Genomic DNA, 285,489 nt, shown 5'->3' with positions numbered 1-285,489 from the left:
AAACATAGACGCCTGCCAACATACATACCCACCAACACACATCCCCAACAACATACACACCAACCCAAATACACACTAACCAAAATACATACCCACCAACATACACACCAACCAACACACACACCAACCAACATACACACCAACCAACATACACACCCACCAAAATACATACACACCAACATACACACCAACCAACATACACACCAACAATCATAGACGCCTGTCAACACACACACACCCACCATCATACACACCCACAAACATACACACCAACCAACATACACACCCACAAACATAGACGCCTGCCAACATACACACCCACCAACATACACACCCATAATCATAGACGCCTGCCAACACACACACCCACCATCATACACACCAACCAACATACACACCCACAATCATAGACGCCTGCCAACACACACACCCACCATTATACACACCAACCAACATACACACCCACAATCATAGACGCCTGCCAACACACACACCCACCATCATACACACCAACCATCATACACACCCACAAACATAGACGCCTGCCAACATACACACCAACCAACATACGCACCCACAAACATACACAACAACCAACATACACATCCACATGCATAGACGCCTGCCAACATACACACCCACAAACATACACACCAACCATCATACACACCCACAAACATAGACGCCTGCCAACATACACACCTACCAACATACGCCCACCAACATACATACCCACCAACATACATACCAACCAACATACACACCCACCAACATACACACCCACCATCATACACACCAACCATCATACACACCCACAAACATAGACGCCTGCCAACAAACACACCTACCAACATACGCCCACCAACATACATACCCACCAATATATATACCCGCCAGTATACCACCCACCAACATACACACCCATACACGAACATACATGCACAAACATACCCTCCCATCAACATACACATACCAACATACACAAACACCAACATACATACACATCAACATACACACCCAACAACATACACACCCACCAACGTACCCCCCCCCCCCCCCCCCCCCCCACACACACACACACCATATCTCTCACACACACACACACACACACACACACACACACACACACACACACACACACACACACACACACACACACACACATCAACTTATCCACATACATTCGACGACACCTTCTTCCCTTCTCCAGTGTGCATCATCTTTCTTCCTTTATGACAATTATAAAACAAGATATTAAGTATTGTTTTCCAGGATTTGACGTGAGTTCAAACAACGACAGAGAAATTACAGATGTGGTTACAGAATGACCGGTAATCCCATTTATATGCAGGGTGGCCTCAATGAGAATGTAAGCAATATGCTTATCAACCTCGTATATCAAGATGAAGATAATTTTGCAGACGACAAAAGTAACATGTATACTCTGCAAAAACAAAAACGCAAAAGTGATTTCAGATGTATTTTTTATGTATCATATTAATTCTCAACAAAAGGTAATTGATTGTTCAAAAGTGGCACACATCATAGTCACTGACCAAGGTTCCATATTGCACACGTGAAACAGTATATTTTCAAGGTGAAGGTAACCTGTTCTCAGTATCTTATATAGCATCGTCGTCCCATGGAAGCAATCAGATCCCGAGTTGTGGCCTGGGGAATGTTCACCCACTCTGCCCACAGTTTTCAACAAATGTTTGATTGGTTTTAAATCTGGAGACTTGGAGGGCCAGGCAAGACCTGGATGTTGTGATAAAGGCTAAAGGCTGTTGTCAGATTTGCCGTTGAAGGTCGAATGTTGTCTTTTGTTCCATAATGGGAAGGACGTGTGGCCGAAGACGAAGAATCTCGTCTGTGTAACGTTGTGCCGTTAAGTTCCCCATAACTTGCACTAAGTCTGTTCTACCCGTGTACTAGATGGCTACCCACATAATCACACTACCACCACCAAATCTGCCCACTTCCTGTTTGCAATTTTGTGCATAACGTTCCGTCTGTCGTGGCATGTTGCTGTAAGATTGTGATGGCATACAAATGACAAACCAACATTTTCAAATCCCAACAAGTGATGTTGCATGTCATGTTTGTGTGTTTCGGCGCCAGGTTCTCACGTGGTCGTGATTTTGCAATATTCGGCAATACCTCATTCCTTCTACACAGATCAATCCCAGTCCATGCAGAAATATCTTATTCTTTTGTGGTATCAATTTAGTATGGATGTCGGCAACAGTTTGTCGGATATTTACGATTTTACTACTTTTGCGTTTCTTGTTTTGCAGAGTATCTGTGAAAATAATAGGGAGCTTAAGATTGTATGCCCCTTATAACGGCAGGGGACATAAGAGACATGTTTCTTTGTTGTTTAACGCCGCACTCCGCAAATACTCAAGCTACATGATGACGGCTGAAATTAAACGAATCTGGACCTGACAATCCAGTGATGGATATTGCTACGATCTATGTCATCATGACACGAAGACACGCTATTAACTTACTCATCGAGTCTGACCAACCGATCCATCGGGTCGCCTCTTCTAACCCGGAACCCCCACGGGAGGACATAACAAATGGGTTTCAACCATTGTTCGTACGTGAGGAATCAAAACGGATCTTCTCTGTGACAAGAGAACACATTTATGACTAGTCCACCATATAACGGTGCATTTATTGAACTGTTTTATAAACTATGGTAAACTTACCGCCTCTTCTAACACACAACAACATATTGTAAAATAAACCCCGGAAATGTAACCTATATTTGAAATGTATTTTATGTGTTTAACTATTACATGCAGTATGTTTGGAATAAATAATTCAATCTGTAACTTGAGTTCTGTCAAATCACGGAATTCCTTTTTACATTGTGTTATTCACGTGCCACAGCTGATTTTTATCAATTATACAAATTATATTTGGTTGGTTGGTTGATTGATTGATCGAAAGCTTGATTGTTGAATGTTATACATTATTTAATTGATGGTTTAAGGACATAAACTGCTAACCATTAGCGTCAATATTTTATCAAGGTTACCAATCCGTGAAAGTAGATCTAGTGTAACATATGAATTTGGTAGCCCAGTCACCAGGAGGCATTTTCGCCGATGTTTTGTGCACCACAGCGTCTCTAGTATGTATTCGTTGTCGCAGCATTGGCGTTGTATTTGTACGTTGACGTACAGTTTCACTTTAGGCACCCATGACGTCTTTAGGAGGCTTCGCCAAACATGAAATGGTTTACGTAGCACGTGTTACGTCTCAAAAGAATTTGTAAACATTATTTGTGCTTTGTAAGAAAATAGCCTATATGGAATAAATATCCCGACTGGGGCTTTCCACCCATGAACTATATGTTCACTTTGCTACAGACTGATCCAACGAGATGCCTCTGATATATTCACATCATATCCTATTGAACGGAAAACGTTGCTCAACTATTCGACGTGGAAACAGCCAGGGCGTGTTTGACACTAAACGTAGATACCAAAGATATAGTTACATCACCATCTTCAAAGAATCAGGACGGAAATATCATCTGAATTTTAGTGAGACAACAATAAGTAAAATATTGAACTTCCTGATAGAACACATCAAAATGTATGTAAAATATTGAACATCCTCACAGAACACATCAACATGTATGTAAAATATTCGACTTCCTCAAAGAACTCATCGTCATATATATTTGAAATATTGAACTTCCTCAAAGAACACATCGTCATGTATGTAAAATATTGGAATTCCTCAAAGAACACGTCGTCATGTATGTAAAATATTGGACTTCCTCAAGGAACACATCAAAATGTATGTAAAATATTGGAATTCCTCAAAAAACACATTGTCATATGTATGTGAAATATTGAACTTCCTCAAAGAACACATCAACATGTATGTAAAATATTGGAATTCCTCAAAGAACATACCAACATGTATGAAAAATATTGAACATCCTCAAAGAATACATCGTCATGTATGTAAAATATTGGAATTCCTCAAAGAACACATCGTCATGAATGTAAAATATTGGAATTCCTCAAAGAACACATCGTCATGAATGTAAAATATTGGAATTCCTCAAAGAACACATCAACATGTATGTAAAATATTGGAATTCCTCAAAAAACACATCGTCATGTATGTAAAATATTGGAATTCCTCAAAGAACACGTCGTCATGTATGTAAAATATTGGACTTCCTCAAGGAACACATCAAAATGTATGTAAAATATTGGAATTCCTCAAAGAACACGTCGTCATGTATGTAATATATTGGAATTCCTCAAAGAACACATCAACATGTATGTAAAATATTGGAATTCCTCAAAGAACACATCGTCATGTATGTAAAATATTGGAATTCCTCAAAGAACACGTCGTCATGTATGTAAAATATTGGACTTCCTCAAGGAACACATCAAAATGTATGTAAAATATTGGAATTCCTCAAAAAACATACCAACATGTATGAAAAATATTGAACATCCTCAAAGAACACATCGTAATGTATGTAAAATATTGGAATTCCTCAAAGAACACATCGTCATGAATGTAAAATATTGGAATTCCTCAAAGAACACATCAACATGTATGTAAAATATTGGAATTCCTCAAAGAACACATCGTCATGTATGTAAAATATTGGAATTCCTCAAAGAACACGTCGTCATGTATGTAAAATATTGGACTTCCTCAAGGAACACATCAAAATGTATGAAAAATATTGGACTTCCTCAAAGAACACATCAACATGTATATAAAATATTGGAATTCCTCAAAGAACAAATCGTCATGTATGATATATATTGGAATTCCTCAAAGAACACATCAACATGTATGTAAAATATTGGACTTCCTCAAAGAACACATCGTCACGTATGTAAAATATTGGAATTCCTCAAAGAACACATCGTCATGTATGTAAAATATTGGCCTTCCTCAAGGAACACATCAAAATGTATGTAAAATATTGGACTTCCTCAAAGAACACATCAACATGTATGTAAAATATTGGAATTCCTCAAAGAACACATCGTCATGTATGTAATATATTGGAATTCCTCAAAGAACACATCAACATGTATGTAAAATATTGGACTTCCTCAAAGAACACATCGTCATGTATGTAAAATATTGGAATTCCTCAAAGAACACGTCGTCATGTATGTAAAATATTGGACTTTCTCAAGGAACACATCAAAATGTATGTAAAATATTGGACTTCCTCAAAGAACACATCGTCATATATATATGTGAAATATTGAACTTCCTCACAAGAACACAATAACATGTATGTAAAATATTGGAATTCCTCAAAGAACACATTGTCATATATATGTAAAATATTGGAATTCCTCAAAGAACACATCGTCATGTAAGTAACATATTGGACTTCCTCAAAGAACACATCAACATGTATGTAAAATATTGGTCTTCCTCAAAGAACACATCGTCATATATATGTGAAATATTGAACTTCCTCACAAGAACACATCAACATGTATGTAAAATATTGGAATTCCTCAAAGAACACATCGTCATATATATGTAAAATATTGGAATTCCTCAAAGAACACATCGTCATGTATGTAACATATTGGACTTCCTCAAAGAACACATCGTCATGTATGTAACATATTGAACTTCCTCACAAGAACACATCAACATGTATGTAAAATATTGGACTTCCTCATAGAACACATCGTCATGCATGTGAATTCTGGGTGGACATTCCAGGTATGCCCATTGCCCCAAGTGCGCTCGTCTCCTTGATGGCATGTTTCTTTATGCATATGAATCGGAATTTCAGCTAGGTTTTGCAAAACAATGGACGGGAAGCTCTGATGTGATACCGTTCAATGATGGTCAAATAGTCAATGCCCTTACACCTGAACTAGAAATAAAAGAGACCAGTTAAACAGTCTCGTCTATTTTATATGTAGAAATATGCACAAACATTCACAGTGACAATATACCATCAATAAAACAGTATGACAAAAAGGATGAGTTACTTTCCAAAAGTCAACTTTCTCCCTATGTTAAGTAATCTCCCAGAAGCCCTAACCTTTGGTGTCTAGATTTCACAACTTATGAGCTACATGCCAGCATGCACATTCTACAATTATTTCAAAGAACGTCTTGTTCCAAAGCTTTTGTATGTATGTACACTTGAATTTAGCATCATTGATAATAAGATATGACGATCAAATAATCACCCCAAAATCAGAAAATGAAAACTGGTGTTGGTAAGATATTGGGTCATTAATGTGTCTGCATGTGTCTTTTCTTAGAAAACTTTTCAATAAGGTGTACCACCATGCAACCATCCCAGAAGCTTGGAAAAAGGCAGTTATGGTTCTTACTCACGAAAGAGGAATAAATACAGGGATGTAACGTCACGTTGCAGCAATAATAATGTTGCACCTACCGTAACAGACTTCTTGCGGCAGCATAATAATGCTGTACTGCCATAGCTGGCTGTTTCTCCAGATCTCTCACCCACAGAACATGTCTTGAATGTGAAAAAAGACACCTACTACAGGACCAGAACAAGCCGGCAACTTTAGCTCAGTCGGGCCGAACTTTGGTTTTAATCATCTGGTGTAATTTTTTCGCCGCCGCTGCTTCGTCTGTACGCAAATTGTGTTCAGACACGATATTGACATTGTTTATTAAGATGTTACACCACCTCCCTATTAGGGCGTGTAGCTCTGTCTCCTGTTACCAGGTATGGGTTTTGTCAATGAATTTGATGTGATAAGACATTGATCAGACGAATCAATAACATGACATTTACATGGGAAGCACAGATACTGTTTTTCCTTAGTATTCCAAGTGAAGGTCCTGAACTCACACGTCCCGTAATCGGATTCCAACAGAAATCAAGTTAGGGGTGTGGCCCAAAGCTACCGGCGCAACGGTGCTGACAGATGTTTTCTTGTGATGTTTTGGAACCATACGGCTATGCCAGGAAGCGAGCAGAAAGTGTTTCTGTTTCTATTATCTCTGCAAAAGTAACAGTGCAATCTCACTAAAATCAGATCTAAGTTCTCGCTGCCGCTAAACAAAGATCTGAGGACATCCCATAACGGGTCAAGTCAGAACGACCTTTCGCGAACTTTGACCGACCACTGAAACGACTTACAAGAAGTCGACATCAGCCAATTAGAAAGCAGCTTCCTCGAGCTATATGACACTCGTTTCAACCTGGCGACTTCCATTTCAGACTACACTTGAAACATATGGTGACACAATTCTCGATTAAAATTATGAAAAACTGAACAAACGAACATTCCGGAATGTCTAATATATGGTTGAGATTGTATGGCAGTGCTTCCAAAGAACTGTGCCTCCTGCGTTCAAATGTTTATCCCACGGAAACGAGAGATAATTTTGACGGAATCAGTAGTACGGGCCGTAACTGTCATTCGGAATACCCCGTGTTAACGTTTTCGAGGTTGCATGATTAGAAAACACATTCCGACTGTCACTTACATGATCTGGTAAGCGACGCTTTGATTGGTCAGATGAAAGGTCGTTCTGACGTGACCTGTAATGGGATGTCCTCAGATATTTGTTCAGCGATACCTGGTGCATATACCTGGTGCATTGTTGACCTTTGGTCTGGACATTGTGAATAATTAATATAACAATTGATGTCTGGAACCAGCTATACGACTAACATCTTTTCGGGGTACCATAAACACCTCCTGTCCCCGGTCCTATTCCACACAATAAATCCCCTGAGTAGACACGTGAATGCATGTTCAATGTTAAGCCCCCTTTACACAGGGCTGCGACCTTTGTGCCACCTTTGAGCGATCAAAAACCTCCCAGGACGCTCAATGGTCGCCTGAACCCAGAAAATCATGTATCTATGTAACTGCTCCAGCAGTTCTTCAGCAGTAACTGCTCGAGTTGTTCAGCGTCTGCAACCACAGTGAAACACTGCAGGTACAAACCCTCTATTTTTAGGCAGGCTGAGGAGGTACTACAGGTAGCTCAAAGGAGACAGAAAAGAGGCAGAAGCATTGCCATGGTGTATCAAGGTTTGCCGTGGTCGCCGAAAGGAGGCACAGCGGTCGCAACAGTCATCGTTCAATGCACGCTGTTGGTCGCCCAGAAGAGGCACAAGGGAGGCAGAAGCATCGCACAGATTGACGGGAAAAATTTGCAACAGCATGAATCTTTAACCTGGCGACTATTCGACGACCACTGTGCCTTCATTCTGCAACAACGGCAATGCTTGTGCTTCCCTTCTGCCTCCTTTGAGCCACCTTTGACCAACCAACCTCCTCGGCGACCTTTGTGCGACTGTTTTGAACATGTTAAAAAATTCACGGCGTCCATGGCGATGTCTGAACCTCCTGTGTACCACCTTGGAACGACCTAGGCAACCGTTCTGCCTCCTTTGAGGATCCAACGACGTCCTGGCAAATTTTATGGTCGCACGCGGGAGGTACAAAGGTCGCCATCCTGTGTTAAGGCCCAATTGCTAAAAGTACTGTCGGAAATGCTAGAAAATGCTTTTCTGGCTTCATTTAATACATACGAGTCATAGGGCTATGAAAATAGCATATATCAAAGTAACGCAAATTGACCTAATCTAGTCTATCCTAGCTGACACTGTGATTGTCCTTAACATATACTTTTACAGGTAAAATAATGATAAACTTAGAAAATATCCGTGTATTGTCATGCATGAATAAAACGGTCTATAACCTGAGGTAATTACCTGACACCTGTCCCGAGGAGATGACCGTGCATTCGCAAAGGTGCAATTGCCAATTGTACTTAATTGACATGTGCGTTGATGGGGGTAGCTATTTGGGATATGTACTGCATTATATTTGCTTGGAAACATGATGAAATAGTTAAAAGCTATAAAACGTGATGAGTATCGGAAGGTTGCGGTTTGGGAATCAAGATGTATTTGTTGTTCTACAGATGAGGTAGCATCCGTCTCCGCTGATGACGTATATGATTCTGTACTATCACCCAAAGGTATGATAACTGGTCCAACAAGGCTGATAACTAGCACAGACTGCGCTGATCCTCCCTTTGACATGTGTGTTTGAATGTTGTGTTATGTCTTGCCATGTACCCTTTACAGTTAGCCAAGATAGACAAAATGTCTGACCGGCGTACCTAAGACAACGTAACTGCCAGCACATACGAGGGGCGTTCAATAAGTTTTGTAACTTGGGCATTTGTGTTAACACAAACAATGTCAACGCGCTGTGATGTTAACTCGTGGTTTGTATCCTACTGTTGCATGACAACGCTCCGGTAGACAAATCGAGAATTGCACAGGCCGCCATATGTGAATTCGAAGAGTTAAATCACCCACCCTACAGCCCAGTGACTATTTTCTGTTCCGGCAAATGAAATCTGCCCTATGTGGAAGACGCTTCCAGGATGACAAGGACATAAATGCTGCCACAGAGTCGTGGTTAGAGGGCCATTCTGCGGAGTTCTATGAAAGTGGTATTAAAAGCTTGAAGGACAAATGGAAGAAGTGTATTGTGCAAAAGATATTCTGCGACTTGTTCTTTAATGAAGTTGCAAAACTTATTGAACGCCCCTCGTGTGACTTGTATTTTACTTGTTACTTATTCAGCCGAATTTTACACATGAGTTGACAATGTCATATATTCCTTCCTCTATAGTCGCCTTCAGGCTACTCATGGTTGGCGCGACAGTATCTGATTTCCGGACGTTATATTAACTGGTGTTATTCATGACAATAACTGGGGCGGTCGGGTAGCCTAGTGGTTAAAGCGTTCGCTCGTCACGCCGAAGAGCCGGGTTCGATTCCCGACATGGATACAATGTGTGTAGCCCATTTCTGGTGACCCTGGCGTGATATTGCTGGAATATTGCTAAAAGCGGCGTAAAACCATACTCACTCACTCATGACAATAACACTGAGGTTGTTTAAAATGGACATTAGCTGATGTTCCAACACCTCCTATAATATTTCCTTATATGAAAATTACAAGTTTTCTTTTTCACCTCGAAAACTAGCTCTCATTCACTAATAAGCCCCAGATCACGGGTTTGCGGCGTGCAAAACAACGGCACGATTATCTTTACCCCATAGTACCATGGGTGTTTTTTGTTCATCTGCCACAAGTAGTAGAGATAAATGATCTGGAAGCCCTGACTGTGATAGTTATGAATGGTGCGGAGATAATGTGACCTCATAGACGGGATGTAATATTTCCCCCTGAAAACTGCTCTGTCATCGTCACGCGCAGTGTGTCGATATTCCATCTCATGGAGACCAATAGTTAGTGCAGTCCAGGAATCATTCATTGTATGTTTGTCATTTTATCATTTTAGAAGCTGCACATCTAGAATTTTCTCCATATGATTTTAGTGTGTGGGTTAGATGTTTTATGAAGACTACATTAATATCATTATAACAGAGTCACGTGCGCATATTTCTAAAGTCCGTTTTAGACTGACATCGTTGGCGTTAGAAAAAAATAATTCCTGTCGAAAGGACTCTTTGTGACTGAAAAACCACAGGGAGGTCGATCGGTATTTACTCGATATTTCAATAACAACAGTCTATCCTTTTGTTATGGACTAAACGCATTTTCTAGCATTTCCGACAGTATTTTTTAATGAGTCGTTAGTTGACATGAGTAATCACATGGATGAACATGAGCGTCCAGCCACGTACCACGGCCAGGTAACACGGCCCTTTATTTTGTTATCTATTTTTGTACCTGTCACGAGATCAAATGATTAAAAACAATATTTTTCGATATATATTGGCTTAGGCACTGATGAGATAGTCAAATCAACTGTTTCACACAAAGGTGATTATTGTTATTTGAAACCCTTCAAAAATTCATGGTGGAATGTAGATGAACATAATTCACTTGTATGTTAATAATACCAATAAATTACATTTCCCATTCCGCGGAGCAGCATCCAATTACAGATAATACTAATAGTAAATATTTTTTTGTAACTAACCACCAACTATATTATTGACCTGCATGTACAGCACTTGAGGTCGTCTTGTTCTTTGAGCTACTGCGTCTGACACAAGCGAAGCTGAAATTTGACATGTTCTGTCCCACTGATAACGACAACTAGGTACGTTCAAATCCGATTTTCACGGCAGCTATATTAAAGTCGTTACAAGGCCATAAACGCCGACTTTCGTTTGTGAAAATGGTATTTGGGTATTTTGAATATAAGAACAACAAACTCTTAAATATAAGACTTTTTCGTTGAAGGAAATACATAAATATGTTATAAAATACTATACCTCAAACATAATTTCAACCTGCTGATGAAATATCCAAATGCACTTCAGTGCCATTTGAAATTTTTTTCATATTCGTTCAACGTACTCTGGAACTCTGCTGTTTGTCATAATGGAAGCGTCTTTTAATAACCTAAAAAATAGTTAACAAGTTTATAAAGCAGGCACTGACAATGTCAGAGGGGTTCTGTGTCCTATTTATTTTCTAAATGTGTATACATAGACATAACCTTGAGTATATGCAGGCACAAATACCTCCCCATAGCCATCTCCATCAACATCCTTGATGGCTATTTCTCCAACAGTTCCCTGGCCAACGTCCAGGAATGTTTCCTTGTCATATGTCCAGTCACCATGCGACGTTGATGATGGTTTCAGGACATATGCTCTTCCGTCATCATCCCCCGATAACACAATCACCGGCTTTCTAAAGAAAAACAAAACCCGATACATCAAATACATATTCAGCCATGGCTATTGAAAATCGCATTCAACAAGTTTAAAGTCCGTATGTTAATTTAGCATCATGTTCGTATTAGCCTCAGCAAAATTCCAGGATTACATATTAGTTTACTTTTACTTGTTATCTTTAAAGGGCAAGTAACCTGATATTATTTTCCTAGATTTGTTTAGTCAATTTCCGAGGGAGAGAAAAATTCATAATGTTGGTAGAAAGTATTTAAGTGTTCAAATGAAAGTGTTGAAATCAACGCTTCGTAATCAGTTTCCAAAACAAATATACTGGGGTGTGTGGCCTGTGGTACCGACGCAGCGGTCCAGCGGTCCAGCGGTGCTTGACACAGGTTTTTTTTTTTTTTTTTTTTTTTTTATTGGCTGATATGTGATACTTAGCAGCTATACATACACTGTTTATGCCGTTTCTGTTTATCCTACAAAAATAACAACATTGCATACAATGTTGAATGTGGGGAACGTCATCTTTGATTTTGATATTATGAAAAATTAAATAATCTGTAACAAGCATTTTATTACTAAGATCCGGTTTGGGTGTAACAAACAGGGACTTCTTCCTTGTCCAGCAGCTGCCCAAGGGATACTACCCATCGTTTGTTTGTTTAAGCTAGAGGGTCATATCAAACAATGTAACACGATTGTAACACATAGGGAACGAATTGCGACACAAACTCACACAATATATACTTTTTCCTTCACACCTCAAATTTACATAACTCACAGTGCAACTTAAAGTGAAAAAGCATTGTGATAATCGTATGCTGCTTTCTCGTTGGAAAGAAGTTGTCTCCCTCTCAAGGACATGGGCTAGGTTTCGAATACCTCGTCTTCTTGGATGACATCTCACAATGAATTTGTACAGATTTGGATGCCACCTCTCGAGATGACTTCGCTAACGTTTCAACAATTGTTCGACAACGTTTACAAACTAAATAACTACATTTTCATCAATAATAATTTCAAAATGTGCACGTTCGCCACAGATATACGTAATCCACGGGTGGTGTAAATGTTATAAGTAGTTTGTAATAAACACCGCGTAATTTTAGTCTGAATGCGACATTTTCTGTGTTCAGTTAACATTAAGCTACATGAGCAACTGAACAATACAATTGAGAAGCATTTAGAAGTTGGAGAACTAAGTAAGGATAAGTGATCACTTGCTTGAATACGGTGTTAGAAACTACACCGAAACGTCGCTCCTAATAAAGAAGTTGTTCATCCATGTATCTTATCCTTACTTAATACAATAAATGCATAAACAGGACCTACCGGTTTTGTAAATACATAAGGATCAAACGGGTTATCTCAATTGAATGTCGTTCTAAGTGAAGCGGCTATTGAACAGAACATCGTGGGCATTTTTGTTGTGCTCCAAGCCACCATATTTAGGACTCCATGACCATGTTTGCTGAATAACCTCATGTTCACTATATGATTTAAAACATAATATTGATATTCTACCGTTGGCAATGGCGTCCGAGGGCCTTCTTACAAGAGTCTCGATATTACTGGCGGATTAATGAATGACTGAGCTGACTTAGGTGCCACCACGCAGGTCAGTCAGGTCACGGGGGTAAAGTGAGTGATTGAGTATGGTTGTACGCCGCCTTTAGCAATATTCCAGCAATATCACGGCGGGGGACACCATGTCGGGAATCGAACCCGGGTCTTCGGTGTGACGAACGAACGCTTTGACCACAAGGCTACCCGACCGACTCAGGGGGTAAAAAGGCAAGAGGCGAGATTTACAAAAAAACCCAAAAAAAACAATAGATATTTCAGATTGAAATTACTTTGATAATAATAAAGATCTCATTCTGATTTAGATATGATATTTTTCATTTTTCTACCGCTGTTACGTATCGGCCATGCACAAAAATGCTTAGGTTCGCAGACTTTGGTGCCGTTGTAACATATAATTTGGTACCCCGTAGAATTGTACCTTGGGCCAAAATATTACGTAGAAAAGTGTACCCAAACTCCGTTGTATTATGTCTCCTGTTGGTACCGTTTTCCTCGATGGTAACGTTGAAAGACGTACCCGTAGAAAATGTACCATCTAAATAGACAGCTAAATCAAATACTTTCGACTGTTCCTCTGAACTACTGATTGACTAAAAAATTTAAAAAAACGTACGAACATATACTTCATACAGTGAGACAACTACTACTACTACTACTACTACTACTACTACTACTACTACTGGTCCTCTAGTAGAGCAAAAATATCCATGAATTTTGCATGCTCAAGGCGCATGACATATTTATTTAATATATTGTCAGTTAGGGTTGATTACTGAATCTTTATTCTATTAAATGATTTTTAAAGACTCCCCTTTCAAATCAAAAAGGGAAATCATTCCGTATGTTCAAGTACTGCCACTCCCCTAACCCAACCCATTTTGCGTTTTTGAAACAAGAAAAATCTCCATAGCCCTATCCTACCACCCCCAGCACACAAACCCAACTAAGCGTCCTTGTTGCGAATGTTCGGCCCCAGTTCCTCGGGCCATGTATTTGCATGTTGGAATTAACCTTTTTGCCAGGTGATGAAATAGTAACCAACGAGGAAATATGTTCCCAGTGATATAAATGTTTAGGTTTAGTTGGAAACTTTCAATATTTATTTCATGAGGGACATATTTTCAATAACCACAAGGATCTAGTGCGTTGTTCCATTAACAATACTCATTAGTAGGATGAAATACGAAAATTCGTCAGCGTTACACTTCTCATATAGACACTGACATAGTGACATCACTGAATCATGGCCATTGTTATATGACGTAAAACATAATTGTAAATGTTTATTTGTAAATTCAAATTAAAAAAAAACAGTTTCCAGAATACGAATATATTTTGACGATTGTCCAAGAAAGGTGTCATCAGTAAATAGTCATTAATCACCAACAATGCCATTTTTATGGACAATTAATCAGAAGGTATGAACAACAGGGCACCGCAGAGCGCCTTATCAAAAATAGTGTGCATTTATCTTAAAGTCGCTCAGGGTGTGAGGTGAAGGTCGTTGATGAGTGAACACGATAATTTTCGCTCTGTAAAGATTTTGATTTTTAATGAAATTTTTTGTGTAAGCGAAACAAAAAGCACTTGAAAGAAAGGTGAGAGATACTGGGGACAGCGGGCAATCTCGATTTAAACTCGATTGTGTGTTTAAAGACTTGGATTTTGTCATGAATGTTGAATCATCCCAAGACTACGTGTCAACAGTAATGGCGACCCCCATGGTCACAAATGTGATTCACCCACCAGAGGAAAGAAAACGTCACTTAACAGACGGTGATGCATCGCTATCACACAACAAGAAGCTTCGAGGTGAGACAATCTCCGATAATATAAACACTATGAACAGAAATTCTACATCGACCCTGACCTGCAGTGAACAGTGCGCGAAAACTGTAGCCGATGTGCTAGCAGCCATTAACAAACAGACTGAATACTTTGACAAAAGACTTGATTCCATGGAAAGCAGATTGCTTGGAAAGATGAAGAGTATGTTAGACATAGAGGTAAACAGTCAGTTGGAAGACATGAGAGAAGAACACAAACATTTTCAAGATAAAATGAACAGTGATATCTCAGATGTGAAAAGTGCACAAACTGATCTTCAGCAGCAACAGGTTGACGATAGACATTTAAATTTCATCATAAAGAATTTAGAGGAATCAAGAAATGAAAATGTGATGAACAAAGTGAATGGTTTGATCAAAGATGGATTGAAAATAAAGGACATTAAAATCAACAAAGCTGAACGGAAAGGCAATAGGGGTGGGAGGAACCCTGGTGTTATTGTGGCAAGCTGTAGATCGGTGGAGGACAAGCGGAAAATCATGTCTGAAAAGAAAATATTGAGAGACAGTTCGAACTCTTCAAGAGTTTACATCCAAAGTGATAAACCCCTGCAACAGCGTATTATGGAATCAAATATGCGCTTGTTAGCGGAGACGGTTGGCGATGGACAGCTTCGTGTGACGGGAACAAGACTACGCCGAACAGAAGACAACAACCGCCACCCGCAGCAGGATAGACAGAGAGAACAACACTACAACGTGCAGACGAGGAAACACGTGGCCGTGTTTACCAACAAGAATCGCGTGACGAGTGGAGGTCCAATCAGCGACGTACACCTCTGAGATCAGGTCGGAGGTCACCAGGTGACAGAGTTGGAAGTTCATCAGCATCCAATGAGAGACAACAACGTCACCAATAGGTCAAGTGCGGGTGCTGGAACGCCAAAGGGTGGGGCACAGACTCTGAATCTCAAAACGCTTCTCTCAGACAGATGTGTGTAAGATTTGCAGGCTGTGACATTATAGGGATAACGGAAACACACTTGCGAGGATCGGACACTATTAAAGTTGATGGTTATGTTTGGTTTGGTCACAACCGTACTAACTTACATGTGAATACACCGAGAGGGTCTGGAGGAGTGGGGTTTCTTATAAAGACAGAACTTTTGACATTTTATGATTTTGATATTGCTGAAAATTCCATTGAGGGAATACTATGGCTCGCTATGAAAAATAAATGCGATGATTGTGTCAAGTATATTTCAGTATGCTACTTGCCCCCTGATCACTCTTCTCGGAATGTGTGTGCTGAACATTTTTATGATAGTTTACTATCACATATTTATGAATTCAGAAATATTTCATTTATATGTGGAGATTTTAACAGTCGATGTGGAGAGGAAACGGACTTTATTGAAGGCGTGGACGCTATCCCAGAGAGACATGTGCTGGACTATACAGTTAATAACAACGGAAAATTATGTATTGACTTTTTGATAAGAGCTAATATGTGTATGTTGAATGGACGTAATGTTTGTAAAAATGATTTTACTTTTGTTTCACAGCAGGGTACATCTGTTGTTGACTATTGTTTCATACCATATGAAAGTTTAGAAAGTTTCAATGATTTTAATGTTGTACGACCGTCTACTCTTATGGAACGATCTGGGTGTGTGGGGGTCATTGATGGAAGTGCTCTACTGAAAGTTGATCATTCAATGCTGGAGTGGACAATGAAGGTAGATTATATACACAGACCAGAAAAGGAGAGTGAAGAATTGGAGGACTGTGACAAAACACGTAGCTATATTATGAATAACCCGCCTTCGGATTTTCTGACGTCAGAATCTATACAGAGGTCACTGAATGATATCATTGGGAGACTGGAATCTTCAGTTAAGGATCAGACGTCCATTGATAAGTGCTATGGTGATTTTGTGGAAGTAGTGCACGGGGAAATGGAGAAAAAACTGCCAATGAAGAAAGGAAGATATACTAAAGAAGGAATAAGGAATAAACGTCGACGAATAAAACAACCCTGGTGGAATGATGATCTCAACAGAAAATGGAACGAAATGTGCAAGGCAGAAAGATTATGGTCACGAACTAAAGATCAGAGAAAGAAAGAGAAAAAGGAAAGGTACATAGCTTTGAGGAAGTACTTTGATAGGAGTGTACAGAGGTGTAAACGCACCTACAGGTGTCAGATGCACCGTGAACTGGAGGAGATGTGCGAGGAGAACAATGCGCAGCTGTGGAAGAAGATCGGGAAGATTGGAGTGGGTAGTGAGAGACAGAAGGGGATCCCAGTGGAGGTTGTGAAGGAGGATGGATCGGTTAGTACAGATAAACAGGTGGTGCTAGATACATGGAAGTCAGCGTTTGAGTCTCTTTTAAACACATCCGATAGTGGTATAGGTGATACTGACTTTGACATACCAATGCTAGATGATGAACCCTTTAATGCAAACATATCCCTATATGAGGTGAGGCGGGCAGTAGTGAAAGCAAAGAGTGGAAAGGCACCCGGTGTTGATGGAATCCCAGTACAACTACTGAAGGGAGAGGGTATCATCGACACTTTGCATAGGCTCTTCTCGGTGTGTTTTGAGACGTCTACGATTCCGATCCAATGGTGTCAGGGAATTATACGTCCTATTCCGAAGTCATCATCCTCAGATCCCAGAGATCCACTTAATTATAGAGGGATAACCCTGGCTCCAGCCATTTACAAGCTCTACTGCAGTGTGCTAAATGAACGACTGACCACATGGGCCGAAAGGAATGACGTCATCTGTGATGAGCAAAATGGTTTTCGTCGAGGCCGATCTACAACTGACCATATAGGGACGATAACATCCATTATTGAAACAAGAAAATTGAAGAAAAAGTCCACATTTGTAGCTTTTGTAGATTTTAGGAAAGCGTATGACGGCATTAGAAGGGAACGACTGTGGCTTAAGCTGACCCAAGCTGGAATCGGTGGTAAAATGTTTAGTGCTATGAAATCTCTCTATCACAACGTACAATGTGTTGTTCGTGTCAACCACTCTAACACCGAATGGTTCAATGTGAGACAAGGGCTTCAACAGGGATGTATTTTATCGCCAATGTTATTTAACATATACATTAATGACTTGATATTAACCTTGAAGGGACTGGGGATCGGAGTACAATGTGGTGAAGATGTTGTTAGCGTCCTGGCATACGCCGATGACGTAGCTCTCCTTGCAGAGACAGAGGAGGATCTCAACACACTCCTGTCAGTGCTGGACACCAGGGCCCACTTGCACAAAACGATCTTAGCGCTAAGACTATTGTAAGCCTATGTTAAAGTATGGGAGTTACGATCATCTTAGCGCTAAGATCGCTTTGTGCAAGTGGGCCCTGGTGTGGCAACAACAAGATGGTCGTTAATAAGGACAAGTCAAATGTAATTCATTTCAGAGGATCATCGGTGACCCAGACAGCGGCAACATTCAGATGTGGAGATAATGTACTGAAGATTGTGGATAATTATCAATACTTGGGAGTGCTCCTCACAGAACATTTAGATTATAACCTGATGGCAAAGGCGGCGACTAAATCTGCAAGCAGGGCCCTTGGACTTCTTATTGCAAAAGCGAAATCGTTTGGAGATCTGCCTTTTAACGTGTATTCAAAGCTTTATGACTCTCCAGTGTGGCCAATAATGTCCTATGGAGCAGGAATATGGGGTACCAAGGTCCATTCGCCAGTCAATGCGCTACACCACAGAGCGATTCGGTTTTACCTTGGTTAGGGAAAAAAACGCCCCTAACTTGGCCGTGAATGGAGATTCTGGATGGGTGCCACCGGAGGTCCTACAATGGACATGTGTTGCTAGACATTGGGCGAGAATGACCAACACAAGTACAAGAAGAATCAACAAGAGAATATTCCGATGGGCAAATGGGACATCAGTGAAAAACTGGAATCATCGTGTGAGGAACTTTTTACAGAACTTCAACTTGGGTCATTTCATTCCATACGACGGCAATCTAGAAAAGGGTCTCTTTATTAAAACTGTACATGATACAGTCTTTAACAGATACAAACGGTCATGGGAGGAAACAATCCGAAGTGAAGCAGCACATAGTGGAAGCAGCAAGTTTCGGTTGTACAAACAATTTAAGAGTGAATATGGACAAGAAAGCTTTGTCAGTCGACCAATCCCATGCAAACACAGAAGTGCACTAGCAAAGTTTAGACTGGGCGTGGCCCCTCTGCGGATCGAAACGGGCAGATACGAGAACATACCCAGAGAGATGCGGCTGTGTCTTAACTGCAAAAATGTCATAGAAGATGAGAAGCATGTCCTTTTATTCTGTCCCCTTTACGACGAAATACGTTTTAGCCTCATCAACAAGTGCAATAGTTTATGGATAGATTTTACTTCCTTGACAGAGCAAGATAAATATATTAGGATTCTATCAACTGATGACCTCACCTTTTACTGTGCCAGAACCTGCCATGACATTTTATTTACCCGGAGGAATATTTTATATCATTGAGTCTTAAACATTGTATTGTATATTAATGTATGTATATTTTAATATTTAGCTTTTGCTAACAAAAAATTATTATGTGCCTGTTTACAATGTACCGTCTCTCATAAATCGCTGTGCGATTGGTTGTTTACAACTTTAATGTAACCATATTTTTAATTTGTTTTAACAAAAATGTGGTATACAAGTGAGACGTTAATAAAATCTTCTTCTTCTTCTTCTTCTTCTCATTTATACTGGTATCGATAAGTTTAAAAGCCAATCTACTGTGTATAGTGTTTTCTTCTTCTGACAACATAAGCTTACCGATCGCAGCCTCTTAACCAAGCTGTATAGGCGATATGTTTTTATAGCAATTTCACTTAGTCGAGCAATATACTATCTGCTAAGGTGTCTACATTTCTCAATTCCGAAATGTGTTCACAATGTATTACTGTGTCACGTCACTCGTCTAGTATTGTAGTAACTAAGACTAATTGATTGGAGATAATATTGATTTCATGATCGTCTGATTGGACGCTTTGTTTAGGTTTGTTTTAAGAGCAGCATTTGACAGGGAAGAATTTTTGTTTTATACAAGCGGCAATGTAAAGATTATATGAGTTCGGAGATTTGTAATGAAATAATAACATTTCCTGTAGACAATGCACAAAAAGTATATAATAAATAGGATATTCCATATGTCTCGTGAAATATCATGTTTCTCCTACTTTCTTGCTACGCCCTTCGTGAAAATATCTCCTTTGCCCCCGTCCCCCGATGAGAGAAACATGATATTTCACTCGACACATGAAATATCTTCTGCAATATAACCCCTGTAAATTGAGTTTCAAATGCGCATATGATATTTATTGAGAGTGTGTAACATAGACTCATCATTAACCCACATGAAGTGGTCACCCCTGGAGAAAAGATTTGCACATATATGACGTCACAGTGGGAGAAATTTCTCTATTGTCCCAAAAATGTTTTCTGCCCCAAATATTTTGTCACACATCGTTTGGAAATTGCAGGTACTGCATTTTTAACCTTAAAGTGAACAGTTATTTCAAATGCCTACCTACATTGATTGAGAAAGGAGTACTCTCCATAAATATTAGCTTCCGCGTTGATCCCGTCAAATTAGCTTTTGCAATCAGAGGAGTTTATTGTGATCTGAAACCTCTATTGTGTGGTAGAATGTAACATAACACATAGCATCTGTGAATAAATCCATTGCTGATAACTAGCCATTGAACACTTTATTTTAGGGTTGTTTTAATAGCAGCAGTTGACAGTGAAAAGATAATATATATAAGAAGATTAACATATTGGGTTTTCAATGTACAGCTCGATTATCTGTAGACTTCAGGTATTTACAATTTAGTTGCGATTAAGTTAGTGATTTTTGTTTTGTGCTGCTTTTAGCACTCTCCCAGAATTATACCATGGCGGAAGACACCCAAAACGTGCTTCACACATTGTACTCATGTGTACCACTATATCTAAATAGCTTAAATTGTGACGAATGCATATTTCATTTTCTTACCACTGAAAATCATTTAGTTAATATGACGCTCGGGGTTTGTGTAATGATGATAACGCTTACCCGTTGGTGTCACTTGTGGGAAAGACTGTTTGTGCTGATCCTGGGGCCCCGTGACCTATTCCTTTAAGTCTCGGGCTGAAGCCTCCGGCCAAAGTATGACGTTGAAATTTCCCAGTCCTTTCAAAGAAATAATTTCATAAAGACATTAATTCATAATTCAATTCTGCATGAGCTGTTATAGTGAATCTTACAAAACTCAATAATCCACCCCAACTTAAAAAACATAATGCACATTCTCCAGAGTCTCATTGTAGTGCGACATATCATCATTAAGAATTTCGTGTTTCAAGGTATTAGCATCATGGTTGAATTGTAGCATTAATTACATGAACTACAGTGAGTACTGTATGACTTCACAAAGAAGAGTCCAGTTATATTACCTTCCAGTGCTGTGAGAACAAAACTCCAAGGAGATTTAAAACTGGAATGATGTCACCAATGATCTAGCTGGTACTTTCATGCAGCATGACCCTGTACTCTCGTGAAAACAGCTGGTGTCTTCGCAGGGTGATGAACCTGACATACAAGTACTCGCTAGACAAGCACCTTCTTCCGATGTGGCTGCCAAGGTACCAATTTTGTTTCTACTACCAAGATGACGGTGTTTTAATAATTTTTCCTTATAAACACACCGTCATCTTGGTAGTAGAAACACAAATGAGCTCCAGAAGTTTCAGCTGTTTCAGCTGCTTTTTTCAACCGATTGTCATTCCACAAAGTTATCATAAACAGGTGATATATTTGACCCATGATACTCCCCTAGCTGCTAATGTGGGTTTTAACATTAACATGTGATAAACAATTAGCTCGTGTCTTCTGGCATAGTTTGCTTCAGGATTTGTCACAGTTTTGTCAACTTGTCATGCATGTCAGGTGGTAGGGACACCTAATCAGGAAATGCCCCCTGCCCCTTTGAGGCCCATACCAGCGTTGTTATTTGTGTAGTCCCTTGTCTGAAAGTCTGGTAATCAGTATTTGATGACAATCATGTACTGTTCAACTGTTCCACTGAGGAAAACAGATATTGTCATGGTTTTGGTGAAGTGTTTCACGATTGTTGACTTACGCAAAGTAGCGCAATCTGAACAAGGGTCGAATTTCATGTCACGGTTGTTTCAGCAGGTCACGCATGAGTTGGGAATAAGACAGGCCAAATCAAGGGCTCATCACCCGGAGTATCAAGGTGTATTGGAGAGATTTCATCAGTGTCCCGAAAAACTTGATCAAGATTAAATACTTTGATGGCGTGGGGTGAAGGCTTTCTTTTGTTGTTTGCAGTTTACTAAACCATGTGTCTACCCTCCGAACTAGTCTTCTGAGGGCTACTGAAATTGCCAGGAAAAAGAGAAAGATAACGTAGGACAAACTGAAAGCCATGGCAAAAATTTAAGATTAAAACACCAGTCCTGGTATTAAGGGTATAAGAGTTGTTACCTATCAATAGTCAGCCTTCGAGGGCCATTTAAATACGTTAAAGGAATATCACAACAGGTCAGAAAATGGACTAACAAAATTTTGTGCTGCTGTCTCTCTTCATGAATCTCCATCAGATAAGTTTCGTTCTAAATTTCCCTTTTAGCATTAGAAGTTTGATGACAGCATCGAGTTTATGTGCGGTGTTGAGCAACCCAGCAGAGTCCTTCGCTGGGATGAAGTCATAAGGCCTGAAAAGTGTAACAGAAGGCTTTCTGTTCACTGCTCAGGTTCATTCACTTCCCAGTCGACACCAACAATGTGTGATTTTGCATCCAAATGTAAATATGAAATGTAGATTATTCAATGCCTCTAATCAGACTGTCCAACCCATTGTCAGTGGATGCCCAGCTTTGGCTCAAACACAGTATCTTTAGCAATATGATGGCATGGCTCAATCCTTTTACTGCCATCTTCGCCATGCTTGTGGTTTTGACTCAGAGGTCTATCCCACATACGAACCTGAATATGTGGAGGGCGCGATGGAAAATGATAATTACAAAATTCAGCCTCAAACCTATCCAAGCCAACAAACCTGACCGTGTCCTGTTTAATAAATCCAATCCAATCATTTATGTCATTGGATTTCTTTGTCCCTTTTGACACTAATGTGATTGACAAGATTCAGGAAAAACATGGCGCACCTCGCTTATGAAATGTCCATGCTGGATAGGATGCTCAAAGCGAACTTTTACCCCAGTTATCAATACATGAGTGTTCCAGTTTTATGAGGGAGTATGCAACCCAAGCTGCGCGTGAGGCGCTAGAAGGTTAACATCCACACTGCCATGAAGAGTTCGAGTCTACCCCCAACGAGGAGAACAAACGTCATGATATTGCGTTCAAAATATCGAACCGTTTAGAGGTGGTGGCATTATGGTTTGGTGCGACATGTGATCAAGTCAAGACAGATCTCGTGATGTTGAAGGATGTATGACTGGAAAGCGTCACATTGACCAACTTCTCCTTCCCTTTGTACTACCGTTCTTGCAAAAAACCTGGACCCTGTTTCAGCAACATATTGCAAGGTCCAATACAAGCATGTTATGTAAGAGATTTACCGCAAGCCAATAACATGAGTGTCGTGTCTTGCATTGGTCAGCACGATCACCAGGCTTATCACTTGTAGGTCATTTGTGGGATCACATTGACCATCACATAAAAGCACGACCAGTAAGCCATCCTATTTGTCACAAGCCATCCTATTTGTTTTATTTGTTTGTTTGTTGTTTAACGCCGCACTCGGCGCTATATGATGGCTGTCTGCAAATAATCGAGACTGGACCAGACAATCCAGTGATTGATATCATAAGCATCGATCTAGACAAATGGGATACCCGATCTCGTTAGTTGCCTCTCATGAGAAGCAAAGTCAACTCTTGCGTCAAGCTTGGGTTGCTGCAGATCTGTTCTAACCCGGAGCTTTATGGTTCCCATTTGTATGAGTGAGTAAATGAGTTTGGTTTGACGCCGCTTTTAACAATCCATTTGTATGATGTTCACTGCACAATAAAGGGCAGTAATCAATGTAAGTTGCAAAATATTTGTATAGTACTTTTAATGTCATACTTGTTTTCGTAATTTCGTTTTTCGTGTTTATGTCAGTCCGATTTTTCACTTTACGTAACAAAAAAAAACAATGCAAAAAGTAAGAAAAGAAAATGAAGCCACATACATCATTGACATAGTTTTGTGTGTGACCATTTCCATAGAATTCTGTCTTTTCCTCTGAATATTCCCCCACTGAACATTTTGATTACTTTGCAACACTTTAAGCACGAAATTGTCACGAAAATCTATGCTGAGGTTCAGAACATTAGGTGCATATAAGTCCGAGAAATTGGAGCAAAAAGCAAGTTTGTGCAACGTCGGTTTTGGCACTTATGATTGTGATGCCTTTAAAGTTTTCTATTTATCTTTTCATCACATATTCAGACAGAGTTTCATATTTTGTGAGAATTTAAGAGCATGTGTGCATATTGTTGAGTGATGACCTTGAAAGAGTATTTTCCCAATATGGATTAGAGTAAATGCAAACAATATACAGGTCTCTTAAATTGGGTTTTGTGTTTTGTGTTATTTCAATACGTAGTTTAGTCAATGAAGAAAGTGAAAAAGTGTCAAATTATAACCTGCCAGTTTGTATATCCGAAGATTCATTGGAGTAACGCTTCTCGGGTTTTTTCAGGCTACGATTTTGCGGATGAACTTGAACATTGGCATAACTGATCAAAGTGTTATTAACATTCCCATACGGGAAAATGTGCACTATTTGGTGTTAACAATTACGCATTGTGCACAGTTAAAATGTATTGTTAGAATAATAGGAGCGCTTGCGCAAACACAGCAATGGTAGTCTTTTAACAAGATCACGTGTGTGCATATTAACACACAGTGTTCGCGAAGGACACCACAATGGCGTGAGGACATACGTAAATTGGTTAGATTCTCGATACAGTGATAGTTAGCTCAATATATGGATGCAGTACCTGAAATCTGCTGGGATCTCATAGCTGTATACATAGGCGGTGTGCGCATCATTTCCAGTGACAAGAAGGTCTAGGCCACCATCGCCGTTTAGGTCCACAGCTTGAACATCAAACACAGCCCCGAAAGAGTGGTCTATTACTCGTGACTTGATCTGAAACACGGATCATAGTCGATTGACTTGCTTAAAAGTATGAAGCAAGTCGAATAGTTTGTAAATGTTTCTTATTCATATTAGAGTTCCGTGGTTTAGGGAAAACATAACTCTTAGGGAAGAACGCGGTCAGACCCTAAACATAACTTAAACACATTCCAACAATAAATTAACATGAACGTTAATATTTCTATTTCTTCAGTTATTTTCGCAACTTTGGGATTACATAGTGAATGGGACTCTGGCAGCAACAGTCACCTTGGACGTATCATCCCATTTCCCACTTTGATCTGTTGTCCAATAGATATTGAGACTCTTGGAGAAGAAGCCGGCAGTCACAATGCAATCAAACGTTCCTTGTGGTGTATGGAGAGTGAGAAAATCAAAATATACATCGGGGCCGTGGTCTATGAGATGCATGGTCCAGGGGTGCTGCAGTGCACCACTTGCTGGATGCTCGAACCACACCAATTCTCCCTGCGCCCCACCTACAATTGTAATCGTATCAGACATGCAGCAACTCAATCAAATCTCCTCGTTCCATAGTAAAATACATCACGCTTGGAATGCCATTTCATAGATTTGTGACGTCATGGCTTCCTGGTCAAGTGCATTTATAATGCGCCAGGTTCCATTCACCAAGTGGATGCTCATAGCGATGCAGTATTATTACCCCGGTAGGTTAACATCCACATCACAGTCTCATCCTATCGGGTACCCACTCACTGCTGGGTGAACAGAAGCACATTTCGAACAAAGTCATTTGCCTAAGGAGACACCACATGTGGTGCATGTGCTTCAGATGGTACGTGGCTATAGATGACTTCATTTCTTTCAACAATGCCAAGATAAATCAGTATCTTCATCTGACTGTCCACCAGAGTTGGAAGTCAAACAACTGAGAAAGCGTACACAAAAGGTAAAGTTTCATTTTCAGAACCCGTTGATATAGCCATATAAAGTGTCGACGTATTACAGTCCGATGTATCTTAGATGCATTAAATTCAAAACTGACAGCAACTTCCGCGTGACCATGAGCAATGACTAATCTTAACCAGAATCTATTCCAGTTAGGTAAACAACATGTTTTGAAAAAATGAACAAATTTTAGTGAGCATCTTGTATTTCGTGATCTTTGATCATAATGTGTGACACGAAACAACAACGAATTGTCTTTCTAATTCGCAAACTGTTCTCTCTTTTGTTTGCATTTTACTGACAATTTGAAAACACGTTCTGATATCTTATTTTCTTTATGTAAAAAAGATAAATCATTAATTTGAAAGATAAATACCTATAATTCTTCAAGCAAACTAAGTCCGATATATTACAAATATTCTGAAGGAGGTGAATGCCGATCATAACTACTTGAACAAACTTATCTTAGAAAAGAAAAACTTGCTGGTATCAAAGAAACAACAACGACCTATATATTGACTAGAACCTTTTTATTGAACACAGGCGTAAAGCAATAAAGAGTGATTGAGTATGTATGATTTTAGGGTACGTTTAGCCACATTCCACAAATATCAAGGCAGATACACCACAAGTTGGCGTCACACATTATACCCATGTGGGGACCCGAACCCGGGTCTTCAGCAAACAATTAAACACCCTGCTGTCCCGTAAGGCAATACTAATACGTTTTGGTGGTTTATGGTGGTATATGCATACATGACCATTTCCTTTGGATCGATATTTCCAAACACATTTTCAATATTTTTCATAATGTATAACTTACCGTTGTTTATATTCCAGGATCTAGATGCTCTACTGATGGGTTTGTAAGGTTTGTAACTGTATTGGTATTTACATGTATTGTCACACACTCACAATCTTATTTTGTTCAGAGAGTGGGGCGAGTTAAAATTTAACCTCGCATCAGGCATTATTTCAGCCATATAGCGACGAGACCAAGTTGAGTCATGAGTGTGTGAGTTATATTTAAAAACAAATTTTATCAAACATAACATTCACATAACAATATCAATGATACAGTTAAAAACACGGGCAATAGGCCCCGCGTAACCAAAGCTAGGCCACCACGCTTGGGATGATGGGGACATACGGTACCTCAGCTTCCTGCACGAGACCCCCATGATTCAGTTCATCACTTTAGCTAGCTACTAATGGTTGTGCACAATACTAGCTAATATTAAAAATACTCAGCAATGAGTTGGCTTAAAACACTGGTTGGTGATAGTTACATCGATTATGACAGGAATTACAGGAATCATTTTACGGTACTTTAACCTCTCGGACAGAGCCTTTAATAATGTCAGTTGGCAAAGCTGTTAGGAATGCTTTGGCCTCAGCAGTGAAGATTTAACTATTGTCTGGGATTCTTACGCAGACAGTTCTGTATCCAATGATGGTGGCACTTGCAATTTTGCCACCATCACTGGACCCGTCTGTAAAAATGGAGAATTGTATTTTGTTCGTAAATGGTTATATGATGTTGATAGTGAGTGAGTGAGTTAATATTTAACGTAAATATCGGCAACATTTCAACCATATCGTTTTACATAAGTTTTACATTTTAATGCATATATTTAGACGAAATAAAAACCTGTCATCGATGGACAGTAAAATAACTAGAATATCACAGAGTAATATTTTAAATTGGTATACAACCAAAAAAAAAAGGTTGTCCCCTTACACAGCGGAAAACCAATAACAAGACATCCAGGTTGCAATAAAGTAAGGTCGAATTCATTCGCTCGGTATGCTCACCTCGTCTCCTAGTTCACAGTGTAATTGTGTAATAATTATGGTCTCGCTGCTACAGCTTCTCTAGCCATTCACACATATTGGTCACTATTACGCAAGAGTATATCTCCTTTCACTATTGTCATAGTGTGAGTCCAGCAATAATCAACAGTATGTCACCAAGGTGCCGTGCATCCACCGATCTACATGGTGGACACATCAGATATTGACCAACATGCCCACCCAGAATTAATTTTACAAACACTTATTGTCATTACACTTTCACGATCATTTCATGAGTTCACTTATCTTTTGTTGGTAGTATCGAATGCACAGTATGGCAGAAGTTCCTCTTCTTATCGTGTGTCTAAAATTACTGTTAATTTTATTTTGCTATTGTGCTTGTTTGTGTGCGTGTCATTACTCACCAATTAGAGGCTTCTTGGCTCTGCATGACACAGCATCAATTCGCCCGTCCCCGTTCATGTCTTTCCAGTCTACTCTGTGGTAGAACCAGGCGCTGTCAGCATTGTTAGTGATGGTGTAAGGACCACGAGGAGGAGACACAGACAGATCAAACAATCCAATAGTTCCATGAGCCTTGAGGGGTACCAGGAAACCTCCTGCTGCGGCTACAAGCTCCTTGTGGAACACTGCATCTGAACGGACATGTTCATGATATGACATTCAGATCACCGTAATTTTCAGGGAACTAAAAATAATATTGAATTCCATATGTCACTCGTCAGCCGTACTGCTGCAACCATGTGTTTGACGGTAAGGATTAGTCGCGAACACAACGGACAGTTTAAAATGTAAGCAAATACAACCATAAGTATCATAACTTGAATTGTAGCATTTACCCTTTACTAATCTTGACCTTTTCCTTTTCATAACAACACTCTATAATGAGTATTTATGGTTATGTATATGCTGGTAATAACATTGTCATTGCAAGGACAATGTCAATGAGATAACGTGTAAAAATACATGCCATAAGAGTCAACAACCTTTAAACACATCATTAGCGGTCTACGCAACCGGTACGATGACACACAATCGACCCTGTCACAGTACCTGACCACACGAATTTAGTTGGCTCTTACAAATGTCATGATGCACTGATGGTCTTTTCTGTGTCAAATTTCCGAGTTTCAAAACAATGATTACTATGAAACCAGTTAGAGTATACCTTCAAAGCCACTATGTGTTCCCTGACTCAAGCATATGAGGTCAGTACATGTAATCATAGCAGACCACTCCCTACCGCTCATGAATACCAAGGACGTACACATTCGACCATAAGTGTCTTATATAGGCTTCTGTATGTTCTGTCACCGCTGTTGCAATGCCTACCTGGAACCTGACTGATTTCGTTTGGCCAGGTGATTCTGTGTGAAACATCAAGAATTTGCGTGCGATTGATGTTTGCTAACTTGCGTCCAATTGCAGCTACCTCGTACACGTGGTCTGTTGTGAAAGGAAATGGGTTAAAGGCTGCTATGAACAAGTTGTAGCGGTCAAGAACATTGACAGCATGCGAATCCTCTTCTACTTGTATAAAGCCTGCATGAGCTGCATGGAAACGCCCCAAATTTGTCAGTAACGCACATCGCACCGACAACACGAGCAACGGCAACACAGCCAGGCAAGGATACAACATACTATCTAACGCTGCTTGGACAGTGTTCCAAATGTAGAAGTACTTATATCCAGACCTTTATCTTTATGGGCTTGTCGTACACCTGTGCAATCTGTCAACTTGAGAAAAAGAGTTGTCACGATCACTCGCAAAACAATAATAAGTGTAGTTGTAATATACACGGGAGGTCTTATATTTTATCAATTATAAACAACAACAATCTCAATTGATGTATGATGTTCGATTGCCATGTGACCTGGGCCAGGCTGAACTCAACAGATGGCAGTTTATGTCTATGATAGGTCTTGTTTAAATAGGTTATGGTGGCTGGGCACAATGCCAATGAACGTCATGACTAAAATACTTTCTACTAGGATTCTCAATACTTTTGACATATCCTTGGTTAGTCACATACTTATGATCAGACTTGTTCAGCAATACGACTATGTGTCATCTATTTTTTCATCTATACTGAACAAAAAAAAATCCTGTGACATTGAATAAGATTTAATGCAAAGTTATGTTTTTTTACCAAATCTGAAACAATTTCGGTTTGCAACAGATAAAAGACTCCTTGTAAGTGTAACAATGGTTTAATTTGCCATACTGACATCAGAAAATGAGTGATTTCATAAAAAAACCATGAACATGCCAAAATGTCAATTTACAAATCAATATCGTGTGTCCACCTCTGGTTGCGATACAAGCAACACATCTTCGTTTCATGGAATGGACCAGGCGTCGCACAAAGTCCTGTGGGATATCTGTCCATATCTGCTGGAGCATGTTTCGTAGTTCCTGGAGTGTCTGTGGAACACGGGGTTGACGTCGAAGGCGCCGATCCATCTCATCCCTCATGTGCTCGATTGGTGAGAGATCAGGGGAGCGAGCCGGCAAGGGGATGACATTCACATTGTTTTGTTGAAGAGAATCCTGAACAAGTCAAGCAATATGAGGCCGGGCGTTGTCATGTTGAAAGGTAATGCCAGGGCCATGACGACGCAAAAACGGTAGAACAACAGGGCCGACGATCTCGTCGCGGTAACACTGTCTATTGAGATTTCCCTCTACCACTATCAAACGTGTCCTCTGTCTTGCCGTAATCCCACTCCATACCATAACGCTGCCGCCCCCGAAACGATCTTCTTCCGTGACACAATGATTGACGTAACGTTCACCTCGACGTCGGTAGACTCGAATCCGTCCATCGCTGTGGCTGAGGTGAAAACGAGGCTCGTCAGTGAATAGAACTTGTCCCCACTGCTTGGCCGTCCAGCGTAGACGCTGTCTGCACCACTGTAGACGTGCTTGACGGTGGTTTCCTGTCAAAATGAGACGTCTGGCTGGTCTTCTGGCGACAATCCCTGCACATCTGAGGCGACGACGTACGGTTTGTGAAGATATTCGTCGAAGGCCAGGGATGCTTCTTGCAGTCACTGTTGCTGGCTGGAAAATCGAATTCGTAGGTGTGTTGTTCGAATCCAGTTGTTTTGTCGATTATTGGTTACGCGTGGCCTGCCACTCCGAGGATGGTCTCAGACTGCATTAGTCTATTGCCAACGTTGCCATAAACACCAAATGGTGTTTCTGTGGATGTTGAATTGTCTTGCAACATCACATTGACTCGATCCTTCGTCAAGCATACCAATGGCTCGCAGACGCTTATTTTCGGACAGGCGTGGCATTTCTGAATGTTGAATAATTGCGTAATTTTGTTGTTTTTCTGAGTGGTTCTTGTCAGCACGATGCTTAACAATGCATATGGAATCCCGTTACCGCACATGTTGTTATACCCGTTCTTGGGTAGTGAAATGCATGGGGCTTTTTAAAGTCAACTTTTGCATGGAATGCATGCTTTTCTGTAGCAGTTGCGTTTTTGTGACTTGATTCCATACATGTACTACAATATTGAAAACCAAACTTTACTTGTTTGAAAAATAAACGAAAATATTGGTGTCACAATATTTGTTGTTGAGTATAAATTTTGATACATGTGTTTTGTTTTTAATAAGTTTTCTTTCAATATTGGTAGAATATATTGGATAACTAAGGTTGTTAGTAGCTCACCCTCGAAAGGGGTTGAAGTAGTGTAAATTGTCCCCCGGAGATGGTTCGTAAGACCACGTATAAGACCACAGTATATTTATTACTGCCACGGTTTTAATCGTAGAATAGGTGTTCCCCATGGTGCTTAGTTTGGTGATCTACCTTCAGTTGCTGGCGATCTATAGCCCGTTTTTATATTATATTGTTCCATATAGTGGAACCTTTTTTATGGTTGTTTACCAGTTTAAAATATTAATCTGTGATATTCTAGTTATTTTACTGTCCATCGATGACAGGTTTTCATTTCGTCTAAATATATGCATTAAAATGTAAAACTTATGTAAAACGATATGGTTGAAATGTTGCCGATATTTACGTTAAATATTAACTCACTCACTCACTATCAACATCATATAACCATTTACGAACAAAATACAATTCTCCATTTTTACAGACGGGTCCAGTGATGGTGGCAAAATTGCAAGTGCCACCATCATTGGATCCAGATCTGTCTGCGTAAGAATCCCAGACAATAGTTAAATCTTCACTGCTGAGGCCAAAGCATTCCTAACAGCATTGCCAACTGACATTATTAAAGGCTCTGTCCGAGAGGTTAAAGTACCGTAAAATGATTCCTGTAATTCCTGTTATAATCGATGTAACTATCACCAACCAGTGTTTTATTGGTGTCACAGGAACTTTTGTTGTTGAGTATATTAGCTCACGAATATGTTCATATTTACGATAAGTGATAAGGCACACTCCCTTTTGAAAGTCTCTCTATTTCGTTTCTTGGAAACTGTTTCCAAGCGACTTTAGCATTTTGATTTAGGTTTAGGTTTGAGTTGGCTTGATCATATACCATAATAATTCTGAACACACAGTGCCATTTAGAGATTGGTCAAATGTAACAAATGTTATATTTGGAATAACACTTTCTTAGTAAAGTACAGATTCTAGTACTTTCTTAGGGTTGAGTGCTGTCCGGGATTCCAACCAACACTGCCAGAGTAAGGCACCCAATCGCCAGCATACAAAGTCAACGATCGAGCCCACTCAGGCAATGAGGTTTCAACAAAATGAATGTCCGACAACTGTTAGTCTAGATCAGATACTTTGTGTACCCCTCTGACAAGTGTGAATAGGCACGGCTCCCATTGCCGAAAGCTATGAACACACAATGCCATTTAGAAAGTGGTCAAATGTAACAAATGTTATGTTTGGGATAACTATTCTCAGTAAAGTACACATTCTCGTACCTTTTTGGGTTGAGTCATGTCCAGTATTCGAACCCACACTGTCAGAGTGAGGCACCTAAACGCCAGCACACAAAGTCAAGAAGCAAGCCATTTGGAAACAATATATATTTACATGCTATCTAATGCAGATTGGACAGTGTTCTAAATGAACAAGTATGTCCTAATCTGAAAATTATGTGCTTGTTCATTGATCGTTCTCTCTGCTCGAGATAAGTTGATTAGTGTTGCAGGACGCTCAGAAAATCATTTACTGTTCCTGATAATGTCATTTTAATGTGCCCTCTGCTGCGGGTTTAAAACCAATTACCATGTCAATTAATATGCGATATTTAAAGACATACATGTATTCCAGAAGAGATTTTAGAATACTGCTATATACAGGCATGCTACAATCTGTATCGACAACATGTCCATTTATTGTATCGTTTTCCCCCATGTTGCCAGCTGAAACAATATGTTCATAGGTGCCTTTGTTCCCCGAGAACGTAACTGAAACTCCAATCACGTGACGGCTTACGATAATCTGTCTCCTAGTGTGGTAAAGCTGTATATAGAAGTATATATTATTGCACTGAAAACTTGCATTGAGCAATATTGTTTCGTTGGGGGATCTTATTTGCATCTAGGATAAACTCATTTAACATAGCAGAGTTCCGTCCCTTGGGCACGCCAGAAACCTATGATTGTGGGTTCGAATCCCGGTTCGCCCCGATTATGTTTCTAGGTTTGTCAGCATCATACACGTGTACGTGGGTTTCATCGAAGTGGTAAACGTCGGAGACCTGGATCACTTTTTTCGGCTTTCCTCACACATTAAGCTGACACGCCGTGATATGACTGGAATACTGTTAAGAAGATGACTGTGAGTTCACAGCTTCTCTCGGTAATTTGAAGGGGTGTACCTGGTCATCTAGAATTCTTTTGCTTTCAAACCGTCATTATATCTAGAATTAGCCTTTCCACCAAGGGTACAATGTGTGGAGCCCATTTTTCGGTGTCACCCGCCGTCATATTGATGGAATTTTGCTGAAAGCGGCGTAAAACCATACTTACTCATTATTTGGGGATATCTCGACAGTCATCAATTAACATTTAAAAATAAGAAATCTCACTTATGTTTAACTTTCATATATAAAGTACAAAGTCATACAGAATATTTACAGTTTCCATAAAAGAAGCAGTTATCACAATAGTGTGTGGTATTAAACAATAATTATGTATACTGAGTGTTATACAGATGTCTCATGAGTTGAGAGATAAAACAAACAATTACAAAAAACAATATTGAAATCAGTCTGAAGATACCTATGAACAAAGCTTACATAATCTAAAGTGACATTTATCTTCAGTTACTACTAATTATTAACATGCGTCATTAAACTGCCCTGTCGTAACATATATCTTAATGACGTATAAACCTCGTTAAACCCACTGTCTGTGTCAAACAAACGCAGTTAACTTTTGACACTTGGACTTTGAGAGTTTTGGACCAGAAGGCCAACTAAATTGTATCTAAACTATCGTCGCAGATAAACTTTATCTGATAGCATCCATGAATAGTGAGTCAACAGGCCTATTAACAATATGTCCATTCACATTACTAAATGGTATATAGAGGATTCATCGCAAGTGGGTTTTTTTAATATTGGACATAATATTAAAAAAAATACGAATGATGAATTCTATTTATCATTTTCACATTTTTGTTTCCCTTTTAAGGAATAAATGCATTAATATTAACATCAGCAACTTGTAGAAATCTAACGTATGGATTGTGCGTAGTGATACATGTTTTACATAGCCGCGTGAAGATAATGTGAACTAAAATAAACAACCTCTTAGCTCCTTTAGGGCATATTTCTTCACTGAGAAAAAAGTCCCTCGGATTATTCCTCAAAATATTTGAACAGACTTTTGCAGAATATTAGAAATTTTGATAACGGTAACAATATCTCTGGTGTAACTTAACTTATATATATAGTTTCGAATCAAACCCTTTCACACTTAAAGAATGTCTCGCGGAGGAGAGGTCAGAGTAGATGCATTAGTCGGTATCACTATAATTTTCAATGACAATCCGGCGTCTTTTGACTGGGACCGGGCTTGGAGGTTTAACAAGATTAATCGTTATGTTTCCACCAGTAATGTTGCCAGCAAACATAGTGTTGACACACCAGAAACATTTGCTATTTGAGACTGCTGACGGTGTTGTCCACAGTCGATTTGGACATTACACGCTCTGCATGACGGGAGTTTCATCAAGCTTGGATGTCACAGTGTGGGATGGAGTGTTTCATGAAATGATGTAGGATATTTGCTTGTGTTTGTCAGGATTAATATGGCAGTAATTGTTCACAGAATCGATGTTTTTGTGGCCGGTTATCTGCATTATACGATTTGGCGGAACATTATTGTCATTCAACTTTTGCACAAGGCGCGCAGAGTGATTTGTGAGTCGTTTCGATGTTTGGAGACTGGCGGCATCGCACATGTTTTTCACGAGAGATGAAAGTTTGTTTGTCCAATACCATAGTGGAAAAAACATTGATCGCCAGGTTTAGTCATGCCTAAAGTGTGTGTGCCGATATAAAAGGGATCGTCATCTCGACAGAAGTCGAGTGCAAGCATGGAGGCATGCAAAGGGCACCGAGAAGGATCAGCAACATTAGACATTTTGGCCCTTACGTCGCGACTGTCAAGAGGATTCTCACCGGATCTATTCTTTTCTTGTCTCATGGACAGTTCCAGTTCGTGATCGTCTCCATCAACATACAAAGTGATGTCCTCCCAACACATGTTGTAGTGATCATTGACACCTCTTAACCCGAACCGGATTGTGTTGTAGACCTATAGACAGTTTATTATGCTCATTGGATTACTGATTCCATTGGATCCGGACTGCCACAGGGACTCGATCTCTTCATCACCAATCGGGTCGGCTCTCGCCCTTCTTTCTTTAGTTAAATTTTTCTCCCCTTTAATACTTTCTGTGATCGTGAAAATTCTAAAGATGACGTGAGTGAATGGCCATACCCCCATCGTTTTAGTGATCTCTCGATGCTGCTTTGAAAACCCCGTGAGATTGTTTCGTTCATAATGTTCCCCATTTGTTTTTCGATGATGAAACGTTGGCCATAGGGAAGTGCTTCAGAGTCAAATTCAAATTCCGCACCATCGACCTGTAATATCCATTTGTCAACACGGATATCACTGTAGCACTCCCCTTTGATCTATTAAAAGATTGTCTCCTACATCAAATGTATCCATTTCGTTTGTAAACAACTACGCATACTCACGTCCACCGGCAAAAAAAGTCCAACTTCCGGTTATCTAATTTGCATATCTAATTGGCATACTTATGTCATTGGGATATGACATACATGTTTTAATGTCATATGCTGATGTCATGTATAAATGCTTTAGTTAAATGATAAAATATATGGATATATGTACAATTTAGGAATTGTTCGTAACTTAATTATATTTGCTGAAGCTGTTTTACAAATGCATCGTGCTCAGACCTATGTGCGTACGAGGGAGTTACCTATGTTTTATGTACATCACTAAATGGTTACAGGATTATGATCATTGCCTTTAGCTCTGGCCTAGTTGTGCTATCAGCATAAGTAAGTAATTAACGTTTTCTGCTATTTTAGCCCCATCAAATGATTCAAAGAAAGAATTATTTAAAGCAGTCTGCGTTTTGTTAATGAACAAGTTATACATGCAATGTATGATTCGTCATAGAATCCTTACATTAAAAGATCATGTACATACCTCGTGTGACATAAAAAGTCTGAGTCACACTCAAATATCAATATGCAGATAAATACACAGCTTGCTAGCAGTAACTACGACACCCGACTGTTCACAACGATTATTTCCGACTTCACAGATGTTATTGATCTCGGAACATGTTTGATTTTCAATATATGCTATACCGTGGAGTTAATACTTAACTTATGATTTTGTTTAAACCTAACGAACATACGTTTGACAGAAAAGTCCGTTAAATAAATACAACCCACTCAATATTTGCCCTAATACATGGTCAATCACATATAATTAAATACATTTAAAGCTGATATTATTGCTCCAAATAGGATACAAACAGTAAAACAATTTCAATTATAATTTTAGACATATGACTAACATTCAAAGAAACCAAACTAAGTGTCTATGGCCAGCTCCTTTATTTGGGGATTTCTCGACAATGAGGTACCCCCGGGGCTAGCCAGTATATATACTCTAGACACCTGGAATGGTTGCAAGTTTACTGCATGTTCAATTATCTGCTTGATAAGATAATTTGCCTTCGTGCGCCGACATGACCAAACAGCTTTCCAAGTGATGTCCACATAAGTTTAATAATAATTGATGAGGAGTCCGAAAACATTATAAGTTAGGCGTATCAGCAAACGGTCAAGCGGTCATTGTGATAGGGGCTGAGACACCTACAGATAGATATCACTGGCCGTGGCCCAAGGATGCTTTGTGCTGTGTTATACAATGTTTTAGATAGCTGCGGACTTCACACGTGAGATGGACTAAATACAGCAATTTACATTTACCTACATTTAACACAATAAAGACTATTACCACACTTAACTTTCATAAAAATATCGTAATGAGCAACAATCCAAACGTCGCTGAGTCTGACACCCCTCACCCAAATCAACAACACCAAAATAACACGAAAGGACGGGTACAGGACAAGTATTCATGAACTTTATTCCGATCGTTCATGTCTGAACTCAAGATGTTCGTAAGTCCACATTTTAACTCTGCCCGAAGGTTTTCCTTGATACGGGCAATCTGGAGTGTGCCCCTAACCTGCATGCTAAGTTCGTATAGGCCACGAGATGGTCCATAACACCACCACCCCCCCCACCCACCCACCCCCAACACACACACACACACACACACACACACACACACACACACACACAGAGTAAACGGACTGATCCTCCGTCTTCTACCGTGCCACGTCCCAGATGAAGAATGTAGCATTTGTCGAGTCCAAGGACATGCCCACGTCATAATCAGAATCTGTTTTTTGGTGCGGATCAAGGGTGATAATCTTCCTCTTTGCTAAGCAAAATGCTTAAAGGATTCCGTGAAGAACACAAAAGCAAATATTGTTCGACCTTTGCACAACCAAGGCGGAACACCCCTTTCACCCACAAGAGAATTTAAACTTTGAAGAAAGCGTGTTTGAACACATAGGAATAGTTACCAAAACCGGTTTCGAATACCATCAGGCCCTGGCGCCGTATTATATTTGGACTTTTTAATTACCTTTTCCAGGCAATCGGATGTAATGAAACGCAACTAAGGTGACTTTATTTTGTCATGTACATTATTATTGTCATCCTCTACCCATGGTTTCTCGATATTTCAGGGGAGGGCACGGGTGGCCCAGTCGTCTAAAGTGCCACAATTCGCTGTGCAGAGTTGCGTCCCTTCGACACGCCAGAAACCTGTGATAGTGGGTTCGAATCCCGGTTCGCCCCAATTGTGGTTCAGCACAATACCCATGTACGTGGGTTTCACCGAAAACGTCTAAGACCTGCATCACTTCGGGCTTTCCTCTCACATTCAGCTGACGCACCGTGATATAACTTGAATACTGTTAAAAGCGGAGTTAAACCCAACTCACTCACTCGAGGTTTCAGTTGCTGGATATAGACCACAACTGTTTCCAAAATCTGGACTGGAATCCATGGTGGTTCTTTTGTCATCACTTGGTTGCATTTAATTGCCAGTAAAACTGTTTTTTCATTAGATTTGAACAGTTTATTTTGTTTTATGAACTTATTTTTCTTGTCAAACTTGTTATCCTTTCTATCCAAACCTTTAACTTTGGTTTCAGAGAATCCGGAATCTGATTTAGTATTTTCTCTTTTTATTTGAATTGATTTTTTGGCGTTTTAACATTGATTGACCTGAGGAACGCAATTTCAAAGTTCTATCCAGGATATATATTTCCTTGTTTCATTCAGCTTTATTTGCAACCGTTTTTCCTTTCGGTGACATTGTTTATTAACCTTTTGTGGTTCATTGTCTTTGGAAACTTTCCTCCAGTGTTCCGAGCTGTATGTAATTTAATTTATCAAGTTGATTCTGTGAAAATGATTGATTAAATTGTTTAATTGGCCTCCGTTTCTTAATCGGTAAATCACAGATTTGATTATAGAATGACATTAACAATACATACATGGGGTCATCAGAAAGATCAATGACAAAGAGGGGTTGGAATCAGGAGAAAGTAAAAATCCTCGAGGCCACCATCAGGAATGGTGGTAGATCCAATGTGTGGGTCATCAGTGACAACTGCAGCAGGTAATTTAGGGAGAACTTATGCTGATAGAAACGCATTGATGTTATTCCAGGACAACTGTAAGGAAACTTACAGTTAATAAGTGCCACGCTTTGAATCTCGGACCAATGGTTCGGTTTCCTTGATCTATCAGCTGAGTTTATATCCTGTCTGTATCATTTTGGAAGAGGGAGATCAGACTGCTTGCTGCTCGCCAGCGAAGTTCACGTTATCTGTACGACCACAAAATCAGAAGTCAGGCACACTTCCATGAAGTTTTCGAATGATTTGTATCGGATGTGTTCACTGTAAGTGATTTGGTTGTTCAGTCGTGTACGTTCATTCATGGAAAAAACACCTCCCGAAACAGTGCCACAAAATAACTTTCGAAGGGGACACTGATGGCACAACCGGATCACCCAACGTAAGTCTAGATATCTGTTCAGATAGTTTAAGTTTAAACTGATTTCATTTCACCACGCTTAACCTTTTCCGTGAAAACAAATTGAAAATCGCGAAAGTGGTCGGATGCGTCAAGCTCATTGGGACCCTCGATCTATCGGTAGTCGTATATTGAAAATAGATATAACTGGATAATATAATTTCTTGGGTAACTCTGTGCATAACTAATAGAGAAAGCAAAGCGAATTTGATGCGTCTGACAATCTTGTTTAGTTGAATAATGTGTTTTCATAAGATTCCTTCAGTTTTGCTTCGTAGTTGCATGGTATCTCTGGCACTATAAATCGGCTAAAGCGCATCTCTCCTCATCTCAACTGGTTGGTCTATCCATGTTTTGTATTCCAAAGGGACATTGGGGCCGCCTAGTGGTTGAAGTGTTCGCTTGTCACGCCGAAGAGCTGGGCTCGAGTCCCCACATGGGTGCAATGTGTGAAACCCATTTTTGGTGAACCAGCCGTCGATATTGCTGGAATATTGCTCAAAGCGACGTAAAGCCCAACTCACTCACTATAATTACGTCACATTGTTGGTAATGGATCAGACATGACAATGAACATTTTTCAATGCTTTTGTACAACAACATGTGACTATCGAATTCCAAAAGTTCATATTTGTATCTATGATATTAAATTTAATTTATCGATTTTATACAATACAATACAGTACAATAAAAGTACTAAAAATCTACCTGTGTATGTCTTTTTTGGAGAGTGTATATGCTTTAATATTTTAATTTTTAATTTTTGTGCACACGTTGACTGATGGGTAAACTAATGACCTGAAAAAAATTAATCATACCATTGCATTGCATCATGTACAATTGCGAAGTACAACCAATAATAAAATGTACTCGTTTTTGTTTTCTCTGTGCACAGTATTCTTCCGAATACCTGACTGTTTTAATTTCAGTTAAGAGTGTAGTCTATATACTATTCAGGGTTTATGAAACAATATATTTCAACGTATGCTTTGTTTATCTCTAGTGTGGCATCCTTCAAGGCAAACAGTGATTGATTCCATATGACCTGGTATCCACAAAGCTATCTTTCCCGGTTTTATGAAACGTTTGGTATCCACAAGCAGACCACCGATGGATACCACAGACGGGGTAGTAAGAAATGTATCCTTAGTCGCTTATTGTTGAGGGTGAGCAGTTCTGTGACACTGTCGTAAGCTGCATGAAGCATACCCCCCCCCCCCCCCCCCCCTCCCCCCTACACACACACACACACACACACACACTCCCATCCCCCTTCTCGACAAAGACAAACTGTAAACACAAAGTATAAAGAACAATACAGTTTCAGTTGCGTGTATGTATACAGCTGGAATACTGTTTAATGACAAAATCAAGGCTGGTAATGAAAAACATGTACTTGGCCCTGTGTATACGCTGGTACAAAAATGTACAAACTGCCGTCTTTGTTTATGTCTTCAACTGTGATCTGTCCAACTGTTCCCATGCCTACGTCAAGGAATGGCTGTAATGTGTATGTCCAGTCACGGATGTCATCTTTTGCAGCACTCAGCAGATATGCGCGACCGTCATCATCACCGGATAAAAGAACAGGAGCCTTTTTTTGACTGTTGGCAAATAATAACTTTCAAAACATAATAAAATTTTGTTCATTTTAAACTCGGCATCTTAAAATATTTCAAATATTGATTTTGACATCATAGATATTACCTAGTTAGTTTCCTTGATAAACATATATAAATATATGCCACAAGACTATGAATATATCTGGATTAATAAATTTGGTGAGAGGGAGGGAGTTTGATGCAACGCAACCTTAAACTGTGTTTCAGTTATTTAGCTTGATGTGGGGAGGAAGTGCTGGAAGTCGCAGGCTTTGATTATGTTTGATGATCAGATGAGCACGGATTTGACAAACCGAGAGACATAATCAGGGCGAATCTGAGATTGGAAACCACGTTCAATGGTTTCTGGCATACCAAAAGGAGGCAACGCTGAATCCAGAAAGATCAGAATGGTCATACAAAAGAGATAACAAGAATTTCTACACAACCGACATCCTCATATCGTGTTCACTAATCTTGTGTTTATACACGCTACAACTGGCTATGTATGGTGCCAAACTTACATGTTCATTACAATTGCTTGAGTACGCTGAGATCAAGGTTGAAGTTGTGTCAAATATCACATTAATACAGCACATACACCGCCATAAGCCATAGGAGAAGATCTTTTTAATTACCTTGTTTCAAGGTAGTTTCCTGTTTTTTTTCGCAAAAGATGGGTAATGCAATCATTTTGATTTCATTTTTATCAAATAATTTATCCAAATGGAGAAACGCACGATGGTTTTGCAACCTCAGCTTGTCAATGAAACAAACTGACAATTTGGAGTATGAGCGTGATCCGGTCCAGGTTAAGATAAAGGGAAAACAACCTCATTATGCCACAAAGAAGGACATGTTCCAGGTTCAACTTTTATCAACTGTAATAATAGGTTTTCCAAACAAGAATTTAATAAATCTTCCCAAAGAAAGCAATACATGGAATCAATCCCAATAGCAGCAACGTGATCATGCTCAATGGATCTACGAATGGACCATATTGAAGTATCTGAAACATAATCAAAGTTTTCTTTTTCTGCTGTTTATGGTACATATTGTATTAATAAGGAACACGGCAGAATTAGGGAGGTTGTCTTAGTCTAGGTTTCACCAAGTCTATTTGGTATTGACCTGTTTGTATCTCGTCCACACTTTTTTTTATTTAAATGTTAGATCCAGAATTTATCTTTGCTGTTTCGGATAATATTCTTTCCTGGGAAACAGGCGTGAGGGAAAATGGTTTTGAAACATATCTGAAACATCTGGCGTTTATATCATTCATATAAATTCATTTTTAATTTGTCTTCATTATATATCAAAGATTGATCTATTCGTAGCCTCTTTATCTTGTTTGTACACGAATACCTCATGGATGCCTGAACTTGTCTGTGTAGTTCCATAATCACGATAAAGGTTATATAATGTTCCCCTTCCCTGTTCACTTTTACAAACACTAAGGCTTTAAGTAGTGAACAGTTCCCGGCTATCATGCCCTCTTCAACCGATACTGGGGCACAATGCTCGGGCAAAAGGTTGTCCATTGCCACGATAAATACACCACTAGTCACAAACACAGCGCAAACAATTAATTTGACATCCCGATTCACCAATGAATATACGTTTACCATCTACCAAACACATCTTTATACTTCAGTCTGGTATTCAAGAATAGTTTTATTTCTTTTCATACAAATGCGGCGCATAATATCAAACATTTTACATCTGCAATATTTCTTCATGGATTATACTGGTACACGTGTACGAGACCCTCGTTGTATGCAGGAACGAATACATCCAACTTGTAATCTTCATTTACATCTTCAACTGCTATTTGTCCCACTGTCCCTTGACCCACATCGAGAAAAGGAGTCAGATTATAACTCCAGTCATATGAGGTACACAAGAGGACATAGGCACGCCCGTCGTCATCGCCAGACACTATGAATGGTCGCTTGTAAGGGCTAAGTAGACACAGGAAAACGTAGTTGTTATGGCGTGTAAAATAGGCTAAGAAGAAAACTATTTTTTAGCGAACAAAAACAAAACAGGATTCATGCTTACTGAAATACCCCTCTCTCTCACAAAAAACGCTACATTCCAATGATGAATAATAACAATTTAAGTGCAATATCAGAATAGGAATTTTGCTTTATTTTTTACCTGATTTCTATTTCATTTGACTCGATCCTCGAAGATATGCGTAACATGACACGATCCAAGCTATTATTTTTAAGCGTGCGAGTCCATTTAAATGTTTGAGAGATCCAATTTGTGTTTGTGTTGTTTGTTTTTTTTAAATCAAGGGGATACAGTGGCAACAAATACATTATATACTTCAGCGCCGAACGAATATTTATAACTGTGATCATTTCTCAAAGCAAAAATAAGTATAAACAAAAGTCTATACCAAAAAGCATGTCCTGAACTGTGTATTATCTACTTGCTGACCTAAGTGTGGATTGGAAACCTATCTGAAAACACCGAATTCCTCCCAGCTTCTAGCACTATTCCTGATTCAAGAACAGAGACAGGCCTGTTTCAAGACTTTCCACAGTGACAATGTGGTTGCACTGACACATGTACATCTTGTAGGGCCTGTTGCGGACTAGTTACTTATGTGTCAATTTACCTTTTGTGATTGTAAACCCCAAAATGTGTGTATCAATATAATTTATTAATTACTAATTAATCTTATCTGGTCATTTATTGATTTCACAATTTAGTTCTGTAGGAACGATTTCTGGGTTACGTTTCAATTTGGAAATCACCTCGTAACAACTGTTATTACTTTAATAATTAAAACTTTAAAAACACAAGTTCAAACTAAATCAACAAAAAACGCATCGTCCTACGCTCTATGCAGAATGTGATACATTTTTGTAGAACATGGGAGAAAGAGAACAACACGTGCCGCTTGGGCAGCCGAAACTACAAGTTCAATGAGGGTATATACATGATACCGACGGCATGTCAGACTCTCACACTGATAAAAACAAGAGTCATCCAAAGATGACATTTCCCCCCGACGTGGCATGTCGGTAAACTGTGTGTACCTTCAAATGTATTTAGATTGGAAAGGAAATCATTTTCCTTGATGCCAAAACCAAAACTATAATGAAGATTATGAAATATTGGTTCATGTTGCTCACTGTCTGTTGATCTCATGAAATTGTAATAACAATAACGCAGATTCGCATATGAATAGCTCTGTAGTAGCCTCATGACACAAAGGCATAAAGAGAATGTACTAGGGATTGACAAAAAAACAAACCTAAACATCTTGTTTTATTATATGTCAGGGGCTACAAATTAAAAAAAGATTAAAATATATAAATAACAAACTGCACTACTGGTGAACATGATTGATATTTGCATAAAGTTTGGTGAATCTCTGTCGCATGGTTTAGAAGATATGCTCCAGACGAGGACATTACCCTAAGTTCATCAATTTTTTATTTAAATTGAAATTAGATAAAAAGAAAAAATCTGTTAACAGCAAAGGCACCACTACATAACCTGTTTGATAGGTGTAAAAACTTTTGAGAATCTAAGTTGTATGGTTCGGGAGATATGGTCCGGACAAGAGCACTACCCTCAAATTTCCTAAGTTCATCATATTTCCATGGAAACGACAAAAATATAAAATTCTAAAAATCTCTAAATAGCAAAAGGCACTTCTACTGAGCCTGATTGTTAAGTGTACCAAATTTTGCGAAGCTAGGTTGTACGGTTTAGAAAATATGCTCTGGACAAGAGCAGTACCCTCAAATTTCCTAAGTTCATCATATTTCCATGGAAACGTCGAAAATCTAAACATCTACAAATCTCTAAATAGCAAAAGGCACTACAACTGAGCCTGATTGGTAAGTGTACCAAGTTAGGTGAAGCTAGGTTGTACGGTTTAGGACATATGGTCCGGACAAACAATGATAACAGACGGACGGACAGACAGACAGACGGACGGACAGACGGACATACTGATGGCTATATCCCCCCGTCATTATATGTCGGGGGGATAAAAATAATATCAGAGAAATGCCACGACTGACACCCGAACACCGTGAGCGGGCCCTGGGTATGATGCAGATGTGCCACCCATGTCCACATTGTTAGAACTTTTGGTTGCTACCGTGTTGCTATAACTAAACTATTGGTACGTTACGGACAGATCGGACAGACAACAGACAGGTCAAGAACAGGCAGAGAAGCTACGCCAAATGAAGACCGGTACTTGCGTACTTTGCACCTCCGGAATCGATTCTTGACAGTGACGTCATCAGCGACCCATGCATAGTCGACAGACAATTGCAAGGCGACTCAGGACTCAATGAACTAGGGCTTACAGACCTTACAGAGGACAGTTATTGACACCGGACGCTGGTCGGATATCCCAAGAGTGGAACGTTTTTTTATTAAAATATGATGTACCGACAAAAGAGTTTTTATGCCATTCCATTCAGTTAAAATTTACCATGTATACCACTATGATTGTGTCGACATAATACTGCTTAATTGATTTATTGAAAACAATAACAAATGTAACAATTCCTGATTACAATTTGGTTTACTTTCTAGGTTACATATGATTGTATACCTACTTGTATCAATTGGTAGGTATGTCTTCGCGCTGTGTTGATCCAAGTTGGATCTGGATCAAAGTTATTTTGTAACAGTTTTGCAGGAATTAATGCGCCTTTCTTTGAAAGTCAGATATGTTCAGGCACTTACTGAGCGATAATCCAACTTTGTTCAATCTAATGTACTAAAAAAGGAACATAAATGTAACTATATACACTAATTTACTTACGGAACAATGTATTTGATAGGAAACGCCGATCCAGGTGCTCCTTTTCCCACTCCCTGATTTCTCGGTTTAAAGCCTGACGCCAACATATGTCGAGCAAATTTACCTGTCCTGAACATAAAAGCATGCAAATATGATGTTTGTTTGTTTTTTGTCTGTTTTTTCTCGCCGCTTCAGCAAATATAACGGTGGTCTGTAAATAATCGAGTCTCGGGACAATCCTGTTATTTACACCGATCTACTCAATTGGGATTCGATAACATGTATCAAGAAAGTCGCCGTTCATGAAATCGGGTCCCGTTGGTCGCCTCTTATGACAAGCATGGGTTTTTGAAAACCAATTCTACCCTGGATCTTCACAGGACGCATACAGGCAACAGAAAGAATTTTGACAAATAATATTTCATTTTCACAATTGGATATATGTCTTGTGTAAAGCAAAGGGAGAAAGAAAGCCGATCCTGAACATCAACTTGAGCTGATATGTTACCTGAAATCCGGGGGTATTTCATACGCCCACACTGTGCCATTCGTCACGTCGTTAGTGGTAACCAAAAGGTCCAAGTTGCCATCATTGCCAATGTCATTTACTATAACATCAAACACTGCTCCTATAGTATTGTCGATTATCCTGGATTTCACCTGAAGTGGAGATAAAAAACACATATTTTCGTTGTTGTGTTCTTAGTTTTATCGGCAGGGTTGGATCAAACAAACCTTCTTCATTACACTTCTACATTCAAGTTATCATTTTCCGACCATTGATCGCATGCCAGTTGTTGTTACCCGCTCTCGCGATCGGCATTAAGGTTATAAAACAAGGCCTAGCCGGGTCACACGATTCAGTATAATGTCCCTGTTAATGGTATCTATATTACTGCGGCATGGTTTCGAGGTGGGCTAGCACTATGTATCCGGCATTTGTACGCGTGCATGCTCGTCGCTTTATAAGTGAAACAATCTTGAAAGCTACGTTAAACACCATTTAATTTCACTTCAACTCACCTCCAACATTGCAGGTGTCGAAACCGGAAGTCGCTTACTTAATCAATCAAACATCCATGGATTTGCTACAAGGAACTTAACCAATGACGAAATATGCCATGACCTGTGACCTGGATGATTGCGCCGAATGCAGGGATCATAGTTCATACTTTCAGTGATTCCCGTTTCACTTAAAAAAAGGTTGCATCGATATAACTGCTAATTCACTGACTATGATGAGACTGTGTAAACATAAGTGTAAATAGAGAGTTTAAAGTAGCTAAATCGTGTAGGGATTTTGGCCACAAATTAATAACATTGAGTGGTAGTCACATTCAAAGTCTTGCTCGCAATTCCGCGAGGAGTATTGCACAAACTGACAGAATTCAGAATGTTCATCTCGTACCCAAACATTAGAAGGCAGAATAGGCGAAGATAAATTGGTTCATTTCACATTAATATTCACAATAGCTACAGTGTTCCTCATCTCCATACATTACAAATGTAGAAGTTGGTACACGAGAAACTCATGTCACGTGTTCTGCACATTAAGCATTCCCACTGAGACAATACAAATACTGTCTCCAAAAGACAACACAATTCACTCTCAAACATACTTCCAGAAAATAAACATTACCACTCTAAACATTATTGTGTATTGACAGTAAAGGTATGGACCAAGAACATTTGTGTATTCAGCTGTGTGGAAAGATGAGCTTTCTCTTTAAAGAGATACTTTATCATATTTTATAGTTATTCAATAACACAGCTCCTGGGTCAGTTGGAATTCCTTCTTCAAAACCACTTCGTTGTGCCCATTCGCACTGTATTCTACAAGAACATTATGAAACTGGCCATGTACCCGCTATCTGGGGTAAAATACTATTTATCCAATATTTATGTCTGCCAAAAAGGATGCAAAACATATAATCACTCTGCATTTGGAATGAGGGATTGCAAACCTGGTGTGAAGATAAAAATATCATTAGTGAGTCTCAGGCAGGTTTTAGGGCAAACAACTGTACGGTAGATCATATATTTATATTGCACGTCATTGTTAAAAGTTGTTTTTGCGAAAAAGAGAGAGATTATATTGCCTCTTGATTGTTTTTCTACAGCTTTGGACACTCTAAGACATGCTTTCCTCATAAAGTCTTTGCAAAAAGCTGGAATCTTTGTAAAATTCCTTTGTCCAAAGAATGTTCATGTAATGTTGGTATCCACCACGGTTGCATTTTAAGTCCCATTGTATCTGATAGGCATTGTTTGAAGTACCCAAATGTTTGTCACTTTTATCAATCACTGATTTGAGGGTGAGGGTGGTTAGTTAATACTTACTGGTATCTCGCCTGCCTTTAATAAACTGTTTAAAAATATTTTTGCTGCTGCTGATTATGCTCTCTTAGACAGTTGTATTTAACTGTTCAAAAAGATAAATACACTTGACATATTGTCTAATGAGACAGGTTTGAAACTACATCTGAAAAATACAATCTTTTGTCCTTGTAACAGAAGTGCGAATTAAGAATGAAACTATATATTGGGCTGTACATGCCAACATGTCGAGTATTTTTTTACTCTCAAATGTGCATATGCATTGGCGTTCACAATGTTCATCATTGACAATTCTAAAGAATATCACATAGCAGTTTGCTCTATTTGTGCTGTAATTGGATTTTGTCTAAGCACAGAATAAACGCGTTTTGGTGTTCACATAATACGTACAGTCTTCCATTTTTAACGAAATATGACTTTGTATGACAGACAGACAGACGGACAGACAGACAGACATGTTTATTCAGTAAAAGGCCAATGGCCCAAAATACAGACATGTGAGCATGACATTTACAGGGCACAGAATTTATCATTAATTATTTTGTGAGCATAATATCACAATTTACAAACTAGAAATAATGTTTGCTCATTATAATTACTAAGAATATTTATTACATGAGAATTACTGTAATGAGTAGGCATAGGAAGATTAACAAGGTATTTTTGTCTTAGGGCAGAATATAAATTACAATTAAAGAGTACATGGAATTCATCCTCAATGACATTAACTCCCTTACTACTACAATAGTTACACAATCTGAGTGAACGGTCTGTTTTACTATTTCTGCCAGTTTCTAAAGCTATTTTAAAATTTGAACATCTGCATTTAGTAAAAACAATTCTTAAATTGGTAGGGAGTGGACATGACAAGTACCTTTCAACATTTAACATGGATTTAAAATGCTTATAAAGATCACATTTTGGAGAAGAGTTAACAGAAGCAAACCCAAATTGGAATAAAATATTTCTAACTTTAGTCGCCCAAGTTACCCGCCCAACATCATCTAAAGATTTAAGCATTAAATAGCATTGAGAAGGTAATCTCTGGGGTTGAAGATGTAAGAGCCTGCACCAATATTTAATTACTTTAGTCATGTAAGTGAGTTGTAAAGGAAACCTCCCACATTCCCCTAAAACCATATTTGAGCAGGTTGATTTGTTTACTTTTAAATAATGCTTACAAGAGGCGATTTGGACAGATTCGATTTTTTTACAATAGCAAGTACCCCAAATTTCAGAGCCATAGGTTAAGATTGGGGTGACCATAGAGTCAAAAACCTTAAACAGATCTGTACCAATTTTCTTTTGAAAAGAGTTAATTGCTAAAATTGCTTTGGTGGCTTGGGATGCTAGAGTAGTTTGTGCCTTACTCCATACAAGCTTAGGTGTAAACATTAAGCCAAGATATCTATAGCTTGAAACAGTTTCAATAGGTTCACCATGATAAAACCACTTTTCATAACTGCGAAGATGTCCACCTTGCCTAAATACAATTACTTTTGTTTTTTTTAAGTTAATTTGCATGCCTGTTTTATTACAAAATATTTCCAAAGTATTAATTTTCTTTTGAAGCTGGGCACAACTATCTGAGAGAGCAGAAACATCATCAGCAAAAAGAAGAGCACATTTATTTTATCTATATCAGGAGAAAATGAATACCTTTATCACCTAATTCCTCAAATACTGTGGACAAATTATTAATAAAAATTAGGAACATTTATGGGCTTAAGACACAACCTTGGCGAGTACCTACATTACATGGAAACACTTGAGATAAACCTTTGGCTGATCTTACACAGGCTGATAAACCACTGTACATGGAAACTAGGATATTATAAATGGGACCCGATATACCTACTTTCTTTATTGAATCTAACAGATCATCATGTTTTACAGTGTCGAAAGCTTTCGAAAAATCAATAAAGAGGCAGTAAAATCTTCCCTTCTCTTTGCCAGACTATTTTGTTGTAATAGTTTGTAATGTAAACATATGGTCAATAGTAGAATAGTCAGTTCTAAAACCAGCCTGAGCTTCACTGAGGATGTTATTGGTGTCACACCATAGCTGTAATCTGCTGTTTAGGATAGATGTAAAAACCTTGCATAAAGTATCTATAAGGGATATTCCTCTGTAGTTGTCTGTATTTTATTTATCACCAGACTTATGTAATGGACAGATTATACTCTTACCCCATGAAGATGGGAAGGAACCAGTAGAGAATATTTGATTAAAAATCTTGGTGAGAATAGGTGCATGAAGGTTACTGCAGGATTTAATAAATTCATTTGGTATGCCATCTGGACCTGGAGATTTGTTGTTAGGTAGATTTTTGATGTGGGATAATACTTCTTGTTCAGAGATGGGCTGGTTTAAACTATCGGAGGCAGAGGGGCAGAATCATCACAGAGTGGATACTGGGTGCTATTGTCAGTGGATATTGTTTGGAATTGAAACTTTTCTTAAACAAGCGTCTAAAATATCTAAAGCGGTCTAGATCAGCATTGTGGTCTCTATGGGCTCTGAGAGCAGCATACTTATCATGTTTCAAGTTTTCAAGATCTTGGTCCCACCATGGTGGCTGACATAATTTTAATGGTTTGCGGAATTGTGTATAAAGCTTTTTGGTATGGTCAGCAGCACATTGAATAATATTAACTATATGAACTAGGGCACTCTCTACATTTGTATCAATCATATCACATAGTGCAGATTTAATATCATAAAAGCCAGCTTTAAAATTATCAAAGAAAGTGTTACCAGAGTCTCTACTCCAGACATACTTATTCCATTTACATGGCTCAGTACTGACATCTTGCGGAAGATCATTTTGTGGCAATTTACAATCAGGTTCATATAAACAGTTAAAATCTAGATTAAGACTGCAGTATAATGGAAAGTGGCATGAATTATCTCTTGTACCAATACCAAAGTCGGTTACATGGGCAAACAGGGATGATGAAGCTAACATATAATCAACAACACTTGCTCCATTGTGTGTTACACACGTGAACTCTCCTCTCTGATCATTAAAGAGCCTGCCATTAAAGACGTGAAGATTAGTGAGTAGTGTTGTACGCCATAAATGGACTTTATAAAACTGAGGCATTCTAAGTTTAGGTTGTTCGATCTACGACGCTCATAAATCTAACACTCTCAATTTCAAAGATTGTGTTATCTATTCCTTGCAGTGCTTTGAGATTTGTATTACTTCACCGATACTTCAATATACCCGTCATTAGCGGTGGGCGTGTCCTCAAGATCTCAAGCATTGTGCCCTGGCCCAGTTATTCTTATGTTGCCTGGCATTTACATTCTGGTGATGTGTTACTGCTGGAGGGAGTCAGTTACAGTGGGCATGAGCGTTATCGTCTTATAATACAAAACATGCGCGCAAACGTCACCACTATTGGCGCAATTATTTTGGCTAGCTAGTACTACCCTTCCATTAACAATATGCACTGGCTTTCTGGCAATCATATTGATTTCGCCCCATCTTATTACAGACCCACCCCTAAATCTGCCATGTCGCCTTATGTTGACGTTCGCATGACGTTCGTCTAGACACGCCTAGACAGTCCAGCGTAAAACATCACAAGAGACCATTGGCGATTCCCCAGTTTCTACGCTTTAAAATACAACCATTAGCGTCTGGGTAGAATGTGTCTAATGGTACAATAGATTGTCGCCGAGCATGCAGATTAGCTGCATACAGACGATTTCCAACCGTCTTGTCAGTATTTTGAACTCTGGCGACCAGTGAACAGCGATTTGATTTGTTGGTTGGGCTCGATTTCTTACTGCCTGGCTTCTGATTAATCGATCCTGTTCTTGACCTAGGTCGCCGTTTTGGACATTTGGTGTCTACAGAAACCTTTTTCTAAAGTCTGCAAATCACAGATTGAGACATGTTGAACATATTGGCTACCTCTCGCCGAGTTCCAGCTGTATGACTTCTGATAATAGCATTCAGGCTCCTTCACTGTACAAGTGAGAATAATTTCCTGGTTTAATGACATTAGTTTCGCATTTAGCAAAACACATGTCCAATTCAGTACACATTGGACACGTCTAATACCTCTGGTTACTCTAATAGTAAGTTAAGTTACATCTTCTCCGGTTTGGAAAACGCACACACACATAATGCAGTACACCTCTAAAACAGATATCCATTTGCCTTAATGAGACATGTATAAGTACTTCAGGTCTAATTACGTTAGCGTCTGGTCACCTTGACCTTCGGATATCACTGAGGTTCTTAAAAATGTGTTCAAATTTTGAAAACAATGTTCATAAAGTGTTGTCAAATTGCTGAGTGTTTTTCAGGATATTGTAAGCACAAGCTTGTCGGGACGTCATCCAATTAGTGAGTTACAAACTAAACCGTTTTAAATATATACGTTTGGTGAACATCGAAACATTTGGTGAGCAATGTCATATTGCAAACACAACAAGAGTGGTCAAGTGAATAAGTGAAAGTGCGAAGGTCAAGGGCATGATAATTCAATAGCCCCTGTGCCTGTCATTGTCTGGCACCCCGTCCATGAACGAAAAGGGAACACGGTAGTCCATGGGAAAACGGTTGTGTATGAAGTTCAGGATGACACAATCGTACGATCCAATTCAAATAGGTGTTCAATCGGGTTTAAATCTGGCAATTTACATAAAGGCCATGGTCGAATATTTACCAGTGCTATGAACAGCCTATCATTTTCGTCTTGGAAGACGATGTTATCATTGGTAATAATTGGAACAACGTGCGACGATAGGCTGTATTACAATACCGTTAAGCCTTTGAGTCTTGAACATGTGTCGGGTTTGTTCTGTGGTGTGAGAGTTCCACCCATACTCTCCCACCACAACATCTGTCGACCTCCCATGTGCATTTAGCGGCAAAGCCTTCATGGCGGCGTTTTTACGTTTAAGGCAGCATTGCCTTGTCAGATTGAAAATGCGAACTGAAGCCATTCTAGATGTTGGTGTTGTTCCCCTTTGCCGCAAATGGCGTAGCAGTATGAATCTGACCTAAGCAGCCACTTTCCCATGGGGTTAGCCAGACCTTGGTCGGTCAGTAGGCGAAGCTTGATGCAATCATCCTAGCTGCGATACTCTTGTGGTGTTACGTTTTTGTTGTTTTGTTGGGGTTATGCATGTCGTAAGTGCTGCCTTATAAGAATAATATGTTTATTTTCATACCAAATGTCATAACTGGCGGAAAAATGTTTTGAGTTTCCTGAATAAATGCGAAATTTCATCACATATGAGGCGTGTTTCGTGACAAAACGTTGTGACCATAGATATAGTTACATATAACATATAGTTACATATGGTTCAGGTCAATTTGTCAAATTTGAAAGCAAAAGCCATCTGAAATCTACTGAGAAAATGATATGCAAAATGTTGGACTTCCCATGGGCACCAATTGTGATCCCCGTTGCGGATCTGTGTCTTTAAGCAAATGAATCCGAATTTCTCCCCGGATTGGTAAAGTCAAAACAAGGTAATTTGGATATGTTCATTAACAATCAATTAGCCAATTCCCTTCCACTGATTTACCCACCTGAGCCAGAAAGAAAGGAGACCAGTGAGACCGCCTCATCTGTTTCATATTTAGATCTATGAATAAAGAGTGACAAAACACTCTCCAAAATACTGGATGACGAGAGGAAGTATCTAATTAGGATTTACCTTTATGTCGAACAATATTCCTGCAGCTCCAGCCCTGTCTGCATTTCACAACTTTTTAGGAACAACCGAACATGCTCTTTCTACCGAGACTCCAACTTTAGAGCGTCATACAACTCTTTCTCATAAGCTGTTCGATCAAGGTTACGACCTTCAAAGACTCAAAAGTTTTATGGTAGACATGTGGATGATATTTCCAAATTTGACACATCAGTGACAAAAATTATATCAGATGCAATTCCCTATTTAGACTTATGTTTTGATGTCTGTTTTTCGGTGAACATCTGACTTACCTGTGCATGTGTTTGTGATAGGTGCCACCGCCGGGGCAGAATATATTCACCTTTTTGCGAACACCTGGTATCGACATTGATAAAGCCAACGGATAAAAACAATATCCGTGGGGGTCATATGCGGATAGAGATGCAAATGTCAAAGGTCAAGTACGGACTACTTTCAGTGTTTAGAAACAAACGTGGCGTCGGCAATCGAGTTAGAATTAACCATCGGGAATCCGGATAAACTACAGGAATAATTGCTACCATTATCAAAAGAACATACTGAAAATCAGTGACTAACTGTGACCTAGCTAAGGCATTTTATAAGTTTTGGCAACTTTGGAGACATACATTTCGAAACAATTTTGCGAGGGCACTAGGCCTATCTAAGCGGGATCAGTAGCCATATCTGTGCTTGTAGACCTCTGCGGCTTGAAACCTTTTCCACAAATTAAAATAGTTTGATTTGGCCGAAATATGTTTGAATTGTTACCTTGTTTCGTTTTGGCGCTGTGTGTACATCTGACTGCACTTTTTAACGTTATGACAGGACAGGCCAATTGTCAACAACGACTGAACGTGGCTGTGACGTCTCATAGACTAGGGCTAGAGTAGCTTCCCTTTGACAAAGGGCAGTTACTCAGTGGACTGATGGATTTCTGCGAAAGGCAAGTAAAAACAATAGTTGTTTTGCGTATATGTTCCCTCGCCACTGTATAAGAAACAGATTTCAGTTGGAACTATATTGGTTACTGTCACTGTCAGCCTGACACATCACTTACCCTGTGACGTAATAAATATTAATGCGCGCATTCCAGGAAAACTCGCAATGTTTCGGTAATGTTTGTGAGAAAGAGGAAGCGATTTTCAAGCACAGAATTAAAGAATGACATTATATGATAAAGACGCTTGTGTGTTTGGGGATGGTAAATATCCTGTATTAGGAGCAACCTGTATCTATCAGTCAAAGATCATGAGCAAAGATAAAACAAAATAGTATAACGAAGGGTCTCTTAACGCACTTAACCCACACGCCTCCCAACAGATGGTTCGCCAATGATGATACATGGTTTTAGGGAGATGGTCGTAATATGTTTCAGTGAATATGTGAATGTTGTTTTATGCAGCAGTCAGCAGTACTCCCTCTCTATCATGGCGGCATGTATCTAAGCTGGACATGGCAAGCTAGTCTCTGACAGCAGGGGCAATGATCCAACCAATCACGTTACACATATGAACAATATATGCGACAAGATAGGATACTGCGGACCAGTTGTACACACAGAATGCCAAGTGAGAGTATATCAGAGTATCCGACTGTTGAAGAGAATTTTTTTTATCAGAAACAACCCGTGATCGGAATGGGCCTAACATTAGTAGTATCTAGACTGTTTATAAGTTAACTCTCATAAACCAAATGACTATGGACATATGATTACAGATGTGTTCATTATGAAAACCATGGTTTGTTCCATTGATCAGCAACGATTGTTCAATATGTTTCCTTCCTTGTTTTGCCTTTGCTTGCAACTTTGAGTTTCAAGATTTTTAGTGTGCGTTTTACATCATTTAGGCTACATGTCTTGAAAAATCGTTTCCTCTGAAGGCAACTATTTCGTATTCTGCTTCTGGTCTATTTAATCTCATACAATTTCCATTAAAATTCGTAACGAAAAATTTTCTGACCAGAAAACTTTGAATGTGTGCATGGTTCATCAACCTTGTTAGTGCATGTCACTCGCATGTCAAACTGCACGTGGTTTGGTGACCATATTGCAATTAATTAACTATTGTAAAAGATCGGGTGTTCAGGAGTTGAAAAATAGAAAACATAAAAAATTGGCATGTTTCATAAACATTGCATGTTTAGTCGTTTTCAGATCTTTATGAAGAGACATAATATCAGAGTAAAATATCTGATTTTAAACGGAATATATCTGTCTTGTGAACTCGTGCACTGAATAAGTGCACTGACGCCATGAAGAGTTACCTTACAGTTTTACCAAACGTGAATCCATAAGAAAGGACTGCTGATCATTTGTGTGGATAATATAAAAATTGATATAATATAATACTTACATTTCCAAGATGCAACCAGTCACTGCCTTCGGTCCAATACACTGATAAACTCTTTGTGAAAAACTGAGCAGTTAAGATGCAGCTCTTGGGGCCATTGGGAGTGTTGAGCCTGACGAGATGAAATATATATATACATTTGGGTTGGTGGTGGTGGTAAGGTGGCTGGATTTTAATATTTTTAAGAGCATCTTGCAATAGTATACTTTCTACAGGTACAGGTTCTTTGTTTTTTTTGTCCATTTCGCGGATTGTGTGCAGGGGCAGAGTCTCTTGTTATATGTTCCAAGCCTCACATAGAAAGCCTTGACCTAAAGACTTTAAAAACTTTATCTTGCCAGTCGAAATGTTCTCCACAGCTACCCTGACGTCATCGTTCGAGTCAAAATGGGTCTGGTAAGAGATTTCTTCATGTCGTGAACAGATGGAAGTCTGACGGAACCAGATCAGGAAAATCTGGTAGGTGCTGTAGTACTTCAAGTCACTCCAGTCGATTGTAGCCATGGCAAAGATTGATATGTGCATTGGCGAATTGTCCTGATAGAAGAACACGCCCTTCCTCGGCTTCACACGTCTCTTAGTCTTAATGTCATTTTGTAATTGTCCTCAAACGTGCAGCATTGTTTGTTTCGGTATTGTCTGGCCTTTTGGACTCTAGGTCCACCTTGATGACACTCTCAGCACCCCAGAACCCGGAAACCATAACCTTTACAACTGATGGAACAGCCTTTGCCTTCTTTGGTCGTGGTGTGATGACAAATGCTTTCACTGTTTTGATTGTAGTTTGGACGTGGTGAACCGAGGTTTCATCGTAGTCAAAAATCTTTGCAAGAACCTCTTTGGGACAGCTTTTAGCAGAGCTTGTGCACGGCATAGGAAGCGGCATCGTTCTCCAGTGATGTACTTATATCTTCATGGAAGGTTTTTGGTCTTTGATCCCTTTTTCTGCAAGAACCTGATCAGAGCACATTCCTAAAGTTTGTCAATTTTCCAAGACCACAGACACCTGCTTATTTACTGACTTGTGACGGCCAAACAAAGTGCAACTCTGACTAAGTGGCTTTATCACATTATATAATGTCCATAGAAAAATATTTCACTATTATGCTATTAATTCTATGTGAGGCTATCAACAAGATACCAGTTTCTTTGAGAGGCATTCAGTAGTTGGAGTACAAAGTAAAGATAAGATTTATGGATGAACAACTTCTTTATTACTATTAGGAGCGACGTTGTTTCGGTGTTGGTTCTAACACCGTTATCAAGCAAGTGATGTACAGGGTATGGTTGACAAGTATAACGCTACCGTTTCCGCTAGTGGTGTTCTCACCTGCCCACAAATTCACACCCGATAACATCCTCTCCACCATGCAGAACGACCCCCTGAACGCAACGTGCCACCGTTCGTTCTAACCATGGCGGTAAACGCACTTTCTTCAATCAACTCTGAACAGACAGAACCGTCTTTCATCAGTGCGGACCACCCTCGTCGCCCACGACGATGCTAACGACGTGTGTCCATCTCGATCTCTGATGACAATGTTGCACTGTCAATAACTCTCCTTTTTAAGGTCTGCAAGGCCTAATTCCTTGAGCCCTGAGTCACCTGGCCACACTCTGTTGACTAACCATATGCCCTAAGGCATTCGTCACTAATGACGTCACTGTTAGTAAACGATTCCGGTGATGCAAGGTACACAAGTACCGGTATTCATTGGGCGTAGTTACCCTGGGTCTGCTTGTTCTTGGCCTGTCTGATGTTTGGCCGGTCTGTCTGTAACGTTGCATCAGGTCAGTAACAGCAACAAGGGAGCAGGCAAAACTTTTTAGCAGAGTGGGAATCGGCGGCTTTCATCTGTATTATAGCCAGGGCCCGCACGCATTGTTCGGGTTTCAGTCGTGGCATTTCTGTGGTGGTTTGTTATCAGTGTGAGTGTCTGACATGCCGTCCGTATTATGTTATACCCTTTTTGCACGCCTTATTTCGGCTATCCAAACGGTACATTAATAATTTGTTTTCGTATTTTCAGAAGAAAAAAAAATGTGGCGTGGACGTGAATCACTTCCTGCATGGAGCATTGTTGTGTTTGGACGATGTGTTTTGAATGGTTTAGTTTTAATATGTGTTTTTATTGTTTTGCAAATTCATTCTAAGGTGGTAAAGTTTCTTTTGGCCGACAGTTAACAAAAAGACTCACAAGCTGGGTAATATTTGTTTCCGAAGTTTACACATATTTCAAAAAATCGTTCCTAAGTCTTTCAATGTGACGTGTTTGTCCTCTCAAGGATTCTGAAGCGACACTACAGTGTTTATTTCGTCTTGAATAGTCTTACTTTTGAGCTTTTTTGGAAGTCCATGAAAGAACGCAGTTTTTGCCTTAAAACTGCACAATGTCACGTTCACTGTCATACAGTTCTTTGCTATATTTGTCCAGTAATAGTTTTCTTCAGATTCACTTGACGTATCGTAAGATTCTTTATTTTCTGAGATGTCAAGCATCATGTTCTTGTAGAATGCGTTGTTCAGTAGCCCCCACCTTTGTCGGCTTCCTCAGTAATATTGCCATGATTATTCATCAAATCAGTTAAAATATGATTGTCTACCTTGGGCGTATGAAGCCGAACTTTCTTTCACTAAATAGGTGTCGATTATACGGCTTCGGAAAAGTCATCTTGATATTTGTTTTTAACAGGTTTGGTGTAATTTGGATTGTGTGTCTAAATGATTAAACTGGACACTGTTAAATTGTCGTCACATCACTTTTAAAGTCATTCTCCCTAAATTATCAATTGGTCCGCAAGACGGATTTTGCTCGTATTTTTTTTTACGACCACGTTTGAGTCATATGACCAGTTACACATGGATTCCATGTACTCATGAACCACAAATATTAATCACAAAAGGACTTTACATAAATGAACAAATAATCCTATACTGGACGTTTGTTTGGATTCAATACAATGTAGATATATTGTACCTATAATGTTGAAAGTACACATCAGGACCTTTGGCGATTACATGGGGTGTCCATCCAGGGCGCACAGAAGGGGTGGATGGATTTTCGTACCACAGAAGCTCCCCCTCCTCAGATCCTAAGAAAAACAGAAAAAAACATGGACATCACATAAACAATAATTATAATGAGACATTTCATTACCCAAAGTATGATATATACTACTCGATTTTTTCTTAAAATCTTATTACCAATTCATACATATTTGAACATTTCTTTTCATCATATGAAAACAATGTACCAAACAAAGGTTTCCTAGCTCGGCATGTGAGAGCATCGTAGTCGCCATCATTATCCATGTCCACCCACTGTACTCGGTGATAGAACCAGTCCTCTCCCGACTCCTCGGTGATCCTCACCGGGATACTCGCCCCACTTCCAGTGATATTCACTAGCTTTATTCCACCTTTTGTCTTGAATGGAACAAGGAATCCGTCTGGGATTGCAACCATGCTCGTGTTGAAAACGTACTCTGTAAAATGAAACAGGAGTGCTCGTTATTATTTAGGTATCCCAACAGGTTTCACATCATAACTTTAGCTCCTGGTGGGTGTGGATAGTGCTTGGCAATATTAAAGGGCATGCATACTGCAACCACGAAATCGTCTGTATTTTCCAAATATGGTCAATGGATGGAAAATTGAGCGACAATTCATTAAAAAAGCGTAATAAATTCGTCGGTAATTTCGAGCATAAAATTACCTTTATTTGATGCTCCTACTTCGCTCAAGCATAACGGAACGTCCAAACAAATGGAGAATTGTGTCAGACGCACGTGATATGCTCAGACTGGTCGGTGAAGGTATAGGTCTCAGTATCAGATTTCTGACAGTTGCATACGCTGCTTGTTTCACTAGGAATGAAGCCACATCGACTGGTACACCCAACTAAATAATTCTGAATTGACAGTTTAAGGAAACAATTGTTCACCTGAAAAACAAACACGGGAACAAACGGTACAAGTCAAAATAGGGAATTGCATCGGACATCATTTTTGTGACTGATGCGTCGTATCAAGGGTCGTATGACGCTCTTTGATACCTTGGTAGAAAGAGCATGCTCCATTGTATCTAAAGGATGGAGCTGCTGGTATATTGCTCGACGTGAAGGGAAAGTTGAAGTGATCCCTCTTGTCATACAGTCTTGTGGGGAGTGTTTAGCATGCTGAATCTTTATGCATGGATCTGAATAAGAAACAGATGAGGCGGTCTCACCGGTCTCCTTTCATTCTAGCCCAGGTGGGTAAATCAGTGGAAAGGAATTGGCTATTTGATTGTTATTGAACGATATCAGATCATCGATCTGTAAAGCTAAACTGTTAAGTTAAACTTCTTCTCCAAATTACCTTGATTTGACTTTCATATGCATAAAATACAGATCCGCAAAGGGGAGCGCAGTTGGTGCGCAATGGGATGTCTTCTTCTTGTCTAAATGTCTTACCCCCAAACCATACGTAGATGTTATCAACGAGGAAGTCCAGCATTTCATATATTGTTTTCTCAGTAAACATTTAACAAATTGTCCTAAACCTCTGAATATGGATACGTAACTGTATCTTTCACCACGTTTTGTAACAAAAGTCCACTGGATCAAGTTATGAAGTTTTCCCTTAAGTTTGTCATATGGGATAGTGGTGTACAAAGTTGAAAAGTCAAATGGTTTGACAGAATTCGGAGATTGCAAAAATCAAACAAATCTTTTGAGGTTTTGCGAATCTATATGGTATTAATTCCACTTGTCTCAAATACTTTCTGTAATATAAAGAAAGTCCTTCCTTGATTGTATTAAGGATTATTGTAAGTCTTTGAGACAGGGATTTGGTGGTACATTTGCTGGACCCAGCAATATATCCCTCTTTGTACAGATTTTTAAGGAGCTTTGGAATCCAGTACAAAAGAGGAATGGACATGTTTTCAGGTTTTAGAGTCAAGTCAGAAGTTGACAGCACTAATTTATGGTACATTGAAACGCGACAAAAAAGCTCTACTCAAAGACTTACAGACTTTTCCTATCAATCTACAAATGAGTTTCATTTAGTCACAGTAACAAAGAAACGATCATATTGCTTGTGTGAAAGACCGAGGTACACAAAGGTCACTACATGTTATTATGGCACATACACATATGACACTAATAATTTTGTGTGTTTGATATAGGCATGAGAAAGCTACTGAAATAGTAATTTTCATGATAAAAAATATTATTAAAGGAAATTGGTTACATTAATACATGAACAACTTGAAACGTCGATAGAGTTCTTATGTTCCGGTTAATATCTCTGTCATATCTCACCTTCCTCAACTGATTTTTAAAAATCATTTTAAATTATTTCAGAATCTGTTATCCCGTGTACATATAATATATCCTGGGATGTGTGATTTGCATATTAAAACAGAGTATAGGACACAGATGATGGATTACAGTTGATGAGATGAAATCCTCCTTAAACACAGAGAAAATGTTTTTACTCAGCCTGATCATGTTTAATTAGTTGTGCTTTAATAATTTTATGTTTCTAACTCCATTCGTTGGTTATGATTTTCAGTGTATCCATCTTTATGGTCATTGAATACATGTACAGTTAAGAATGTTTTCCAGATAGTCAAACACGGTTTGTCACTAAAGTTGTTAATAAACTTATCACTGGTTTGTCATTTTGAGGATAGTATTGAATAGCAATAAATAGACTGGGCACCTGTAAGCCATAGAGAGGATCATTTTGCAAAGCAGTGAATAGACTATTGGCACCGGCGTGTCAATTAGAGGATAATCGCATGTAGCAGTTAATAGACAAAGCACCCACATGTCATTTTGAGGATAATCTTATGTGGCAGTGAATAGACCAGGTGCTTGTATCGTCTGGCCTATATTGGATTACAGTGCAGCCATCTTGGGAACAGGGGACATATCATCTGTCTATACAGTACACAAGAGCAATGCGTTTCTTCCTGGGTGTCGGAAAGTACACACCAAATGCAGCTGTAGATTACATTAAAACGTGAACAACTTGAAAAGTCGATAGAGTTCTAATGTTCCGGGTAATACCGATCAACAAATGGGTTTTAGTCTAGGCCGATAAGTACGCCGGAATAGGAAGGTACCAAAAAGATCGTGGACTGACCCACTTTTCTAACACTATTACAACAAGAAGGAGATCTCCGTCCAAATAGAAATCAAAGAAATAGAAAGTTTAAATCGGAATGGAAGGCCAAGTTGAAGACGGAAAGTGCAAAAGGTGGACAGGGTAGAAACAAATCATGCATACACCAAACATTCAAAACCTACTACGCATGTGAATCGTTAGTCATTGAAAAGACTATGGGAATCTTCCCACGGAAAACAGACAATGTTTCTGTGGTCACGACGGTGTCGAAGATGAAATATATAACCTTGATGCCAGAGAATAATCAGTCTTTGTTATCTGCTGTAACAGATTGCTTTGGGCGGAAAAGGCAAAATAGTGGTGAAAAATATATGAATTGATCAGTGATAATCAGTGATAATCAGTGATGACACCACGTGTCTGATCTGCTCTACCGGAAGCACCCGCCACTCTCACCATCACTCGAGAACGATTATTCGGTTGACGTTTTAAATTGTGTTTATTCAACGCTGAACTATGCTGTTATATCTGCATATACGAAGTGTGAATTAAATAAAACATACTGGGTATGTGTGTGTCTGCGTGTGTGTGCCTGTCTGTATGCATGTCAGATGGACTATCTCGTGTAGCGGTGAATAAACTAGGCCTCGGTGTGTCATTTACGAGGATGAACTTATGTAGATGTAGAAGTGAATAGACTAGACACTGATGTGTCACATACGAAGACAACCTAATTGAGCAGTGAAATGTCTAGGTACCAGTATGGCATATTTGAGGACGTGTGTTCGGCTGCTTTTACGAGTCCGGACTATAGAGCTAGCCCACTGAGATACCATGCCGCAGTTTAACATGATCCGACCAGTCCTTGTTTTGGTCCCTTGAGCGCCAAGCAGGGTAAAAAGTACAATCTTTTAATGTCTTTTGGGTATGACACGGCCGAGAATTGAACCCCGGACCTTCCGTTCATCGGGTGGACTCTTTGACCCTAGACAACGGAGGCGGTCCTCGTGGAACAGGGAATTATCTCGGCACCGTATGACCTATACGAGGAAGACCTCGTGGAACAGGGAATTATCTCGGCACCGGTATGTCCTATACGAGAACGACCTTGTGGAACAGGGAATAATCGCGGCATCGGTATGGCCTATACAAGAAGGACCTCGTGGAACAGGGAATGATGAAGTACCGGTATGTCCTATATGAGGAAGACCTCGTCGAACAGGGAATAATCTCGGCACCGGTATGACATATACGAGGACGACCTCGTGGAACAGGGAATGATGAAGTACCGGTATGTCCTATACGAGGAAGACCTCGTCGCACAGGGAATAATCTCGGCACCGGTTTGACCTATACGAGGACGACCTCGTGGAACAGGGAATTATCTCGGTACCGGTATGTCTTATACGAGGACGACCTCGTCGAACAGGGAATTATCTCGGAACAGGGAATGATGAAGTACCGGTTTGTCATTTTCGAGGACAACCACATGGAGCGGTGAACAGACGAGGAACTGGTATGGCATATACGAGGACAACCTCGTGTAGCAATATCCCAGCCATGATATTTTTTGTGTGGAAGCTATCAATGTAAATAACTTTGATTTCATGGCAATCATATGAATTTGCTTTGTATGTAGATATATATTTGCAAATCTTTGAATAAAGTATATGCTGACTTATTCACGTTTTTCGTGTTTTATTAAACCCATCTTTTATTTTGGACATTTTAATGAAAATATGCCTTTCAATCACGTTTTAAGCTCATATTACACCCAGGAATTGTACCATGTTTATGGTTCAGGATTATACATTTTCGGTGGAAACCTCAACATGGCCGCCAATGGACAGCATGGGACAATATTTCGCTTAACAGGTGCCAAGTCTATTCACTGATATACAATATTATCCTCTAAATGACATACCAGAGATAAGGTTTTTTACTGTTACAACGACGACTTTTGTGACGACCGTGTTTGACTATCGGGAAAAGATTTATTAACAGTACATGTACAATTGCTATTTCAAATTACACACAAAAATAAGACTCATATGTGTTTGTTCCCTGATTAGATGTTGTGATGCAAGCAAACCCTACCCAACCGCTTGTGTACCTCGTCCTTTCACACATGCAGTATAATCGTTTCTTTGTTACTGTGACCTTATGAAACTAATAGTATGTTATATTTGCAAATAGGTATCAAATTAAGTTAATTCAATACTGTCCCTTCCAGATTTCATGGAAATCATATGAATTCGCCTTGTATGTAGATAGATATTTGCATGTCTTTGAGTGAAATATCCTGACTTTTTCCATTTTTTGTCGTGTTTAATGGACCCAAATTGTTAAGAATGATATTCTCATAATGAAAATAACGCCCACTTCAATCGTTTTCTTGTGCTCCAATTACCAAATGGTCTCATACGTTTATGTGCCGTGTCTAGTTCAATAGACTGATCATGATACAAATAAGTACCGTAAGTACAGTCAATTGCGGCGCCCTAGCTTTTCAAATTTCAGGAATGTTTAGAGTGAGCAGACCCAATATTAAACCAGTCGCCCTTAAACACCGGAAAACACACTTAAACAATCGGTAAGTTACGAATACATGCATGCTGGAAGGTCTGCATTGCGATATTTGGTCCCTACCAAGAGATAAAGCTATAGCCTGCAGGACACACAAATAGCATTCTGTGCTGTTTTAAAACAGAGAAATAATACTTAACCACGCTAGTGGGATAATGAACAAGATCACCTAACACAACAAAAATACAGGGTTCTAAGCTCACACAGACACAATAACAGATAATTCACTATTTAGGAAATGAGGACCACTTTTCAGAAGAACCTTCGACCCGTGAAGATCCGGAGTAGAACAGATCTTCAGCAACCCATGCTTGCCGTAAAAGGCGACTATGCTTGTCGTAAAAGGCGACTAACGGGATTGGGTGGTCAGGCTCGCTGACTTGGTTGAAGCATGTCATCGATCCCAAATGCGTGGATCGATGCTCATGACATCAGTCACTGGATTGTCTGGTCCAGACTCGATTATTTACAGACCGCCGTCATATAGCTGGAATATTGTTGAATGTTGCGTAAAACAAAAACAAATAAACAGAAGAACCTTCGTTCAAAAGAAACAGATAAATTTGAGTAAACAGAAAGACAAAATAATAGAAGTAAGAAATGATCCCAAGGTGTTCTGGAAAGTTTCCCAGCGTATTTCTGACACTATCTTCTCTGCACAGATACCCTTACAGACTACTGGAAGGTGCATTGTATTGCTGTTGAAGCTGATGGTCCGTGCATACTTACCTGTCCAATTACAGAACAAGCAATGTTATCAAGCATCCCAAACTTACCAATAAATCAAACTCCAGGACCTGATGGAGTGGCTGCACAATGATTCAAAACTGCACAGCATATAACTACCCAGCCACTTAAACTTATGTTTAATAACATTCTCAACACTTCCAAAAACAGCTGGGGTAAAGGTATCCTTTACAGAAACGTAACAAATCAACTGGTACTGATTTGATAGAAAATTATTATCAAATTGATTCCGTTGAAATCTTCGCACCGCTTTACGTTTCATATTTTAATCTTGTTTTTTTGTCCTCGGGAATAATCCCCGAATCATGGTTCACCGGAATGATACACCCGTTTATAAGAAAAGGGTGATACTACCAATTCATATAGGTCAATTACTATATTAATGGCAAATTATTCACCAGCATCCCGAACACCAGATTTAATTTATTCCTTGAAACTAATGCGATATTGACATCAGCACAAGATGGTTTTTCGGGAAAGGTTTTCAACTATAGATAATATTTATGTATAATTATATATGCCGTTGCAAATACTAAAATGTTCTAATAGTAAACATTATTGTAGCTTTATTTCATTTCTAAGAAAACTTTTGATAATGCCTGGAGGGAAGGCGTTTGGCAAACATTACTAAAGGATGGTATTAAAAGTACATTCTTTAATTTAGTTACTTATATGTATGATCATATTAAATCATGTGTTATACATATAAGAAAATTGTATCTTAATTCTTCTTTAGTTTCTCTGGTGTCAGACAGAGTGAAAATCGATCTCCTCTTCTATTTTCAATATTTCTTTCTCGGCACAAATATAATCCTGGATATTAAGGGATGTTTACAATTCGCAAACATTCGCATACACATAGTTACTTTGAACTGAGTATATTATGATAAATCAGAACAGGATGTTCACATAATCCTCCAATACCGGGGTTAAAATAACATCTAAATTGTGTGGCCACCCTTAAGAAACACTCATATGTCGTTCACTCAACTCCTCGGCATCAAGGTCTCAGAGACGTTGAAACGTGGTGACTGTTCAGCGCTGATTGATAGTTTGCACCTTTGCCATTGTCATTGCATATGGACTAATGGCTAAATCACCCCAGTATGTTATTACTGATACATGGAGGAAAATAACAATTTTTTTAACATGGCTTGCAAAGGTGTTTACAGCAAAACGTTGATATAACGATCTACAGGGGACAGGAGAAATTAGTTCGTTATATATACGTTGTTCGTTATATACGTTTTCCTTCGGCTTTCACTATATATATTTAATATTACAATGCATAAGAACCATAAGCGTAGCACTTTGATTCAGGTGATTGCTATGATATTTGCCAGAATTTTTTTCGTATGGAACAATTTGCCAGGTCACCGTAGGGACTTCCCGCGCTACATGTATTTCGATTGCGAAAACGTTATGTTGACATTTAATAGTCAAACAGCCTCAAATGTGACTTTTAAGGAGTCAAATAATGGCATTTAATGTATATGTATCCATTCTCTTGCAACTAATGTTCGCTTCAAGGCGTCAATAGCGGTAAACTGACCGTGGTTGCTGTAAATAACGGTGAGCTGAGCGATCTCCCGATCACTTCACACACGGTTGAATCATCACCAGTGATTGTGTTGATTCGCCGCTGATTGCGTACAGCCAATTGTTAGTGACACTTGACACCGAGTGAGATATCTCAGTTGGCTATTCACGTCAGTAATTAGCGGTATTTGGGCTTGTCGGGATCATATATCAGTTCTCTATATACGTTAGTTCGCAGTAGCGAGTTCGTTATGTACATAAATTTTATATGATAATATATAGGAGATAAATCGGGGATTTTTTAACAGTTCGTTGTACCCGTTTGTTCGCTCTATCCGTGTTCGTTATATCCGTGTTCTACTGTAATTATAGGACGTTTTTTCTGCAAGTGTGATGAAAACGTTATTGCTGATGAAGTAAATGAAAATAACTGAGAAGCGCATGGTGACACGACGAAAATATATGTAGTATATATACATGGACACATTGTAAAATGTAAATGTAAATGCTGTCCCTTTGGTGAAGTAATTTGTTTCGGGGCCCCACCATCCACTGATAAACACAACATGCTATTGCTGTGCACTATCTCTCTCTAACTAGTTGCTTCCAACAAGAAACCAAACGTGACAACGCAACAGTGCTTAACACTGACACCGTGGCAAACAGTTCCTTAGCACCAAGTAAAACATTGCCGTGATGTTGCAAGTGTACTTACTACCCACACAATGTTTGCTCCATTCGTTTGTTAGGCAACAGACTACAGAAATAGATTTAAATTTGGACTATATGTACGGATCTAGAACCAGAAAACCAATTGGGGGGCTGACAGAAAGCATCTCAAGCAAGGATAACAGGTCATCTGACTTCCGTGAGTTACAGCGGCAGTTCCTCGGCTGACTCAACACACAACTAAATGGCAAGCTGTCGCATTCCTACGGGTGATGAAGGAACACAGTGGTTTCACAGTCTGTGGATGACAGACTCTCCCTTATAGTATCAATCGTTCTGGGGAAGCAAGTTTTACCACGATCCAGCGGGTTGTTATGTTCCAGTGTTCACACATACTGCTTGTCAGAATCTAGTCAAACCGATAATCATATGAACCAAAAGTCATAAGATTGACTTTCACTTTGTTAAGGTTAAATTGAGTCTATGCCACATGACAGATGAAGTTCGACCATCACTCTATGATTATATTATTCAAAGACACAAATACACAAGCTTTAATACATATTAGGCCATCTCCCAAAGTATTTACAACAAATAAGTACGTAAAAGGGAAAGGAAAGAGTTGCAAAAATAGAGAAAAGTGATGTTATGTACGATTGCACTGCTTTAATTATGCAATCACTGCATCTAAAACAAAATCTGCATTGGACTAGTTTATAGTTTATTTCATGGTTAATATTGTTTGTATTTCCTATAGGGTACAAGTAATTAAATAAACCACTTCTAAATTTATTACTTTATCCTATAAAGTTCACTGACTGAAGAAATGAAAAGCATTCCCTCGAGGGTTCCTACATTTGCAACTGGAATAATTATTTAAATTGACACGGAACTAAGACTGTATCTAAGTTTAGTATGTAAAATATTTATCTTGATTACGACGGTTCATACTCAGACAAAGTGAAACGTCAATCCTTCAATACATCAACTATCTATCGCAATGTGTCACTTTATCACTGTACTTTCAAAACAAGATAGAAAATAGACATACGTGGCACGCCTGATATCTCATTAGGCCAGGTGACTTTGTCCGTGAGTTTTTGTGGAGTGATACTTTCTACGCTGTGCATGTAGCGTCCCACATCTCTTACTATATATGCATAGTCCGTGCTGAAGGGAACACCGTTGAAAGCAGTTATCAGCAAATCATAAGACGTCCTGTTGCTCTGTTTATCAAATGTCCGATATATGCTTGTAAAAGCAGCATGTTTGACGGGAAAAGACCCAACTCTTTCCGGATTTTTTGCGATGGCAAGTGTCGTCGCCACACAAAGCAGGACGACAATCGCAGTTGAAGTCATGGTGGATTTTCAAAAACAAAAAACGATAAGACTTAGGGAGTGTTTATATAGCAGCCAGTGGGTCGCTTATGTTCCTTCTCACTGGTAGCGTCACCTGATAATACATCTGCCCTTCGTGAACCAGTTACCATGTATTATCTTAGTACCTAGTTCAGCAAGTGTATATTTATATAGATACGAACTGTTATATAACTGTTGATCTTTCTAAGCTATCCCATCAAAATGTAGTGTGTATTGATGTATTGTAAAGAAACGTACAGGTCTACATGATGTAAAGTAAGTGCTATTTTTTTAACGAAAGTGATATCTCTATTTTAGAGTAACTTTAACAGATTGTATATATCTATTAGATGCTATGTTATATTTGCTTATGTTGTATTTTCATTGTTTCAGGCTGAAGTAAGTTCGTACGTACATGCGTACCTACCATATTTAAATAAACGTCATCAGCCTCACCCCCCACAGCTGTTTGTGATTATTTGGACCAGTATATCGCCATCTCTGCTACGGCCAACACAAGCACAATCCCTAACTGTGAGAACAATGCGCGTGACGAACGTGAAATGTGTTTCCCGTCTTTCGAACGTGCACTTTGTGCTTTGGCGACTTGGGTAAAGTGCATGCTCCTGGTCAACCTCCCAATTCAAATAGGACCAGTTTGAGCATATTTGACAATCCCCTAAATATTATATTATTTGCCAATGTTGATTGACCTGTCATAAGCAAACATAACCTTGATCAGCAAAAGAGTAAACCTATTTTAATTGAAAACAACATAACATAGTGAATGAATCACAAATACCACTTTTCATGAAAGGATCCTGTGCGATCTTGATGCTAGTAAATATATCATTGTTAATTCCACAGACTTCCTATGATATCGCCGTAGCAGAATACAACATCCGTTAGCCTTCGGTGTGGACATCGCGTGTTTCCCAACTAACGACAAACCTTCCGTGGGAAGATGTACTTCATGCGGAGCTGTAGTGCTGATGTGGGACACTTCCAGAACACCTGATACAAATGAGTGTGACAGGGTAGGTACACATGAGTGTGACAGGGTAGGTACACATGGTTGTGACAGGGTAGGTACACAAGGGTGTGACACGGTAGGTACACACGAGTGTGACAGGGTGGGTACACATGAGTGTGTAAGGGTAGGTACACACGAGTGTGACAGGGTAGGTTACACATGGGTGTGACACGGTAGGTACACAATGACACAATATAAGTGACTGAAATTAAATAATACAACTTTCAACACATTGTCATGAAGACATATTCTCGACTTTAAGGATGTGTGACGTCAAGTCAATAAGACATATTTAGTTGGTGCATCTACAGAATCGATACGTAACTGTCACATTGACAGCTCGGACAATTCCTGGGACCAGTTTGTTGCTAAGCCGTATGCAACAGGTTGAGGGAGCAGGGCCTTCAACAACGACAAGCCTAATTATGCTTCCCAATTATGCATCTTAGTTCAGAAGATGAGTCCATATTTCATCTGGATAGCCCTGGTGGTCGGGCAAACGGTTTTAGGCGTCAAGGAGAACGTTTCAGCTACGCTTGCGCTTCTCAGCGTTGTCGGGGGGGGGGGGCTGTCGGTTAGCCTAGTAAAAAAAACCTCACTCACTCATGGGAGAAAACCAACTCATCATTGTGACGACATAGTTAGATATCATGTTCTACTCTTTGTGCAAAATAAGGAAGTAACGTCACATGCAGCAGGGTAATGCCCACCAAAGGGCTGCAAGTATTGGAACAGACATTTTAAGACAGCATGATGTTGCTGTACTACTATGGATGGCTGTTTCTCCAGACCCTCTCCCCTATAGAACATGTCTGGGATGAGATAGACGGAAGCCTACGACAGGACCAGAAGCAACCGGTAGCGCTAGCTCAGTTAGATCAATCCTTGGTTGACATTAGTAACAATTTCCCTCTGGCTGTTTTCAATCATCTGGTGTCTTCAATGCGCCACTGTTGCCTCGCCTGTATCAATACAAATGGTGATCACATCCGATGTTGATAATGTTGATGCACCACCCATCTTTTAGGGCGTGTCGATCCGTCATCTGTTACCAGGTATGGGTTTTGTCAATGAAAGTTGACATGATAGATCAGACGAATGACCAAATGAGCTGATGCACACTCTACTTAAATGCTTCGGAGCGTGTGAAATTGGCTGATATGGGGCAAGGCACTGTACATATGGATGTGTGGGGGCGCAACTCTGCACCGCAGCGCCTTTGAAGACTTGTCCGTCCGTGTGTTGATTAACTGGAAATTACGTATTTATTGAAAACACATAAAAAACAGGCTTACTGCACAGAATCAATAATTTGAAACTTTTTTTGACATACGTCCATGACAGTGATGTTGCTATGAGAGAAAATGTGACAGATGTAAATCATAAATCAAAATAATATTTATAATATACACATGCACAGGAGTTAAGCGCCACCATATTCATAGTCTCTTGATTTCACGTTTGGGAAGTAGAAATACGAAATATGATAATGTATGACTGAATTAGGTTTCCATAGTTTCATGAACCCAAATGTGTCCATATACCACAAGGAAAGCGTGATTTACGTGTTGCTGCAGTTCCCCTACCCTATAAATAGTGAAATTCAAGTTTCCGACACGTGGTTGCATTTTGCTCCTGTGTGAGATTCCCCTTCCAATAGAGGTTGAAAATCAGCCATTGTGAGGAGAAAGTTAACAAACGCTGAAAGTTGGCAAGTGATAGGCATGAAAAATGCTGGCATATCATGCAGGGCCATTGCAAGACAAATGGGTCGACATCACAGTGTTATCACTCGTTTGATTGTCAAACATGGTCAAACCAATGATGTCAATGACAGGCATAGGTCTGGTAGGCCAAGAAAGATCTCTAACGGAGAGGATAGACGTCTTTTCAGGATAGTCAGACGAAATCCATTTGCCACTTCAACAGATTTAGGACTGAAGTGGATTACCCATCAGAGACTCTCGACGATGACCGTCAGGCGTCACCTCAGAGCGGCTGGTTATAACGCCAGAAGACCAGTAAAACGTCTTCAACTGACTGAGAGGCACATGCGGATTCGTCTGATATGGTGTCGTGCCCGTAGTCGATGGAACTTGGCCAACTGGAGAAGGATCCATTGGTCTGACGAGTGTCGAATGCTGCTACGAACTGTTGATGGTCGAATACGTGTTTGGAGGCAACGTAACACACGTTTTGCACCAAGGAACACCCAGAAGACCTTAGCATGTGGCGGGGGGTCTGTCATGATATGGGGTTGTGTTTCCTTCGGCTGCAAACTTCCGCTGGTGAAAATTCGTGGAAACCTGAATGGCCAACAATACGAAGATGCCGTTCTTCGTCCAGTGGTAGTCCCTCATTTTGACAACCATCCTTTTCAGACAAGACCTGTTTACATGGACGACAATGCTAGACCACACAGATCTCGGGCAGTTTTGGCTTATTTGCGCCAAGAAGCTATTGCCACTCTTCCTTGGCCGGCCTGTAGTCGGTTTACATATACGGCTTATAACAATCGTACATCTCGTTATAATAGTCATCATTAAGTGCAAAAAGTAACAGCTCACAAATATGGTGGGTGGCGCTTAACCTTTGTGCATGTGTATACATAAATATCATATCTTCGTGAACCAAACGACGGACTTTCTTTAAAGCGATATCATTCACGACTACAAGGCTGTCTACCATTTGTGCATATATATAAGTATTATATCTTCGTGAACCAAACAACAGGAGTTTCTTTAAAGCGACATCACACAGCACTACAATGCTGTCTACCATTTCTGCGCCTCAAACTTTCCATCGAAATCGGCAAGTTTCTCAAGTATGAACTTGTTTACCCTGATTTAAGTTTCCAGTGTCATCCATTAGGAATATGGATTCCGCAGCATCTACCGAGTAACATCAATTTACAGTAGTCCCAAACAGTCTGTAAAAATAGTCCCAAAGCGTACTCAGTGACATTCCTTAATATGGGTCAAACCACTTCAAACCACTTCAAATTGTTTCTTTAAAACCTCATGTATGCAAAACCTTCAATTTGTTTTCAAAGTGCACCGAAACATCAATGTATACATCAAACATTCGGCGTATCCCCTTTAATTACTGGACCCTTAATCCCACGCACTATCTATACATGACACATCTTACGTATGCATTTACGTGGGTCACTGACCGTGCACAACATGGTGTTATTCCTCTACCAACAAAACATGACTGACATGGTCAGTCAGGGAGACGGCCCAAATCATCAACAGAAGCAGACGGTTTGTACGGCTTGTCGTGACGTCGGCCAAGAACACCGCCTCACCACCTACGTCGACGAAGAAGAATCGCCGTCCGGCTTTCTGTCAATGTGTTAGTGACAGAGCGAGTCTCCGCCCATGGAATATTGGCCACTCTTTCCCGATGTGCGTTCTGTCACGTGATTTATATCATCGTGTACCTTTTCGACCTGTTTCAACCTGCAGCAGCAAACATAGTTGCTGTCTTCTTAAACTTCATCCCTGAGTTTTGAGACCTGTGAAGATCCGGGTTAGAATAGGTCTTCAGCAACCCATGCTTGCCGTTAAAGGCGACTATGCTTGTCGTAAGAGGCGACTAACGGGATCGGGTGGTCAGGCTCGCTGACTCGGTTGAAGCATGCCATCGATCCCAATTGCGTGGATCGATGCTCATGATGTGAATCACTTGATTGTCTGGACCAGACTCGTTTATTTTCAGACCGCCGTCATATAGATGGAATATTGCTGAGTGCAGCGTAAAACAACAAACCAACCCTGAGTTTTGTCTTCGTCCCCACGAGCTACCATCAGAGAGCAAACAAGTGCTCTTTGATATGGGAAATAAACCATTTCATGTAACCATAACTCACGACCATCGAAAGTCGTCTTGGTATAGATCACTTGTATGGCATGTAGATATACTGATGTGTATTTCACAACCATGTATCAACACTCATATGAGTATCATGACATCAACACAGTTCTTCTGTCATCAAATAATATGCAATCATTTATTATAAAGTGAAAACATTACAAATACAAAACAAATACTAAACACTGGAGTGAAAATATGTTATTATTATATGGCAATGAGGAGACTAACGTCTAAGTGGCCTAAATAGTTCATACAATGGACATTCAGATTCACAATCAAAATAATGTATATTCGGAAACATTACTTTCACATCATGAACAAACATGGGGAACTGCCTGATCTCCAACATGCCTGGGCAAATGCTTGCGACTGCACATACTATTCCATTAATATCGGAAGTCAGATATTCATTGTGTGAAAGCAAAATTCCACTGGCAAGGATATATATATATATATACACATATATACAGTCATGGTATCCGGAACTAGTATGGCTCAGAATGGAAGTAATTCAGTATACCCTGGCCGGCAAGCCTCAATAGAGGACAACACTGGCAGTCACAGTGGATTCGCTAGGTGTGAAATATTGTTGATGTTGAGTTTCTCTGGCAAACATGTATCAACACTGCGATTGGGTTGCCACTGGTAATGTGACTAAATATATAATTTGGACAGATTCTTTTAGCCTCTGTTCGTGTCAAATGTTCTCCAAACCGTGGCAGTGAATCATAATAATGTCATATGTTATGTCAAGAGGAGATCACAACAAAGCTGTTATTGCTTAAATCAATACAACACTGCATCAATATATGGACAGTCGGTGAATGCATCATTGCAACACTGCATCAATACATGGACAGCCACTGTAAACATCATTGCAACACTGCATCAATATATGGACAGTCGGTGTATGAATCAATACAACACTGCATAATACATGGACAGCCAGTGTATACATCAATACAACACCGCGTCAATACATGGACAGCCAGTGTATACATCAATACAACACCGCGTCAATACATGGACAGCCAGTGTATACATCAATACAACACAGCTGTTTTCTTGTCCTGGTCATACATGAACAGTGGTGCCTGAGTTTCATCCCCGCTGTCTGTGAACAGGTCTGAAGAGTGTATACTCGCCCCATCAGACTCCGGATCAGGAGCATTCTCAATAAACTCATCAATGTCTGTGTCTGCATTTCTCTGTGGCATGCTATCAGTTGGACCACCCACATGGAGCTGTAAACGGGCCGAGCTCACATAGGTCGGCACATCACATGAGGCGGCATTATCTTCTACCACATTGCTTTGTGACAGTAAACGATCGGTTGCTAATGGTGTCATATTGGTTACATTAAGTGGCTGTGGTACCAATACGCCATCTTCGATAGGTCCTTCCTTCACAGCAAGTGCCACATGTTCAATAAGCTCCGGAGTTGTGTTTATTGCATCTTCTGCATTGGATTCTCCTTCCATAGCAGTTGTAATTAAGGTGTCCTTTCTCCTATGTTCTCCCGAGGATTCTAGTGAGTCATACTCTTTAAGTGTTGTTTCCTCCACGCCCTGGTGTGCAAGGTCGCCGTGTCTATAACCATATGCTGGTTCCCCCACCAACAAAGGATCATTGGAATCTCGTACAAGAGGACTCTGAGAGGATTCTATGATAACATCAGTAGTCTCAGTTGCCTCGGATGGAAGGACCGAAAGGTCCCACTGTGAATTGGGAACATTCTCATCTCCTGATATAATGTACTGTTGACAAGGATTGGCAAGGGTTGGATTAGTACACAACTGCTGATGGCCAGATGGGGAGGTATCTGAGCGCGATGATGGTTGGACTAACTCCTGAAAATGCTGTACATCCAGAGTCACACTGTTTGCAGAATATGTGTCCCTGTGAATAGACAATATTTTAATTCAGACGCGGCATCAATTAAATCTATTCGATTCGTATGATCTCGTGACCCACTGGCATTTTAACCACTCACCAATTCCGGTCACGATTTGTATCACCAGACGTTCCCTCAAACTGTAAAACTGCATGCGTTGGTTGGAGGATGAAATTATCCAGAACATCCGAATTTTCGGTACTGCTAGACATGTCATAGGCTATACCAGAGTCTGAAAAAATGGCAATAGATATGTTTAAGCGAAGCTAATCTTCGGGTGAAACCCAAAATATAAAGAATGTGTGAATATGAATATCATCTATCATATTTGCCTTAACTCATATTCTTTGAAAACTTCCCGTTTATGGGCATATTGTATATACAGAAACCATCGTCCATACTTTGTTCTCTATAAAGGAAGGTAATAAAACCGATGCGATCAGTGAGCGTTATCAGTAGTCTTTTCCTGTGTATACGGCATTGGCGTCAGGAGAATGTACATGTATTTGTGACGGGTGCCACCGGTGGGGAAGGATACGCTCACCTGGTATCCTCACTATTTCATAGCGATTCATAAACACATGCTCATGATATAGTCGGACTTGAACAATCGACTATGCTTATAATAGAGAATTCTATTTAATATGGAAACGGTTATGTCGCTTTAATTTATCAAAGCAGAAGCAGCATGCATGTATGAATTCTAGGTTCCTTCTCCAAGTAAACATATAATCTGTAGCAGTACCTCCCCATTAAGTGTACATTCGTCTTATTCCTGTTTCTAGTGTGTAAATGGCAGATGTGATTTAGTAGTGAGAAAAAAGAAGGCGAGACAATAAATTTGATTTGGAGCCGACTACTGATGTAATGTGCATCCCACGCAGAACGTTAAAGTCTAACCTGCATTGGCAGCCGAAGTATAGACGTCAGCGTTGTCATAGATTCTAATGTCCGGGAGAATCTCGATCTGCCAAAATATTGGACGCAAACAGTATATATATATATATATGTATATATATGAATACAAGAAAACCATGATGCAGTAAACCAAATTGTCGGAACTGTCCCATAGGAAATGCTTGAAAAAGCTTAAGGCTGTTGAAAATGGAACTTGTCTGCCACAAAACATCGTTTGTTGCAAGATGTCATGTTGGCTCATAGTTCTAATTAAAAATGTATCTGGTTTTCTATTCCAGTCAATCCCCTCCTCCCCCTTCCCTCACCGAATGTCAAATGGCCGGTCCCTAATCTAGAGCAATTTCCTCGGCTCGAAACTCGAAACGTTAGAACTTACACATGGGCTAAACATAATAGCTGATCTCGTGTAAGTTTTCGTAACTACTAATTTACCCGATAGTTACACATTACTACCAATCTGAACATAATGAACATAATACCTCTCCTAGTGGTGGGGGTTTCACACGACTGATGCCACGTTCATCGCCACGATGTGCCTCGACAAGTCTGGGAAAATGATACATTATGAATATATGATAGAAAGATAGAAATGCCGTGTCTTCCCTTCGCTAGAATAAATCATATCACTTGATGCTAATATCATATCTTCCCTTCGCTTTAATGCATCATATCACTTGATGCTAATGTCATACATTCCCTTCGCTATAATACATTCTATCACTTGATGCTAATGTCATATATTCCCTTCGCTATAATACATTCTATCACTTGATGCTAATGCCAGGTCTTCCCTTCGCTATAATACATTATATCACTTGATGCTAATGTCATATCTTCCCTTCGCTATAATACATCATATCACTTGATGCTAATGTCATATATTCCCTTCGCTATAATACATTCTATCACGTGATGCTAATGTCATATATTCCCTTCGCTATAATACATTCTATCACTTGATGCTAATGTCATATCTTCCCTTCGCTATAATACATTCTATCACTTGATGCTAATGCCATGTCTTCTCTTCGCTATAATACATTCTATCACTTGATGCTAATGTCATATCTTCCCTTCGCTATAATACATCATATCACTTGATGCTGATGTCATATATTCCCTTCGCTATAATACATTCTATCACTTGATGCTAATGTCATATATTCCCTTCGCTATAATACATTCTATCACTTGATGCTAATGCCATGTCTTCCCTTCGCTATGATACAATATATCACTTGATGCTAATGTCATATCTTCCCTTCGCTATAAAACATCGCACCACTTGGTGGCAGCAGAGGCTCTCACGCCCTCGTCCTAACAAACGGTGGTATCAGTGATAATAATAGGGGATAGTTGGGAAAATGTATCTTTGCCAGAGAGCAAATTGTCTGGAGATAAATATGTTCATCTATTCTTGCGCACATTACACATCTACGAAGTTTCTTACGTTGTATTATATCTGCCAGCCTCCGGAAGCCACGTTGTTTTAACTAATTCTACATCGCTGTCTGTTGATATCCCGTCACCATAGCCCCACAAATAGCCAGTGTTTGTAAAAGTGTATAATCCCCTGCCCGCTGTGCTGGCTCCCCGACGTCTGGGTTTGTCTCTGTACAGACCCCTGAAACAGACCATTTCCCAGTCATCAACGTGGGTAAGTAACATTTATACAAAACCAAATCAACATTGGTCAATATATAGTATACGTTATTACTGAAGTGTTGAAGATGGCACTGTTTCATAAAGATACAATAGAATTGCACATTATGTATAACTTTACATGCATAGGGACTTTCCGTGGTCATCAGCTAGTCATTCGCAATGTTGCGTCGTTAACGCTGTGCAACTGTATACACTACACTATGTCTATTGAGTGCCCAGATGAGTACACCCTTCTTACTGTGGCGAAGCATCTAAAATGCATCCAAACACATTGCACACTGACATAATTTATGATTGATATATTTTCCGCATCAAGTCCGTGATGTTTGGCACTACTTAGCCTTTGATCTCGCGTAGATCTAGAGAATATTGCGGCATATTAAACGTTCAGTACATCAATTATAACGGAAATCTGATCAGGACAACCGTCCTCGCCGCAGTAACCTGAACTCCTGTATTGGAGCAAGTAATTCCCTGGACTGACAGAGAGTCGTTCGAACCGTCTCCTTCCCTAACAACACTAATGCAAGAGTTAACATACCTCAACTCCAATAGCCCGCATGACATGTCTCAGCCGCCTGTCGGGCTACTCATAGTATAAAGATAGTTCTTGAATACAGATGCTTATAACTTGATTATATTTGTGTTTTTGATGTATTGAACATCTTATCTATTCTTACTCATCTCAGAGAAAGCTGCGCACATTGACAGAAGACATGCGCATGGTCGAATCAACAAATACAAATGTCTTCATGGGGCCATACGTTTAATGCACGCTTTTTTTCAAAGCTGAATAAAATCATATTCAGGTGCGAATTAATTTCTTGAGAAATAACTAACTAACTAACTGTATTTGAGACTTGAGAAAGTTGTTTTGTTTTCCTAGTCGTAATACACATTCCATATTATATAACCAAATAGACACGGGTAAATATACCAAACATGCAAGAAATCAAATACTACAGGTCATGTGATATATGTATATGATTATAAAAAGCTTCAGCAAATACTGGCTCTTACATATACATATTGGAATTATACATACATACATCCCCTACATGTATGTTTATACATATTATCTTTCTGGGTTTTATAACCGGGGCGAACCGGCATTTGAACCAACAATCGTAGGTTTCTGGTGTGCCCAAGGGGCGCAACTCTACATAGCGAACTGTAGAGCCTGTGACGATTCAGCCGACCTTCAGAGACCAACTTCACAGACTAACTTTACAGGCTTTTGATGCAATGATCGGAAGATATTGTATCTGAAACTTTTATAAGGCATAATGCATTCCAGTACCGTGCTATGATAACTTCAGCTGTTACTATATATATAATTAACATATTTAACCACGTGTCTGTTTATATGTTTAAGTATATATCATTGCAGCATCACGTGTCTGTTTATGTTCATACGTGTATATCATTGCAGCACTACGTGGCTGTTTACATGTGTACGTGTCTATCAAATTACACACAGTAACCACCGAATCACTAAAGCAAACTACAGTTCGAGATCAACAGAAGCTATATACAGAAGTAACATACATGTGTTTCATCAAATCACCAACCTCATTATCCCTCTGTAGTCCACTGTCATGCTTTCGAAACCACCAGATACAATACAGATAGATAGACAGATGTGTAGGCAGATAGATAAATAGACAGATAGACAGATAGACAGATAGATAGATAGATGGCCTCTGCACCGCCACCAAGACATGTCGTCACAGTATATTGTTACAGGAGACATCGCACCAGTCTACGCTATCTCAAGTTGTTATTCATAGTTCATTTCAAATGCGAATCGTGCGGGACGAACAGGAGCACTGACTGATTACTTTCCAGACGTTTCGTAACACTTAAGTAGATGTGTATTAATAGAGGTGATATGTTTTTGAATAAATAGTAAAACAAATCGAATGTTACCAAGAAGAATCAAACGCTGAATTACAAAACTGACTATCGAATACGATATGCTTTCACTATGTTTTTAACAAGTAAAGCCTCTACTAACAATCACTACTTCGTACATGTAGTTTACGCATGTGATATAATTTCAGTGTTGCGATTTTCGTCCTTGCTCCAAACGTTGCCACATTATGAATCCACTGACTCATATTTTGCGTCAAAAACTTGATGCTTGTCACAAATATTGTCCTATATCATATGTGCCTTCACCATCCCAGGCCATTAGCTGTGTAGGGTCATGTTCACATAAGAAGCAAGGTCACAATGACAGCAAGCACAAACAACTAGGATGGAACACGGAGCGTGAAGACTATACACATTGAGCCATGGCCAAGCTAAGAATATGCATGTTTCGCTAAAAGACATAAGTGCATGTCGCCGTGCAGACACTTCAATGTGTGTAAGTGCACATCGCCATGTAGTCACTTCAGTGTCAGTAAGTGCACATCGCCATGTAGACACTTCAGTGTCAGTAAGTGCACATCGCCATGTAGTCACTTCAGTGTCAGTAAGTGCACATCGCCATGTAGACACTTCAGTGTCAGTAAGTGCACATCGCCATGTAGTCACTTCAGTGTCAGTAAGTGCACATCGCCATGTAGTCACTTCAGTGTCAGTAAGTGCACATCGCCATGTAGTCACTTCAGTGTCAGTAAGTGCACATCGCCATGTAGTCACTTCAGTGTCAGTAAGTGCACATCGCCATGTAGTCACTTCAGTGTCAGTAAGTGCACATCGCCATGTAGACACTTCAGTGAGTGTAAGTATACATCGCCATGTAGACACTTCAGTGTCAGTAAGTGCACATCGCCATGTAGTCACTTCAGTGTCAGTAAGTGCACATCGCCATGTAGACACTTCAGTGAGTGTAAGTATACATCGCCATGTAGACACTTCAGTGTCAGTAAGTGCACATCGCCATGTAGTCACTTCAGTGTCAGTAAGTGCACATCGCCATGTAGACACTTCAGTGAGTGTAAGTATACATCGCCATGTAGACACTTCAGTGAGAGTAAGTATACATCGCCATGTAGACACTTCAGTGAGTGTAAGTACACATCGCCATGTAGACACTTCAGTGAGTGTAAGTACACATCGCCATGTAGACACTTCAGTGAGTGTAAGTATACATCGCCATGTAGACACTTCAGTGAACGTAAGTATACATCGCCATGTAGACACTTCAGTGAACGTAAGTATACATCGCCATGTAGACACTTCAGTGAACGTAAGTATACATCGCCATGTAGACACTTCAGTGAGTGTAAGTATACATCGCCATGTAGACACTTCAGTGAGTGTAAGTACACATCGCCATGTAGACACTTCAGTGAACGTAAGTATACATCGCCATGTAGACACTTCAGTGAACGTAAGTATACATCGCCATGTAGGCACTTCAGTGAGTGTAAGTATACATCGCCATGTAGACACTTCAGTGAACGTAAGTATACATCGCCATGTAGACACTTCAGTGAACGTAAGTATACATTGCCATGTAGAAACTTCAGTGAACGTAAGTACACATCGCCATGTAGACACTTCAGTGAGTGTAAGTACACATCGCCATGTAGACACTTCAGTGAGAGTAAGTATACATCGCCATGTAGACACTTCAGTGAACGTAAGTATACATCGCCATGTAGACACTTCAGTGAGTGTAAGTATACATCGCCATGTAGACACTTCAGTGAACGTAAGTATACATCGCCATGTAGACACTTCAGTGAGTGTAAGTATACATCCCCATGTAGACACTTCAGTGAGTGTAAGTATACATCGCCATGTAGACACTTCAGTGAGTGTAAGTATACATCGCCATGTAGACACTTCAGTGAACGTAAGTATATATCGCCATGTAGAAACTTCAGTGAGTGTAAGTATACATCGCCATGTAGACACTTCAGTGAGTGTAAGTATACATCGCCATGTAGACACTTCAGTGAACGTAAGTATACATCGCCATGTAGAAACTTCAGTGAGTGTAAGTATACATCGCCATGTAGACACTTCAGTGAGTGTAAGTATACATCGCAATGTAGACACTTCAGTGAGAGTAAGTATACATCGCCATGTAGACACTTCAGTGAACGTAAGTATACATCGCCATGTAGACACTTCAGTGAACGTAAGTATACATCGCCATGTAGAAACTTCAGTGAGTGTAAGTATACATCCCCATGTAGACACTTCAGTGAGTGTAAGTATACATCGCCATGTAGACACTTCAGTGAGTGTAAGTATACATCGCCATGTAGACACTTCAGTGAACGTAAGTATATATCGCCATGTAGAAACTTCAGTGAGTGTAAGTATACATCGCCATGTAGACACTTCAGTGAGTGTAAGTATACATCGCCATGTAGACACTTCAGTGAACGTAAGTATACATCGCCATGTAGAAACTTCAGTGAGTGTAAGTATACATCGCCATGTAGACACTTCAGTGAGTGTAAGTATACATCGCCATGTAGAAACTTCAGTGAACGTAAGTATACATCGCCATGTAGACACTTCAGTGAGTGTAAGTACACATCGCCATGTAGAAACTTCAGTGAGTGTAAGTACACATCGCCATGTAGACACTTCAGTGAGTGTAAGTATAAATCGCCATGTAGGCACTTCAATGAGTGTAAGTATACATCGCCATGTAGACACTTCAATGAGTGTAAGTATACATCGCCATGTAGACACTTCAGTGAGTGTAAGTACACATCGCCATGTAGACACTTCAATGAGTGTAAGTATACATCGCCATGTAGGCACTTCAATGAGTGTAAGTATACATCGCCATGTAGACACTTCAGTGAGTGTAAGTATACATCGCCATGTAGACACTTCAGTGAGTGTAAGTATAAATCGCCATGTAGGCACTTCAATGAGTGTAAGTATACATCGCCATGTAGACACTTCAGTGAGTGTTAGTACACATCGCCTTGTAGACACTTCAATGAGTGTAAGTATACATCGCCATGTAGACACTTCAGTGAGTGTAAGTACACATCGCCATGTAGACACTTCAGTGAGTGTAAGTATAAATCGCCATGTAGACACTTCAGTGAGTGTAAGTATAAATCGCCATGTAGACACTTCAGTGAGTGTAAGTACACATCGCCATGTAGACACTTCAGTGAGTGTAAGTACACATCGCCATGTACACACTTCAGTGAGTGTAAGTATAAATCGCCATGTAGACACTTCAGTAAATGTAGGTACACATCGCAATGTAGACACTTCATTGAGTGTAAGTGCACATCGCCATGTAGACACTTTAGTAAACGGGGCGGTCGGGTATCCTGGTGGTTAAAGCGTTCGCTCGTCACGCTGAAGACCCGGGTTCGATTCCCGACATGGGCACAATGTGTGAAACCCATTTCTGGTGTCCCCCGTCGTGATATTGCTGGAATATTGCTAAAAGGGGCGTAAAACCATACTCACTCACTCACTCACTCACTTCAGTAAACGTAAGTATACATCGCCATGTAGACACTTCAGTGAACGTAAGTATACATCGCCATGGAGATACTTCAATGAGTGTTAGTGCACATCGCCATGTAGACATTTCAGTGAGTGTAAGTGCACATCGTCATGTAGACACTTCAGTGAGTGTAAGTATACATCGCCATGTAGACACTTCAGTGAGTGAAAGTATACATCGCCATAAAGACACTTTAGTGAACGTAAGTATATATCGCCATGTAGACACTTCAGTGAACGTAAGTATACATCGCCATGTAGACACTTCAGTGGACGTGAGTATACATCGCCATGTAGACACTTCAGTGAGTGTAAGTACACATCGCCATGTAGAAACTTCAGTGAGTGTAAGTACACATCGCCATGTAGACACTTCAGTGAGTGTAAGTATAAATCGCCATGTAGGCACTTCAATGAGTGTAAGTATACATCGCCATGTAGACACTTCAATGAGTGTAAGTATACATCGCCATGTAGACACTTCAGTGAGTGTAAGTACACATCGCCATGTAGACACTTCAATGAGTGTAAGTATACATCGCCATGTAGACACTTCAGTGAGTGTAAGTATACATCGCCATGTAGACACTTCAGTGAGTGTAAGTATAAATCGCCATGTAGGCACTTCAATGAGTGTAAGTATAAATCGCCATGTAGACACTTCAGTGAGTGTAAGTATAAATCGCCATGTAGACACTTCAGTGAGTGTAAGTACACATCGCCATGTAGACACTTCAGTGAGTGTAAGTACACATCGCCATGTACACACTTCAGTGAGTGTAAGTATAAATCGCCATGTAGACACTTCAGTAAATGTAGGTACACATCGCAATGTAGACACTTCATTGAGTGTAAGTGCACATCGCCATGTAGACACTTTAGTAAACGGGGCGGTCGGGTATCCTGGTGGTTAAAGCGTTCGCTCGTCACGCAGAAGACCCGGGTTCGATTCCCGACATGGGCACAATGTGTGAAACCCATTTCTGGTGTCCCCCGTCGTGATATTGCTGGAATATTGCTAAAAGGGGCGTAAAACCATACTCACTCACTCACTCACTCACTTCAGTAAACGTAAGTATACATCGCCATGTAGACACTTCAGTGAACGTAAGTATACATCGCCATGGAGATACTTCAATGAGTGTTAGTGCACATCGCCATGTAGACATTTCAGTGAGTGTAAGTGCACATCGTCATGTAGACACTTCAGTGAGTGTAAGTATACATCGCCATGTAGACACTTCAGTGGACGTGAGTATACATCGCCATGTAGACACTTCAGTGAACGTAAGTATACATCGCCATGTAGACACTTCAGTGGACGTGAGTATACATCGCCATGTAGACACTTCAGTGAGTGTAAGTACACATCGCCATGTAGAAACTTCAGTGAGTGTAAGTACACATCGCCATGTAGACACTTCAGTGAGTGTAAGTATACATCGCCATAAAGACACTTTAGTGAACGTAAGTATACATCGCCATGTAGACACTTCAGTGAACGTAAGTATACATCGCCATGTAGACACTTCAGTGGACGTGAGTATACATCGCCATGTAGAAACTTCAGTGAGTGTAAGTACACATCGCCATGTAGACACTTCAATGAGTGTAAGTATAAATCGCCATGTAGGCACTTCAATGAGTGTAAGTATACATCGCCATGTAGACACTTCAATGAGTGTAAGTATACATCGCCATGTAGACACTTCAGTGAGTGTAAGTACACATCGCCATGTAGACACTTCAATGAGTGTAAGTATACATCGCCATGTAGACACTTCAGTGAGTGTAAGTATACATCGCCATGTAGACACTTCAGTGAGTGTAAGTATAAATCGCCATGTAGGCACTTCAATGAGTGTAAGTATACATCGCCATGTAGACACTTCAGTGAGTGAAAGTACACATCACCTTGTAGACACTTCAATGAGTGTAAGTATACATCGCCATGTAGACACTTCAGTGAGTGTAAGTACACATCGCCATGTAGACACTTCAGTGAGTGTAAGTATAAATCGCCATGTAGACACTTCAGTGAGTGTAAGTATAAATCGCCATGTAGACACTTCAGTGAGTGTAAGTACACATCGCCATGTAGACACTTCAGTGAGTGTAAGTACACATCGCCATGTACACACTTCAGTGAGTGTAAATATAAATCGCCATGTAGACACTTCAGTAAATGTAGGTACACATCGCAATGTAGACACTTCATTGAGTGTAAGTGCACATCGCCATGTAGACACTTTAGTGAGTGTAAGTACACATCGCCATGTAGACACTTCAGTAAATGGGGCGGTCGGGTATCCTGGTGGTTAAAGCGTTCGCTCGTCACGCTGAAGACCCGGGTTCGATTCCCGACATGCGCACAATGTGTGAAACCCATTTCTGGTGTCCCCCGTCGTGATATTGCTGGAATATTGCTAAAAGCGGCGTAAAACCATACTCACTCACTCACTCACTCACTTCAGTAAACGTAAGTATACATCGCCATGTAGACACTTCAGTGAAAGTAAGTATACATCGCCATGGAGATACTTCAATGAGTGTTAGTGCACATCGCCATGTAGACATTTCAGTGAGTGTAAGTGCACATCGTCATGTAGACACTTCAGTGAGTGTAAGTATACATCGCCATGTAGACACTTCAGTGAGTGAAAGTATACATCGCCATGTAGACACTTCAGTGGACGTGAGTATACATCGCCATGTAGACACTTCAGTGAACGTAAGTATACATTGCCATGTAGACACTTCAGTGAGTGTAAGTATACATCGCCATGTAGACACTTCAGTGAGTGTAAGTGCACATCGCCATGTAGACACTTCAATGAGTGTTAGTGCACATCGTCATGTAGACACTTCAGTGAGTGAAAGGGAACATCGCCATGTAGACACTTCAATCAGTGTAAGCGGACATCACCATGTAGACACTTCAATGAGTGTAAGTACACATCACCATGTAGACACTTCAATCAGTGTAAGTGGACATCACCATATAGACACTTCAATGAGTGTAAGTGGACATCACTATGTAGACACTTCAATGAGTGTAAGTGCACATCACCATGTAGACACTTCAATGAGTGTAAGTTCACATCGCCATGTAGACACTTCAATCACCGTAAGTGGACATCGCGATATAGACACTTCAATCAGTGTAAATGCACATCGCCATGTAGACACTTCAGTGAACGTAAGTATACATCGCCATGGAGACACCTCAATGAGTGTTAGTGCACATCGCCATGTAGACACTTCAGTGAGTGTAAGTGCACATCGCCATGTAGTGACTTCAATCAGTGTAAGTTCACATCGCCATGTAGACACTTCAATCAGGGTGTAAGTGCACGTCGCAATGTAGACACTTAAATGAGTGTAAGTATACATCGCCATGTAGACACTTCAGTGAGTGAAAGTGCACATCGCCATGTAGACACTTCAGAGAGTGAAGGTGCACATCGCCATGTAGACACTTCATTGAGTGTAAGTGCACATCGCCATGCAGACACTTCAATGAGTGTAAGTGCACATCGTCATGTAGACACTTCAATCAGTGTAAGTGCACATCGCCATGTAGACACTTCAATCAGTGTAATTGGACATCACCATGTAGACACTTCAACGAGTGTAAGTGCACATCACCATGTAGACACTTCAGTGAGTGTAATTGGACATCACCATGTAGACACTTCAACGAGTGTAAGTGGACATCACTATGTAGACACGTCAATGAGTGTAAGTGCACATCACCATGTAGACACTTCAGTGAGTGTAAGTACACATCGCTATGTAGACACTTCAATGACTGTAAGTGCATATCGCCATGTAGACACTTCAATCAGTGTAAATGCACATCGTCATGTAGACACTTAAGTGAATGTAAGTATACCTCGCCGTGGAGACACTTCAATGAGTGTTAGTGCACATCGCCATGTAGACACTTCAGTGAGTGTAAGTGAACATCGCAATGTAGTCACTTCAATCAGTGTAAGTGCACATCGCCATGTAGACACTTCAGTGAGTGTAAGTGAACATCGCAATGTAGTCACTTCAATCAGTGTAAGTGCACATCGCCATGTAGACACTTCAGTGAGTGTAAGTGCATATCGCCATGTAGACACTTCAGTGAGTGAAAGTGCACATCGCCATGTAGACACTTCAATCAGGGTGTAAGTGTACATCGCTATGTAGACACCTCAATCAGTGTAAGTGCACATCGCCATGTAGACACTTCAATCAGGGTGTAAGTGTACATCGCCATGTAGACACCTCAATCAGTGTAAGTGCACATCGCCATGTAGACACTTCAGTGAGTGTAAGTGAACATCGCAATGTAGTCACTTCAATCAGTGTAAGTGCACATCGCCATGTAGACACTTCAGTGAGTGTAAGTGAACATCGCAATGTAGTCACTTCAATCAGTGTAAGTGCACATCGCCATGTAGACACTTCAATCAGGGTGTAAGTGTACATCGCCATGTAGACACCTCAATCAGTGTAAGTGCACATCGCCATGTAGACACTTCAGTGAGTGAAAGTGCACATCGCCATGTAGACACTTCAGTGAGTGAAAGTGTACATCGCCATGTAGACACTTCAGTGAGTGAAAGTGCACATCGCCATGTAGACACTTCAGTGAGTGAAAGTGCACATCGCCATGTAGACACTTCAGTGAGTGAAAGTGTACATCGCCATGTAGACACTTCAGTGAGTGAAAGTGCACATCGCTATGTAGACACTTCAGTGAGTGAAAGTGTACATCGCCATGTAGACACTTCAGTGAGTGAAAGTGCACATCGCCATGTAGACACTTCAGAGAGTGAAGGTGCACATCGCCATGTAGACACTTCATTGAGTGTAAGTGCACATCGCCATGCAGACACTTCAATCAGTGTAAGTGCACATCGTCATGTAGACACTTCAATCAGTGTAAGTGCACATCGCCATGTAGACACTTCAATCAGTGTAAGTGCACATCACCATGTAGACACTTCAATGAGTGTAATTGGACATCACCATGTAGACACTTCATTGAGTGTAAGTGCACATCGCAATGCAGACACTTCAATCAGTGTAAGTGCACATCGTCATGTAGACACTTCAATCAGTGTAAGTTCACATCGCCATGTAGACACTTCAACGAGTGTAAGTACACATCACCATGTAGACACTTCAATGAGTGTAAGTGGACATTACCATATAGACACTTCAATGAGTGTAAGTGGACATCACTATGTAGACGCGTCAATGAGTGTAAGTGCACATCACCATGTAGACACTTCAGTGAGTGTAAGTACACATCGCTATGTAGACACTTCAATGACTGTAAGTGCATATCGCCATGTAGACACTTCAATCAGTGTAAATGCACATCGTCATGTAGACACTTAATTGAATGTAAGTATACCTCGCCGTGGAGACACTTCAATGAGTGTTAGTGCACATCGCCATGTAGACACTTGAGTGAGTGTAAGTGCACATCGCAATGTAGTCACTTCAATCAGTGTAAGTGCACATCGCCATGTAGACACTTCAGTGAGTGTAAGTGCATATCGCCATGTAGACACTTCAGTGAGTGAAAGTGCACATCGCCATGTAGACACTTCAATCAGGGTGTAAGTGTACATCGCTATGTAGACACCTCAATCAGTGTAAGTGCACATCGCCATGTAGACACTTCAGTGAGTGAAAGTGCACATCGCCATGTAGACACTTCAGTGAGTGAAAGTGTACATCGCCATGTAGACACTTCAGTGAGTGAAAGTGCACATCGCCATGTAGACACTTCAGTGAGTGAAAGTGCACATCGCCATGTAGACACTTCAGTGAGTGAAAGTGTACATCGCCATGTAGACACTTCAGTGAGTGAAAGTGCACATCGCTATGTAGACACTTCAGTGAGTGAAAGTGTACATCGCCATGTAGACACTTCAGTGAGTGAAAGTGCACATCGCCATGTAGACACTTCAGAGAGTGAAGGTGCACATCGCCATGTAGACACTTCATTGAGTGTAAGTGCACATCGCCATGCAGACACTTCAATGAGTGTAAGTGCACATCGTCATGTAGACACTTCAATCAGTGTAAGTGCACATCGCCATGTAGACACTTCAATCAGTGTAAGTGCACATCACCATGTAGACACTTCAATGAGTGTAATTGGACATCACCATGTAGACACCTCAATCAGTGTAAGTGGACATCACTATGTAGACACGTCAATGAGTGTAAGTGGACATCACTATCTAGACACGTCAATGAGTGTAAGTGCACATCACCATGTAGACACTTCAGTGAGTGTAAGTACACATCGCTATGTAGACACTTCAATGACTGTAAGTGCATATCGCCATGTAGACACTTCAATCAGTGTAAATGCACATCGTCATGTAGACACTTAATTGAATGTAAGTATACCTCGCCGTGGAGACACTTCAATGAGTGTTAGTGCACATCGCCATGTAGACACTTCAGTGAGTGTAAGTACACATCGCCATGTAGACACTTCAGTGAGTGTAAGTGCACATCGCAATGTAGTCACTTCAATCAGTGTAAGTGCACATCGCCATGTAGACACTTCAGTGAGTGTAAGTGCATATCGCCATGTAGACACTTCAGTGAGTGTAAGTGCACATCGCCATGTAGACACTTCAATCAGGGTGTAAGTGTACATCGCCATGTAGACACCTCAATCAGTGTAAGTGCACATCGCCATGTAGACACTTCAGTGAGTGAAAGTATACATCGCCATGTAGACACTTCAGTGATTGAAAGTGTACATCGCCATGTAGACACTTCAGTGAGTGAAAGTGCACATCGCCATGTAGACACTTCAGTGAGTGAAAGTGTACATCGCCATGTAGACACTTCAGTGAGTGAAAGTGCACATAGCTATGTAGACACTTCAGTGAGTGAAAGTGTACATCGCCATGTAGACACTTCAGTGAGTGAAAGTGCACATCGCCATGTAGACACCTCAATCAGTGTAAGTGTACATCGCCATGTAGACACTTCAGTGAGTGAAAGTGCACATCGCCATGTAGACACTTCAATCAGTGTGAGTGCACATCGCCATGTAGACACTTCAATCAGTGTAAGTGCACATCGCCATGTAGACACTTCAGTGTGTGAAAGTGTACATCGCCATGTAGACACTTCAATCAGTGTAAGTGCACATCGCCATGTAGACACTTCAGTGTGTGAAAGTGTACATCGCCATGTAGACACTTCAATCAGTGTAAGTGCACATCGCCATGTAGACACTTCAGTGTGTGAAAGTGTATATCGCCATGTAGACACTTCAATCAGTGTAAGTGCACATCGCCATGTAGACACTTCAGTGTGTGAAAGTGCACATCGCCATGTAGACACTTCAATCAGTGTAAGTGCACATCGCCATGTAGACACTTCAGTGTGTGAAAGTGTACATCGCCATGTAGACACTTCAATCAGTGTAAGTGCACATCGCCATGTAGACACTTCAGTGTGTGAAAGTGCACATCGCCATGTAGACACTTCAATCAGTGTAAGTGCACATCGCCATGTAGACACTTCAGTGAGTGTAAGTGCACATCGCCATGTAGACACTTCAGTGAGTGTAAGTATACATCGCCATGTAGACACTTCAGTGAGTGTAAGTATACATCGCCATGTAGACACTTCAGTGAGTGTAAGTGCACATCGCCATGTAGACACTTCAGTGAGTGTAAGTGCATATCGCCATGTAGACACTTCAGTGAGTGTAAGTGCACATCGCCATGTAGACACTTCAGTGAGTGTAAGTGCACATCGCCATGTAGACACTTCAATGAGTGTAAGTATGCATCACCATGTAGACACTTCAGTGAGTGTAAGTATACATCGCCATGTAGACACTTCAGTGAGTGTAAGTATACATCGCCATGTAGACACTTCAGTGAGTGTAAGTGCACATCGCCATGTAGACACTTCAATGAGTGTAAGTGTACATCGCCATGTAGACACTTCAGTGTGTGAAAGTGCACATCGCCATGTAGACACTTCAATCAGTGTAAGTGCACATCGCCATGTAGACACTTCAGTGAGTGCAAGTGCATATCGCCATGTAGACACTTCAGTGAGTGTAAGTACACATCGCCATGTAGACACTTCAGTGAGTGTAAGTACACATCGCCATGTAGACACTTCAGTGAGTGTAAGTACACATCGCCATGTAGACACTTCAGTGAACGTAAGTATACATCGCCATGTAGACACTTCAGTGAGTGTAAGTGCACATCGCCATGTAGACACTTCAGTGAGTGAAAGTGCACATCGCCATGTAGACACTTCAGTGAGTGTAAGTATACATCGCCATGTAGACACTTCAGTGAGTGTAAGTGCATATCGCCATGTAGACACTTCAGTGAGTGTAAGTACACATCGCCATGTAGACACTTCAGTGAGTGTAAGTATACATCGCCATGTAGACACTTCAGTGAGTGTAAGTGCACATCGCCATGTAGACACTTCAGTGAGTGTAAGTACACATCGCCATGTAGACACTTCAGTGAGTGTAAGTGCACATCGCCATGTAGACACTTCAGTGAGTGTAAGTACACATCGCCTTGTAGACACTTCAATGACTGTAAGTGCATATCGCCATGTAGACACTTCAGTGAGTGTAAGTGCACATCGCCATGTAGACACTTCAGTGAGTGTAAGTACACATCGCCTTGTAGACACTTCAATGACTGTAAGTGCACATCGCCATGTAGACACTTCAGTGAGTGTAAGTACACATCGCCATGTAGACACTTCAGTGAGTGTAAGTGCACATCGCCATGTAGACACTTCAGTGAGTGTAAGTACACATCGCCTTGTAGACACTTCAATGACTGTAAGTGCATATCGCCATGTAGACACTTCAGTGAGTGTAAGTACACATCACCATGTAGACACTTCAGTGAGTGTAAGTATACATCGCCATGTAGACACTTCAATGACTGTAAGTGCATATCGCCATGTAGACACTTCAGTGAGTGGCAGTACACATCGCTATGTAGACACTTCAATCAGTGTAAGTGCACATCGCCATGTAGACAATTTAGTGAGTGTAAGTGCACATCTCCATGAAGACAATTCATTGAGTGTAAGTGCACATCGCCATGCAGATACTTCAATGACTGTAAGTGCACATCGCCATGTAGACACTTCAGTGAGTGAAAGTGCACATCGCCATGTAGACACTTCAATCAGTGTAAGTGAACATCGCTATGTAGACAATTTAGTGAGTAAAAGTACACATCGCGTTGTAGACAATTTAGTGAGTGTAAGTGCACATCGCCATGTAGACACTTCAGTGAGTGTAAGTATACATCGCCATGTAGACACTTCAGTGAGTGTAAGTACACATCACCATGTAGACACTTCAGTGAGTGTAAGTATACATCGCCATGTAGACACTTCAATGACTGTAAGTGCATATCGCCATGTAGACACTTCAGTGAGTGGCAGTACACATCGCTATGTAGACACTTCAATCAGTGTAAGTGCACATCGCCATGTAGACAATTTAGTGAGTGTAAGTGCACATCTCCATGAAGACAATTCATTGAGTGTAAGTGCACATCGCCATGCAGATACTTCAATGACTGTAAGTGCACATCGCCATGTAGACACTTCAGTGAGTGAAAGTGCACATCGCCATGTAGACACTTCAATCAGTGTAAGTGAACATCGCTATGTAGACAATTTAGTGAGTAAAAGTACACATCGCGTTGTAGACAATTTAGTGAGTGTAAGTACACATCGCCATGTAGACACTTCAGTGAGTGTAAGTGCACATCGCCATGTAGACACTTCAATCAGTGTAAGTTCACATCGTCATGTAGACACTTCAATCAGTGTAAGTGAACATCGCTATGTAGACAATTTAGCGAGTAAAAGTACACATCGCGATGTAGACAATTTAGTGAGTGTAAGTGCACATCTCCATGAAGACAATTCATTGAGTGTAAGTGAACATCGCCATGTAGACACTTCAATGACTGTAAGTGGACATCGCCATGTAGACACTTCAATGAGTGTAAGTGCACATCGCCATGTAGACACTTCAATGAGTGTAAGTTCACATCGCCATGTAGACACTTCAATCAGTGAAAGTGCACATCACCATGTAGACACTTCAATCAGTGTAAGTTCACATCGCCATGTAGACACTTCAATCAGTGTAAGTTCACATCGCCATGTAGACACTTCAATCAGTGAAAGTGCACATCGCCATGTAGACACTTCAATGAGTGAAAGTGCATATCGCCATGTAGACACTTCAATCATTTTTAGTTCACATCCCCATGTAGAAACTTCAATCAGTGTAAGTGCACATCGCCATGTAGACACTTCAATCAGTGTAAGTACACATTGCCATGGAGACACTTCAATCAGTGTAAGTGCATATCGCTATGTAGACACTTCAGTGAGTGAAAGTGCACATCGCCATGTAGACACTTCAATCAGGGTGTAAGTGCACTTCGCCATGTAGACACCTCAATCAGTGTAAGTGTACATCGCCATGTAGACACTTCAGTGAGTGAAAGTGCACATCGCCATGTAGACACTTCAATCAGTGTAAGTGCACATCGCCATGTAGACACCCCAATCAGTGTAAGTGTACATCGCCATGTAGACACTTCAGTGAGTGTAAGTATACATCGCCATGTAGACACTTCAGTGAGTGTAAGTGCACATCGCCATGTAGACACTTCAGTGAGTGTAAGTATACATCACCATGTAGACACTTCAGTGAGTGTAAGTACACATCGCCATGTAGACACTTCAGTGAGTGTAAGTGCACATCGCCATGTAGACACTTCAGTGAACGTAAGTATACATCGCCATGTAGACACTTCAGTGAGTGTAAGTGCACATCACCATGTAGACACTTCAGTGAACGTAAGTATACATCGCCATGTAGACACTTCAGTGAGTGTAAGTATACATCGCCATGTAGACACTTCAATCAGTGTAAGTGTACATCGCCATGTAGACACTTCAGTGAGTGTAAGTACACATCGCCTTGTAGACACTTCAATGAGTGTAAGTGCACATCACCATGTAGACACTTCAATCAGTGTAAGTGTACATCGCCATGTAGACACTTCAGTGAACGTAAGTATACATCGCCATGTAGACACTTCAGTGAGTGTAAGTGCACATCACCATGTAGACACTTCAGTGAACGTAAGTATACATCGCCATGTAGACACTTCAGTGAGTGTAAGTATACATCGCCATGTAGACACTTCAGTGAGTGTAAGTATACATCGCCATGTAGACACTTCAGTGAGTGTAGGTATACATCGCCATGTAGACACTTCAATCAGTGTAAGTGTACATCGCCATGTAGACAGTTCAGTGAGTGTAAGTGTACATCGCCATGTAGACACTTCAATCAGTGTAAGTATACATCGCCATGTAGACACTTCAGTGAACGTAAGTATACATCGACATGTAGACACTTCAGTGAGTGTAAGTGCACATCGCCATGTAGACACTTCAGTGAACGTAAGTATACATCGCCATGTAGACACTTCAGTGAGTGTAAGTGCACATCACCATGTAGACACTTCAGTGAACGTAAGTATACATCGCCATGTAGACACTTCAGTGAGTGTAAGTGCACATCACCATGTAGACACTTCAGTGAACGTAAGTATACATCGCCATGTAGACACTTCAGTGAGTGTAAGTATACATCGCCATGTAGACACTTCAGTGAGTGTAAGTATACATCGCCATGTAGACACTTCAGTGAGTGTAAGTATACATCGCCATGTAGACACTTCAATCAGTGTAAGTGTACATCGCCATGTAGACAGTTCAGTGAGTGTAAGTGTACATCGCCATGTAGACACTTCAATCAGTGTAAGTATACATCGCCATGTAGACACTTCAGTGAACGTAAGTATACATCGACATGTAGACACTTCAGTGAGTGTAAGTGCACATCGCCATGTAGACACTTCAGTGAACGTAAGTATACATCGCCATGTAGACACTTCAGTGAGTGTAAGTGCACATCACCATGTAGACACTTCAGTGAACGTAAGTATACATCGCCATGTAGACACTTCAGTGAGTGTAAGTATACATCGCCATGTAGACACTTCAGTGAGTGTAAGTATACATCGCCATGTAGACACTTCAGTGAGTGTAGGTATACATCGCCATGTAGACACTTCAATCAGTGTAAGTGTACATCGCCATGTAGACACTTCAGTGAGTGTAAGTACACATCGCCTTGTAGACACTTCAATGAGTGTAAGTGCACATCGCCATGTAGACACTTCAGTTAGTGTAAGTATACATCGCCATGTAGACACTTCAGTGAGTGTAAGTATACATCGCCATGTAGACACTTCAGTGAGTGTAAGTACACATCGCCATGTAGACACTTGAATGAGTGTAAGTACACATCGCCTTGTAGACACTTCAGTGAGTGTAAGTGCACATCGCCATGTAGACACTTCAGTAAGTGTAAGTACACAACGCCATGTAGACACTTCAGTGAGTGTAAGTACACATCGCCATGTAGACACTTCAATGAGTGTAAGTATACATCGCCATGTAGACACTTCAGTGAGTGTAAGTATACATCGCCATGTAGACACTTCAATGAGTGTAAGTATACATCGCCATGTAGACACTTCAATGAGTGTAAGTATACATCGCCTTGTAGACACTTCAATGAGTTTAAGTATACATCGCCATGTAGACACTTCAATAAGTGTAAGTGCACATCGCCTTGTAGACACTTCAATGAGTGTAAGTGCACATCGCCATGTAGACACTTCAGTGAGTGTAAGTGCACATCGCCATGTAGACACTTCAATCAGGGTGTAAGTGCACATCGCCATGTAGACACTTCAGTGAGTGTAAGTACACATCGCCATGTAGACACTTGAATGAGTGTAAGTACACATCGCCATGTAGACACTTCAGTGAGTGTAAGTATACATCGCCATGTAGACACTTCAGTGAGTGTAAGTACACATCGCCATGTAGACACTTCAGTGAGTGTAAGTACACATCGCCATGTAGACACTTCAATCAGGGTGTAAGTGCACATCGCCATGTAGACACTTCAGTGAGTGTAAGTGCACATCGCCATGTAGACACTTCAGTGAGTGTAAGTACACATCGCCATGTAGACATTTCAGTGAGTGTAAGTATACATCGCCATGTAGACACTTCAGTGAGTGTAAGTATACATCGCCATGTAGACACTTCAGTGAGTGTAAGTGCACATCGCCATGTAGACACTTCAGTGAGTGTAAGTACACATCGCCATGTAGACACTTCAGTGAGTGTAAGTACACATAGCCATGTAGACACTTCAATCAGGGTGTAAGTGCACATCGCCATGTAGACACTTCAATCAGGGTGTAAGTGCACATCGCCATGTAGACACTTCAATCAGGGTGTGAGTGTACATCGCCATGTAGACACTTCAATGAGTGTAAGTGCGCATCGCCATGTAGACACTTCAGTGAGTGTAAGTACACATCGCCATGTAGACACTTCAGTGAGTGTAAGTACACATCGCCATGTAGACACTTCAGTGAGTGTAAGTATACATCGCCATGTAGGCACTTCAGTGAACGTAAGTATACATCGCCATGTAGGCACTTCAGTGAGTGTAAGTACACATCGCCATGTAGGTACTTCAGTGAACGTAAGTACACATCGCCATGTAGACACTTCAGTGAACGTAAGTACACATCGCCATGTAGACACTTCAGTGAGTGTAAGTATACATCACCATGTAGACACTTCAGTGAGTGTAAGTACACATCGCCATGTAGACACTTCAGTGAGTGTAAGTATACATCGCCATGTAGGCACTTCAGTGAACGTAAGTATACATCGCCATGTAGGCACTTCAGTGAGTGTAAGTACACATCGCCATGTAGGTACTTCAGTGAACGTAAGTACACATCGCCATGTAGACACTTCAGTGAACGTAAGTACACATCGCCATGTAGACACTTCAGTGAGTGTAAGTATACATCACCATGTAGACACTTCAGTGAGTGTAAGTACACATCGCCATGTAGACACTTCAGTGAGTGTAAGTATACATCGCCATGTAGACACTTCAGTGAACGTAAGTACACATCGCCATGTAGACACTTCAGTGAACGTAAGTACACATCGCCATGTAGACACTTCAGTGAGTGTAAGTATACATCACCATGTAGACACTTCAGTGAGTGTAAGTACACATCGCCATGTAGACACTTCAGTGAGTGTAAGTATACATCGCCATGTAGGCACTTCAGTGAACGTAAGTATACATCGCCATGTAGGCACTTCAGTGAGTGTAAGTACACATCGCCATGTAGGTACTTCAGTGAACGTAAGTACACATCGCCATGTAGACACTTCAGTGAACGTAAGTACACATCGCCATGTAGACACTTCAGTGAGTGTAAGTATACATCACCATGTAGACACTTGAGTGAGTGTAAGTACACATCGCCATGTAGACACTTCAGTGAGTGTAAGTATACATCGCCATGTAGACACTTCAGTGAGTGTAAGTACACATCACCATGTAGGCACTTCAATCAGGGTGTAAGTGCACATCGCCATGTAGACACTTCAATCAGGGTGTAAGTGCACATCGCCATGTAGACACTTCAATCAGGGTGTAAGTGCACATCGCCATGTAGACACTTCAATCAGGGTGTAAGTGCACATCGCCATGTAGACACTTCAGTGAGTGTAAGTATACATCGCCATGTAGGCACTTCATTGAACGTAAGTATACATCGCCATGTAGGCACTTCAGTGAGTGTAAGTACACATCGCCATGTAGGCACTTCAGTGAACGTAAGTATACATCGCCATGTAGACACTTTAGTGAGTGTAAATACACATCGCCATGTAGACACTTCAGTGAGTGTAAGTACACATCGCCATGTAGACACTTCAGTGAACGTAAGTGCACATCGCCATGTAGACACTTCAGTGAGTGTAAGTATACATCACCATGTAGACACTTCAGTGAGTGTAAGTATACATCACCATGTAGACACTTCAGTGAGTGTAAGTACACATCACCATGTAGACACTTCAGTGAGTGTAAGTATACATCACCATGTAGACACTTTAGTGAGTGTAAATACACATCGCCATGTAGACACTTCAGTGAGTGTAAGTACACATCACCATGTAGACACTTCAGTGAACGTAAGTGCACATCGCCATGTAGACACTTCAGTGAGTGTAAGTATACATCACCATGTAGACACTTCAGTGAGTGTAAGTATACATCACCATGTAGACACTTCAGTGAGTGTAAGTATACATCACCATGTAGACACTTCAGTGAGTGTAAGTATACATCACCATGTAGACACTTCAGTGAGTGTAAGTACACATCACCATGTAGAAACTTCAGTGAGTGTAAGTGAACATCCCCATGTAGACACTTCAGTGAGTGTAATTACACATCGCCATGTAGACAGTTATGTTTCACTTCAATGTGGGATGAAGTTACTTCCTTAGAGATGCGGCCGTCCCAGGGGAATGCATAACGAGCGCCTGTTACCACGGACATACGTGTAGCTAAATAATAGTGCGGGTGCAGACAAGCAGGTCATGCATACCAATAGATATACACTACTGATACAGACCTAGCTAATAGAGAAGGGTGTCAGGATTTCTATGCAATTCGACACTGAAATAAACATGAAATATGAAAGTCAATGCGATATGTATATTCCATAATAAAACAAAAAGCAGCAACGTCTATTTCCTTTTGAACCTTTGTGTTTCATGAACATACATATATTTACTATCTTTAATATTAGGTCTCAAGTTTAAATCAAGATGCAGATGAAGAAATCTTCTTTTAAATAGAGTCAAATCCTGGACCTTCATAAATTCATATTGTTACAAAATACACCAACATGTTTTATAACAACCTCTGACTTCCACTATATAAACTTTGCCGCCCCTTCGTTGTTTTAAGATAACATAGTCTTAACGTTCAAAGTTCAAATTCAAAGCTTTTTTGCCTCTGATAAAATGTATATTGCTGTATATGTCCTCTGACAAGTAGGACCATGAAAGAAATTCAGACAAATGCTACCTCCCTTGAACAAAACTTGAAAAAAACCAATGCTGTAACTTAAGCACAACTAATACGTGGTCGCTGCTAAGGCAAGGGACTTTGTTCGACATATGCCTCTGCTCACCGGCACCCCGTTTGATGAGACTGTAAAGTTTAGATTGTATACTCCCCAGGGAGCTCAAAATGACAACTGAGTGCACACTGATCCACTGACTGATCTACGATTTTGAGTGAAACGATGTCCGTTTTAATCGAAATCTGACTTTGGGGGTGGGTTGGTGTCGCTAGAGAAATTAGCTTTCAATATTTCTTTTTTATTGTTGGGGATCAATTTACCACAGGAGTCAGTAAATAACGTACATAATTGAAAAGAAAATGTAAAAAGCTTTCATATGATATATCATAATTTTTCTTTATGAGTTTACTATTTTTGTGTTTTTAAGCGTTGTTGCAATTATCCCACTTATCCACTACATCAACATAATCTATCACCATATCTAAATAAGCAATTTTCGTCAAAATTGTATTTTGAGGGTGGGGTAGCATTGTATACAATATCTCAGCCCCTATGTAATACATTTCCATTTTGTTTTCTGTATAAGATAGTACAATGGTTCAGGCAGATTTTGATACCAGTTGTAGTGGTTTACCAACTCACAAGATTTGAAAATGAAGTAAAAAGCATGTTTTTTTATCATTTCTTTCCACTGAGAATTAGAATAACAGTTATATGAAACAAAATGCTTGCCAAATTCAGATAACCGAACATATTACCTGTAATCAAAGACATAATTTGGATAGTTTGATGACTTAATACAAATGTTACAGCCAATTATTTCAAATTATGCAGTTTTCCTTCAATTTATGCAATTTATCCTTTATGCAACAGAAAAGGGTTAAGTTATACAGGAAAATGTGGGAACGAAAATCTTGTTTTTCACCCCTGGCCAACTGTTTATTTTAATGTTACCGCTTTGAGCGTGCTTACGGAAGTAGCCAAAGCATTCAGTTACCATTGAAACAGACCTGTTACTGGTATACCCTTTCTTTGCAGTGTATTGCGATCTTTATACGAGGAAGCAAACTAATTGTCGAATTCATTTGATTGAGTATCAAATAGTGATTTCTGCAGCAGAGTTTTCTGAGTCGAGCCACACCCGACGCATATGATACTTTGTCCAATGTATTTGATGAGGAAAAAGTGTGATCCACTGAAAACTTGAGTTATAAAAACAGGTATATAATAAATTACATAGCACAAAGGTCCTCGCATAGCGACATAAGTTCAGGATCCCTTTCACGCGTGCTGTAAAAGCCGGTGCATCACTTACTTGGGATTTTCTAGGTAAAACCTATCTAGTCTGTGCGACGGTTTGAGGAAAGATACGCTGTCCATCTTCTTGAGCCGACGATGTTGTAAACATAAGCAGATAATAACCAGTAGCAGCAGCAAAAGCGATATGCAACCAGCAAGCACAGCGAGCATCTGGCCGCTGGTACCCATGTCCACCCCACTGTATGCTGCTAAACTGAACAGCTCTGGAAACGAAATAGGAAAAAGAAGTCTTTATCTATTCCATGTTTAAGAATAAGATGACATGATGAACTGCAGTTAAAAAGTAATACAACCCCTTCAACTGAGCACACTTTATATAGTTTAGTACACATCAGCTCATTAGCAATAAAACCCTTTCAGCTGAACACACTGCATCTAGTTTAAAGGAATCAAAAAGTACACACTCAGTTTGGTCTTTGTTGATTGTGCGCCAGACAAAGGACCTTGGCCTCCTACGTTTACAGCTGCTACTTTGACCTCGTATGTAGTTTGTTCCTCTAGATTAGAGATGAGAGCAGTATGTTTCGCAGCACCGTCAACTGTCACCACGGAATATTCCCTGTCGTCTCTGTCGAGCTTCCTGTAGTAGATCACGTAGCCCCGTACGTCTTCTGGCGTGTTGGTGGTAGATGTCTGATACACAGCAACTTTTACATCAATGTTCAAAAGTCCAGAGGTTTAATTATGAGGTGTGATTCTTAGCTGAGAATAACGATAACGGGTGTCAAAGATACAACACATCTGATTGAAATAACATATACTAACATACATCATGAGGGATATGCACTTACATTCCATCTGACGGATAGTGACTGGTGGTCGATGGGGGAAACTGTGATCTGTGGTACAAACACGGGAGCTGCAAACATACATTCATAGCTTTGTATCTTGAATACATCCATGAGAAGAAGACATAATAAAATGTATGTATGTATGTATGTATGTATGTATGTATGTATGTATGTATGTATGTATGTATGTATGTATGTATGTGCGTATGTATGTATGTATGTATGTATGTATGTATGTATGTATGTATGTATGTATGTGCGTATGTATGTATGTATGTATGTATGTATGTATGTATGTATGTATGTATGTATGTATGTATGTATGTATGTATGTATGTGCGTATGTATGTATGTATGTATGTATGTATGTATGTATGTATGTATGTATGTATGTATGTATGTATGTATGTATGTATGTGCGTATGTATGTATGTATGTATGTATGTATGTATGTATGTATGTATGTATGTATGTATGTATGTGCGTATGTATGTATGTATGTATGTATGTATGTATGTATGTATGTATGTATGTATGTATGTGCGTATGTATGTATGTATGTATGTATGTATGTATGTATGTATGTATGTATGTATGTATGTATGTATGTATGTATGTATGTATGTATGTATGTGCGTATGGTCGGACAATTATTTGGTATCATAATTTATTTATACCTGGTTTGTACACATTCACCATGACACTTGTGGGGTCACTGCTCATGTTGATGAGGCTGTTGATTGCTCTCACAGACACCTGGTAAGAACCGTACTCGGCATTAATGCTGGCTTCAAGTGTATTTTTGGCAGATTGGGTCTGTTGCTTGACTTGAGTGTCATATTCGCCACTGGGTCCCCTTGCCACCAGGGAAACTTGGTACTCAACGTCATCTACAAACACATAACCACGACAACCAATGTTCCATATTATCCGGAAAGACAAAAGATTGATACCAGCTACCCCATTTCATTCGTTAACACAAAACAGTGGCCCCCGTCGATCCGCTTCAGTCACTCAGATACAGAATCGGGGCGAACCGCCATGCGAACCGCCATGCGAACCCACGTTTATTATTTTCAGGCACGCATATGGGGCGCAGCCAATCGCTGTGGATTTGAGACTATGTGGGGGAAAACTACATATGGTCATTTCATGCAGTACATTGCGTATATACTGTCTGATACATCAGCTCCTCCAACTTCAATAAAGACAAAGTATAACGGGATTATGAAATGTCATGGACTTAACCATATGTTAAGTTCGTGCAGTTGAAGTTTGCAAGGTCTCAACCTACTATAACGTAGCCGTTGATATATGCCAATAATACTGACCAATGTTTCCATAGAGGTGGAGTGAGTGGAACCATGTCACAGTGACTGTTGAATTCAACACACGTGCTGCCACGGCAACAGGAGAGGTAGGGGCTGGAATGCAATCAGTGGCCATGATAGAAACCAAGCATATTTTGTATAATGACGTGGCCTGGTCGCCCTGTAAGCCCCAACACACAGATGGTATGACTTGACCATACTTGTTCATCTTCGCGGGAAACTATAAGTCCGAGACAGCATTGACAGTTTACTTGAAATTACACAATTACCAACAATAATGAATTCAAAAGTTGATAATACAGTAGATACTTGATCATAGAATATTTCCAATAACATTAACTAAAGTTAGTATTGCTAAAAGTACGATTTTCATGTACAGTATGTGGATCTGGCGGTGTCCTTCCGTGTTTCCGGGACACATGTTCTTTATACAGGGTTCTCCTTATAAACCGGGCGGCAAAAGAAAGTATAGGTCGAGTTCCATGATTGATAACAAAAATGACAAGAAGAGGTTTTGTTTTGAATTATAATATAATCTAGGGAGGGGTAACAAATGATTGATCAACCACAGTTTGAATGAAATTGTGCAATCACAGGTAATGTAAGCTCAAGGTAAACAATGGTGGGGTAAGAACTTTCAGTTTCAAAAGTTGTCTGAAATGTCAGACACACTACAAGTTCATTTGTCGACAAGGTTGCCTTCAATAGCGTGTATGACCTCAAGCTGCCTCAATGCATGCTGTAATACACCGCCTCATCGATGACGTCAGTCTTCTGATGACGTGGACTGGAATCGGTTGCCACTCGTCTCTCAGGGCCTGCTGCAATTCTTGTCTGTCTGTCAAGATGATCCCACAGATGTTCAATAGGATTCATATCGGGTGAGTGGGCAGGCCAGGGCAAAACGTCAACGTTCTGCTGGTTTAGAAAGTTCCGAGTCAGTCTAGCAGTATGGGGCCTGGCATTGTCGTGTTGAAACAATGTCCCCTGCTGTTGGTTTTGTAAGAACGGAAGCTCAACTGGCTGCAACACTTGGTCTCTGTACTGCACAGCGTTCAGGTTTCCCTGTATAATCACCAAATCAGTCTTCTGATCTACACAAATACCGCCCTACACCATGACACCTCCCCCGCCGAATGGATGGACCTCTCGAATACAAGTCGGAGCCTCTGCGTCGATAAACTAGTTCTCAGCCGTCATTTCGAAACAAGTTAAACAGACTTTCATCAGTAAACAGCACTCAACGCCAATTTCTCACTTGCCAGTGTCGAACCTGCTTGCCCATCGCAGTCTCAGGCGTTGAGCAGTCGGTACCATTCCTCGGAAAGGACGATACGCTCGGATTCCAGCAGCACGAAGTCGTCGTAGTACTGTACGTTGGTTAATGGGATGTCCCAACGCTGTTGCTGCCGTCGCCGTCGCCGTCGCCTTCGCCGTTACGAATCTGTTTCTCAGGTGAATGGATCGTATCTGTCCGTCTTCCAGTGGTGTTATCACTCGGGGTCGTCCGGCTCTAGGCATGTCCTGTGTCCTCCCTGTCTGCCTGTACCGTTGAATCAGCCTGGCTACTGTCAATGGTGTACAACCAAACCTTCTGGCAATTTGGACCTGTGTTGCCCCCATTTCGGCCATACCGATGGCTCTCTCTCTCTCTCCCTGCTCCTGTGACAGTCGTGGCATTTCTTTTGTGTGCTTTCATCACGTGTGGTTATACCCTGCTGACGAACGCATTTATACAGCTAACATGCATCTGCAGTTTATGGCATAGGCGGGAAACGAATTTCACCATTTTTTTGTCACCGCACGAGCGCCGTCAAAGGTGGCGCGTTCGGGTGAGGTGTTTTTGGTACCTGTTCCTGGGCAGTCATATTCCCAATACCCACTTTCTACTAGTTATCGCTGTTTTTAGGAAAATTACAAATTGTCAACCTATACTCTCTTTTGCCGCCTAGTTTAGTTTACGTTGGGAGTTTCGTTTAGGAGGACTGAATGGTCACATACAGTGGGGTCGGCAGTTTACATTATGGATTGGTGAGTGCCAAGTCTTCGTGTTTGTAACGTTCCTTACATTCTATGTACCAATACATTAATTTGTTTGAAAATCTGATTCGAAAAAAATCAAAACCATTTCTTACAAATTTAATAATACACATACACTCATGAAATAAACTCAGTTCATTTCGAAACAAGCATATTGCTTTGGTTAAGTGTCGAGAAAGGTTCAGTGTAATGTACTATACCTTCTGCTCGCGTTGTTATGGTGAGCGAGTGACCGTACGATCCTGTTCCCAAGACGTTGGTTACAGAAACAGCAAACACATAGGTTGTGTACGGCAATAGCCCAGTCACTCGGTGGCCCAGCAACATGGAGACTTCGGAAACAGTCGCTGAAGTCGCACTCGCCTGGTTGTATTTCAGATGGCTTCCCGTCACAAACAGATTGCCAGATACCTTAACAGGTTCCCAGGTGACAGTTATCTCCCTTGATGTGACATTGATTGACGTGAGGGAGGGTCCAGGGTCAGGCTCTACAACAGGGTAAAGTCTCACATCAACAACTCACTCACGGTATACATGTACTGTGTATTAAGTTTCACATCAACAACTCACTCACAGTATGCATATACTGTGTATTAAGTTTCACATCAACAACTCACTCACAGTATACATGTACTGTGTATTAAGTTTCACATCAACAACTCACTCACAGTATACATGTACTGTGTATTAAGTTTCACATCAACAACTCACTCACAGTATACATGTACTGTGTATTAAGTCTCACATCAACAACTCACTCACAGTATACATGTACTGTGTATTAAGTTTCACATCAACAACTCACTCACAGTATGCATGTACTGTGTATTAAGTCTCACATCAACAACTCACTGACTCACAGTATGCATGTACTGTGTATTAAGTCTCACATCAACAACTCACTCACAGTATACATGTACTGTGTACTAAGTTTCACATCAACAACTCACTCACAGTATACATGTACTGTGTATTAAGTCTCACATCAACAACTCACTCACAGTATACATGTACTGTGTATTAAGTTTCACATGAACAACTCACTCACAGTATACATGTACTGTGTACCAAGTTTCACATCAACAACTCACTCACAGTATGCATGTACTGTGTATAAAGTTTCACATCAACAACTCACTCACAGTATGCATGTACCGTGTATTAAGTTTCACATCAACAACTCACTCATAGTATACATGTACTGTGTATTAAGTCTCACATCAACAACTCACAGTATGCATGTACTGTTTATTATTACTTGCCCGTGAAGAGATCACCCGTTTAATAAACATACAGCTTTATTACACATTGTGTAATACTAAAACGCGTGCTTATGTACTCTCGGAACACGTTTCACGAACAAATATTGAAAGCTCTCAACATCCCTTGGCGTATTCAACGACATTGTGTGTGGAGATGATAGATCACTGGGAGGAGCTTATGCACACTCGATGACCCCAGCAACCTTGTTGCTAGGCTGACGTCACATGGCATTGTTTCGCCGATGGATCTTGCAACAAAATTCAACAAATTACGTCATCGGGTATTGTGACGTGATTGTAAACTTTGAGGTGCAAGCCCCCGTTCCACAAGGCGATCGTACTCTAGCGCAACGACAGTCGTTAGTCTAAGTTAAATTATGTGAGTTTAGTGATAGCTTTAGCACTACGATAAGTTTGTGGGACGAATGCCTGAATTCTAAAGGTGGACCATTGTATGATATTAAATTCATACGTTTCAACTTTTGACGTGTTTGAAGTATTATTCCTTTTAAACTCAATTGGATTATGCCATGGATCGTGCAGGTGTCAGCCTATTTACACTCAACAGCATAATTCTAAAAACATTATAAATGACAAGTAATAAATAAAATACTAAACTCGCTCTCGTGTAAAACCAATTTTATGAAACTCGTGAATAGTTGTGGTATCTGACTCGCTTTCGCTCGTCAGATACCAAAACTATTCACTCGTTTCATAAAATTGGTATTACACGGGAGCTCGTTTAGTATTCTATATTTAATTCTCACATCAACAACTCACTCACAGTATACATGTACTGTGTATTAAGTCTCACATCAACAACTCACTGACTCACAGTATACATGTACTGTGTATTAAGTTTCACATCAACAACTCACTCATAGTATACATGTACTGTGTATTAAGTTTCACATCAACAACTCACTCACAGTATGCATGTACTGTGTATTAAGTTTCACATCAACAACTCACTCACAGTATGCATGTACTGTGTATTAAGTCTCACATCAACAACTCACTGACTCACAGTATACATGTACTGTGTTTTAAGTTTCACATCAACAACTCACTCACAGTATACATGTTCTGTGTATTAAGTTTCACATCAACAACTCACTCACAGTATACATGTACTGTGTATTAAGTTTCACATCAACAACTCACTCACAGTATGCATGTACTGTGTATTAAGTCTCACATCAACAACTCACTCACTTACAGTATACGCATGTACTGGGTATTCTTGATTACCACAAAGTAATATAAGGATAAATGTAACAAATTGAGGGCATTGTTTTCATATCTTACTCGTAAATGTTTTGGTGCTTGATCCATGTCTGTTTTCTGCTGTGCACGTATATGTGTCTCCCAGGGAGGACGCCGATATGTAGAGCCATTGCCCCTCCACTCTGTGTCCAAGAGTAGACCTGTCAATGACTGTAGACCCTCGTGAGTACGTTAAGTTGGGGATAGGCAGTCCAAACGCCCGGCACACCAATGCAATGGTTGTAGCATTCCGCAGAGATTGGTCAGTGCGTATCACCGGCTCTCCTGTTGTAAGCAACACACATCAGTTACCTTTATTGTAGCTAAAATGGTGAGGATTCACGGACTTGGATCTGTCAACATCGTGACAATTTTGTTAGCCTTTTTAGCTCCAATCTTATAATTATCGTTGTGATTGACAATGCAACTAATATTGACAGTGCAATGATCGATACTAGCACCTGCAAGAAAGATCAGAATGTCAGATTACGGCCTGCACGTTTCATTTGGCCAAAGTGTTAGATATGCCCCCATCTGCTTTCAAACGAGTGTTTAACTATTCAAATAGTTATAGTTTTCTTTCTAAATATAGACACGGGACACCATCGCTTCATATATCATCAGTTGGGGCGCCCGTTCCTCCCCTTCCGGTTACGTGAACAATAATGGCCCTTCGTTAGGCAATATGAGAGCAGTACTGTGTCAGTTGTTATATTATTCTATCCAGTTTAGCAATATTAGCCAATAATAGCATTTATTCGCTTAACAACTGGTAATCTTCATCACATCTTTCGATAAAACTACTCTCTCTACTTTTTGATTACGCGGTTCGCAGCAGCTGTACACCGTCGTGTATACTCAACTCTAGCTCGTCTTGCTTACCTTTCATAATCAACTCTAGCCAATCATGCTTACCTTTCATATTCAAGTCTAGCCAATCATGCTTACCTTTCATAATTAACTACAGCCAATCATGCTTACCTTTAATAATCAACTCCAGCTCGTCATGCTGATCTTTCATAATAAACTCCAGCTCGTCATGCTAACCTTTTATAATCAACTCCAGCCCGTCATGCTTACCTTCTATAATCAACTCTAGCCAATCATGCTTACCTTTCATAATTAACTCCAGCCAATCATGCTTACCTTTAATAATTAACTCCAGCCAATCATGCTTACCTTTAATAATTAACTCCAGCCAATCATGCTTACCTTTAATAATTAACTCCAGCTCGTCATGCTTACCTTTAATAATTAACTTCAGCCAATCATGCTTACCTTTTATAATCAACTCTAGCCAATCATGCCTCCCTTTAATAATTAACTCCAGCTCGTCATGCTTACCTTTCATAATTAACTCCAGCCAATCATGCTTACCTTTTATAATCAACTCTAGCCAATCATGCTTACCTTTCATAATTAACTCCAGCCAATCATGCTTACCTTTAATAATTAACTCCAGCCAATCATGCTTACCTTTAATAATTAACTCCAGCTCGTCATGCTTACCTTTCATAATTAACTCCAGCCAATCATGCTTACCTTTTATAATCAACTCTAGCCAATCATGCTTACCTTTCATAATTAACTCCAGCCAATCATGCTTACCTTTAATAATTAACTCCAGCCAATCATGCTTACCTTTAATAATTAACTCCAGCTCGTCATGCTTACCTTTCATAATTAACTCCAGCCAATCATGCTTACCTTTAATAATTAACTCCAGCCAATCATGCTTACCTTTAATAATTAACTCCAGCTCGTCATGCTTACCTTTCATAATTAACTCCAGCCAATCATGCTTACCTTTTATAATCAACTCTAGCCAATCATGCTTACCTTTCATAATTAACACCAGCCAATCATGCTTACCTTTAATAATTAACTCCAGCCAATCATGCTTACCTTTAATAATTAACTCTAGCTCGTCATGCTTACCTTTCATAATTAACTCCAGCCAATCATGCTTACCTTTTATAATCAACTCTAGCCAATCATGCTTACCTTTAATAATTAACTCCAGCCAATCATGCTTACCTTTAATAATTAACTCCAGCCAATCATGCTTACCTTTAATAATTAACTCCAGCTCGTCATGCTTACCTTTAATAATTAACTTCAGCCAATCATGCTTACCTTTTATAATCAACTCTAGCCAATCATGCCTCCCTTTAATAATTAACTCCAGCTCGTCATGCTTACCTTTCATAATTAACTCCAGCCAATCATGCTTACCTTTTATAATCAACTCTAGCCAATCATGCTTACCTTTCATAATTAACTCCAGCCAATCATGCTTACCTTTAATAATTAACTCCAGCCAATCATGCTTACCTTTAATAATTAACTCCAGCTCGTCATGCTTACCTTTCATAATTAACTCCAGCCAATCATGCTTACCTTTTATAATCAACTCTAGCCAATCATGCTTACCTTTAATAATTAACTCCAGCCAATCATGCTTACCTTTAATAATTAACTCCAGCCAATCATGCTTACCTTTAATAATTAACTCCAGCTCGTCATGCTTACCTTTAATAATTAACTTCAGCCAATCATGCTTACCTTTTATAATCAACTCTAGCCAATCATGCCTCCCTTTAATAATTAACTCCAGCTCGTCATGCTTACCTTTAATAATTAACTCCAGCCAATCATGCTTACCTTTAATAATTAACTCCAGCCAATCATGCTTACCTTTTATAATCAACTCTAGCCAATCATGCTTACCTTTCATAATTAACTCCAGCCAATCATGCTTACCTTTAATAATTAACTCCAGCCAATCATGCTTACCTTTAATAATTAACTCCAGCTCGTCATGCTTACCTTTCATAATTAACTCCAGCCAATCATGCTTACCTTTTATAATCAACTCTAGCCAATCATGCTTACCTTTCATAATTAACTCCAGCCAATCATGCTTACCTTTAATAATTAACTCCAACCAATCATGCTTACCTTTAATAATTAACTCCAGCTCATCATGCTAACCTTTTATAATCAACTCTAGCCCGTCATGCTTACCTTTCATAATCATCTCTAGCCAGTCCTGGTTACCATTCTAAACAACTCTAGCCCGTCATGTTTATTTTTTCTTTTCAAATCTGGCAAGTCATGCTAACCTTTTATAATCAAATCTAGCTAGTCATGCTTACCTTTAATAATACTCTATACAGTCCTGCTTTTCTTGTATAAGTAACTCTAGCCAGTCATGCTTAGCATTTCTAATCAACTCTAAGCCAGTGACGCTTAACTTTTCAAATCAACTCTAGCAAGTCATGCTTAGCTTTTATAATCAACTCTAGCCAGTCATGCTTACCTTTAATAATATTCTATACAGTCATGCTTACCTACAATAATATTCTATACAGTCATGCTTACCTTCAATAATATGCTATACAGTCATGCTTACCTTCAATAATATTCTATACAGTCATGCATACCTTTCATAATCAACTGAAGCCCGTCCTGCTCACCTTTTCTAATCAACTTTAGCCAGTCCTGCCTATCTTTTCTAATCGACTCTAGCCCGTCATGTTCACCTTTAATTATACTCTATACATTCAGGCTTACCTTTAATAATAATCTATACTGTCCTGCTTATCTTGTATAATTAACTCTAGCCCGTCCTGCTGACCTTTTATAATCGACTCTAGTCCGTCCTGCTTACCTTTTCTAATCAACTCTATGAAGACATGCTTACCTTTTCTCATCAACTCTAGCAAGCCATGCTTACCTTGCTTTATCCGCTCTAGCAGGTCATGCTCACCTGCAAGCATCGGTATCCCCCTACCACTCCCCCCTCTCTTATCCTTGCTTATCCTTTCTAATCGACTCTAGCAAGTCATGCGTAACTTTTTTTATCAACTCTAGCCAGTCATGCATAACTTTTATAATCAAATCTTGTCCGTCATGCTTACCTTTTATAATCAACTCTAGCCCGTCATGCTTACCTTTTCCAATCAACTCTATGAAGACATGCTTACCTTTTCTAATGGACTCTAGCCCGTCCTGCTTACCTTTTCTAATCAACTCTAGTCCGTCCTGCTTACCTTTTCTAATCAACTCTATGAAGACATGCTTACCATTTCTAATAGACTCTAGCCCGTCCTGCTTACCTTTTCTAATCAACTCGAGTCCGTCCTGCTTACCTTTTCTAATCAACTCTAGCCCGTCCTGCTTACCTTTTCTAATCAACTCTAGTCCGTCCTGCTTACCTTTTCTAATCAACTCTATGAAGACATGCTTACCATTTCTAATAGACTCTAGCTCGTCCTGCTTACCTTTTCTAATCAACTCTATGAAAACATGCTTACCTTTTCTAATGGACTCTAGTCCGTCCTGCTTACCTTTTCTAATAAACTCTAGCCCGTCCTGCTTACCTTTTCTAATCGACTCTAGCCCGTCCTGCTTACCTTTTCTAATGGACTCTAGTCCGTCCTGCTTACCTTTTCTAATCAACTCTAGCCCGTCCTGCTTACCTTTTCTAATCAACTCTATGAAGACATGCTTACCTTTTCTAATAAACTCTAGCCCGTCCTGCTTACCTTTTCTAATCGACTCTAGCCCGTGCTGCTTACCTTTTCTAATCAACTCTATGAAGACATGCTTACCTTTTCTAATCGACTCTAGCCCGTCCTGCTGACCTTTTCTAATCGACTCTAGCCCGTGCTGCTTACCTTTTCTAATCAACTCTATGAAGACATGCTTACCTTTTCTCATCAACTCTAGCAAGCCATGCTTACCTTGCTTTATCCGCTCTAGCAGGTCATTCTCACCTGCAAGCATCGGTATCCCCCTACCACTCCCCCCTCTCAACACACACGTCCTTCTATACAATTCTTACCTTCTATGAGAAGTTGTACTCCACCCATCGCACATGCCACCACATTGCATGCCTCACACGTCCACCATCCCCCATCTTCCCTTGAATCAACAGATGTAATGGTGAGATCCAAGCCTGCAGGTATGTATTTAACCGTGATCGGGGTGACCTGCGTTCCCGCAGGTGACTTCCACTTTAAGGTTGGTGCAGGGTCACCCGAGACATTACAGCTGAGTTTGACCTGACTCTTTGCGAGAACAGACACTGGACTGTTGGTGGACAGTATTTGAGGCGGAGCTGAAGGTAACAATATCCAAGTTATTGCAGCACACAAATGGACGCCCTTAATAAGAAATTAGCTCGGCGCTTATAATAATGGAAAAGCTTTAAAATATTACACTATTTGAAATTACCTTGTCGCCGTACTATTACCACAATAATATAAAGATGAAACGGATTCAAAAGACACAAATAGCTTTGCTGTTATGTTTCAAACTAATGATCATGTGCATTCATCGGGGGATGTTTATAAACATTTGGTCAGGGGGATTGAGAGGCGATACCCGTGTGCTCCGAACATCATGCAGGAGTCTTTCACTAATTATTGAGAGTAGTAAATCAATGAATAAATCTTCTACATGATAAAATTGTTAGCAAATGCACAGGAACGTTACTACTTACTGTGCACTCGTACGTAGACGGGATCCGCTGTCACGTTACCCTCTTTGTTTACGGCGGAACACGTGTACCACCCTTCGTCAGACTTTCTGATACTCTGTCAAAAGAAATACCCTCTCTTAATATGATACAATTGTAATTAAGAAAAATCTTTGTGGTACATACTTTGTGTAAAACAATATCAAAAGACAGATCCGAAAGTGGTGATTGTTGCCATATATCATTGTCTTAATATAGTGTAAAGTGTGTAACTGGGAACGTTTTCTCTCTTGCCACTTTGGTGAAGTCCTTTGACACGCGACCTATATACATCTGTGTTCTGATACTAAACTATTATCACGAATGCAGATCATTTCGTCTTTAGCGGTCAGTACGGATGGTGTCTGATTGTTTGAAGGAACGCCACCGGTGCCTCGATTAACAACTCACAATAAACTGCAGGTCTCCATTCCTCTTTACTGTCACTCTTGCTGTCTGCTCCTCTTCGGTGTTGCTCCTGATATTGATACTCCCTTGGCCGTCACCTACACTGGTTTTCGCCCATCGCATAGAGAAGGGATTCCCGGATTGTCCCCTACACTGCAACGTTACATTGGTCCCCAGAATAGAGGTGGCGTTCGTGGGTCTGGTGATGAGGTAGGGAAACTCTGCAAGTGTATCCATATATCATAAACACTCAGAGGTGTGTAGTAACAAACATACACGGAGTATGTGACACCATAGTACACGTAATCGGGATATCAGATTCTATTCCACTACCACTACCACTACCACTACCACTACCATTACCACTACCACTTCTCTACTACTACTTCTACTAAAAATATATGCACGTACGGTCAAACACCAATATCAATACTTCAAGTTATGCGAGGTTCGACACAACCGAAAATTACTTTCGAGTAAGGGGTTTTGGAAGGCTTACAACGTTTCACTGTGATTCATTGTAAAGCAGGGCCTAAACCTGAGAAGCTATCACCCACCTGCTCTCCACTGTCGGCCCTGGTCAAATTAACCTGATTTCTGACGTGTGTTTCTTGCACAGTACCACGTGCCACCAATCAAACAGACACGAGTGCACCCTTTACATTGACACTTGGAGCAGACACGGGTCAACTGTACATCTACCTCTAAAACACAACTGTACCCATACATCACATGCACAGGTGTACCGAAACACAACGAACAGACACAGGTGTACCACACACCATGAACAGACACAGGTGTACCGAAACACAACGAACAGAGACAAGTGTACCACACACCACGAAATGACACAGGTATATATATACACACACACACACCATGAACAGACACGGATGTACCGAAAGACCACGAACAGAGACAAGTGTACCACACACCACGAACAGACACAGGTATACACACACACACACACACACACACACACACCATGAACAGACACGGATGTACCGAAAGACCACGAACAGAGACAAGTGTACCACACACCACGAACAGACACAGGTATACACACACACACACACACACACACACACACCATGAACAGACACGGATGTACCGAAAGACCACGAACAGAGACAAGTGTACCACACACCACGAACAGACACAGGTACACACACACACACACACACACACACACACACACACACACACACACACACACACACACACACACACACACACACACACACACACACACACACACCATGAACAGACACGGGTGTACCGAAACACAACGAACAGAGACAAGTGTACCACACACCACGAAATGACACAGGTATATACACACACACACACACCATGAACAGACACGGGTGTACCGAAACACCACGAACAGAGACAAGTGTACCACACACCATGAACAGACACAGGTATATATATACACACACACACACACACACACACACACACCATGAACAGACACAGGTGTACCGAAACACAACGAACAGAGACAAATGTACCACACACCACGAACAGACACAGGTATATATATATACACACACACACACACACACACACACCACGAACAGACACAGGTATACACACACACACACCATGAACAGACACGGGTGTACCGAAACACAACGAAAAGAGACAAGTGTACCCACACATCACGAAACACACACGGGTGTACCGAGACACAACAGACACAGGTATACACACACACACACACCACGAACAGAAACAGGTATACACACACCACGAACATACACATATATACCCACATTTACTTTCGAGTAAGGGGTTTTGGAAGGCTTACAACGTTTCACTGTGATTCATTGTAAAGCAGGGCCTAAACCTGAGAAGCTATCACCCACCTGCTCTCCACTGTCGGCCCTGGTCAAATTAACCTGATTTCTGACGTGTGTTTCTTGCACAGTACCACGTGCCACCAATCAAACAGACACGAGTGCACCCTTTACATTGACACTTGGAGCAGACACGGGTCAACTGTACATCTACCTCTAAAACACAACTGTACCCATACATCACATGCACAGGTGTACCGAAACACAACGAACAGACACAGGTGTACCACACACCATGAACAGACACAGGTGTACCGAAACACAACGAACAGAGACAAGTGTACCACACACCACGAAATGACACAGGTATATATATACACACACACACACCATGAACAGACACGGATGTACCGAAAGACCACGAACAGAGACAAGTGTACCACACACCACGAACAGACACAGGTATACACACACACACACACACACACACACACACACCATGAACAGACACGGATGTACCGAAAGACCACGAACAGAGACAAGTGTACCACACACCACGAACAGACACAGGTACACACACACACACACACACACACACACACACACACACACACACACACACACACACACACACACACACACACACACACACACACACACACACACACACACACACACACACACACACACACACCATGAACAGACACGGGTGTACCGAAACACAACGAACAGAGACAAGTGTACCACACACCACGAAATGACACAGGTATATACACACACACACACACCATGAACAGACACGGGTGTACCGAAACACCACGAACAGAGACAAGTGTACCACACACCATGAACAGACACAGGTATATATATACACACACACACACACACACACACCATGAACAGACACAGGTGTACCGAAACACAACGAACAGAGACAAATGTACCACACACCACGAACAGACACAGGTATATATATATACACACACACACACACACACACACCACGAACAGACACAGGTATACACACACACACACCATGAACAGACACGGGTGTACCGAAACACAACGAAAAGAGACAAGTGTACCCACACATCACGAAACACACACGGGTGTACCGAGACACAACAGACACAGGTATACACACACACACACACCACGAACAGAAACAGGTATACACACACCACGAACATACACATATATACCCACATACCACGAACAGAGACAGGTATACACACACACCACGAACAGAGACAGGTATACACACACACCACGAACAGAGACAGGTAAACACATGCACCAAGAACAGAGACATGTATACACATACACAAAGAACAGAGACAGGTATACACACTCCACGAACAGAGACAGTTGTACACACTCCACGAACAGAGACAGGTATACACACACCACGAACAGATACAGGTATACACACTCCACGAACAGAGACAGGTGTACACACTCCACGAACAGAGACAGGTATACACATACACCACGAACAGATACAGGTTTACACACAACACGAACACATACAGGTATACACACTCCACGAACAGATACAGGTGTACACATTCCACGAACAGATACAGATGTACACATCCACAAAGAACAGAGACAGGTATACACACACCACGAACATACACATATATACCCACATACCACGAACAGAGACAGGTATACACACACACCACGAACAGAGACAGGTATACACACACACCACGAACAGAGACAGGTAAACACATGCACCAAGAACAGAGACATGTATACACATACACAAAGAACAGAGACAGGTATACACACTCCACGAACAGAGACAGTTGTACACACTCCACGAACAGAGACAGGTATACACACACTACGAACAGATACAGGTATACACACTCCACGAACAGAGACAGGTGTACACACTCCACGAACAGAGACAGGTATACACATACACCACGAACAGATACAGGTTTACACACAACACGAACACATACAGGTATACACACTCCACGAACAGATACAGGTGTACACATTCCACGAACAGATACAGATGTACACATCCACAAAGAACAGAGACAGGTATACACACTCCACGAACAGAGACAGGTGTACACACTCCACGAACAGAGACAGGTATACACACTCCACGAACAGAGACAGGTGTACACACTCCACGAACAGAGACAGGTATACACACTCCACGCACAGAAAACGGTGTACACACACCACGAACAGAGACAGGTTTACACACTCCACGAAGAGAGACAGGTGTACAAACTCCACGAAGAGAGACAGGTGTACACACACTCCACGAACAGATACAGGTATACACACACCACGAACAGAGACAGGTATACACACTCCACGAACAGATACAGGTATACACACTCCACGAACAGAGACAGGTGTACACACTCCACGAACAGAGACAGGTGTACACACACTCCACGAACAGAGACAGGTGTACACACTCCACGAACAGAGACAGGTGTACACACTCCATGAACAGAGACAGGTATACACACTCCACGAACAGAGACAAGTATACACACTCCACGAACAGAGACAAGTATACACACTCCACGAACAGAGACAGGTGTACACACTCCACGAACAGAGACAGTTGTACACACACTCCACGAACAGATACAGGTATACACACTCCACGAAGAGAGACAGGTATACACACACTCCACGAACAGATACAGGTATACACACACCACGAACAGAGACAGTTGTAAACACTCCACGAACAGATACAGGTGTACACACTCTACGAACAGAGACAGGTGTACACACTCCACGAACAGAGACAGGTATACACATACACCACGAACAGATACATGTACAGGTATACACACTCCATCAACAGAGACAGGTATACACACTCCACGAACAGAGACAGGTGTACACACACTCCACGAACATAGACAGGTGTACACACTCCACGAACAGAGACAAGTGTAAAGATACTCCATGAACAGAGACAATATACACACACTCCACGAACAGAGACAGGTGTACACACTCCACGAACAGATACAGGTATACACACACCACGAACAGATACAGGTATACACACTCCACGAACAGATACAGGTATACACACTCCACGAACAGAGACAGGTGTACAGACACTCCACGAACAGAGACAGGTATACACTCCACGAACAGAGACAAGTATACACACTCCATGAACAGAGACAGGTATACACATTCCACGAACAGAGACAGGTATACACACTCCATGAACAGAGACAGGTGTACACACACTCCACGAACAGAGACAGGTGTACACACTCCATGAACAGACACAGGTGTACACACACTCCATAAAGAGAGACAGGTATACACACTCCATGAACAGAGACAGGTATACACACTCCACGAACAGAGACAGGTGTACACACACTCCACGAACAGGGACAGGTGTACACACTCCACGAACAGAGACAGGTATACATACTCCACGAACAGACACAGGTGTACACACACTCCACAAACAGAGACAGGTATACACACTCCACGAACAGAGACGGGTATACACATACACCACGAACAGAGACAGGTGTACACACTCCACGAACTGAGACAGGTATACACACTCCACGCACAGAAAACGGTGTACACACTCCACGAACATAGACAGGTGTACACACTCCACGAACAGAGACAGATGTACACATTCCACGAACAGATACAGGTATACACACTCCACGAACAGAGACAGGTATACACACTCCACGAACAGAGACAGGTGTACACACTCCACGAACAGAGACAGGTGTACACACACTCCACGAACAGAGACAGGTATACACACTCCACGAACGGAGACAGGTATACACATACACCACGAACAGATACATGTACAGGTATACACACTCCACGCACAGAAAACGGTGTACACACTCCACGAACAGAGACAGGTATACACACTCCACAAACAGATACATGTTACACACTCCACGAACAGACACAGGTGTACATACTCCACGAACAGATACAGGTTACACACTCCACGAACAGACACAGGTGTACATACTCCACGAACAGATACAGGTTACACACTCCACGAACAGACACAGGTGTACACACTCCACGAACAGAGACAGGTATACAGACTCCACAAACAGATACAGGTGTACACACTCCACGAACAGAGACAGGTGTACACACTCCAGGAACAGAGACAGGTGTACACACACTCCGCGAACAGAGACAGGTATACACGCTCCACGAACAGAGACAGGTATACACATACACCACGAACAGAGACAGGTATACACACTTCACGAACAGATACAGGTGCACCAATAAACCTTGAACTGCCTTGGATTGTCAGAACAGATAGACCTGAGATACGTACCCCCGGGGATTATTGTAAGTGTTGTTGAATTGACTCCACCCATATTTACCGCCACACAAGTGTACTCTCCAAACTGATAGGTCCGTATGTCATCTATCAACAGTGTGTGGTTGGTGAACAATTGCATGTTGTCATCTGAAACACGAACGACAGAGACGGGTCATCAATATGTTTGCACGTTTTCTTCAAGCAGCACACTTCTCTCACAATCAATAAAGAAGTTCATAATAGGACAGTGTATTTCACTATATCTGAGATATATCAAAAATACAAATGTGACATTCATCTACCTGGAAAGTAATCAGAACTACGTAGTTAATTTTTCAATGTAGAAATATATGAATAAAACAATGGATTTGAGGTTGCTTCCATAGGCAGTGGTTGATTGTGTGGTTTGCCCTGTTCAAATTTTAATATGTTTATTTGTATGTCTACAAATGACGCGAATGTGTAGCAGTAATATAAGTATATAAGTAATAGACAATAACTAGCCCTATTACATTAATTCGTTCAATCACGAATGTCAGGTAGTTGCCAATTTGTATGCCTTAAAAAATAGGAAATAATATAGAAACTGAAAAGAAAATGTTGAGTAGGTTTCACTAAATCAAAGGAGTATATGTGATGGTATGCGTGATTTATAGTTTGCGCCAATTGCGTTTCGCCAAAAGCAAAGAATCAAAGTGCCTCTGTCATTGATGATCTATATAAATCACAATAAATGACCGGATGGGTCGATATCTGACAACGACATGCATTTACCTCGTATTAAATAACTTTTATAAATTATTTTTTGAAAGGCCTACTTTCCTCAAGACTGGTTCCCTAGTAGTTATAAAACTACACACAAAACGGGATCTTTTGTCATAATCATAGTGGAACTATTTGACATATATATTCAGTGAAAATATGATTGTAATCATTTATTGAGTTATGAAGTTCAGGAAGGCTTCAGGAAGAATGATTTAGACATGGCTGTTCAACCATGTGTTGATGTGTTTCATGTAAAAAAAATATATGTAAACTGTATGCAATCTTTTTTTATTTCTCTGGGGCGTTTAGTAATGCTTGAAGCAGTAAAGGTGTTTTAGATTACAAATGTACAATATATATCAAAATGTAAACAGTTGCATCAGCACTATAGGTTGTTTTATATTATTATTAATATAATTATCTTGCTAGAATATAATGCTTTCAAGTAGTTAGTCAATGGTGTGTAAAAAAGTTGGCAATTGGCCAGATAGTGATGCATGTAGGTCAGTGTGAAATATCAAAAGCTAAAGCAGTAGTGTTTAGTAAAGGTAAAAGTGAAGTGGTTCAGCAAGCCTGTTCTCCGCCGCCACGGAGCGCCCACAAGGACGATGTAATAAGTGAGCAGTATCCCAGCAAACTAACACCATAAGGATCACGGGGACAGTCGTACAGGGTAAACATTCCACCACGGCTTCCCACGGGGACAGTCGTACAGGGCAAACATTCCACCACGGCTTCCCACGGGGACAGTCGTACAGGGTAAACATTCCACCACGGCTTCCCACGGGGACAGTCGTACAGGGCAAACATTCCACCACGGCTTCCCACGGGGACAGTCGTACAGGGTAAACATTCCACCACGGCTTCCCATGGGGACAGTCGTACAGGGTAAACATTCCATAACGGCTTCCCAATGGGACAGTCGTACAGGGCAAACATTCCACCACGGCTTCCCACGGGGACAGTCGTACAGGGCAAACATTCCACCACGGCTTCCCACGAGGACAGTCGTACAGGGCAAACATTCCACCACGGCTTCCCACGGGGACAGTCGTACAGGGCAAACATTCCACCACGGCTTCCCACGGGGACAGTCGTACAGGGCAAACATTCCACCACGGCTTCCCACGAGGACAGTCGTACAGGGTAAACATTCCACCACGGCTTCCCACGGGGACAGTCGTACAGGGCAAACATTCCACCACGGCTTCCCACGGGGACAGTCGTACAGGGTAAACATTCCACCACGGCTTCCCATGGGGACAGTCGTACAGGGTAAACATTCCATAACGGCTTCCCAATGGGACAGTCGTACAGGGCAAACATTCCACCACGGCTTCCCACGGGGACAGTCGTACAGGGCAAACATTCCACCACGGCTTCCCACGAGGACAGTCGTACAGGGCAAACATTCCACCACGGCTTCCCACGGGGACAGTCGTACAGGGCAAACATTCCACCACGGCTTCCCACGGGGACAGTCGTACAGGGCAAACATTCCACCATGGCTTCCCACGAGGACAGTCGTACAGGGTAAACATTCCTCCACGGCTTCCCACGGGGACAGTCGTACAGGGCAAACATTCCACCACGGCTTCCCACGGGGACAGTCGTACAGGGCAAACATTCCACCACGGCTTCCTACGGGGACAGTCGTACAGGGCAAACATTCCACCACGGCTTCCCACGGGGACAGTCGTACAGGGCAAACATTCCACCACGGCTTCCCACGGGGACAGTCGTACAGGGCAAACTTTCCACCACGGCTTCCCAATGGGACAGTCGTACAGGGCAAACATTCCACCACGGCTTCCCATGGGGACAGTCGTACAGGGCAAACATTCCACCACGGCTTCCCACGGGGACAGTCGTACAGGGCAAACATTCCACCACGGCTTCCCACGGGGAGAGTCGTACAGGGCAAACTTTCCACCACGGCTTCCCACGGGGACAGTCGTACAGGGTAAACATTCCACCACGGCTTCCCACGGGGACAGTCGTACAAGGCAAACATTCCACCACGGCTTCCCTCGGGGACAGTCGTACAGGGTAAACATTCCACCACGGCTTCCCACGGGGACAGTCGTACAGGGTAAACATTCCACTACGGCTTCCCACGGGGACAGTCGTACAGGGTAAACATTCCACCACGGCTTCCCAATGGGACAGTCGTACAGGGCAAACATTCCACCACGGCTTCCCACGGGGACAGTCGTACAAGGCAAACATTCCACCACGGCTTCCCACGGGGACAGTCGTACAGGGTAAGCATTCCACCACGGCTTCCCACGGGTAGTGTCGTACAGGGCAAACTTTCTACCCCGGCTGCCCACGGGGAGAGTCGTGCTGTATGTGGTCTGGCATTATCGTGCTGGAATAATAGAAGTGGAGTTTGGGCTGCAGAATGTCATCTGGGTACCGTTGTGCAGTTAAGTTGCCCTGAACATAAACCAGATTGTTTCTGCCATTGTGCGAGATTGCTGCCTGTACCACCTCTGCCGAATCTGCCGACTGCAAAGTACAGTTGGAGAAAAATGTCCACGTCGACGTCTTTACAATCCTCTATCTTTCATCCACATAACGAAGCAATAGGTGTGGCCCCACATTTCGCAGTAAGTGACATTATTGATGGTGTCGTAACATTGATGGTGGTGACAGCCCGTCAAAATTACCTCGAACCGAGGCCGTCTGCCTCCACGACCCGCCTCACGAAGGCGGTTTCGCTGTCTGGGTTGATATCCCACACAAACCTGGTATGGCGCATGGTGGTCAACAGTGAAGGAAGTCCCATGTTGTCTGTGGGTGTTCCAGAGTCTGGTATGGTGGTCACCAGTGAAGGAAGTCCCATGTTGTCTGTGGGTGTTCCAGAGTCTGGTATATATGGTGTTCACCAGTGAAGGAAGTCCCATGTTGTCTTTGGGTGTTCCAGAGTCTGGTATGATGGTCACCAGTGAAGGAAGTCCCATGTTGTCTGTGGGTGTTTCAGAGTCTGGTATATATGGTGTTCACCAGTGAAGGAAGTCCCATGTTGTCTTTGGGTGTTCCAGAGTCTGGTATGATGGTCACCAGTGAAGGAAGTCCATTGTTGTCTGTGGGTGTTCCAGAGTCTGGTACGTTGGTCACCAGTGAAGGAAGTCCCATGTTGTCTGTGGGTGTTCCAGAGTCTGGTATGATGGTCACCAGTGAAGGAAGTCCCATGTTGTCTGTGGGTGTTCCAGAGTCTGGTATGATGGTCACCAGTGAAGGAAGTCCCATGTTGTCTGTGGGTGTTCCAGAGTCTGGTATATATGGTGTTCACCAGTGAAGGAAGTCCCATGTTGTCTTTGGGTGTTCCAGAGTCTGGTATGATGGTCACCAGTGAAGGAAGTCCCATGTTGTCTGTGGGTGTTCCAGAGTCTGGTATGATGGTCACCAGTGAAGGAAGTCCCATGTTGTCTGTGGGTGTTCCAGAGTCTGGTATATATGGTGTTCACCAGTGAAGGAAGTCCCATGTTGTCTTTGGGTGTTCCAGAGTCTGGTATGATGGTCACCAGTGAAGGAAGTCCCATGTTGTCTGTGGGTGTTCAAGAGTCTGGTATGATGGTCACCAGTGAAGGAAGTCCCATGTTGTCTGTGGGTGTTCCAGAGTCTGGTATATATGGTGTTCACCAGTGAAGGAAGTCCCATGTTGTCTTTGGGTGTTCCAGAGTCTGGTATGATGGTCACCAGTGAAGGAAGTCCCATGTTGTCTGTGGGTGTTCCAGAGTCTGGTATGATGGTCACCAGTGAAGGAAGTCCCATGTTGTCTGTGGGTGTTCCAGAGTCTGGTATGATGGTCACCAGTGAAGGAAGTCCCATGTTGTCTGTGGGTGTTCCAGAGTCTGGTACGGTGGTCACCAGTGAAGGAAACCCCATGTTGTCTGTGGGTGTTCCAGAGTCTGGTATGATGGTCACCAGTGAAGGAAGTCCCATGTTGTCTGTGGGTGTTCCAGAGTCTGGTATATATGGTGGTCACCAGTGAAGGAAGCCCCATGTTGTCTGTGGGTGTTCCAGAGTCTGGTACGGTGGTCACCAGTGAAGGAAGTTCCATGTTGTCTGTGGGTGTTCCAGAGTCTGGTACGGTGGTCACCAGTGAAGGAAACCCCATGTTGTCTGTGGGTGTTCCAGAGTCTAGTACGGTGGTCACCAGTGAAGGAAGTCCCATGTTGTCTGTGGGTGTTCCAGAGTCTGGTACGGTGGTCACCAGTGAAGGAAACCCCATGTTGTCTGTGGGTGTTCCAGAGTCTGGTACGGTGGTCACCAGTGAAGGAAGTCCCATGTTGTCTGTGGGTGTTCCAGAGTCTGGTGCGGTGGTCACCAGTGAAGGAAGTCCCATGTTGTCTGTGGGTGTTCCAGAGTCTGGTACGGTGGTCACCAGTGAAGGAAGTCCCATGTTGTCTGTGGGTGTTCCAGAGTCTAGTACGGTGGTCACCAGTGAAGGAAATCCCATGTTGTCTGTGGGTGTTCCAGAGTCTGGTGCTTGGGGATACATGAAACACCCTGACCGGTCTGGAGTCACCCGTTTCCGACTGATGTTTTTTTTTTCCAGTCGCGACATGACTGATGTTTTGCCATAGCCCAGGTTTCATGTGCAGAGTGTTGAAAATTACTTACAAGACTTAGTTTATATATCTTAATTATTGATTCTTTTACTCACAGCATTCACATTCGAATTAAGAAGTGATCGTACCTATAATCACAGCACTGCCATTCCGTTCCCACTTCTGTGTAGGGACTGGGTCCCCCATGGCTCGGCAGTCCAGTTTAGCATCGCCACCTAAACCTACCGTCAGATTGGACGATGGTAGCTCGAAATATGGAAATTCTGGAAATATATATAAATACAATTGTTCGTACATGAATAATAATAACAATAGCAACAGCAACAACAGTCTACAATACGGCCTCTACATATTGACCATAAAGAAATCTAATCGTACAGCGTCATTCATAATTTGGTATTACATTCATCGCCAGGCAACCATAACGGAATTAGTCCCGAATTTACTGTTACTGTTTCCTTGTATGACCAGTTCACGGTGGCCCTGATTAATAACTGAATGCAAAAGTGTACTTAATGACAACAAAATACTATATACCATGAATGTAAGCTGGCGTTTGTATTACTATCAACAAAACTGCTTTAAACATGTCCCTGCCAGATAAAGACTAACTTATGATATTTAGAGTTGCTGGAGCATCTATCTGTCCTGCTGTATTCTTTGCGAAACATCTGTAGATACCCGCGTCCTCCTTCCCTGCCCTTCGTACCGTCAAGGTTCCACTTGCCGCCACCTAGCGCAGGCAAACGCAACATTGCACACACAGCATGAACACAGTCAGGTTTGATATTAATGTCATATTTGGCTCAGATTTGGGCTGATATACGTCACTGTTAGACAGAGTCAGACGTCAGTACCTGATATTCACTTGCACACAGACTCACGTCTGCACCCGATGTTCAGCTGCGTCTGTACTGGATGTTTGTCAGTGGTACATAGTGAAAGAGTGAACATTGCTTAACGCCGCATCAGCAACATTGCCGTTATTCCCAGTGAGAAATGCCATAGTGTAATCATATATTAACCAACGCAATAAATGTGATGTTAAAATGACGAAACTCTCAGTCGTATATCACATTCAAAGGTAAAAACAACAACTGATCAGATAGATTATATATTTTGTCATAAAGTTTCATTTCTTTTAAATAGTCTAAAATCAAGTGGTTAGAAAAAGGTGTCTAATAAGTGCAAAATCAACACATTCAAGCAAAATGTGCTAGGTGGTAATTGGACTATGGCAAGGGAAACAAGAAGGTGGATATTCATATATCCCATAACAATGAATGTGTATAATAACTGTGGCCAATGCGGCACCGCTGTAAAACAACTTCATCATTGCGACATTGACCAGAATGTGGTCGACCTCAATTCAGTGGTTCTTGGTATTCCCACCTTTTTGCAAGTGATCATTCACATATTGTATGATGGAAGTTTGTTGTTAAAGTTGACTTATTGAGAGCGGCTTTTGCCGCAGCATCTGCCGTACAGTTGCCACTGACGCAACATGACTAGGCAGCCAACAAAACATGATATCTTTTTTAGCTAATGATAAATTGAGATGACACCTTGAAATTTCACCTAAGAGTTGATGATCCAGTTTTCGATTTTTTATTGCCTGTGAACAGGATAAACTATCAGCCAACAAAACATGATATCGTTTTTAGCTAATGATAAATTGAGATGACACCTTAAAATTTCACCTAAGAGTGGATGATCCAGTTTTCGATGTTTTATTGCCTGTAAACAGGATAATAAACTATCAGTAATTATGCTAAATCTGCTTTTAGAAGATTTTTCAATTTATTGCAAAGCTTATAGTATGGCCTAAGTTTCGGCAATACCAGGAAGGTTAAAATGTTCATTTTCGATATGGGACTGCATACGAATGCAAAGTATGGCAAGAGAGTTCGGTTTCCTGTTAACAAATTCAGTATGGATGAGAGAATACGTTGTCACTGGTTCACAGATATGTGTCAGTGGTACAGAGAAAGACGTTTGCGCTGGATATTTGTCAGGGGTCCACAGAGAGATGTTTGTACTGGACATCTGTCAGTGGTACACAAGCAGACGTCTGAACTGGATATTTGTCAGTACTATGCATGAAGACGTCTGCCAGATATGTGTCAATGGTACACAGAGACGTGTATGCTGGATACTTGTCAATGGTATAAAGAGAGACGTCAGCCTGATCTTTGCCAGTGGTACACAGAGACATGTATGCTGGATATTTGTCAGTGGTTCATAGAGATTCGTTTGTACAGGATATTTGTTAGTGGTTCACAGAGAGATGTCTGTACTGGATTTATAGAGAATACTACACTCATTCTCGTTAGATGCCATTTTTACGACACGAGTGGACTTTCTTAAAAATGGTATCTAACGAGAACGAGTGTGGTATTTTATTAACTACCCACGTTAAATATATATTTAAGTGTAAATACATAACAACTTTCGTTAGTTGACAGACCAAACTCAAACCCGTTGCAAAATCTGGATGCGCATGAATATTGATATATGCCCAAATATGGGCATTGTTGACATTTATATGCATCCGCATTAACAACAAGCGCCTGCAGTTGTGTTTGCAAACAAAACAGCATCGACGCTCAAGATCCTTTTGGAAGAAATTCTTCAACTTATGGTAATTCAAGCGCCATGTTGTAAGTACGAAGGACACCTATAAGAAAACTTGAAAAGTCACATTAGCGCCGCGCTTTGAATATCGGACTAACCGTCGGTCACTCGCACTGCCGGTGTCCCGTCTGTGCAATCAAAATGGTTCGGTTTCCTTGATCTATCAGCCAAATTTATATCATGTTTGTACCATTTTGGAAGAGGGAAATCAGAGTGTTCGCCAAAGACATTCATGTTAGCCTAAATGTACTATCCTATACTGAAGACGTGAAAATCAACAAACTCAAGTCTGCTTGCATGTCAGTGACAGCTTCGAACGATCGAAGGGCAAGGTCACCACCGGAATAAGAAGAGACAACCGTGTTTTACGCTAGAGATAGGGAATGTTATTGTTCACATTTGGGATGTTTGGGGCCACAAAATCAGAAGTCAGGCACACTTCCACGGAGTTTTCGAATGATTTGTATCAGAACAGTTCGGTTTTAGTGATCTGGTCGTGCACTTGTGTACGTTCATTCATGAACAACACCTCCCGAAACAGCGCCACAAAATACACTTCGAAGGGGACACTGATGGCACAACCGGATCATCATAAGTAAGCCTAGATATCTGTCCAGATAGTTTAAACAGACTTCATTTCACCACGCTTATCCTTTAACGTTAATCAAATTAAAAGTTGCGACAGTGGTCGGGTGCGTCACGCTCATGGGGACCCTCGCTCTATTGATCGGTAGTCGTACATTGTAAATGGATATAGCTCGATTATATAATATCTGTAGAAGCTCAATGCATAACGTTTATATAATGCAAAACAATAGTGTCAGCGTTGTGATAGGGAAAGGCACTGTACTTGATAGTGTCAGCGCTGTGTAAGGGAAAGGGTCTGTACTTGATAGTGTCAGCGTTGTGATAGGGAAAGGGTCTGTACTTGATAGTGTCAGCGTTGTGATAGGGAAAGGCACTGTACTTGATAGTGTCAGCGTTGTGATAGGGAAAGGGTCTGTACTTGATAGTGTCAGCGTTGTGATAGGGAAAGGCACTGTACTTGATAGTGTCAGCGTTGTGATAGGGAAAGGCACTGTACTTGATAGTGTCAGCGTTGTGATAGGGAAAGGCACTGTACTTGATAGTGTCAGCGTTGTTACAGGGAAAGGGTCTGTACTTGATAGTGTCAGCGTTGTGATAGGGAAAGGGTCTGTACTTGATAGTGTCAGCGTTGTGATAGGGAAAGGCACTGTACTTGATAGTGTCAGCGTTGTGATAGGGAAAGGCACTGTACTTGATAGTGTCAGCGTTGTGATAGGGAAAGGCACTGTACTTGATAGTGTCAGCGTTGTTACAGGGAAAGGGTCTGTACTTGATAGTGTCAGCGTTGTTACAGGGAAAGGGTCTGTACTTGATAGTGTCAGCGTTGTGATAGGGAAAGGGTCTGTACTTGATAGTGTCAGCGTTGTGATAGGGAAAGGGTCTGTACTTGATAGTGTCAGCGTTGTTACAGGGAAAGGGTCTGTACTTGATAGTGTCAGCGTTGTTACAGGGAAAGGGTCTGTACTTGATAGTGTCAGCGTTGTGATAGGGAAAGGGTCTGTACTTGAGAGTGTCAGCGTTGTGATAGGGAAAGGGTCTGTACTTGATAGTGTCAGCGTTGTGATAGGGAAAGGCACTGTACTTGATAGTGTCAGCGTTGTGATAGGGAAAGGCACTGTACTTGATAGTGTCAGCGTTGTGATAGGGAAAGGGTCTGTACTTGATAGTGTCAGCGTTGTGATAGGGAAAGGCACTGTACTTGATAGTGTCAGCGTTGTGATAGGGAAAGGCACTGTACTTGATAGTGTCAGCGTTGTTACAGGGAAAGGGTCTGTACTTGATAGTGTCAGCGTTGTGATAGGGAAAGGGTCTGTACTTGATAGTGTCAGCGTTGTGATAGGGAAAGGGTCTGTACTTGATAGTGTCAGCGTTGTGATAGGGAAAGGCACTGTACTTGATAGTGTCAGCGTTGTGATAGGGAAGGGCACTGTACTTGATAGTGTCAGCGTTGTGATAGGGAAAGGCACTGTACTTGATAGTGTCAGCGTTGTGATAGGGAAAGGGTCTGTACTTGATAGTGTCAGCGTTGTGATAGGGAAAGGGTCTGTACTTAATAGTGTCAGCGTTGTGATAGGGAAAGGCACTGTACTTGATAGTGTCAGCGTTGTGATAGGGAAAGGGTCTGTACTTGATAGTGTCAGCGTTGTGATAGGGAAAGGGTCTGTACTTGATAGTGTCAGCGTTGTGACAGGGAAAGGGTATGTACTTGATAGTGTCAGCGTTGTGATAGGGAAAGGGTCTGTACTTGATAGTGTCAGCGTTGTGATAGGGAAAGGGTCTGTACTTGATAGTGTCAGCGTTGTGATAGGGAAAGGGTCTGTACTTGATAGTGTCAGCGTTGTGATAGGCAATGGCACTGTACTTGATAGTGTCAGCGTTGTGATAGGGAAAGGGTCTGTACTTGATAGTGTCAGCGTTGTGATAGGGAAAGGGTCTGTATTGATAGTGTCAGCGTTGTGATAGGGAAAGGGTCTGTACTTGATAGTGTCAGCGTTGTGATAGGGAAAGGGTCTGTACTTGATAGTGTCAGCGTTGTGTAAGGGAAAGGGTCTGTACTTGATAGTGTCAGCGTTGTGATAGGGAAAGGGTCTGTACTTGATAGTGTCAGCGTTGTGATAGGGAAAGGGTCTGTACTTGATAGTGTCAGCGTTTTGATAGGGAAAGGGTCTGTACTTAATAGTGTCAGCGTTGTGATAGGGAAAGGGTCTGTACTTGATAGTGTCAGCGTTGTGATAGGGAAAGGGTCTGTACTTGATAGTGTCAGCGTTGTGATAGGGAAAGGGTCTGTACTTGATAGTGTCAGCGTTCTGATAGGGAAAGGCACTGTACTTGATAGTGTCAGCGATGTTACAGGGAAAGGGTCTGTACTTGATAGTGTGGCCGTTGTTTGAGGGAAGAGGTCTGTAGCTGTGAGTGTCAGCGTCGTTACAGGGATAGGCACTGTACTTGATAGTGTCAGCGTTGTTACAGGGAAAGGGTCTGTACTTGATAGTGTCAGCGTTGTTACAGGGAAAGGGTCTGTACTTGATAGTGTCAGCGTTGTTACAGGGAAGGGTCTGTATTTGATAGTGTCAGCGTTGTTACAGGGAAAGGGTCTGGACCTGAAAGTGTCAGCGTTGTTACAGGGATAGGGACTGTACTTAATAGTGTGGCCGTTGTTTGGGGGAAAAGGTCTGTAGCTGTAAGTGTCAGCGTCTTTACAGGGAAAGGGTCTGGACCCGATAGTGTCAGCGTTGTTACACGGAAAGGCATTGTACTTGATAGTGTCAGCGTTGTTAGAGGGAAGGGCACTGTACTTGATAGTGTCAGCGTTGTGATAGGGAAGGGGTCTGTACTTGATAGTGTCAGCGTTGTTAGAGGGAAGGGCACTGTACTTGATAGTGTCAGCGTTGTGATAGGGAAGGGGTCTGTACTCGATAGTGTCAGCGTTGTTACAGGGAAAAGCACTGTACTTGATAGTGTCAGCGTTGTTAGAGGGAGAGGCACTGTATTTGATAATGTCAGCGTTGTTAGAGGGAAAGGCACTGTACTTTATAGTGTCAGCATTGTTATAGGGACAGGAACTGCACTTGATAGTGTCAGCGTTGTTACAGGGAAAAGCACTGTACTTGATAGTGTCAGCGTTGTTACAAGGAAAGGCACTGTACTTGATAGTGTCAGCGTTGTGATAGGGAAGGGGTCTGTACTTGATAGTGTCAGCGTTGTGATAGGGAAAGGGTCTGTACTTGATAATGTCAGCGTTGTTAGAGGGAAAGGCACTGTACTTGATAGTGTCAGCATTGTTATAGGGACAGGAACTGCACTTGATAGTGTCAGCGTTGTTACAGGGAAAAGCACTGTACTTGATAGTGTCAGCGTTGTTACAGGGAAAGGCACTGTACTTGATAGTGTCAGCGTTGTGATAGGGAAGGGGTCTGTACTTGATAGTGTCAGCGTTGTGATAGGGAAAGGGTCTGTACTTGATAGTGTCAGCGTTGTGATAGGGAAGGGGTCTGTACTTGATAGTGTCAGCGTTCTGATAGGGAAAGGGTCTGTACTTGATAGTGTCAGCGTTGTTACAGGGAAGGGTCTGTATTTGATAGTGTCAGCGTTGTTACAGGGAAAGGATCTGGACCTGAAAGTGTCAGCGTTGTTACAGGGATAGGGACTGTACTTAATAGTGTGGCCGTTGTTTGGGGGAAAAGGTCTGTAGCTGTAAGTGTCAGCGTCTTTACAGGGAAAGGGTCTGGACCCGATAGTGTCAGCGTTGTTACAGGGAAAGGCATTGTACTTGATAGTGTCAGCGTTGTTAGAGGGAAGGGCACTGTACTTGATAGTGTCAGCGTTGTGATAGGGAAGGGGTCTGTACTTGATAGTGTCAGCGTTGTTAGAGGGAAGGGCACTGTACTTGATAGTGTCAGCGTTGTGATAGGGAAGGGGTCTGTACTCGATAGTGTCAGCGTTGTGATAGGGAAGGGGTCTGTACTTGATAGTGTCAGCGTTGTGATAGGGAAAGGGTCTGTACTTGATAATGTCAGCGTTGTTAGAGGGAAAGGCACTGTACTTGATAGTGTCAGCATTGTTATAGGGACAGGAACTGCACATGATAGTGTCAGCGTTGTTACAGGGAAAAGCACTGTACTTGATAGTGTCAGCGTTGTTACAGGGAAAGGCACTGTACTTGATAGTGTCAGCGTTGTGATAGGGAAGGGGTCTGTACTTGATAGTGTCAGCGTTGTGATAGGGAAAGGGTCTGTACTTGATAGTGTCAGCGTTGTGATAGGGAAGGGGTCTGTACTTGATAGTGTCAGCGTTCTGATAGGGAAAGGCACTGTACTTGATAGTGTCAGCGTTGTTACAGAGAAAGGGTCTGTACTTGATAGTGTCAACGTTGTGATAGAGAAAGGCACTGTACTTGATAGTGTCAGCGTCGTTACAGGGAAAGGCACTGTACTTGATAGTGTCAGCGTTGTGATAGGGAAAGGCACTGTACTTGATAGTGTCAGCGTCGTTACAGGGAAAGGCACTGTACTTGATAGTGTCAGCGTTGTGATAGGGAAAGGGTCTGTACTTGATAGTGTCAGCGTCGTTACAGGGAAAGGCACTGTACTTGATAGTGTCAGCGTCGTTACAGGGAAAGGCACTGTACTTGATAGTGTCAGCGTTGTGATAGGGAAAGGCACTGTACTTGATAGTGTCAGCGTTGTGATAGGGAAAGGCACTGTACTTGATAGTGTCATCGTTGTGTAAGGGGAGGGTCTGTACTTGATAGTGTCCAGCGATGTTACAGGGAAGGGGTCTGTACTTGATAGTGTCAGCGTTGTGATAGGGAAAGGCACTGTACCTGATATTGTCAGCGTTATTTCTGTTCTTGATAGTGTCAGCGTTGTAACAGAGAAAGGCACTGTACCCTTCGCGTAAAGTGTATTGTACTTATATAGCGACGTGCATGCACGTGTGTGTGTGTGTGGCTGTTTGTCTTAGTTCGGACTAATGCCGATATTATAGTGCTAGCCCACGGAGATAACATGCCGCAGTTTAACATCAATATCATACTCAGATACAGTATACTGACTGAACCGAGCAGTCCGCGGTTAAGCCGTCATTCCGAAGATGTTTAATGCCGAGCGCCAGGCAGGGTTACAACAAGTACAATCTTTTAATGCCTTTTGGTATGAGGCGGCGATCGAGTCCCCGACCTTCAAACTCTCTACCACTAGACCACGGAGCCGGTCTTACCTGATAGTGCCAGGGTAGTTAGATGGAAAGGGTGTGTACCTGAGGGAAAGGATCCGTACCTCATATTTGTCACCAGTACGTAACAGTTGACCACCTTTGGTCCACAAGATACTTGGAGATGGATAACCAGACGCCTTGCATGTGAATTCGACCGTCTCCCCAGCACTGACCAACTGGCCAGCTGGTGTTGATGTAAAGATCGGGGGTCCTGGGGACACAAACAGATGCGCAGATTTACCATCATTACAAATCAGAAAGAAAGTATTCCTTTTGAAGAATGTCAATGAAGTGAATTGAGAGTACCTATAAAAAAAACTGCCGCTATTTAATGGATAAACTGTCAATGAAATAAATATATATTGATATATATTCATAAACCAATCATCATATATAAAGCAGAAATATACATGCAATGTGTTCGCAACGATACCACTTGCTTAAACAGAATTTCCAATTAAGGACCTGGTGAAGAAGTAAGCATATACTCAGAAACATTGCGTTCCTCATAAAGAAGCTGACATTCATATATTGTCTCTCTTATTTGTATCACTTCTAAATGAGTGAGTGAATGAGTTGGGTTTAACGCCGCTTTTAACAGTATTTCAGTCATATCACGGCGTGTCAGCTTAATGTGGGAGGAAAGCCCGAAAAGATCCAGGTCTCAGACGTTTACCACTTCTGTGAAACCCACGAGCACGGGTATGGTGCTGACAAACCTAGAAACATAATCGGGGCGAACCGGGATTCGAACCCACAATCATAGGTTTCTGGCGTGCCTAAGGGACGCAACTCTGCACAGCGATTCGCGGCACCTTAGACGACTTGGCCACCCATGCCCTCTACTTCTAAATGTCATTCAAATACTTGAGCATTTGCAATTGTTTTTTCTTTTGAAAAAAAGTAGTGGATAGTCGGAAATAACTTAAACTGTCAAACATTTTATAGATATTAGTTTCTAGTAATAGCTGTGTGATAATAGTGAACGAATCGCATAGTGCATTTCTACCTCATCGTTTGCCACCATCCTAAACCTATCCCAAACCCTCGCATTTCACGTGCAGTCAAAGCAACACGATGGTGCGCCACGCCATCCAATAAATAAACAGATGGTGCGTTTTGGCACACAGTTCCATAAAGTAAAACCAAGACATGTCTGCAAAACAAATAGTATGATGTAGTAAGTGAGGGTATGTGCCCCTAGAAATATTGGAAGATATCTAAATCTTGAATTGTAGTAAGCATGGCACTTCAGGAAAAAAATATATTCAGTTTTGGTTACTTATAAGTCACATAGCTGATCGTTCTTCCGAAGAAACCGTTCCCATCGTCCTGTATGGAAGGAAGTTCAGATGCTCTTTATAGGAATAACATTCGTCGTGAGTTTCTGGCTGTTACAACATTCAAGTGATATTCTGTGCTAAGGTAAAAGGTTGAAATCCTTAGGTTTTTAAGTGGTTAATTTCTTGGATTCTCTATAATTCATCATACTGTTCTTGATGACCGTCTTTGATTCTTTGTGTCACAACGTTGTGAAATATACAGAGAAGAGACAACTGCATCACTCTCTCGGTTTCCCTTGTCCAACAGTTCTAGAGAGTAAAGATGTTACCTTTCACACTGAGAACAGCTGATGTTGTGATGGCTGCGATCCTGTTTGATGCCACACACGTGTAAGTGCCATGGTGGGAGGGGCTGGCTTTTTCAATTTGTAGACTACCCTCATCAGTTACTTTCATTCCACCAACACTGCCACTGGAGACACTCACGTTACCTAGGTGAACAAAGGATATCATACCTGGTGTGCTACGAGTACACTCAGTAACAACAAGGGAACACGCATTAGTGCTGTCACCAAACATATGATGAAACAGTTATACCAAATTGCAGACAAATTAAACATACTCCGTGAAATTGTCAGAAATGTCATCATCTAGCTCTACTGTCAACGTGAGATCTAATCCTATGGATTGGAAAATACGTTTTTGTCATGCTGGAATAGATCATCCAAATTATGTACCGATTTGGTTGTCTGCCGCCTCTGCCACAATAAAACTCAGAAATTGTGATGAATTGCATTAAAGTCTCAATATGAAGAATTGCATTGACAACCCTGACATCTGTGTTGATTTTGGAAGCAGACATAAACCTGTCTCTCAAAGATGATGTCCTCTGTTGTCCTCCTCTTACTACCGCGACTGGTATCAACCTTAACACTTGGTGTACGCCTGTGTTTGGCAATCAAGCGTGAAATTACATTGACTTCTAAAAAGTAATTTGCAACTTTCTCGGCAATTAGAAGCAACAGCGGTACGAGTAGGACTACTTTTCTTCTATCACACGTTCGTATTCCACGTTTTCCAAACACTACATACTACATCTACGAATATAACCATTGCCGATATGTATAGGTAGATATTATTGGCAGGTTACCTGCTGCAGGTGTGTCCCAGGTGTACACAGGCGGAGGGTTTGCAGTAGCCGCACAAGCTAACACTACAGCTGATCCCAGCTCAACCTCTTGGCTGACAGGGCCTTCATCCAAGTCAGGACCATCTGTACACCAATAAAACAGGTACAGGCCCAACACAGACACGACACAAACAAGGACTGTGTAACTGATGATTTGCTAGCAGTTTTCAAATGGAATGAGGGCAATCGGTTAATAGTTTGTAAATAACTAATCAAATTCCAACTGCATGTCAACTTAACACGATGCACACACTATCCCAAACATTACTTTGAAAAAGTGATGATATCAGGTGTTCGCGAAAAAGTGAGGACGATCCCTGCCACACCGAAGACACCCGACACAAACACATGGGAATACAAGTCAAGTATTGACCCAAACAAACATGTAAATATACGGAACAAGTCAAATTCGGAAATTGCAGGGACATGTAAAACTGTTAAATACCGGACGCTGTAATTCGGACGTGCCTGTTTAATCGGTGTCTGCATTTGGTGAACAGAGTTTTTTTGTTTTTGCAATCTATTATATTCCTGAAACTGTTATAAGCCGCTCATGTCTAGCCGAGGTCAGTACGTGACGGGATTTGGGGACTGGGAGACGACCATGTATAGTGTATAGAAACATGAATATACTAACACTGTACAGAAAGTGTAAGGTTTTTCTGTGTTCGACCAAGATCGTTGATAGACACGCAAATGTATACCCCGTCGTCCTCCCTCTTGACAGCAGGCAAAGCCAGCTCCCCACCTGTCACCGCCACGTTGGAGGAGAGCGAGCCGTTAGCCTGCAAATATAAATACCAATATGTATACAAGCCGTGTGTGTCAGTCGTTCAAGGGTCTTTGGTAGGCAATATACTGACTGACTGATTGAGTATGGTTTTACGCCGCTTTTAGCAATATTCCAGCAATATCACGGCGGGGGACACCAGAAATGGGATTCACACATTGTACCCATGTCGGGAATCGAACCCGGGTCTTCGGCGTGACGAGAGAACGCTTTAACCACTAGGCTACCCGACCGCCCCGGTAGACAATACAATTCCAATCAATCAGGATATGTTTCAATCGAAAATAACAGCATTGGCTTTTCAATTCACATGTCTGACTATGAAATTCAACACGCAACGGCCTCATACCATCGGCCTTCTTTGAAATACCAAGTGTATACTACTGCCATTTGTTCCCATCATCATCCCATTCCCATGTCCTTAAACGTGGCGGTTGGGTCGGCTAGTGGTTAAAGCGTTCACCGTCATTCCGAAGATTCACGAAGGGTTCGATTCCCCACATTGGTACATAGTGGAGCGGCTGAGCAGAGCAAATGTGCATTTAATGATAACAGCCTGAAACATTCATTTGGAGGCACTCAACATAATTTCATTTTGCGCATGTGCAGTTGATAAATAAAATGTGGTCTTGTCTGGCTAGTTTTAACTTTCCAACTACCAACCATGCACAAAAGTAACAATTTCACCAAAAGATTACTGACCCACATACTGGTTAAATGTCTTGAATATACAGTTATAACAGATAATTCTATGAACATTGGTCCTGTGCATTTAAGTTACCCCCTTTCTGCAGCCAAAAGAGACCAACTCTTGACGAGATTTTGATTCTTGGTTTAGTGCAGACCAGTACGGAACATACTGTCAACATTCCTTCTGTAGCCAGCCCAAGTGAGTAGGAGATCAAATTTCAGGTTATGGAATAAGTGACTGACCCCACGTGTACAACATGTGCATTCGTTGGTGGGATGGAATGAATTGAGGTCTTTCTGGCTTGATCAGTATTCACGTAACGGCTTGTCCTGTCATACATCAATATGATGAACTTCTCATTGATGTTCATAACATCATCTGTGATGCTTCCAGGAGCACACAACAGAGCGACTAGAGCCTGCGTGGCCTCTGGAAAGACTTGCCGTGTAGTCCAGGCCATCTTCGTATCATGTCTTGCAAAGGCTGCGACACTATAGCATCCTGTCAGAGCATGAAACATCGGAAGAGCACGTGATTTCTCGGGTCAAAGACTTGCTTTGATTTCATAAGGTTTCACAGTTCCGAGTGAATTAGCAAGAAGATCTTAGTAACTATAACTGCAAGTACTACAACATCTGTATCCACTGTTCGTATCCTTATCTTGTTATGACCATGTTCTGCAGCAAGAGCCACGTGAAGTATAATGTGACTATCGACTTTTTCGTGGTTGCAAGAGACAAGTGAAGACAGATCATATTGCTGAGGAACACTCAATACCTGTTCTCCTTCTGTGACATCAGCTTCCTTGTCCTGCTCCTGGACAGACTTCTTAAAACCCTTTGAAAAAAATTCGGACAAGCTCCTCTTTGTTCCTACATTCATGTGAAATACTCTTTCCTGGTATAGTCGCAGTGTCAATAACAAGTCTACGAACACCATCACAAGTAAAGTCATCAAATGTTTTGACGGTTATGCCAGAATGCACAGCTCCAGTTTCAAGGCAATGTCCCTGTACTGAAACAATGAAGAGGCATATCTTCGCTTTTTTCAAGCATTAAAATCCAACTTTACACACCCTTCTAGATTAGTTCAGGTAACATATTCATATTCATATGCATAAAGCTGTAATGAAGCTGCTTTGATTTGATGAGCTCGCCTTGTGTGAGCAACAGGTGATGCCTTGATAAAAGATTCTGCTGCCTCAGCTGTGGAAATCTCTTCTTTTATCTTTACATCGGCTGCAGTGAGCATGATATGCAGCCCAAGATAGGTTCATGTGTTGGATTTCATCTGTAGTCTTGATCAACCTTCTTGTGTATTCCAGCGTTTTGCATCTCCCCTGACGTGTGATTGTGACATTTGCTCCTGTTCAGGCGTGTTAATATCCTCTTTGGATTGTTCGATCCTTTGATGTCTGCAGAAACTGAAGGGGTATTTTAAGAGTAGTGTGGCATATGTCCAACAGCCTTTGAACTGAAATGCCAGTTCATAGTGTTTTTTGTACGATTATAACCTGCACTACAGTGCTGAAACAGCGGTATGCCAGTTCCATGAAATGAATTTGGGGTGGTTGACGAGCTTGAGTCATGATCAACGTTGTCAACAGCAGCAGTTGTGAAGACTTGGCTTGCATTACCAGAGGGTATTCTACATTTTCTTTCTCAAAGTGTTCACACTTGTTGCCTAAATCTGTTGAGATACGGAGTACTCCGTCCTAAAAAAATGTTGATGCCAAACTTCATGAAAAATCTAGCCCGAGTCTGAGCATGAAGCATCAATCCAATGTTAATAGAGACTGGGGTTTCCTCATCTGGGTTGTGTCTAAGAGAAGTTGCAGTCTGACCCTGTTGTATTTAAGAAGCTGAGATTTTGTGTGTGTTGCCTGAGATGACGATCCATGACTTTGGTCTTTTATTATTGCACCGTCCAGTATCATTCTTAACAATGCAAGCAATAAACTTGGGACAGAGTCTTTTTTGACTGCTTCTTTGGAATGACCCATCAAGCGATATGACATCAATGAACAACTTTTTAATACTATCCGTGCAGCTCGTGCCAGCATCAGTGTCACAAGCTTCTCCCAAAGCATTAACAATATCTCTGTCAAAGGAGAACATCTCGGGTCATGTTAACTGCTTGTTATCTGGAAACTGAGCGAGGAATCGTTTCTTCAGTCGCGTGATATGTACTCTTTTATCAGAGTCAATCGCAAACTGTCGCAATCTAAATGTATACATATGTGCAAGGTCTGCGAGTTTGAACACTGGAGCTGTGGATTGTTCCCTGCGATTTTCGTCTATATACATCACAAATTCAGTGAATACAATGGCAGACACTTTTCTTTCACCAGCTGTAGTGGGTAGCTGCTCTAGCTCGATATTAGAGTGCCACCAAACTCTTACTATGATATTTGGCTTCCAAGGCAACCATATCACCCATACCTAACTTTGCCAATAGGTTAGTGTCTTCAAGTAGTGGTACACATTCGTGTGGCTACTTCAAATGTTGCCGAGTCATGAAGAATATCAGATCCAGTAGCAGGCAGTTTACAGAAATAACAGTGAGTTAGTTTTGTGAGTGTCTGATGTTGATGAGGACAAAGATCTGGTGCGCTTGCACGTATTCAGTACATTTTCTGTCTCTGGAGTCTGTTTCTTCCATAACATTGTTCTGCTCTTTGCAGCATTTTATTGTTAAAGAGGAGTTAAAGGAGAGCATGATATATGCCACTTCACCTTTGTGAACAGCCAGAGTAGCCTCAACGCCTGACCCATTTTGCTAGCTAACTGTAAGATCGTAACATCTTCCAAATTAACAAAACCGCTTGGATTATGAGCGAACGACTAATATCCACTTCCGATATCCTTCTCTTTGTCTGTGCAGGATACTGAAGACATTCACTTTACTGTTCTTTGCAAATGATACACAGTTCCCAGTCGAAACAACCGGATGTGGAGATATTTACTGACTTTGGTGTGTCTATAATTTTAACTTTAGACATATTTGGTTGTGGTGTTAAGCATGAAGTCCAAATTCAATATCATAACTTGTAATTTCTATCACAACTGGCATGTGACCTTTAAGTGAAGAAGATATTTGTTTCACCATGACTATTCAATTTTTTACATGCACATGAACATTATTACTTAAATGTTGATGTTTAATTATTTTTAAATATGTAGCTTGAACCCAAGAAGAGCATATTAATATGACATTTTTAAAATATAGTTTGACAAAATTGTCAATTTTTTAAAGAACTAATTGCTTTTAAATAATTTAAACAATAACATTACATGTTGATGTGATGATGAGTGATGTTCGGTTTAAAAGAACGACTGCTCCCTTGTAAGTTGTGGTGATTAGAATATTTTCAAGACTTTAACATTTCTTTTATTGTGCTAGAGCTATTTTGCTACATATTTTCTTCATTTTGAGTCAAAATTGATCAGACAAAATCCAAGTATTCATACCTTTTGTCAGAGTTCCAAATAGCTGTCTGTGTGTCGCCATTTTGAATAGAGCGGGTGCTATATCTTATTATAAAATTATGTATTTCGTCTCTTTGCATGTACCTGTAAATAGTTAATAATGAATTTATTTGTGTTTAATGATTGAGTTTTCTGATCCTTTAAGATGAAATGTTAAAATCAGAACATCATTTTATAATCTAATTCGCAAACAGACAAAAAGTTTAGGTGTCATCATATCTGAACATGCTGTTCTTTATGATGACCAATTTGGGCGATTTTATCATTAAATGCATATTAAACTTGATCTTAGCAGCTTCACTAACAATGGGTGAAACCCATTTCTGGTGTCCCCCGCCCTGATATTGCTGAAAGCTGAGTAAAAAACCATACTCACTCACTGACTCTTTCCTTAAACGGCGATGCATGTGTGACACAAACATACCAGTACGTTTTCTGCATACCGATAACAATAATACGTGATGCATTCAATGATAAAAATGCCTAGCAGGTATCAGTGGATGTCACCACAACATGAATTGTCCCTATAACTCGTCATGCGATCCCATTTTGTTTCCCCGAGAATACCTGCCTGCTCTGTTCTCTTGCAGGTGTATTTCTCTGAAGAGCATCACAACATACGTGTTTCAACATATTATTAATAATGCGCTATACTTACCTTCTTCCAGTTGATACGAGGAGTTGGGTTCCCGTCTGCGAAACATTGCAATAAGACAGCAGACCCTAACTCCGTTGTCAAGCTGCTATTCGGAAATATAGTTATCACTGGCACATGTGCTGGTCCTGCATCAAACAAAGACAAACAAAACCACATGGTAAATTCAACACGGAGTCTGGCTTGCTATTGAGAGACTGACAGTGGCGTTAAAATGTGAGACTGGACAATACAGCGGTTTACTAACATGCAGAGGCTGACGACTGTCACTGACCTTCTACGGCGAGACTGGCGGTAGCACTGTCCTCCCCAAAACCGTTCCGGGCAAGGCAAGTGTATCTTCCTGTATCGTCCTTAATGGCGCCACGTAATACTAGCGTCCCGTTTGGGTATTTAGATATTCTTCCTTGGAGCTGTAAGTGTGTAACATTTGTATATCTAACATGTTATTATACCAGTTTTCCATTTGCATAGACTGTTGTTGGTACAGTTTAGATCAGAAGGTCAATATACCACTACTCAACTACTCACTACTACTCAATTACTCACCGGCAGTTGAGTTTGGACACCGTTCAGATTAACCTTGAGCCAATCCACATTGGGTCGGGGGTTACCTATGACGATACAATCGAACACTGCCGTATACATCTCAGGAACAGTCAAGTTTCCAGGGGGATGCACCAGAACAGGTTTGCCTGTCAATGACAACATAACCATGGACATGACAGTTGGGATTACCTGCGGACAATGAAACCATATATAGGTCATGGACATGCCTATCGCATGTTCAGACAATGACGCCGTACATAAGCTGCCCACGTGACAATGATAGGAACACACCTGTGACTCTGACCAATGTATGTTTGACACTGAGGTTATGAACAGAACAATTCTGCATGTACCAATATAAGACAACAGTTACGCTGTAGATGGCGATCGCGAATCGTTCACGGATATGGTATTCGTGAAAGTCGAGAATTTTTTTGTGGATCTCGCAAATGTACCTTTTTATGAAATAAACGACGAGTTGAGGCTGTTTATCGAGTAGTTTATTCTCCCTGCAGAGTTTTGTTGTACGAAAAACAACGACCACGAGTCGTTAATGTCCTACATGAGATAACAACAATGTGTACAGCCTATTAAGGATGATGATAAAATGAACATACTTTAAAATATGTACCCGCATTTTAATAATGACTCACTGAAAAGAGTCCGACCTCGACAATATCGGACAAGTCCATTTCATGAACAGGTGGTTTGGTACTATATTTCCCGTATATTCTCAAAATCCGCATGTCGGTTTTCTGTACCTTTTCTCCCAATACCGATTGTCATATGTCTACAAATTTAGGATGCGTTCGTTCGGCCACTGCGTTTATCTGCGAATCCTGGCAAAATCTATGAAGTCACTTCCCTACCTGAAATAACGTCGTCCTACATATTACGTCATTAAGTTGCGAGCGCATATTCAATTCTCCAGAAATGTTTTGTTTGTTTGTTTGTTGTTTAACGCCGTATTCAGCAATACTCCAGCTGTATGACGGTGGTCTGTAAATAATCGAGTCTGGACCAGACATTCCAGTGATTGACATCATGAGCATCGATCCACACAATTGGGATGAGATGGCATAATCAACCAAGTCAGCAAGCCTGGCCCCCGATCCCGTTAGTCATATCTTACGACAAGCACAGTCGCCTGTTACGGCATTATACACCATTATTATTTCCAACAACCCGTCAACTTTCCTGAAATCAACTTTCACCAAACTCGAAACAACATCTGACTTGTAGCTCTACCAATACCATCTAATGAAAAACCTGAGTTAGCAGATGACACGTCTGAAAATTGCAAGACGATTGTGACCTCTAACAAATACTGGAGTGCCCCTGTGTCCCTCCGAAAAGCATAGGGAGAGGTTTGTGACTTAGTTTTGGCCTTGAGTATACGAGACGCCGTGACATAACTGGAATACTGTTAAAAGCGGCGTTAAACCCAACTCACTCAACGATACTTATATTTTTGCAAGATAAGCAATTTACCTTAGGTGCGTGTTCCTATTGATGTTTCAGCAGGTAATATGGGTGGGCTACATGAGCGGGCTATATTGCTAATAATATACAATAATTGCCCGCTCCGTAGCGAATCAGAAGCTAGTATTTTAACGTTAGGTGAGATAACGGTAAACAACCCTGAAGCAATTCCACATTTGCTGAAAAAGCAACGTCAACGGGTCGTTGGTATGCTGCAAACACAGTATCATCGTTTTGAAAATGTTATTCACACCAGGGTAACAGTCATGACTTGCCACGGACCGGTCGTCCACGCGGGACGGCATGTCAACACCCTATAGGTTGGTGCATCTACGGAATCGATACCAAACTTCCGCATTAACAGCTTGGAAAATTCATGGGTTATAAACCAAATAGAAGTCTTCGTCTTGATGTTGTCAAAAGTTCTCCACAGCAGAGGGGACGATATTATTTGCATTATGCTTGCCAGGCAGTTCTTTCTTCAAGCTTGGGAAGAGGTCGAAATCAGAAGGTGCATGAATACTCTGATAAACGCGGAGGATGCTCAACGTTATATGTTTGCATTGCTAGTATTACATTGCCCGAGTACCTATACTATACTAACATAGACCCCATTCCTACCAGCAACACCACATTGAAGATAATCATACAAGCCACAGGACGACCAGCGCCAACAGCCAAACACGTTACTGGGCACACACAGTCTACATGATCAAATGCAGCTTTGAAGACTACTCAGGGGATCAACACCACAGATCCAACAATAAACACGATTCCAAATCTGCCATTTCAAATAGCATTCAGTCACGCCACAGGCTCCCGATTCAGTGGACCATACCCATCGTTCTTGCTCCCAACCTCAAAGCCAACACCATCAACCAAATTGTAACTACTGACTGCATCCAATCACATTGTTGTTTCAGACGTCTTCATTAGATTTCATCCACTGGCACAATAATTTAAGCTGCGTAACCGTGTCCAACCCAGCTGTTGGTCAGTAGGTAGTCTAGCATCTGTACCGAAACGGTACATTAATAGAATACAGAAGTTAAAATCCATTAGTCAACTATAAATCTTCAAGAACTGTTAACTTAAGGATTGGATTGGACATTGCTGATCCATAAAGTGTGGACAGAAGGTAAAATGGCGAAGTTAGGAAAATGGAAGCTCAGGCGAGTATCTTTCAAGGTGATATTGGCGACCTCTTTGTATTTGCATTGTATTGATCTCAACATGGAGCAGGCTACTATGGGGTCAGGATCAGGGGTCACCATTTCATTTCATCTTCACAAACCTGCGTGACTTTGGACTTTGAAGCAACGTTCGAATCTCTGGATGCAAGTTCTCACTTTGAAATCGAACAAAACACAAACTTAAATAAAATTCTAATGCAGTCTGATTTGCAAAAGTCCAATTACCTGTACTGATATTTCGGATAGATTTAAACATTCTATTACAAAAACCATCACATTCGTGATCAATAATCAACTTTATAATAATTACCAATTACACGTTTAAAAAGAAGTGAACGCCAAAGTGCACTATCTGTCATAGTGGATATAGTGTTTATGTTTCGCCGGTTTCGAGATATCTAGCTAACAACATCATATATATTGCATGCTGAGTTGCGATACATGTATCCCTGAATTCATCCTGCACTTAAGAGACATATGACATAAGAGATAATACTAATTTCGTTTTCTACCTTTTTATTAAAACTGAATATATGACTTTAAGAAATCTTATCATACTTTTATTAAATATATGTACACAAGATCGGAAAAAAATGTTTGTCTTATAATTGTTTTGGTCGTTTGCTTGACAGATCATGGATGCCTAACAATGCATTAGGTGAGTGTTTAATCACACATGGTTGACGACATACTCCCCTCTTCTCGTATGCTCTATACAATCACTTGTTTAACCATTTTCTCTATATTGAATTCACAGGATGTAAAACTATTACTTTATGTTTATCTTTGTGTAATAAATATATAAGAATTGTAAACTAAATTGAACATCCAATCTGAAAACGATCAACCCAAAACATTTAATGTGAAAAGATTCCCTTGTTTGATTCTTATAGTACAAAATAAGGAAAAACAACCACATTCTAATGAAACACGTCCAACATTAACAAATATATCTGTTTGTTAAGAAGATTTGTTTCAAGTATTTGATTTATTCAAATTGATGTCAAACAGGTCTGCTTCTTGCCAAATATAACTGAACGAACAACCTATCTCCTACTTATCCATTCAAGGCATTATTTGTAAAGGAAAAGTCAAAAAAAAATTTAACGGTGCCCAACGCGGACCCTGAAGTTTTTAACAAGCATCGGTCTTGTCGCCCGGCTATCGTTCCGTGCATCGTGTCCGTCGCACGCCACGGCGAGTCACATGTGTCATACGCTGATCATATTGCTATAACAGAAGCGGATGAGCACTCACTTCAGTTAATGTTAGATTGTGTTGCGAATTGGTGTAAACGTTGGAGATTGCAAATTAATTTAACAAAAGCAAATATTGTTCCTGACACATCATTACATATACCCAAATCATGTTTTAGCTTCTCTTGTGGTGATGATTCCATTGGCATTGCACCTTACTATAAATGTCAAGGAATATAGTTACCGGAACATCTTGATCTGAAAGCTTAGCTATACGGGGCGAGATGGGGTAGATGTTGCCGATCACAAAGCGGAGACGTGATATTGTCCGATTCTGGATAAAGTTGAACAAGGCGTCTCCAGATCGATTAATCTGTACCGTAAAAGTATGGTCCATTAAATTCAGAAAGTCTTGGGACAACACTATGTTGAAACTGTTTGATAGTTTGCAGTTATCTAGTGTTTGCAGTTCCTAATGTTTATGATTACTTATCCAGAGACTTCCAGAGTATTAAGGAAAGATAAATTGCGATTATGAAAATTGGTACAGTGCTTTGTGGGATTATTCTGGGCAATCTAATGGTAAAAAACTCAGAAATTTCCAGTTGTTTAAAGATACAGATGCCTCTGTACTGCATGCATATTTGGAATCGGTCTCTCCGATGTACTCTAACCAAGCTACGTTGCGGTGCGCTCCCTTTTGAACTAGAGTTGGGGCGCATTTCACGCCCTAAACCCCTCTTTCTGAGCATATTTGTAAATTATGTAGCCTCCGTAGTGTTGAAGCTAACTTTCTAGTTGCCTGTGAATTCTATTCTGACATAAGATCGGATTCATTTCATCAAGCCCCTCTAGTTAATCCTTATTTGTTGACATGGCTCCAGTTGATCAATTCGCCTTATTAATGCAGCGTGATAAGGTATCGTCAGTCCTTTTCTCCGTCGTGAACATTGTGTCCGAGTGGAGGAGATGCCATCCCTCTCATTAGTTCTTAGACTATAAATACTCTTAGTTGAATTTAATTAATAGGGCTGATATGATATTTTTGTATCTGCAAATATTTGTAACCACTATGTATATTATGTTTTGATATTTTAGCAAGTTGAGTGCTGTCAATATTGTGTCTAATGAGCCTTTGAGGCCTGACGGTATATTATATTTCTGTTATATTGGTTTTAATTCCAGTGTAAAATATCCATACATGTTCTATATGACATGAACATTGAGAGGACAACGTGAAGCGTGAACACCTGACGTGATGTGATCAGCACTATGACCGCGATATGCAATATCTGCACCTACATCGTTTACCCCACCTCTTTGCGACGTTAAAGCAGGCAGCATCCACTGTTTCTGACTCAGGTATCAACCCGAATCCAACTGGACACTGATCATTACCATTATCGAGGGCTGAATTATCCAAAGTAAGATGACTCCCCACCTTGTACTGCACGAGTTTTCATCATAACCAAATACATTACATTATAAGATTCTAAGCTAAAAGATCAACGGTCCCGGATGCACATTAGTCTGCGATAAAGTACACTTTTTGAGTAACGTCATAATGGACTGACGACATCGCACTGTTCAAATTACGCCCCCCTTGATCGAACGTAGTCTTGCTAACATCGTTCTTCATTACTGTAAAACAAGATGGTGCACCCACAAGTCCAAATTTACTACTCGGGTACCCACCCACCTATTACCCGACACTACCCGGGTACCCACTGTTGGTCTCAAGAGAGGTACAAAAATGTCCGATTGGGAATAGTTTGACCGTAGCCCTGGACAAAATGTATTTAGATACAAGTATAAATCGATCTGCTCATGCATACACTGACGTTGGCTGAAGTTTTATCTTTATTCAAACATATAACAGTCTGGGTGCATAGTCAGAAACAAATATGCGAACATTAGTGACTTGTAGTGTAACCATATAGTTCAAGATCATTTTGTCATTAAACATATATCACATGACCAACAAAGGGTCCGGGAAGTTCTGTGGGTACCCGGGTCCTTCTCAGTACCCACCCGACCCTTGTACCCGAATTACCCGTCCCAGCCCTAGCATCCACATCAATTTTCGGTTAAATAGTTTCTTTAAATATTTGAATATTATTACTTGGAAGAAATATGGCAAGATTACATATATCAGCTATCATGCCACATGTATTCAAACTAGTACTGTGCCCATGCAACTGCAGTCACGAAATTGTCCGATGCGGGCGTTGATGGTCTACGAATTATGTATGTCTCTAAGGACATAGGAATGAACAATCCTTGAAAAGATTCATAATCACATGTAGTCCAAGAGATAGCATGGAATTTATTTACCTCAGAGGTCCAAAAGGTTTGAAATATGGATCATGAAGAAACATTGATTATATTTTCGAAAAATCAATTTCTTACAAATTGTATCTTGACCATTTCCTCACAGTATGCCATTAAAGGCATGACTCAGCAATTTGTTTTAGCGCCAATGTGATTAAGGAAAATGCGATAAGTTTAACAAAATTGAGAATGACTAAAGTTATTTAGGTATTGAAGAGACGATATGAGCATATACTTTATAAAAGAACACAATATTGTACCCACTATATCAAAATGTATTTTCTGTGACAGGAAATTTAATATTTATTATTTTGTTTGCAAAGTACCAACTTTAGTTTCTTCTTACTCCTGTAATATAAGGTTTAAATTTTTCTCGGTAATTTTGCTTTACAAGCCCAACATTATTGAAACAGTTTTAATCTTTTTTTTAACACTTTCAAATGATTATTCATAAAGATTCAGAGTTTTATTCAAAGTAGTCAGAATGATTTATCCTGGTAAAGGGAGATAACTCCAAAAATCATAAGCTGTGTCATTTTAGGCAGTTCAAGTACAATTAATGTAATAAAAAGGACAAGATTTGAATAGAGTTAATCAATTAACCTTTCTAATGAATAATTTTTAGTATATAATTTCAATCAAGTGCAATGGCTGGTCCCTGATGCAAAGATGGCCGCAAAGCTGGAAGCATGTAGACAGCAGGAATGGAAAGGGTGGGCAGTTGTAAATACCCTTGTGATCAGTTATAAAGCTCATCAAAAAAGTTAAGGCTACCAAGGGAGACTACTCTTAATTACAAGTATTTCCAGGGAGCAGTTGTTGTTTTAGTTTGGGGCTATGCAAGTTTGATTAATCATTTATAAAGCCATCTGTGTTTCAGATGCCATGTAGTAGCAACACTATTCATTGACCGCAGAGGCACTTAAATATGGAGAATGGATGATCAAAATCTCAAATGTATTCTGCATCTGGATCAACATACAAAAGAACCAGTCAAACGGTTTGACAGTGAGTCTTGGCAACAAATACAAAATGCTGCCAAACTTCGTCTGAACAAGTATTCTTCATCAGAATACCACAAAGCATATGAATATGTGAGAACTCTAGATGGAGAGTCCTATGGATATCATATCATCTTCTACAAAAGTCACAGCTATTCGAAAAGAGATAACTGAGCCCCCCAAAATGCATCTGTTTTACTGCGTTCAAATTTGCTTGGTATTGCTTGTAATTCCTCTGGGGTATTTGAAAATGTGTGCATTTTCTGCAAAGCTGTTTCAAAGCGTGTTGGGAAGAATAGAGAAACATTTTGAAGATGTGAGAGTTTTTTCGCTGAAGAAAAAATAAAATCTGCTGCTAAAACCCTGTTTGACCAAGCGCTACTAGCTCAGATCTGTGACGTAGACTTCATATTGAAGGAAGTAAAATATCACCATTCATCTCGAGGCTTTACCTAAAAAAAGCAGCAAATATATCCATCAGTCATGGAGCATCTATGGAGCACTCTGACAACAGCAAAGAAAACCTGACAAACAATGCACATGAGACAGCACATTGTCACTCTATGTTGAACAAGACATTATTGTTAAAAATGGAGCTGAATACTTCACATCTCTGCATAAACAATATGTAACATTACTTGGGAGTGAATCTAAATACAGTGCACAGAAGGTGGAAGCTAAATTACTGAACAAGTACAAGAATGAAATAAAGAGTACCAAATCCTCCAACAGAAAAGGAAAAGTAATTTTGTCTTCAAGTCTATCAAATGAGGATGTGGTCTTGTATGCTGAGGCACAAGGAAAGTCTTATTCTGCATGTGTGCTGGGCGCAGCTTTCATTCTGAGGTAGGAAATAATCAGGATGAGAGATGCGTCAAAGGATCTATCATTGCCCTTGTCAGCACAAGTTATTGGAAAGGGTAATGGGCAACCCTCCTGTGATTTTATGTGATTCTTTTGAACATTGTATACCGGCTTTCCAAGGCCAAAAGATCCACCTAGAGTCAAGGCTGAGAGATGCATCAGATCATCAGCAGACGACAATCTATGCAATACTTCAAATTGAACTATCAAACCAGGTAAACATCTTAATCTTGCACTTGGGCTTAAAAGTACCACTGGCAGCAGGAAAGTAATTCAGATTTTGAATCATTTTGGACACTGTGTAGGGTATCACATGGCTGAAATGTTGGAAACGGAGATGGCAACATCTGTATCACAAACTGAATCACCACTTCCAGATGGTCTCCTTCACTCACCCTGACGTCACACTGGCACGGCGTGGGACATTTATGATGAGAACACAGAAACTCTATCAGGTGCTGGGACACTTCATGAGACAGTCGGTATATGTTACCAGGATATTCAAACAGCCCCATTTACACCTGAAGATGTTCCAACACATACATTTTTTAAAGCTGGAAGAAGAAAGAGATCCAAGGAGAACAATCTTACATCAAGCCCTACATGAAGAAGCTAGGATTCAAAGGTTTGAGTATCCATTATCCGAAGGAGAGAAGCCTACAAATTATGTACACTTAAGACACATGGACATACTCATGGATGGGTTATTCATGGAATCAGCAAACCCCAATGTGGATAGGGTGGTGGAATGCACGATTGTCTGAGGACTATCTACTACAACAAAGAATTGGGTATTTGAAAAACACAACAGAGCCACCAACACAACTGAAAGTAGTTGCTAAAACACTGAGGATATCTCAAGAAGTTGCAAAAACCGGTGGTGAAAACATGGCACTTTCCACTTATGATTTGGCCCGTAGCCAAACCTGCATTGCAGATACAGGCACAAGAAAAACCCACCTTTGACAACGTGTTCGTTTGCTTTGGAGCTTTCCATATATCTATGACATTTTTTGCTTGTTTGGGATACCTCCTCGATGGATATGGGGGACCAAACCTCTTGACAGAGACTGGCGTTCTTGCTGGTGGATCACTCAAGGGATTTATCAGTCGTAGACATTTCAATAGATGCAAACGCCTTCTGGAAACTACATTTTCAGTCCTTCCTTGACAAGAACCCTGGTTTTATTAATGATGACATGAAGCAACTGGTGAGTGAAGTCGGCGTCAATCCAACATCAGTGTTTGTCAAACTGGCTTTGGAAAAGAATGCAATTCTAAGAATCCTTGACACACATGACGCCTATTCAGTGGATACAAGGAATGGGGTTCATGGGAAAACTGCTCAGTCCTGGATCATCTATATCGATCTTGTAAACCTGTATCCGATGTTTATCAGGCTCTGCAGGACGTGTGACTTCAACGTATTTGTTCGCTGCCTTGGATGGATGTGTCCAAATTTCTTTGCTATGAATCGTCCACATTATTCAAGATGGATGACTTTGTATCACTTGAATCTACTGAAGATAGATATCACACACACGGGAGCTAAAAAGATGCTAGAAAATGGAGGACTTTCAATCAAGAGAAGCACAAATTCTTTCTCCAGAGTACCAGTTGATATGGCACTTGAACAAACTGTCACACTGATGCGGCTTCAAGGGTGATACGAATTTCTTCGTATCATCAGTTGTGTGAGGTCTTCTTGAGATGGTTGTCCTTGACAGAAAAGATGAAACTTCTCGTGAGCAAAGGCTATCTCGGTTTGTGAGAGATCAAAAGGATGTTGAGAAACTTCTCAATGCAACAGAAAATATTTTGAATACATCCGGGGAAGCATGTACCAACCCCAACCTCTATTGTATCAGTTCTGGAAAGGCTGTACGATATGAAATAGCCAATGATCTTGTTTCTGTGCTACAGAAAGGAGAAGAGCGACACAAGCAATTTCAAGATGGCTGTTTCAGTGATGCTCGACGGTTTGAAAAACCTATTCCCAGAGGTAAATTTTTAAAGTAAAAACTTTTGCTGCTGGAGCTGCGCACGGCCAAAGATAAGAAGGTAAATGAGCTCCAATGCACAAGTGATCTCTTTGGAAGACTACTGTACCTAGCTACAACCTCAAACATCAACCTGCAAAAAGTTGCTTTGCCCACATAGACGGCTCTCTCAACAAGACTGACAAATCAAGGCTTCTGCGCTGTCTTGAAAAGAAGGTCGAGGATCACTCACAAACTGTCACTCTTGACGTATGCATTGTTAACGGGATGTTCTTTGTACAGTCTCTCACGAATGTACCTCTAAGAAACAAGGATATTGCCCAAACAATGCTTATTGCGCTCTGCCGATTGGCCAAACATGTTCAGTTTGTTTGTGATACATACAAGAGCCCATCCATTAAGGATAGTGAACGGCAAATGCGTGGTCAGACTGTATTTGAAGCCTTAGTGACAGGTCCTCTCAAGATTAGACCAAAATAATTCCATCAAGCATTGATTCTGAGGTTTCTTGTAGAAGAAAGGGCAAAAGATGAATATAATTCAATATTGTCAGGACATGAACTGTATGTTGCCTTTGACAGTGCGTGCTATGTTTTCACACGCTACATTGATGTCAGTGCAGTAGCTTTATCTATCCGGGTGGATATCTATGAGGCTCTTCCTTCTTTCCATGCATTCACAGGTTGTGACTACCCTGCAACATTTGCCAGAATAGGAAAATGTCGTCTGTTACACATGTTGGAGACATCAGATGCATTTCAAAAGGCTTTTTCTAATTTTGGAAGCAAAGACGAAAACACAGAGGAGACGTCAACTTTATTGAGCACTTTGTTTGCATGATGTACAATAAAGGTGACATTTCAGATGTCAACGAGTCCCGATATTGTATCTTCAAGGATAAATATGCACCTCGATCTTAATCAGGACCACTTGATAATGTTAAAGGCTGTGATCCATGTGCCTTTCCCCCTTCGAAGAGTGTACTGCTTCAAAAACTGAACCGTGTTCACTTTGTATCATCTATCTGGAAGAACGCTCATATTGCAAGATCTGCATTAAGGTCTCCAGAGGAACATGGTTGGAAATTGGTGGATGGATTATATTCAGTCATCTGGTATAGTGGAGACCAAATGCCAACCTCAATACACAGGAAGCTTGATATTTCTCCTCCGAGGACTCTAATGAAGATGAGTTTTCCAATCTAGCTGATGATGACACAGATAACAAGAGCAGTGACTCGGACATTCATTGAGGAACATGAACAAAGACATACTGAAAAGTGTTGTGTGCATGATGAACGGTGATGTCATTGAAGGAAATTGTGAAATATACCACTAAATGGGGAAATTTAAAAGGCGGTTTATGAACTTAAATCATAGTTTACATTCTACTCACGAATAATAGCTTCAGTAGAACATTTTGAAAGAGTTATCTCCCTTTGGTGTATTTTAAATATTATAAAGTATTATAATAGTGCCACTAGTTTACGTTTTTATCAGAAAATGAAGAACCTTTGCAGTGTTTTATACTGGCTATGCCCCATTTTAACAAAATCAACATAAGTTTCATGAATTTGTGGAATAGTTTGGTTATGAATCAAATTAGAACTTGAAGTTTACTACAAATTAACTTAAATTGCCATTTTCACTGTAAAAAATATATATAAATTTCATCATCTCTGAAAACATACTGTCACTTTCAGGAAAAAGTACTGAGTCATGCCTTTAACGCCCCCTACTGGCAAAATGGTCAAGACATAATTTGTAAGAAATTTATTTTTGAATAATGCAAATGTTACAAGTATTCAAACCATTTGGACCTTTCGGGGTAAATAAACATACGCTATCTCTTGGGCTAATGTAAATCTGTTGCTCAACGTACGGCATGTAACAATATACAGCAGTCAAACAAAACGGCCACCATGTTCGTTCTACGGCGATGTCATATAACACACACACACACACACACACACACACACACACACACACACACACGGGCTGTCGATTCACGTCGGTTACGGTGTCATGTACAAACCAGAACGACAAGCAAACTATTTTAAAGATGGCTTGCAGTTGTTGCATTCTGCAAACATTAGTGGCGGAGACAAAGTTGCAACTTGTACAACAGAAAACATCTCAACTCACAAAAACTAAAACAAGCGACGCCAAACTTCGACTGTGTTTACATGTTAGCTCGCCCCTACAATGCACTTGTAGACTGTTTCGAGTCCGTGATAAAAAAAAAGCTAATTCATATAAAAACTTAAATTTAAAAAAAGTCTTATTTCAGCATCGGTTTATGGACCTATTTAAATAATAAGCAACCCATTTTAGTGTTGCATTGTGTTTAAAATGTAAATATAGCTCTTAACGCAAGGGTACAGGCAATTAGATGGAAGAGCCCGTCAGTTAGTCCTGTATGTTGATTTTCAATTTAGGTCCTCGCTCATTACAGGTTTGTTTTTAAACCCATCTCTTATACAAGGCAATGGTGGCCTTAAATTCGGCATTTTAGAAAAGGTAATAACGTTTTCTCTACCCCCTTGTATAGCACAATCAAGTATGATTTAGAGCCAAACTTTATTTCTTAAATATTGCATTTACAGTATGATGCGGAATCCCGCCCTCACCTTCAACTGTGAGAAATGCCTGGCTACTGTTGGCAGTCTGGTGGAGGAATGTGTTCGTGGCCACACAGCTGTAGTATCCTTGGTCTGTGTATGTGACAGTCGAGATAGTCAGTCTGCTTCTATATCCAGTCTGTGTTACGTCCCCTGACGTGATCATCAAGCCATTCTTTACCCACTCAATGACCGGTAGGGGTACACTCTCCACGGCACACTCCAGGGAAGTTGATACCCCTACTCTTGCTGTGCCGCTGACAGGCATAACTGTAAAGGGCCGCAAGGCTGTATTCGAAAATATAGGTATCATTAGTAATAGTTCATTAATGACAGTTTTCTGTCGTTATTGCATCGGTCTGTTGCTGACCATAGGTTTTGTTGTTCCAAACTCCTTCAAACCAACGAGCAGCAGATTGTAAGTCACGCAAGTACCTTATAATTAGATAGGCGAATGAGGAAATACTGTTCGAAATAATGTAACTGCCCCTTTCATAGTGAATGGGTCCATGGCAGTATCTCACACTGAGGTGACTCACTGCTCCTGCGCACGGCCAGACTTTGTCTTGATGAGTGATATTATTAACAAACGACAATGCAAAGATTTGAATCAAATGGTGCGAATCTGAGAAGAAAAGTCAGCTGAAAATGAGATAGTGAAAGTACCTGCACTGTTGAGGAATTTAAGATAATAGACACACAATGCAAGGAACGAAACAATTTAAAGAAACAACTGTATGGGTGCAGATACGTTTGATCTTTCACAGTTTTCAGAAATTCGAATAGTATACAATAAAAATATATCTCTTACTGATTTGAATAATTTGTATGAATCAAAACTGAAAATCACTGGAATACACGTAATGCATTTCTCGACCACATGATGGCCTCGTTTAATGGTATTTGAACCCCTACACGATCAAATCCCACGGTCTTCAGTTTGTCAAAGTTTAATAAAAAGCACGTGGTGAGGACGAAAACACATACTTTAGCCTTTAAAAATATCTTGATTTTTATGTGACTTTATGTCCAATACTAATGATAATGAGCGAAAAGCTCTACTATCTGTTCCTGTCTTATACATTATTATAGAACTAGAATCTGCTACAAAGAGGTTGTTGACATCGTATTGTGGATCAATGGGCACCAAAGCAAGGCCTCGGCGATAGTATAACACACAGGGGACAACTATCGACAATATATTTGACAAGGTCAATTTACTACTAGTACCACATGATATCCTTGTGCAATCTAGCGATGATGGTTATCGCCTTGTAACATATTGCCAATTGGCGTAATAATGACCTGTGTAGCATACTGCCCATGAATATCCCTGTTTTTTAACTACCGATGAATATCCCAGTGCAATGTACTGCCGATAAATATCCGTGTGTAATGTACTGCTGATAAATATCCCTGTGTAATGTACTGCTGATGAATATCCCTGTGTAATGAACTGCTGATGAATATCCGAGTGTAATGTACTGCTGATGAATATTCCTGTGTAATGTACTACCTATGAATATTCCTGTGTAATGTACTGCTGGTGAATATCTCTCCTGTGTAATGTACTGCTGGTGAATATCTCTCCTGTGTAATGTACTGCCGGTGAAAATCCCTGTGTAATGTACTGTCGATGAATATCTTTCCTGTGTAATGTACTGCTGATGAAAAGCCATGTGTAATGTACTGCTGGTGAATATCTCTCCTGTGTAATGAACTGCCGGTGAATATCTCTCCTGTGTAATGTACTGCCGGTGAAAATCCCTGTGTAATGTACTGTCGATGGATATCTTTCCTGTGTAAAGTACTGCCGGTGAATATTTCTCCTGTTTAGTGTACTGCCGGTGAATATTCCTGTGTAATGTACTGCTGGTGAATATCTCTCCTGTGTAATGTACTGCCGGTGAATATCTCTCCTGTGTAATGTACTGCCGGTGAAAATCCCTGTGTAATGTACTGTCGATGGATATCTTTCCTGTGTAAAGTACTGCCGGTGAATATTTCTCCTGTTTAGTGTACTGCCGGTGAATATTCCTGTGTAATGTACTGCTGGTGAATATCTCTCCTGTGTAATGTACTGCCGGTGAATATCTCTCCTGTGTAATGTACTGCCGGTGAATATCTCTCCTGTGTAATGTACTGCCGGTGAAAATCCCTGTGTAATGTACTGTCGATGGATATCTTTCCTGTGTAAAGTACTGCCGGTGAATATTTCTCCTGTTTAGTGTACTGCCGGTGAATATTCCTGTGTAATGTACTGCTGATGAACATCCCTGTGTAATGTACTGCTGATGAATATTCCTGTGTAATGTACTGCTGATGAACATCCCTGTGTAATGTACTGCTGATGAATATCCCTGTGTAATGTACTGCTGATGAATATCCCTGTGTAATGTACTGCCGATGAATATTCCTGTGTAATGTACTGCTGATGAATATCCCTGTGTAATGAACTGCTGATGAATATCCCTGTGTAATGTATTGCTGATGAATATCCCTGTGTAATGTACTGCCGATGAATATTCCTGTGTAATGTACTGCTGATGAATATGCGTGTGTAATGTACTGCTGATGAATATTCCTGTGTAATGTACTGCTGATGAATATCCCTGTGTAATGAACTGCTGATGAATATCCATGTGTAATGTACTGCCGATGAATATTTCTGTGTAATGTACTGCTGATGAATATCCCTGTGTAATGTACTGCTGATGAATATTCCTGTGTAATGTATTGCTGATGAATATCCGAGTGTAATGTACTGCTGATGAATATTCCTGTGTAATGTACTGCTGATGAACATCCCTGTGTAATGTACTGCTGATGAATATTCCTGTGTAATGTACTGCTGATGAATATCCATGTGTAATGTACTGCCGATGAATATTCCTGTGTAATGTACTGCTGATGAATATTCCTGTGCAATGAACTGCTGATGAATATCCCTGTGCAATGTACTGCCGATGAATATCCCTGTGTAATGTACTGCTGATGAATATTCCTGTGTAATGTACTGCTGATGAATATGCGTGTGTAATGTACTGCTGATGAATATTCCTGTGTAATGTATTGCTGATGAATATCCCTGTGTAATGTACTGCTGATGAATATCCATGTGTAATGTACTGCCGATGAATATCCCTGTGTAATGTACTGCTGATGAATATTCCTGTGTAATGAACTGCTGATGAATATCCGAGTGTAATGTACTGCTGATGAATATTCCTGTGTAATGTACTACCTATGAATATTCCTGTGTAATGTACTGCTGGTGAATATCTCTCCTGTGTAATGTACTGCTGGTGAATATCTCTCCTGTGTAATGTACTGCCGGTGAAAATCCCTGTGTAATGTACTGTCGATGAATATCTTTCCTGTGTAATGTACTGCTGATGAAAAGCCATGTGTAATGTACTGCTGGTGAATATCTCTCCTGTGTAATGAACTGCCGGTGAATATCTCTCCTGTGTAATGTACTGCCGGTGAAAATCCCTGTGTAATGTACTGTCGATGGATATCTTTCCTGTGTAAAGTACTGCCGGTGAATATTTCTCCTGTTTAGTGTACTGCCGGTGAATATTCCTGTGTAATGTACTGCTGGTGAATATCTCTCCTGTGTAATGTACTGCCGGTGAATATCTCTCCTGTGTAATGTACTGCCGGTGAAAGTCCCTGTGTAATGTATTGCGATAAATATCCCTATGTAATCTACTACTATGAATATTCCTGTGTAATGTACTGCCGGTGACTATCCCTGTGTAATGTATTGCGATTAATATATCTGTGTAATGTACTGCCGGTGAATATCCCTGTGTAATGTACTGCCGGTGAATATCCCTGTGTAATGTACTGCCGGTGAATATCCCTGTGTAATGTCTCGCCGGTGAATATCCCCGTGGAATCTACTGACGGTGAATATGTCAGTGTCCTTGAGGCAGGGTATTTTTTGTCTCGTACATTTGAACAAAATGGGGAAATACGAAACAACGGCTTAAGTTCTTGGCAGAGGAGGCACTTACTAGCTAGTGTGAGGTTTGCTAGTCTGGAGTAAATGCTTTGCCTCCCTGTGAGGGCGATGCAGCCATAGGCCCCGGCGTTGTGCATCTGAACATTTTTCACCAGAAGACTGCCGTTAGCATGGATCTCGGTGTTCTCATCGGGGACAAGGTCAGCGTCTCTAAACCGCCAGCTGAAATACAGAATACGACTGTGTACGTTTCAACTTCATACAATTTCGTTAATATTCGAAGTTTGGTATATCGCTTTCGGAACTTTGCAATGTGTAAATGGTAGTAAACCAGAAAACCCATGATGACAATTTCGATGTGTTGTCATAAGGGTAGCAGTTGAATATGTGACAGTATCTACAAACTTGTTTGACAGTGCTTGTAGTAGGAAATTCTTACGATTGTGGAAAGTGATGTGGCGCCAATGGGTCTAAAGGACGGATTGCTTCGTCACGCTACCATACACCTGTCAAATTACCATCGATGACCACTTGAGTGGCCCTGTAATGTGCAGTGATACCTCCCCAAACCATTACGCTAAAACCACCGAATGCAGAACGTCATCACGCACACGCGTCAGCATGACGTTTCATGCAACGTCGACACGCAGACAGCCATCACTGCTGTCAATATGAAACCAGGATTCATCTGTGGAGAGAACTTACCCCCAGTCTTTTGACCTTAACATCAAATGTTGTCTTGACTATGCCAGGCGTGCAGTTCGATGACGAGGCAGATATATTGGGAATTTAGATGGACGTTGTAGTCGGATTTCAAATTAGTAATGGATTCCTCACAGTCCTTGCACTAGTCGGATGTCCCGAACGTGGTCGGTTGCTTTCAATGCAGATCGTAACCATTTCTTTTATCCCCAAGCACCAGTCTTGAGATTCTGGAATCGTTACCAACACGTGATTTTCCCTTATTCGGAAGACCAGGCGTGAGGATCATGGCCCAGGACGCTACAAACAGTGTCGTCACCAAGGGCAAAGTACCATCACGGCAGTCTATACAGTTTGCTGCCAGTTTGCCCGTGACAGCCCACACAGCAAGGAATCGTCTACGTCAGGTAGGTCTTCGCTTAAGACGGCTTGGCGTGTTCTTGGTGTCATATTGACTGACCATCATAGTCGACTACGACGTCAGTGGTACCATGTTCACAGACTACTGTCACACCTACAGAGAGAACTTTGTGGTTCAGCGACGAATCCCGATGTCTGCTTCGTCGTGCCGATGGATGGTGTCAGGTTTACAGGCTTGGACGTTGTGCGCCAAACTGCATGCACGAAGTTAAGAGATTCAACGGAACAAGTTTGATGGTGTGTGCAGCAAGCCGGAACAAGGCAGAACCAACCTGCTTTACGTTCAGTGCAACTTAACACTTACACAGACCGTCATTGCCAGACCACACACAGCTGCTCTGTTCACGACGACACCTACACAACTACCGTAGTCATGTCCTGCACCGGTCATAAAGATAACCAGATTTGAGACTGTGTGCCGATGACCGTGGTCTTTGACTTGTAACAGCTGTGGTACCATGTTTTCTTACACACCTGTGGGTGAGAAACCCATTTGAGATACTTGGTATCAAAGCACTCTCCTACCCATGCGGCCGGCAGCCAGCCAGCATAGTGCCTCTGCCACAGGCCAGCGATTCGTCACATCTTTCGCAGTCCATTCAAGATATAGCATATGCTTTTCATCCGTTTCATGTTTGACAAGTCTGCACATTTTCATAAACAAATGTCAAAGAATGGTAACGGTTCATTAAAAAAGTATCCCTTACGCGAAAATCTACTTGTTTTTGCGTAGTTATCCTTTGTTTACATTGTTTGTACGGCTCCACGTGCTATCATCGAAGCCCAACGGAGAGCTAGCGATTCGGTCACTTTGATGTATAAATATATATTGTCATGCAACTCACTGTCGCATATCTATTTAATTATGCAAAACAATATGTAAAGCGCCCTCAAATACTTGCATTAGTCCGTTCTATACTGATTTCTGAAAAAGCGCGTTTGTTTACAAACAAGAGAAAAGTCCGGTCACGTGATGTGCAAATTAGCCTGTGGCAGTGGTGTTATGCTGAGTCACCAATGCGCCGGTGTCTGGTATCAAACATTTGTGTGAGATCGAATTCAAGGCCGGTGATTGGCTAATCCATGGTGATGACCTGAGGTCAGATGATGACGGACTACTTTCCGGAGTGTAAGTCATTCATAAGCTGCTCGTGCTTCAGTCGAATGTTCACCTACCTGTATTGAACCACAGGACCGTGTAATTAATAATAATAATAATAATAATCATAATAATACATACACAGATGTAATACACTGTCATGAAACCTAGTACTCTGACATACACAGATGTAATACACTGCCATGACACCAAGTACTCTGACATACACAGATGTAATACACTGTCATGAAACCCAATACTCTCACATACACAGATGTAATACACCGTCATGACACCCAGTACTCTGACATAAATAGTTGTAGTACACTGCCATGAAACCCAGTACTCTGACATACACAGTTATAGTACACTGTCATGACACCCAGGACTCTGACATACACAGATGTAATACACTGCCATGACACCAAGTACTCTGACATAAATAGTTGTAGTACACTGCCATGAAACCCAGTACTCTGACATACACAGTTATAGTACACTGTCATGACACCCAGGACTCTGACATACACAGATGTAATACACTGCCATGACACCAAGTACTCTGACATACACAGATGTAATACACTGTCATGAAACCCAATACTCTCACATACACAGATGTAATACACCGTCATGACACCCAGTACTCTGACATAAATAGTTGTAGTACACTGCCATGAAACCCAGTACTCTGACATACACAGTTATAGTACACTGTCATGACACCCAGGACTCTGACATACACAGATGTAATACACTGCCATGACACCAAGTACTCTGACATAAATAGTTGTAGTACACTGCCATGAAACCCAGTACTCTGACATACACAGTTATAGTACACTGTCATGACACCCAGGACTCTGACATACACAGATGTAATACACTGCCATGACACCAAGTACTCTGACATACACAGTTATAGTACACTGTCATGACACCCAGTACTCTGACATACACAGATGTAATACACTGTCATGACACCCAGTACTCTGACATACACAGATGTAATACTCTGTCATGAAACCTAGTACTCTGACATACACAGATGTAATACACTGTCATGAAACCTAGTACTCTGACATACACAGATGTTATACACTGCCATGACACCAAGTACTCTGACATACACAGATGTTTTACAATGTCATGACACCCAGGACTCTGACATACACAGATGTAATACACTGCCATGACACACAGTACTCTGACATACACAGATATAATACACTGTCATGACACCCAGTAGTCTGACATACACAGATGTAATACACTGTCATGACACCCAGTACTCTGACATGCACAGATGTAATACACTGCCATGACACCAAGGACTCTGACATACACAGATGTAATACACTGTCATAACACCCAGTTCTCTGACATACACAGATGTAATACACTGCCATTACACCTTGTACTCTGACATACACAGATGTTATACACTGCCATGACACCAAGGACTCTGACATACACAGATGTAATACACTGCCATGAAACCTAATACTCTCACATACACAGATGTAATACACTACCATGACACCCAGTACTCTGACATACACAGATGTAATACACTGTCATGACACCCAGTACTCTGACATACACAGATGTAATACACTGCCATGACACACAGTACTCTGACATAAACAGATGTAATACACTGCCATGACACCCAGTGCTCTGACATACACAGATGCAAAACACTGCCATGACACCCATTACTCTGACATACACAGCTGTAGTACACTGCCATGACACCCAGTACTCTGACATACACAGCTGTAGTACACTGCCATGAAACCTAGTACTCTGACATACACAGATGTGAGACACTGCCATGACACCCAGTACTCTGACATACACAGCTGTAGTACACTGTCATGACACCCACTACTCTGACATACCCAGCTGTAATACACTGCCATGAAACCCAGTACTCTGACATACACAGATGTTATACACTGTCATGAAACCCAGTACTCTGACATACACAGATGTAATACACTGTCATGACACCCAGTACTCTGACATACACAGATGTAATACACTGTCATGAAACCCAGTACTCTGACATACACAGATGTTATACACTGTCATGAAACCCAATACTCTCACATACACAGATGTAATACACTGCCATGACACCAAGTACTTTGACATAAACAGATGTAATACACTACCTTGACACCCAGTACTCTGACATACCAAGATGTAATACACTGTCATGACACCCAGGACTCTGACATACACAGATGTAATACACTGTCATGACACCCAGTAGTCTGACATACGCAGATGTAATACACTGTCATGACACCCACTACTCTGACATACCCAGCTGTAATACACTGCCATGACACCCAGGACTCTGACATACACAGATGTAATACACTGTCATGAAACCCAATACTCTCACATACACAGATGTAATACACTGCCATGACACCAAGTACTCTGACATAAACAGATGTAATACACTGCCATGACACCAAGTACTCTGACATAAACAGATGTAATACACTGCCATGACACCAAGTACTCTGACATTCACAGATGTAATACACTGCCATGAAACCCAGGACTCTCACATACACAGATGTAATACACTGTCATGACACCCAGTACTCTGACATGCACAGATGTAATACACTGCCATGATACCCAGGACTCTGACATTCACAGATGTATTACACTGCCATGAAACCCAGTACTCTGACATACACAGATGTAATACACTGCCATGACACCAAGTACTCTGACATAAACAGATGTAATACACTGCAATGACACCAAGTACTCTGACATTCACAGATGTAATACACTGCCATGAAACCCAGTACTCTCACATACACAGATGTAATACACTGCCATGACACCAAGTACTCTGACATAAACAGATGTAATACACTGCCATGACACCAAGTACTCTGACATAAACAGATGTAATACACTGCCATGACACCAAGTACTCTGACATTCACAGATGTAATACACTGCCATGAAACCCAATACTCTCACATACACAGATGTAATACACTGTCATGACACCCAGTACTCTGACATGCACAGATGTAATACACTGCCATGATACCCAGGACTCTGACATTCACAGATGTAATACACTGCCATGAAACCCAGTACTCTGACATACACAGATGTAATACACTGCCATGACACCAAGTACTCTCACATACACAGATGTAATACACTGCCATGACACCAAGTACTCTGACATAAACAGATGTAATACACTGCCATGACACCCAGTGCTCTGACATACACAGATGTAATACACTGCCATGACACCAAGTACTCTGACATAAACAGATGTAATACACTGCCATGACACCCAGTGCTCTGACATACACAAATGTAATACACTGCCTTGACACCCATTCCTCTGACATACACAGCTGTAGTACACTGTCATGACACCCAGTACTCTGACATACACAGCTGTAGTACACTGTCATGAAACCTAGTACTCTGACATACACAGATGTGAGACACTGCCATGACACCCAGTACTCTGACATACACACCTGTAGTACACTGTCATGACACCCACTACTCTGACATACACAGCTGTAATACACTGCCATGAAACCTAGTACTCTGACATACACAGATGTTATACACTGCCATGACACCCAGGACTCTGACATAAACAGATGTAATACACTGCCATGACACCCAGTACTCTCACATACACAGATGTAATACACTGTCATGACACCCAGGACTCTGACATACACAGATGTAATACACTGCCATGACACCCAGTACTCTGACATACACAGATGTAATACACCGTCATGAAACCCAATACTCTCACATACACAGATGTAATACACTGCCATGACACCAAGTACTCTGACATAAACAGATGTAATACACTGCCATGACACCCAGTGCTCTGACATACACAGATGTAATACACTGCCATGACACCCAGTACTCTGACATACACAGCTGTAGTACACTGCCATGACACCCAGTACTCTGGCATACACAGCTGTAGTACACTGCCATGAAACCTAGTACTCTGACATACACAGATTTGATACACTGCCATGACACCCAGTACTCTGACATACACAGATGTAATACACTGCCATGACACCAAGTACTCTGACATACACAGCTGTAGTACACTGTCATGACACCCAGTACTCTGACATACCCAGCTGTAGTACACTGCCATGACACCAAGTACTCTGACATACACAGATGTAATACACTGCCATGACACCCAGTACTCTGACATACACAGATGTAATACACTGTCATGAAACCCAGGACTCTGACATACACAGATGTAATACACTGTCATGACAACAAGTACTCTGACATACACATATGTGAAACACTGCCATGACACCCAGTACTCTGACATACATAGATGTTATACACTGCCATGACACCCAGTACTCTGACATACACAGCTGTAGTACACTGTCATGACACCCAGTACTCTGACATACCTTGCTGTAGTACACTGCCATGACACCCAGTACACTGACATACACAGATGTAATACACTGTCATGACACCCAGTTCTCTCACATACACAGATGAAATACACTGCCATGACACCCAGTTCTCTGACATACACTGCTGTAGTACACTGTCATGACACCCAGTACTCTGACATACACAAATGTAATACACTGTCATAACACCCAGTTCTCTGACATACACAGATGAAATACACTGCCATGACACCCAGTACTCTGACATACACAGCTGTAGTACACTGCCATGACACCCAGTACTCTGACATACAGAGATGTAATACACTGTCATGATACCCAGCACTCTGACATACACAGCTGTAGTACACTGCCATGACACCCAGTTCTCTGACATACACAGATGAAATACACTGTCATAACACCCAGTACTCTGACATACACAGATGAAATACACTGCCATGACATCCACTACTCCAACATACACAGATGAAATACACTGCCATGACACCCAGTACTCTGACATACACAGATGTAATACACTGCCATGACACCCAGTACTCTGACATACACAGATGTAATACACTGTCATAACACCCAGTTCTCTGACATACACAGATGTAATACACTGTCATGACACCCAGTACTCTGACATACACAGATGAAATACACTGTCATAACACCCAGTTCTCTGACATACACTGCTGTAGTACACTGTCATAACACCCAGTACTCTGACATACACAGATGAAATACACTGCCATGACATCCAGTACTCCAACATACACAGATGAAATACACTGCCATGACACCCAGTACTCTGACATACACAGATGTAATACACTGTCATAACACCCAGTTCTCTGACATACACAGATGTAATACACTGTCATGACACCCAGTACTCTGACATACACAGATGAAATACACTGTCATAACACCCAGTTCTCTGACATACACTGCTGTAGTACACTGTCATAACACCCAGTAGTCTGACATACACAGATGTAATACACTGTCATAACACCCAGTTCTCTTACATACACAGATGTAATACACTGTCATGACACCCAGTACTCTGACATACACAGCTGTAATACACTGCCATGACACCCAGTTCTCTGACATACACAGATGTAATACACTGTCATAACACCAAGTACTCTGACATAAACAGATGTAATACACTGCCATGACACCCAGTGCTCTGACATACACAAATGTAATACACTGCCTTGACACCCATTCCTCTGACATACACAGCTGTAGTACACTGTCATGACACCCAGTACTCTGACATACACAGCTGTAGTACACTGTCATGAAACCTAGTACTCTGACATACACAGATGTGAGACACTGCCATGACACCCAGTACTCTGACATACACACCTGTAGTACACTGTCATGACACCCACTACTCTGACATACACAGCTGTAATACACTGCCATGAAACCTAGTACTCTGACATACACAGATGTTATACACTGCCATGACACCCAGGACTCTGACATAAACAGATGTAATACACTGCCATGACACCCAGTACTCTCACATACACAGATGTAATACACTGTCATGACACCCAGGACTCTGACATACACAGATGTAATACACTGCCATGACACCCAGTACTCTGACATACACAGATGTAATACACCGTCATGAAACCCAATACTCTCACATACACAGATGTAATACACTGCCATGACACCAAGTACTCTGACATAAACAGATGTAATACACTGCCATGACACCCAGTGCTCTGACATACACAGATGTAATACACTGCCATGACACCCAGTACTCTGACATACACAGCTGTAGTACACTGCCATGACACCCAGTACTCTGGCATACACAGCTGTAGTACACTGCCATGAAACCTAGTACTCTGACATACACAGATTTGATACACTGCCATGACACCCAGTACTCTGACATACACAGATGTAATACACTGCCATGACACCAAGTACTCTGACATACACAGCTGTAGTACACTGTCATGACACCCAGTACTCTGACATACCCAGCTGTAGTACACTGCCATGACACCAAGTACTCTGACATACACAGATGTAATACACTGCCATGACACCCAGTACTCTGACATACACAGATGTAATACACTGTCATGAAACCCAGGACTCTGACATACACAGATGTAATACACTGTCATGACAACAAGTACTCTGACATACACATATGTGAAACACTGCCATGACACCCAGTACTCTGACATACATAGATGTTATACACTGCCATGACACCCAGTACTCTGACATACACAGCTGTAGTACACTGTCATGACACCCAGTACTCTGACATACCTTGCTGTAGTACACTGCCATGACACCCAGTACACTGACATACACAGATGTAATACACTGTCATGACACCCAGTTCTCTCACATACACAGATGAAATACACTGCCATGACACCCAGTTCTCTGACATACACTGCTGTAGTACACTGTCATGACACCCAGTACTCTGACATACACAAATGTAATACACTGTCATAACACCCAGTTCTCTGACATACACAGATGAAATACACTGCCATGACACCCAGTACTCTGACATACACAGCTGTAGTACACTGCCATGACACCCAGTACTCTGACATACAGAGATGTAATACACTGTCATGATACCCAGCACTCTGACATACACAGCTGTAGTACACTGCCATGACACCCAGTTCTCTGACATACACAGATGAAATACACTGTCATAACACCCAGTACTCTGACATACACAGATGAAATACACTGCCATGACATCCACTACTCCAACATACACAGATGAAATACACTGCCATGACACCCAGTACTCTGACATACACAGATGTAATACACTGCCATGACACCCAGTACTCTGACATACACAGATGTAATACACTGTCATAACACCCAGTTCTCTGACATACACAGATGTAATACACTGTCATGACACCCAGTACTCTGACATACACAGATGAAATACACTGTCATAACACCCAGTTCTCTGACATACACTGCTGTAGTACACTGTCATAACACCCAGTACTCTGACATACACAGATGAAATACACTGCCATGACATCCAGTACTCCAACATACACAGATGAAATACACTGCCATGACACCCAGTACTCTGACATACACAGATGTAATACACTGTCATAACACCCAGTTCTCTGACATACACAGATGTAATACACTGTCATGACACCCAGTACTCTGACATACACAGATGAAATACACTGTCATAACACCCAGTTCTCTGACATACACTGCTGTAGTACACTGTCATAACACCCAGTAGTCTGACATACACAGATGTAATACACTGTCATAACACCCAGTTCTCTTACATACACAGATGTAATACACTGTCATGACACCCAGTACTCTGACATACACAGCTGTAATACACTGCCATGACACCCAGTTCTCTGACATACACAGATGTAATACACTGTCATAACACCCAGTTCTCTGACATACACAGCTGTAGTACACTGCCATGACACCCAGTACTCTGACATACACAGATGTAATACACTGCCATGACAACCAGTACTCTGACATACACAGATGTAATACACTGCCATGACACCCAGTTCTCTGACATACACTGCTGTAGTACACCGCATGAAACCTAGTACTCTGACATACACAGATGTAATACACTGCCATGACACCCAGTACTCGGACATACACAGCTGTAGTACACTGTCATGACACCCAGTACTCTGACATACATAGCTGTAGTACACAGCCATGACACCCAGTACTCTGAGATACACAGATGTAAGACACTGCCATGAAACCTAGTACTCTGACATACACAGATGTAATACACTGCCATGACAACCAGTACTCTGACATACACAGATGTAATACACTGCCATGACACCCAGTACTCTGACATACACAGATGTGATACACTGCCATGAAACCTAGTACTCTGACATACACAGATGTGATACACTGCCATGAAACCTAGTACTCTGACATACACAGATGTCATACACTGCCATGACACCCAGTACTCTGACATACACAGCTGTAGTACACTGTCATGACACCCAGTACTCTGACATACCCATCTGTAGTACACTGCCGTGACACCCAGTACTCTGACATACACAGATGTAGTACACTGCCATGAAACCTAGTACTCTGACATACATAGATGTGATACACTGCCATGACACCCAGTACTCTGGCATACACAGCTGTAGTACACTGTCATGACACCCAGTACTCTGACATACCCAGCTGTAGTACACTGCCATGACCCCCAGTACTCTGACATACACAGCTGTAATACACTGTCATGAAACCTAGTACTCTGACATACACAGATGTAATAAACTGCCATGGCACCCAGTACTTTGACATACACAGATGTAATACACTGTCATGACACCCAGTACTCTGACATACACAGATGTGATACACTGTCATGACACCTAGTACTCTGACATACACATATGTGATACATTGCCATGAAACCTAGTACTCTGACATACACAGATGTGATACACTGCCATGACACCCAGTACTCTGACATACATAGCTGTAGTACACTGTCAGGACAACCAGTACTCAAACATACACAGCTGTAGTACACTGTCATGAAACCGAGTACTCCAAAATACACAGTTGTAGTACACTGTCAAACACCCAGTACTCTGACATACACAGCTGTAGTACACTGTCATGACAACCAATACTCAAACATACACAGCTCTAACACACTGCCATTACACCCAGTACTCCATCATACACAGCTGTAGTACACTGTCATGAAGCCCATTACTACAACATACACAGCTGTAGTACACTGTCAATACAACCAGTACTCCAACAAACACAGCTGTAATACACTGCTATGACACCCAGTACTCTGACATACACAGCTGTAGTACACCGCATGAAACCTAGTACTCTGACATACACAGATGTAATACACTGCCATGACACCCAGTACTCGGACATACACAGCTGTAGTACACTGTCATGACACCCAGTACTCTGACATACATAGCTGTAGTACACAGCCATGACACCCAGTACTCTGAGATACACAGATGTAAGACACTGCCATGAAACCTAGTACTCTGACATACACAGATGTAATACACTGCCATGACAACCAGTACTCTGACATACACAGATGTAATACACTGCCATGACACCCAGTACTCTGACATACACAGATGTGATACACTGCCATGAAACCTAGTACTCTGACATACACAGATGTGATACACTGCCATGAAACCTAGTACTCTGACATACACAGATGTCATACACTGCCATGACACCCAGTACTCTGACATACACAGCTGTAGTACACTGTCATGACACCCAGTACTCTGACATACCCATCTGTAGTACACTGCCGTGACACCCAGTACTCTGACATACACAGATGTAGTACACTGCCATGAAACCTAGTACTCTGACATACATAGATGTGATACACTGCCATGACACCCAGTACTCTGGCATACACAGCTGTAGTACACTGTCATGACACCCAGTACTCTGACATACCCAGCTGTAGTACACTGCCATGACCCCCAGTACTCTGACATACACAGCTGTAATACACTGTCATGAAACCTAGTACTCTGACATACACAGATGTAATAAACTGCCATGGCACCCAGTACTTTGACATACACAGATGTAATACACTGTCATGACACCCAGTACTCTGACATACACAGATGTGATACACTGTCATGACACCTAGTACTCTGACATACACATATGTGATACATTGCCATGAAACCTAGTACTCTGACATACACAGATGTGATACACTGCCATGACACCCAGTACTCTGACATACATAGCTGTAGTACACTGTCAGGACAACCAGTACTCAAACATACACAGCTGTAGTACACTGTCATGAAACCGAGTACTCCAAAATACACAGTTGTAGTACACTGTCAAACACCCAGTACTCTGACATACACAGCTGTAGTACACTGTCATGACAACCAATACTCAAACATACACAGCTCTAACACACTGCCATTACACCCAGTACTCCATCATACACAGCTGTAGTACACTGTCATGAAGCCCATTACTACAACATACACAGCTGTAGTACACTGTCAATACAACCAGTACTCCAACAAACACAGCTGTAATACACTGCTATGACACCCAGTACTCTGACATACACAGCTGTAGTACACTGTCATGACAACCAGTACTCTGACATACACCGCTGCAATACACTGCCATGACATCCAGTACTCCAACATACACAGCTGTAGTACACTGTCATGACAATCAGTACTCCTACATACACGGCTGTAGTACACTGTCATGATATCCAATACTCTGACATACCAACTGTAGTATACTGTCATGACACCCAGTAATCCAACATACACAGCTGTAATACACTGTCATGAAACCTAGTAATCTGACATACACGGATGTAATAAACTGCCATGGCACCCAGTACTTTGACATACACAGATGTAATACACCGTCATGACACCCAGTACTCTGACATACACAGATGTGATACACTGCCATGAAACCTAGTACTCTGACATACACAGATGTGATACACTGCCATGACACCCAGTACTCTGACATACATAGCTGAAGTACACTGTCAGGACAACCAGTACTCAAACATACACAGCTGTAGTACACTGTCATGAAACCCAGTACTCCAAAATACACAATTGTAGTACACTGTCAAACACCCAGTACTCTGACATACGCAGCTGTAGTACACTGTCATGACAACCAATACTCAAACATACATAGCTCTAACACACTGCCATGACACCCAGTACTCCATCATACACAGCTGTAGTACACTCTCATGAAGCCCATTACTCCAACAAACACAGCTGTAATACACTGCCATGACACCCAGTACTCTGACATACACCGCTGCAAAAGCACTGCCATGACATCCAGTACTCCAACATACACAGCTGTAGTACACTGTCATGACAATCAGTACTCCTACATACACGGCTGTAGTACACTGTCATGATATCCAATACTCTGACATACCAACTGTAGTATACTGTCATGACACCCAGTAATCCAACATACACAGCTGTAGTACACTGTCATGATATCCAGTACTCCAACATACACAGTTATAGTACACTGTCATGACACCCAGTAGTCTGCCATACCCGTCTGTTGTACACTGCCATGAAACCTAGTACTCTGACATACACAGATGTAATACACTGCCATGACACCCAGTACACTGACATACACAGATGTAATACACTGTCATGAAACCTACTACTCTGACATACACAGATGTAATACACTGCCATGACACCAAGTACTCTGACATACACAGATGTAATACACTGCCATGACAACCAGTACTCTGACATACACAGATGTAAGACACTGCCATGACACCCAGTACTCTGACATACACAGATGTGATACACTGCCATGAAACCTAGTACTCTGACATACACAGATGTGATACATTGCCATAAAACCTAGTACTCTGACATACCAACTGTAGTATACTGTCATGACACCCAGTAATCCAACATACACAGCTGTAATACACTGTCATGAAACCTAGTAATCTGACATACACAGATGTAATAAACTGCCATGGCACCCAGTACTTTGACATACACAGATGTAATACACCGTCATGACACCCAGTACTCTGACATACACAGATGTGATACACTGCCATGACACCCAGTACTCTGACATACACAGCTGTAGTACACTGCCATGAAACCTAGTACTCTGACATACATAGATGTGATACACTGCCATGAAACCTAGTACTCTGACATACACAGATGTGATACACTGCCATGACACCCAGTACTCTGACATACACAGCTGTAGTACACTGTCATGACACCCAGTACTCTGACATACCCAGCTGTAGTACACTGCCATGACACCCAGTACTCTGACATACAGAGCTGTAATACACTGTCATGAAACCTAGTACTCTGACATACACAGATGTAATAAACTGCCATGGCACCCAGTACTTTGACATACACAGATGTAATACACCGTCATGACACCTAGTACTCTGACATACACATATGTGATACATTGCCATAAAACCTAGTACTCTGACATACACAGATGTGATACACTGCCATGACACCCAGTACTCTGACATACATAGCTGTAGTACACTGTCAGGACAACCAGTACTCAAACATACACAGCTGTAGTACACTGTCATGAAACCCAATACTCCAAAATACACAGTTGTAGTACACTGTCAAACACCCAGTACTCTGACATACTCAGCTGTAGTACACTATCATGACAACCAATACTCAAACATACACAGCTCTAACACACTGCCATGACACCCAGTACTCCATCATACACAGCTGTAGTACACTGTCATGAAGCCCATTACTACAACATACACAGCTGTAGTACACTGTCAATACAACCAGTACTCCAACAAACACAGCTGTAATACACTGCTATGACACCCAGTACTCTGACATACACCGCTGCAAAAACACTGCCATGACATCCAGTACTCCAACATACACAGCTGTAGTACACTGTCATGACAATCAGTACTCCTACATACACGGCTGTAGTACACTGTCATGATATCCAATACTCTGACATACCAACTGTAGTATACTGTCATGACACCCAGTAATCCAACATACACAGTTATAGTACACTGTCATAACACCCAGTAGTCTGCCATACCCGTCTGTTGTACACTGCCATGAAACCTAGTACTCTGACATACACAGATGTAATACACTGCCATGACACCCAGTACACTGACATACACAGATGTAATACTCTGTCATGAAACCTACTACTCTGACATACACAGATGTAATACACTGCCATGACACCAAGTACTCTGACATACACAGATGTAATACACTGCCATGACAACCAGTACTCTGACATACACAGATGTAAGACACTGCCATGACACCCAGTACTCTGACATACACAGATGTGATACACTGCCATGAAACCTAGTACTCTGACATACACAGATGTGATACATTGCCATAAAACCTAGTACTCTGACACACCAACTGTAGTATACTGTCATGACACCCAGTAATCCAACATACACAGCTGTAATACACTGTCATGAAACCTAGTAATCTGACATACACGGATGTAATAAACTGCCATGGCACCCAGTACTTTGACATACACAGATGTAATACACCGTCATGACACCCAGTACTCTGACATACACAGATGTGATACACTGCCATGACACCCAGTACTCTGACATACACAGCTGTAGTACACTGCCATGAAACCTAGTACTCTGACATACATAGATGTGATACACTGCCATGAAACCTAGTACTCTGACATACACAGATGTGATACACTGCCATGACACCCAGTACTCTGACATACACAGCTGTAGTACACTGTCATGACACCCAGTACTCTGACATACCCAGCTGTAGTACACTGCCATGACACCCAGTACTCTGACATACAGAGCTGTAATACACTGTCATGAAACCTAGTACTCTGACATACACAGATGTAATAAACTGCCATGGCACCCAGTACTTTGACATACACAGATGTAATACACCGTCATGACACCTAGTACTCTGACATACGCATATGTGATACATTGCCATAAAACCTAGTACTCTGACATACACAGATGTGATAGACTGCCATGACACCCAGTACTCTGACATACATAGCTGTAGTACACTGTCAGGACAACCAGTACTCAAACATACACAGCTGTAGTACACTGTCATGAAACCCAATACTCCAAAATACACAGTTGTAGTACACTGTCAAACACCCAGTACTCTGACATACACAGCTGTAGTACACTGTCATGACAACCAATACTCAAACATACACAGCTCTAACACACTGCCATGACACCCAGTACTCCATCATACACAGCTGTAGTACACTGTCATGAAGCCCATTACTACAACATACACAGCTGTAGTACACTGTCAATACAACCAGTACTCCAACAAACACAGCTGTAATACACTGCTATGACACCCAGTACTCTGACATACACCGCTGCAAAAACACTGCCATGACATCCAGTACTCCAACATACACAGCTGTAGTACACTGTCATGACAATCAGTACTCCTACATACACGGCTGTAGTACACTGTCATGATATCCAATACTCTGACATACCAACTGTAGTATACTGTCATGACACCCAGTAATCCAACATACACAGCTGTAGTACACTGTCATGATATCCAGTACTCCAACATACACAGTTATAGTACACTGTCATGACACCCAGTAGTCTGCCATACCCGTCTGTTGTACACTGCCATGAAACCTAGTACTCTGACATACACAGATGTAATACACTGCCATGACACCCAGTACACTGACATACACAGATGTAATACTCTGTCATGAAACCTACTACTCTGACATACACAGATGTAATACACTGCCATGACACCAAGTACTCTGACATACACAGATGTAATACACTGCCATGACAACCAGTACTCTGACATACACAGATGTAAGACACTGCCATGACACCCAGTACTCTGACATACACAGATGTGATACACTGCCATGAAACCTAGTACTCTGACATACACAGATGTGATACATTGCCATAAAACCTAGTACTCTGACATACCAACTGTAGTATACTGTCATGACACCCAGTAATCCAACATACACAGCTGTAATACACTGTCATGAAACCTAGTAATCTGACATACACGGATGTAATAAACTGCCATGGCACCCAGTACTTTGACATACACAGATGTAATACACCGTCATGACACCCAGTACTCTGACATACACAGATGTGATACACTGCCATGACACCCAGTACTCTGACATACACAGCTGTAGTACACTGCCATGACACCCAGTACTCTGACATACCCAGCTGTAGTACACTGCCATGACACCCAGTACTCTGACATACAGAGCTGTAATACACTGTCATGAAACCTAGTACTCTGACATACACAGATGTAATAAACTGCCATGGCACCCAGTACTTTGACATACACAGATGTAATACACCGTCATGACAACCAGTACTCTGACATACACAGATGTGATACACTGTCATGACAACTAGTACTCTGACATACACATATGTGATACATTGCCATAAAACCTAGTACTCTGACATACACAGATGTGATAGACTGCCATGACACCCAGTACTCTGACATACATAGCTGTAGTACACTGTCAGGACAACCAGTACTCAAACATACACAGCTGTAGTACACTGTCATGAAACCCAATACTCCAAAATACACAGTTGTAGTACACTGTCAAACACCCAGTACTCTGACATACACAGCTGTAGTACACTGTCATGACAACCAATACTCAAACATACACAGCTCTAACACACTGCCATGACACCCAGTACTCCATCATACACAGCTGTAGTACACTGTCATGAAGCCCATTACTACAACATACACAGCTGTAGTACACTGTCAATACAACCAGTACTCCAACAAACACAGCTGTAATACACTGCTATGACACCCAGTACTCTGACATACACAGCTGTAGTACACTGTCATGACAACCAGTACTCTGACATACACCGCTGCAATACACTGCCATGACATCCAGTACTCAAACATACACAGCTGTAGTACACTGTCATGAGAACCAGTACTCCTACATACACGGCTTTAGTACACTGTCATGATATTCAATACTCTGACATACCAACTTTTGTTTACTGTCATGACACCCAGTACTCCAACATACACAGCTGTAGTACACTGTCATGACAATCAGTACTCCTACATACACGGCTGTAGTACACTGTCATGATATCCAATACTCTGACATACCAACTGTAGTATACTGTCATGACACCCAGTAATCCAACATACACAGCGGTTGTACACTGTCATGAAACCTAGTACTCTGACATACACAGATGTAATAAACTGCCATGGCACCCAGTACTTTGACATACACAGATGTAATACACCGTCATGACACCCAGTACTCTGACATACACAGATGTAGTACACTGTCATGACACCCAGTACTCTGACATACCAAGCTGTAATACACTGCCATGACACACAGTACTCTGACATACACAGATATAATACACTGTCATGACACCCAGTAGTCTGACATGCACAGATGTAATACACTGCCATGACACCCAGTACTCTGACATACACAGATGTAATACACTGTCATGAAACCCACTACTCCAAAAATACACAACTGTAGTACACTGTCACGATATCCAGTACTCCAACATATACAGCTATAGTACACTGTCATGACACCCAGTATTCTGACATATCCAGCTGTGGCACACTGTCATGACACCAAGGCATACCATGTCATGATAGATATTACTCTGACATACCATCCTGTTGTACATTTTCATGATAGGTAGTACTCTGACGTACCAACATGTTGTACATTGTCATGGAAGATAGTACTTTGACATACCATCCTGTTGTATATTGCCATGATAGATATTACTCTGACATACCACCCTGTTGTACATTGTCATGGAAGATATTACTCTGACATACCACCCGGTTCTACATTGTCATGGAAGATATTACTCTGACATACCACCCTGTTGTACATTGTCATGGAAGATATTACTTTGACATACCATCCTGTTGTACATTGCCATGATAGATATTACTCTGACATACGAACCTGTTGTGCATTGTCAGGGAATATAGTACTCTGACATACTACCCTGTTGTACATTGTCATGATAGATAGTACTGGGGCATAGCAACCTGTCGTACATTGTCATGGAAGATAGTACTCTGACACACAAACCTGTTGTACATTGTCATGGAAGATAGTACTTTGACATACCAACCTGTTGTACATTGTCATGGAAGATAGTACTCTGACATACCACCCTGTTGTACATTGTCATGGAAGATATTACTCTGAGATACCACACTGTTCTACATTGCCATGATAGGTAGTACTCTGACGTACCAACCTGTTGTACATTGTCATGGAAGATAGTACTCTGACATACCAACCTGCTGTACATTGTCATGGAAGATATTACTCTGAGATACCACACTGTTCTACATTGCCATGATAGGTAGTACTCTGACGTACCAACCTGTTGTACATTGCAATGGAAGATAGTCCTCTGACATACTAACGTGTTGTACATTGTCATGGAAGATAGTACTCTGACAAACCATCCTGTTGTACATTGCCATGATAGATAGTACTCTGGCATACCATCCTGTTGTATATTGTCATGGAAGATAGTCCTCTGACATACCACCCTGTTGTACATTGTCCTGGAAGATATTACTCTGAGATACCACACTGTTGTACATTGTCATGGTAGAAAATACTCTGACATACCACACTGTTGTACATTGTCATGGTACATAGTACTCTGACATACCACCCTGTTGTACATTGTCATGGAAGATATTACTCTGACATACCAACCTGTTGTACATTGCCATGATAGGTAGTACTCTGACATACCCCTCTGTTGTACATTGTCATGGAAGATATTACTCTGACATACCAACCTGTTGTACATTGCCATGATAGGTAGTACTCTGACATACCACCATGTTGTACATTGTCATGGAAGATATTACTCTGACATACCACCCTGTTGTACATTGCCATGATCGGTAGTACTCTGACATACCCCCCTGTTATACATTGTCATGGAAGATAGTACTCTGACATACTAACCTGTTGTACATTGCCATGATAGGTAGTACTCTGACGTACTAACCTGTTGTTCATTGTCATGGAAGATAGTACTCTGACATACAACCTGTTGTACATTGCCATGATAGGTACTACTCAGATATACCACCCTGTTGTACATTGTCATGGAAGATATTCCTCTGACATACCACCCTGTTGTACATTGCCATGATAGGTAGTACTCTGACGTACCACCCTGTTGTACATTGCCGTGATAGGTAGTACTCTGACATAGCACCCTGTTGTACATTGTCATGGAAGATATTACTCTGACATACCACCCTGTTGTACCTTGCAGTGATAGGTAGTACTCTATGACGTACCACCCTGTTGTACATTGCCGTGATAGGTAGTACTCTGACATACCACCCTGTTGTACATTGTCATGGAAGATATTACTCTGACATACCACCCTGTTGTACATTGCCATGATAGGTAGTACTCTGACATACCACCCTGTTGTACATTGTCATGGAAGATATTACTCTGACGTACCAACCTTTTGTACATTGTCATGGTAGATAGTCCTCTGACATACCACCCTGTTGTACATTGTCATGGTAGAAAATACTCTGACATACCAACCTGTTGTACATTGTCATGGAAGATAGTACTCTGACATACCATCCTGTTGTAGATTGTCATGGTAGATAAAACTCATACATACCAACCTGTTGTACATTGCCATGATACATAGTACTCTGACATACCACCCTGTTATGCATTGTCATGGAAGATAGTACTATGACATACCAACCTGTTGTACATTGTCATGGAAGAGAGTACTCTGACACACTACCCTGTTGTACATTGGCATGATAGATAGTACTCTGGCATACCAACCCTTTGCACATTGTCAGCGTAGATATTACTCTGACATACCAACCTGTCGTACATTGTCGTGGAAGATAGTATTCTGACATACCACCCTGTTGTACATTGTCATGATGGATAGTACTCTGACATACCAACCTGATGTATATTGCAATGGTAGATAGTACTCTGGCATACCAACCTGTTGTACATTGCCATGGAAGATAGTCCTCTGACATACCAACCTGTTGTACATTGTCATGGAAGATAGTACTCTGACATACCAACCTGTTGTACATTGCCATGGAAGATAGTCCTCTGACATACTAACGTGTTGTACATTGTCATGGAAGATAGTACTCTGACATACCATCCTGTTGTACATTGCCATGATAGATAGTACTCTGGCATACCACCCTGTTGTACATTGCCATGGAAGATAGTCCTCTGACATACCAACGTGTTGTACATTGTCATGGAAGATAGTACTCTGACATACCAACCTGTCCTTCATTTTTATGGAAGATAGTACTCTGACACACCACCCTGTTGCACATTGTCATGAAAGATGGCATACGCACCTGTAGTAAACAATCTTTATATCATCATCTGTTGCCTTACAGTCAAACCAGACGGAACTGTTAAGTCCAACAACGACATCACTCGGCTCCCTCGTGAACTGAAATGCTGGTAGAAAACGTTAAAATGTTTAAACAAAACAAAGCAGAAAGTTGATCATAAATGAGTACCAAACAGAGTAAAATTAATTGATATGTGTGAAAGAATAGCACTTTGAAAGGCAGATAGGTGTACATGACACTTACCAATTGCTGCATGCAACAGACATGCAAGGACAACGCCTCCACGGGAATACATGGCTGATGAAAGAATGTGATGATGGTGGTCATCCACACCGAAGTCATTCAATGTTGATCTTCTGTAAGATGGCCAAAAATACAAGAATGCGTCATGAAGCTACAACATATGCACATAGTAATGTAAAGCCATGTCATTAAGGATCTACATTGTTCACGCTGGGCTTGCAGCAGGAAAACGTATTTCCTTCCTTATTATACATAACTGCAATAGTAAACTTTAATAAAGGGATAAAGGCAGGACAATATTTGTATACAGCGAACTGTTAAAAAGTATCATTAAAAAATCATAAAAAAGACTAATATTGGTTGGTATGAAAGTTATCCGGGCCCTGTTCCAGCGTCTGATATTCGGAATGGTGTATATGACAACAGTCATTCCGTATCTTACGCCCTTTTCTCGATTTGCTGCTCACACATTTTGAGATTTTATCGGCTGGATTTAAAATGATATGTATTTTAGATTTATGTTGAACAGACAGGCTCCCACACCAGCAGTAGTTATAACATAAAATGCTTTGAATAAAGGTTCTATAAAAGAGAGAGTAAAGAATTATCTAGTTTAAAATACCTAACGGACGTCGTAAGAAATACAATCCCTTTTGATACTTTTCATAAATATGTTCCGTTTTGGCATTCTAAGTGAGTTTCGAATCATTACAGTGCTAAGACGACTATAGATTACTAGCGTTTTACAATCCGAAAAACTATTTCGGAACAAATCTTTCTTTACTGAAGTCTGTAGTGTCAAAACCGCCTCCGTGGTCTAGTGGTGGGGCGTCCGCCCTGAGAGCAAAAGGCTTCGATCCCCTGCCGCGTTATACTAAAAGACGTCAAAAGATGATACGTGATGTTACCCCGTCTGGCGCTCAGCATTAAGGGGTCGGCTCGGAGTCGAGTAGTCATGTTAAACTGCATGCGGCATTTTATCTCAGTGAGCTGGCACTATAAATCTACCTCTACCCCCCTATCTCACACATGTGCATGCACAACGCTATATAAGTGCAATAAATCTTGGAAGCGACGTTAAAGCCAATTTCACCTCCCCAGTACAAAAAGCTCTTTTCTTTTCATTTAGAGCTACTGTTCAAGTAATGTCTATACGCCTTGGAAATGTTAAATGACAAAGAATTACAACATGTCACCATTAATATCAGCTGTACCAGCAATGATCTGACAAGGTGTTCCATCGTAAGGACAAGACCGTTCATGTTTGAGTTGACGTCAGAACTCACCACTCATGCATTCTCCAAAATGCAGTATGTTCAGACATCAAAAGTGTTTTTCTTTTTACATCCGCTGTTTTTCTATGATTAATCATTTACTGTGAACATGGCACGAAGCAGGATATCAAGCGTGCAAATTAAAGATTGCTTTTCGATATGCGATCCACAGGGCTGTCCTTCAAAGCTATCAGGCGTCAACTGGGCCACCATTACACAGTGGTAAGCCGATCGGTGAGACATTATGGTGCAACCAATGTCGTGAAGAGCCTTCCACGGTCAGGACGACCTCATGTGACGTCACAGCGTAAAGACCGGGCACTGATTCGATTGGTACGACGACAGCTGTTTGCAAAATGTCCCGTCATGAAGCGACAATGGCTACCAATCGACATCTGTCCACAAAAACCGTGAGGAACTGCCTGGCAGGAGAAGGGATGGCTGTCCGGGAGTGTCACTAAACGCCCCCCTACAAACAGATCTTAGACACTCCTAGCCATAAATATCGGTTCCGGAAGTTTCGTCAATAATTTCAGGAGTACAATTAGAATGAGTGACAACTTCCAATCCACCTGTCTTCTCTCAGAGAAAGATGGAATTAACCGACAAGGAGATAAATTCTCTGTTTGAAAAAGGGGTGGTATCCCGGTCATCTTTCAGATCGGTCATCAATTTGAATCCACATCTGGCATACAATCATTTCAATATGCAGGTCTTTCTATGATCACAGATATGTTTCCGAGAGGAGATTTCATGTGCAAACTGAATCTGAAGGATGTTTACTTCTAAGTTCCAGTGCACTTTTAAGGGAGCAAATAATCCTAAAATTTCTTTTAGTAATTTATACAAAGCCCCAGGTGTTTCACTCAGGTAATGAAAGCTCATCAAAAGGAGAGATCTGAAGCTGATAATCTATTAAGACGACTTTGGCTCTGTTGAACACAGCTATCTTAGCGCAAAGGCGATCGTAGCTCTGATACTTTAACACAGGCTACGATAGTCATAGAACTAAAATCGCTTTGCGCAACGGGGCCCTGAGTGTTTAAATGGTCTTAAGTCCGAGAAAGTTCTCAGTTATACCAAACGCTACTCTTAAATCTAAGAAGTCATAATCATAAAAAATTAGTGAGTGAGTGAATATGGTTTTACGCAATATTCCAACATTGTACCCATGTGGGGAACCGAACCCGTCTCTTCGTTGTGACGAGCGAACGCTTTAACCGCTGGGCTACCCCACCGCCCGCCCTGAAGATAAGAGTTCTCAAGAGGACTTTTAGTGACATAAGAATTTTATTAACCCTTCAGAATGGCCGCCATTCACAGAAAGGGATAGGCTACCTGGGAACTTTCAGGGACTACATGGTGGTATTTGAAGTCAATACAATAATAAGGCAGCAGTAAACATTTCGTCTCTGAGATATGAGTAGGGTTACAGTCAATCAAGAAGTGTGTTTCATCTTCAAAACCAGGTGATGTTTTATTGTTGCAATATATACAGATTCCCTCTTGAAGGGGGATAAGTGGCTTGGCGAAATGGTCTGTTTCTATTGATAATGGAAGAGATAGACACCTCAATTTAGCTAAATGGTGTAAATCCAGGTTATACAGGTAAATGTATCACAATGTATCAACTGGATGTCAACGGATTTATGTGCAATGTGAAATTCATTGGAGCTTTGTTCTGTATTACTTGAATGTGTCTATTTTAACTGAACATACTGATTTATGCCCCAAATACCAACACCATCGCATAAAACAGGTTCAACCAAAGAACTGTTCAGCTTTGTGTAGATATCATATGACATACCACCCGCACTGGTAAATTTAGAATACAATGCGGGTACGTCTCTGCTGTTCGCTGTTTTCTTCATGTCTAAATGTTCATTGAGCATTATTCCTAAGTATCCGTAAGCGACCGTCACACACAGGTTCATTTGCCGGCAGATGAACGATACTTAGGTTGCTTTTGTAGAGTGCGTCCTACAGTGAACAACCTTTGTTTTATCTGCATTTACTTAAAATCTCCACTTTTGACAACATATATCTAGTACATCTAGCATTTGCTGTAGGCATGTTTCATCGGGTGCTATTCATCAGCATACAAAAGAATGGATACCACAGGCATGCCGAATCGGACGCCCTTCTGCAGCATGTTGATTTCTTTAGCTAGATAATTTCCGCCCCTGTTTTGCACCATGTGATACTGGAGATGGATCTGTGTATAAAGTGTTTGAGTAAAGCTTCCCAAATTTTCCCATGAATTCACATCTTCGTTAATTTGAACCATAGGCATTGTCTGTTAACAGTATCAGGCGCTTTTCTCATGTTGACGAAGCAAATAATAATAATAATAGTAATAATAATAAAGTCCATTTCTTCAGCGCCATTTCCGTCTACGTAGTCGCTCATAGCGCATCACACAGAGTCATAGACACATCTAAAGAGATAAGTCTTTAGTTTTGTCTTGAAAGTGTCCAGAGTTGGATATTGCCTAATTTCCACTGGAAGGGAATTCCAGAGCACAGATGCAGTGTGAGCAAAAGTTCTGTTTGCCGAATGCTTTGAGTGAGACCATAGGGACACTAAACTGGAGTTTATGTGCAGATCTGAGATCTCGTGCTGTAGGGTAAGAAGTTCACTCAGATAGGAAGGTGCTGTACTATAGTAGCACTGGTATGCAATGCACACGACTTTGTATTCAATCCTAGATCTTATTGGAAGCCAGTGTAATGATTTTAATAAAGGAGTGACATGTGCACGCTTATTTCGTCTACTTATCAATCTGTAAGCAGCATTCTGCACACGTTGCAATTTGCTAAATAGATCCTGTTTGATATATATAAGCAGACTGTTAGCATAGTCCAACCTTGATAGGATAAGTGATCTCACGAGCTGATGTGCCGCATCGTATGTCAACATGGGTCTTATCTGACTGATATTTCGAATGTGGAAGTAGCAACTTTTGCAGATATTGTTTACTTGACAATCCATGGTCAGGTTTTGGTCAATGATGACTCCGAGGTCTTTAACAGTCAAAGAAAAGGGGATATCAACTCCATCAACAGACAAGAATGATTCGGATATTGATGCAACAGATCGGCTACTCCCATTGAGTATGACCTCGGTCTTATCAGGGTTGAGCTTCAGACGATTCTGTGTCATCCATGTCTGGATCGCAGATGTGCACATTCGCAATTCTGCTATCACCTGTGCTGAGTCACCAGGTGTGAAGACTTTCATGAGCTGATTATCATCAGCATAACCATGACGACTAGTGTCAAACGTGTCTGTAACTTTGCCTAACTGAGAAATATAAATCACAAACAACAGAGGTCCCAATACAGAACCCTGGGGAACTCCACAACAAAGGATTGCATCTTCAGATGACATGCCATCAATCGAAACAGCCTGCTTTCTGTTACACAAGTATGATGTAAACCAAGCAAGTGCAACATCTGTTATACCAAGATTAGACTCAAGACGACGTAGTAGCCTGCTGTGGTCTATGGTGTCAATATATCAGTTTTCTATTCTGTATTACGTTGCATGGGGAGTGCATATGTTCCAGACAATTTCCTTTTGAATGGAATCCATTTTGTTCTCCAGCTAAAATGTCATTGTGCTCAAGCCATACTTGGAACCTTCAGTTAAAAATGCCACTGAATAATATCCATGGAATGAGGATCATGCTGAGACCTCAATATCCCGGAGGGTCACGTAGGTCACAGCCTGCTTTAGGTAGAGGTAGAGTCCATGCTTCCATGCAGCAGGTGTGACCGAGTTCTCAAAACAATATTGGACGATTTGATGTAATAGTTTACTGCAGGTTTGGTTTTGTAGTACTGCATTTTGAATCTCGTCAAGCCCAGCTGCCTTGCCCTTCTTCATTTGCATCACAACTTTTTCTACTTCATTAATAAAAAATTAGTCTGTTAAGGTCTGCTATATCATGGCTATTCATATTTTCAGCGCAGTCATTATGTTTTTAGCAAAGGGTCTTCTCTAAATCCTTAAAGAACATATCATCAAAAACATCTGATAGGTCATTGATAAGAACCGCATCACAAGAATATCTTCAATAAAACAACACAGAATCACTACTTGTAATGACTGCACTATAGTTATTTGTAACCTACATAGGAATGGTATATTTCCTGTCATTATTTTCCTATTTTGCGCCAAAAGTCTTTTGAGTGTCCTCTTTAGTCAATGTCAATGAGTTCATCTTGTTGATCTTGCTGATATTTTCTCTGAGCATGCCTCAGAGACTTGTCAAACTTCTTCCTTTCTTTTAAGAATATTCTACGTTTTATAGCTTTATTGAGTTTCCGGAGAGCCAGTTTTTCTCTGCAATACACATCTCATTACAACCGCTCCTGAAGATCATTACACCAATAGGGCTTGTATCTTCATCTGGAGTGAGGTTAAAGGGTTTACGTACGGTTTTCAACTCCATTAGTTTTCCTTCCATCTCACCATCTCAGGGGTAAAAAGTTACGTAAGCAATGTTCACATCATGTTCTTCATCTAGTTGTTTACTGATATTTATTTTCAGCACAAGCAAAACAATTAACCGGGAGTTGTGACACAGCATATCTGTTTTTCTGATGTGAATTATAGGTTGAAGTAGATACTTCTGGTTTACCTTTTCTGTCTTCAGTTCTAAACAGGTTCAGGTTCATCTCTACTTAGCGAGAGATTTGGGACTTTTGTAGCTCCGTGTAGACTTTCGCCTACGGCGCAGATCAGCAACAGTGTTATCAAAACAACTGTATGCACCAGTGAGTTGTCTTATTTCTAGTTTACCCCTTCAGTTACATTGTAGACTCACACAGGCGGGTAAAATAGAGTTGTCACGAGTAGATCCATAACACAGTCTCCGTCCATAACAATGACAGATCACACAACAATTTAAGAACAATATATTTCTGTCAGTGAAAGAAATTAAAAAGTCTTACGTCTGGCGAATATATTGTCCCATGTCCCAGCAAGCTCCAATGAATTTCGCATTGCACATTACATCCGCCGAAATCCAGTTGATACATTGTGGTACCTTTTTTTTTCTGTCCCTGGATTTACACATTGACTTAACACTTATTTTCCTCTAAGTTTACCTCGAATTAAAGAAAGTGTGTTAATCTTTGTTTTAAATATTATCTATGTCGATTATTTTACAGACCGACGTCATATAGCTGGAAGCGCGAGTATATTCGATCATTTGTGATATTGTGAATAATCTTTGTTGGTGACAGAGAAGTAACGTAACTATCTTCTATTGTAGACTGTCATTTGCCAGTCGCAATCGGAAAATTGAGCTTACTTATTCGGAATTATCAAATAGGCAAGTACATGTACATGCAATGTGGAGTCGCAGTCTCCAGGATCCATGACGAAGGAGCCAGCCGTTCAGGGACTTAAGCGATGCTTGTTATATATACTACAATATACTGATTGTTAACCATGTCATACACGCCTACGAATGGACCTAGCAGGACATAGCAGGACCTAAATGGAAGTGGGGAAACGTCGGCAACCACCAGCTTGCAGATCGGCACCAGTTCAGCCGCCCCCACTCCGCCACCATCCACAAGGAGATACACATGTACAGGGAGGTAAGGGATGTGGCCCAGGCCAATAAGTACATAAGGAAACGGAGCAAAAAAAAATTTCCAAACAAACCTAATGTGATCGTTATCGATAGAAATATGTTTGAGGGTACATGCTTGGGTTTGTTTGTTTGTTTGTTGTTTCCAGCTACAGAACGGCGATCTGTACATAATCGAGGCTGGGCCAGATAATCCAGTGATTGATATCATGAGCATCGATCCACGCACTTGGGAATTGTAAACACTAATGATGATAATATATCTCTCATTCCCATGTTCGAACGTAAATTGTCTTTACTCCAAGATAAGTCAATCTCACTCAAAGCTATAGGGGTTGTGTATGATATGCTTGCCTTTATAGAGACGTAGACATGCATAACACAGCAGATGTCAATCTGTGTCCAGGCTACGTTTTCTTTCAATGTGTGAGAGAACGGCCCTTTTCGGTTGGACGATACAGTGGCGATGTTGCAGTATTCCTTCGGCAACACATCGCCTTATGGTTCAACCGTATACATGATGATTGGTCGGACTGTACCTTGTTTATGAGTGACATCGCAGAACGCCTGGTAAAAACACCTACAATGTTCGTTTTTTTGTATGTGACTGATACACAAAACTCTGCTACTCTGGGTCCTATTGATACAGGTCTGTTACAATGGAGACTATATATGCTATCAAACGAAAGTCCTGCTGCAATTGTTGTCCTTTTTGGTGATTTTAACGCTCGAGTTGGTGAAAAGCAATGATTCATAGACTCAACAATACATCTGCCAATCGACGATATTGATTATGAAATTGACATATTTGATATTCCTTGAAAGTCAAAAGACTGAAGGAAACAAACTGTTAGAGTCACGTCCGAACTTCAATCAACAGTTATTAAATAGTGTAACATGTAATGATACTTAAGGCGAATTCACAAACAGAGGCCAACATGGGAACAATGTGGTCGGTTGCTGTTTGCTATTCACATGTTTATATGCATATTTTAAACTGTTTTGACATCATTCCAAGATCTGAATCAGATCATTTATCCTCATCAGTAAACTTTATTCATCCACATGACCCCACATGTGACCATTACGCACGAGGACTCACGAGCACGCACTAACAACATTCACGCGAGCGGGTGGGACGGCATGCGGAAGTTTGAGATAGCCATATTCATTTATGATTATTTCTTGATATGTGTAGCTATAAAGTTTATGACATGTTACCATTCAGCATTGACAATACGATTCAGACATTGAACAAATTCATTTTGAAAGGAATTAGTACTTTAAATGACAGGCCACGTCGCCCACGAGTTCGGCGCAACAAAAACACGAACGATCTCGCATGCTGCCAAAGTGGTTTGATGAAGAATATGAGCAAGCAAAATCATATAAGTATCATTCACTGAACAAATTCAGAAAAAAAACAAATACAAAACAAAGCAAGTTTTCGAGGAGAAATATTGAAATCTTTGAAGCAGCTGAGAAGAAAGAATGTTCAGCCAAGATCCCTAGCACTGTGACGAATGAAATAATACAGAGAAAGTACTTTGGGTCAGCATCACAGACGAACAAGTTGTTTTCGCAATAATTATATGAAAAGTGATAAATCCCCCGGTGATGATTTACTTGTCAACAAACAATAAAACTTAAAGAGTAAGAAAGTCGATTATATACATAGATCCAAATGACTAGACACATTTATTACAATCTTGCACATATTGGAAATTAGAAAGCATGTATTCCAATGTCAGAGCATCTGCAAAAGCCAATAAACATGATATGTCGGATATCTTTAAGACATATGCTGGTGTAAGGCAGGGTTTCTGCTGTACATTAAAGAACTAGTGAATTAAATATTATCCAATGATACGGGAAACATATTTTTTTCTATGAACCTATACAAGATTTTTTCTATGAACCTAAACAAGATATGTCAATCTTACTATTTGCTGATAATGTAGCCATTTACTTGACTCGGGATTCCTTTCCGATGCAAAATTGATATCCTAAATGAGTATTGTCCGAAATTGGGATTAACAATTGATACAGATGACACCAAAATGATAGTCTTTAAAAACGGTGGCAGGATATCAAGATGTGAGAAAAGGTTTCTGAATGGTTGGTTGGTTGGTTGTTTTGTTGTTTAACGCCGCACTCAGCAATATTCCAGCTATATTACGACGTCTGTAAATAATCGAGTCTTGACCAGACATTCCAGTGATTAATATCATGAAAATCGATCCACGAAATTGGGTTCGATGACATGCATCAAACCAAGTCAGCGAGCCTGACCACCCGATCCCGTTAGTCGCTTTTTACGACAAGCATAGTCGCCTTTTTGAGCTTGTATCGTTTTACAAACATTTAGGTATATTTGTCGTGTGGACATATATTCACTGTAAGTCTTTGAGACACCTCCATCGCAAGTAATCCTGTTATATAGATCAAAATTGTGGGGTATAAAAACAATTTGGCAAGTGAAAAAGTTGACGTAAAATCTCTGTATAATTTCTATTAAACACTGGTTACAAAGCTGCAAATATAGTTGTATTAGTGGTTCATAAATGCCCACAGAAGAGTTCTTTGATGTTGATAAGGCTCATCAGACAACCTGTGAAAAATACTGCTATTTTAATACGGTGTGGGGCCTGGCTGCACGAGACGTAGGTGACAGAAGAGCGTTCCTGCATATTTAAACAAAGGTGTGAAGATATATATATAAACAATGGTTCATGAGCGTACAAGGATCAAATTGTCTACTACATTATTATTCTGAAGTCAAAAGTTCTATTTCACCTGATGTTTTTCTTATGCCTCAGAAACGCAGTGCATCTCCGTCAAAACTTTACGAAAGGTAGATTTAATGGACATATTTTAACTTTGGAGGAGCTACATTTAAAAACAACAACCGGCAATTGAAAATACACCCTTGTCCATACTGTAACCACTCAAATGAAGACGAATATCACGCACTATTAATATGTCCAGAATATGAAAAGTTTAAGAAATTATTACACACAACAGTATTCTAGAAATTGATCATTAGGGGATAATTGTGTTACACCATTTGAGATAACTGGTATCAAACATATGTGTGAGATCGAATTCCAGGCCCGTGATTGGCTATTACATGGTGATGACCTGAGGTCAGATTATGACGGACTACTTTCCTGATTGCAAGTCATTCATAAGCTGCTCGTCCTTCAGTCGAATGTTCACCTACATCTGTGTTGAACGTCATGTTTTTTTAGAGTGTAAACCCCCTGAATGCCATAGTGACACATATGTCCCTCCTCTTCAACCCTCACTTCGAGGTCGAATAAAATTCAAAAAACATCTAGCACACTAATACACTTCACAGTTTTAAATTCAGTGGAAATTCCAACACTGTGATATCATCCACTGTCATTTTAGGCGAAGTACAGTTACTGAAAATGACTTCTGAAACTTAAGTACATCGTTAATCATGCCATTTCTGACACATCACCATTGACGGCGTTATTTACTGTGTGTTTCTAAATATCTAAATTTCGGATTATTTACGCTAAGAACTGAATTTCAAAAATAGCATATAGTAGTGGTCACGGGTATCTGTTTTTCATCAAATCACTAATGATGATTATAAACCGTCGCTGATAAGCCTAGAAAAACCATATTGTTTTGGTAAATACGCAAACACGAACGTTCCGCCATATTGGATAGTGTTTCTAAAATCACTTTTTCCGAATGCCGGTTATGAGACGCCTATAAGATCACGTATATTTTAAACGTCTTTAATGGCAGGCTATTTAATGATCAGAGAGGAGAGTTCACGCGTGTAACACACAATGGAGCAAGTGTTGTTGATTATATGTTAGCTTCATCATCCCTGTTTGCCCATGTAACTGACTTTGGTATTGGTACAAGAGATAATTCATGCCGCTTTCCATTATACTGCAGTCTTAATCTAGATTTTAACTGTTTATATGAACCTGATTGTAAATTTCCACAAAATGATCTTCCGCAAGATGTCAGTACTGAGCCATGTAAATGGTATAAGTATGTCTGGAGTAGAGACTCTGGTAACACTTTCTTTGATAATTTTAAAGCTGGCTTTTATGATATTAAATCTGCACTATGTGATATGGTTGATACAAATGTAGAGGTTGCCCTAGTTCATATAATTAATATTATTCAATGTGCTGCTGACCATACCAAAAAGCTTCATACACAATTCCGCAAACCATTAAAATTATGTAAGCCACCATGGTGGGACCAAGATCTTGAAAACTTGAAACATGATAAGTATGCTGCTCTCAGAGCCCATAGAGACCACAATGCTGATCTAGACCGCTTTAGATATTTTAGACGCTTGTTTAAGAAAAGTTTCAATTCCAAAAAACAGCATTATCTACAAACTCAGAGTGACAAAATTAGTCGCAGCTAGATCTGACCAAAGTCTTTTCTGGAAAATCATTAAAGAAAACAAATTTTGTAACACAATTTCTGAAAATATTTCATGCCAGCAATGGTTTGACCATTTTAGATCACGTTTATCCACTGACAATAGCACCCAGTATCCACTCTATGATGAGTCTGCCCCCTCTGCCACCGATAGTTTAAACCATCCAATCTCTGAACAAGAAGTATTATCCCACATCAAAAATCTACCTAACAACAAATCCCCAGGTCCAGATGGCATACCAAATGAATTTATTAAATCCTGCAGTAACCTTCTTGCACCTATTCTCACCAAGATTTTTAATCAAATATTCTCTACTGGTTCCTTCTCATCTTAATGGGGTAAGAGTATAATCTGTCCATTACATAAATCTGGTGACAAATCAAATACAGACAACTACAGAAGAATATCTCTTATAGATACTTTATGCAAGGTTTTTACATCTATCCTAAACATCAGATTACAGCAATGGTGTGACACCAATAACATCCTCAGTGAAGCTCAGGTTGGTTTTAGAACTGACTATTCTACTTTTGACCATATTTTTACATTACAAGCTATTACAACAAAATATTCTGGCAAAAAGAAGGGAAGATTTTACTGCCTCTTTATTGATTTTTCGAAAGCTTTCGACACTGTAAAACATGATGTTCTGTTAAATTCAATAAAGGAAGTAGGTATATTGGGTCCCATTTATAATGTCCTAGTCTCCATGTACAGTGGTTTATCAGCCTGTGTAAGATCAGCCAAAGGTTTATCTCAAGTGTTTCCATGTAATGTAGGTACTCGCCAAGGTTGTGTCTTAAGCCCACAAATGTTCTTAATTTTTATTAATAATTTGTCCACAGTATTTGAGGAATTAGGTGGTAAAGGTATTCATATTTCTCCTGATATAGATAATTTATGTGCTCTTCTTTTTTGCTGATGATGTTTCTGCTCTCTCAGATAGTTGTGCCCAGCTTCAAAAGAAAATTAATGCTTTGGAAATATTTTGTAATAAAACAGGCATGCAAATTAACTTAAAAAACCCAAAAATAATTGAATTTAGGCAAGGTGGCCATCTTCGCAGTTATGAAAAGTGGTTTTATCATGGTGAACCTATTGAAACTGTTTCAAGCTATAGATATCTTGGCTAAATGTTTACACCTAAGCTTGTATGGAGTAAGGCACAAACTACTCTAGCATCCCAAGCCACCAAAGCAATTTTAGCAATTAACTTTTTTCAAAGGAAAATTGGTAATATCACTTGTACAGATCTGTTTAAGGTTTTTGACTCTATGGTCACACCCATCTTAACCTATGGCTCTGAAATTTGGGGTACTTGCTATTGTAAAAAAATCGAATCTGTCCAAATCGCCTCTTGTAAGCATTATTTAAAAGTAAACAAGTCAACCTGCTCAAATATGGTTTTAGGGGAATGTGGGAGGTTTCCTTGACAACTCACTTACATGACTAAAGTAATTAAATATTGATGCAGGCTCTTACATCTTCAACCCCACAGATTACCTTCCCAATGCTATTTAATGCTTAAATCTTTAGATGATGTTGGGCGGGGAACTTGGGCGACTAAAGTTTTTAGAATTTTTTTTACTAAATGCAGATGTTCAAATTTTAAAATAGCTTTAGAAACTGGCAGATATAGTAAAACAGACCGTTCACTTAGATTGTGTAACTATTGTAGTAGTAAGGGAGTTAATGTCATTGAGGGTGAATTTCATGTACTCTTTAATTGTAATTTATATTCTGCCAAAAATACCTTGTTAATCTTCCTATACCTACTCATACAGTTATTCTCATGTAATAAATATTCATAGTAATTATAATGAGCAAACATTATTTCTAGTTTGTAAATTCTTATATTATGCTCACAAAATAATTAATGATAAATTCTGTGCCCTTTAAATGTCATGCTCACATGTCTGTATTTTGGGCCATTGGCCTTTTACTGAATAAACATGTCTGTCTGTCTGTCTTTATTTCAAATTTAGCTGCGATACATACATCCCTGAATTCCTCATACAATTAAGAATCAAATGGCAAATGGTCTTTGTCACCAATGCAAATTATCTAGATGAAACAGATTTTGTGTGGACACAAATACTGTGCTCGGAAAACGGTACTTCTTGTAATGTAAACAAAGAGAAATTCAGATTTTACACTGTGTAGTATTTTCTCCTATTGTGAGAGATCCATTCGTCTAATTGTTAGATACATTGGCTCACGCGTTTGAGAATATTCTTCGGAAGAGTATCATAGCACGAATTATGGAATTAGAAATATATACCAGTTCCGTGACCAGGCTGACTGAAGCAAATCACGTTCAACGACAAAGGTAGTTATCTGCGTTTCTGACTAATTCTCTTGGGTGCATTGGAAAACATAAAACAGATGACAGTACCCAGATTGTCTGATTGTTTCTGATAAATTATATGACACATTTATTTGTGTACGATCCACCAACGAAAATCCCGGGTAAGGTTGTCAGTGGATAAGCCATTTTGTGAAAGCCGGTCATCGATAGTGATGTCATACGGAAGTAAACATTGTCGTACATATTTTGTAATTTCTTTGAGGTAAAAATTATGAACTCGGCATCCAGTGTGTTCTCTGATCTTATCTAGTTTACATTATCATCCTCGCCTTGATAGTCCTCAGATATGGTGGAAACCCCATTGTGTAGGGTCACATAATTTATGAGTAGTAAGCAGTAACATCTGATGACATCACTCATGACCGTCGTGCTATGTATCAATGCGCCACTTCGACCATAAGAAGAGACAAAATGCATCGATTCGATGCCAAAAAGGGACGATTTTAGAGTGTGAAAGAAACAGATTACTGAACTCGTGCCTATCAGGTACCATTTATCTTACAACTCGTTGTGTCAAAGCAACGTTCGTTAGATACGTTTTGAAACAACTCGATGTAAGATATTTGGTATCTGACAGACACTCGTGTATGTATGATATACTCCAAACGGAAAATGAGAACATGTTATTTAGTTATCCGTGTTATTGTACCGCACATTTCTAGCAGAAACCAATATAAATCTATTGTGTTTATAAACCCGTTCTACATGTTCTGAAACTATAATGTCAAAGCTGCGCTTTAACTTTTACAATGTCATTGTGTACCTGATGTACTATCCGGCTTACATGATGTGATTGCTTAAATTATCTGGCCCATGTGCCTTTGAAGCATATAGTAACAGAAGGATATCTTTAATTTCAGATGTTTCCAAGTTAATACTCTGAACAATCACCCGTCTAATTAACTTACAGTATTTGCCGAAATTATTACGTTATGAAAGTTGTTACTAAAATTACACAACCCGTAAAAATCCGGGTACAGAATAGGTCTTGTCGCAAGAGGCGACTAACTGGATCGGGTGATCAGGATCACTGACATGGTTGATGCATTTCATCGTATCCCAGTTGCGTACCTCGATGCTCACTGATCCAGACTTAAGTATTACAGACAGCCGTCATATAGCTGGAATATTGTGCGGCGTTAAACAACAAACAAGGAAGCTACGCATAAGACTGTTTACCGTCTTTACCGAAGTAAAGGTCATGTTCCTCACCTGAACACTCTGCGCAATTTACCGTATATGCCGTACGTAAGAATTTTTCATTCAGTCAAATCAGAGTTATCGAAAGTCATACATTCTTACCGTAGTTACCCAATTAGGAGCGATATCCCACGCTCCAATATAACATATATTCCAAAACTTAGACTGAAACTGTAGCATTGTATGTCATTTTTTGTAAACTAATGTTATTTGTCGTCACCGCTATTACTCTTGTAAATGGTGTATCCTTTGTATAGTGACTGTGCGCATTTACCGTATGTACTCCAGTAGAACATGCATTGCATTTGTGCCCAGACTTAGATTGAAACTGTATTTGGATATAGTTATCATTAATATTATCATTATTATATATGAATTAATTGTAAAATGAATGATATGTCTGCACACTAGCATAAATAAACAAGAGTCATCAGAAAGATGACATATCCCCCCGGCAGCTGTCTGTAAAGTAACCACTAGTAAATGTGCAATTCTGTATGTAATGAGTCAACAGTTTAAAGTTCTTTAAGAAGCATACATTGTTTACCCACAAAAGATCCAGCATGATCGCATCCATATGAATGCCAAGTTTCGATCAAATACACTGAATGGTTTTCCAATTCTGCCCCGGAAACGGACCCCATCCCCAATTGAGTCTATGTCCAACTTCATTCCATAAAAATTTAAAAAAATAAAATTAAGAAAAATCCCAAAATATTAAAAGGCACCACTTCAGTATGTGCCTGATACCTTTGCTAAGTTTCGATCAAATACACTGAATAGTTTTCGAATTCTTCCCCGGAAACGAACCCCATCCCCAATTGAGTCTATGTCCAACTTCATTCCATAAAAATTTTAAAAAATAAAAATTAGAAAATCCCAAAATATCAAAAGGCTCCACTTCAGTATGTGCCTGATAGATTTGCCAAGTTTCGATCAAATACACTGAATAGTTTTCCAATTCTGCCCCGGAAACGAACCCCATCCCCAATTGAGTCTATGTCCAACTTCAATCCATAAAAATTTAAAAACATGAAAATTCGAAAAATCCCAAAATATCAAAAGGTACCACTTCAGTATGTGCCTGATAGCTTTGCCAAGTTTCGATCAAATACACTGAATGGTTTTCGAATTCTGCCCCGGAAACGAACCCCATCCCCAATTGAGTCTATGCCCAACTTCATTCCATAAAAATTAAAAAAAAAAAAATTTCGAAAATCCCAAAATATCAGTATGTGCCTGATAGATTTGCCAAGTTTCGATTAAATACACTGAATGGACGGACAGACGGACAGACTGGCTGATCGCTATATTCTCCCGCATTATATGCCGGGGGGATAATAATAAGGAACTCACAGCTCTCTCCTCTCTTGTTTTCCCCATATCGAGGCCTGACAGTAATTTGATCACTAAGTCAAAGCTGTGTTGTTTATGTCTCTCTTTGAAGAATTTCCAGGAACAACATATGCAAAAATCAAATATAAGTCGCTTGGTATATTAAATACAGGCTTATCAATGCAAAGTATCAACATATCCTCACACTCACATTGAAGACGCTTTACAGCATGTGACAAAAAAAGATTACAAAAAACCACGCCATCAATTCCAAAGCCTCAATTCTAACACAAGTCGGGTCTTCAGTAACCCATGCTTGCCGTAAAATGCGGCTATGCGTGTCGTAAGAGGCGACTCACGGGATCGGGTGGTCAGGCTCGCTGACTTGGTTTGAAGCATGTCATCGATCCCAATTGCGTTGATCGGTGCTTATGATATCAATCACTGGAATGTCTTGTCAAGACTCGATTTTTTACAGACCGCCGTCATGTAGCTGAAATAGTGCTGAGTGCGGCGTAAAACAACAAAACAACAAACCAACCAACGGGGGCATCTTACTTGTCCGGCACCTTTTGTCTTAGTAGTAAAATCGCCCAGGCGTACTAATTGGTCAAACAATAGGGGTATTCGGGGGGCATCTCAAGATTTTATGCTAGGGGTGAACAAATTTCACACTGTAATGAATTCGGGGGTGAACACATTTTACGCTGTTAGTGATAAGTTGTTATTGGTAATTGATAAACGATCTATTCGAGGGCCTATCCCCTAAAGTAAACACATCAAAATTCGCGGATGATGGAGCCATCTGGATCCGCACTAAAAGCATGAAAATGGTCCAAAATTTACTCCAAAAATCTCTTAATAAAATACAACAATGGACTGACAAATGGGGCTTCTCCCTTAACTCAGAAAAAAACAACAGGAATAGTATTCAAACATAAAAACATGAAACCCGCCTCCCCAATCCTCCAGCTAAACAATCAAATAATCAAATTTCAAAAACAAACCAAATTCTTAGGACTTATTTTCGATGAACATCTCACCTGGGATGCTCACATCCAAAACCTAACAACTAAATGCAGTAAAGACCTAAACACCCTAAGATGCCTAACTGGCTCTAACTGGGGAGCCTCCAAAGATACCCTCCTCTCTCTCTCTACATATCACTAATTAGATCAAAACTAGACTACGGTTGCGCCATATACAACACCCTAAACAACTCTCTATCTAAAAAACTTGACTCAATACAATATCAGGCTCTCAAACTAATTACACGCACCCAACATGGCACCTCCTACACCTCACTTCAGGCCTTAACAGGAGAAATGCCACTAAGTCTACGCAGGGAACAGCTAAGCTTAAATTTCTGGTCCGCGTCCCAATCAAACCATCTCATCCAAAACTTAATAAACCAAACATCAGCCCCAAAAACCAAGCTCTAGCTCGTAAAATCCCCTTACTTACCCCAATATCCCAAAGAATAACAAACTACCTAAATGAACACCAAATTAAAAATCTTAAACAAATCTGCAAACAATCAAATATCTTCACCCCTAAACTTAAAATACCCAAAATAGACACAACACTAGCTAGCCAAATAAATAAACAAACCGACCTAAACATAGCTAAAACTACCACACTAGCATACATACACGAAAATTGGCCAAATTGGTGTCACATTTACACGGACGGATCCTCAGATCCGACCTCCAAACACACAGGTTTCGGAGTCCATACCACACAACCAACTAAAACCACACAATCCTTCCGACTCCCAAACAACCAATCAATATTCACGGCAGAACTAATGGGCATGGCCTCAGCCCTCCATAATCAAGAAACCAAAAACCACAAAAAAAATCCTAATACTTACCGACTCCCTAAGTGGACTGCAAGCCCTCCAAAACAAAAATACCAAAAACCGACCTAAATTAATAAATCAAATACTTAAAAGCTCCAACGACCTAACTAAGGCAGGCAAACAAATAATCTTCTTGTGGATACCCGCCCACGTAGGAATATACGGTAATGAAAACGCCGATAAAGCAGCTAAACTATCCCTCAAAATCCCAGAAATAAGCTTAAACTTACCCATCCAAAATCAGAAATTAAAAGTGTAAACAAGCAAAAAATCACAAAAATGGCATAACCTATATCTAAACTCAAATAGCCAAATCAAAAAAGTGCTCAGCAAACCACTAACCAAACCAAAAATTCTCCATCCATCAAAAAAAATCGACAGAGTAATCACTAAACTCCAAACAGGACACACCAACCTAAATAACCACCTAAAATTTAAAAATAAAACACTACAGGTAACTGCCCACACTGCAAACAACCAGAAACCCCAGAACACGCACTCATCCACTGCACATACTACCTAACACATCGAACCGCATTACAAACCACCCTCAATCTAAACAAGGCTGTCACTCTAGAAGCAATACTAAACCCACAAAATAAACTAGAAAACTTCAAGGCCTTAGGCGTATTCTTAATAAAAACGGAACTAATAAAACGCATCTAAAAACAATAACCTACCAAATCAAAATCACATAAACAAACAAACATCCACCATACCCAGCTTACTTAGTTCTCCTCCCCAACCCCATCGGCATCTATTCCAAATCGCAAAATACCCAAATTCTATATAAGCAACCCCTAAACCCCCCTCTTGGGTTGCACAGACCACTTTCGCCCCTTTCGGAAACACATTAAATGGCCTGGCCGGGCCCGTGTGCGAAATACGCATCAGTCGGATAGCGCACGTTAAATCTCCAAAGTAAGTAAGTAAGTAAGCAGAAGACTGCATAACAATGGCGAACGTTCAAGTAGATGTACGATTTATTCAGAATTCTAAAGGTGGACGCCATTTGGTATTTGCTGGACACAAGTTCATGATAAAGTCACGACGACAGACCATCACTAACAGACTAATATTTGAGTCGACCCCTCGTCTTATTATTATTATTACACTGCGTCTATATCTACATCGATATGCACTGGTATTCTCAAGTGTGTATTAGGAAACAGTTTTTTTGCCATACGGACACTAGAAATATCTCAACTAATTGTAATCAAGGCTGAATGTTTGACTCGGTAAATTCTGCATTGTTCAGTTTATACATACATTATTTGGTAGCTAAATTCATTTGAAAAATTGTTCATACATGAGGAACAATATTTATGAAATCCCTGTTATTTCAGTTATGAGAATGAAATAACCATCCTTGTTGCACGAGACACAGTTACTGAACACGGTTAACAAAGGCGTTCAAACTTTGAACTTTGCACATGTAAAACATGCCGTCCACAGTGACATTGTTTATTGATCGTTTACAAAGAGGGAAAATGTCTCCAAAAGTGTACATTACAGAAAATAAACACTTGCGCGCAATAAGCATGACTGAAGCTAGCCAATCACTGGATGAAATTGCCAGACATTTTGGTAAATATTTGTGATATTGCGTTGCGGAACAGATTCGTTTCTGCACACATTTAAACCTCCATCAAGGTTCCATATAAGCAATACATGTAAGTCCACTCGAGACCCTGTTGGACCACTACAACAAATCAGAACGAGGACACCAGGGACCCGAAGGTTCTAACGTACGAATCAAAATGCGAGTAACAAACCAGCCACAATGTTGGGTTGGCGATATCAACAACATAGCGGCCAGTCCCATTGATTGCGATAGTGTTTGCGAGACATTCGACGTTAAAAAACTGACTGACGCGCAAAAGAAAGCCCTAAAAATCGTTTTGATGGAAAGAATGTCTTCCGTGTCCATCAAAATTGGCAGTGGCTTTGGTTTCTAGGCAATTCAAGCTACCCCCCCCCCTTACCCATTTTCGTTTTCTTTATCTCGACGTTTGATTCGTCGGTAACTTGTTAATGAAAATCAAGGGCAGGTAATTAAAGATTGGGAGAAGTATGTGGATGGGTCCAGGGGTTTGTGTACATTTACCGAAATGCGAGCCCAGGAAATAATACAGAATGAACTCTTTGGCACAGAGGGACAATCAATGGAATGTTCAAGGGTAAGGGAGACATTCTGAAGACTTTCCGTGTGACCTCCCTTTGAGATGAGGTGAAATGGGGTTTAACTTAGCGTCCGTGCAAGATTATTGCATTTTTATAACAACACGTACCATATTTTAACGTCTTTAGCTATGACGCGGCCGGGGATCGAACCCCGGACTTTGCGGTATCCGGACGGTCGCTCTACCACTAGGCTACAGAGGTGGTCCCTGTGACGGAGGGACATTCTGTAGTACGTCCCTGCTAAAACAATATGATACGATGTCACTGGAGATTTTTCAAATATCACATGACCACTTACATAGAGTGCAAATTTGTTTATGGGTAAATATGCATCCCCTCCGAACTAGGTGTAGATTTACTAACGTTCGCATGACGAACATACTCTTAGGCGTATATTTACTTTCACATGCTTGTGTTCAAGGTATTTTATGTTTACCATATACCTGTGTGCACAACCACATCATGTGGTTTAGTATGTGCGTGTAAAGATCAACAGATAGGTTTTTGGAAAGATACAGATCGGCCTGCCTGTGACGGCTCATACCAGCTGCATCTGGAGATTAACAACCCAGCTATTGACGACTACATGTATGTACGTGCCAAGCCTGACATACTCACGTGTACAATTTTGGTGCATAGTTGTCGGTGTAATTATGTACATAGCCCGTTATTGTGTTAAGGGTGTGTAGCAATTACTCTTACAAACAGTTGTATGTGCAATTATTCACCTTTACTGTTAGATTTTACATTGATTTCGGGCCAGCAGTCACCTTTACAGTAAGCTGTGCATGACTCATCTCTACAGTAAGTTATGCATGACTCACCTCTACAGTAAGTTATGCATGACTCACCTCTACAGTAAGTTATGCATACCTCACCTCTACAGTAAGTTATCCATGACGCACGTCTACGGTAACTTATGCATGACTCACCTCTACAGTAAGGTATGCATACCTAATCTCTACAGTAGGTTATGCATACCTCACCTCTACAGTAAGTTATGCAAACCTCACTCTACAGTAAGTTATGCATGACTCACCTCTACAGTAAGTTATGCATACCTCACTTTTCAGTAGGTCATGCATGACTCACCTCTACAGTAAGTTATGCAAACCTCATCTCTACAGTAAGTTATGCATGACTCATCTCTACAGTAAGTTATGCATACCTCACTTTTCAGTAGGTCATGCATGACTCACCTCTACAGTAAGTTATGCGTAGCTCATCTCTACAGTAAGTTATGCATACTTCATCTCTACAGTAAGTTATGCATGACTCACCTCTACAGTAAGTTATGCGTACCTCATCTCTACAGTAAGTTATGCAAACCTCATCTCTACAGTAAGTTATGCATGACTCACCTCTACAGTAAGTTATGCATACTTCATCTCTACAGTAAGTTATGCATGACTCACCTCTACAGTAAGTTATGCATACCTCACTCTACAATAGGTCATGCATGACTCACCTCTACAGTAAATTACGCATGACTCACCTCTACAGTAAGTTATGCATACTTCATCTCTACAGTAAGTTATGCGGACCTCATCTCTACAGTAAGTTATGCTTACCTCACCTCTACAGTAGGTTATGCAAACCTCACTCTACAGTAAGTTATGCATGACTCACCTCTACAGTAAGTTATGCATACCTCACTCTACAGTAGGTCATGCATGACTCACCTCTACAGTAAGTTATGCGTACCTCATCTCTACAGTAAGTTATGCATGACTCACCTCTACAGTAAGTTATGCATGACTCATCTCTACAGTAAATTATACATGACTCACCTCTACAGTAAGTTATGCATGACTTATCTCTACAGTAAGTTATGCAAACTCACCTCTACATTAAGTTATGCGTACCTCACTCTACAGTAAGTTATGCATGACTCATCTCTACAGTAAGTTATGCATGACTAACCTCTACAGTAAGTTATGCATGACTCATCTGTACAGTAAGTTATGCATGACTCATCTCTATAGTAAGTTATGCGTACCTCATCTCTACAGTAAGTCATGCATACCTCACTCTACAGTAGCTCATGCATGACTCACCTCTACAGTAAGTTATGCATGACTCATCTCTACAGTAAGTTATGCATAACTCACTCTACAGTAAGTTATGCGTACCTCATCTCTACAGTAGGTTATGCATGACTCACCTCTACAGTAAGTTATGCATGACTAACCTCTACAGTAAGTTATGCATGACTCATCTCTACAGTAAGTTATGCATGACTCATCTCTACAGTAAGTTATGCATGACTCACGTCTACAGTAGGTCATGCATGACTCATCTCTACAATAAGTCAACGTACCACACGTCTACAGTGAGTGATGCATGACTCACCTCTACAGTAAGTTATGCATGACTGACCTTGTTTTGAAAAATATATGAGCTAGGTTGCACCTGATTTATTATCTGCTATATGATCGAGCTAATACACTGAAAGGCAAAAGAAACGTCACTTCTGAAAATACTGATAAAACTTAACAGACACTGGCAGTGTTCTGTGGTCAATAAACTCATTTATCGTTCTACTGCTTCTTATTGTTGCCTTAAAGTCCATTTAACAATTGAGTTTTGAATAGAGTGCTTTGCCCAAAAGCAGCCTACAAAAGTGCAATGGGACTCAGTTGCTGAAAAGTCTTGTCAAAAACATGATGCACGTGCATATCGTGGATGGTATGGGTATAACAGTAAAACCAAAACTGTTCAGCTGGCTTTCGTTATTTCGATTCATCAGCCATGCCAGGATTATCAGGAAATGAGAGACAACAAGCAATCGGAAGACTGCAAGCAGGCCAGAGTGCACAGGTCGTTGCAAATGCATTCAATGTCAACGTCAGAACGATATATCGTTTGCAACATCGCCACAACACCACCGACACCACCGACGACCAACCGCGTAGTGGTCGTCCTAGAGTCACTACTCCAAGACAAGATCGCCAACATCTGCAGAACCGATTCTGAATGGCCACTGAAACAGCTCGGCAAACCATTGGCAACCACCAGCGTGCCATCAGTGATCGTACAGTCCGACGTCGCCTAACTGCCAACAACATCTCGTGCCACCGTCCTGCTCGTGTACCCATCCTGAGAGATCGTCATCGAGAGGCCCGACTGCAATGGGCAACGCAGCATTAAAATTGGCGTCAACAGCAATGGAGAAGAATCATTTTCACTGATGAAAGTCGCTACTGTGTTTCAACGGTGGATGGCAGAGTCAGGGTCTGGCAAAGGAGGGCGAACGTTATGCTGATGCTTGTGTTATGGAACGATACATGTGGGGCGGCCCAAGCATCATGGTTTGGGGTGGAATCGGACTGAACCAGAGAGTGGGACCTGTGGTCTTTCAGAATATTGGTCCAGGCAGGGGTAATGGCGTCACAGCTCTCCGCTACATTGACCAAGTCTTCAGATCCCCTATCGTGCCTTTTTTTGCCCGTCATCAAAACCACACCTTTCAGCAAGACAACGCCCGTCCCCACACTGCTAGAGTCACCAGGGACTTCCTCCAGCAGCACAACATCCAAATCATGCCTTGGCCTGCCCTCAGTCCGGATTTGAATCCTATTGAACACGTGTTAGATGAGATCCAACGCCGACTCAACGACGTACGCCCAGGGCCGACAACTGCAGTATAACTGCGTGTAGCGTTCCTGATGATATGGGCCCATATCCCAATGGCCTTCATCAACAGGCTAGTCCACTCCATGTACAGTAGATGTGTGGCTGTAGTCAACGCCCGTGGTTGCCACACCAGGTACTGCTTTTGAACCCCCCCCCCCCCCCCCCCAGCTGTGATGTCTTCTGGTGCCTCCCCAAATTCACAATTCCCTAAAACATTCCCCAGACTGTTAATTTCATGTGGGTCAAACACGGACTTTCTTCGATGTCTTTACTTACATATATAAGCATTTGAAAAAAAAGAAGATATTTATAGGATACATCCACATGACGTTTCTTTTGCCTTTCAGTGTAGATCCATCTGTAGAGAGAGCTGCATTTCACTTATCGTGTTGCTAATGTTATGATACCAGACTGCAATGTGATTACCCCTTGTATAGTTATACAAATACTGTAAATCTCATTACACATATATCATTGATGTCGACTGGGACTTGAAAACATAATTATGCCAATTAGATGGCATTTATAGGCTTTAGAGTTATACATATACTGAACAACAAAAGTTCCTGTGACATTGAATAAGATTTAATGCAAAGTTATGTGTTTTACCAAATCTGAAACAATTTCGGTTTGCAACAGATAAAAGACTCCTGTAAGTGTTCAAATGGTTTAATTTACCATACTGACTTCATGCGTGATTTCATAAAAAAAACATGAACATGACGAAATGTCAATTTACAAATCAATAGCGTGTGTGTCCACCTCTGGTTGCGATGCAAGCAACACATCTTCGTCTCATGGAATGGACCAGGCGTCGCACAAAGTCCTGTGGGATATCTGTCCATATCTGCTTGAGCATGTTTCGAAGTTCCTAGAGTGTCTGTGGAACACGTTTTTGACGTCGAAGGCGCCGATACATCTCATCCCACATTTGCTCGATTGGTGAGAGATCAGGGAAGTGAGACGGACAGGGGATGACATTCACGTTGTTTTGTTGAAGAGAATCCTGAACAAGTCGAGCAAGAGGAGGCCGGGCGTTGTCATGTTGAGAGGTAATGCCTGGGCCATGAAGACGCAAAAACGGAAGAACAACAGGCCCGGCGCTGTCCATTGAGATGTCCCTCCACCACTATCAAACGGGTCCTCTGTCTTGCTGTAATCCCACCCCATACCATAACGCTGCCGCCCCCGAACCGATCTTCTTCCATGACACAATGATTGACGTAACGTTCACCTCGACGTCGGTAACACTCGAATCCGTCCATCGCTGTGGCTGAGGTGAAAATGAGACTCGTCAGTGAATAGAACTTTTCCCAATCTCATTAAAATCAGACCTTAGTTCTCGCTACCGCTAAACAAAGATCTCAGGACATCCCATTACGGGTCACGTCAGACCGACCTTGCGCGAACTTTGACCGACCAATGGAATGACTAATCAGAAACCAGCTTTCTCGTTCTTTACGGCACAAATTTCAAATTGGCGACTACGCTTCGAAACATATTTTGACAAATTCTCGATTAGAAATTTGAAACTTAAAGGGGCACTTTGTTATTGTTTTTTCCCCCGTGAGTACCCAGATGATACGCAACGCAACTGAGCGTGACAAGAGACTGGGCTACCGTCTGCAAGGACAGCGAAATAAACTTGGAGGCTGGAGGCAATATTTGTTTTATTTGTTTATTGTTTATTTGTTTATTTGAATACTGTTTGGTTAACTGTAATCTATAAAGATTTTGACAAAGGGCGCATGTTAATTAATTTCTTCAGCCTAAACAAACAGACAAAAAGAACTGCGGAGCTCATCGGATGTCGTCATTTAGAAATACCCCAGATGGTTATAGTTTAAAAATAAAAAAAGTATCCATGCAGTGAAAGCATTTTCGGATTTCGGATTGCGTCGATAATACGATTACTTCTCCCTTGTTGTCATACACTTTTTCTGATATAACCCTACACTTGTGTATTTGTCGTCATTCACTTGATGCTCAGTTAATGAATTTATTACAGGTACAATTAGTGGTAGCACCACTTAGATTACCTGACAAAGGTTCCCATTTGGCATTTATTGTGTCTGGGGTAATTATTCAATCTAAATCCAAGTTTGAAGTGAGGTGAAATGTGTGTTATGTAATATGCACGTGGCAGCCCAGCAAGAGGTGAATGATCAGTTGATTTACTTTTTTTTGTAAATCAACGGATCGTTCCTAGTCATCAAAGGATTAACAGAAAATACGTTGATTGATTAATCACTGATATCTTGCACAGTGGATATGTCAAAAGTGAGTGTTTACATGTCTAGGTTTACTAAAACAAAGGGAATACACTCATATCATGGCGTGAAGTGCCGATGTAAAAACAACATACTTTGTTCAAAGGGCTAACTGATAATACGTTGGTTGATTGCTCATTGTTATCTATCACTCAATGGATTTTTCAGGAACCGTGGACGTTATGAAAATAGTTGTCACGTGGGCTTACTCAGCCAACCCTTGAGACTTGACACCTATGTGAAACACCTGAAACAATCTAAGTGATCAGTTGAGAAACGAACACGGGTAATAATATCCCGAAACGATATATATCTTTTAAAATATTTGATTGTTACAGAGACAAGTGACATCGAATAAGTTTCTTTGTACAGTTGCAGACGAGTGGGATATTGTTCCTTTGTGTGGATATTCACGGATACATTCCTCGAATAAGGAAGCTGCCTAAAATTTATACACATAAATTTGGTAGGTTGTAATTGTGGTATTTGCATTTTGTTTTCCTTCATTTGCTGTGTCATTGAACCGATTTGTTCTCGTTCCTCTACGTCTTGGTTCGGAAATTCTTCAATGCGCGATAGACGTTGTTTTCACAAGTCTTTTCCTTTGTAAGCGTGTTTATATTACCGTCAATTTGTAAAATGTGATTCTCTCAGGCAATTTTTTAAAATGTGTAAATATTTCAGTCATTTTGACTGAAAAATCTGTCCAGATTGACTAAAATTGATAAAGACGAGCAAAAGGGCCTAAAAACAATACAACAGATTATTATGTAGGATTAGAAGCCAAACAACATAGAAATGTACTTTTCAACGTAACATTTTCAGTCTTCAGTTCAACAACCAGTACGGGGAATGGCTTTAGATCAGTGCCCCTTTAAACATCAAAATGTTTGGAATTCGTTATCATAATAATACAGATGGAAATGTTTTTCCGTCACTTTGTAAAATAACTGAATATTTATGCGTTTAATAAATTTGAAAATGTTACACATTTTGAGAGTAAAATAATATACACACAGTAAAAAAGCAATGCTCAGGTGAAATATTTACTTTGTGTTGCAAGTCAAAATAGTGTAAACGAAAATCGCAAAATTACCAAGCAAGTGACTTATCAAAACTTCGTCAGCATTACCGATGCTACCCACAAAGAAACCTACATTTCCTTATTATCTCGAAAACTGTATTTCATTTTGTTTATCAATGTGACCATACCCACTTATTACTACCAATAAAAGTGACGAATGCGCTTACGAATGGCGCAGCAGAGGTCGCGAACTAGTCTAGATTTCTGCTATACATCCGGGTACTCACGGGGAAAAAACAATAACAAAGGCAACAACCAGTCCCGGGGAATTGCTTTAGATCAGTGCCCCTTTAAACAAAAAAACATTCTGGAATGACTTATAGATAGTCTAGAATGTAAGGATTCAGTCGTTAAACCCGTAACTGTCGTTCGGAATACCCCACGTTAAAGTTTTCGAGATTGCATGATTAGAAGTCACATTCCGACAGTCACTTTCATAATCTGGTAAGCGACGCACTGATTGGTCGGATGAAAGGTCCCCACTGCATGGCCGTCCAGCATAGACGCTGTCTGCACAAATGTAGACATGCTTGACGGTGGTTTCCTGTCAAAATGGGACGTCTGGCGACAATCCCTGCACATCTGAGTCGACGACGTACGGTTTATGAAGATATTCGTCGAAGGCCAGGGATGCTTCTTGCAGTCACTGTTGCTGGCTCGAATCGATTTCGTAGGTTTGTTATTCGAATCCAGTTTTCTTGTCGATTGTTGGTTACGCGTCGCCTGCCACTCCGAGGATTGTCTCTGACTGTATTCGTCTGTTGCCAACGTTGCCATAAACGAATGGTGTTTCTGTGGACGTTAAATTTTCTTGCAACATCACGTTGACTCGATCCTGCTTAAAGCATACCAATGGCTCGCAGACGCTCATATTCGGACAGGCGTGGCATTTCGTAATGTTGAATAATTGCGTAATTTTGTTGTTTTTCTGAGTGGTTGTTGTCAGCACGATGCTAAACAATGCATATGGAATGCCGTTAACGGACATGTTTTTATACCCATAGTGAAATGCATAGGGCTTGCATAAAAGTAAACTTTTGCATGGAATGCATGTTTTTTCTGTTGCAGTTGTTTTTTGTGACTTGATTCAATACATGTAGTACAATATTGAAAACCAAATTTTACTTGTTTGAAAAATACACTAGAATATTGGTGTCACAGGAACTTTTGTTGTTGAGTATATCATTGATATCGACTGAGACTTGAAAACATAATTATGTCAATTAGATGGCATTTATAGGCTTTAGAGAATAAGTAATAATATTATGATCGTAATGATGATGTGTTAGCATATTCTCCAGAATATAAACAATATATTTGCAAAATGGGCATATCTAATATAGAATCTGTACAGAGGCATTTTGCACCATGTGTACTAATTTTCTGGAATATTATTTGACTCTAACTTGTTTAATTTCTGTGACTGTAGGTGCATAGCCATAGAGGCTTTAAACTGACTGTTTTGCACCATTCTGATACAATAGATGTTCCCTTGAGTATTTGTTTTTACTGTGAGCGAGTGACCCGCGATGGTCAGAGAGTTTGAGAAGTGCGGAAATTCAACTGTTGAGATTTGTTACATTGCCGAGATCCACTCTTCAGGTACAAAAAACATGAATATGAGACAATATTAAGATTTTTGGGCATTTCATAAGCTGTTGTTGGTCAATTTCTTAGATTTAATGGAAAGTTGAATTATTTAGCCACATGCGTTAGTGTATCCTATTTTCGTTGTAGAGGTGCGCACTATCGCAGGAAAATCCTCATATATAGCAAGTTTTATGTCATGAAACCAGTGTTATTGAGATTATTAATTGTTTTAGAAACAACGTACTGCCCACATGGTCAGTGTTAATGCTATATTTTCATATTTTTGTGTAAACATGACATTTTCAAAGTTGCACGAAGCAAGGGAGCAGTCATTGTATTACAGTGTAAGGTATCATGCTATTGCTGTGTTGCAATTTTATTATAAAAGAGTACTTCATCATGTTTAAGTACACATGTATTGTCACGACAGCGAATGATGGATACATTCAATTACATTGTATCATTCCGTAATTTTCAGAACCCTGGAAACCAAATTCTGTGTTAGAAGAAATCTCGGCTTTGTGATCTCTGTATGATTCTTTCTAATAATTCCTATCAAATATCTGAAGAGTGAAGAACAGTGTTCAGCTTAGTATCTAGGAAGGATCATGAGTTCACCATCAGTTGATGACGTTGGTATATGTTCCATCTACCCAAAAGATTGATGAAAGAATCAAGTTGGTGAAGAATAAGAGAAAGAGTATTAGGGGGAGAATAACTAGAGCCATCAATAGAGTGCAAAGAAGCTATAACTCAGAAGAATGTGAGTCAGTGACGGCTTTTGAAAGAACTGAAGGAGTTGCGTACAGACTATTCGAAACCCTGTGAGATCCATGCAGAACTGTATACATATGCTGATGAAACACAAGTTGCCAGACTAGACCAGTGGGAGGCTGATTTGATAAATGACATCCATACTATGGAAGAAGTGTCTGAAGATTACTTACTGTCACTGTCACAAGCTTGGCTAGTGGCAAGTGCTCACATGGTGAACAGCAGTCATTTGATACATAGATTAGAAGTCTTGTGGAGTTTAAGGACTGAGTTGCCCTCAGGTTTGAACAATAGGTCCATTGCTGAGGCCTTATTTAAGCTGGAAGCCAGGAAAGACATTCCAAAGGTTATGCTGGGTAAATTTGATGGAAACCCTCTTAGAGTATGTTTACTTTATTGAGAAGTTTAAAATTCATATTCATAATAAACCTCATTTCGTCAGATGACATGAGGATGATGCAGCTGCGAATGCATGTATGGGGTGATGCAGAGAGGGCTATATCTGGACTTGGTTCAAGTGGAACCATGTATGATACAGCATTGAAGATTCTTCAAGATCAGTTTGGCCAGGCAAGCATTATTGCTTGTGCACATATTAACAAGTTGATAAAGGGCCCTAAGATTCCTGGCAATAATAGAGATGCTTTGCGAGACTTTTCACTTGACTTGATCAACTGCATTGCAATGCTCAAACTCATAAATTACTATGCAGATGTAAATGTGAACAACAATCTCTGGAAGATTGTGACATGGCTGCCTTCATACGTCATAGAGAAGTGGAAATATATGGCTACAGATCTTAGAGAGAAGGGTGAAGTGCCTTCAGTAATTCATATTAGTGACTTTGTCAGAAAAAGGGTCAAGGTGGAGTTTGACCCCGATTTGGGGTACATTGAAAAAGGCAAGACTGATTGGAAATCAAACTCCAAAGTGCTATATCTGTGAAGAAGAACACAGAGTTTTAGAGTGTCCGACATTTCTTGCTTCATCTGTATCAGAATGTGTGCAGAAAGTGAAGGATCTGAGACTGTGTTTCGGCTGTTTGGTGCGGGGACACGTATCCAGAGAGTGCCAAGTCAAAGAAACAGTGTGCTACGAATGGTTGCAAATGGACTCACCATAAACTGCTGCACATGAATCAACCAACAGCAAACTCAATCACTGCACCACTGGATAGTGATAGCATATTGCCAGTAGTGAGAGTAACTTTCAGAGCGCAGAATGGCAGAACACGAGAAGGGTATGTGTTAGTGGATGGTGGTGCTGGTACCACAGTCGTAAGAAGAGATTTTGCTAAGGCTCTTGTCTGCCAAGGTAAACATGAGAGAATTGATTTGTCAATAGTAGGCTGTGAACGGTTGGAGAACATTGACAGTAGACGAGTGAAGTTTTCTTTATCACCTCTTCATGATGGGGAGGAATTCCAGATTGAAGCCTATGGGATTGGAAAGACAGTCTTAAGTATACAGACACTGGATAGGCCATGGTTACACTCATTTTCTCACTTAGAAGTTGTTGACTTCCCACACAAGGCCGGACCGATTGATTTGATATTAGGGGTACAGTACAGTCATCTGCACGCCGAAGAAGAGGTATGCCATGGTCTTCCATTCGAACCGATTGGGAAGCGGACAAAGGTAGGATGGTATGTTATGGGACGAGACAAGACACAACGTCTATCATTCACCTGTTCAGTTAACTTTGTTGAGAAAGTTAATCTTGAGAAGTTTTATTACTTTGAGACCCTTGGAATTCAGGCTTCGAACTGTGGCTGCCCAAGAGAAGTTAGGTCAGGTGAGGAACGTAAGGCACTTGAACTGATGCAAGCATCTTACATCAAGCAGGGAGACAGATATGAGATTGGTCTGCCATGGAAAAGGGATCCATCATCATTACCAAACAACTACTTTCTCGCTGAAAAATGCCTCTGTTCTCTAAAACATTGTCTCCGGAAAGATGAAGCAAAGGCAAATTTGTACAATGATGCCATTCACAATTATGAAGAGAATGACTGGGCTGAGCAAGTTGATATGAGTAAATCGGTCTGTGATCAGATGCCAGTGTATTGCCTCCCTCACCATGGAGTCTACCGGCCTGATAAACCAAGTACGACTCTTCCGTGTGGTGTTTGACCCAGCATGTCAGTACCAAGGTGTGTAACTAAACTCCTATTTGTACAAGGGTCCAGGTTTGATAGGGAACCTCCTTGCTATTCTACTGAGGTTTCGTGAAGAACATGTTGCTATAGTTGGAGACATTTCCAGGATGTATTTACAGATAAAACTCAGCGATAGTGATACACATGTTCAAAGATTCCTGTGGAGAGACATGGAAACAGCCAGAACCCCTACTGCCTACAGACTTCTTCGAGTCATGTTTGGTGACAAACCGTCACCTGACATGGCATGCTATGTTGTGCTTCTTATTGCAGATTAACATAAGGAAGATTACCCCGATGCAGCCAGCGTATTAAAGAGAGACCGATACATGGATGATATAATACATTCTTGTGAAACTCCAGATCAAGCTTTGAAGTGAAATCATGATCTTGGCACAATCCTAGCCACAGACCAGTTCCGAATAAAGGAATGGTATTGTTCAATGGAGGAGGTTTGCACTTGAGAAGCGAGAACAGTTGAGTGAAATAGAGAATAGTCTTGATGGGGAAGAGGTAAAAACTTTAGGCATTAGATGGAATCCTGTGACGGACATCATGAGCTTTGTTGTCAGAGAGCTGAGTACAGAGGAATATACTAAGAGGATAGTACTGTCAAAGATGTCAATGTTATATGATCCCCTAGGTCTGGCATCAGCAGTAACTGTAAAAGCCAAGATGTCTGGAGATGCAAATGACCCCTTACCTGAAGAGATGTGTGAACTCTGGCAGAGATTGTTTACTGAAATGAAAGGACTTGAACATGTAAAGTTTAACAGATGCTTGAAGCCTTGTGACTCTGTAGGTTCCTCCGAGCTACATGTGTTTGCCGATGCAAGTATGGGAGCCTATGGAGCAGTAGCATATCTACTGTGGCCAACTGTGAGTGGTATAGTAGTACAGTTGGTGCTGGCCAAGACAAGAGTAACTCCACTGCATCAAACAACCATACCAAGATTGGAACTCATGGCAGCTTTGATTGCCTCCAGACTGGCCAAGACAAAGAATTCAAAGAGAAGCCATCAGATTACTAACTTTGTGGTCCGACTCTCGAATTGTACTCCACTGGATACACTCCGATTCAATATCATTCAAGGCCTTCGTAGATGTTTGTGTCGCGGAGATTCAATCAGTGTGGGATGCAAGTCACTGGCCTATTCAACCAACAGATTATGTAGTTGTGGATGACAGCCTAGAGAAAAGGAAATCTAAACTTGTTGCTTCATGCATCTCTGTGTTGCCAGTGATAGATGCAGAGAAAGTGTCAAGCTGGCAGTGGCTTTTGAGGATTACGGCCTATTGTTTGCGGTTCATCCATAGACTTCGAGACAAAGTAAGAAAGGACTCACAGCAGACTGAGACTGAGTCTGATATTTCTCTTCAGTGTCATGAAGTAGCTGCAGCTGAATTGTTCTGGTTGAAATATACACAAGCGAGGATGGTCGACTGGGAAAAGGATTTCATTGATTTGGCTCGGTTTGTTGAAAATGGTATTGTTCATGTTGGAGGCAGATTGCGACATTCTCCCTTGCACTGTGATCAGGTACATCCTATTTTGTTACCTGCCACATTTGGACACTGATAATGCAGGATGTACATGTGAAGATGGGTTATGCTGGACCTTAGAGGACATTGTGTGAATGTTGAAGAAGATACTGGATTGTTCGAGGAAGGAGTCTGGCCAAAGCTGTAGTGAGAAACTGTGTTGTTTGCCGAAAGCTGCGACAACCTGGCCATACAACCTTAATGTCAGACCTTCCCCCTGAAAGATTGATGCCATTTTCCCCTCCATTTTCTGTAACAGGTGTTTATTTATTTAGACTGTTTTTGTTGAAATATGGTAGAAACAAAACTACAAAGGCCTAGGGTTCAATATTCACTTGTGCAAATGTGATAGCACTTTATTTAGAGATTGTTGATGGACTGTCAACACAAGCATTTCTTCAAGCTCTTTGGCGCTTTGCTGCTAATCATGGATGGCCACAAAAGATTATATTTGATAATGGGATCTCATTTGTAGGGGCAGAGAGAGAACTCAGAACATTAGTTGATGAAGGGAAAAAGCAAATCCAGGATTTTGCAGTGCTTCATAAAGTCAGGTGGTTGTTTATAACTCCTTTAAGCCCACATCAAGGAGGACTTTATGAGAGCTTGATAAAACAAGTAAAACGAGCCTTGCTAGTTGCCATTGGACATCAGATACTTACCTGGAATGAAATGTCAACCGCCTTTGCTGAAGTGAAATGTTTGATCAACAGCAGACCACTGAGTTATACTACATGTGACCCCAATGACCCTCAACCCCTTACGCCATATCATTTTCTTCTTGGAAGAGCTTCAGCTGAGGTCCCTCAGGGGCCATTTCAGGAAACAAAGAATCTTCACAAGAGATTTGAATATGTTCAAATGCTTGTTCAGCAAGTTTGGATGCTTTTCATTAGAGAATACATTCCGACACTTATGAGGAGAAGTAAGTGGCAAATTCAAAGCCGACAGTAAAAGGTTGGACACATTGTGTTACTTGTTGACTATAATGCACCCAGAGGTAAATGGGACCTTGCTCAAAGTATTGATGTGTATCCGGGCAAAGATGGAGTCATCAGAAATGTCAAAGTCCTTACAAATAATGGGGAATACAAGCGATCTGTGCAGAGATGCTGTCTTATCATTGGAAGCGTGAGGCCAGTTAGAATTCATTTTCATTTGTCAAACTCAAAGGCAACTAGATCCGCGAAGATCTGGGGTAGAATAAAATAGGTCTTCAGCAAACCAGTGCTTGCCGTAAAAGGCGACTATGCTTGTCGTAAGAGGTGACTAATGGGATCAGCTGGTCAGGCTTGCTGACTTGGTTGATGCATGTTATCGTATCCCAATTGCGGAGATCGATGCTATATTTTCAATCACTGGATTGTCTGTTCCAGACTCAATTATTTACAGACCGCCGTCATATAGCTGGAATATTGCTCAGTGTGGTGTTTAACAAGAAACAAACATTTGTTGCGCCCACGAGGATTGTTTGGAATAATATATGATGTTAACTGAGAGCTTGGTTGCATCTGATTTATTATCTGCTATGTGATCAAGCTAATAGATCCATCTGTAGAGAGAGCTGTATTTCATTTATGGTGTTGCTAATGTTATGATACCAGACTGCAATGTGATTACCCCTTGTATAGTTATACAAATACTGTAAATCTCATTATGCATATATCATTGATGTAGACTGAGACTTGAAAACATAATTATGCCAATTAGATGGCATTTATAGGCTTTAGAGAATAAGTAATAATATTATGATCGTAATGAAGATGTGTTAGCATATTCTCCAGAATGTAATCATAATATTTGCAAAATGGGTTTTCATCTAAAATACGTACAGAGGCATTTTGCACCATGTGTACTAATTGTCTGGAATATTATTTGTTTCATTTTTGACTGTTTTGCACCATTCTGATACAATAGATGCTCCCTTAAGTATTTGTTTTTACTGTGAGCGAGTGACCTGCGATGGTCAGAGAGTTTGAGAAGTGCGGAAGTTCAACTGTTGAGATTTGTTGCATGGCCGAGATCCACTCTTCAGGTACAAAAAACATGAATATGAGACAATATTAAGATTTATGGGCATTTCATAAGCTGTTGTTAGTCAATTTCTTAGATTTAATGGAAAGTTGAATTATTTAGCCACATGCGATAGTGTATCCTATTTTCGTTGTAGAGGTGCGCACTTTTGCAGGAAAATCCTCATATATAGCAAGTTTTATGTCATAAAACCAGTGTTATTGAGATTATTAATTGTTTTAGAAACAACGTACTGCCCACATGGTCAGTGTTAATGCTATATTTTCATATTTTTGTGTAAACATGATGACATTTTCAAAGTTGCACGAAGCAAGGGAGCAGTCATTGTATTACGGTGTAAGGTATCATGCTATTGCTGTGTTGCAATTTTATTATAAAGGAGTACTTCATCATGTTTAAGTACACATGTATTGTCACGACAGCGAATGATGGATACATTCAATTACATTGTATCAATCTGTAATTTTCAGAACCCTGGAAACCAAATTCTGTGTTAGAAGAAATCTCGGCTTTGTGATCTCTGTATGATTCTTTCTAATAATTCCTACAACATCTCTACAGTAAGTTATGTGTACCTCACGTCTACAGTAAGTTATGCATACGTCACCTCTACAGTAAGTTATGCATGACTCATCTCTACAGTAAATTATACATGACTCACCTCTACAGTAAGTTATGCATGACTCATCTCTACAGTAAATTATACATGACTCACCTCTACAGTAAGTTATGCATGACTCACCTCTACAGTAAGTTATGCATGACTCACCTCTACAGTAAGTTATGCATGACTCACCTCTACAGTAAGTTATGCATGACTCACCTCTACAGTAAGTTATGCATGACTCACCTCTACAGTAAGTTATGCATGACACCTCCATAGTAAGTTATGCATACCTCACCCCTACAATATGTTATGCATGACTTACCTCTATAGTAAGTTATGCATGACTCATCTCTACAGTAAGTTATGCATGACTCATCTCTACAGTAAGTTATGCATGACTCATCTCTACAGTAAATTATACATGACTCACCTTAACAGTAAGTTATGCATGACTCATCTCTACAGAAAGTTATGCATGACTCATCTCTACAGTAAATTATACATGACTCACCTTAACAGTAAGTTATGCATGGCTCATCTCTACAGTAAATTATACATGACTCACCTCTACAGTAAAGACCCGGGTTCGATTCCCGACATGGGTACAATGTGTGAAGCCCATTTCTGGTGTCCCCCGCCATGATATTGCTGGAATATTGCTAAAAGCGGCTTAAAACCATACTCACTCACTCACTCACCTCTACAGTAAGTTATGCATGACTCATCTCTACAGTAAATTATAAATGACTCACCGCTACAGTAAGTTATGCATGACTCACCTCTACAGTAAGTTATGCATGACTCACCTCTACAGTAAGTTATGCATGACTCACCTCTGCAGTTAGTTATGCATGACTCACCTCTACAGTAAGTTATGCATGGCACCTCTATAGTAAGTCATGCATACCTCACCTCGACAGTAAGTTATGCATGACTCACCTCTACAGTAAGTTATGCGTGACTCACCTCTACAGTAAGTATTGCATACCTCACCTCTACAGTAAGTTATGCATACCTCACCTCTACAGTAAGTTTTGCATGACTCACTGTACAGTAAGTTATGCATGACTCACCTCTGCAGTAAGTTATGCATGACTCACCTCTACAGTAAGTTATGCATGACACCTCCATTTTAAGTTATGCATACCTCACCCCTACAATACGTTATGCATGACTTACCTCTATAGTAAGTCATGCATACCTCACCTCTACAGTAAGTTATGCATACCTCACCTCTACAGTAAGTTATTCATGACTCACCTGTAAAATAAGTTATGCATGACTAACCTCTACAGTAAGTAATGCACACCTCACCTCTATAGTAAGTTATGCATGACTCATCTCTATAGTAAGTTATGCATGACTCATCTCTACAGTAAATTATACATGACTCACCTCTACAGTAAGTTATGCATGACTCATCTCTACAGTAAATTATAAATGACTCACCTCTACAGTAAGTTATGCATGACTCACCTCTACAGTAAGTTATGCATGACTCACCTCTGCAGTAAGTTATGCATGACTCACCTCTACAGTAAGTTATGCATGACACCTCCATAGTAAGTTATGCATACCTCACCCCTACAATACGTTATGCATGACTCACCTCTACAGTAAGTATTGCATACCTCACCTCTACAGTAAGTTATGCATGACTCATCTCTACAGTAAATTATAAATGACTCACCTCTACAGTAAGTTATGCATGACTCACCTCTACAGTAAGTTATGCATGACTCACCTCTGCAGTAAGTTATGCATGACTCACCTCTACAGTAAGTTATGCATGACACCTCCATAGTAAGTTATGCATACCTCACCCCTACAATACGTTATGCGTGACTAGCCTCTACAGTAAGTATTGCATACCTCACCTCTACAGTAAGTTATGCATACCTCACCTGTACAATATGTTATGCATGAATCACCTGTACAGTAAGTTATGCATGACTAACCTCTACAGTAAGTAATGCACACCTCACCTCTACAGTAAGTTATGCATGACCCATCTCTACAGTAAATTATAAATGACTCACCTCTACAGTAAGTTATGCATGACTCACCTCTACAGTAAGTTATGCATGACTCACCTCTGCAGTAAGTTATTCATGACTCACCTCTACAGTAAGTTATGCATGACACCTCCATAGTAAGTTATGCATACCTCACCCCTACAATACGTTATGCATGACTCACCCTACAGTAAGTATTGCATACCTCACCTCTACAGTAAGTTATGCATGACTCATCTCTACAGTAAATTATAATTTACTAACCTCTACAGTAAGTTATGCATGACTCACCTCTACAGTAAGTTATGCATGACTCACCTCTGCAGTAAGTTATGCATGACTCACCTCTACAGTAAGGTATGCATGACACCTCCATAGTAAGTTATCCATACCTCACCCCTACAATACGTTATGCATGACTCACCTCTACAGTAAGTATTGCATACCTCACCTCTACAGTAAGATATGCATACCTCACCTCTACAGTAAGTTATGCATGACTCACCTGTACAGTAAGTTATGCATGACTAACCTCTACAGTAAGTAATGGACACCTAACCTCTACAGTAAGTTATGCATGACTCATCTCTACAGTAAGTTATGCATGACTCACCTCTACAGTAAGTAATGCACAACTCACCTCTACAGTAAGTTATGCATACCTCACCTCTACAGTTAGTTATGCATGACTAACCTCTACAGTAAGTAATGGACACCTAACCTCTACAGTAAGTTATGCATGACTCACCTCTACAGTAAGTTATGCATGACTCACCTCTGCAGTAAGTTATGCATGACTCACCTCTACAGTAAGGTATGCATGACACCTCCATAGTAAGTTATCCATACCTCACCCCTACAATACGTTATGCATGACTCACCTCTACAGTAAGTATTGCATACCTCACCTCTACAGTAAGTTATGCATACCTCACCTCTACAGTAAGTTATGCATGACTCACCTGTACAGTAAGTTATGCATGACTAACCTCTACAGTAAGTAATGGACCCCTAACCTCTACAGTAAGTTATGCATGACTCATCTCTACAGTAAGTTATTCATACCTCACCTCTACAGTAAGTTATGCATGACTAACCTTTACAGTAAGTAATGCACACCTCACACCTACAGTAAGTTATGCATGACTCATCTCTATAGTAAGTCGTGCATACCTCACGTCTACAATAAGTTATTCATGCCTCACCTCTACAGTAAGTTATGCATGACTCATCTCTACAGTAAGTCGTGCATGACTCACCTCTACAGTAAGTTATGCATGACTCACCTCTGCAGTTAGCTACGAAACTATCGACGCAATTATTGACTTTAATAGCTAGACATAAGCTATCCTGTGCAATACTCGCCTCTACAGTTTTTCATGGTCTTTTCAGGATAATTACACACTCCGCACAGTCAGATCCTATTTCATGCCATTATTTACCTCGATATTTTGTTGTCTTACTTTCGGGGCAAATTTACAACTTTACAATTCGTTATCTCATGGTCAGTTCAACGTATCCCGGGACATTTAGTTATGTCATATTCGGCGCCATCAATCACCTCTACACTTAAAAAAGTTGGTAATCTGGCAGTCGGTGCAATTTCCCTCCTCTCCGTTAAGTAAAATCGGTTTCGTGCGATTAAACGCATATACTTTACTGTTTCCCCATATGTGTGTTATGGATACTTACCATGGTGTTACTGTACATCCATGAACATGGGATTCCAACTCAACAGCGCGACCCTCAACACGCCTGGTTATGACACTCGGTGAGCAAGAGTCCATTCATAAGCGACGATTTCTTCCACTCAACCACAATGTTTCTCATTCTTTTTTGCCTTTTTACACTTAGAATGATTATCGTAAATCTTTTAGAGCAGCCAATCACTGACTCATTCGAGATTGAGAAAATTAATGTCACATCAGTATATCCATGTCGCCAGTTAGTCCGAAATTAAACGCGCAAATACGTGCATACCACATGACTAGGTGGAAAACTGCAATAACATATTTGTTCATATATCGACGTTATTGTTGAGACCACATGGCGCAGTGTATAATCGAAGCCGGCATAGACGCGAGTGTGTGACATTATTATACATACAATACACGCGGAGGAAGGGTGTGTAACCAGCTGTCGGCAGTATAGCAGTCACCTGCTTCGGGGACTGGAAGTTTTCCTTTTGTATATGTAGAGTGAATTGTTCGACCCGTTGACAAATCAATATACACAGCATTCAGCATCACATCTGTAATGTTTAGTTCAGGGACTACTCTCAAACTACACATACTGACTTGACTCACATACTTTGAAATCATCCTAAGTATGAAAGAACAAATTGTTATATTATTACACAGTTCAATATGTAGCAGTTCTGATTACGAGGGAACCTCGTAGGAACACGTTTCTTTGTCTGGAAATGGACTTGAAACGGACACGACACTACACATGAACTAGTCCCGGTTAATTAGTTTGCACTTTTGTCTCGATGTTGTACCAAGAACAGTGAAAGTGTTGATGTGTTTCTTAGTTGAATGAAACACTTTTAGAAGAAAAGTAAAACTAGTCAGTTGTCACATTCAAGGTCATCGATTTCAGAGCAACCTTCTCAGTGGCGTTATGATACGATCAGCTGAAGGGACATTGCATTGAGGAAACAATACAGTCATACAAACGAGCACAAGTGCAACAAACCGGGAGCGTGCCACGGGGCCGGCATGGGTAAGATTAAGAGGAGCATAGAGTTGCACCATGACCCGACCAGGACTCGACTTGAGGGGTACTTCCCCTCGCCTCGGATCCGGGAACCAGTCTATCATTGCCTGGGTCAGTGTAGCGCCAGCGCAGCATACCCAGGAAACCAGGCTACTCTGACGGAGAACTCTTTTGTGTTAGAGATTGAAAGAGCGGGGTGTTTCCCAATGACGTCACGGGGATTTCCCAGCCGCTGACAATAAAAAACAACATGGAGGAAGCGACACGGAATACATGATCACATCACTCAACTATTTGAGTGAAATTCCGTACAATACTACATATTCTCAACAACAAAAGTTCCTGTGACACCAATATTTTAGTGTATTTTTCAAACAAGTAAAGCAAAAAGATGCTTCACAATTTTCCCTTCAAATGTTCCTCGCGCGAGTGCGCAGAACTTTATACATTGCGTACGTTATTCTTATGACAATGCATAGACGAAACCTTTGATCATACTGCAGGCGTTCAGCATGCGTGTTCAAGTCTGAAGGTACGTGACGTATACATACTGGTTCAGTTAGACAAAACCTAGACGTTGTTTTCAAAACGAAAAAAATACAATTACTTTTGCTAGGAAAAAAAAGATTAAATATGCCCTTTATACAAATATACCATACACATATTTGATCACATGTATTTCCTTGTTAAGTCAATAAATACTACACAGTATATCGTTATATTCAATTGTTAAAACCGCGAAACCTTGATGCAAATATACAATATTTAGGCTATCAATACTACTGAAAAACAAATATTTGATAACAAGTGATGAAAAACTGTCTGTTGAACAATGGAATTGAACACCCCAAATTGTTGACAAATTTTTGGGAAGTTTTCTGGAAGGTATCCGGGCCGGATTCAAAGTGGGAAGATTTCTGGGATTTCCGGAAAACTAAATCTGCACTTTTCGCTGTGAACGCAACTCATCAACTATCGCTGATTTAAGTCTTTCATTCTAGCGGGACTGGTGTTTTAAATCAACGTCATTAATATTGGTTGGTAACTCGGGTATTTAACGTGCGCTTTCCGACTAAAAGCGTATCTCGCACACGGGGTTGCACTTATACTATTGGGGGGAAAAAAGCGTAATAAATAAATAAAGAAGTGCAACCCCCCAAAATATAAAACTTTACTGACCTAACCTAATACAGCTAAGGGGGTTGGGGTTTGGCTGGGTGGGAGTGGGGGATAAAAGAATATGAAGTGATATGGAAAAGTTTGGGCATGGGTTGGAGGGGAGGGGGTCAAGCGTGGGAAGGCACGGCCTCGGCTGGCGAGCATGAGGCTTGAAGTTTACTTGAGTCTTACGGTCAAGTTCTCTTCCGTGGGGAGAGGGGACTTGTAAAGACTCTTGGTGAGCATGGCGGCGGTGTTGGCGACGAAGTGCCTGTTGGTCTTGAAGTCGCAATCTTGGAAAAAGTGCATGAGAGAGGTCGGAGTAGGTATAAATATCATGCTCGAATTCTTCATTATCTAATTCCTGGACCAAGACGAGCGGTGCCCCTTCTTTGGCGTGGACGTCTCGTGGGGAGTGGAGATGCAGCTGCCGCGGAATTCGGGGTGGGCTTCGTAATACTTGATTACTGAGTCCGCCTTCTCTAGAGCAGTTTCTAGGAAGCCCTTTTCCCGTGGGGGGTCCTCGACCGGAGTGGTCTGGGTCTGGCTGGTGTTCAGTTGGGGCGGTTCCGGCGTGGGTCTCCTGAGTCCCCATATGGAGGACTGGAGGGTCTTCTTCATCTGTATGTAAAGTAAAACGGTTTGTACTACTGATGTTGATGACTGCATTATGTGTATTGTTAAAATTACTTATTATTCCTTTAATATGTTTCAGGGTGTAGATAAATATGTGAAACATCCATTGGCGAAACAAAACGTCTCACACCCGTAGCGTAGCGTTCATTCACTCCCCTGCTACAATTAAATTACACTTTTTAAAAATATTAAAGTGTACAGTTTACATTTTCAATAATGTTAATAGATAATTATGACTAATTATTGCCATTAGGCATTATAACAATGTAAACAGCAAATTAAACACGGTTGAGAAATTGAAGACTAAAACACATAAGAACCTTGATGAAAGCAATGTGCCTGTTAGAGACCGCTACACTGACATGTCGGTACCAACAACAATAATAATTACAACAATTAGGGTTATCATGCTTTCTGAAATTCCTTCTCTTTCTCGAACAACAACAACAATGATAATAAGTACAACAATTATACTATAGGGTTATCATGCTTTCTCAAATTCCTTCTCTTTCTCGAACAACAATGATAATAATTACAACAATTACACTATAGGGTTATCATGCTTTCTGAAATTCCTTCTCTTTCTCGAACAACAACAATGAATTAATTACAACAATTACACTATAGGGTTGGTTATCATGCTTTATCAAATCCCTCTCTTTCTCGAACTTTTGCCAGGAGCAATGATATGTGTACAGTCATTGTTCAACTGCAATTTATTTGGGATGACAGCTGAAACAAAGATAATTTGTATGTGATGATTAGCCCTAGTCCCTAAATATTAACATATGGTCACTGTCACAGTTACTTGACAGATTGCAGCCGCCTACTGACTCAATTAGTTTAATCAACCTAACGAAGCTTTGACACCGTTCGGAAAACACCGTTTGATGATTGGTAATTTCAATATCGATATCATTTACCTGCATGATCCATCTGGTATCCAACATTCAAACGGAAGGCCAAATAAAAAAAGAAGAAGATAACTCCCGTTTTGTACCGATTGACCCCGAGAAACAACAGTACCTTGTATATGTCACAAATAGAGTCTATATTATGTATAAAAACATTTGTTTATATTGGTTTTACAACTTTTAGATAATATATCTATTAGATGATGGATACATGTCAGTGCATGTTTGAAACTTTGTAATTTGAATTTTCTTATTACTACTGGCGCTTTACTGTAGCGCTTAGCCACTTTAGGGATGCTTTAATATATGGCTACAGGGCAGCGCCATGTGACGAATCGTCACATACCTTAGACAGTCCGTTCAAGATATTGCATATGCTTTTCATCCGTTACATGTTTAACAAGTGTACACATTCTGATAAACAAATGCCAAAGAATGGTTACGTTTCATAAAGAAAGTATAAAACGTGAGTTATCGCGTAGTTATCCTTTGTTTACGTTGGTTGTCGGGCTCCACGTGCTGTCATCGAAGCCCTACGGAGAGCTATACGATCACTTTGATTGACAGATACTCTGTCATGCACCGCACCGCACATGTTAAGCGCACCGAAAGGCTTGCATTAGACCAGTCTGTTGTGTTTTCGGAATAAGTGCGCTTGTTTACAAACAAGAGAAAAGTCTGGTCACGTGATAGTCGGTGGCAGTGGTGTTATGCTAAGTCAATATCTGCACCTCTAGAAAGCACCCAGAGTGGCATGAATCAGTCAGTACTGAATTGGTATGGACCAATTGTTATGTTGTCATAAATGTATTACATTTGTAAAGTTGGTTTTGTTTAAGTCTGTGATCAGATGTAAAAAATAGGCTCTGCAATCATATTTAAGCGTGTAAACAATGGTAAATATTAAGTCCATATTTATCTAAATGAAATTTTTTTATGACATGTAATTCTGGAATGTAAACCATTAATAATGGTATCCAAGAGGAATACTTACTTTGCAATATAAATGTCATTGTTGCAAATCAGTGTTAGCTGCAGCAGAGAACTTGTTATTGAAAATACCCCCTACACCTAACCTTAAAGGGTCAGACATGTTTTAATTTTCTAGTATGTCACAGTTCACCCATTGACATTTTAGGTGTGCCATTTGGAAAAATAGTGTGTCAACTAGAAGACTAATTAATGTCATTTCACCATGGCTAGATAATAAGCAGTTGCATTTTTTAAAGTTATTCCCTGTCCTTTTCATTGAGATTGATAATACCGTTTTCATTGATACATTAAGCACGTTGTGTGTTCATCAGTTGTTTACCCTATTAAAAACAGCTGATGCAGATATTGTCACAAGGTATTGTTGTTAAAATATATGTTTTACAAGTATAACCTTCAGTCAGTTGGAGGGGCGGTGGGGTAGCCTAGTGGTTAAAGTGTTCACTTGTCACGCCGAAGAGTGGGTTCGATTCCCCACACGGGTCACCCGCCGTGATATTGCAAGAATAGTTCTAAAAGCGGTGTAAAACCATACCTACTCAGGCACCATGCAGGAACTTATTCTTAATGTAATTTTCTTATTTCTACATGAAGAGTAAAGCTAACAAATGCTGTGGTGGTGCCACCTGGGTGTATGCATGCCAGTGTACAAGAGCAAGGGAGGCACCGGTGTTTGCCGTTGAAGAAATGTATAATGGCTCAGTCCAAGAATTCAAAGGCTTGTTATGTTGATTTGTAAAATTTGAAAAGTTATTGGTCCTGTATCATATTTATGTAATACTTTTTTGCATACTTTCATCCACCTGTTATTAAATCTGATCACTATCAATTCATAATGTAGTGAAATCAAAATATATTTGCTACAGCTACAGACTTTCGATTTCTTGTCAACTTTACCATTCATCGTCGATGTTTGCTTTGAAATTTACATGATACAGTTAATATATATTTCTAGCAAATCATTATTTTGGTTTTCCTCTGATTGTTATTGCAGATTATAGATCACCCTCGCAAACACCAAGAATGCCTTCACATAAAAAAATGCAGGGAAATGATGAAGAACACCTTCTCTGCTGATGGATACAATTATACACATTCTTTCAATTGTATTTCAACTAACCAATATTTACTTTTTCTGCTTGCAATTTCAGTTAAACTGTTTAAGGTATTCATCATGTGTTACTGTAATGCAATTTATAATACACTATATTGTCATTGAGACAGTACCATCATGCACTGAGCAGACTTGCAGAATCATTCTGTTGTTACATTTCAAACAGTGTGAATTTGTCTTTTTTTTCCCTCTTTGGTTTTGGTTTTTTCAATATATTGTACAGCCTAAGACACTTACATGTACTTCTTTGTTCTTATGTAAGTGCACATATATTCCATGGGAAACTGCAAACTACCGTTTTGTTTAACACAATTTTAATTTCTAGACTAGTCAGATCACCAATATGGCATGTCACATGATCATGTAAGTTCACTTGATGGTGTTTGGTTAAGGTTTACTTTTGAATTTAAATGTTGTTTTGAAATATATTGAAACATTATTATGATTATATATTTTCTTAAGTAATTCAATCATTTGGTATCCATGTGTAAGAAAGTAGATTATATATTTGGTAATTACAAATACAGTTCATGTGTTGCATCAGTGTTTTCATCTGGCAAATGTTGTCCCTAGCTGTGGAGACTGTAGTTTATTATATGTTTTTGGCAAAATATATCTAACTCATCCACCAAGTTATATGGCATAGTGAAATTAGACTTTCAGGATGGACACACTTAAGCATGTTCTGTCTGCAAAAAGGCTCCTTGCAAAAACACAGACACCATCAAATGTTCTGGGCACTCAATAGCTGAGTTGTTGAAAGACCATTTGTCGGGGTACGATATGTCCCCTTCCCAATATCTAAGAACCGAATATACTTCAGCATGTCTAGTTTTGAAGCAAGGTATAAAAACAGTTTAGCCCCGGACACCTCAGGCATCTGTGTTTGTTGATGTCCTTGGCGTGAGCTCACAAATGGCCAGGAATCAGTGCTGTTTACAACAACCAAGAGTTAGAGGTTTGCAGCTGTTTCATTTTATATTCCAGTTTAAAAAAAATCAATGTCATTTGTCTGATCAATGTTATTTTCATATGAACAAATTCATGCAGAAAGCCCGTAGAGGTGTTTATTTTCAGCAATCCAATGTATTGCGTAAACTTTATTCGGATTAAACAAAAGTGTTTTTATGTGCACCTGACAGCTTCACAATCATTGCGTGCTGTGTACATAAAAGTATATACGAGGTATCATGCTCCAGATAAACACTCAAGCATCCAAATTGTGCGCCGTGCACGTTCAAAATGTGAATCACGACCTTAATGTCAAGGAGATTTCTTCATAAATTTGCTTTGAAATATGCATTATTTGATTTTAGAATAATTGTATTTTTATCGACCTTTATATGAACCAAAGCTACTTTTTTCTGTTTGTATATTTCAATTTGTTCTTTGACTTGCCATGCATCCAGATTTAGTTAACCGTTAAACAAATAAAACAACAAGAGAGTTTTTATCTACTGCTTGCATTTTACCTGCTTAAAAAGTTCTACTGTCAAGGTATGATGATTTGCTCTGTCTGTTGTTTTATCCATGTTAGACCCGTGAAGATCCGGGGTAGAATAGGTATTTAGCAACCTGTAAACTACAGGGATAATTGCTATCATTATCAAAAGAACAGTCTCATATACTGAAAATCAGGGTGTAACTGTGACGTAGCTAAGGCATTTTAAAAGTTTTAGGCAACTTTGGAGATAGACATTTCGAAACAATTTTGCGAGGGCACTAGGCCTAGCCAAGCGGGATCAGTAGCCATATCTGTGCTTGTAGACCTCTGCGGCTTGAAACATTCTCCACAAATTAAAATAGTTGGATTTGGCCGAAATATGTTTGAATTGTTACCTTGATTCGTTTTCTCGCTGTGTGTACATCTGACTACACTTCTTAAAGGGGCACTGATCTAAAGCAATTCCCCGGGACTGGTTGTTGCCTTTGTTATTGTTTTTTCCAAGTGAGTACCCGGATGTCAAGCAGAAATCTAGACTAGTTCGCAACCTGTGCTGCGCCATTCGTAAGCGCATCAGTCACTTTTATGGGTAGCAATAAGGGGGTATGGTCACATTGATCAACAAAATGAAATACAGTTTTCGAGATAATAAGGAAATGTAGGTATCTTCGTGGGTAGCATCGGTAATAGTGACGAAGTTTTGATAAGTCACATGCTTGGTAATTTTGCAATTTTCGTTTACACTATTTTGACTTGCAACACAAAGTAAATATTTCACCTGAGCATTTATAGTGTGTATATTTTTTACTGTCAAAATGTGTAACATTTTCAAATTTATAAAACGCCTAAATATAAATTTATTTTACAAATTGACTGAAAACATTTCCATCTGTATTATTATGATAACTAATTCCAAACATTTTGATGTTTAATGTCATCACCAAGAGACTGAAAATGTTACGTTGAAAAGTACATTTCTATGTTGTTTGGCTTCTAATCCTACATAATAATCTATTGTGGTGTTTTTAGGCCCTTTAGATCGTCTTAATCAATTTTAGTCAGTCTGGACAGATTTGTCAGTCAAAATGACTGAAATATTTACACTTTTTTTAAATTGCCTGAGAGAATAACATTTTACAAATTGACGGTAATATATACACGCTTTCAAAGAAGAGGACTTATGAAAACAACGTCTATCCCGCATTGAAGAATTTCCCAACCAAAACACAGGAACAAGAACGAATCGGTTCAATGCTACTGCAAATGAAGGAAAATAAAATTACAACCTACCAAATTTATGTGTATAATTTTAGGCGGCTTCCTTGTTCGAGGAATGTATCCGTGAATATCCACACAAAGGAACAATATCCCACTCGTCTGCAGCTGTACAAAGAAACTTATTCGATGTCACGTGTCTCTGTAACAATCAAATATTTTAAAAGATATATATCGTTTCGGGATATTATTACCCGTGTTCGTTTCTCAACTGATCACTTAGATTGTTTCAGGTGTCTCAAGTCTCAAGGGTCGGCTGAGAACAAGGCTCGCTAAATACAATGATATTGACCATCCCTAAACACACTCGCGTGATAACCTCTATGTCTGTCACGTATTGAATAAACCACAAACACAAATTAAGTTTTAAGAAAGATTTATTCCCCCCCTAAGTTAACTTTAAAGCCCAATAACAATATTTCAATGCAAACTAATACCAAATTAACTAACACAACTAACTAAACTAGCTTAACTTATCTTATCCTACTTCTATTACAAATGTCCTACTACTAACAATACTAACATCTACTACTAATACTAATATCTTATCACTAACAATACAAATATCACGATACTACTATCCTAATACCAATAGTCTACTTCTAACAATACTAACACAATAGTAATACAAATGTTCTAAAAGTAACACAATTAATACACATTAATAACTTCGTGGTTTTACATATACACAACATCCCCACCCACCCCTCAAAAAAAACAAAAAAAAAAAAACAAAGCCACGCCACTGTCACTGTCACATCAGCTGTATACAGAAAACTCAAGAATATCTGATGTCACTGATCAGTTCATACGAGGATACTTCCTCGTAATATAGAATGGTGATCTTTACACCCAGGCGATGTTTTCCCCACGGAGTTAATAAGTTTATAAGTGTGCTCGTGTTACTTGGATGACCACGGCTGTGTTCATCCTATGAAGTAGTATAGATGATGGGGGTTCTGGACCACTTCCACTAGAGCAAGATTCATATACCTATACCACCACTACAGAGGGATTTTTTTATGTCAAAATGATGATGTGATTCAACGATCGCCATGAAATCGTATTAAAAGAAACATCAATATCAATTAATAATGAAATTTTTTTACTATAGCCCACAACATATTTACTAAAGTAAGCATTCGTTTAAATGTGATCCAACGATAGGAAGCTTAAGCAATCTATTTTTCATCTCCAAACAGTTCTTTGGTTTTGGCACTGAATAATTGATGCGCTTGTTGTCTCCCTTGTTCTATGAACTTTTTTTCTCGTTTTTGCTTATACCACTGGTCTTTCGAGAATTAGATCGAATCTCCTGCTTCATTGTGTTGTATTTTGTGAGTTCTGACAAAACTAAACGAAACTCATCCTAGGATGTCTTACAATCAGCCAGCGCTGCTGAAATATGATCCTCAATGCTGTTCAACTTTGCTTCAGTGAGTATCCGAATATTATCATGTTTTGATGCTTTCTTTTGCAACTTACGAGAAATGAATTTTATCGCTATTTCTGCCAGTCCTGAGACTCCGGCAGCTATTTCCATACCAAGTACGATAGGCGCCGCGATTATAGTTGATAATAAACCAATACTGGCTACACCGAGTCCCTTGCCAGCTGTTACAAGCGCAGTGTCAACTTCATCGAGGGCATTCACACCTCGGTGATACTTTCTATACCATCCAAGGCTAAACTCCCTCTCCTTATCTATTAAATGTAATCGAAATCCATCAACGGTATCCATCTTTTCAGATGCTTAATCGAGCGCCGGATATGAACCCATAGTGTATATTATTATATCATATAATAGTCTTTAATTGGTCTTGCTTCAATGTTTAGAGAGTATACATCAACCTTATTAAATGTATATTATATGGTATAAATATCTTAGTAAGAGAAATGCTTGTACCTTTAACTTGAACCCCCTCAAGGGTTGCAACGGGTGATACTCCCATATAAATAATACTGCAATGTTGACGCTCATGTTTCTTAAGCCATTTAATTGATAGACCTGATAATATTTCAAAGGCATCTTCTGGTGCATCTCCAAACAAGACTTCAATAATAATTGTAGAACGAGCAGGTATAGCATTCAAGTTCTGTGTTATATCATTGAATTCAGTAATTAAATTTAAACTCACATTTTTTACTGCCGAACGACTCAATAAAATATGACCTGGGTTTTCCGGCAGGGGAGAGACTAACACACTTTTTTGTTTTGAGGGAATATAAGCCCCGAGTACGATCCCACTATTCATTATCTTAGTTAATTGATGTCCCTTACCCATCATCACATATGGTGGGGCAATGACGATATTCAGTAGCCACTCGATTTTTTCTTCGACCATAGTCCATTTATTATCATCATTGCGAGTAAGATTGTACGAAGTGTTTTTATTGAGTCTACTAACGTCGACATCACTTAAGCCTCCTAGATTACCTGTGAATGCAACTTCTTTCCCATTGTATACATTATCTTGTAAGTGTAAAGCTATAACTTGCCATTGGTTTACCGAATCCTTCTGTGTTTTCCGAGATCAGAAAGCGCAATTGTATTACATTGTCTGAGTGTTCCAGGTCCTGATGAATGAACCATTATTTATAATATTGAGCGTTACACTCAAGTATCCTATATGTACAGGTTGATGTTTTATATCTAATACAGAAATTTTGAGGTTTGAAATAATATCCCTCTTTAATTTTTTATATTGTAATGATGAGAAAGATTCCGTTCTACCGCTATTGTACTTTTCATCTTTGACTGGAATAGCTCTCAGTAGAGTTGAAGGACTTTCGAGTTGAATATTATCCGTTGTACTGATCTGATCAAGATGGATGCACAACTCTTTATAGGGAACCAAATGGGGCAATTCAATTCCATACACTGTTTCGTTGGGTGCTATTGACATTCTTCCTTTTTCCGTTAATAAATCCAAGTGTGGTCGCTAAGCCAAAACCGACTATTTTATTTTCTCCAGCGCTTAAAGTCAGCATCCCATTCGACTCATTTTGTGTGAGACTAGCCCCCTAGGCTTAAAAATTTCATCATTGAGTGAACATACACTGTAATACCCATCAGGTATAGTAATGTAAGGTTCTTTAGTATCTAATAAAAAACCTTTGCTTTGCTTTGCTTAAATTGGTCCACCGCGGGTAATATGTTACATCGCATAGTGCGACTTCAAGTGAACCAGCCAAGTTATCGATAGCGTGAAGCAGTTGAATAGACTGGCCATTTGTTATTCCTGGGAGTGTAACAAACATACTAAATATACAAAGATACTATATCATAACTTAAATATGAAATCAACTTACACTACTAATCAATCGATTTTAGTAAGGGCCTCTGCTAATTTTTTTGTTAAATTCCCTGATATCTTTGAAAAATATGGGGTCACAGCAACTTGCCCAAAAATGGTGTATGATTGGTTCCACAATCCAATGCAATTTTGGCAGAACCAGTTAAACTTTACCATATGGTGTGCCACAACAGGATGTGGTGTATCTCTTAATGCCCCAGGATTTGAACTAAATAAGTCTGTTTTATCATTTCACACGTACTATCAGATTAGACGTATTTCTCTAATCTGATAGTACATGTGAAATGATAAAACAGACTTATTTAGTTCAAATCCTGGGGCATTAAGAGATACACCACATCCTGTTGTGGCACACCATTGTATGGATTATTTGAGGAATTCCATGCTCGATTCTGCGGTAATGCGACACTAATTTCTTTAAGAATACGAGGAAGAAATTAGTGTCCCATTACCGCAGGATCGAGCATGGAATTCCTCAAATAATCCATACAATAGGTTCGCGTACGTATAATATTTCTACGAGTAAAGATTGGCGTCTGCGTGGAGTTAACCATGGTCTAGGTATTCGGTACGCCGGTGCACACTCTGTAAAAGAAGGCAGCGATGATCTACTGAAAAGAGGTCGGCTTCTTCAGAGCTTTGCTCTCTTGAGTGATGAGTGGAGAGATGACCGTATGAACTTTAAGGGTGGTGTTGCTTTCACCGTCCAAAAGATTGAGCAACCACCTGGAAATACTTGGAATTAATTTCTGTATGATAAAACAGAAAATAATTTTACAAACCCAGCAGTTGTAAGAGTTAATGAATCAATAAGAACCTATGTATGGGCAATTCTTGGTGCACAATCGCTCTGAGTAGAGTTGAAGGACTTTTGAGTTGAATATTATCTGTCGTACTGATTTGATCAAGATGGATGCACAACTCTTTATATGGAACTAAATCGGGTAATTTAGTTCCATGCAATTTTATGTTTGGTTGTATTGGCACCTTTGGTAATCCAAGTGTATCTGCTAAGCCCAATCCCAAAAGTATTTCCTTTTCTCGAGCGCTTAAATTCAGTATCCCATCCAACTCATCTTGTGTGAGACTATCTCACGCAGGTTTAAAAATTTCATCATTGAGTGAGCATTCGCTGTAATACCCATCAGGTATAATGTATTTTTTAATAGCACTGTTTACAGTTATAAATATTTCATTATTTCTTCTCACATCACCTACATATTGATCCACCGCGGGTAATACATTACATCGCAGAGAGCGACTTCAAGTTGTCCAACCGAGTTATCGATAGTATGAAGCAGTTCAATAGACTGACCATTTGTTATTCCCGGGAGTGTGAAATACATATTAAATATACAATGATACCATATCAAACTTAAATATGAAATCAACTTACATTACTAATCAGTCGATTTTAGTAAGTGCCTCTGGTGCTAATTTTGTTGTTGAATTCCCTGATATCTTTGAAAGTTACAGGGTCACGGCAACTAGCGATAAAATGGTGCACGATTGGTTTCACAATCCGATGCAATTTTGGCAGAATCAGTTAAACTTTGCCATATGGTGTGCCACAATAGGATGTGGTGTATCTCTTTATGCCCCAGGATTTAAACTAAATAAGTCTGTTTTATCATTCCATGTGTACTATCAGATTAGACGTATGCTTAAAGAAATTAGTGCCCCATTACCGCAGGATCGAGCATGGACTTCCTCAAATAATCCATACAATAGGTTCGCGTATGAACGTATTTGTCAGGAAGTTAATATTGCTATGAATAAAGATTGGCGTATTAAAGGAATTAACCATGGTCTAGGTGTTCCATACAGCGGACAAAAAACTGTTAAAGAAGAAAGCGATGATATAGTTAAAAAAACTCATCAACCATTCGATCCATTTAAGTTGTTACAGAAAAACAATCTTTTTGTAAGATTGCATAATCTTAATCATGGCTGGGAACTTTCGAGTAACGATTGGAGAGGAGATCTTATGGGTTTTAAGTGTGGTTTGGCTTATATTGTTACAAAATTTGTACAACTTAACGATACCGCAAACGCTTGGAATGAATTTCTATATGATAAAACAGAAAATAATTTTACTAACCCAGGAGTTGTAAGAGTTAATGAATCAATAAGAAATTATGTATTGGCAGTTCTTGGTGCACAATCGCAAACACGAACGGGATTAATCGGTTCTGGGACGGCGCTCGATGCACAAAAACAGTTTGTTGCAAACGTGGAGGATGCTATTAATTCACCAGTTGACATACCATCTTCTATATTACAGTACGCTCAATCCAAAGTAGACTATGTTTATGCGCCGGGACTATACATGTCTCCGAGTAATATGGAACTTAAGATCGGTCAAGTGATAGGCTATAATAATTAAATTGTTATTGCTACCGATCAACAAAAAACAGGTATAAATTCAGATATTAACACCGAATTAATAACGCAAACAAACACAGGTGAAATGGGCAAAGTCAAGCCACAGATATCTAAGGACGCTCCTACTAACACATCTACTAACGCACAACCACAAGTGCCACCACATATTGTAGCCAAAAATCAACACCATATCGATGAAAAAACAGCGCTTATAGTAGGTGGAGTCGCAGCTGGTTTACTCATGATTTGGTTAAATAGTTCTTAGCGGATACGTACAACAGCCCTGCAATTGCTACGATCAGTGCCCACAAGTTTTGACTAAGCCAAGTGGTGGTCTTAGCAAATAAATTCAAGAGCCAGGAAACAATACTCCCTATTATACCGGGAAATGCAGACGCGGCTTTCCCAGTGCTGAACCTAATGCCTTTAAATGCTTTTTTATCCACTCTTTTATGCCACCCCTATCACTAGGCGGAGTGCCACCTCCTGAACCACCGGTTAACGCGAGAGTCAAAGTCGATATAATAAATCCGAATGCGGTTAAAATGCTGGCAATGAACAATGTTTTAATTTTATCGGCCAGTGTAGTATCATCGTTGAGGACTTGATCGATAGTTTCTCGAATTCGACTGATTTGTGAACGAAGTGCCTTTCTGTTACCCGAAGCAGCTTCGAGGCAGGCTGATCTTTCGTCTTCTAATTTACGCAATCTTTCTACAACGCGGCGTCTACTGAATTCATCACCCGCCTGTTCAAGTTTTGTTTTCTCATAAGCTGTATGCTTGTCGAGTTCGGATAGCTGGGCTTTATTATTGATGAGTTCTCCCCGCATTGTTTGCATTGCCTTGTCAAGACCTCATAATTTCCTAATATTGTACTCCGAGTATGGTACCTGTAACGTGCATTTATCGTAGTAGGTAACCAAGATTTCTCCTAGTCCGTCTGAGACCCGCTTCGAGCTTTCTTCCAAATTATCTTTATCTATGGCACCGAGTTCAGTTCGCACTGTCTGAAGAACCTTAATAGTCTTCGCGGAAGTTTTTCTCGTGAGAAGTCTACAAAACATAATTCATTACGAATAATGTTGATGCCGTGTTTACTGGCAAAGCTAGGGGCTTACGAGTAGGAGAAATCATCAGGTCAATATCCGGAGAGCCACGCAGCCGCAATATTCCAGTACTATCTATCGCAAACTTTGAATAGTCTTTTACAGCATCGTAATAATCATTTACAGTTGGTTTCAAGGGTTCATCGTTAAGATTCGTAAAGCTGGTTTCATCCGTACCCTCTTCATTTGTACTCAGGTTATCAAAGCTATCTAGATTAAAGTCATCCATTTTTATATTAAACATAAGTAAACATTATTTTAATATAACAATGTCTTCGCAATACGGACGCAAGTTAAACCCACAACGTAGGCTTCGGGATCCATTAGGGGTCAAAGCAATTCGCCAGTCTGTAACTATAACTAATAACCCGAGTACCATTGATCAGAATCAAACACTTCTGGTTCGCTCTCCCAATCTAGGCCCTCATGATGTGTTAGTTCCTGGAACTATTCGACTATCATTTACAATTAGTTTGAATTCTACAGATGCTAACAGAGAGCTCGTTCAGAACATAGGTCGTGGGATTGTTAATTAAATTAGTGGTAATGAGGTTTTGAGTATCGATGATAGCGATGTATATTTCTGTTACATGGATCTATGGAGAACGGATAAAGAGCGGGAAAACTTACAGTACCAAGGTCTTATTAATCGGAGCACATTGAGACTGCGTATGGGTGCTGATAGTGGGGATGATATCATCGTAAAAGATCTTGCTGTTGCTGATGCATTAGGTAACCGATTCTATATTCCACTCGACTTTGAATTACTAAAAAGTCACATGCCCTTATATCAAGCATCCCTATGCGATAGGTTAGAATACGAACTCATTTCTTGTAACTACGGTAGAGTAATCACTAAGTAAGTCACTAGGGATGAAATGGCTAGCTATTCTATTGACAATATCTCACTGGAGTACGATATGGTAATATATCCTGAATTAGCCAGACAAATTCGTAACCAGTATACAGGAAGTTTAGCTATTTTGTACGATCGCGTGCTGCGACACCGAAAAATCACAAGGAACAAAAGAGATACGATGTGAAATATCAATTTAAACATCCCCATGAGATCGTTGAAGGGTATTTTAATGTTGTTCGAGGACCCTTCTGAAGCATTTAAAAGAAATACCGAGAAGTTCTACAATCCCAAGATTACAAAAGTAGAATTGACTATCGAGGGCGTGCCTCATCAACTATTTAGTCAAGGAATGCTTGCGTATCAACAATGGGATGAGATTAAAAAACTCCCTTCTTTTAAACGAAGCCCAGACGTTAACGGGGTCGTGAAAGATCTGTCTCTCAGGGATGTATCCATGGGTGAATACCTCACCACGAAGTATGCGCTATGGCCTCGACATGAGAACCACGGTCGATGACCAACTACACGGTAGTGGGCAGAGAATAGAAAATGCCAGCGAGGGTGTTACTATGCAGATAACAAAGCTCCAGGAATCCGATGGTAAATTAAATATATATTTGTACGTTATTATGGACGCTCAACTTAATATACAGAATGGAAGATTCATGCAAGCGATCTATTGATAATCTTTTACCTAAAGAACTGCACTTCCCTATCATCTGTGGGCAAACGGGTTGTGGAAAAACAGCTTTTATTCTAGATATTTTACAAAGTCATTATCGGGATGTTTTCGACCATATTATTATTCTGTACCCGACTATAAGGGTTAATAAAACATACCTATCGAGAGATTGGGTAATGAATGATCCTGTGGTGCACAGAGTTGATCCAGGCGATTGTTTACAAGACTGTTTACTAGTATGTCACGAAAAATACAAAGGAGAATCAACCCTTTTGATAATAGACGACTGCAGCGCGAGTAAAGAACTTACCAAAAAGAAAGATATACTATCCTATTTAGCATTCTCCGGTCGGCATATGGAGCATTGCGTTTGGGTACTTACTCAAAAATACAACTCTGTCCTCAAAGATCTCAGAGAGCAGACCAAATGGGTAGACCTGTTTCATTGCAAAGACCGAGATACATTCGAGCAATGTTTACGCGAAAATGATGTTATTTATACCAAGCCTGAACGAGATAACGTCCGAAAACTGTTAGCGGAAACAAAGCATTGTAAACTCATATTAAAAGCCGATCAACCAGCTGCTTATGCAATTGCTTAGCACAAATATAGCAACAATATAGCAAATTTAGCAACTGCTGAGCAAAATGATAGCAACTGCTAAGCACAGTTATAGCAAATTTTAGCAAATAGAGCAAACATATAGCAAAACATACAACAAATTTAACATTAGCGGTTATTATGTAATAATGTGGTTTGAAATCCTCATTCTTTTACAACAGTTTATTATTTCAGGTTGTATTGGATATGTCATATTTTATTATGTTAAACTTAAATATCTCCTTAGGTATTACATTATGGAATGCGACGAACTTATCGAACAAATGCTCAAAGAACCTGATCAACATACATAGAGAAAGACTCGCGGCTTTGGTAGCCGGTGGAAAATGTTCCCAGTATTAAGGGGAAAATTATACCACTGAAAATATTGATAACATGACCGATGAAGAAATTAAAAAACTGTATGCGTGTTACGAGTCTATGATAGGAGCTTCCATGACTAAAACAATAGGTTCGGCTATGTTACAACTATACACAGTCGTTTCTTCCTATCCCGGCAGAAAATTGACCGTATTTATGCGAATCTCTCGAGAAGGACCCATTCATAGAACACGCTATAAGCACAGTAAGCTGTGAGTTTTGTCATAGATACGGAATGTTCTTAGCGCCGGTGACCACTGCTTTAATAACGGCTAGGTATTGAGTGAGTGAGTGAGTTTAATTAAAGTCATTTCGGCAATATTTCAGACATAATGTGACTTGAATGAGTTGGACAATATTAATAAAAAACTGTCGACGAAGGACAGTATAATAACTAGCAATATATCACAGATTGACTTAAAACTAGTTGTAGAACATTAAAACTATCTGATTATTGAGGTACGACACAATATAAAAATGGGGCTATAGATCACCAGCAACAAGGTTAAAATCACCATACTGGGGACCAAGGGGACTTACGGTACCTCTGCTACCTGCATGGTTCCCCAGCAGGATTTACACCTTTACCCAAGTTACTGGTGATTGTTGCAAGTTTAACCAGAGATTAAAATCAACAAATATTCTGCAATTAAAATAGAGGTAGATATAAATATACTTTGAAAGCAGTGGTCTTACATACCCTCTCAGGGGGACAATAATTTTACGCTACTTCAACCCCCGTCGAGGGCATAGCCACAAACAATCTCTTTTAATAATCATACACTACCGATTCATAAAATGCATATCAAAATTTGAGAATTAGTTCAATTTCTTTTAAAAAGTTAAGGATTAAATATGAATTAACATTGTTAAAAAGGTCCTTAACCGTTTTGACACTGAAATATTGATCCCTTGTGATGGAAAAATCGATACAGTCAAGCAGGACATGCTTGACTGTATTCTTTCATCACAAGGGGTGCAAAACGGAGGATCCTCACCTTTCAATAGATAATCATGAGTATATCTGCTGTGGCCAATACGACATCGTCGCATAACGACCTCATCAAATCTGGACTGACAACCCAAGTAGGTGAAACCAATATTGGGTTTAATTTCATGTAATTTATTGTCTACTTGGGTGTCCCACTTCTTTTGCATTAGATCACGGATGTAAGATCTTATTGCAGGTTTCAAATCACTATATGGTATCAGAAGTGGTGTCACAGACTTGTTGAGCGCCGCCTTTGCAGCAGCATCGGCCATTGTATTTCCAGTTATGCCCACATGGCTCGGCAACCAACAAAAGACGATGTCGCATTGGCCAGTTGAAACATCATTGTATAGTTCTAAAATATGTAAAATAATTGGATGAGTTGAAGATACACTACTGCCTAAAAGTTCATTCCCCTAACACGCGTTAAGAACGCGTGTAACACGCATATGACACTGGTGTGCAACGGGTGTGCAGCGCGTGTGCAACCCGTTGAGCACGCGTGAGTCACTCGTTGCACACGCGTGTGCCATGCGTGTAACACGGGACCGGGTTTCAGTTGAAGTTGGAAAATATATTAAAAGAATTGTGAAATAAATCAAAACAGTGAGATGTGAATCTTGAGTTAACGAGCCGCCATTGACCTGTGTTCACCAGACCATGAACACAAGGTCGGCCCGTCTTAATTAGTGTTCCGTTGTTGCACTTTTATGGCATGAACCATTCCAGAAGGGTCCAGTCTAGCCATTGTGGCTACCCGACAGTAGAACAGCAGTGAGTTTAGAAGCGAGTTTATTGCTAGGGGAATCCCCGAGTTGACACGATTGTCGCGGGTTGGTAAATGCTCGCCATTAGTGAAGTGATTGTTTGTGGATTGCGGACATATTCGTTTTAAGTTTTGCCCCCGTTAGTCATTGAGGGTGACTATGAATATAATGTTTTTCGTTCGCCAAATTCATGCTTTAGATAGTACAATTATGATAGAACAGTCATCACTACTTATGTCTTATTATTTCACGTAGGAATATGTCCCATTTTCCCACACCCCACTTTCTGTTTGGTATTTTGTAAGAATTATTAAGAGAATGTTTAGTGTGGGACTTAACATATTTATCGCTAATTCTAAGAGGATATTGGAAATGATTATGAACAGCCATGTTGTCTCACTGTTGATAGAATTTTAGATCTTCACAATGACCGGGTGTGACCATGTAGGCAGAATCGTGATTTTTACATTTGCCCCATGACCATGGTGAGGATTGTTGGGGATACCAAAGGTGACAGTTTACTATTAGAGGAAATTGGTTGTGAGTACTTATACCATTTGGATAGGATATCTTTAGGATTTTAATCCTTTCTTTCTCTGTGGGTAATCCTTTCACGTTGATGGAAGGAAGTCACTCAACCAGGTCATGACAATGGTTATGCGCAAGGCTCGGAATCAAGAAAAGATAACTAGAGGTGTTGATGGAGGCTGGACATGCAGCATACAGCATTTCCAGTGTAGGCTGGCACCTCGTCTTTGTTTCACTCGGTATGTAAAACCTTGACCATTCACAGGTGCATTTGTCTTTTTACAATGAAGTTGTTTGTTGTTCCCAGTATTTATATACTATCTCACTGATTACTTGTTAACTGGTCACTGCAAGTGCCTTAATTATTTAAGTTTCAGTGAACTGAGTTTATTCACATGTTAGCTTTCAAAGGTTGTGATGGATACTTATAACATCCTCAGTTGAGTTTACTCACTAACTACTGTGAGCGATTTTTGCATGACTTCTGTGCTTGTATAAACACAGTAACTGCTAAAAGCGGCGTAAAACCATGCTCACTCACAGTAACTGTTAATCCTCTGCATTGTGCTGGCAAATTGGGGATAAACCTGTGACGATCAAACTTAGTTAGAATCCTTGTTTATCCGTGACATCTTCCAACTGGGGACATTTTAGTAAACTTGAAAAGTGATGACGAATTTTAATATTCATATTATTATAGTTTTTCAAATTGTAAATAAAACTTTGATAAAATTGTGCTACACTCATTGGAAAAATGTATTGTCTGTGGGTATATGTCACGTCATAACAGCATTTTTTTCAGTTATATTGCGGCGAAATAATTGCCAGCTTTTGGGACTACATGTAACATGGCTGCTTTTATATTTCTTATACAGGTGCTTGACTGCCTCAGTAGTGCATGATCAATTAGAATTTTTATTGTGTATACAAAGCAGTCAAGATTGCAACAATAGATGAATAAATTAAATAAATCTGGACCGCAGTTACCGATTAACAACTTAAGACATAGAGACAGGCAGTCGATATATAACAAACGTTATGGTCCTATTAAGACGATTGACAGTTAGAACGTTGGAGTAAATGACCCTATATTGTAGGGTCAATCGCTCTTGACATGTTTAAACTCTCTTTAAGGCATGTATCATAAATCTGTTATATGTTTCTACTGTTAGAATGTGTCCTGATCACCATAAAAAAAACACCATTCATTGCGTGCTTGTAACAACCACCTGTCATAACATAACACGCACATATCATCAAAGAAAAAACGCTGGTCGGAGTAACGCGAATAATTTATTTCTGAAAGTCGGCGTAACGCGAATGAACCGAATTGGTACCTTGATATTCAACAAGAAAAAATCTTGTTTATTTCCAGGCCATCCTGATCATCGTTTACTCCTACTTCATGCATGGTTAGAGGCAAGATAAAAGGCGCCGCCCAGCATTTATTAGGCAACAGACAGGGTTGTCTGTTTCGCTTCGAACCACAATCCCCACCCTGTCGGTAGGGTATATCTAATCGGTGAGCACATAACTGTGTCCAGCCTACCGCGGGGTTTGATGCGGTGTCAGTGTCGAATGGTTTGGTGATAGTTGTGCAAATATGCGTTGTATATCTTCGTTACTAACTATCCTCTTATTTGCTAAAAGAAAACGGATATTACCAACAGAAAGTTAGCCAACTGGAAGATCCACTGTCTGCTACATTCCTTATATAGGCTAAACGGTCCTGTTTGTGTGTACTAGACGTAACATCCGAAGACTAATAAAGTCAATTTTAAGACAGTACAGACTATGGAGCCGAAAGGTAATATGTCCAGAACGCATCTGCTATGTATAAGAGGATGTCTATGACCTGAAATGTTATAACGTTAGATCGCGAGGGCGAAACATTAATGTAGATACACGAGAGTTGGGACACTGGCTGTGTAACACCAAGACACGCGGTTTGAAATCAGTCACTGACATAAGAGATAATATTAATATAACACACAATTTTGCTTTCATATGAAGCATTATGAGAACTGGGGAGCCAATATGCAAGTATTACACGCATTCACTAACGGAAGAAATCTATAGTTGATATTGTATATTTTTCAATCAATCTGAACACATGTATATCAAAATAGCAAATAAACAAGTCCATGGAAAATGCTTTGTTGCACTTTAATGTTTTTTTGCTTTCACTTAGACATTCATAACAGTAAGAGAAGATTTGGGATTCCTGTTTGGGATGAAAGTACTAAAATAACAACTGTTGTTTACTGAACAGAGAGTTTTTATGATAAAAACATTGACAATAAATTTCTTCTCTCATTTTCCAATGTAGTTCACTTCAAATTTCTTCTCCTTGCTAAACTGTTAAGAAAAAATGTTAACACGATCCGAAGGTAATGAGCCTGTTGAATGTTACCCTGTGAGATCTGTCAAATCCTTCACGGATTTGACGCTATCTACAGGTTCAGCCATGTCCAATTTCCTCCACTAGTTATTGGAAACGTTCAGGAAAATATTTCCTTTCTCCCTTAATCCCATCTTTCATGCATGTAAAACATATACTTAGTGAGAGCTTTCTATAATCCATACAATAAACTAATGTTCCTTCATTATGATATTGATGGGTGTAGGGAACAGTTCCTTTGAATTTTATGATTTAACACACACACATTTATGTACAGTTTGGCAGATTATAATAATATAAATATAAAAAGTCATCACCACTTCCCAAGTTCACTACAATGTCACCAGTGGGAAGTTGTCGGAGATAAACACGGATTCTATCCAAGTCTGATCTTTTTTTACCATGGAATGCATGAACTTGTTGAGTGACTTCTTTCCATCAGAATTACACACAGAGAAAGAAAGGGGGGTTAAATTTATTACATTACGTTACATTATTGAGTATAGTAAAGATTTATAGGTATATATGTTGACTATTAATTATAAATGATGTATAAAAGTTTGCAATATAGATAAAATTAAGCCCATATATATTAGTAATGTATAGCTTTGATAGGTGTAAAGCACAGCAGGATATAGTAATATAAACAGTTAGGCTGTATGATGGGCCTGCTAAATAAAGGAAAACTGAAGTCAACATTGATATATTTGTATGTTAACATGTTTGATAGCGCTTGTACAAGAAACTTATTCTCCAGGAAAAGTAATTACTTTTCATAAGATGAAAGAAATGATGGTGCAGAAAAACAGACTAGCAATTAACACTATAGCCGTGATGCAAATGCGTTACTTAATACAGTCAACAAAGAACAATATATAGGGCGACTTTTTACTATTATTCGTTATATGATATCAATAATTCATATATGGATACTAAAGAATGAATTTATATCACACATTTGATTTTGTTTGATCATGAAATGTATATCAATATGGCAAATCGGTTTTTAGATATCAATAACTGAATTTATTATCAAATGTACTTTATCATCTAAAAAATCAAATGTGGTATTGTATCTATAGCCTTCGTCTCCGTGATCTTTATGCCCATTTTTTAATAATTCGTGAAGATAGATACGGTATCGTAACATTTGCATATATAGTCATATTTAGATGATGTCCCTACATATATACTGAGTCAAATTAAAAACTTCACATTTTTAAAAGTAATCCCATATATGATATACAACGGACAAATGTATCAGAGAAGGTAATGTTTAATCATTAATGTCCAAAGAAGGATTTTAATTAACGGTGGTAACCATAATTTGTTCCAAGCACCTACAGTATTCGGTAATAACATCAACAGTTTAAATCATAAATCCCAAGCACGAGAATCTGATGGCACACAAGTTCAGTAGCGTGTATGGCCACCATGTGCGTTGACAACTGCCACACAACGCCTCCGCATGGACCTTGTGATGCTTGTGAACACATGATTGGGAAGACGACGCCATTGTTGCTGCAAAATGGTGCCAAGATCTTGCAAATTCTGTGGTTGGTTCTGGAGAGTGCGCAGACTTCTGCCAAGAGCATCCCAGACGTGTTCGATGGGATTGAGGTCGGGAGACCTTGACGGCCAGTTTATGACGTTGACTCCCGCATTCGGAAGGAAATTCCTTGTCAAAATTGCTGTGTGGGGTCTGGCATTGTCGTGTTGGAAGATCAAACCGGGTCCATGTACATGTGCTGTCATAAAAGGTTGGTTGGCTGGTTAGTTGGTTTGTTGTTTAACGCCGCAATCAGCAATATTCCAGCTATGTGACGGCGGTCTGTAAATAATCGAGTCTGGACCTGACAATCCAGTGATTAATGTCATGAGCATCGATCCACGCAATTGGGATCGATGACATGCATCAACAAATTCAGCGTTTCTGACCACCCGATCCCGTAAGTCGTCTTTTACGACAAGCATAGTCACCTTTTACGGCAAACATGGGTTGCTGAAGACCTATTCTACCCCGGAATATTCACGGGTTTGCCATAAAAGGCAGAAGTTTTGGTGCCAGTACATGGTCCCGGTAAGCAGCAGCGTTGAGGTTGCCACGGATGACAAGAAGCCTGGAACGTACATTGCCACAGAAAGCACCCCACACCATGACACTTCCGCCTCGAAATTGTCAACTTCCTGCACACAACACTGGGCGTAACGTTCATGACGTCGCCTCCACACCCTCGCCCTACCAACAGCAAATCGAAGATTAAATCGTGATTCTCCACTGAAGACGACTTGATTCCAATTCCTCTGAGTCCATCGTAAGTGTCGCTGTGCCCACAATTGACGTTGACGTCTGTGTAATTGAGTCAGAATCGGCCCGCAGTATGGCCGTCGTGCTTGAAGGTGAACAGTTCTCAGACGGTTTCGAACAGTTTGCGCACTCAGTCTACCCCTAAACAGTTCATTTCTGGTTGATGTCGCCGTCAAAAATCGGCTTCGGAGGTGACGTAAAGACAATCTATCGATCCTCTGCATGTGACGTCACACGTGGTCGACCTGGCCGAGGGCGATCAGCGGTGGTACCCGTTTGCTGTAGACGCGTCTGTAAATCACAAACAGTCCGTCGACTACAACCCATCGTCCTTGCGACTTCAGCTACGGACGTTCCCGTCTTCAACATGCCGATGGCACGTTCACGTTGCACATTTGAAAGACGTGGCATGACAAATGGCCGTAAAGACTTTTGTTTTTTTTATTTTTTGTGTTTTTCTTTTTTTTATTAATGACTGTTAACAAGTATGGCTGAAAACACGTGCGGTATTATGGCCACGTGACCAATTGCACGTGGAAAACCACTTTTGCCACTATAGAGCTGTGCACATGATTTTGATCGATTCACCTGCACAAAAACGGGTGTTATCTGAAGACAATACGTGGCCATTACTGTTTAAATACACAATAAGGGCCCACAATGATAACTGGTCAAAATGTTAAAATTTTAGGATTGTGAAGTTTTTAATTTGGTTCAGTATATGTATAGGCAAGCTTCTTCCCTTTGTTTAGTCAGCAGCTGTCCTCCTGGCTATGAATGTGGAACACAGGCTCTAGGGTTACATATGAATCTTGTTATTGTATTTTAATGCGATTTGAATATTATTATTTACTATCGTACTTACTTCATGTTTTAAATGAGACGTTTTATATTTATATGTCACCACAAATTACAATTATTGCTTGTACGTTCGACACAATTGACAAATACTCTAAAAGATATAACTAGTAAACCATTAATGTACGTTGAAAATGCCAAAATGATGTATCCAGGATCAAGTAGAAGATATATGGACAGCAGCGCCGGGAATTTATTCAACAGGCCCGTGAAAACAACACTGCTTTAGCTCAATGTTTAGCACTCCTGGCGGCCATTATGCAACGGCCATCTTACACACAACCCCGCGCTCACGTCTACAGGTCTCTTCCTGTGGTACGGTAATTAGTAGAACCCTCTCCCTCAAGTGTATCCTCCATGATATAACCTACTCTCATTAATTAAATGCTGCCCTTTCCCAGCGTCACGGCTATGGAGCTGAGACAAAGAGACCCAACCATCATAAAATAATTAGGGTCCAGTGAAAACAATGCTCCACCAAACCTCATAATCACATGATCACTGAAAGTCGTACAACAGACTTTTAATGTCAAATCACCAAAAAACCCATTTGAATAGCAATAACATTTAACAGGATCATGTATTCCATCGGAAAACATCATGTAGAAGCCACAACAGTATTCCTCATATTTTCGAACAAAATCACATCTAAAAATGAGACATCAGCAAGTACAAAAAATAAAATGTGTGTTAACATTTTTCGTCAGGAAATCAAAACGTTATCGCCTTGTTACCACGTCTAGGTTCAGCCTGCATGGTGGGACGCAGAGTGTGATAGACTGAAGTCGGAGAAGTATTTTGCACTGGATAGATTCAGAGACACGGATAGAGATGAAGATTACCAAGTATATAAACAGCACAGACGAACCTTTAAAGAATTATGCAAACAGAAACAAGATGAATTTCAGCGTTCACTCAGAGATAGATTTAATGAGATAAAAAGTGATAACAACAAACTGTGGAAGGAAATCAAGAAAATAAAATGTTGCAGGAAAACAAACAGTATCAGTTCTTGGGGATGGTTTTCATATTTCCAGAATCTATTAAATTCTCCCCGTTCGAAGTCATCTATTGAAGATTTAGTAAAATCAGACATATCACAGCATGACAATGATGTATGTGAGGCTTGTGAACGTGGATCGCCTGAAGACGTAAACAGAGAGATATCAAGTGATGAAGTGAAGACAGCCATTATCAACATGAAATCAAATAAGGCACCAGGATGTGATGGGATCTCTTCTGAACTATTTCTGAATTCTTTGGATATTATTGTTCCTCTATGTGTGCATCTGTTTAACGAGATAATGAAATCAGGTGTTTATCCGGAATCATGGTGCAGAGCAGTTATATGTCCGATGTATAAAGATGGAGATACGAACAGTGTGAATAATTATATATAGAGGCATTTCATTATTACCCGTTTGGGGGAAAATATTCACAAAAATGATCAACGAACGCCTGCAGCTATGGTGTGATAACAATAATATATTATATGAAAACCAGTTTGGTTTTAGAAAAGGACGCTTAACAGTCGACAGTATTTTCACATTGTATGGAATGATACAGAAATACCTATCAAAATCAACCGGTGGAAGATTTTATTGTCTCTTCATTGACTTCAGTAAAGCGTTTGACTGTTCACCATAACTTGCTTTGGCATCGGCTTATGAAATATGGTATCCATGGAAACGTTCTAAAAATTCTACGAGATATGTATTCGAAACTAAAAGCTTGTGTGAGAACTGATAATGGTTTAACTGAATATTTTAACTGTTTTATTGGAACACGACAAGGATGCATGATCAGCCCGACACTCATTTGCCTGTTTATAAATGAATTGGTCAACGAACTAAATCAATCTGACTCTCGTGGAATATTCATCTCAGAAGAAGCACCAAATGTTTGTTCTTTATTATACGCCGATGATGTTGCCAACACTGCCGATACCATTGGAAGATTACAACAACAGATCAAATGTATAAGTGAATTTTGTAAAAAATGGGGACTGTCTCTAAATATGAACAAATCAAAGATAATCGTTTTAGAAATGGTAGACGTTTAAGGAACTATGAAAATTTGACTTACAGAGAAGAAAAGATAGAGACTGTTTCATCTTATAAATATTTGGGACTATTTGTCACTGCTAAATTGCTATGGACAAAGGCAACGGCAACACTTTCACAACAAGCAGAAAAAGTATGTCATTATATCTATAAAATAACTATGTGGGGGATTACCAATCATTACTGCAATCAAGATGTTCGAATCCATGGTTTTACCACTATTAACATATGGCTCTGAAGTTTGGGGTTTCCAATACTACGAAACTATAGAGATGGTACAGACTAAATATTACTAACGGATTCTTTACCTACCAAATAATGCAAGCAATGACGCTGTTCTTGGTGAAACTGGAAGACAACGATTATATGTGTATTATATTAGTAAATGTATTAAATATTGGACAAAATTAATAACTATCAACACTGATCGTCTACCGAAGCAAACGTATTTAATGATGTACAAATTAGATGAAGCTGGCCGTATATCATGGGCAACATATATAAAAAACATTCTTTTCAAGTATGGATTTGGCTACGCCTGGATAATTCAAGATGTTGGAGATCCGAAAATATTCATTTCAAAATTCAAACAACGTATCGTGGACTGTGGTCAACAACGTTGGACTGAAAACCTATCTCAAAAATCAAAACTTAAAACATATTTAACTTTCAAATCGGTATTAACAATAGAAATGTACCTTCAGGAAGTAAACAAGAAGATCTATAAAGAAACCCTAACAAGATTCCGATGCAGCTGCCATAAACTTATGATCGAAACTGGACGTCATACCAATATAGAAGAAAACAAAAGATTTTGCGCAAAATGTCAAAAATTGGACTTTAACTACATTGAAAATGAATATCATTTCCTACTTATTTGTACTTCATATTCAACATTACGTTTACATTTTATTGATACATATTTTCACACTAATCAATCATATGAAAAAATTGTAAATCTTATGTCTTCTAAATGTAAATACACTATTACACAACTTGCTAAATATATCTACCACGCTTTTAGATTACGCGAGTCACTCACAATTCACTGATATATTATTTATGTATTATATTAATTTCATGTATTTATGCATACACTTTATTGATATCATGTATGATCTATGGACCTATGGCCTGAAACTTGGAGGAAATAAACTCTAGAGAACGTCCAGGTTCAGCTAGACATGGATCCTACTTTGGACAAATGTTTGTTCTCCCTCTAATGAGTGTGTCACGCGTTGCACACGGGTATCACACACGTCGCGGACGGGTTCGAGTGACCAACGGGGTGCACACGGGTTGCGTAACGCGTTTCCCATGCGTGTAAGGGGAATGAACTTCAAGGCAGTAGTGTAGCTATACATAGTGATACATGCACACCCAGGAAGTCAGTTTACAACGCAGTTATATATAGTAATACATGCACACCAAGAATGTCAGTACACAACGTAGCTATAAATAGTGATATATGCACACCTAAGATGTCAGTATACAACGTAGCTAAAAATAGTGATACATGTAGACCGAAGAATGTCAGTATACAACGGATCTATATATAGTGACACATATACACCCAGGATGTCAGTATGCAACGTACCTATATATAGTGACACATGTACACACAGGATGTCAGTATGCAACGTAGCTATACATAGTGACACATGTACACCTACGATGTCAGTAAGAACGTAGCTGTATGTAGTGGTATATGTACACACAGGATGTCAGTATACAACATAGCTATATGTAGTGACACATGTACACCCAGGATGTCATTATACTTAGCTGTATATAGTGGTACAAATATACAGGGAAATTCAGTATAGAGCGTAGCTATATGTAGTGGTAGATGTACATATGTATACACAGGATGTCAGTATACAACAGAGTTATACATAGTGACACATGTACACGCAGGATGTCAGTATACAACGTAGCTATATAAAGTGACACATGTACACACAGGATGTCAGTATGCAACGTAGCTATATATAGTGACACATGTACACCCAGGAGGTCAGTATACAACGTAGCTATATATAGTGACACATGCAATCCCAGGATGGGAGTACACAACGTAGCTATATATAGTGACACATGCACACCTAAGATGTCAATTTTCAACGTAGTTATATATAGTGACACATGCACACCCAAGATGTCAGTTTTCAACGTAGCTATATATAGTGACACATGTACACCTAGGATTATATATAGTGGTACATGTACACCCCGAATGATAGACTAAGTATATAATGTAGCTATATGTAGTGAAAGGTGTACACCCTGGGTGTCAGTATACAACGTAGCTATATATAGTGACACATGTACACCCAGGATGTCAGTATACAACGTAGCTATATATAGTGACACATGTACACGCAGGATGTCAGTATACAACGTAGCTATATAAAGTGACACATGTACACACAGGATGTCAGTATGCAACGTAGCTATATAAAGTGACACATGTACACTCAGGAGGTCAGTATGCAACGTAGCTATATATAGTGACACATGTACACCCAGGAGGTCAGTATACAACGTAGCTATATATAGTGACGCATGCACACCCAGGATGTTATTTTACAACGTAGCTATATATAGTGACACATGTACACGCAGGATGTCAGTATACAACGCAGCTATATATGGTGACACATGTACACCCAGGTTGCAGTTTGCAAAGTAGCTATATATAGTGACACATGCACACCCAGGATGTCAGTATACAACGTAGCTATATATAGTGACACATGTACACCCAGGATGTCAGTATACAACGGAGCTATATATAGTGACATATATACACCCTGGATGTCAGTATACAACGTACCTATATAGTGACGCATGTACACGCAGGATGTCAGTATATAACGCAGCTATACATAGCGACACATGTACACCCATGATGTCTGTATACAACGTAGCTATATGTAGTGACACGTGCACGCCAAGTGTGTCAGTATATGAAATAGGTTTACCTGGTGACACCTGCACAACCAGGATGTTAGTATATATAGTAGCTGTTTATAGTGACACATGTACACCGCGGTTGTCAGTATACAACGTAGCTATATATAGTGGTACATGAACACCCAGGATGTCAGTTTGCAAAGTAGCTATAAATAGTGACACATGTACACCCAGGATGTCAGTATACAACGTAGCTATATAAAGTGACACATGTACACCCTGGTTGTCAGTATACAACGTAGCTATATATTGGAGCGCCACCTAGCGGTGTGTAGTGCAGCAGCAGAGAAATGTCGCTCTAAGAAAAAAATGAAATAACGTCAAAACCAATCTACCACCGAAGGTAACATTTTGAGAAGTTCCTCATATCAACAACGTCTAGAAGATGAGCTGTGAAAATGCAGATTATACAGCAAGAATCGGCTGTTTTCACTCAATCTTTATCAACTTCATGATCAAAAGAGCTAGACGAGCAGCCATGAGACCGCACGTGCTGCACGTGCCGAAGAACACCAGGTTACTTCTGCGCCTCTGTTTGTTTGTGTCTGTGTTGACGTTGACACTTAGCAATGATGTTGAGTCCAACCCAGGCCCGCCAAAAACCCGCCAACTGACGATTGAGGGAGAGTTTTCTGTTTCTGAAGTCCTAAAAGAACTGAAAGAAATGCGCCAGGAAATAAATGGGAACTTTGATAAACTTAATCGAAAAATCGAATCTGTTGAAAGGGATATGCAATTGGTGATGGAGGAAAACAAAGAACTGAAAGACACTGTGAATAATCTATCAAATAAAGTGGAATATCTGGAGGGACTAAGCAAGAGAGATAATCTGATATTCTATAATATTGAAGAATCTACTGGCGAAACCACAAGCGAAATCGAAAATAAACTTAAGAAGTTATCACAAAAATGGAACTGAGACCCACAGCCTTTGTATATGATGACATCAGACGACTTCCTACCAAATCACTGGGACCCAGACCTGTACTCGTGACTATTAGAAATTCGCTTGACAGAAAATCGATATTGAAAGGATCAAGCAAACTGAAAGGATCGAAGTTTGGTGTCTCTCAGGATTTTCAAGAAAAAGTTCGACAAACTCGACGTAAGTTGAAACCGTTTCTAGATAAGGCAAGAGATGAAATGAAGTATGCAGTACTGAGATATGATAAGATTCAAACTGATAACAAGCTGTACAGATTTGATCACATAAATGAAAATCTAATACACATAAAGACATTCTCACCAGTCACTAGGAGTGGTATAAACAACGCAGCAGCAGTGACGGAATCAGCGGAAGCAACAGATACGAATGATGATGATTAGGGGTGTGGCCAACGTCCATTATGCACAGATATCAGCCTAAAACTGTCAGTGTGGAACTGCGAAGGTTTCAAGAGATTACTACAAAAGAGTCTTTCTTTAGATTTTATCAATAAACATCATATAGCATGTTTCGTGGAATCCTGGTTTGAATAAAGAAGATAAAGTAGACATTAATGGATATAATACATACAGCAAAACCAGAACTAAAGCAAGTGGTGCCATCAGAAACTCAGGCGGGATACTCACATTCGTGAATCAAGACATTTCATCTAACGTCTGTGAATTACATGGTTGTACTAAAACAGATAATGTCCAGTGGATAAAACTTCAGTTAAACATTACTGTGGTGATATGCACTGTGTATTACTCTCCAGAAGGATCAACCAGCTCAAACTCAAAGGAACAATTGTTTGATATTCTAGAAGAGGATATTGATACGTTTCGAAGTTCTTTTCCTAATTGTGAATTAATTCTACATGGTGACTTTAACGCCAGAACTGGGAATTTAGCAGACTATTTAGAAAATGATGATACCACCTATTTGCCAATTGACGAAAATGTAAACTATATAATGGATGAACCCGCCCCAAGAATATCTCAAGACAAAAATGTAAACAAAAGGGGAAAGTCATTGTTAGACTTTTGCAAGAAAAATGAACTCCGTATCTGCAATGGTCGTTTGTTTCAAGATAAAGACATTGGGAAAATAACTTGTGTTGTGAATGAGGGCCAAAGCGTTGTAGATTATGTTTTGTGCTCAAATAACATATTTCACCAGTTTACCAGTTTCGATATTTGTAACGAAGTTGAATCCACACACTTTCCTATCACATACTCTGTCTTGTTCAAGGGATATAGATCACCTAAGTTGACCAACGATACATTAGCTAAAAAGTCAAGATATGTCTGGAACGAGAACAAAATGGTAAAATACACTGAAAATTGGAATTTAATATCGGAACATTCTATCCAAGAAATAACAACAATAGCAGCATGTGGGCGTGTCGATGAAGTGGCTGAATCATTCCACGACTTGCTACTGTCATGTTCAAAGGACTTCAAGAAATCGTCAGTATCCACAGTCAACAAGGGACATAACTGGTGGGATACGGAATGCTACCAAGCCAGGTGTGACGCACGCCGTAAACTTCGTGCATTTCATGCAACTAACTGTACACGCGACCGCCTCACCTATATCGAAGCATGGAAATCATACAAACATTTATGTCACCTAAAATGTACACGTGCTCTCAATATGAAAAAGGAAAAACTTCAGGAGAGTCTTCTTAATAGGGACAGCAAACTATTCTGGTCAATTCTAAAGGGAAAACGACAATTCACTAACCCAGTTATTACACCTGCTGAGTGGATAAGACATTTTGAAAGCCACTTTAATAGTATAAGCACTTCACCCGATGAACAATCCTTTATTGAAAGCATAATGGACTTTATTGACTCAATCACCGATGATTTGATAGATACAACTGTAAATACGAATGATTTAGATAGAGATATTAGTTATGATGAAATTACTGCTGCTATTTCAGGTATGAAAAAGGGCAAAGCTCCAGGATATAGTGGTATACCAATTGACTTTTTCAAAAATGCTCCATTTGCTTGCGTTAACCTATTACTGACTTTATACAATGCAGTAGTGAGAACTGGTATCTATCCAAAACAGTGGTCACTTGGTGCAATACTTCCAATCCATAAAAAAGGAAATGTTAACAATCCTAAAAGTTATCGCCCCATAACTTTATTGGAAGTTTCTGGTAAAATATTTGCTAAAATTATATGTGAAAGACTGACCAAATTTGTTGAAACTAATGATATTCTTATCCCTGAACAAGCTAGTTTTAGACATGGATTTCAAACACTGGACAACATCTTTGTTTTAGATACATTGATCGCTAAATACTTTGCTTTGTATAAAGGTCGATTATATTGTTGTTTTATTGACCTTAAAGCTGCATTTGATTCAATTAATAGAAAAGGTATGTTATATAAGATTTGGTTGTACAACATAAAAGGAAGTGTTTTTCGCTTTATTAGAAATATGTATTCCAATGTTCAGTCATGTATTTCGCTGCAGGATGGTTTTACTGATTTTTTCAACTGCTTAAACGGTGTGAAACAGGGATGCCAACTATCTCCACTACTTTTTTCATTGTATATTAATGATATTATAGATTTTTTTAATGTAGATGAGGACAGATGTATAGAACTGGGTATTTGTAATATTTTTACGTTACTGTTTGCAGATGACATGGCACTCTTCGATAGTACAGTAAAGGGTCTACAAAAAAGACTTGACAAATTATCTGTTTATTGAAAAAAATGGAGCCTCTGTGTTAATGTTGAGAAAACAAAAGTAGTTGTTTTTAGAAAAGGTGGTAGACTTAGGAACTACGAAAAGTTTTATCTTGATAATAGACCATTAGAAATAGTTCCTTCCTATAAATATTTAGGTGTTCGGTTCTCTAGCAGTGGTTCCTGGTATAAAACACAGAAAACTCTGTCTTTTCAAATGTCCAAGGTTTTGAATACAATGCGCTCCCAATGTAATAATTTTATAAATTTATCATTGCCAGTATTGCTGTATATTTTTTATGTTAAATTGTTTCCAGTGTTGACTTATGGATCTGAAATTTGGGGTTTTCATCCATCGCCAGACGCAACCCGTGTTTACGATACTTACTTTAAGCAATTACTCTGTCTTGGTAGAAACACACCAAATGTTGTTGCTAGAGGTGAAGTTGGATATTGTTCATTAAAAGCTAAGATGTACATCAAAATAATTAAGTATTGGCTGAGATTAATTTATCAACAAGATAATGTGATTCTACAGCAGGCTTATTCTTTTCAATATAGGTTAGCTGAATTAGACAAGAGTTGTTGGGCATATAATGTTAAAATGCTTTTATTTAAGTACGGTTTTGGATTTGTTTGGAAAAACCAAAATGTTAATTGTATCACTTCCTTTTTGTTAGAGTTTGAAGAGCGTTGTAAAGAGATTGATTACCAAATGTGGTTTGAGGATTTGTCAAAATATTCTAAATTGAAAATGTACCAGTCTGTTAAGACTGTCTTTAAATTTGAAGAATACCTATCACTTGTCATTGTACATCCTTATAGAAATGCTCTGATTAAATTTAGATGTTCAAACCATAAACTTATGATTGAATACGGACGTACACTTGGTATAAGTGCGAATGAAAGATTCTGTCCATTGTGTATCGTACCTTGTGTCGAAACTGAATACCATTTTTGTATGATATGCCCATTCTATAATGATATAAGAAGTCTATTACCGAAATACTATGTACAAAACCCAACTCTTTTTAAATTCCAACAACTACTGTCATCACAAAATGCTTACACTGTAAATGTCTTAGCGAAATATATTTTCCTGTCAATGAAAAAAAGATGTAAACAACTCAATATTAATTAATTGTCACTTTGATTGACCAATGTATAATATTGTATGGCGCTCAATTGAATTGAAAAAAATCAATGAAATATGTATTGTATAATGGGCCGGTGGCCCCTTTACTGCAATAAACTCTCTCTATAGTGACACATGAACACCGAGGATATCAGTATACAACGGAGCTATATATAGTGACACATATACACCCAAGATGTCAGTATACAACGTACCTATATATAGTGACACATGTACACACAGGATGTCAGTATGCAACGTAGCTATACATAGTGACACATGTACACCTACGATGTCAGTAAGAACGTAGCTGAATGTAGTGGTATATGTACACACAGGATGTCAGTATACAACATAGCTATATATAGTGACACATGTACACCATGGATGTCATTATACTTAGCTGTATATAGTGGTACAAATATACAGGGAAATTCAGTATAGAGCGTAGCTATATGTAGTGGTAGATGTACATATGTATACACAGGATGTCAGTATACAACAGAGTTATACATAGTGACACATGTACACGCAGGATGTCAGTATACAACGTAGCTATATAAAGTGACACATTTACACACAGGATGTCAGTATGCAACGTAGCTATATATAGTGACACATGTACACCCAGGAGGTCAGTATACAACGTAGCTATATATAGTGACACATGCACTCCCAGGATGGGAGTACACAACGTAGCTATATATAGTGACACATGCACACCTAAGATGTCAGTTTACAACGTAGCTATATATAGTGACGCATGCACACCCAGGATGTTATTTTACAACGTAGCTTTATATAGTGACACATGTATACGCAGGATGTCAGTATACAACGTAGCTATATATGGTGACACTTGAACACCCAGGATGTCAGTTTGCAAAGTAACTATATATAGTGACACATGTACACCCAGGATGTCAGTATACAACGTAGCTATATATAGTGACACATGTACACCCAGGATGTCAGTATACAACGGAGCTATATATAGTGACATATATACAACCTGGATATCAGTATACAACGTACCTATATAGTGACGCATGTACACGCAGGATGTCAGTATATAACGCAGCTATACATAGCGACACATGTACACCCATGATGTCTGTATACAACGTAGCTATATATAGTGGCACACGTACACACAGGATGTCAGTATGCAACGTAGCTATACATAGTGACACATGTACACCTACGATGTCAGTAAGAACGTAGCTGTATGTAGTAGTATATGTACCCACAGGATGTCAGTATACATCGTAGATATATATAGTGAGAAATGTACACCCATGATGTAATTATACAACATAGCTATAAAAAGTGACACATGTAGACCCAGGATGTCATTATACAACTTAGCTTTATATAGTGGTACAAATATACAGGGAAATTCAGTATACAACGTAGCTATATGTAGTGGTAGATGTACATATGTATACACAGGATGTCAGTATACAACAGAGCTATACATAGTGACACATGTACATTCAGGATGTCAGTATACAACGTAGCTATATAAAGTGACACATTTACACACAGGATGTCAGTATACAACGTAGCTATATATTGTGACACATGTACACCTAGTATGTCAGTATACAACGTAGCTATATATAGTGACACATGTAGACCCATGGTGGCATTATACAACGTAGGTATATAAAGTGACACATGTACACAGAGGATGTCAGTATACAACGTAGCTATATGTAGTGACACGTGCACGCCAAGTATGTCAGTATATGAAATAGGTTTACCTGGTGACACCTGCACAACCAGGATGTTAGTATATAATGTAGCTGTTTATAGTGACACATGTACACCCAGGATGTCATTATACAATGTAGCTATATAAAGTGACACATGTACACCCAGGATGTCATTATACAATGTTGCTATATATAGTGACGCATGCACACCAAGGATGTTATTTTACAACGTAGCTATATATAGCGACACATGCAGTCCCAGGAAGGGAGTACACAACGTAGCTATATATAGTGACACATGCGCATCCAAGATGTCAGTTTTCAACGTAGCTATATATACTGTCACATGTACACCCAGAATGATAGTTACTTACTTACTTACTTATATTAGGAGATTTTACGTGCGCTTTCCGACTGGAGCGTATTTCGCACACGGGAGAATGATAGTATATAATGTAGCTATATATAGTGACACATGTACACCCTGGATGCCAGTTTGCATCGTGGCTTTTTAAAATGCTACATGTGCACAGCCCGGTTGTCAACACAGAACATTATGCTTCAGACAATGTGTATAATCAGTCAGCGTGTCAATGGACAATGAACAGATTTGTCACTTAATTTGTAAAATGACTAAAATATGTAGACATTTTAGAAATTGCCTAAATGAATCAGATTTAACACATTGAGTGCAACATGTATATTGGTACGTATTCACATTGGGTGTTAGTGTAGATCATAGCAGGATGCGCATGCGCCTGAATAGTATGTCGCTGAAAAGAATGCTCCGTCACAATCGCGTTAATTATGAGATGATGTTGTGCAAAAATTATGTAATTTGACCTTGAAGCAACCCGGAATGGGTATATGTGAGTGAATCATGAACATCATTGAGCGTTTGGCTTAAAATCAAGTGTCCAAAATGTAAACAAATGTGAAGGCGAATTTACACAAGTATTGTCAGTGCTGACTGACCCAGCGTCCAGGCAATCAACAAACAATGGGCAGCCCGTGCAGAGTCATTGAAGCACTGACCAGTTCTCACAGCAAGGAAGACGGCCTACGATATCCAAAGTGTGGAGGATACACGCATTGACATTTTCAAAGCAATACACAGACGGCTTGGACAACGTGATAGAATTTATTTTGAAAATGAACTGTTTGAAACATACACTGATGATAAAGAAAACGGAACGAAGAGAGGAAGAGTAGACATGAATAGTCGACGTGATCCCCCAAAATGGACGTCCACCAAAACTCGTTCACAGAGAGCATTCCAAGAAGTCGGTAATTGAGAAATGTGCGTCTGGTGTATATTGCCTATATGACTTTTTTACAAACACAACCCCCTCCCACACACTGGAAAAAAACAACAAGCACGCAGCAATTGCAAGCCCGAACCCCGCCCGACCCACATGGAGACAGTTCAATGGACAAACAACGAGGTAAAGATTTTTCTACCCTTATCTATACCACGTCCAATTTTCATTCTTTAAAAATCTGTTGTCCAGAAACTCTAAGCATTGTGGCCGGTTTTACACAGTTGATCGTGTTGTTTCCGCGGAGACATTCTAAGGTGTGAAAAGCGCAGCAATATGTTGTCGAAAAACCACGTGGTGACCAATTTTCCTTTGCACAAGTCTGATATTTTTGGCAGTCAAGACATATAACTCAACCGATGTCTAATATAATTCAATGTTTAGCGTCATGTAAACATTTGTCCCATGAACCAGCGCGTATTCCTTCATTCAAAAATCATTTCTTTGTTTTGAAGAAACACAACCGTGTAAATACAAATATCACCAAACGTAAGTTATGCTTTCATTAAATATAATTTAATAGACACTGTGATTTCCCCAAAAAAATCCATGTTGTAAAACAACCGTGTGATAAAACCTGCGCCCTTGTCAACACCTACCGTTGGATATTTATGATCAGTCAGACGGGTGATGGGTAAAAACAATGAGGATAGGGGTGGGGTAATTGTGTTAGGAGGGTCACCTCACCTGTTAGTGACAGCTTGGTGTGTCACTTGTAATAGGACAGGCTTTGGGCACATTTAGACACCTAATATTTTCATGACTTTGCGTTGTGATTTTTTTATCAAGGAGATATTGATGCCGAAAATACTAAAGAATGTGATTACGGTCCCTCCGTCTGTCCTTTACGAGCTCAGTTTGTTGGATGTAGGGAGGTGATTCACGACAAAATATAATCAAGTTTCAACAGTTTATTACAGAAAATAAAAAACACACAACAAAATATAAAACAACAATTACAAATTAGTCAATACTATTCCTAACTAAAATTTACATTATTAAGCCAAAAATCCTACTTACTTATACCTTAAGAATAAAACCCAGAAGCAGCCTAAAGCAGACGAACAAACCCCTAACTGAGCCACTTTAATAAATAATCACTACAGCATCCTTAACACAGTCTACGAGGACAAACAAACCACCCTTCCAAACCCCCCAACACAATCGGTCAATGTAGCTACATCACATAACTTACATTATTTCCTAATTAAATCCACCCGTCCAACCCACCTTTATAACCATAAAACACTAAATCGGCATGCAACCGACAAACGCACGTGCCCGCACGTGGGGCAAGATCTGAAGCGTGCTGTCCCAAAGCGAACTACATATCGGTAAGGAGCTATAAACCACGTAAATGCTACCATATATCCTACATAATCAGAGGACATTTTAATGTTTCTACACCAGAATAAGGGTAGGGAGTACGGACATTACCGCAACACCAGATGCACTTTACAACATGCGCATGCGCCGCAATGTAACATGTCTGCAGTTTCTAAATACGATGTCTCTACAAATATTGAATGTTTACTGATAAAAGAAGCTTAATGTTACGATTTCGGGACAGAAACCCTGTAAATTCATTTACAAGTAATTGCTGCAGTTTGTCAACATTCATTGTTAATGACTAGTACAATGTATATCACATAGATGTTTCTTTGACGATATTCATCTTTACTCACGTGCTTCCAAAAGCTTTACATTCTGAAGTTCGACTACTTCAAACGTGTAAACCTAATTAAATTGCATTAAACATTATTTTGAAATGAAATGGCATAGTTTACGTATTTACAGCTGTTACTTCCGTGTGTTTACCGATTAGCATACAACGCTTACACAATAACATAGCGAAACAGATGGTCATGAGCGCCTATTGAAAATCTTTATTAACAAAGTATGTACGTAATTAAAGTTTAAATGCCGGAGTAATTTATACGTAATTTAAAGTCTTAATGCTGGAGACTAAAAGGTCTTGCCGTGACCTCGTGAACAGAAAGTAATGAACTATTACTCTGTGAACTCTATGACATAATCTCTGGTGTTCTCACGAGTAGTGTCGCATATGGTCGACACATTTCACTCACTACCCCGAACATAACTCGGTGTCTGTTTGTTGCATGACATTGATGAGAGATGAGTTGACTGTCAAGCCAGTATTCCTCTTTTAAACAGCAAGATACTACTTTGTATACACCGGTCTAATGTTCATTTAATTGTAAAATACTCTTTGTTAGCCATTTAGAAGTTGTAGGAACATGGGGACATAAAACGGTTATGGATAGCAACTTTAATGTTTGTAGCGATGTTTCAGGGTTACTCTATCATGCGAATACTGAGTACGATTATTGAGTAACATTGTTTATCACACATCACACATCACGCATCACATATTACATTTCATACATGCTACCCGTCATCTATCGCATGACACACATGACATGACACATAACGCATTTCACATGTATCCACGAGGAATGACAAATATCAAATATCACATGAAACATATAACATAAGGGCCGATGGAGTAGCCTTGTGGTTAAAGCATGTGAAGCCCATTTCTGGTGTCCCCCGCCGTGATATTGCTGGAATAATGCTAAAAGATGCGTAAAACTATACTCACTCACTCACTCACTATAACATATTACATAACATCCAATGTATGCCATGACATATTTCGCGTGACACAACACATGATACATCACACAAATCACATTTCACATGATACGACACACGACATATGATACGTATATATCACCTAGGACATGACACATGACAAAACAGGACACTACACACATCATATGCCACATGACAAATACCGGACGCCCCATATTACGAAAAACCTTTCGGGGCTCATACCACAGAATACATGACACATATCACAGGTAAAATACATATCGAATATCACATGAAACAAGACACATCACGCATAAAAGGTTAATCACATATCACATAATACATTACAGAACACATATCACAGGATACATGATATATATGGCACATTACTTAATACAAGACGCACGATACAGGACACATATAAACGAACTCATGACAAACGTCACATGAAACATATCTCCTGATATAAATCGCAAGACACAGGACACATTGCATATAACATCGCATTACACATATCTCACCTCACATATAATATGACAAATGATATACGAAATGAAATATACCACATATGATATAACGCATATGGCACGCATACATGACATATATGGCACATCACAAATATCAATTGATCACATCACATGTAACAAAAAAACCCATTGTATGACAGATCACATGATGCATGACATATAAAACACATCACATATATACAGTTAAACACATTACATGACATATATCACGGGATACATGGCGCATATGGCATATCACACATATACAATTAATCCTATCATATTTCACAAACAACATTCCATGACACAGATCACTGGGCCCAACGTTAGATTACGCCTGTTTTATTCCTCAATACCTCCCTGGCAGCCAGAAATGTTTGTACCAATCTGGTTAAAATATCAGGTAACAAGTCATACTTTTTGCAAGCTGAATTCACTTTGAACTCTAGCCGTGAAATAATTGAAATAAAAAGAAATATTCAAAGTTAAAAACATGTAAAGAATCATATCTGTTTCAGAAAATATGGATATCAAAATCAAACTTTGCACCAACGTTGGCCCAATGTAGGACCGCCGATCAAAACAACGTTGGCCCAATGTTGATAGCCAATGTTGGCCCAACGTTAGATAACGCCTGTTTTATTTCTCAGTACCGCCAAGTCAGCCTGAAATGTTTGTACCAATCAAGTTAAGACATCAGGAAACAAGCACTTCATTCTGCAAGCTGAATTCACTTTGAACTCTGACCATGATAGAGTTGAAATAAAAAGAAATATTCGAAATTAAAAACATGTAAAGTATCATATTTGTTTTCCGAAAATATACATATCAAAATCAAACTTTGCACCAACGTTGGCCCAACGTACGACCGCCGATCAAATTAAGGTTGACCCAACGTTGGCCCAACGTTAGATTGCGCCTGTTTTATCCCTCAATACCGCCCAGTCAGCCTGAAATGGTTGTACCAATCTATTTGAGACATGATGTAACAAGCACTACATCCTGCAAGCTGAATTCACTTTGAACTCTATCCATGAAAGAGTTGAAATAAAAAGAAATATTCGAAGTTAAAAACATGTAAAGAATCATATTTCTTTCCGAAAACATAATATCAAAATCAAACATTGCACGAACGTTGGCCCATCATAGGACCGCAGATAAAAAAAACGTTGGCCCAACTTTGATAGCCAACGTTTGCCCAACGTTAGATTACGCCTGTTTTATTCCTCAATACCGCCCAGTCAGCCTGAAATGGTTGTACCAATCTATTTGAGACATGATGTAACAAGCACTACATTCTGCAAGCAGAATTCACTTTGAACTATACTGAACCAAATTAAAAACTTCACAATCCTAAAATTTTAACATTTTGAACAGTTAACATTGTGGGCCCTTATTGTGTATTTAAACAGTAATGGCCACGTATTGTCTTCAGATAACACCCGTTTTTGTGCAGGTGAATCGATCAAAATCATGTGCACAGCACTATAGTGGCAAAAGTGGTTTTTCACGTGCAACTGGTCACGTGGCCATGATACCGCACGTGTTTCAGCCATACTTGTTAGCAGTCATTAACAAAAAAAACACACAAGAAAACAAAAGTCTGTACGGCATTTGTCATGCCACGAGTTCCAAATGTGGAACGTGAACGTGCTATCGGCATGTTTATGATTTACAGACGCGTCTACAGCAAACGGGTACCACCGCTGATAGCCCTCGGCCAGGTCGACCACGGGTGACGTCACATGCAGAGGATCATCAGGTTGTCTTACGTCACCTGCGTAACCGATTTTTGACGGCGACATCAACCAGAAATGAACTGTTTAGGGGTAGACTGAGTGCGCAAACTGTTCGAAACCGTCTGTGAACTGCTCACCTTCAAGCACGACGGTCATACTGCGGGCCGATTCTGACTCAATTACACAGACGTCAACGTCAATTGTGGGCATAGCGACACTTACGATGGACTCAGAGGCATTGGAATCAAGTCGTCTTCAGTGATGAATCCGATTTAATCTTCGATTTGCTGATGGCAGGGCGAGGGTGTGGAGGCGCCGTCATGAACGTTACGCCCAGTGATGTGTACAGGAAGTTGACAGATTTCGAGGCGGAAGTGTCATGGTGTGTGGAGATTACTGTAGCAATGCACGCCCCAGGCTTCTTGTCATCCGTGGCAACCTCAACGCTGCTGCTTACCGCGACCAGGTACTGGCACCGGAACTGCTGCTTTTTATGGCAGCACATGGACCCGGTTTGATCTTCCAACACGACTATGCCAGACCCCACACAGCAATTTTGACAAGGAATTTCCTTCGGAATGCGGGAGTCAACGTCATGGACAGGCCGTCAAGGTCTCCCGACCTTTATCCCATCGAACACGTCTGGGATGCTCTTGGCAGAAGTCTGCGCACTCTCCAGAACCAACCACAGAATTTGCAAGATCTTGGCACCATTTTGCAGTAACAATGGCGTCGTCTTCCCAATCATGTGTTCACAAGCATCACAAGGTCCATGCGGAGGCGTTGTGTGGCAGTTGTCAACGCTTATGGTGGCCATACACGCTACTGAACTTGTGTGCCATCAGATTCTCGTGCTTGGGACTTATGATTTAAACCGTTGATGTTATTACCGAATACCGTAGGTGCTTGGAACAAATTATGGTTACCACCGTTAATTAAAATCCTTCTTTGGACATAAATGATTAAAAATTACCTTCTCTGATACATTTGTCCATTGTACATCCTATATGGGATTACTTTTAAAAATGTGAAGCTTTTAATTTGACTCAGTATATATCTGCGAAAGAGTTGAAATAAAAAGAAATATTCGAAGTAAAAAACGTGTAAAGAATCATATTTGTTTCCGAAAATATACACATCAAAATCAATCATTGCACGAACGTTGGCCCAACGTAGGACCGCCGATCAAAATAACTTTGGCCCAACGTTGAAAGCCAACGTTGGCCCAACGTTAGATTACGCCTGTTTTATTCCTCAATACCGCCAAGTCAGCCTGAAATGTTTGTACCAATCAAGTTAAGACATCAGGTAACAACCACTACATTCTGCAAGTAGAATTCACTTTGAACTCTGACCATAAAAGAGTTGAAATAAAAAGAAATATTCGAAGTTACAAAAATGTAAAGAATAATATTTTTTTCCAAAAATATACACATCATAATCAAACTTTGCACCAACGTTGGCCCAACGTTGGCCCAACGTAGGACCGCCGATCAAAATAACGTTGGCCCGACGTTGATAGCCAACGTTGTTAGATTGCGCCTGTTTTATTCCTCAATAGCGCCCAGTCAGCCTGAAATGGTTGTACCAATCTATTTGAGACATGATGTAACAAGCACTACATTCTGCAAGCTGAATTTACTTTAAACTCTGACCATAAAAGAGTTGAAATAAAAAGAAATATTCGAAGTAAAAAACGTGTAAAGAATCATATTTGTTTCCGAAAATATACACATCAAAATCAATCATTGCACGAACGTTGGCCCAACGTAGGACCGCCGATCAAAATAACTTTGGCCCAACGTTGAAAGCCAACGTTGGCCCAACGTTAGATTACGCCTGTTTTATTCCTCAATACCGCCAAGTCAGCCTGAAATGTTTGTACCAATCAAGTTAAGACATCAGGTAACAACCACTACATTCTGCAAGTAGAATTCACTTTGAACTCTGACCATAAAAGAGTTGAAATAAAAAGAAATATTCGAAGTTACAAAAATGTAAAGAATAATATTTTTTTCCAAAAATATACACATCATAATCAAACTTTGCACCAACGTTGGCCCAACGTTGGCCCAACGTAGGACCGCCGATCAAAATAACGTTGGCCCGACGTTGATAGCCAACGTTGTTAGATTGCGCCTGTTTTATTCCTCAATAGCGCCCAGTCAGCCTGAAATGGTTGTACCAATCTATTTGAGACATGATGTAACAAGCACTACATTCTGCAAGCTGAATTTACTTTAAACTCTGACCATAAAAGAGTTGAAATAAAAAGAAATATTCGAAGTAAAAAACGTGTAAAGAATCATATTTGTTTCCGAAAATATACACATCAAAATCAATCATTGCACGAACGTTGGCCCAACGTAGGACCGCCGATCAAAATAACTTTGGCCCAACGTTGAAAGCCAACGTTGGCCCAACGTTAGATTACGCCTGTTTTATTCCTCAATACCGCCAAGTCAGCCTGAAATGTTTGTACCAATCAAGTTAAGACATCAGGTAACAACCACTACATTCTGCAAGTAGAATTCACTTTGAACTCTGACCATAAAAGAGTTGAAATAAAAAGAAATATTCGAAGTTACAAAAATGTAAAGAATAATATTTTTTTCCAAAAATATACACATCATAATCAAACTTTGCACCAACGTTGGCCCAACGTTGGCCCAACGTAGGACCGCCGATCAAAATAACGTTGGCCCGACGTTGATAGCCAACGTTGTTAGATTGCGCCTGTTTTATTCCTCAATAGCGCCCAGTCAGCCTGAAATGGTTGTACCAATCTATTTGAGACATGATGTAACAAGCACTACATTCTGCAAGCTGAATTTACTTTAAACTCTGACCATAAAAGAGTTGAAATAAAAAGAAATATTCGAAGTAAAAAACGTGTAAAGAATCATATTTGTTTCCGAAAATATACACATCAAAATCAATCATTGCACGAACGTTGGCCCAACGTAGGACCGCCGATCAAAATAACTTTGGCCCAACGTTGAAAGCCAACGTTGGCCCAACGTTAGATTACGCCTGTTTTATTCCTCAATACCGCCAAGTCAGCCTGAAATGTTTGTACCAATCAAGTTAAGACATCAGGTAACAACCACTACATTCTGCAAGTAGAATTCACTTTGAACTCTGACCATAAAAGAGTTGAAATAAAAAGAAATATTCGAAGTTAAAAACATGTAAAGAATCACATTTGTTTTCGAAAATATACATATCAAAATCAAACATTGCACCAACGTTGGCCCTACGTAGGACCGCCGATCAAAATAAGTTTGGCCCAACGTTGAAAGCCAACGTTGGCCAAACGTTAGATTACGCCTGTTTTATTCTTCAATATCGCCCAGTCAGCCTGAAACGTTTGTACCAATCTAGTTAAGACATCAGGTAACAACCACTACATTCTGTAAGTTGAATTCACTTTGAACTCTGACGATGAAAGAGTTGAAATAAAAAGAAATATTCGAAGTAAAAAACGTGTAAAGAATCATATTTGTTTCCGAAAATATACACATCAAAATCAATCATTGCACGAACGTTGGCCCAACGTAGGACCGCCGATCAAAATAACTTTGGCCCAACGTTGAAAGCCAACGTTGGCCCAACGTTAGATTACGCCTGTTTTATTCCTCAATACCGCCAAGTCAGCCTGAAATGTTTGTACCAATCAAGTTAAGACATCAGGTAACAACCACTACATTCTGCAAGTAGAATTCACTTTGAACTCTGACCATAAAAGAGTTGAAATAAAAAGAAATATTCGAAGTTACAAAAATGTAAAGAATAATATTTTTTTCCAAAAATATACACATCATAATCAAACTTTGCACCAACGTTGGCCCAACGTTGGCCCAACGTAGGACCGCCGATCAAAATAACGTTGGCCCGACGTTGATAGCCAACGTTGTTAGATTGCGCCTGTTTTATTCCTCAATAGCGCCCAGTCAGCCTGAAATGGTTGTACCAATCTATTTGAGACATGATGTAACAAGCACTACATTCTGCAAGCTGAATTTACTTTAAACTCTGACCATAAAAGAGTTGAAATAAAAAGAAATATTCGAAGTAAAAAACGTGTAAAGAATCATATTTGTTTCCGAAAATATACACATCAAAATCAATCATTGCACGAACGTTGGCCCAACGTAGGACCGCCGATCAAAATAACTTTGGCCCAACGTTGAAAGCCAACGTTGGCCCAACGTTAGATTACGCCTGTTTTATTCCTCAATACCGCCAAGTCAGCCTGAAATGTTTGTACCAATCAAGTTAAGACATCAGGTAACAACCACTACATTCTGCAAGTAGAATTCACTTTGAACTCTGACCATAAAAGAGTTGAAATAAAAAGAAATATTCGAAGTTACAAAAATGTAAAGAATAATATTTTTTTCCAAAAATATACACATCATAATCAAACTTTGCACCAACGTTGGCCCAACGTTGGCCCAACGTAGGACCGCCGATCAAAATAACGTTGGCCCGACGTTGATAGCCAACGTTGTTAGATTGCGCCTGTTTTATTCCTCAATAGCGCCCAGTCAGCCTGAAATGGTTGTACCAATCTATTTGAGACATGATGTAACAAGCACTACATTCTGCAAGCTGAATTTACTTTAAACTCTGACCATAAAAGAGTTGAAATAAAAAGAAATATTCGAAGTTAAAAACATGTAAAGAATCACATTTGTTTTCGAAAATATACATATCAAAATCAAACATTGCACCAACGTTGGCCCTACGTAGGACCGCCGATCAAAATAAGTTTGGCCCAACGTTGAAAGCCAACGTTGGCCAAACGTTAGATTACGCCTGTTTTATTCTTCAATATCGCCCAGTCAGCCTGAAACGTTTGTACCAATCTAGTTAAGACATCAGGTAACAACCACTACATTCTGTAAGTTGAATTCACTTTGAACTCTGACGATGAAAGAGTTGAAATATAAAGAAATATTCGAAGTTAAAAAAATGTAAAGAATCATATTTTTTCCGAAAATATACACATCATAATCGAAATTTGCGCCAACGTTGGCCCAACGTAGGACCGCCGATCAAAACAACGTTGACCCAACGTTAATAGCCAACGTTGCCCAAACGTTAGATTACGCCTGTTTTATTTCTCAATACCGCCCAGTCAGCCTGATATGTTTGTAGCAATCTATATATATGAGACATGATGTAACAAGCACTACATTCTGCAAGCTGAATTCATTTTGAACTCTATCCATGAAAGAGCATGTCAGTGAAATGCGCTGTCTTCTGGCAGGGTACCTCGGCAGACATAGTTTCAAATACGGCCAAGATGTTTTTTAAATGTTTTTAATTACGTGCACAATTTTGTGATATAATATTTACTTTCCAAAACAATTTTCAAGACTATGTGCAAATTCTTCACAAGTGTTTCAACACTATTAAAAGATATATGATTTTCCCACGAGTTTGCAAATTAAAAACCATCAGACAATAAGCCCGGCACAAATTGAAACATTTAATTTTCCTTGGCCTTATCCCATACATTTAGCATTGAGAGCAACACTGAGACAGGCAAAATAGTCCATGCCTCGGATCTCCTATGATTGATTGCCTTGGTCCATTAAAAAATATGATGACAGCAACAAAATGACAATCGAGTTCTGGTTAAGGTGACCTTTATTTATTTGTTAAATGACAAGTCAGAACTTGGGTTGAGTGGTTGAGGAGCCTTTTCAGTCCTCAAATGAGGAATCAGACAAACTTATCACAGGGTGGATCTTCAACCTTATCCATGGTCACTGCTTTTGCCTTGGTAACTGAATAAAACAATTACACAAATATGATTAAATTCCAAGGTAAGGGACATAATTTTGATCCTTAAAAAGTTGCCTTCCCTCAAACAATAATTTGATGTCTGAAAAAGTTTCAGCAGTGCTACCTCCACCCGTCCAAGTCATTAAACTGTTAAAAATTGCAAAAACTGGGAAGGTGGCATGGACAAAAATACCATGATGCTCTTGGATCATACATTGGCAGAAAAGCTTTTAAACACTAAAATGAACAAGGGTAACCTCGACTCATTCCTTTTTCAAAGTTCAAAACATGAAACAAATAATATTTGTTCCGAAAATACACATATCAAATCAACATTTGCACTGCACCTCTTCTTTAAGTATAGAAAGTGTTTCTCACATTTGGAAAGAATCCATGTGGGAGCTCTCAAGTAAAAGGTAGCACAAACATAGAATTAAAAACAACATTCTGTGTTCAAAACATGTGAAAATCTCATATTGTTTCATAAAATAGACATATCAAAATCAACCTTTGCACTACATCTCTCTAATTAATATCTCAAGTTAAAGGTCGCACGATGTTGAATTTAAAAAAAATTCTCAGTTCAAAACAAGTAAAACAACATATTGTTTCATAAAATATACATATCAAAATCAATTTTCCACTACACTCACACAAAAAAATGTCTTTGGATAAACGGACAGACGGATATCCTTGGTATGGCTTTATCAACCTGCCCTTTTAGATTCGGGATATCATTAAAAAAGAAACATCTATTTTTTATTATTAAAGATGTTTGTATATATTATTGCAGGCCACATCACACATTAACACTTAATCATATCACATATCGCATAAAAAAACATTACATGACACAGATCAAAGGGTACATGACACATATGGCACATAGCACATCACAAATATACAATAATCACATATCCCACAAACAAATACATAGCACAGATCACAGGATAGATGACACATACGGCACATGGCACATCATAAATGTACAATTAATCACATATCAAGAAAATACATTACATGACACAGATCACTGGATAAATGACACATATGGTACATGGCACATCACACATATAAAATCAATCACATCGCATATCACAAACAAAAACATTACATGACACAGATCACTGGATACATGACACACATGGTACATGGCACATCACACATCACACATCACACATATAAAGTTAATCACACTGCATATTAAAAACACCCAAACAATTCCATGACACATATCACAGGATACACGACACATATGTCACATAGCACATCACGGATATACGAATAATCACATCACATATCACCAAATAAAAACATCACATGACACAGATCACATGATACATGACACATATGGGACATGGCACATCACTCATCACACATATAAAATTAATCACATTGCATATTAAAAACACCCAAACAATTCCATGACACATATCACAGGATACACGACACATATGTCACATAGCACATCACGGATATACGAATAATCACATCACATATCACCAAATAAAAACATCACATGACACAGATCACAGGATACATGACACATATGGTACATGGCACATCACTCATCACACATATAAAATTAATCACATTGCATATGAAAAATTAAAAAAAAAAACATTCCTTGGCACATATCACAGCATACATGACACATATGTCACATGGCGCATCACGCATATACAAATAATCACATCACATATCACCAAAAGAAAACATTACATGACACAAATCACAGGATACATGACACATATTGTTCATGGCACATGGCACATCACACATCACAAATATGCAATTAATCACATCATATATCACAAAAAATATTACACGACGCAGATCACAGGGTACATGACACATCCCAGAAAGAAGTCAGTCGTTGTGCCGTCCGTCAAAACAACGTTGGTCCAACGTTGATAGACAGCGTTGGTCAAACGTTAGATTACGCCTGTTTTATAACTCAATACCTCCCAGGCTGCTTGAAATGTTTGTACCAATCTGGGTAAATATCAGGTAACAAGCACTACATTCTGCAAGCTGAATTTACTCTGAACTCTATCCATGAAAGAGCATGTCAATGAAATGCGCTGTCTTCTGGCAGGGTGCCTCGGCATACATAGTTTCAAATAGGGACAAGACAGAATTCAAAATGTTTTTAATTACATGCATAATTTTGTGATATAATATCTACTTTCAAAAACATTTTTCAAGACTATATGCAAATTGTTCACAAATGTTTCAACACTAATAAAAGATATATGATTTTCCCACGAGTTTGCAAATTAAAAATCATCAGACAATAAGCCCGGCACAAATTGAAACATTTAATTTTCCTTGGCCTTACCCAATACATTCAGTATTGAGAGCAACACTGAGACAGGCAAAATAGTCCATGCATCGGATGTCCTATGATTGATTGCCTTGATCCATTAAAAAATATGATAACAGCAACAAAATGACAATAGAGTTCTGGTTTAGGTGACCTTTATTAATTTGTTAAATGACAAGTCAGAACTTGGGTTGAGTGGTTGAGGAGCCTTTTTAGTCCTCAAATGAAGCATCAGACGAACTTACCACTCTCAAGTAAAAGGTAGCACAAACATAAAATTAAAAAAACATTCTAAGTTCAAAACATGCAAAATTTCATATTGTTTCATAAAATACATATATCAAAATCAAGCTTTGTAATGCATGTCTCCAATTAATATAAAAAAGTGTTCCTTAAATTTGAAGAGAACCCATGTAGCAGTTCTCACGTTAAAGGTCGCACAATGTTGAATTAAAAAAAAACATTCAAAACTTGTAAAAAAATAATAATGTTTCATAAAATACACACATCAAAATCAACATTTGGACTGCACCTTTTTTATTAGAATAGAATGTGTTTCTTACATTTGGAAAGAATCCATGTGGCAGCTCTCCAGTAAAAGGTAGCACAAACATGGAATAAAAAAATAATTCTTGTTTTAAAATGTGAAAAGGAAACCTACAGGCGATATATCTCCTTTTTACTATCCCTTACACCACGAAATCATAATTTCTGTTGATTGAATACCCAGAATAAGTTTGCATTAGTTATGCAAGATATACGTAAATATTAGTTTTATACTTTTTAATTTACAATAATTTTCCTATCAAAACATTACAATCAACTAAGGTTTAATCAATTTCACTGTCCTATCAGAACCAAACAATCAGTTTGAGTTTTGCCAATTGGATTGCCCTCACTCAGTCACAGTCATTCATATTCATCAGTCATATCATAAAATTGATCATATGTTTTTTTACATGTTTTGCTCATTTACTATTGTTTGCAATATACATGTAAAAAGAAATATAATTATATAGAGCGATTGCTATATATATTTATGGGTACAAAATCAATAAACATTTTGGGTAGAAAATATTTTTATGGTTCATAAAAAAACAAACATCACGTGTATCTTGTTTCATCCGTTCTGAGAGGATAACATAGTGGTTAAAGCGTTCGCTCGTCACGCCGAAGACCCGGGGTAGATTCCCGACATGGGTACAATGTGTGAAGCCAATTTCTGGTGTTCTCCACCGTGATATTGCTTGAATATTGAATAAAGCGGCCACCCGTCCATCCGTTCTGAGAACGGGAGATTCTCAGAAAAAGTTTGCAAAGACATTCTTAATTGTCCTTCATGCAATGATAGATCAATAACACCATTTTCCAATTTCGGCTTCAAAACTTAGACTTCGATATGTACGATGCTGTATGTGCTTCCGATTTCAGCAAGGAGTCATAAAATTACAAATAGTTTGATTATTTTACATAATCTGCATTATGCTGCAAATAAATCGTTTCGTTACTATGTAAATAAGTTCAGATTATAAATAAACTTATTAAAGTTTTGATACTTAGAAAGCTGGAGGCAGAAAAGTTTCAAGAGGACAACTCGAGGCATTGATTGCCAAGAATATATTTAGTGGCACTTCTCTGGCACGAAGACACCGTAGAGGCAGAAGAGTTCTTTGAGGACATCTCGAGGCATTGATTCTCAAAAATATTTTGAGTGGCACTTCACAGTCACGAAGACAACCTGGAGACTGAAGAATTCTAAGAGGGCATTTTGAAGCATTGATTGCCAAGAGTATACCAAGTGACACTTCTCTGCCACGAAGACACCGTACAAGAGGCATTTCGAGGCAATGATTGCTAAGAATATATTCTATGACATTTCACTGTCACGAAGACAACCTGGAGACAGAAGAGTTCCATCAGAACTGTAACGAAGACATCCTGAAGGCAGATTTCTAAGAGGACATTTCGAGGCATTGACTGCTGAGAAGATATTCAGTGACACCTCACTGGGAGGAAGGATGCCCAGAAGAGATCTAAGAGGACATTTCGAAGCAATGATTGCAAAGAATGTATTAAGTGGCACTTCTCTGTCACGAAGACACCCTGGGGGTTGAAGAGATCCAATAGGACTGTCACGAAGACACCCTGAAGGCAGACGATTTCTCATTAACATTTCGAGGCATTGACTGCTGAGATGATATTCAGTGACACGTGGCACCTCACTGGCACGAATACACCCCAGAAGAGATCTAAGAGGAAGGATATTTTGAGGCATTGGTTGCTAAAAAGATATTCAGTGACTCGTCACTGTCACGATGGCATCCTGGAGGCATAAGTTTTCTGATTGGGCCTTTCGAGGCATTGATTGCTGAAAAGATATTCATTGACACTTCACTGTCACGAAGACACTTTAGAGGCAGAACGCTTCCAAGGGGACATGTCGATGCATTGATTCCTAAAAAGCTATTCAATGACACTTCAATGTCACGAAGACACACGAGAGGCAGAAGGTATGAAACTGCACATCTCGAGGCATTGATTGCTAAGAATGTATCAAGTGGCACTTTTCTGACACGAATACACCCTGGAAGCATAAGATTTCTAAGAGGACATTTCGAGGCATTGATTGCTAAGAAAATATTCAATGGCACTTCACTGTCACGAAGACACCCTGGAAGCAGAAACGTTTCAAGAGGACATGTCGAACCCTTATGTGCTAAGAAGAAAGACAGTGGGAATTCACTTTTACGAAGAAAGGCAGAAGGCAGAAGTGTGCTAAGAGGACATTTCGAGGCATTGATTGCTGAAAAGATATTCAGTGACACTTTACTGTCACGAAGACACCCTGGAAGCATTAAGGTACCAACAAGACTTCTGGGGGCAGAAAATGGCCGAGAAGACATCTATTGGAATATGTCTGCCAATAAGACATCATTAAGGCAAAAGGCATCACCAGGAGACTCTCCAGGACCAGGTTTCCTCCCTCCCATGATCACTGGTACCCAAATAAGACCTCTGGAGACCTCGATCCAAGGGTCGGGTCTGCTTTTGAGGCACGTTAGGTTCAGAGACTTAACACTGTACTAACCTGCACTAACCCGCACTAACAACCTGCACGTAGGCGCATCACTTTATAGAAAGACACTTCCAAATTATTTAGATTAAGGTTCAAAATCGGGGGTTGTTTGGTTGTCAGAGGCAGTGTCAGCCTCTTTGTATCCGCCTGAAGCATGCCTGACCACTGGATAACGACGGTCACATACTGGAGGCAACAGGGGGTCAAGAAGACTTAAGAATGCAGTGATGCTGCTAATAAGATATTCAGTGGAAATTGACTGTCACTATGGAGGCAGAAGAGATCAAAGTGCACATTTCGAGGCATTGATTGCCAAGAATTATTAAGTGGCACTTCTCTGGCACGAAGACATCCTGGAGGGAAAACTGTGACATGACGCATCTTGATGCAATGAAGGCCAAGAAGATATTCAGTGACACATCACAGTCACGAGAACCCTGGAGACAGAAGACTTCCATGAGGACATCCCGAGGCAATGATTGCCAAGAATATATTGAGTGACACTTCTCTGTCACGAAGACTCCCTGCAGGCAAAAGAGTTCCAAGAGAACATTTCGAGGCATTGATTGCTAAGATTTTATTCAATGACACTTCACTGTCACAAAGACACCCTAGAGGCAGAAAAATTCCAATAGGATTGTAACGAAGACATCCTGAAGGCAGACGATTTCTTAGAGGACATGTCGTGGCGTTGATTGCTAAGAAGATATTCAGTGACACTTCACTGTCACGAAGACACCCTGGAAGCAGAAAAGTTTCAAGAGGACGTTTCGAGGCATTGATTACTAAGAATATATTCAATGACACTTCACTGTCACGAAGACATCCTGGAGGCAAAGGATTTCGGAGAAGACATCCCAAGGCATTTATTGCTGCCAAGAATAGGTGGAAGAAAAGGTCAAAGTGCACATTTCGAGGAATTGATTGCAAAGAATGTATTAAGTCGTACTTCTCCTTCACTAAGACAACCTCGAGGCTGAAGATTTCTAAGAGGTCATTTCGAAGCATTGATTGCTGAGAAGATATTCAGTAACACCGCACTGTCACGAAGACATCCTGGAGAGAAACGGTGACATAACGCATCTTGAGGCAAAGAATGCCAATAAGATATTTAGTGACACGTCACTGTCACAAAGACACCTTGGAGGCAGAAATATCCAAGAGGACATTTCGAGACATGAGACACTGATTGCCAAGAATATGTTCAATGACACTTCACTGTCACGAAGACATCCTGGGGGCAGAAAGCTTCCAATAGGGCATTTCAATTAGTATAGAAAGTGTTTCTTACATTTGGAAAGAATCAATGTAGAAGCTCTCAAGTAAAAGGTAACACAAACATAGAATAATTAAAAAACATTAAAAACATGCATGTTCAAAACATGCAAGAATGTCATATTCTTTCATAAAATCAATACATCAAAATCAACCTTTGCACTGCATCTCTCCTATTTGTAAAGAAAGTGTTTCTCTAATTTGAAAAGAATCCATGTAGCAGTTCTCCGGTTAAAGGTAGCACACTTTTGAATTACGAAACACATTCTTAGTTCAAAACTTGTGCAAAATCATATCGTTTCATAAAATAAACACATCAAAATCAACCTTTACACTGCATCTCTCCTATTTATATAGTCAATATTCCTCAAATATGGAAAAAATCCGTGTAGTAGTGCTCAAGTTAAACGTAGCACAATTTTGAATTACGAAACACATTCTTAGCTCAAAATATGTACAAAATCATATCGTTTCATAAAATAAACACATCAAAATCAACCTTTACACTGCATCTCTCCTATTTATATAGACAATGTTCCTCAAATATGGAAAAACATCCGTGTAGTAGTTCTTAAGTTAAACGTAGCACAATTTTGAATTACGAAACACATTCTTAATTCAAAACATGTAAAAAATCCCATTGTTTCATAAAATATACATATTAAAATCAACCTTTGCACTGCACTCAGACAACAACAAAAAAATCTTTAGAACGACGGACAAACGGATATCCTTGGTATGGCTTTATCAACCCGCCCTTTTAGATTGAGAATATCATTAAATAAGAAACATCTAAATTTTTATTATTAAAGATCATCACACATCACACATTAACACTTAATCACATCACATATCGCACAAAAAAACATTACATGACACAGATCAAAGGGTACATGACACATACGGCACATGGCACATCATATATTACAATGAATCACATATCACGAAAAAACGTTACATGACATAGATCACTGGATACATGACACATATGGTACATGGCACATCACACATATAAAATCAATCACATCACCTATCACAAACAAAAACATTACATGATACAGATCACAGGGTACATGACACATATGGTACATGGCACATCACACATATAAAATTAATCACATTGCATATAAAACAATATTAAAAAATTCAATAACACATATCACAGGATACATGACATATATGTCACATGGCAAATCACGCATATACAAATAATCACATCACATATCACATACAAAAACATTACATGACACAAATCACTGGATACATGACATAAATGGTACATGGCACATCACACATCACACATATAAAATTAATCACATTGTATATAAAAAAAAATTAAAAAACAATAAAACAGTCCATGACACATATCACAGCATACATGACACATATGTCATATACAAATAATCACATCACATATCACACAAAAATACCATAACATGACACGGATCACAGGATACATGACACATATGGTACATGGCACATCACACATTACAAATATGCAATTAATCACATCATATATCACCAAAAATATTACACCGGACAGATCACAGGGTACATGACACATCCCAGAAAGAAGTCAGACGTTGTGCCGTCCGTCAAAACAACGTTGGCCCAACGTTGATAGACAGCGTTGGCCCAACGTTAGATTATGCCTGTTTTATTCCTCAATACATCCCAGGCAGCTTGAAATGTTTGTACCAACCTGGTTAAAATATCAGGTAACAAGCAGTTAGTTCTGCGGGCTGAATTCACTCTGAACTCTATCCGAGGAAGAGCATGTTAATGAAATGCGCTGTCTTCTGGCAGGGTACCTCGGCATACATGGTTTCAAATACGGCCAAGACAAAATTCAAAATGTTTTTAGTTACGCGAACAATTTCGTGATACAACATTTACTTTCCAAAACAACTTTCAAGACTATGCGCAAATTGTTCACAAATGTTTTAAAACTATTAAAAGATATATGATTTTCCCACGAGTTTGCAAATTAAAAATCATCAGACAAAAAGCCAGGCACGAATTGAAACATTTAATTTTCCTTGGCCTTACCCAATACATTCAGCATTTAGAACAACACTGAGACAGGCAAAATAGTCCATGCATCGGATCTCCTATGATTGATTGCCTTGATCCATTAAAAAATATGATAACAGCAACAAAATGACAATAGAGTTCTGGTTTATGTGACCTTTATTTCTTTGTTAAATGACAAGTCAGAACCAAGAGGTTGAGGAGCCTTTTCAGTCCTCAAATGAGGAATCAGACGAACTTATCACAGGGATGATCTTCAACCTTATCCATGGTCACTGCTTTTGCCTTGGTAACTGAATAAAACAATGACACAAATATTATAAAATTACAAGGTAAGGGACATATTTTGACATAAAAAAGTTGCCTTGCCCCAAATAGTAATTTGTTGTTTGTAAAAAGTCTCAGCAGTGCTTCCTCCACCCGTCCAAGTCATTAAATTGTTAAAAACTGCTAAAACTGGGAAGGTGGCATGGACATCAATACCATGATGCTCTTGGATCGTACGTTGGCAGAAAAGCTTTTAACACTAAAATGAACAAGGGAAACCTCGACTAATTCATTTTTCAAAGTTCAAAACATGAAACAAATAATATTTGTTCCGAAAATACGCATATCAAGATCAACATTTGCACGGCTCCTCCGATATTTGTATAGAAAGTGTTTCTCACATTTGGAAAGAATCCACGTGGCAGCTCTCAAGTAAAAGGTAGCACAAACATAGAATAATAAAACATTCTATGTTCAAAACATGTAAAAATTTCATATTGTTTCATAAAATAAACATATCAAAATCAACCTTTGCACTACTTCTCTCCAATTAATGTCTCAAATTAAAGGTAGCTCAATGTTAAATGAAAAAAAAAAAACATTCAAAATTCAAAACATGTAAAATATCATATTGTTTCATAAAAAACACATATCAAAATCAACATTTGCACTGGACCTCTCCTATTTGTTAAAAAGTGTTCCTCAAATTTGGAAAGGATCCATGTAGTAGTTCTTAACTTAAAGGTCGCACAATGTTGAATAAAAAAACAAAAACATCCTAAGTTCAAAACATGTACTCAATCCTATTGTTTCATAAAATACACATATCAAAATAAACCTTTCCACTGCATCTCTCCAATTAATATCTCAAGTTGAAGGTCGCACAATGTTGAATTAAAAAGAAAACATTCTAAGTTCAAAACAAGAAAAATAATCATATTGTTTCATTAAAATATACAAATCAAAATCAACTTTTCCACTGCACTTACACCAAAAAAATGTTTGAAAGGACAGACAGATATCCTTGGTATGGCTTTACATACCCGCCCTTTTAGTTGGGGGTATCATTAAATAAGAAACATCTAAATTTTTATTATCAATGATGTTTGTATATATTTTGCAAGGCACATCACACATTAACACTTAATCACATCACATATCGCACAAAAAACATGACATGACACCTATCAAAGGGTACATGACACATATGGCACATGGCACATCACAAATATACAATAAATCACATATCACAAAAACATATATGACACAGATCACAGGATACATGACACATGCGGCACATGACACATCATAAATGTACAATGAATCACATATCACGAAAATACATTACATGACATAGATCACTGGATACATGACACATATGGTACATGGCACATCACACATATAAAATCAATCACATCACATATCACAAACAAAAACATTACATGATACAGATCACAGGATACATGACACATATGGTACATGGCACATCACACATCACACATATAAAATTAATCACATTGCATATAAAAAAAAAAAATTCAATTCAATAACACATATCACAGGATACATGGCATATATGTCAGATGGCAAATCACAAATATTCAATTAATCACATCACATATCACAAAAAAATACATGACACAGATCACTGGATACATGACACATATGGTACATGGCACATAACGCAAATACAAATAATCACATCACATATCTCAAACAAAAACAGTACATGACACAGATCACAGGATACATGACGAATACGGCACATGGCACATCATAAATGTACAATGAACCACATATCAAGAAAATACGTTACATGACACAGATCACTGGATACATGACACATATGGTACATAGTACATCACACATATAAAATCAATCACATCACATATCACAAACAAAAACATTACATGATACAGATCACTGGGTACATTTCACATATGGTACATGGCACATCACACATCACACATATAAAATTAATCACATTGTATATAAAAAAAATTAAAAATTCAATGACACATATCACAGCATACATGACACATATGTCACATGGCAAATCACGCATATACAAATAATCACATGACATATCACACAAAAAAAACCATAACATGACACGGATCACAGGATACATGACACATATGATACATGGCACATCACACATCACAAATATGCAATTAATCACATCAGTTATCACAAAAAATATTACATGACACAGATCACAGGGTACATGACACATCCCAGAAAGAAGTCAGACGTTGTGCCGTCCGTCAAAACAACGTTGGTCCAACGTTGATAGACAGCGTTGGCCCAACGTTAGATTATGCCTGTTTTATTCCTCAATACATCCCAGGCTGCTTGAAATGTTTTTTCCAACCTGGTTAAAATATCAGGTAACAAGCAGTAAGTTCTGCAAGCTTAATTCACTCTGAATGAACTATATCCGAGGAAGAGCATGATACATAGTTTCAAATACGGCCAAGACAAAATTCAAAATGTTTTTAGTTACGTGCACAATTTTGTGCTTATAATATTTACTTTCCAAAACAACTTTCAAGACAATGTGCAAATTGCTCACAAATGTTTCAACAATGTTTCAAGAAATATGATTTTCCCACGAGTTTGCAAATTAAAAATCATCAGCCTGGCACAAAATGAAACATATAATTTTCCTTGGCCTTACCCCATACATTCAGCATTGAGAGCAACACTGAGACAGGCAAAATAGTCCATGCAACGGATCTCCTATAATTCATTGTCTTGATCCATTAAAAAATATGACAGCAACAAATTGACAATAGAATTCGGGTTTAGGTGACCTCTATCTATTTGTTAAATGACAAGTTAGAAATTGGGCCGAATGGTTGAGGAGCCTTTTTAGTCCTCAAATGAAGCATCAGACGAACTTATCACTCTCAAGTAAAAGGAAGCACCCGTGTAGCAGTTCTCACGTTAAAGGTCGCACAATGTTGAATTTTAAAAAAACATTCAAAATTTGTAAAAAAATAATAATGTTTCATAAAATACACACATCAAAATCAACATTTGGACTGCACCTTTTATATTAGAATAGAATGTGTTTCTTACATTTGGAAAGAATCCATGTTGTAGCTCTCCAGTAAAAGGTAGCACAAACATGGAATAAAAAAACCATTCTTGTTTTAAAATGTGAAAAGGAAACAGGCGATATATCTCCTTTTTACTATCCCATCACACCACGAAATCCGGTTGAAATGTAGTGATTTTGTACCCCTACTTTCTGTTGATTGAATACCCAGAATAAGGTTTGCATTAGTTTCAAATGTACGTAAATATTAGTTTGCAATATACATGTAAAAAGAAATATAATTATATAGATCGATTGTTATATATTCATTGGTACAAAATCACGTAGCATTTTGGGTAGAAAATATTTTTATGGTACATCACAAACATCACGTGTATCTTGTTTCATCCGTTCTGAGAGGGGCTGTCGGATAGCATAATGGTTAAAGCGTTCGCTCGTCACGCCGAAGACCCGGGGTAGATTCCCGACATGGGTACAATGTGTGAAGCCAATTTCTGGTGTTCTCCACCGTCATATTTCTTGAATATTGAAAAAAAGCGGCGTAAAACCATACTCACTCACCCACCCATCCGTTCTGAGAACGGGAGATTCTCAGAAAAAGTTTGTAAAGACTTTCTAAATTGTCCTTCTTGCAATGATAGACCAATAACACCATTATTTGGGTACATTTATGTCACATCAATATGTTATAAATCTATCCCCGCCGCCCTGTTTCAAAAAACAATTCGAAAATCATCAAGCGTAGAATCCATGACTATTTCCGATTTTGGCTTCAAAACTTAGACTTCGATATGTACGATGCTGTATGTGCTTCCGATTTCAGCAAGGAGTCATAAAATTACAAATAGTTTGATTATTTTACATAATCTGCATTATGTTGCAAATAAATCGTTTTGTTACTATGTAAATAAGTTCAGATTATAAATAAACTTATAATTAAAGTTTGATGCTTAGAAAGCTTGAGGCAGAAAAGTTTCAAGAGGATATTTCGAAGCAATGATTACAAAGAATGTAATAAGTGGCACTTCTCTGGGGACACCCTGGGGGTTGAAGAGATCCAATAGGACTGTCACGAAGACACCCTGAATGCAGACGATTTCTCAGATAACGTTTCGAGGCATTGACTGCTGAGATGGTATTCAGTGACACGTGGCACCTCACTTGCACGAATACACCCCAGAAGAGAGCTAAGAGGACATTTTGAGGCATTGGCTGCTAAAAAGATATTCAGTGACTCGTCACTGTCACGAAGGCACCCTTGAGGCATAAGATTTCTAAGAGGACCTATCGAAGCATTTATTGTTAAGAAGCTATTCAGTGACACTTCACGGTCACGATGACATCCTGGAGGCAGAAGATTTCTGATTGGACATTTCGATGCATTGATTGCTAAAAAGATATTCAGTGACTCGTCACTGTCACGAGAGGCAGAAGGTATGAAACTGCACATCAAGAGGCATTGATTGCTAAGAATGTATCAAGTGGCACTTTTCTGACACGAATACACCCTGGAAGCAGAAGAGATCTTATAGGACATTTCGAGGCATTGGTTGCTGAAAAAGATATTCAGTGACACTTCACTGTCACGAAGACACCCTGGAGGCAGGACAGGGCCAATAAGCCATCTATGAGTTATGATTGCCAAAAAGATTTTCAGTGAAAATTCACTTTCACTACGGCGTCCTGCAGCTCATGAAGCAATTGTTTCCTAGAAGATATTCGGTGACAATTCACTGTCAAGAAGACATCCTAGAATTCTTGAACCAATGACTGCCAAGAAGATATTCAGTGGCACTTCACTGTCACGACGACACCATTGAGGCTGAAAGGTGCCTTGATTTCTTCTGGAAACATTGATGTCCAAGAGGATAGTCTTTAACAAATCACAGAAGAGACACAGACGAGTTGCAAGGAGACGTATGGAGGCAATGTTTGCCAAGAAGCTGTTCAGTGGCAATTGACTGCCACGAAGAAACACTGGAAGCGTTAGAGTACCAACAAGACTTCTGGGGGCGGAAAATGACCAAGAAGACATCATTGAGGCAAAAGGCATCACCAGGAGACTCTCCAGGACCAGGTTTCCCAACTCCCATGGTCACTGGTACCCAAATAAGACCTCTGGAGACCTCGATCCAAGGGTCGGGTATGCTTCTGAGGCACGTTAGGTTCAGAGACTTAACACTGTACTAACCTGCACTAACCCGCACTAACAACCTGCACGTAGGCGCATCACTTTATAGAAAGACACTTCCAAATTATTAAGATTTAGGTTCAAAATCGGGGATTGTTTGGTTGTCAGAGGCAGTGTCAGCCTCTTTGTATCCGCCTGAAGCATGCCCGACCATTGGATAACGTTGGTCACACACTGGAGGCAACAGGGGGTCAAGACGACTTAAGAATGCAGTGATGCTGCTAATAAGATATTCAGTGGAAATTGACTGTCACTATGGAGGCAGAAGAGATCAAAGTGCACATTTCGAGGCATTTGATTGCCAAGAATTATTAAGTGGCACTTCTCTGACACGAAGACACCCTGGAGGGAAAACTGTGACATGACGCATCTTGATGCAATGAAGGCCAAGAAGATATTCAGTGACACATCACAGTCACGAAGACACCCTGGAGACAGAACACTTCCATAAGGACATCCCGAGGCAATGATTGCCAAGAATATATTTAGTGGCACTCACTGTCATGAAGACACTCTGGAAGCAGAAACGTTTCAAGAGGGCATTTCGAGGCATTGATTGCTAAGAATATATTCAATGACACTTCACTGTCATGAAGATATCCTGGAGGCATTGAT

At 40.1% G+C, this 285,489-nt stretch overlaps 3 protein-coding genes across 7 annotated transcripts; all 3 read right to left on the bottom strand.

Annotated features, from left to right (window-relative positions):
• Nucleotides 1-11,464: 11,464 nt before the first annotated feature.
• On the bottom strand, nt 11,465-29,715 carry LOC124123566. 2 transcript variants are annotated; one of them, XM_046486765.2, is made up of 6 exons: nt 29,378-29,714; nt 28,450-28,680; nt 25,571-25,800; nt 25,161-25,312; nt 21,199-21,315; nt 11,465-11,723 (listed from the first exon to the last, which is right to left on the bottom strand). In XM_046486765.2, the coding sequence occupies exons 1-6, from the start codon at nt 29,682-29,684 to the stop codon at nt 11,495-11,497; spliced, it is 1,266 nt and encodes a 421-aa protein (XP_046342721.1). In that variant the 5' UTR covers nt 29,685-29,714; the 3' UTR covers nt 11,465-11,494. The 2 variants fall into 2 exon arrangements, with proteins under 2 accessions (XP_046342721.1, XP_046342722.2); XM_046486766.2 differs by lacking the exon at nt 11,465-11,723 and adding an exon at nt 11,789-12,186 and having other exon boundaries at nt 29,378-29,715.
• An 11,335-nt stretch (nt 29,716-41,050) lies between these two features.
• LOC124123568 lies at nt 41,051-69,540 on the bottom strand. 2 transcript variants are annotated; one of them, XM_046486767.2, is made up of 7 exons: nt 69,200-69,539; nt 59,746-59,976; nt 59,469-59,583; nt 56,494-56,602; nt 46,625-46,776; nt 46,138-46,245; nt 41,051-41,333 (listed from the first exon to the last, which is right to left on the bottom strand). In XM_046486767.2, exons 1-7 carry the CDS (start codon nt 69,507-69,509, stop codon nt 41,099-41,101), a joined length of 1,260 nt encoding a protein of 419 aa, XP_046342723.1. In that variant the 5' UTR covers nt 69,510-69,539; the 3' UTR covers nt 41,051-41,098. The 2 variants fall into 2 exon arrangements, with proteins under 2 accessions (XP_046342723.1, XP_046342724.1); XM_046486768.2 differs by lacking the exon at nt 41,051-41,333 and adding an exon at nt 42,987-43,291 and having other exon boundaries at nt 69,200-69,540.
• Nucleotides 69,541-74,530: 4,990 nt separating this feature from the next.
• Nucleotides 74,531-222,497, bottom strand: LOC124123571 (Down syndrome cell adhesion molecule homolog). 3 transcript variants are annotated; one of them, XM_048398304.1, is made up of 31 exons: nt 222,403-222,497; nt 181,725-181,837; nt 181,482-181,587; nt 159,686-159,855; nt 155,673-155,951; nt 142,977-143,122; nt 142,702-142,840; nt 142,431-142,555; nt 137,441-137,588; nt 136,765-136,887; nt 135,944-136,105; nt 134,394-134,542; nt 126,508-126,628; nt 126,024-126,158; nt 120,563-120,697; nt 114,413-114,630; nt 113,987-114,080; nt 113,327-113,602; nt 108,520-108,762; nt 106,150-106,437; nt 103,910-104,002; nt 103,256-103,468; nt 102,579-102,646; nt 102,192-102,420; nt 101,783-101,990; nt 78,684-78,857; nt 77,713-77,779; nt 77,216-77,282; nt 76,415-76,547; nt 75,464-76,320; nt 74,531-75,420 (listed from the first exon to the last, which is right to left on the bottom strand). In XM_048398304.1, the coding sequence occupies exons 1-30, from the start codon at nt 222,459-222,461 to the stop codon at nt 75,465-75,467; spliced, it is 5,337 nt and encodes a 1,778-aa protein (XP_048254261.1). In that variant the 5' UTR covers nt 222,462-222,497; the 3' UTR covers nt 74,531-75,420; nt 75,464. The 3 variants fall into 3 exon arrangements, with proteins under 3 accessions (XP_048254261.1, XP_046342728.1, XP_046342729.1); XM_046486772.2 differs by lacking the exon at nt 222,403-222,497 and adding an exon at nt 221,398-222,349 and having other exon boundaries at nt 74,531-76,320; XM_046486773.2 differs by lacking the exons at nt 181,482-181,587; nt 181,725-181,837; nt 222,403-222,497 and adding an exon at nt 160,339-161,239 and having other exon boundaries at nt 74,531-76,320.
• Between the last annotated feature and the right edge of the window lie 62,992 nt (nt 222,498-285,489).

The sequence above is a fragment of the Haliotis rufescens genome, unplaced genomic scaffold, assembly GCF_023055435.1.
Source record: "Haliotis rufescens isolate VD_foot unplaced genomic scaffold, xgHalRufe1.0.p SCAF_18, whole genome shotgun sequence".
In the NCBI taxonomy this organism is placed as follows: Eukaryota; Metazoa; Mollusca; class Gastropoda; order Lepetellida; family Haliotidae; genus Haliotis; species Haliotis rufescens.
The sequence above is the reverse complement of the archived record's forward strand: the minus strand, read 5'-3'. Positions and strand labels throughout refer to the sequence as shown.

Coding starts and splice junctions, on each gene's coding strand:
- LOC124123566 (XM_046486765.2), bottom strand. CDS start 29,684: ATGTTGTATCCTTGCCTGGCTGTGTTGCCGTTGCTCGTGTTGTCGGTG. Junction 25,801..28,449: donor AGCCAAGAAGCCTCTAATTG/GTGAGTAATGAC, acceptor TTACAATTGTAG/GTGGGGCGCAGGGAGAATTG. Junction 25,313..25,570: donor AATGGGATGATACGTCCAAG/GTGACTGTTGCT, acceptor TCCGTGTTTCAG/ATCAAGTCACGAGTAATAGA.
- LOC124123571 (XM_048398304.1), bottom strand. CDS start 222,461: ATGGTGCAACTCTATGCTCCTCTTAATCTTACCCATGCCGGCCCCGTG. Junction 159,856..181,481: donor ATAAAGATTGTTTACTACAG/GTGCGTATGCCA, acceptor TCTGTATTTCAG/CTGGCGGTTTAGAGACGCTG. Junction 142,841..142,976: donor GTGTCCAAACTCAACTGCCG/GTGAGTAATTGA, acceptor ACACACTTACAG/CTCCAAGGAAGAATATCTAA.
- LOC124123568 (XM_046486767.2), bottom strand. CDS start 69,509: ATGACTTCAACTGCGATTGTCGTCCTGCTTTGTGTGGCGACGACACTT. Junction 59,977..69,199: donor TGAGATATCAGGCGTGCCAC/GTATGTCTATTT, acceptor TTCATTTTACAG/AGTACGTTTTCAACACGAGC. Junction 59,584..59,745: donor AGCTAGGAAACCTTTGTTTG/GTACATTGTTTT, acceptor TGTTTTTCTTAG/GATCTGAGGAGGGGGAGCTT.